The sequence below is a fragment of the Simochromis diagramma genome, unplaced genomic scaffold, assembly GCF_900408965.1.
Source record: "Simochromis diagramma unplaced genomic scaffold, fSimDia1.1 OVJJ01000385.1, whole genome shotgun sequence".
Lineage (NCBI taxonomy): Eukaryota > Metazoa > Chordata > Actinopteri > Cichliformes > Cichlidae > Simochromis > Simochromis diagramma.
Genome location: NW_024386751.1, coordinates 549891 through 807032, shown reverse-complemented (window position 1 = coordinate 807032; position 257142 = coordinate 549891). Strand labels below are relative to the sequence as shown.

The following is a 257142-nucleotide window of genomic DNA, read 5'->3' as shown; positions in this document are numbered from 1 at the left end:
AATTTTGAATGAGATGAAAAATACAGAAATTTTCACCTGAAAACCAAAGAGCTGAACTGCTAAAAGGTGAAGGTTACACAGAAGAAGAAGTTGGAAAAAAGCTGAAAATGTTTTAATTGTAAATTAGAAAAACCTAAAAAATGAGAAAAGAACATTTACAGTCAGAAAACATCTGAAAGAATATTAAAAGGTCATATTCTTTGAATCACTGAATGACTAAAATGTGATCCCTCCACTTGGACCCACACAGTTTAAAAGGTTTACATCTCTGAGCTTTGAAAGACAAGATGTTGGAAAGAGAACAACGATGGCGACGTTTTGAGGGTAAAATGATGGCTTTAACACTGTGGACACAGCAGCAGTTGAAAGAGAAGTGTTTAAGATGAATCTTGGCAGAGTGGCAGAGAGAGCTCGTTAAGCAGGCAGGTGTGAGCCTGGTTGCTATAGTGACCGCACCCCAATGGCTCCATACACACGACACAGACATGCACCTCACTTTTGCTGCTTAAAATGAACAGAAAAGTCAGGCCGAAACAAATCGTTCCCAAATGAAAAGTACATGTCGTATTGACGAAATTCTTTCACCGTGAGCGACAGCAATGTCTAGTCTACCAAATTCTCAGTTTTCATGCCTGTGGAGTTTATTATATGGACGTGGTGACAGTGGAAAGACACCATGCTCTTCTGATTTTCAAACGAACCTTCTGAGCCAATTTAACATTAGAGTCTATGGAAGAGTTGGAGGGAGGAGGCTGTGCATTGGTGACATTTATGAAAGAACCATAACACCTAGTACAATAGTAAACACATTGGATGAAAGAGGACAGCGATGGCTACGTTTTGAGGGTAAAACCATACCTGTAGAGCAAACGCTGCGGACACAGCAGCAGTTTTAAAAAAGATTTTAAGATTAATTTTTTTGCTCCTCTCACTCTAGCAGTTGAGCTGCCTCACTCTAGCCCCAACATTCCGTCCCATACACACCCATTATAAACTCTGAAACGGGTGAAAAAACATCATGAAACTTAAACTGGAACTGAAGAAAAAGTGTAATAGATATGGAAAAGATAAATACAAGTTGAATAGTTGAATGTCTTGTCTTCGTTTTAAAGTTTGAATGGTGGCTCTATGTCAACGTATGTGGAAGTAGTAGGAGTTTAAAAATGAGTAAGTTGAATGAGGATTTGAAGGGTCTCCCCATTGAAATACATTGGAAATTTTTGTTGAATAAAGTTGAATAAAATTAAAAATATAAATGTTAAAAATGAGAAAAGTAGAAGCAGTCATGTCTAAAAGAATAGGAATCTAACGGTGTTTGAATGGTTTTTCTAAGTTGAACGGTTTTGAAGGAGTAGGAGTACAAAGAACAGATCCACACAGTTTAAAAAGTTTAAATGTCTGAGCTTTGAAAGACACAGTGTTGGGAAGAGAACAATGATGGTGACGTTTTGAGGGCAAAATGATGGCTTTAACACTGTGGACACAGCAGCAGTTGAAAGAGAAGTGCTTAAGATGAATCTTGGTACAGTGGCAGAGAGAGCTCGTTAAGCAGGCAGGTGTGAGCCTGGTTGCTATAGTAACCGCACCCAATGGCTCCATACACACGTACACAGACATGCACCTCACTTTTGCTGCTTAAAATGAACAGAAAAGTCAGGCCGAAACAAATCGCTCCCAAATGAAAAGTATAGGTCGTATTGACAAAATTCTTTCACCGTGAGCGACAGCAATGTCTAGTCTACCTAATTCTCAGTTTTCATGCCTGTGGAGCTTATTATATGGACGTGGTGACAGTGTAAAAACACCATGCTCTTCTGATTTTCAAACGAACCTTCTGAGCCATTTTAACATTAGAGTCTATGGAAGAGTTGGAGGGAGGAGGCTGTGCATTGGTGACATTTATGAAAGAACCATAACACCTAGTACAATAGTAAACACATTGGATGAAAGAGGACAGCCATGGCTACGTTTTGAGGGTAAAATCAAACCTGTAGAGCAAACGCTGTGGACACAGCAGCAGTTTTAAAAAAGATTTTAAGATTAATTTTTTTGCTCCTCTCACTCTAGCAGTTGAGCTGCCTCACTCTAGCCCCAACATTCCGTCCCATACACACCCATTATAAACTCTGAAACGGGTGAAAAAACATCATGAAACTTAAACTGGAACTGAAGAAAAAGTATAATAGATATTGAAAAGATAAATACAAGTTGAATAGTTGAATGTCTTGTCTTCATTTTAAAGTTTGAATGGTGGCTCTATGTCAACGTATGTGGAAGTAGTAAGAGTTTAAAAATGAGTAAGTTGAATGAGGATTTGAAGGGTCTCCCCATTGAAATACATGGGAAATTTTTGTTGAATAAAGTTGAATAAAATTAAAAATATAAATGTTAAAAATGAGAAAAATAGAAGCAGTCATGTCCAAAAGAATAGGAATCTAATGGTGTTTGAATGGTTTTTCTAAGTTGAATGGTTTTGAAGGAGTAGGCTTTCAAAAAACGTACGGAATACAGAATAAAATATAATAACTAGAAAGTGCATTTTCTGAAGAAACTGCAGTGTGAATGCTTGAATCTGAATGTATGCACTGAAATGAATTAATTGCTGAATTTTGAGTTAAAAATATTGAATGAGATAAAAAAACAAACAAAAAAAAAAACGAATTTAACCTGAAAACAAAGGTGCTGAACTGCTAAAAGCTGAAGGTTACACAGAAGAAGAAGTTGGAAAAAAACTGAAAATGTTTTAAATGTAAATTAGAAAACCCTAAGAAATGAGAAAAGAACATTTAGAGTCAGAAAACATCTGAATGAATATTAAAAGGTCATATTCTTTGAATCACTGAATGACTAAAATGTGATCCCTCCACTTTGATCCACACAGTTTAAAAAGTTTAAATGCCTGAGCTTTGAAAGATACGGTGTTGGAAAGAGAACAATAATGGCGACATTTTGAGGGTAAAATGATGGCTGTAACACTGTGGACACAGCAGCAGTTGAAAGAGAAGTGTTTAAGATGAATCTTGGCACAGTGGCAGGCAGAGCTCGTTAAGCAGGCAGGTGTGAGCCTGGTTGCTATAGTGACTGCACCCAATGGCTCCATACACACGTACACAGACATGCGCCTCACTTTTGCTGCTTAAAATGAACAGAAAAGTCAGGCCGAAACAAATCGCTCCCAAATGAAAAGTATAGGTCGTATTGACGAAATTCTTTCACCGTGAGCGGCAGCAATGTCCAGTCTACCGAATTCTCAGTTTTCATGCCTGTGGAGTTTATTATATGGACGTGGTGACAGTGTAAAAACACCATGCTCTTCTGATTTTCAAACGAACCTTCTGAGCCATTTTAACATTAGAGTCTATGGAAGAGTTGGAGGGAGGAGGCTGTGCATTGGTGACATTTACGAAAGAACCATAACACCTAGTACAATAGTAAACACATTGGATGAAAGAGGACAGCGATGGCTACGTTTTGAGGGTAAAATCATACCTGTAGAGCAAACGCTGCGGACACAGCAGCAGTTTTAAAAAAGATTTTAAGATTAATTTTTTTGCTCCTCTCACTCTAGCAGTTGAGCTGCCTCACTCTAGCCCCAACATTCCGTCCCATACACACCCATTATAAACTCTGAAACGGGTGAAAAAACATCATGAAACTTAAACTGGAACTGAAGAAAAAGTATAATAGATATTGAAAAGATAAATACAAGTTGAATAGTTGAATGTCTTGTCTTCGTTTTAAAGTTTGAATGGTGGCTCTATGTCAATGTATGTGGAAGTAGATACAGTTTAAAGGAGAAGTTGAATGAAATTTGAAGGTCTCCCCATTGAAATACATGGGAAATTTTTGTTGAATAAAGTTGAATAAATTAAAAATATAAATGTTAAAAATGAGAAAAATAGAAGCAGTGCTTGTCCAAAAGAATAGGAATCTAACGGTGTTTGAATGGTTTTTCTAAGTTAACGGTTTTGAAGAGTAGGATTACAAAAACGTACGGAGTTTAAATTAAGTTCAACAACTACTGTGTGCTTTTAAGGATCACACTTAAAAAAGAGTAGAAGAAATAAATGCTTTCAAGCATACAACTAACTAGAAAGGATTGCATTTTCTGAAGAACTGCAGTGTGGATGCTTGAATCTGAATGTATGCACTGAAATGAATTAATTGCTGAATATTTGAGTTAAAAATATTGAATGAGATAAAAAAAATAAAAAAACGAATTTAACCTGAAAACAAAGGTGCTGAACTGCTAAAAGCTGAAGGTTACACAGAAGAAGAAGTTGGAAAAAAGCTGAAAATGTTTTAATTGTAAATTAGAAAAACCTAAGAAATGAGCAAAGAAAATTTAGAGTCAGAAAACATCTGAATGAATATTAAAAGTTCATATTCTTTGAATCACTGAATGACTAAAATGTGATCCCTCCACTTGGATCCACACAGTTTAAAAAGTTGACATCTCTGAGCTTTGAAAGACAAGATGTTGGAAAGAGAACAACGATGGCGACGTTTTGAGGGTAAAATGATGGCTGTAACACTGTGGACACAGCAGCAGTTGAAAGAGAAATGTTTAAGATGAACCTTGGCAGAGTGAGAGAGAGCTCGTTAAGCAGGCAGGTGTGAGCCTGGTTGCTATAGTGACCGCACCCAATGGCTCCATACACACGTACACAGACATGCACCTCACTTTTGCTGCTTAAAATGAACAGAAAAGTCAGCCCCAAACAAATCGCTCCCAAATGAAAAGTAAAAGTCGTATTGACAAAATTCTTTCACCGTGAGCGGCAGCAATGTCTAGTCTACCAAATTCTCAGTTTTCATGCCTGTGGAGTTTATTATATGGGCGTGGTGACAGTGGAAAGACACCATGCTCTTCTGATTTTCAAACGAACCTTCTGAGCCATTTTAACATTAGAGTCTATGGAAGAGTTGGAGGGAGGAGGCTGTGCATTGGTGACATTTATGAAAGAACCATAACACCTAGTACAATAGTAAACACATTGGATGAAAGAGGACAGCGATGGCTACGTTTTGAGGGTAAAATCATACCTGTAGAGCAAACGCTGTGGACACAGCAGCAGTTTTAAAAAAGATTTTAAGATTAATTTTTTTGCTCCTCTCACTCTAGCAGTTGAGCTGTCTCACTCTAGCCCCAACATTCCGTCCCATACACACCCATTATAAACTCTGAAACGGGTGAAAAAACATCATGAAACTTAAACTGGAACTGAAGAAAAAGTATAATAGATATTGAAAAGATAAATACAAGTTGAATAGTTGAATGTCTTGTCTTCGTTTTAAAGTTTGAATGGTGGCTCTATGTCAATGTATGTGGAAGTAGATACAGTTTAAAGAGGAGGAATTTGAATGAGAATTTGAAGGGTCTCTCCATTGAAATACATTATAAATTTTTGTTAAATAAAGTTGAATAAAATAAAAAATATAAATGTTAAAAATGAGAAAAATAGAAGCAGTGTTGTCCAAAAGAATAGGAATCTAACGGTGTTTGAATGGTTTTTCTAAGTTGAATGGTTTTGAAGTAGTGGGATTACAAAAAACGTACGGAATAGATAATAAAATATAATAATAATAAAGATTAGAAGAACAATACTGTGAATGCTTTTCAAGCATTCACACTAATAAAGATTAGAAGAACAATACTGTGAATGCTTTTCAAGCATTCACACTAATAATAAAGATTAGAAGAACAATACTGTGAATGCTTTTCAAGCATTCACACTAATAATAAAGATTAGAAGAACAATACTGTGAATGCTTTTCAAGCATTCACACTAATAATAAAGATTAGAAGAACAATACTGTGAATGCTTTTCAAGCATTCACACTAATAATAAAGATTAGAAGAACAATACTGTGAATGCTTTTCAAGCATTCACACTAATTACTGTTGGCCACATGTCTGCAAAGTTATGTGACATTAGTGATGTTTGTACTAACTTGGTTTTAAAGCCTTTACTTTAAAATATACGCCGTTCAATAGCTGAGCTTAATCTTACAGAGAATGATCAAAGCTCATGTAGAAACAAACAAACAAATGAACAAAAGATTTTCTCCTTCATTTCTGTCAAACAAAGCTGTATGAAACGTTTCCAGCTGTTAGTATCATGGTTGCTAGGCAACCTGGGCAGCGCGACGGAGGCTAGACCGTCCCATTTCACAAGCCTCGCACTTCCGGCCTTAGCGGTCTTTGAGTACACGACCCTTGAGGATCGTTGAGGCTGCGTACTTTAAGGCTGCAGACCCTGAATTGGGAAACAGCCATTGTGTCAGCTGTTTCCCCCATGTGTCCCCACTTCCCCTGATCACCTCCTGTGTATTTAAGTCCTCTGTTTTCTGTGTTTCATTGTCAGGTCATCTGTGATCCCCACCATAGTCTCTCATAGTTTTCATGTTTATCTCCTGCCACCAGCCAAATAAAGGCTCGTTTTTTGTTCACCTGACCTCTCCCTGCTTCTGGGTCCTGTTCACAACACAGACCCTGCTGTGACTGCGCTTGCTGCTGCACTAATTTCCCCAGAGACAATCCGGTTGTTCAGTCTGACGTCACTAGCCGTGTCTGGGTCTAAACTCCGCTGCAGGTCCATATATCAAACGATCACTATGGCATTACTGAGAGTTGAAAAACTGTCTAAAGTCTTTCATCTTTAATAAAATGATCAGCGTTCTGCTCTACCAGGTGTAACAATTGAGTTTAACATCCAGGCATCCATGAAAACGGAATTTATGACATTTAACGGAGTTAGAAGTTAGCAGGGAGTTAGCTCGCTAGCTTTTATCTAAATACAATATAGCATGTCCTGACTGCGGGGTTTTGGAAACAAATTAAAACGTACAGCTCTGTTATCACTTCCAGCATAAATGAAGACAGAAAACTAAAAAGCAGTGACATTTGTAGGGTTACTGAAGTTGGGCTAGCTGGTATATAATGATGTGCTACGTGACCGCTAGCGACACAGCTATGTTAGCATAATATAAACAAGCTAACTTTTTTTCCACTCGATAAAAGTTAACATGAGTGTTCTCGGTGGTCAGGAACAAATGTAATCGCATGGCAGGATGCTGTAAAAGGACCAAACTTCAGCCAGGAGAACAACTGAGATAATCCATCCACAATACGAGGTTAGTCATTCATATACTGCTGCATGGGCTGGGCTGTAGTTACATCCTAAGGTTTTAAAAACTGAGCTTAAATAAATGATTAGTGGTAATAAAAGCCGAGGGAGGTCAGCAGTGATCACTGACTGTTTTAGGAGTTTTTTGAGATCAAATAGAAGAAAATACATAACATTAAACATGTTAACAACACAAAAGCCATATTAAACGCAGACTACTTTAGGCCCGCAAGTAGGATTCGTCGCGTCATCACTGAACAACCGGATAAAGAGTTGAATTGAATTGAACTGAAGGGGGCGCTGCAGGCACTCATTCAGGCTTCATCCTCTGTGACCCACAGAGAGTTACCAGTTCAGCGTCCCAGAATCCACACTGGTGTCAGCGGTGGTCGCGAAGATCAAAGCTCTGGATGCGGACGCGGGTCCAAACGCTGAGATGGACTACAGGATCCTGGACGGGGATGGACTGGGAACCTTCAGGATGCTCACAGACCCCCACACACAGGAAGGACTGGTCATCCTGATCAAGGTTCTGGATTGTTTGTAGGTCACAGAAATCTCCAGTTTTTGGTTCTGATGTTTCTGTCCACTGTGAACTCTTCCGAGTCTTCTCGGGACGCGTCCCTGTGATCGTTGCATCATCGCGTTAGCACTGGCCTCGTGTGCGTCCCAGAGGACGTCCCTGCTGCTCGGCAGCTGCTCACAGCTGTTTAAATTTAGCTCGCTGTGTCTCTTGCAGATGACATTTTTTTTATTGTTCTGATTTTAGATTCATCGCTCAGATAAAGGTTTCCTTTCTGTTCTCTTCTGTCAGCAGTCGTGTCTGTGCCAGCACAATGAGAATAAATGTGGGTGTCACCTTCACATAATCGCATGACCACGTTTTACTGATGGCCACGCTAGTTTATTCAACCCAGTAACATGACTTACAAAGGAGAACAAAAGTAGATAGGTTTCCAGCTTCGGTCAGTCTGACCTCCATGTGTCGCTGGCTCCAGCGGTGGGCAGCAGATAAATCATCTCCCCGTGTGTAGTTTCAGATCTCGGCACCACTAACTGAAAGCCCTGCTGATATGAAGTCAGATACATCAGGGCCTGAGCCATCCTCCGACTTTTAAACCATTAGCAATACTTCTTGGAAGCCAAGACAGGGAGTTGGAGTGATGTGCTCTGTTTTCTAACTGCAGCCGTCTTTCCAGCCTTAGAGGAAGCCAGTAAGTAGAGCATCGTCATCCCTGTACACACGAATAAGCCTCTCAAGTCTTGCTGGACACATAAAACATCTCAGGCTTGTCTCTGTTAAAGTGCCAACTGTCCACAAAAAGGTCTTTTTGTGACAGAGCCAACTCGTCTGTGTAACCCACCCTGCATTCATGACATAATGGACTGGAGGACTGACCCTCGAGCCTCCATGAGGCATGGAGCTAATTCCTGCCTTCTACCTGTCTGAGAAGCACACCTGAGTTCTCACCTGTACTGAGGTGTAACAGTAACAGGGTCTGTTTTCAGGTGACCATCTTTTAACACATTTATGAGAGCAGCTTCTGTGCTGTGACTGAAACATTCAGCATCATAGTTTGATTAAAAGTCACTTTGTCTTACCGGTAAATTTCATGTTAATGAACACTAAATGCAGCAGGATATAATTTCTGTTCTTTAGCGATGCAGAGAAAACACCAGCAAAGAGAGGATGTGTAAGACGGCAGAAACACCCTGGTAGCTTCAGTTTTCTTTATACAGAAAATAACTGATTTGAGTTTGTAGGTGAAATAAGCTCCTGAGGTTTTTACCTTCTGATTACGTTGGAGAGCCATGTTCTCGTCTGACTCGCAGCTCTCTTAATAATTACGCTGTAGTTCTTTTCCTATTTGCTGCCAATGTGACGTTTCTAATGTTGTAAGCTGGACCGTGGTGCACAGACTCTGTCATAGCTCTGGCCTCCATTCCCATGAAGGCCCCTCTTCATGAGGTGCAGCTCAAACAGCTGTTGGTGTGCTGTCAGGCGGCTCAGCTCTGTAGGAGCATCCACAGCGCTTCAGAAACAGTTAATGCATCGTGGCGTTTTTGTTACGCTAAATATTCAGAAGTACTCGGATCTCCAGGGAGACCAGCCTGCACTCAGAGGCACCTATGATGTCATGTCCTCCCTCCTCCTCAGACTCTGGACTTTGAGACCAAGACCAGCTACGCTTTACGCGTCGAGGCATCCAATCGCTACATGGACACCCGCTTTCTGTCAGCTGGGCCGTTCAGCGACGTGGCGACAGTCCGGCTGCAGGTGGAGGACGTGAACGAACCTCCGTGTTTTTCCCCCCGCATCAGCCAGATGGCGGTTTCAGAGGCAGCGCCGGTGGGAACTGAGGTGGGATCGGTTTCAGCTCACGACCCCGACGCCTCAAATTGTCCCATCAGGTAAGACGCGAGGCGGTAAAATCACTGCAAACACATTTCCACCAAAACGCAAAGACAACACCTGTGCTGCTCTGCAGGTACGCCATCGACAGGAAGTCGGACGTGGAGAACTACTTTGACATTGACAGACAATCAGGCGTGATCCGGATGAGCAGACGTCTGGACAGAGAGCTGAGCGCTCTGCACAACATCACTGTGCTCGCCACAGAGAGCTGTAAGTCACATGACATGAGTTTGTCTTCCTGCGAGCAGCAGGTGTATCTGACAGGTGTGTCTGTCTCAGTGGATCACTCTCAGGTGGGCAAAGCCGTGGTTCTGGTCTCTGTGACAGACGTCAATGACAACGCTCCGAGCTTTCCCGTCGAGTACCAGACATCCGTCTGTGAGGACGCCCAGCCGGGACAGGTGAGGCTCACTTGTGGCTTACAGACAGGTGTTCACAGAAAGGTGAGCGAGTGAGCAGAAGGCGAGTGAGCAGGTGTGTAGACAGACAGGTAAATACAGCTGCTGTGGCTGTGATGTCACTGATATCCGTTATTTAATGAGCATCGTCTGTGAAATCTCTATAATCTGTTACTGAGATGGATCCAGAAGTCCCTTCTCAGGTCACATGAGCTTTGGTGACTGGATGTGCTTCTGATTTTCTGCCTCTGTTTGACCTTTGACCTTTAGATCATTGTGACGCTGAGCGCCGTGGATTTGGATGAAGCCAAGAATGGACATCACTTCCTGTTTTCTTTGGCTGCCAAGGCTGCCTGGAACCAAAGCTTCGTCCTGAGAGACAACAACGGTACAGTCCACCTTAATCAGTATACAGCAGAACTGTGCAGTCCACCTTAAAACCAAAAATAACTTCAATGAAACAGAGCAGCTCTGTGGTGTACATGGACCAGCCTGAATTTAAGGTTTAATGCCTCCTGTGTCAGTGGTGTTGTGGCTGGTAGTCACGAGTTTATTGGTTCATGAGGAAAATAAGGGCCCTTAAACTGGGTGTAAGGGGATCACTTTAGTGCTGCAACAGTGAATTTTATGTTAACAAGCTGACGTCATGCACCGTCTGTCCTTGTTGTTCACTGGTGGCTACCTGCACTGAAACAGGATCCGCCCGTTAGCCGTAATATTCCCTTTGGAGACACTTTGTGAGTGAGGACTGTGTGGAGGACGGCCCGTTTGAGCTGTGTGACCTGTCGGTTCAGCGGTGCCATCTCTTTCTAACCCATTACCACAAAGCAAAAACCTTCACAGGATCTCCAGCTGCCAATCATCCATGAGCTTCTCGCTGTAGCTCCTCCCACACGTTTTTAGTTCTTTGCTTGGCATGGCACCCCCTCAAATAGCACTCTGTGTTCCACCTTAAAAGCTGCTGGTGATGACGTCGATCTGTCTGTCTGTCCTCAGACAACACGGCGTCTGTCCTGACGTGGCGGGCCGGGTTCCTGCAGCGGGAGCGGCCGCTTTACTTCCTGCCGGTGGTGATTTCAGACTGCGGGACTCCGCCTCTCAGCAGCACCAACACGCTGACCGTCACCGTCTGCGAGTGCGATCTTCATGGAAATCGTCGCAGCTGCGTCCAGGAGATGTCAGCGCTGCTGCTGCCAGAAGGCCTCAGCCTCGCCGCTGTTGTCCTCCTCACCTGTCTCCTCACACTGCTGGGTATGACCTGAGACAACATCGCGCCTCTTCAAGTTAAATTCAGTAAAGTCAGAAACAAGAAGTAGAACCTGGTTGGCTTAGAGCTGATCCAGAACCTCTGTCCATGAGGTAGAATAAAAAAACTAGCTGAAGCTGGAGTAGATCATCAAACTGATGAAACTAGAACCAAATCTGAAGTCACCTGAAAGCAGCGAGCTTTTAGTTTTTCTCCTGTTTTTTATTTTATTGGGTATATTTTATGTTTTTTTATTATTTAGTTCCAGTGTACAGCATTTTGTGTCAGCTGTGGAGTGCTCTATAAATGATGATGACTTCATTGGGACACTGACGGGCTCAGCTTTCACGTGTCTGCCAGGAACATTACCCCGACCAGCTGTTCTCAGCGTCACCTGTACCATCTTGTCAGGGTTTGGTGGAAACGATCGAATCAGCTGCCAGTCAGACGCTGCATAAGAAAACCTGTAGTGGTCTTTGGAGAATTTCTGACATAGAAAGGGTTACAACAGACGACCTTTTAATGTAATAGTTTAATTGTGAATTTTGTCTGTTTGTCAGCCCATCTCCATAGAGACTGTGTCTCTATGGAGACACAGTCTCTATGGAGATGGGTTTGGGGGGTAGCAGGAGGAGAGAAGCTGCAGAGAGGCGTGTAAGACTACAACTTGGCTTCCTGGTCCCAACTCTGGATAGTCATATTTTGGGGGGTTTAATAAATTTGTCCATATTTCTAGAAATGAGAGCTGCTCCATCCAAAGTGGGATGGATGCCGTCTCTCCTAACAAGACCAGGTTTCCTCCAGAAGGTTTGCCAATTATCTATGAAGATAGCTGGAAGCTGTTCGTTGGTCTGTAGCAGGGAAGCAAACAACTCTACCAGTGCAGAGAACAACAACAAATATCACACAAAGAGTAAAGTAGGATTCTGATATTGTGTGTGTGGAATTCTGAACCCATGTCACTTTCAGGAAGATGAAAACTTCCACATCCAGGGTCGTGCTGCAGAACTTCATTTAAAATTACTTGACTTTGCCGCCATCACCTCTGCCTTGTTAACTTATTAAGATGACTCCACCCCTTCGTCTGCCCTCAGGTGTCGCTATGGTAACAGGGGCCATCAGACGCAGAAGGAAGGAGCCTCTGATTATTGACGATGAGCGAGATGTTCGTGAGAATATTGTTTGTTATGACGATGAGGGCGGTGGCGAGGAGGACACCGAGGCCTTCGACATGTTCACGCTGAGACACCTGAACGAGACCAAACGGAGCTACCATGCCACCGCCCCTGAGCCCCCGCCATCCAGGGAAGATAAACACCAACTGTTCCAGGAGTTCATCAAGGACCGGCTCCGGGAGGCCAACCTGGACATGACGGCACCACCCTTTGACTCTGTGCAGACGTACGCTTTGGAGGGCAGCGGGTCAGCTGCTGTGTCGCTGAGCTCGTTTAGCTCGTTAACCTCGCTGGAGTCGGAGCAGAGCTACCACTTCCTGAGTGAGTGGGGGCCAAAGTTTCGGAAGCTTGCAGAACTCTACAAAGACCGCGAGGGAGGTGGTGCCTCATAGAGTGCACACCTTGCGACAACAGGTGTGTGGTCTGTTTAGCCCATATGAACTGGATTAGTCCTCACACCAGGAGCTCTGAGCACCCTGAACCAGAGCAGAACCTGTAGAAGTACCGGCAGCTGGACCTGGAACCAGCCAGCTCGAGCTTGAGCTGCCTGACTGGACCTTTACGTAGTTACTGTGAAATATTTCCTGCTGTTGCTATTTCACAATAAAAGCTTGCCAGTGGTACTGCTTTTATTTTGTAAGCCTGAATGTGTAACAACAGAAATAAAACTGAATTTATGAAAACTGCAGCTGCTGTTTTTACTGCTGTAACACGTCCCAAACGCTCAGCCTCTCCATGCTGATGTCGTCCTGTGAAGTATGCACAACTCTGAATTTGGAGGAAAAACTTTTCAGCAAAAATGTTTTTAGTTTGTGACTCACTTTGATTTTTTTTTTAAGATTCTGATGAGTCCAGACTGAACCACTGATGGTTCTTCACGTGTGCTCACGTGTGACAGGGTTAGTGGGCGGGGCACAGAGATGCTTTCCACCATACAAAAAACATCTGGTATGTTAAGTGGAAATAGCGTGTGCTGTCCACTGAAACTGAAATGAGTGACTGTGAGTCGCTGCTGGAACAAACCAAGTATTACAGATATAATGCATCTTTTTTTACCTCCAACTTTATTTCAACAGAAACTTTTAACGACCACCAGCATCATACAACTGTAGTGTAAAATTATCATACAGACAAAGATGGGTGTGTATAATTAAACACATAGGAAGAAATACCGATTAAAGGGGAAAAACAGTGAGAGATACAGTGACGCCAAATAATTAAATAAAGACATTAAAAATACTACAAATATGAATGGTTTTCAAAGTTTTCTTGTTGTGAGGAACAAATTGTAGATTTCTGTTTCTGTGCTGAAAGTCTGAGAACTTCAGATGAGCGAGTCTCTCAGTCAGTCGTTTTGATCAAACGCCGTCAGAAACGTTGTTTCCATGAGACCTGAGTAAAGCTAAATGTTTCTATATCGCTCTCATGGGTTTAGAGAAAGCTCCAACAGGGTAAAATGAAATGACGTCAGTACTCCAACGGGCGGAGCATAATCACGTGATTGAAGAGGCGCGCGGAGCTGCAGCGGGCCCGCGCGGGGGCGCTGCTCCTCGCAGCCATGAACACCACAGACGAAGAAGAAGAGCCGGATGTTCCGGACCGTGTGAGGTGGCTGCCGAAGCGATCGGGTGCCCGGGTCTCTATGGTCTCTGTAGCCGGATCCAGGAGCGGGTCCTCGGGGATGGGGCTCCTGCTGGTCTGCTTGGCCCTGCTGGTCTCCGCGGTCCCCCCTCTTAGCGCATGGGACGAGGACCTGGAGCTGCTGGACCTGGTGGAGGAGATCCCGCAGACCTTCTACCAGTTCCTGAACGTGGAGCAGGTCCGTGCCGAGCCGGGTCTGGTTTACTGTTGTCATAATGAAAGATTATTGCGACGATCACAGCTGATAGATCCGTTAGAGAAGGTGATCGATAATCAGACCAGATGTTACCTGATCATGTGTTTTTTAACCTGATCAATAGAACCTGCAGCAGGTGGAGCCAGGTGGGTGGGGAGGCTGTTATTGGTCCGTTATTGGTTGCTTATTAATGTAATGCTGTGTTTCTGAGCATGTGCAGTTCGCACAGCAGCAGGTTGCTCTGTGATGCAGACGGCGGCGTTGAGCTGCTCAGGGGAAGTTGGTGTTTTTCAGGCCGATGAAAAAAACCCACAATGACTCTTCTTCTTCTTCTTTTAATAAACGGGCTGAAGAGGCCGTCTCTGATTGGTCAGCAGGTGCCTTTATCTAGCTTTGACTGATTCTAATGCAGGTGCTCAACGTGTTCCTGAGCACTTCCTCTACACCTGTGACATCACAGGAACCCTGGTGGGAATCAGCTGCGAGAAAGTAAATGTTCAAATAAAGACGAGTCACAGGAAGTTCATCATATCCAGGTTTTCTCTTAGTTATCTCAAACGCCATCAGAGATGATGTCTGTGGCCACGGTGGTTATCCGCCGTCTCCGTTAACCCGGGCTCTCTGCCGCAGGCTCCGAGTGCCGCCGCTGTGTTTCCTGAGCCGCGTGACAGAGACTCAGCAGCAGATCAGCGTCGTGTTCTACACCATCACACGGGCCTTCATTCACTGCTGTCAGAGCAAACATCACCTGGTCTCAGGTGTCCAACGCTGACCTCTGACCTCTGTCTCTCTTCAGGAGGCGTCGGGAGCAGAGATAAAGAAGGCGTACCGCCGTCTGTCCCTGATTCTGCACCCCGACAAGAACAAGGACGAAAACGCAGAGACACAGTTCAGACAGGTGGGAACAACGACAAACAACAACAACCTTAAACACAACAGCAGCACAAACGACACTCGTGAGACCTGATGACTGTTAGCGTGTGTGTCTTTGCAGCTGGTGGCCATCTATGAAGTCCTGAAGGATGAGGAGAGGCGCCGCAAGTGAGTGTTTACATCTGTTTACGTCAGTCAGTGAGAGCCAATCAGAGCTTGGCGTTCTGACAGGTGTGTGACTCCTCAGGTATGATGACATCCTGCTGAACGGGCTCCCTGATTGGAGGCAGCCGGTGTTTTACTACAGACGGGTGAGGAAGATGAGCAATGTCGAGCTGGGCTTCCTCCTTTTCGTCATCCTCACCGTGGGGCACTACGCCGTCATTTGGTCCATCTACCTGGAGAAACAGCTGGTGAGTTGGCCAATCAGAGCGAGGTCATGGTATATCTGCTGCAGCCAATCCGAAAGGAGCAGATAGAAATAGCCAATGAGGGCCGGTCTTCTGTCTGCAGGATGAGCTGCTAAGTAAGAAGAAGAAGGAGAAGAAGAAGAAGCTGAACTCCAAACCTGCAGAGGAGCTCAGGTGTGTCAGTCAGGAGCGGGCTGACAGGTACGGTGTGACATCATCACCTGTGGAGTTCCTTTGTGTGTGTGTGTCTGATGTGTGTGTGTGTGTTTCAGAGACCAGGAGCGACCTCATTGGCAGGACATCCTCCCTCTGAAGCTCAGCATCTGGATCTACCTGTCCATTAAGAACCTCCCCCAGGCCGTGCAGGTAAGAGTGGGCGGGTCTCCTCAGTAAGCCATAGCCACAATGCCTCTGCCTATCAGGACGTGAGGGGGCGCGGGTATGGCAGCAGTCTGGGCCAATCACAAAGCTAGATGTAATTAGAGCGACTGCAGACTGAGCAGCGCTGAGGAAGGAAAAGCTCCACTATAACAATAAAGTTTGGCCTGTTTGAATCCACAGCTGTGAGATGTGCCCACACTGATCAGGGTCACATTTGTGATCTGAGGGATTCTTTAAAGTTTAACGCTCTGGATTCAGAGCAGATCTGACCCCAGCTCAGCCGGTGTTTTAGGACCAGAACAATTAAACTGTAGCAGGATCGTGTCAGATGCTTCACACCCTAATGCTCTAACCACAGTGGGATCTTCCAGGAATGATGACACTATTTTCCAGTGATACGATTGGTCGATGAAACCCCGTCAGAGATGACGACCGTCAGCACAGAACCAGCTGAGCCCCGAGGGCCCTCCTGGGCTTCCTGCTGAAATCAATGGAGTGTTTCTCTGCAGTTACAAAGCTGTAAATATCACAGCAGATGTTACGGTGTCAAAGAGGCTGGGACACAGGAAAGTAGGTCGCCTCATTGATTTTTGCATTTTATTGCATAGAGCCTCTTTGAAAATATGCTTCAGTCGACAGTAAATATATTCATCATCTGTGCAAAGATTTGTGCTGTGAAACATGAGAGATCACTGTTGATGATAACCAGGCGTTTGGCACATCTGTCAGTTACATTTAGAGATGAAAGCAGAAATGATGGAAGTTTATTTACACGCCTAAAAATGTTTGGTTTGAGTATTTGTCAAGAGTCGCCTCCACTCTCAGCGGCTGTAACTCTGGCTTCTATTGGCCGATTTGCATGATTGACACCTCTTTTTAATCGTTGAGCCAATAGAATCACGGTAACGTTGTCGTGTTTACGTCAGTTCCATCAATCAGAAGTTGCAACACGAAAAGTACACGTGTTACTAAATTTAAGATCCTCGTCCAATCAAATGTCTGTAACTGGGCAGAAAACTGGATTTTTTTTTTAACAGGAAATGGCTCTGAGGCATTATGTGAGATTGAGTTATTAAGGAAACAAGCTGGATGTTTATTCTGTGAAAGCAACAGGAAAAGTCTGACTTCATGTTATTATCGAGCGGTCTGCTTCTGCGGCTGGTTCGGTAAATCTTCGCTGGAGCGTGACGAAACTCGCAGTTTAGGAATCTGAAATCTCTGCTTTCAGAGAATGTACTGTTCGCTCGGTTAGCTCGTGCTATCGAGGCTCTGTTCTGCTTGTTTATGGACATTTCATGAAATGATGTGACCGTTAACTGTTTGTTGTTTTCGCTCTTTGGTGTTCGTAGAAACAGTTTATACGAGCTTGTAGCTGAGATTCAGAGGTTCCTGTGGATGCCACACACGCCGGGACTTACACAGCCAACCTCCTGTTACAACCGATGTAACGGGAACACACCCTCGGTACCGGTACGCTTTGAGCTGGTTAATGTGGCGATCTTTGGCACAGAGCGGGAAAAGGTGACGGCTGCAAGATAGAGCTGTATCCATGGAAATATGAAAGCTTCCTGTCCCACAGCCTGATGACGTAGCAGTGGAAATCGCTTCTGGTCTCAGCTCTGGTGCTCCTGGTTCTGACCCAGTCTCTTTGTTGCAGGAGGTGAAGCAGTACTATGAGGACTATCAGCAGATGAAGCAGGAGCAGAGAGAGGCTGAAGCTGAGCAGGAAGTGGCTCCACGTACGAACAGCTGATCAATAATCAGTTTTCAAGCTGCCAGTTTGCCTTCAGAGTGATCAGTAATCAATCAGTAATCGCTAACCCGTCCTCCTAGGAGAGAAGCGGCCGAAGGTGAAGAAGCCGAAGGTGGAGTTTCCCGTTTACGAGCCATCGGCAGAGAACCAGAACCACACCCAGAGTTATGACCCGACCACATCTATCGAGGACATCGAGGAGCAGATGGACGACTGGCTGCAGGACCGCAGAGCCCCCAAGAAGAAGGTTATTGATCGCGTATTGATTGCTCACATCAGGTGTTAAAGAGGACCTGTTCTGGTTCTGTTAAACGCGATCCAGCCTCTGTGAACGCTCTTTGTCTGTCCTCAGGCTGCCGATTGGACTGAAGACGAGCTGAGTCTCCTTAGCAGGTTGATGGTAAAATTCCCAGGTGGAACTCCGGGCCGCTGGGAGAAGATTGCTCATGAGCTGGGTCGATCTGTCAGCGATGTAAGTGTGTTTGGTCTTCACTCTGCTGTAAAGGCTGTCCTGTCATCATCTTCTCCAATCAGTTCAGTTCAATTCAGTTTTATTTACACATAAATCACAACAGTCACCTCAAGGCGCTTTATATTGTAAGGTAGACCCTACAATAATACATACAGAGGAAAACCCAGCAATCATATGACCCCCATGAGCACCATGAGCAACAGTGGGAAGGAAAAACTCCCTTTTAACAGGAAGAAACCTCCAGCAGAACCAGGCTCAGGGAGGGGTGGCAGGAGGAAGACGTGCTGTGGAAGAGAGCCAGAGATGAATAATCACTAATAATTAAATACAGAGAGGCGTCATTTAACAGGGACATACTCTCCTGGACCTTCTCTGCTTCCTGTAACAGAGTCTGTTTCTTCTACAGGTGACGGCTAAAGTCAAACAGATGAAAGACAGCGTGAGCCACACCTCAGGTAACTCCGCCCACCTCCAGCTTGCCTTCTGGACAAAAATGTCGCCGCAGTTCAACGTCGATAAACTTTCCAGGTCGCGTTTCTGTGGCGTAGCTTTGATTACTGATTACCGTGAACAAAGTTTGTAGATGACCAAATAAGACGCTGTAAAAATATGTTGTTACATTTTTGACACCAGTAATAATGTCAGTCGTTTCCATATGTGTCCAAGTTCCTTATAGGACTGTCACGTTCTACTCTTTGGTTCTACTGTCGGTTCTGTCCGGTTACATCAGTCGTACTCCGATTCTCTCGTGTTTCAGGTCTGGTAAAGCTGTCGGAGCTAAAGGCGCCTCCTCTTCCTGTGAAGTCACATAATGTGGACGACAGCATGATGACTCAGAGGGAGGGCGAGGCTTGTGAGGAGGAACAAGAGGAGGAGGTGGAGGCACCGACGGTTCGCAGGAGGAACAGGAAGTGTTCGGATGGGGGGGAGGTGAAGGTCAGAGGTCGTCGGCAGAGAGATTTTGACCCGGCGACGGTGGATGAGGAGGAGGCGGAGCCTCAGGCGGAGCCCACCGTGTGGACTCAGAACCAGCAGAAACTGCTGGAACTCGCTCTGCAGCAGTTCCCTCGCGGGACGCCCGAGCGCTGGGACCGCATCGCTAAGGTGGTCCCGGGAAAGAGCAAGGTGAGGCAGGGGCGGGCGAACTTTCAACAAGCGATTGAGAAGCGATCAATAACTGACGGATTGTGTGTATCGATTACAGGAGGAGTGCATGATCCGGTATAAGATCCTCGCTGAGCTCATTCAGAAGAGGAAACAAGCCAAGAGCTGATGCAAGGTTCTGACTCCACCCCCCTCTGGTCAGGTGACCGGTCCGCTGCCTCCTGATTGGACAGAATCACAGCACTTAGAGGACTGGACAACGAGGCGACACACACACAGATAACTGATCAGAATATTGATTAGACTGAGCATGCTCACAGCATTGATCAGAAATTCTGTGTAATATCAATCGACTGATCGATATTCTGATTTGTGATCATCAGCCAGTCACGCCTTTGCTTTTGGGCCCCACCCTCTGCTGTGTGTGTGTGTGTGTGTGTGTGTGTGTGTGTGAGAAACAGGAAGTGACCTCACAGTCTGATGTGCCTTAAATCTCTCTTCAGCCAATCACGTGTTTACTCATCAATAAACAGTATTTATTAGCTGCCTATTTGTTTTTCTTTGACTGAAATATTTACAATAAAACCTTGTTTCGTATTGATTGATTGTCATCGGCACTGATCAGCTCATGAAATAAACGTCTGATTTCTTTTCCTCTTTACCTGTGGTCAATAGTTTGAGTTCTGCTCTTTAACACGTTTTTTAAATATTGATTAAACTCAGTTGATAACGTTGTATTACAATATTATTTTATTGATCATTTTCACAGATCAGTGCCCTGTAGATGCTGAAGTGATCAATAAGGTTATGCTTATTCAATTCCACCGTCAGGCCGCGGTCTGTCTGTGTGTGGTTAACATGTTCCCGTGTCTGAGTGGCTAACTGCCCACAGGTGTGAATGTTTGTCTTCCTCTCTGTGCTAGCAACACCTGACCAGGGTGTTTCTACCTAAGACAGCTGGGATAGGCTTCAGCCGCGAATCAGAATGGATGGATGCATGTTTCCATGGTAACCAGGTAACCAACTGACAAAGAAATGAAGCAGCAGGAAGCGCTGTGGAAAGCACAGCGTTTATAGAGATTGACAGACCACGTGACTTTCGCGCATTGCATTGAGGAGTACAGTGGCAACAAAATCAAAACACTGCATCAAGCGCTAGCACCGGTAATCACCTGGGATCACATCCATAACAGCAGCAGTGACCGGAACCTGGTCTATGCAAGCCTCTCTCATTACGAGCTCTTATTTTGTATTTAAGGTTTGAACTCCGCCTTTGTTCTGAAAATCCTGCCGGAAGCGGCCGGGTTCTTCCTGCCAGCTGAGCAGAGCCGCAGAGGAAGAAACTGCTGTCAGTTAGCGTTAGCATTAGCCTCGCAGGTAGCACATTTCTGCCGCGCACACGTCACTGCTGCCGTAAGTAACGTCAAAGTTTCCTTTTAGCTTCTGGACTTTTTTTTTTTTTAAATATATGAATTACGTCACAGATCAACGTTTAATACCGGGCTGACGTCATGTTAGCATCATAGCTAACGAGCTAACGTTCAAAGGTATGCGAGTTTGTACAGGTGAGTTCATACCTGTACAAACTTCAGCTTTAAGGGTCGAGTAAAGGAAAACCCAAACGTGGGTGAGCTTCAAGAAGAACAAGCCGCACGGTCCAGGTCAAAGGTCACGGGACAGCGATCAATTATCAGTAGTGAATAGACCGGATCAGCAGCGTGTGTGATATAAACACCTGTGTAAGCAGCATGCAGCAGCTCTACAACAGCTGACGTCATCAAACCTTCCTGACCTCTGATCTTTAGGAAGAGTTCTGTGAGTAACGCTTACAGTACAGTATAGATGGGTTAGTCACGAGGTGAGGGAGAATTTGGAGAACTGACCGACCTTTGATGGGGTGATGCTGAAGGCACGCCATGGCGACCCTGCAGAGGGTTCATGTTTGTTCAGGTTAGCTGAAGTCGACAGACGTGTCTCAACTGTGACGTGGTCGGAGAGCTGCTTCGTTCATTGTAGTGTTTGAATAAGAGGACAACGTCATCAGACTTCATGTGTAATCCACTCAAAGGGTAGAGTTGGGATGATGGCAGCAGTACAAGCTCTGTGCCCCAAAGCTAGGTCTGCGTATCGCTGGTTTCTACAATCTGCAGTTCTGATTCACAAGGTCCTCATTCAATTTAGCCTCAGACAGAAATATTATAATTCATTTATCAGTTATATCCATGTATACAAACAAAGCTGTGAGACTTCATCAGAGGTGTGAGCATCACAGCTTTGTGTCAAAGTAACTGAGGATAAAACATGAAGCAGATGTTCCTGGCCTGGCTTTTTATAGCAGATGACCTTAAAATATTCCGCAGTAGAACAAAAACTGAAGAAAACCATGAATCAACATGTGAACATGAACTGGTGCTGCTGAAGGGAAGCAAAGTTACAGAGGTTTGATTACAGACACAGCTGAGCAGTCATTGACGTTTACATGTGTTCAGTACTGTAGAGCAGAAATGGGGCTGTGACATCAGAGGCCGACACACTGAACACAGCAGCAGACTGGTTCATGACGATAGCAGAGCTTTGATGGTAAACTGGTGTGTGAGCACACTGAGAGAGAGAGAGAGAGAGAGAGCTGTAGGGCTGTGCGATATGACCAAAATCTCATATCCCGATATAAAACATCTGTCGTCCGATAACGATATAAATCACAAAAATGTAACATTTTCTGTAAATTCTGTGAATCTCGGGCAGCTCGACTTGCGTGAAGTGTTTCCAGCTGGGCTTCTAGAGTCGAGTGTTTTAACCGATGCATAAAACGATACATTTTTAGACATAAATTGTAACAGCTGCCGTTTTCTTTGTGAGTATTTATTACACGGCGTGCTGCGGGGAAAAGCCTGTTCTAACGTTTGAGTCTAAGGTTTATTTTTTTAGCACCTGACGGCTCTTTTTTTTACTTCTCATCCGTAAACACTCTGCATCTTTCACGTGATTCAGTTTATTTTGAAAAGTCTCAACGGAATCTTGAGCTTTATTGTGAAAGGTGTATGTGGAAAATAAACAAGCGGACACGCGGTGGTTTTACCTTTGTTGTTGCTAACGACAACGCGCATAAAAACAAGCGCTTGTCTGTCTGTAGTGTGGTTATATTAAATATAAGAGAAAGAGAGAACTTTAAGAAATTAATATAGCCACTACAGTGACATCAAAGCCATGAAAAAATATTGGCGTAAACAGTTTATTTTGCGACACCAGGAAACAAACGATAGCGTAAAATCAAACGAGAGATGTTTTTATATCATCATCCGATATATATCGTTATATCGAACAGCCCTAGAGAGCTGTGCAGGAAGTCAGAGCCAAAGTCAGAGGGGATGAATGAGGATGTTTGAAGCGTACTTTGGATCTTCTTTGGCTGCTGGTTCAGTCAGTTTAGCTCAGCGTGAGGAAACCTGCAGCCCGTCTGTGAACGATCCACGCTCTGTGTTTACGTCTTTGTGTGGAATGCGTGTACCTGCTGTTTGCTGTTGTTGAAGTAGTTTTGTGAGCTTTAAGCTGAGACCCAAAATACATTTAAAACTGATTCAATGAGTCGATGTCACAATAATCAAACTAAAAGATTTTACTTTTAAACCCACTGTCCCCAACCGTGACAGACGGTGAGCGTAGAAGGATGGCGATGTCAGTGCTAGGTGAAACGAGGCGGAGCAGGTGGTGTCTTGTCAGACGGGCGCCATATAAAGGTTTTGGGTGTAAACAGAGAGTGAAATAAACACTTACGATGACATCATAAAACAGGTTAGACTGGGTTTAGTCACTGGCTACCTGACTTCCTGTCTGAGTCACTGCAGGTGATCTTCCTGACCTGTGCAGGTGAATCGGGAAGATGCACTTTGAATGATTCGTTTGGAGTCGTTATCTCGGCTACAAACAGGAAGTGACCTCTCTGATACGCTCTTTGTCCTCAGGTGTGATGCAGATGCCATGTCCCTGCAGGCTGTGCTCCAACAGAGGATTAGCTCTGCCCAGCAGCTGCTGCAGCGGGCGGAGACGCTGTGTCTGGGTGTCGAGGGTCACCAGAAGCTGTGTGGGAAGCTGCGAGCTGAGCTGCGCTTCCTGCGGCGGGTGGAGGCAGGAGAGGTACACGTGAAGGAGTCTCACCTGCACAGCACCAACCTCACCCACCTGACGGCCATCGTGGACTCTGCACAGAGTCTGGATGACATCACAGCGCTGCTGCACGTCTTCACCTACCAGGACTCTGCCGGGCACCGCCGCACCCTGGTGGTTGACGTGGTCGCCAACGGGGGACACACTTGGGTGAAGGCAGTGGGCAGGAAGGCGGAGGCTCTTCACAACATCTGGCAGGGGCGGGGCCAGTATGGCGACAAGAGCATCATACGACAGGCCGAGGACTTCCTGCAGGCAAGCCGCCAGCAGCCTGTACACTACTGCCACCCACACGTCATCTTCGCCTTCTACAACGGCGTCTCCAGCCCCATGGCTGACCACCTGCGGGACATGGGCGTGTCCGTCCGCGGTGACATCGTGGCTGTGAATGCTGTGGCAACTGAGGAGGAGGAAGAGCACCACCAGGAGGAGGAGGAGGAACAAGCTGAGGAAGACGAGGACGGCGAGGTGGACGAGGAGGAGGAGGACACGTCAGAGCTCACGCGGGTTGACCGCGGCACAGTGGTGGCCAGCCTGGCGTTCCCAGCACAAGCGCATGTAGAAGAGTGCCGGCGGGTGAATCTGGATATCACGACACTCATCACGTACGTGTCATCGCTCAGCCACGGCCGGTGCCACTTCGCTTTCAGGGAGCATGTGCTGACAGAGCAGGCCACCCAGGAACGCCACCAGCAGGTGCTTCCGCAGCTTGACGCTTTTATGGAGGGCAAGGAATTGTTTGCCTGCCGTGCCGCCGTCCACGACTTCCAGGTCATTCTGAACACGCTTGGCGGGCCTGGTGAGAAGGAGCGCGCTCAGAAGCTGCTGGCCCGCCTCCACGTGGTGGATGACCAGCCGTCGGAGCGCACTCTGCACCTCACGCCCAGTGCCAAGATCAACCGCCGTTCACTCATGATCTTTGGCACCGGAGACTGGCTGAGGGCCGTTACCATGACAGCAAACAGCCGCTTTGTCCGGGCAGCAGCCAATCAGGGCGTCCGGTACAGCGTGTTCATCCACCAGCCAAGAGCGCTGACCGAGGGCAAAGAGTGGAGGGCCACACCCGTCTGAGGCCACGCCCACAGTTGACTCATCTGCGGCAGACGGTTTCAATCAATCAGGCTGATCAGACATCAGTGACAATAAAGCTTGGGTTTAAATTAAAGTTTACAGTGTGGAGAAAAAAGGTTTAGTTCAAAGAAAGGAGAGAAAAATGGAAAACTTTAGTTTGAGTCTTTGTGTGGTCACGTGCTGCTTAAACTTCCTGTATATGTATCTGCTCAATAAAGTATATGTACTGATCAATTCACTGAAACCACGAGCCTTTTTAAATAAAGTAACCCTCCAGCTGCGAGGCTATGCCTTTACTCTGAAACTCTGTGGGCGGAAGAGGGCGCGTCTGTTTTTCCAGTCGGGTCAGTTAGCTTGTTAGCATGTGACTGTGGGAGCGGCTGGATGTTCAAGCTCTTCCCCGCTTCTGAGAGCCATTTGTGGGGGAGATGCCGCAGGTCGAGCGGGAGGCGGAGCTCCGCACTCTGACGGAGGTGAGAACGAGACCGTGAAGCTGCCCCTGAGCTTCAAAATCAAACTTTACAAGTCCGATAACAACTTTCTGCTGCTGCTAGCCGGTCAACTGGGGTTAGCTCGGCAGCTAAATGCTAGAAGCAAGCTCCTCCTCTTCCTCACTCTGGCTCATCTTTCCTCCTCTTCCTCACTCTGGCTCATCTTTCCTCCTCTTCCTCACTCTGGCTGTTGTCTCTTCCTCACTCTGGCTCATCTTTCCTCCTCCTTCCTCACTCTGGCTGTTGTCTCTTTCCTCCTCTTCCTCACTCTGGCTGTTGTCTCTTCCTCACTCTGGCTCATCTTTCCTCCTCTTCCTCACTCTGGCTGTTGTCTCTTTCCTCCTCTTCCTCACTCTGGCTGTTGTCTCTTCCTCACTCTGGCTCATCTTTCCTCCTCTTCCTCACTCTGGCTGTTGTCTCTTTCCTCCTCTTCCTCACTCTGGCTCATCTTTCCTCCTCCTTCCTCACTCTGGCTCATCTTTCCTCCTCCTTCCTCACTCTGGCTCATCTTTCCTCCTCCTTCCTCACTCTGGCTCATCTTTCCTCCTCTTTCCTCACTCTGGCTCATCTTTCCTCCTCTTCCTCACTCTGGCTCATCTTCCTCCTCTTTCCTCACTCTGGCTCATCTTTCCTCCTCTTTCCTCACTCTGGCTCATCTTTCCTCCTCTTCCTCACTCTGGCTCATCTTTCCTCCTCTTCCTCACTCTGGCTGTTGTCTCTTCCTCACTCTGGCTCATCTTTCCTCCTCTTCCTCACTCTGGCTCATCTTTCCTCCTCTTCCTCACTCTGGCTGTTGTCTCTTCCTCACTCTGGCTCATCTTTCCTCCTCTTCCTCACTCTGGCTGTTGTCTCTTCCTCACTCTGGCTCATCTTTTCTCCTCTTCCTCACTCTGGCTCATCTTTTCTCCTCTTCCTCACCCTGGCTAATGTTTCTTCCTCCTCTTCCTCACCACGTTTAATCCTCCTCTTCCTCACTGTCTTCCTCAGTGTGGGTACCTGCATCCAGGTGAGACCCTGTGTGACCTTCACTCGGTTCAGTCTCTGTTCCCTGATCTTCGTCTCTACGTTGATTTTTACTGTGAGTACCTCAGAAATGACTTCCTGTTGTTTTATTTTGTCAGGCCCTTTCTCAACTCTGAAGCGTGCGAGTCCGTGATCGCGTTCTCTCGCGATTTGTACAATTAGAACGCCAGCGTACTTGATGATGTCACAGGTCTGGAGCCTCTTAATTTGACTGTGATTAATATGTTATGAAGCTTAACTTCAATCACAGCCAAACTGATTTGTTCAGGAACAAATAAAACACTGAAATAAACCAAACATCAATATTTAGAAGTGATCCAAGTGACTTATAGATCGTGTTTAACCTGAGTAGCGAAATCTCTATTAATAAAATCAGTGTACATGCATGCCTTGATAAAAAGCAGGTGAGCTGTTAGAACACTTTTATGTTTATTTTAGTGGACACTCAAACATTACAGACAGCTGCTGGGGTTTGGAAGAGAACTGAACAAATATTTAAATGATAATCTGATCATTTTGAAACAGCCTTCAGAATCTCCACATATTAACATGCTGGTGAAAAACTTTCCTCCTGAATTGAAACATATCTCATCCAAAACACAGGAGCAAATAAAACACTGAAATAAACCAAAAAATTGACATTTTGAAGTTACCTGAGAGACTTGTATATCATGTTTAACCTGAGTAGTGAAAGACCACGGGGGGGGAACGATGTGCCGGGAGTCCGCTGTTCTCGCCGGCTCTAGTGATCCTCGACCACGCTGTCTGCTATGGAGCTGGCGGGTCACAGACGTCTCCGAAACGTTGGCGCGCGTTCAGAAATATATGATGTGTTGATAAACAGAGCAGATATTTGAAGCTTACACAGCTACATTCTCGCCTGAAAATAACTTGAAAGTTTATTTTGTGACCCAGAAAGAGTAATATTTAAACTAGAGATGGCACGATACCACTTTTTTATGTCCGATACCGATATCATAAATTTGGATATCTGCCGATACCGATATGAATCCGATATAGTGTTTTTTAATCAACAAAACTGTTTTTTAAATATCTTGCTGCATTTTGTATAAGTTCATACTCAAGTTTAAAACAACAACTACACTAAAACTATTCTGTTATACCTGTATGCAAAAAAAAAAAATTTCATAGTTCAGCAATACTGATCAATCTAATAAACTTAAACCTACACCATCCTCCCTATTCTGGTATTTTAAAAAGTACTTAGCGTAAATATTAAGCAACCTAACTAATAGGGTTCCAACTCCCAGCAACAACAAAAATAAATAAATAAAAAATAGGGAACCACCCCTCACGCTCCACCTCATGATGCTTAATCGACGTAATCAACCTTAATTTGATGCAGTGTGAAAAAAAATGCACAGAAATCAATTATTTTTCAAGAAATATTAAATAGATTCAACATCTTTCTTCAACAAAATTGCAGACTGCACAGATGGTACCTTCCCAAAGGAAAAAGTACTACAGCTTACTAGGGTATATTAGACTTAACAGTTACTATATACAGTAATGGACTTCTATACATTTTACATCAGATTAAAACTTTGGGTGTCAGATAATTATTTATTAAAAGCTCGACATTTTAAATGAGAATAAGAAAGAAAAGTATGTCTTTGTGCCCCCTTTTCCCTGTTAATGCCCTATCGCCCCCCCTGGCTAAACTTTGCTAGATCCGCCCCTGCACAGTTACCAGCGTCAGATGTAGAAAAAGATCCTCGAGTAGAAAGTAATATTAAATAAATCCTAACAACAGCTGATCAAACTTAAACGTGCTGCTGTTGTTCAGCCGCTGGTTTCCTCTTTCTGGTGCAAAGTGGCCAAAAGCAAACAAGAGACAGACGGACTCACGACAGAAAAGCCGATCAGCTGATCGTTAAGCAGTTTCATGATTGAAGTAGCAGCAAGAAGAGGCAGTCACTCCATATATCGGTTGTTAAGCTTAACGCAGGAATGTTTTACAAACATTCAGAGATGGACTTACACACTTGCTTTACTTCTCTCGGGGATAACTTTGTCGGAGATGAAATGCCGGTTGCTAGCGAAGCTCCACATGCTATCCAGACCACCGACATGCCACAGCCGCTCTATCACGTGATGCATACTGCTCCGACGTGCTAACGTTCTGAGGTGAGTTACGGCGTGTTGCAAGTTTTGTGAGCTGCTTTCGTGATATTTAATGGATCGGATTACATTTTTTATTTTTCTCCGATATCCGATCCAGTAATTTAGGTCAGTATCGGACCGATACGTAATATCGGATCGGTCCATCTCTAATTTAAACGTTTTTAGCCGCGCTCGTCCGCCATTGCCGCGTTTCAGTTTTGGACGAAATGCATTCTGGGATATTTAGCTGTACCAAGTCCACACAAGTCACCACAGATGCATGCTCGATAAAACGGGCGGAGCGAGAACACATTCGGGACTTTTTCACGTTCTCGGCTTGATGCGTACTTTAAATAGGAACAGTACTTGGTCTCCGACTGATGACGTATCACAAGTACGCACAAGTACGCATATTGAGACTTGGCTTGGTAAATCAGGGCGATTTCCTGTTTCAGAATAAGAGTTTGTGTTTCAGGTTTCCCAAATAAACAAAAGAAGAAGTTGTTGTTTCTCGCCGGGACACTTCCTGTTCAGTACGAAGGTGAGCCTCCGAGCTGTCGGCCATGTTGTCTGTTTACTGTTTGTAGTGACATCATGAAGGTCAAGCTGGCGCTTTGGTTTTCATACAGGAAGTGAGTATAATATCCCAGTATGCATCTGGCTCCACGAGACGCACCCGTCATCGAGGCCTCGCTGTTATGTTTGCCCATCGGTCTCCATGGTGATAAACCCAACCTGTCCGTGCGTGGACGCTGCCGGGAACATCAGGCTGGACGCGCTCACAAACTGGGCTGAGGTAAGATGTACTGAGCATGCTCAGTGGGGCTGAGTCAGCTGGCTCAGTGGACAGTTCTGACCCAACAGAAAACTAACTATTAGTGAAAATATACCTGAAAACACATGTTTAAGAAGGTGGAGCCTCCACACAGGCAGAGGGCGGAGCTAAAACACACTCTAAACATTATGTTTATGCCACTTATTGCTAGGGCGTGTCCAACCTGTCACTACTCGTGTCAGAGATGAGGCGGGCCTTCCAGAAGGATACCCCCCTTTATAGCAGGTGCCCTGTGCAAACTCCGCCCCCTGCAGGTGAACAGGTATCAGCTGACAGGTCAGTTCCTCACTGTGTGTTCAGTCAGTGTTTCCGTTACGTAGATGGACTGACGAGAGTGGTTTCTCCTTCTGCAGCCTCCAAAGTCCCCTGCACAACTGCACCTCCTCCTCCCCGCAGGGTCGCCAACTTTCTGAAGTCACCTTCCAAAGTCCCGTCCACTCCAGCCAGCGTGAGCAGAGTGGGGAGGTGAGGGCAGCGAGGTCATACACCGATGAACTGCTGGGGATTGACTTCAGTGCTCTGCCTCCCACCTCCAACCACCACACCAACCCCTTCCTAAACTCCTCCTCAGGTGAGTCTCAGAAAACACGAACAAGCTCCAGGTGAACGTGAGAAAAGTTGAACCCACCTGGTTCTGGTTCCTGCAGGTACAGAACCCCTCAGCAGGATGATGGGTGAGCTGAGGCTAGATGGAGACTCGCCTGAACGATCTGTCCAATCAGAAGCAGAGCGACGCCGTCCAGTTACGGGACGGCCATCCGCCGCAGCACCTGAGCTACAGCGTCCTCAGAGATCTCAGTTACAAGCGGACCAGGTGAGCCAGACTCTGGCGTCTCGGCAGCTTCTCCAGTCTGTGTCCCGAACGGCGGCGCGGCTCCCTCCGGACCAGGCGGCAGTTTTTCTGTCTCTGATGGCGATGGAGGGGCGGAGCTTCAGTCTGGCCGATGTCTTGGAGGCGGTCCAGATAAACGGAGACTTCGCATCAGCTCTCAGGTTCCTGAGCCACAGCTGCCCCATCTGTCAAGAGCAGGTGTCTTTCAGCAAGGTGAGCCACAGGTTTGAACCGGCCAATCAGAGCGCGCGCAGCCGGCTGATGTTCTTCTTCTCTCTCTGTGTTTCCCCGCAGATCATCACAATGACGCACTGCTCCTGCTTCCTGTGTCAGACGTGCTTCAAGATGTTCTTCACAACGGCCATTAAGGAGCGCAATGTCGATCAGCTGGTCTGCCCCCAGTGTGGCCGACCGGAGGTCAGAGGTCAGGGCGGGCTGGAAGAGTCCATGGACTACTTCAACCTGCTGGATACACAGGTGAGGCGCGTTCCGGCCTAGTTTGTGTGGGATGACCAGTTCTGACACGTGTCTGTTTGTCGGTGTAGATCCGCCACTTTCTACCGGCTGACGTCCACGAGCTGTTCCAGAGGAAACTCAGAGACCGAGCTCTGCAGGAGATGCCCAACTTCTGCTGGTGTGCTCACGTAAGAACCCGAACGATCTGAGCCTCGCAGTCCAGACGCTCACAGAAGCAAGAAATGAATACCGCTGCTAGCATCGATACAAACTGTGATCATCTGCTGCGTGACGTTCGGTCCTCAGACCCGCTGTGGGATACTTTTTGTCTCTGCAGCGTGGCTGTCAGAGCCTGTCCTGAGTCATGACTTCATGACAAATAAAATCTTAACCATTAGAGCAGCGGTCTCCAACCTTTTTTGCGCCACGGACCGGTTTATGCCCGACAATATTTTCACGGACCGGCCTTTAAGGTGTCGCGGAAAAATACAACAAAATAAAACCAGTACCGGTACCGAAAAAAAGAAGATTTATTCATAACACACGTGAAAAGACCCAGGAAAACAGAGTTAACGATCAAAACGATAACAAAATAACGCTGAAAACCGATAAAAACCCTGAAAACTATACATTTCACACCTCAGCCTCAACTTTCGCGGCCCGGTACCAAACGACTCGACAGGCCTACTTGTTGTTCCTAGAGTATTTAAAAGTAGAATGGGAGGCAGAGCCTTCAGTTTTCAGGCCCCTCTTCTGTGGAACCAGCTTCCAGTTTGGATTCAGGAGACAGACACTATCTCTACTTTCAAGATTAGGCTTCAAACTTTCCTTTTTGCTAAAGCATACACCCAGTGCATCATGGGAAACCCCCAGCAGCCTAGACCTATAGCAGCATGAGTAAGGGAGGCTTCAGGGTCACCTGATCCAACCCTGGGTGTTTCTTCTTCACTCACATGTTTATACACCCTTCTGTATTTAATCATTAGTGATTATTCATCTCTGGCTCTTCCTCCCCCGACCCCCAACCAAGCCCCTGAGCTCTGCCGGAGGTTACTTCCTGTTATAAGGGAGTTTTTCCTTCCCGCTGTCGCTGAGTGCTTGTTCGTTCGTTGGGTTTCTTTGTATTACTGTGGGCCGTTGACCTTACAGAATAAACCTTGTTGAGACGACTGTTGTTTGGTGTTTCAGTGTTCATTCGGGATGCTGCACGAGGCCCAGCGCCTCAGGATGGACTGTCCAAGCTGTAAGAAGAGCACCTGTTCTCAGTGCAGATCACCTGTAAGACACGCTCTCACGCACACACACAGGTGAACCAGCCTCAGATCGGGTCCTGACCACAGTCCCTGTGTTCTGCAGTGGTCCCCCGAGCATCAGGGTCTGTCCTGTGAGCAGTTCCAAGTGTGGCAGCAGCAGAACCAGCCGGACCCTCACAGCACCTCCCAGCTGTACAGCAGCATCGGTACGAACCCAGAACCAGGTCCAGGAGACTCTGAGGGCCTCCTGCAGGACCTGAACCTAATGTTTCACCCCATCACTCAGGTGGTTATAAGCAAGCAGGTAGAAGTGGAAGCAGTCAGCATGTGACTGAAGGCTTTTTTACTCTTGCTGTTTACAAACTAACACACGAGGCCTTCAATCACCGAAAGCGTGACGCTCAGAGGACTTGACCCGGTCCAGTCAACGATCGGCGTGGGTGTTCTCGCCAAAAAACCCAGAAAGCAATGCCTGGGGGCTCTGAGCTGACACGCCGGGACCTGGTCTGTCCTGGTCTCCAGCTGTTCCATTAACGTTTAGCATCCATGAACAGAGGACATGGTGGCTGCTCAGGCGGTAGAGCAGGTCATCCACTGACTGAATGGTGGTGGTTTGATTCCTGGCTTTCCCGTAGTCTGCATGCCAAATATCCTTGGAAACCATGTTGCTCTGCGACGCATCCATCGGAGAGTGAATGTGATGCATGTTAGACGCTAACGCTAACAGCTCAGAAAAAGTGCTTGTGTGAATGAAGTATAAGAACATCCGTTTACAAACTGTCCAAATGTTGATTGTGTCCTTCTGGACGTTTCCACCATCAGGTGACTTCTTCAGTGTCAGCTGACTGCAGGTTTCAACCTTATATTAAATATATTATATTTACATAATGGCTGAAACCAGCCCACTGAATGACCAGTGGGCTGTGAGGTCAGTTTATGATCATTAATATGCAGATTGCCACGTCCACTGATCAAAGAGTCCCATTCAACGAGAGTTGGCTGCATTCACAGCATTGTAGGTAGGATGGTGGCCCCCTCCTCAACTCCGAGATGGCCTTACGTCTTTTCACTCGACTCCTCGCTCAAACCAGCGATTTCCCCACCTGGACGAATGAGGTTTAGTCGCACTAAGGCTCAGCCTGGTCCGTCCTGGTCTAACGTTTCCCTCTGTGTCCTCAGAGTGTCCAAACTGCCAGCTGGTCTTCAGCCTGTCCAAAGGGGGGTGTCTCCACTTCACCTGCAGTCAGTGCGGTCATCAGTTCTGCGGCGGCTGCAGTCAGCGCTTCGTTCTGGGCTCGGTGAGTTCCAGCTGTGCTGTGTGTAAGTGGAGCTCCAGGTGTTTGGTCAGAGAGTGATGGATTGTGGGTAACGAGTGTTAGACGACTGAAAGGTGTTCCTCGGTTCCATATTTACATCGTTATCAAACGAGCCAATCACAGCGTCTCACCTTATAAACGGTCTGATTATGAGTAAAGCCACCTGCTCTGATTATTCATCGTGCTGATAATTTGAGTTCTTTAATGTTTTTGAAGTTAACGAGAAAATGGTTCGGCTTCCAGCACCGAAGTGCCCGGGCCAGGTGCACGAGACAGGTGTGTTAGAGACTTGACACCTGTGTTGTTTAACCTCTGCAGGCCTGTGGCTTCTCTGCAGACTGTACGAGCAAAGGTCTTCATGCTCACCACCCCAGAGACTGCCTGTACTACCTGAGGGACTGGAGCCTGACCCGCCTCCACCTGCTGCTGCAGGTGAGAGCCAGCAGATCAACCTGAGGTGTTCCCAGCTGTTCTGTGATCAGTACTTTACAGTTGTGCTGTTTCCTGTCTCAGCATTACAGAGTGTCTCCCTCCTGGTTGGAACCGCCCAAGGTCAGCTCACCTGACACCGCTCTGCCAGGTGAGACTTCTACCTGTCTACCTGGCATCTCCTTTGTCCAAGAGTCACTGACAGGTGTGTTCCCGTTCCAGCGTCCTGTCCAGTGCTGGAGCTGAGAGACGATGGCAGCCAGAGGGAGGAGCCCTGTGGTCGACCTGCGTTACCTGAACACCGAGGATACTGCCAGTAAGACCACAGCTCCCAGTAAAGATGTTCTGCCAGATGTGCGTGGTCTTAGAGGCTCCGCCCCTTTCTCCTGACAGGTCACACTATAAGGAGCGTTTGGTGGAGCTGATTAACCGTTACCGTGCTGACCCAGCGGTCCTCTTCAGTCTGGCAGAAATAAAGGCGGAGCTTCAGCGTTGGCATGTTACCGTTCCGACCAGAAAACCAGAGGAGCCAGAGCCACTCTACACTCATCGCCTCCGCATGGTCAGTGACATCACCAGATGGTGTTATTCGTCATCAACAATGACGCCTGAGATTTATTTTGAAAGTCTGATGTGCTGTTTCAACCATGTTTCTTTTCAGCCAATCACAGTGCAGAATTCTGTCTCTCTGCAGACGCTGACCAATTGCACTCCTCTCAGGAAACAGCGCTGCTCTCCGGTTAAACGCATTAACAACCTCTGTCCTCTGCCCGTCACCGTGCCTGCTGGAGCCCCGCCCCCTCATGTGCTGCTAAGCGATTGACTCCACCCACTCCTAAAGTATGACCTCCCACTACACCCATCAGTTGCTATGACAGGGCGGCCCTGTGTTTTGATTGGCTCAGCACAAATATACTAATTAGGGACCAAATATGAGCAGCCAATCAGAGTTCAGCTAACAAGCTAACGATGGAAGCTGCCAGTTTTAGCATCTGTTAGCATGTCTTGAGCAGACTTCAGGAGGCGGAGTTTGAGCATCCTGTTTTTGTTCGCTGCACTTTACCTGTTTAACCAAGTTTAATGAATAAAAGCTGTCCTAACACACCTCGGCGTCCTGTCTTCCGTTTCCATGGTGACCTGCCGTCAGTCACACAAACACGCGGGTGCTTTCATAGAAAACTTTTATTTAAACTTTCCAAACAGGAAGGTGTGCTCCCTCTCACACCTGTCAGTGTGTGTTTAGCTCTTCTTCGGTGGTGTGGCGTCGTCTCTGGGCAGACTGAAGGGGACGATCGCTTTGACGAGTCGCTCTGTGATTGTTTTGCTGTTAGCGGCGATGATCCTCCTGGACATCAGGTCCACGTCGCCACCTGAACACGGAGACACCATTAGCTGGAAACACCTGAGCAGGGAAATGTGCTGTTGATGGGTTAGCTTACCTTCGACGTCCATCAGCACGCCGCCGGCCTCGGACACGATCAACGACGCGGCAGCCACGTCCCAAACGTGGATCCCGATCTCGTAGTACGCCTCCACACAGCCCGACGCCACCAGACACATGTTGATGGCGGCGGAACCCGCCCCGCGCACCCTGAGACGGATGGACACGTCAGCTATGGGAAAACAAGCGTGCAGCGATGTCAGCGTGGCGGCAGCCTTACCCGTGAACGGGGAGGCAGAGGATGTTTCGGAGGCTTTGGAAGATTTTATCAACAACGTCGGCGTCTCTGTCCGATCCAAACTCCGTGGCCACCATCGCCTGTTCCACGGCTGATGACATCACACACAGATAAACAAACAGGTGACCGACCGCCCGCATAAGTGATGTCACTGATTTATTGGTTATCGATTCACTGAGCGCTGACCTTCCTGCCGGGACACCTGCAGCGGCTCGCCGTTACAGAATGCTCCCTTTCCCCGCCTCGCCGTGAACATCTTGTCCTCCACACAGCTGAAGACAACGCCAAACTCCACCTGAGGGAGGGGAAAAAGAGTAGAGGCCGCTGTGAGGTCAACAGGTGAGGTCGTTCATGCTCATCCTCAGGTGGCCTGAACACCTGAAGCTAGTGTTTAGAGAGTGCTGACGTTTTGCCAGCAGGCTCAGTAAACTGATCGCAAGGCTAGTAATGTTGTGGGGATAATTGATGGATAATACCTCCCACCCACTCCATGACGTGCTACCTACAGGAGCACGCTCAGTGAGAAGCTGAGATTACCCATAATGCACCACACTCATCTGCCTGTACAACTCCATCTAACACACTGTAAACACTGCAGTAGTTACAGCCTTTTGCACACGCTCTTTCTACTCTGATGTTGCTGTTAATCCTTGATATTTATTATTGAGGGATTTCTATATATTAGGGCTATTTCTTAAATCTGTAACAGTTTCTGTACTGGAGCAGCTGTAACCCACATTACCTGAGGGATTAATAAAGTATGCTGATTCTGATTTTCTCTTTTTAGCTGCCAAATCGCCATGGTAACAGATGCTGAGCACCTCACCTAGTCAGGAGCAGGTGAGGTGCCGCGTTTACTCTTTTGGTCATTTTATATGCTGCAGCAGATGGAGCGCCATCGCTTGCTAACGCGTGTGTGGGAACAGCCACGCCACCTCTCCACCTAAGGAAACACTCCCAGGTGAAGCAGACAGTGGTGATGCTGCGCCTGTGAGCCAGGGCGAAGCTCAACTGAAGAAAGATGAAACCAGAAATGGCGCCACTCTGAAAAGTTTCCACCAGAGGGATGAGACCCAGGCTCAAGTAACCGAGGCTCACCTGAGGCTACGTCTGCACGTACATGGGGATTTTTGAAAACGGAGATTTTCTGTTTTCTTTTCTTTTTTTAAATCCCGTCCACAGACGCAAAAAATGAAGGAAAATGCTGCCAGGAACATGCCAAAGCAACAGGTGGCGATATATTCCAAACCGTGTAGGAATGTTGACCAATCAGAAGCCTAGAAGCCTGGGTGGGAAATAGTAAACACAGACGGGGCATAGAAGCAGAACTGAGTCCTATGTGTGGAGGGACAGTAACTGTGTGTATGTAAGCATGTAAACTCTGCAGAGAGTAAAATTAACAGCATTTTGTCCAAGTCCGCCATTGTAGAAATTCATTTCACAAAAACATGGCGCACAGTGTGATGTCAAAAGAGGCACACACCTTTGACGCTGCGTTTTCTCCGTGTTCCTCGTCCACATGTAAACGCAAAATCTGAGTTTTTGAAAATGTCCACCCTGGCAGGAGTTTTTAAAAATCTCCGTTTTCAGTGACCGAAAACGCCGTTTACGTGTGGACGAAAGGTGCAAACGCATAGAAAAATCTGCGTTTTCAAAAATACCCGCGTACGTGTGGACGTAGCCTGAGACTCACTGTGGCTCAGGTGAGAGCGTAAAGTGGATCAAAGACGAGGCAGGAGGTTCCCGTTGAAACCTTTACTGGGACAAAGTCCTTCATCAAAGCATCAACAAACTGCAGAAAAGCTGCTCCATCCACTGCCGTCTGATTTACAGAGAAACGCCTGATTCACCTTTAGAGGCTGGCGGCAGCGTCTGTGTTACATGGAAGCAGCACACAGGTGTGTCCGAGGCGGGGTTAGCGGCCCCATTTTCACTTTTCAGTATTTATTGCTGCTCATTAATAAGACAGAAGGATTTATCTGATTAATCGACTAGGGCTGCAGCCCTGTGATGTCGCTGCTGATGTCAAAGGTCAGGAGGTTTGTGCTGATGTGGACTCAGACCTGTTTGTTGATGGCGAATCCGATGGAAATGGCAACAAAAGGAAACCTGTGAAGGAGAAACAGACACAGGAAGTTAACGTGTTCGCACCGCCATATGTGTTCCTGCAGAGCAGGTCTGTTTACCTGTTAGGTCACCACGGTAACCAGTGCCCATCAGCGTTTTAAATGAGCTGATTCAGTGTGCTGAACACCAAGCCAAACAGGAAGTCATCTGCTTCAAAGTAAAGGTTCAATCTAACATTCACGCTGGTCACATCATCGATCTACCCGCTGAGGGACGGCTCGAGCTGAACATTGATCATCCTTCATCGATCTCTCAGCTGACTCTCTGATCGATTCCCTCTGAGTCAGTTGGACCAAATAAACCTCAGATCTGGAGGTAATCGATCAGAAGAGCCGTAGCCCCCGCCTCACTCTCTGAGTAGAGCAGGGCGATATGGCCAAAAATATTTATCACCATATACATTTGAAAATTTGTGATAACGATATAATTGACACCAGACAAATTACTTTACAACTCCACAACTTTATTAGTGCAAAAAAAAAAAAAAACCATCAATGTATTTTCACTTAAACAAGCAGCTGTTTTATCTGCATTAAAGTTATATAAACATGTAACAGTGCAAATGCAAACTCCTCGCTGACAGTTTAACCAAAAGGCATTTCCAGTGGAAACTGGCCGACACATCCTCAGCATAACCATGTATAACATCCACAAAACTTAAAAAGAGGTTATACACACACACAATACGATAATATTATGTTGAAGCACAGTACGTATCACTCCGCGAGGCTCCGCCTACGATAGCCGTAATGCTCCGACAATCCATCAAGCGGTGCGGCTTCGTAGCTCAGCAAAGTCGTACTGAAACATTTGACAGATTTTCGAGCGCCGTGCACATAAAATCGTTTCGAGGTCAGTAAACACAACCAGAGTTCATACATAAGGCACACGGGATTACAAGGGGCTCTGTCGACTTTCAGAAAAATCAAAGGATTGATTTTAAGTGCGCCGTATTTTCCAAACAACACGGTAATAACGACGGCCCGCTAGCATGCGCTACCAAAAATAGTGCTTTGTTGTGTATATGACGAACGAAAGCTAAACCAGTTCCACACCAGTGAAGCTGCAGCATTTTAACAAACCAGTTCTGGTTCATCGTTTCATTCAACGATCCGCTTAAGCTCTTCTCATTCTGCGTCGCCGGTGTTGTGCCAAAGTAGGTATCCCCGACAGAATTTGTTTCCCCTGTGCTGGGAGCAGGAAGTACTGATGTTTTCATTTTGTGAAAAAGTGAAAAATTAGTATCGTTACATTACCATTCAGTTTGAGGGTTACAACAGAAAATGATATATTTATTGCTCACGGGGTATCGGATGGGATTATTTTAATAAACCATTAACATTTTGGCAGATATCTATTTTTATTCTCCTGTAACTTTACTATATAAAGAGATAAATCCTCCAAAGTTTCAGGAGTAATGCGTCATAATAAGAAGTGTTTGTGAACGAAAAATCTACAATGTGGGATACTGTTAGTCCGTGAGTTACACAGGGGGAACAAATTGTGGCAGGATCAGCCTGATATTATTTGTATCCCACTATAACTTCGTTGTATAAAGAGCTAACATCTCAAAAATGTCAGGAGTATCAACAAAATCAACAATGTGGGATACCCCATATGGAAAAGATATATATAAATCTTATAAAGTTTTTATCTGTCTTGTATGAAACTTGTATGAAAAGCATACAACAGTGAAAACACATAAGATCCCTTGAAAAATTATATAATGAAACTTGTATGTTTTGTATACTTACTAAAAACATATATGATTTACTCATGAAAGTGGCCACTTTCATGAGTAAATCATATATGTTTTTACCATTTCTTTTCCATATGGGACTGTTTGTCCGTGATCACATGGACTCTTCACCCTCCTGCCCTCTGGGAGGCGCTACAGGAGCCTCCGGACTAAGACCACCAGGTACCGGAACAGCTTCTTCCCCACAGCTGTCAGACTCCTGAACTCTGCCTCCTGACATCTGACCCACGTTAAACTCATGGACTGAACATACACACACCCACAATGGACAACTGTACCCTCAAACACACAATAATAACATGGACTGAACCACCACTCACAACCACCAGCACTTTATATAGCCTCTGTAGGAATTATATCTCACTTATCTTAACTGCACTACTGTATAGCTCTGTGTAAATAATCATTCTGTACATTCGATAATTTTTAATCCTACAACTGTTTACAACTTGCACAGTTCCCATTTCTGTATAACTGTATATCTCAGATTCTGTAAAGTTATTTATTTCATATTCTGTATAGTTTTTCATATTTATATCCTGTTCATAGCCTGTACATAGCTTGTACTCACTACAGCCTGTACATACTTATAGTTATAGAATATTCACAACATACTTCATACCGTGTACATTATAACATTCCATAATAGACCCATTTCTGTAATATACTCACATATCTATATTATTGCTAATATATATTGTAATATATCTATATCACTAAAGCACTTCTGGATGGATGCAAACTGCATTTCGTTGCCCTGTACCTGTGCATGTGCAATGACAATAAAGTTGAATTCTATTCTATTCTATTCTATTTGGACAGTCCAGCGTGTGCTCCCGACGCAGGGGAAACAAATTCTGTCGGGGATACTGAGTTTGGCACGACACCGGCATGTGCGTATGAAAACAAAGGCACTGCGCATGTGCGTTTTACCCATATTCTATCGCCATATTTCATTTTCCTATCGTTGCCCGACATTACACCGGTGTTACTGTGAACAGTATGGCCCAGCACTATCTCTGAGCGCCCACAGGAAACAAAGAAGCTGCAATGATGATGTCAGAGAGTGCAAACTCACGCGTGAACGAAGTTGGTCGTGCCATCGATGGGGTCGATGATCCAGGTGGGCGAGTCAGAGAGGACGCAGGGCTCACCTGCAGCCACTGACTCCTCCCCTATGAACCTGAAACACACAGAACAGGTGAAGCCGTTACACGCTGAACGAGGAAGAGCCACAAGACGGCAGCCAGAGGTGTTCCAGCAGGTCATCTCTGCTACTCCTCAGCAGCACACAGCTGGATCCCTGAACGCTTATCTTTGTAAACTGATGATCAATAATCCGACTGGACATGCACAGAGGGGGTGGAGCTTCATACCTGTGGGTGGGGAACTTTTCCTTCACTGACTGGATGATGAGCTGCTCCACCTTCTGGTCGGTCTGCGTCACTAAATCCACCACTGAACTCTTCGTCATCACTGCCCTGTCGCCACGCAGAGCGTCACACACCACCTGATCAATGCACCAATAACTGATCAATATTTACTCCTGATCAATGCACTGATAGCTTATCAATCAGAAGCTGATCAGCCAATAGTTTCAGTTACTAAGTCTGTCATCTGGGGTTAACCTGAGATTTCAAGATAAAAGCCTTTGTTTCCTCTTTGCGCTCAGAACGTTTCAGAGAAGAAGAAAGTGACTCCACCCCCTCTGTTTTGGAGCGTGCTCAGTAAGTGAAGAAATGGCAGGAAGCGGATTCTGCAGTCGTGACGGCCGTGCGGCTCACTGTCAAGCAGTCGTCAGCTGACCCTGAAGGTCACATGGGCGAGTGACGTTCAGGTGAAAAGAATGAACTTCCTGAGACTCCTCTGTTTCATAATGAAATCACCTGTAGGCCCTGACAGGTGAGTCTCAGGTGGGAAAGAAAAAGGAAGATGACGACTGACCTCTCCAGCTTTTCGTGCCACGGCGACAGCGTGGTCCATGGCGTTCTGCCAGGGGTCAGCCATGTTGGAGGAGGAACTTCCTGTGGAAAGAGGAAAGACTGCGTGAGGTGTGTTCCAATATTCCACTTTGATCAGGAAGGTTCCTCACTGACATACACTTCAGTTGTCCATACACTAGGGGAAGAAGCTTCAATGCTTCCTTTATGACCTCCTTTAGCAGAGGAGACACTGGACCATCTTTATGAAAAGGGAGGAGAAAATGGCGTCCCATAATTCGTTGTCCATCCGACCATTCATGAAAACATAATCACAGTAACCAAAGCGGAGCAGATCATGTAAATGTCCATTCTAAGTGTTTTTTCTTTTCATTCAGAACCTGTATATATATTTATTTATAGCTTTTATCAGCAGCAGTGAAACTCACAGCTGAACCCTGAGCGTCACATGAAGAACACAGAACGCTGTATGAGCTCAACATTATGATCTATGTGAACTGATCAAAGTGTGCTCGTATGATCAGTGATCGTTAGTAATGGCATGTCATGTGCCTGCCTGCTTCAAGTCCTCTACCATAATCCCTGTCCCCAAGAAACCTAGGATCACTGGACTAAATGACTACAGACCCGTGGCTCTGACATCTGTGGTCATGAAGTCATTTGAGCGCCTGGTTCTCTCCCATCTCAAGACCCTCACGGCCCCCCTCCTGGACCCCCTGCAGTTTGCATACAGAGCCAACAGGTCTGTAGATGACGCCATCAACACGGCCCTACACTTCATCCTGCAGCATCTGGACTCCCCAGGAACCTACGCCAGGATCCTGTTTGTGGACTTCAGCTCTGCCTTCAACACCATCCTTCCAGACCATCTCCGAGGCAAGCTTTCCCAGATGAATGTGCCTGATCCCATCTGCCGGTGGATCACTGACTTCCTGACGGACAGGAAGCAGCATGTGAGGCTGGGAAAGAATGTCTCGGACTCCCGGACCATCAGCACCGGCTCCCCTCAGGGCTGTGTTCTTTCTCCTCTGCTCTTCTCCCTGTACACCAACTGCTGCACCTCCACCCACCAGTCTGTCAAGCTAATCAAGTTTGCAGATGACACCACCGTTATTGGGCTCATCTCGGACGGGGATGAGTCTGCCTACAGGAGGGAGGTTGAACGTCTGGTGTCCTGGTGCAGCCACAACAACCTGGTGCTGAATGCCCAGAAGACAGTGGAGATTATTGTGGACTTCAGGAAGCACACAGCCCCACTCCCCCCCATCATCCTGACTGACACCCCCATCACCTCTGTGGACTCATTCCGCTTCCTGGGTACCACCATCACTCAGGACCTGAAGTGGGAGCCCACCATCATCTCCGTCATCAAGAAAGCCCAGCAGAGGATGTACTTCCTGAGGCAGCTGAAGAAATTCAACCTGCCAACACGGATGATGATGCAATTCTACACCGCAATCATCGAGTCCATCCTCACCTCCTCCATCACCGTGTGGTACGCTGGAGCCACTATCAGGGACAAACAGAGACTGCAGCGTGTTGTGCGCTCTGCTGAGAAGGTGATTGGCTGTAGACTCCCATCTCTGCATGACCTGTACACCTCCAGGACATTGCGGCGTGCAGCTCGGATCTCAGCTGACCCTTCTCACCCTGGACACAGTCTGTTTGACCTGCTCCCCTCAGGCAGGAGGCTCCGGTCCATTCGCACCAGAACCTCTCGCCATAAGAACAGTTTCTTCCCCTCTGCTGTTGGACACATGAACAATAACCGTATGACTGTTCCCACCACTAACACATGACCCTACGCTGTGTCACTGCATCATTTCATGTTTGGCACTGATCACCACCTGCACTCATGTATATATCTTTCAACGTAGCACTTTTTAATTTAATTCTTATTCTCATGTATATATCTCATGCATATATCTTTCTACGTAGCACTTTTAATTCTTATTCTTACTTTTATTTTTTCATGTCTATTTAAGCGCAATTTATGACAGCATGTTTGCACTGAAGCACCGCAGCAATTTCCTAATGTTGTAAACCTGCTCAACATTTGGCAATAAAACCCTTTCTGATTTCTGATTTCTAATGTCCAGTGTTGGGAAGGTTACTTTTAAAATGTATTCCACTACAGATTACAGATTACCTTCTCAGCACTGCTGAGAAACAGAAGCTGAGTTCACTTCATTTCTGCTGTTTCATGGAAACAGTTACTGAGGACCAATAAGTGGGCTCGCCTCTGAACGCTCAGCGTGACACTGATGAAGAGTTTTAGGACACAGCCAAAGTTTTAGTAATATCATCATTTTAGTAGGATTGCAGTAAATGTTCCTCCTCCTTTAAAACACCAGAAAGATATGCTTTACAGACTGTTATCGTTTCTATGACCTCCATAAAACAAGAACACACACTGTGGTGAAGCTAGACCAGCCTTTTGTAGTTCGTCTTCTGCACATTGTAGTTTCAACACGCCAGACTTCCTGTTAAAGAGACACCAGTGTAAGGTTGTTCCGGTTCTAAGTGCACGCCTCTTCCCTTTTCCTGAGTCCTCAGCAGTTCTCCGTCTCACCTTTGACCTCAGTGACGTTTTCATCGAGGTCAAGGAAGAGCGTCAGGAATAGGAGACATGAGGGACTTCTGGAATGCACCAGGAATGCCCAGAGTCCTCATCATAAGAACCACATCAGTAATCAATAACATCAATCTGGGAGGTGATGGATCGATAATCCAGTAACACCAATCCTGACCTATCACAGCGGGTCCTGAATTGGCCACAGGTGACCGCTAAGTGGCTGTCTCAGCGCGTCCTCTCATCGAGTTTACGGTCACTAACCGAGTATATACTGATTATCAATGAGCGTTACCTGGTGGCACGTGACGAAGTGTCAAGAGTGCCGACACCTTTCCGTGCGCGTGCCCACCGGCACTGCCGCGCCGTATGAAATCAGCTGATTTCTGAACGAAAGTACTACGCCGCTGATTCCCGCCACAAATTCCAAAACCGGAAGTAAGGCGGCGGATCAACGAGACGTTTCGAAAACAAGTAAAGAGGAACAGCGCGAGCCCTGAAAACGCACCTGAGGCTCTCGAGGTCGGTCTGAAGGTAATCCGTAACGGGTTAGCAGCTCCACTTTCGGGTTTCTTCTTCTACGTTCTACGACTGAGCGCTGCCGCCTCCTACTGGACATTGACTGTCACAACAACAACACTAGAAAAGGTTGCATTTCCTGCGAAAATGCAGTGTGAACGCCGTGTAGTGGAATCTGAAAACAGCAGGACAGCTATCTGTTGAAAACAGGTGTAGAAGCTGAACTCTGCTTTATTTGAAAGACTACACTGAAGAGTGACAAGAAAGCAGATTACATGCAAGCAGGAGAGATGTGCAGCATCTGTCCCATGTAGTACTCAAACACTGGCCACCAGATCTCACAGCAGCTGCGCATCCCACTGCGCCAAACCAGTTCTGGTCCCAAACAAAGATATGATGAGAGGAAAAAAAACGTGCACTGTGCAGAAGAAGCTAAATTGTGCAGAAAAGAGGTGAAAATGCTGAATGTTCAGCAAAAAAGAGATAAGGAACCTGAAAATTGTGCTGAAAAGAGGTGAAAAAGCTGAAAATTGTGCTGAAAAGAGGTGAATCAGCAGACTTTCTGCTGAAAAGAGGAAAAGAAGCTGAAGTTTGTGCTAAAAACAGCTTAAGAAGCTGTAATTTGTGCTGAAAAGTAGTGAAAAACTGAAAATTTTGCTAAAAAGAGGTGAAAAAGCTGAAATTTGTGTGGAAAAGAGTTTAAACAGTTGAAGTGTTAACTGAAGAAAATGTTGCCATAAGGGGGATTCGAAAGTATAAAAGTTATCATCACCAAAAGATATAGCAGTGGAAAGCAGAAATAGCAGAAGAGTTTAAAGTTTGAATGGTGAAAATCGACTGAAAACTGAGGGAGTAGTTAAGCGGCAAAGAAACGGAGCAACTAGAATAATAAAGGATAAAGAATAAAGAGAAACAGGAACTCAACTGTGTGCCTTTGAGGCATCCACACAAATACATCACTAAAGCCTACTACTACCTACTGGCGTGGCACGGTTTTCAGGGTTTTGCATTAGGTCATAGTACCTGGTACTTTTACGGTACCTGCACAGCCGTAGCTCCATACTTTATTTCAAACACAGAACATTACAGATCAAAGATCTTGTACATATTCAGATAAGCAATGTTAGAATCAGAATCAGCATACTTTGTTAATCCCTCAGGAAATGATGTGGGTTACAGTTGCTCCAGTACAGTAACAGAAACAGACTATTTAACAATACAATATGTTACAGATTTAAGAAAAAGCACAATATATACAAATCACTCAATAATAAATAACAAATCAAATCACTTTTATTGTCACATCACATGTGCAGGTACACTGGTACAGTACATGCAAGTGAAATTCTTGTGTGCGAGCTTCACAAGCAACAGAGGTGTGCAAAGTACAATAACATAAAACAAGCAAATATAAGAATGGCTAAATCTGAGAGTAATAAATATATGTACAATATAAGAGTGTATGCATTACTGAATGTTAATATTAAATGTGTGTGTGTGTGTGTGTGCGCATATTTAAAAAATTAAATAGAATAAACAATAAAATAAAATATACAGAGGTTGGCAGTTGGACATGTGCAAAACAGTGGCATTACTGTACAGTATGGAGTGCATAATGTTGAAGTTCCAGTAGTGAAGCTGAGGTGTCTATGAAGTGTTCAGCAGTCTGATGGCCTGGTGGAAGAAGCTGTCTCTCAGTCTGCTGGTACGGGACCGGATGCTGCAGAACCTCCTTCCTGATGGAAGCAGTCTGAACAGTTTATGGCTGGGGTGACTGGAGTCCTTGATGATCCTCCCCGCTTTCCTCAGGCACCGCTTCCTGTAGATGTCTTGGAGGGAGGGAAGCTCACCTCCAATTATCCGTTCAGAGCACCGCACTACTCTCTGGAGAGCTTTGCTGTTGTAGGCGGTGCTGTTGTCGTACCAGGTGGTGATGCATCCAGTGAGGATGCTCTCAATGGCACAGCGATAGAAGGTCCTGAGGATGCGGGGGCTCATGCCGAATCTTTTCAGTCTCCTGAGGAAGAAGAGGCGCTGCTGCGCCTTCTTCACTGTTTTGTTTGTGTGTACTGACCACATAAGATCCTCAGCCAGATGTACCCCAAGGAACCGGAAGCTGCTCACTCTCTCCACAGCAGCGCCGTTGATGGTGATGGGGGTGTGTACTTCTCTGCACCTCCGGAAGTCCACTATCAACTCCTTTGTCTTTGCGACGTTGAGGGTGAGATGGTTGTCTTGACACCAGTGGGTCAGGGCGCTGACCTCCTCCCTGTAAGCCGTCTCATCACCATTGGTGATAAGACCCACCACTGTAGTGTCGTCCGCAAACTTCACAATGATGTTGGAGTTGCTAGTGGCCGTGCAGTCGTAGGTGTAGAGTGAGTACAGGAGAGGGCTCAGTACATCAAGGATTGACAGAGGTGATTATAAATAAGCATCAAGAACACTGACAGGAATATTACAGTAAAATAGAAAAGAGCGTGTGGAAAAGGCTGTAACTATTGCAGTGTTCACAGTGTGTTAGATGGAGGAGTTGCACAGGGAGATGGCCACGGGCAGGAATGACTTCCTGTGTCATTCCATGGTGCATTATGGGTATCTCAGTGAGCGTGCTCCTGTGGCTGACCAGCATGTCATGGAGTGTGTGGGAGGTATTCTCCAGCATCACCTTTATCTTGGACAGCATCCACCTCTCCGACACCACCCTGAGAGAGTCCAGCTCCAGGCAGGTGACATTAAAGATGATATTCAGAGAAATAAAGGTAAGGGAATGATGTAAAGTAACGCTCTTCGTGGTCACACTCATGAATGCTGTATTTGCTTAGTGGAGGAAAAAAGACAAACATAAACAAGTAAAATAAAATAATTCTATGCAAAGAGCAGTTTACAGCAGGGTTGTTTCGCACTAGAGGGCAATAACAGACTAGAGAAAGAGGCTTCTACAGCTTTAATTGCCTTCAGGTTTTGTGATGGTTGAACACACTGAATGTGCTGTTTGAATTCATCTTTAGAGAACATAATGCAGGGTTAGTGCCTCTGAATGTACACTTATGTATATAAAACTTGGCCATAATCAGGTCAGTTATATTTACTGTGTCAGGCTTCTTTTGTAGATCTGTAGTTTTCTGTAAGATGTCCTTCCAAAATAAAGACTTCAGCACTTTGTTCACACTTGTTAATATTCAGATCTAAGCCAGAAGCTCCAGAGAACGCTTTCACTGACTCCAGAGCTGCAACATTTGGTTTTTGTTCTTCAGAATAAGGGTTAGGGTAGTACCACCAGCCAGCTGAGTGATGATCAGACTTCTGTCCAGCAGAGAAATACCTTGAATTTTACTGGATCTAATATGGTCTGCTAAGAGTTGGGCGACTAGTAAAAAGAGGTACAGAGAAACAGGCCATCCTTGCCTGATGCCTGTCGACAGATCAGATCTAGGACAGGTTCCACCAGCTAGTGTCACTGAGCTGTTAGCGTTTCTGTAGAGTCTCTGCGGATGAAGTCACTCCCAAAGCCAAGTTTATGTCAGGACTGTGAACTGGTGTTCCACAAAAACCTAAAAATAACACGACTCCATTGTCATCAAAAAGTTGACAGTAGTCTAAAATGTCCAGCACTGATCTGATATTGTTGGTTATGTCTGTTAGCCACAAACCTGATTGTGTTTATCTATGAGGGAGCTCAGGACCATTTTGAGCCTCTTTGCTAAAATTAGAGCAAACGTCTTGTAATCATTACTAAGCAGACAAATAGGCGCCAATTATCTCGAAGTAAACGATCTTTATTGGGTTTGCGAATGAGAGAGGGCAGTCCCAACACGGGCCCAGCTCAGCAGCAAAAACCTGATAAAACTGCAGATAGACCGTCTGTTCCTGGTGATTTGTTATTTTTGAGAAGATTCATCTTCAAAGCTCCCATCGCTTTCTGACAGGTCGTCTAATTTAACTTGAAGATTTGCCAATTCCATTTCTTCTTCCTCTAATAAAGTTTCTGGTCTTTTATTGGAAATAGTGAAAATATTTGCTACAATATTAGCCTCTTAGGCTTTCCTTGAACTTTTTAACAACCATGTTTCAAATTTACAAAGTTACCAGTTCCTTCTAAAATCAGTATCCTTTGTCCAGAACGTGGAGATCAAGTCTTTTATTTCCGTCTGAAACTGATTATTGTTTAATAGTGAGCTATTGAGTTTCCAGTAACCAGAGTTAGTAGCAGGTTCAGAGATGGTGGATATGTTTATTTTAATTGATATAACTTTGTGATCAGTAAATGGTGCAGGGCAGTGATTCTTAACCATGGATGGGCCGCCAGCCACACCGTGAGTTTAGTTTTACACCTGTGGACCGCGTGATATCATAAGTTATTAATCAAAGACACCGGGGACTACTCTCACCCATGAAAATCTCAGTTACAATACAGCTCCCCACTGCTTGGTGAGAGGTGTTTAATCAGCTCAATAAGCAAGCAGAAGAAGACGCTGTCTGCCATTTACAGTTAGATATGGAGAAGTTCTTAAAACAAAAGATGAAGATGAAAGTGACAAACGACACTGAGCTGCCGTATCACAGACAGGGCCTGAGACATACAGCATCGGTTTCTGGGAAGAATAAAAAGAGTCCATTTGTCTCTTTGCAACTAGGCGAGTCCACTGATGTCACCATTGCTGCTGGTTTCTGTTCGTTATTGCTGGGACAGCAGTTTGCATGAAGACTGGCTGTTTTGTGGAGAGCTACCAACACTCAGGATGTTTCACTGAGAATGACCTGGACTGGCAGAACTGGGCAGTGATGCTGCAGCTTCAATGACTGGCAGCCGTCAGGGCGTCATTATGCTGATTCTTGATCGTGCACCAGAAGCTAGAAACGATGTGGCCAGAGTTCCACGAGATGATGGAAGTGAAAACAATCAACTTCATTAAAAACAATGCTGTGAACTCCAGATGTTTTGTGAGGACATGGAAGCAGATCATGTCCAGCTGTTCTACCACAGTGAGGTGAGATGGGACAGGACTGGTCCTCAAGCGTTTGTTTGAACTGAGGAACGAGGTCTTCTCTTATCACACGGAGAAAAGAAAAGAAAACAAAGAAGAAAGGAGTCTCCTCTTAGACATTATCATGCCAACTCAAAGGTCACAGCTGAGCTTGTCTACCTCTGTGACGTTTTCTCACTGCTGAACATCTCACTTCAAGAGAGAAACCTGCTTTGTGGACTAAGAGGGCCCAGGAGAAAACGATGGACATCTTTCCACTTTTGTCCCACACCTCAGAAAACTCCCCTCAGGTGAAGGTCAGTGACTCAGCCTGTCAGCACCTTTCACAACTGACAGAGTCATTTGATGATCCCTGAGAAGGGCATGTGTGGATTTATGGACCCATTTTCTGTGAATACCACGGAAAATGATGTTGCTTTGCCCTCACATCTGGAATCCCAGCTTCGGGAAGTTTCCACCGACGGCACTCTAAAGTTGCAGTGGGGCATACTGGTCCTGGGCTGGAGTCCTGTCTCAAAGGAGTACCCATGTCTGGCACTGAGAGCTGTGAAACGCCTTCTCCCATTCACAACTACACATCTGTGTGAATCAGGCTTTTCCATTTAATTCAGTTTTATTTACACAGCGCCAAATCACAACAGCAGTCACCTCAAGGTGCTTTATATTGTAAGGTAGACCCTAGAATAATACATACAGAGAAAAACCCAACAATCATATCACCCCCCATGAGCAAGCACTTTGGCGACAGTGGGAAGGAAAAACTCCCTTTAACAGGACGAAACCTCCAGTTCAGGGAGGGGCGGGGCCATCTGCTGTGATTGGTTGGGGTGAGAGAAGGAAGACAGGATAAAGACATGCTGTGGAAGAGAGACAGCTTCCATCATCGACCGTATCGCTCCACGTCAGACACGGTTCGCCACTTTAATGGCCGACTCTGAACCAGTATCAAGAAGGTTAACTCCCTAGCATCGCTCAGCATTTTCAAGCCTGATTGGTGGAGGTGATAACAATGATGCTGGTGGTGATGAAGGTGATTACAGGCATCCTGCTTAAACTGTGAAACAAACAGTGAATGAAGCGTATTTGTTTGTTACCCACAGCAACAGGTGATCAGGATAAGAGCCAGTTCAGAGCGCACAGGTGCATCTACAGTGGACAGACAGCGAGGCACAGGAGGAAGAGGAAGGGAATGAAGAAGACCAAGAACAATCATCACTGATGATATTTAGTCAGCTATTGTAATCCATGTCTGTCCTGTTACTGCAGCCTCTGCTGCTTTTACTGAACTGTAAACATTATTGTAATGTACATAAATCTGGAGTGCCTCTACTGTAAAGTCTCTGTGTCACCTATAGGAAACTACTGCGCGTCTGTTTTAGAGAGTTTGGACCTGGAAAGGCCCCATGAATACACAGTCACAGATGAAGCATAACAGTGTGGTTCTCCTCACGCTTCTGTGGCACACAGGATGTGAACAGCTGGATCACATTCCCAGGGAAGATGTTGCCTGATGTGGATGAGGTGTTCTGACATGACGCTGCAGAATTACCCTCAGCAACTCACAGCGATGTGCTTTCCACGGAGATTTCATTGTGCTGATTTTAGCACCGGCATATCATTTTGCTAAACACACTTTCAATAAAAACTTCCTGTTCGCCGCCCGTCTTAAGCTCCGCCTTCCGTCTGATGATCGGCCTGAGCAAGTCTGACATCACCACGGTCATCTGAGAGCTCACACTTGTTTAGTCTAAATCAGTCGTGTGTTCAGAAGGTTTAAGCTCACCAATCAGGAACAGGAACGTTTGCACACAGATTTTTATTGGTTCATTGATCACAGAAGTGTCACTAATCGCTTTCAATACGTTATCGTCTGCAGCAGCACACTTCCTGTCAGCTGACCTACAGTCTGTTCACACCGGTCGCCCCACACACACACACCTGTGTTGGTCATCATCGTCACGGCTACAGGGGAACGGCCGGATCACCTGAGCGATGCGACTGGCTACGGCGGCGGAACTGGCGGCGATGACTCTTCGGGACATCATATCAAACTCTGAGCCTGAGGACACACGGACCAATTAGACGACGCCTCGCAGCTAAAAAAGGTGACACGACATCATGCGGCAGATACAGACCGTCTGTATCTTTGACAACTCCTCCAGCTTCCCGGACAATGATGGCGGAGGCAGCGATGTCCCAGCAGTGCATCCCGATGTGATAGTAGGCGTCGGCACCGCCTGTCGCCACCTGACACATGTCAACCGCTGCTGTGCCCAGTGCACGCACTCTGAAACACGCAAGCAACAACATGTCAACACAAATGCGAAAAAACAAAAAAAGTTCAAAATGCAGAAAGAGCTGTGGTCTCTTCCAGGCTCGTTCAAAGAGGCAAGTAGGTCGGTACATGTGTGCCAACAGGTCAGAGAGCATGCAAAGGTCATGTGACCTTCACATCTTTTAGGAAAGCTTCGGGTGTGAAGCCCACAGGAAGGTCGGTCGGACCTGAACACCACACCAACCCTGAGACCGACCTCTGACCTCTCAGCTATTGCTGCACTTTGAGCTGCTCTGTGATGGATCCAATCAGTGATCAATGAAGCGCTCTGAATCCTGATTTTGTTTCTTCTTAATTTCATTGGTGTGCTGATTCAAACTTTATTTATACAGCACAGCAATGAAATTAAGAAGAAACAAAATCAGGATTCAAACCTCAGAGTCAATGCAGGTGCACTGAGCGTGCTCAAAAAGCAGGGCCAGGGGGGGCAGGGGGGCCCGGGGGCAGGGCCTTACCCGTGCACAGGAAGCTTCAGCAGTCTGAAGATGTTGGATGTCACGGTGGACAACGCAAGGTCATCACGCTCTGCCCCAATCTCTGTCACCACCACACACTGGCTGATATCTGATTGAGACAAAGGTCAGCGTGAAGCCGGATCCACCTTAAATGCACGCCACACAAGCATGATGTCCTGTGTGATGTCACCTTCCTGTCCAGAGACGTGCAGCGGCTCTCCGTTCAGGAATGCCCCTCTTCCTCTTTGAGCGTGGAACAGTTTGTCATCAACACAGCTGTACACGATCCCGAACTCTGTCTGAGAACAGCAGTACGAGTCAGTCGGACCACTCTGACCCCCGACCCCGGAGACCGATGGCTCAGCCTACCTGCTTGTTGACAGTGAAGGCTATGGAGATGGCAACAAACGGGAACCTGATGAAAGACAGCAAAGGATCTGTCAGCGCAGTGCTTCCCAAAGCGGGGGGGTGTAAGAATTTAAAATAAAGGGGGGCCTTGGGAAGCACTGCTCTAACCTCTGTTACCTCGCGTTCTCCGAGGGCAACGACGGTCCTAAGACTTCATGTTTTCAGGTTCTCAAACCTTTGTGGGGTTTTAAACTGGGGACACCGTATGTGTGCGAGTTCATAATGTGGGCGGAGCCACTCACCTGTGGACAAAGTTCACGGTCCCATCAATGGGGTCAATGATCCACGTGGGGCAATCGGTCAGCTCTACACGCTCACCTGCAGCCACAGACTCCTCCCCGATGAACCTGAGGTCACAGGTGTAATATCATCTACCTGCTAACTTCCTGCCCGCCGTCACTAGGCAGACTTTAAAACAGTTTACAACCTGGGCGTCCAATCTGAATCCAGTTTGTGTAACGGGTCCCTCCCCAGAGTTCATGCTGGATTCATTAGTCGACTGTGACACAATGAAGCAAAATAAAGACAGTGTGACAGTAGAACTCAATAGAACCTGTGCTGAGGATACTGGCTCCTGATGGCAGACAAGATGATCGTCTCAACTCGTTGGTCCGTTTCTGTCACCAGGTCAGCCGGAGAGCTTTTGAGCTTCACTTCCTTCTCCTGTTGGAACGCTGTCAGCACCACCTGGTGGCAAAGACGCAGGTAAAGGCACACAAACGTTTGTGTGCGCGCGTGTCCGTTCATGCACGTGTCTGTGTGCGCGCCTGTGTGTGTAAACTCTGCTCCGTGACATTCCTGAATGTTCCTAGGAAACCTGACCGCTTGCTGAACCTCAGTGTCATCATCACCTGTAGCTGATTGGACGGCTGCTCAATCAGGATTCACACCAGAAGCAGCTGTTACAATTAAAAACGCCACACCATGACCTGTGACCTCAGTGCTGTGTTGTGATTGGCTGCTGTGTCACTTACCTTACTGGCCTGTTTAGCAACGGAGATGCCGAAGTTCAGACAGTCGGTCCAGTCGGCCATTGTGAGCGAGCGGTGTTGGCGAGGAGGAGGAGCAACACTGAGGACACGAAGAGAAGGAGAGAAAGCAATGAAACCAGAGAGAAAAGAACAAATCAAAAGATGAAAGAAAGAAGAGACTGAAACACACAGCGAGCAGGAGGAGCAGGAGGAGCAGCAGGAGCAGCAGGAGCAGGAGGAGCAGCAGTTTTCACACCTGTGACATGAAGAAGAAAACTGTTGCAAACACCTCAGCTTTTTCCTGTTTTATGCTACAAACAGCCAATCAGAGCTCACCTCCCACCACCTGCAGTACAGCTGACCAATGCTAGCTCTGCTAGGAGCACCAGGCTCCTCCCTTCATATCAACCTCATGCACTAACACTCCATGTGAGCGTGCTCAGAATCAGCATCAGGAACAGAGTACAGCACACTGTGGCTGTGTCCCAATTCAGGGTCTGCACGCTTGAAGTACGCATTTTAAGTGCGGTTACGTCACCGCCACGTGACGACGGCTGTCCCAATTCGAAGTGTACTTCAAATGTGTTGTGATATTTTGATACCATGATAGCATTTACAGGATATTGTTTTATAGTGATATCATACATGAAACTGTTACTCAATAAGGCCCATTTACTAGTTGTTTTTCTCTTTCTCTCTGACCCAAGAATTAATGTGTAAGACTCACAGGCTGGTACCCCAAGGTCGAAAACACCACAGAGACGAGAACACTTCCTTACTCCCATCCTCTCTCTTTCTTTATCTCTTAGAAAAAGGCTCGTTAAAGGCCAGGTGGTTTGTTTCAGAATTCACTAATGAAAGAACTGTGTATTTTGCTGGGATGATCATAATTTGTAGCTGAACTGATAAACTACACAAAGGATACTTCTCTGCTCACAAGGCAGGAAGACGTTTCCTTATTTGGTCTGTACCGGTTTGAACTGGGAAAACTGACACACGAACCTTTTTCTCTCTATATAAACTGTTGTGTATCAAATAAACCTTTGAGTCGATTGGGAAGGCAACCTAAAGCAGTCTCTGTTTTCTTGTTCTCCCAAGCTGCTCCCGAGCTCGTACTAACATGCTGAATGGCATACCTGAGTGTTACTTTAAATAATTAGGAATCTTAGAAGGAAAGGACAGAACTCTGCTTATCGGTGCTCGTGCCTTGGAGGGAAAACCGGGATGGACATTTTTTCCTTCAATTTGGCGTCAGAAGTGGGATCCGCTGACGAAGGTAAATATGCGTCTTTCATATTTATATAAAGACCGTATTATACCTCTCTCAGTGATCGATCCATAAAAAAAACGGGATATGCTGACGAAGTTTCACTTAGTGATCCAGAGAGATACACTGACGACTTCCTCAGTCCCCGAATAAAGTAAATTAACCCTTGTGTGGTGTTGGTGGACCCGCTAGAGTTGTGGCTTTCCAAATTAACACTATCAAACAATTTTATGTTAAATTGCCATGAATTAATGTGCTTCTCGTTTTTCTTTTCTATAAAATGTTATAAATAAATCAGTTATAATCAAGTGGAAAGACACAACACATTTACACGTGAAAGAATAATTAATTGTTTAATTTTTCTTTAAAAAAATAAATAAATAAAATAAAATAAAATAAAATAAAAAACGAAAGAAAAGAAAACTGAACACGGGTCTCACAGACCCGATTACCATACAAGGGTTAAAAGCAGTAAATTAAAAGCAAAAAGTGACACAGGAAGTTGCCTGTTGTTTTGCGAGAAGTTGCTCGTTAAGTGAGAAGTTGCTCACTCAGAGAAAGCTAGCAAATAATTAAATTAACCTTAGATGTGCCATCTTTCAAGTGTGTAAACTCTTTTTTTTTTTTTTTTTTTTTTTTTTTAAATGACATCAGAAACAGCAGTATGCGACATTACGTGATGGCAGAGCTTCAGTTCATCCTTTGTCATTTTTTTTTTTTTTTTCCCTTTTTTTTTTTTTTTTTTTTAATAAATAGGACAGGGGGAATGAATGAGAGAAAGAGAGGGAGGGAAAGAGAGAAAACCAAAGGGGAGAAGAGACGGTGAGAAGGGGGGGGAAGAGAGAGAAAAAAAAAAAAACCAAAAAAAAAAAAAACCAAAAAAAAAAAAACAAACTCCTGGGTCACCTGTATGGAGAAAGAAAAAACAAACAAAAAACAAACAAACAGAGGAGACAGCAAACAACAAAGAGCAACATAATAATAAAGAAAACAAAGCACCATCACAATAAACTAGCTAGTCATAGATATCAATAGTTACTAAATAATAAACGATATTGTGCAGCACGCAAGATAGACAGCGCACAATGTGCTTTGAGGCAGCAGCCAAGAAAGCTGTAGTCCGCGTCTGTGAATACCCGTGTGTACACCTGTGTGCATACCTGTGTGGATCAGCATGCTTGCATTCCAAAGGTTTCTCCATGTAACGATCTGCTAGGGAGTGTGGGGAGCCACAGCCCCGTCCTCCAGGGCATGAAGCAGGTATGGAGGAGATCAAGACTCCAGACATCCAGAGGCCCCCAGAACACAAGAGACCAAGGAAGACCAACAGAGGGGCAGCCGCGCCCCTGTCCCAGTAAGAGCTGAGGAGAGTCCCAGATGAGGGCTCACTCAGCAGCCGCGGAGCAGAAGCCAGGGGGAGTTGCAGTGACGCGCCCGTGAGCTCCGCCGGCAGCCAGCTGTGCCTGAGTGACCGAGCCCCAGGCCGAGAGGCCGGGGCCACCCCACCTCCGGAGTGGCCCGAGCGAGCCCCAGGCTCCAGGCCCCGATAAGCGGCCGCCAAGGAGTGAGCCGGTGTGTACCCAGACGCCCACCCCCAGACACAAAGAACCACCAACGCACCGACACCTGAGGGAGTCCGCCACTGGCAGGGGAAGTGGTGGTGGGTGGAGATAGGCCTCCAAACCTTGGAGGGCCTGAGATGTCCCCAGAGAGGTGGCGTCTGATACCCAACCTGACATATAGACACAGACATACAGGCACACACAGACACAAACATCCATTCCCACCCTCATGCTCTCATAGGCACTTACTCCACACTCAACCAACATGGAGACAGACATAAAGAGACGCTGTACACACAATCACACTCCCCAAGCGTACTCTACAAACCGGGTAGTGTAAACTCTACGTAGAGGAAGGAGTGAGTGTGAGTGTGTCTGACGTCACGGTGTTTTTGTGCGCTGTGTAAAAAAATAATTGTTTTGATTGTGAGAGCTCTGATACTCCAGATCACCAGCTATTTAAAAAAAAAAAAAAAAATACAAACAGAGAGAGAGATGTGTGTTGATTAAGCAGTGATGATAATAATGAACATGTCTTTAGTTTGTCACTTTCAGGTGAAAAGCAGATCCGAATCAATTTTCCACATGCAGCAGTCGGAAGAAAGTTATAGTTTAACATCATTGGAAACATGCAGGCCAAGTTTCTGGCTGACTTATTTACAGCACCGTGTGTCTCTCAAACTCACAAGCAGCCCTCACTCCTCCCTGAAGACAAGGAATGCAGCTCCAAAGAGCAATAACATGGCAGATAAAGACAGCAGCAAAGTCCTAAGCAAAGAGTCCCAGCAAAGCAGCAGCAATGTGGACAAACAACATCAGAGAAGAAGAGCAAACCCATCATCCTGACTGATCGGATGAATGGCACTGTGTCTACAACAAGCTGAAACTTCACTGTGCATGTGAAGAAAACGTTTGAGGAGAACTGAACAGTTGGAGTTTGACATTTGCCACCTTTGGAGTAAAATGGCAAGAAGAGACAGTGGAACACAGGACAAAGCTGAAGGAGAACTGCCGGCTATTGGACTGTTGAAGTGGGAGAGGACAACAGAGTGAGAGGACAACAGAGTGAGAGGACAACAGACAACAGAGAGGAGTGGTGAGAACACAAATTTTGTTATTAAATGTGGGTAATCAAACTTTGGGTTAGCAAACCTGGGGAAAAGAAAACTGACTGCTTAAGTGGAAAATTGAGACGGAGTTTTAAACACTGCGAGAATAGGAACATATACAAAATCACACAAAAACAAAACATGCATTAACCATACTAACACTCCAAACACAAGAGAACTCATGAAGATTAGACAACATTTTAAGTGTGTGAGTCTGTTTATTATCTTGTCCAAGTCACCTCGTGTGATGTAAAGACCAGTGGAACTCATAGCACATTGCATGCTCTGCTGGATATGCAGCTCCACAGACATGCAATGAAAATTAGCTTGTTATCTTTCATCAGTGTTAAAATAGTGTCAATTTAGCAGACACTTGTTATCAAATACTGAATTTATACAATGCAAAAAATTGACTCTCTAGGTTGCAGGACAGCAATTTAACTTTTGAAAAAAAAAAAAAAAAAAAATCCTGGTTTGACCAACCAGTGATCAGACAATAAATTTAGTGTTAAAATGGTAAATTGGGAGAAGCTTCCTGCTTGATTGATGCAGCAAGTAATTTACTGTATGAGGGAAATTGTCTTTTGTGATACTATTTTGAACATGCTTTCCTGTTGTCCTGTCAACTTAGTGGGTTAATAGCTGATATGCAAATTAGTTGATCGTTTTTAGATTAATGAAAGGTGATTGAATTCTAGCACGAGTGAATGAGATGTGTTGGAGTGTGTTGAGTGGAGACTTTAAAACACTGAGTTTCCTGCTTTGATGTGCGAGTGAATTTTGTATTTAGCTACACAACTTTGAATACGTCAGAACAAACTTTTTTTGTGAAAATCGAATACAATAGATCTGTGATTTAGTGATGTTGATGAGGAGTTTGTGTCATGACTTAACAAGGCCTTTTTATTTTGATACTTTCACAGTGCACTGAGTTTTGTTTGATAATCTCTGTTATTTTCTATTTTTATCTTTTGAACAGGCACTGATTTTGTTTGTCTATTTCTTTTCTTTAAGCAGATCTGCACGTCGGGAATTAAAAGTGCTACACGTCGTCGAGAAAATTGTGTCAAGTGAGTTTTCTCCACATTAAAATGGGCTTTGGAGAAAGCTACTTATTTGGGACAATTATTAACTGAGTGTCCCAGCCTAAAAAGGGATTCAGCGATGTAATCCGACCTAAAGTACTTCTTTTTCTTTTTTGAAATGACGTCATTTTGCTGAAAGTGGAAACTAAATGCGACGACAGGTTCCACTATCAGCAAAGAAACAAACAAAGAAAGAAAGAATGAATGAATGTATGAATGGAAATAAAGAACAAACTGACTGACTGATAGAAGCTGACAAGACTTGACCACGACTCAAGGTTAACCTCCACCTAGACAGGACAAAGGGTGGATGAATCTATATGTGTTTTTTGTTACAGGAGCAGTAAGATGACAGCAACATTCGAGGGTGCATGATGATTTAACCTGTGAAATGCCACTTTCTCTGTCTGTGCATTTACTAAGGGTGCTATTCCCTATTTTGTGTTGCTCAGAGATCACTGTGAGAAATTGTATACATCTGCGCAAGCGCTAACATTGGTATTTTCTTTTCTACAGCATTACAGTTTTTATGTGTTTGATTATGTGGTTTATAAGAAGATTAGTTAATGTTTTTTTTTACTATAGGATTTTTGGGTTTACATGTGACTGACATTCTTTCCACAGCTAGGGTTGACTTTATGGTGTTTTTATGGCACCTCTGGAACCTGTTGACCCGTGTCTGACCTCAGTCTGACCACAGTCAACGTGTATTGCTTATATTTGTTTTTTCTGGGACTGCATATGGAAGATTCAGCTGAAACGGACAAGTGACATGAGTAAAACAAATAAGAGATTACGTGTTTATGGAACAGTTTATTGTGGGCTCTTTGCTGGCCACTTTGAGCCCATAATAATAATAATAATAATAATAATAATAATAATAATAATAATAATATGTAAGTGGAGTGACTTTGCTTAAGAGAAGTCACCGATTACATTAATGTTAACTGAGCACATGGGATGATCCATGTTTGAGGCAAATTATGGTAATGATAGTGATTTAATGATTTGAAAAAACCTGCACATGACACTTGTCTTGCCCGTGCTGAATGCTTATTACTTTTTTGAGATACTTGTTTATACGTGTGAAGTTTGATTTTATTTCCAGATCTTGTGTATGCAGGCTCCAGGTTTGGTGAGTTGACGCATGGTTGTCCATGCGTCAAGAGGTGGGGTCCAGAATTAATATTAAACAATGTTTACTATTATTGTTGCAGTGATTAGCTGTTTATTTACAGGTATTAAACCTATGCAAGTGGTGCATCCAGGTTCAGATGAGGCTTTGATGGCCTATAAGTGAGAGGAATGTTAGGTTTTGTACTGTTTATTGTCATTTATGCTTAGAAATATCTATATATGCTTAGGGTTTATAATTAGTTGTAGCTTGGTAAAGGTTTGATCACCCTTGATAGTCTGCAAACTTTGTGTGTATCAGAGAGCACTCTGGAGCATGAGGGAGTTCGTGCCTTGTTTTACTGTTTTATGGTAGGACGTAAGTGCCATTTGCTTAGGCGAACTCTTGGCAGGTTTAGGGAACAGCGTTACTGAAGGCGATTGTCCGACTATGTTCACAATCTGGTAGAAAAACTGAATAATAACTATCAGAAAGTTTGTCTCTCTCAGCCTTTCCCCTCCACAGTTCCACCAGTGGAGACAAGGAGATGCGGTGTTGGTGAAGTCCTAAAACCAAGGACACTCTGGGAGGCCGCGCGTGTTCCAGCCCCAGACTGTACTGGCAGTGACGAAGAACCAGCATCCTCACAGACGGACAACCTCAGTGGATTCATGCCAGCAGGGTTAAGACCAGCCCAATCGGACCATCTCAGGCGTCGGATCAAGCAGATGACATCTCCGGCGGGCCAGCGCCAGGATCCAATTCAATCCACATACACACACACAATCACTGATTAACACACAACGCCTGAAAGAGCCAAGACTCAGAGAGCTCTTTGATGCTTCTCCTGAACAACAACAAGGTCACGGTCAGTGGCTACATAAGTGGCTACAGGACACGTTTGGAAAATGGAAGGAACTAATTGTAGCCTTTGTCACCATTGCAGCATGTATTATTTGTTTTTGATAATTATTGTCTGTTGTGTGATACCATGTATACGCTCTCAGAATTTTTGATATTAACCTTACTCGAAGGACTAGTTACATTTATGATTTGTTTTAAGTTTATGATTTGTCTTTATATTATGTTATTACATTCTGTCTTTATACTATGTTATCATTTCATGATAAAAGGGGGGAACTGTTGTGATATTTTGATACCATGATAGCATTTACAGGATATTGTTTTATAGTGATATCATACATGAAACTGTTACTCAATAAGGCCCATTTACTAGTTGTTTTTCTCTTTCTCTCTGACCCAAGAATTAATGTGTAAGACTCACAGGCTGGTACCCCAAGGTCGAAAACACCACAGAGACGAGAACACTTCCTTACTCCCATCCTCTCTCTTTCTTTATCTCTTAGAAAAAGGCTCGTTAAAGGCCAGGTGGTTTGTTTCAGAATTCACTAATGAAAGAACTGTGTATTTTGCTGGGATGATCATAATTTGTAGCTGAACTGATAAACTACACAAAGGATACTTCTCTGCTCACAAGGCAGGAAGACGTTTCCTTATTTGGTCTGTACCGGTTTGAACTGGGAAAACTGACACACGAACCTTTTTCTCTCTATATAAACTGTTGTGTATCAAATAAACCTTTGAGTCGATTGGGAAGGCAACCTAAAGCAGTCTCTGTTTTCTTGTTCTCCCAAGCTGCTCCCGAGCTCGTACTAACACGCTGAATGGCATACCTGAGTGTTACTTTAAATAATTAGGAATCTTAGAAGGAAAGGACAGAACTCTGCTTATCGGTGCTCGTGCCTTGGAGGGAAAACCGGGATGGACATTTTTTCCTTCAAAATGCATACTCCAAATGCGCCGTCGATTTGCCCAAATATCAAGCGTGGTCCGGTGCACGCTTCGTGGTCCCATATATCCCACAATTCATAGCGCGGCGGTGGGTGTGGATAATTTTGCCGCAAAATACGGCAGAAGGGAGCGGCCAAAGAGGGGTTTTTTTTCCCCCCAAACTTTATTGAAATCATAAAGTGAACAGTCAGTCATTCCAGTTCAGTTTGTACAGTAGACATCAGAGATGGGCAGTAACGCGTTACAAGTAACGCGTTACTGTAATCTGATTACTTTTTTCGAGTAACGAGTAAAGTAAGGGATTACTATTGCAAAAACGGTAATTAGATTACCGTTACTTTCCCGTAGGAACACTGCGTTACTGCGTTACTAAAACCGTGATTTTTTTGCGAGAATAAGCGAGTGTGCCGTTAGTGACAACAGCTGTGTGTAGATCAACAATGGATCACATATCGATTGTGGGAGAGAGTATGAGCGTGCAGCGTTTAAAGCGTGGAAGTACTGACCTTACTTTGAGTTTGATTCCATAAAAAGTGACAAAAACATTAGTGTCCGCTGTGCGTGGGAAGAAAACTTCTTTTTACAGCGAAAAAAACCCCTAAACTTCCGAGCAAGCACAGAGTAGCTACGACGTAATGGGAAACTCACAGAGAAACTCGCGGATTCTTCAACTGACCGCAGCACACCTGCACCAGGGTAAACCTCCGCCTACCGCAGTGCTGCTTAATAGGTGAACATAGAGCAACAGGACCGCTGAGTCTTTGACTTTATTTATGTTCTGCTGTGTTTTACTTGCATCTATTTGAAAGACTGAGTGTAAACACAAAAAATATTTTATTTTATGTGCTGGAATGTGCAGAAAATAGGTTTAAATGTTAAACTAATTTATTCAACTCAGAGAATGTTGCATATAATTAAATTTTTGCTTGATGCATAAAGTTAAAAGATTAAAACTGATAAAACAAGTTAAAAAAAAGAGATTTTTCCATTTGATTACATTTTGTATGATGGATTATGTAGAAAAAGTAAAATTGGGCTGAAAGATCTATCGCTTTATCACCTCTTCAGGTTGTAAATCGTGTTTTTAAAAAGTAACTAAGTAACTAAGTAATTAATTACTTTTGAAAATAAGTAATCAGTAAAGTAACGGGATTACTTTTTTGGGGAAGTAATCAGTAATTAGTTACTGATTACTTTTTTCAAGTAACTTGACCAACACTGGTAGACATACAAGGCAAATAAGAGTAACAATATACAGCACAATGAAATAAGAAGGATAAATAAATACAGGATAAGAAAAGAAAACAAAGGGGGGAATGTGACAGACTTCATAACAACTTTGTACTTGAAAGTTGTGACAGCTCATTCGTTAAACATTTCTGAATGAATTTCAATCAATGATAAACCTTTTTTATTGAAAGTTAATTGAAGAGAGTTTAAGTAATATTCAATTTCAATCAAAAACAAATTAATTGATGGGGTTGAGTTTTGAAATTTACATTTATGTATGTGGAATTTCCCCAATAAGATGGAGCGGCCGAAGAGTGAAGTGTCAAACGTACTGAATATGACGTCACTTATTTATGTGCGAATGTTTAATAATTAAAGTCAGTAATATATATATATATATATATATATATATATATATATATATATATATATATATATATATATATAGATAGATAGATAGATAGATAGATAGATAGATAGATAGATATAGATATATATATAATAATCTGACAATACTATAATATTGGCCATATTATATTTACATTACCACAGGCTTTAGTCTCATGAGCAACATTAGCTAATTGTTATTTACTAGCTAATCTTAAATGACTGTTCAGCACAGAAATGAAGCCCAACAATCATGTTTTACAGTCCTGTGGTCTCAGCCTCAGATACTCAACTTATCAAAGTGATGTCATGACAAAAATGAATGACCAACAAAACATTTTTCTCCTTCATTTCTGTCAAACAAAGCTGTATGTAACGTGTCTCGCGGTTAGTATCATGGTTGCCAGGCAACCTGAACAGCGCGACGAATCGTATACCGTCCCATTTCACAAGCCTCTAACTTCCGCACTTCTCGTACTTATAGTACGCACCGTACGTAGTACGCGTAGTGCGCGTACTTGAGGCGTGCAGACCCTGAATTGGGACACAGCCTGTGACTGTATCCCAATTCAGGGTCTGCAGCCTTAAAGGCCGCATTTTAAGGCCGATTACGTCACAGCGACGCGACGAAGGCTGTCCCAATTCAAAGGCTGCTCGAAATGCGGCCCTCAAATACGTCCTTCATTTCCCTGAATTTTAAGGATGTGGCGGTGTAGACTTTGTGGCCCAACATCTGGACTTCCTGACCAACCGCCCCCAACATGTCCGGCTGGATAACTGCTGTTCATCTACAATCACGATGAACACCGGTGTACCACAAGGCTGTGTGATGAGCCCTTTCCTCTACTCCCTCTTCACCCACGACTGCAGACCTGCTGATGGTTCCAACACCATCATTAAGTTTGCAGATGACACCACGGTGATTGGCCTCATCAGTGACAACGATGAGGCCGCCTACAGGGAGGAGGTGGATCGTCTGGCTGAGTGGTGCGACACAAACAACCTGCTGCTTAACACCGAGAAGACCAAGGAGCTCATCGTGGACTACAGGAGGAATGCTGACCCACATCCACCCATCCACATTAAGGGGACGGCTGTGGAGCGTGTGAGCAGCTTCAAGTTCCTGGGAGTCCACATCTCCGAGGATCTCATCTGGACGACCAACTGCTCCAAGCTGGTCAAGAAGGCTCACCAGCGCCTCTTCTTCTTGAGGACTCTGAGGAAGAACCACCTGTCCTCAGACATCCTGGTGAACTTCTATCGTTGCACCATCGAGAGCATCCTGACCAACTGTATAACAGTCTGGTACGGGAACTGCTCTGCCTCGGACCGGAAGGCGTTGCAGAGGGTCGTGAAAACTGCCCAGCGCATCGCCGGAGCACCACTTCCTGCCATAAAGACATCTACAGGAAGCGGTGTCTGAAAAGGGCTGGGAAAATCATCAAAGACCCCAGTCACCCATCACATGGACTCTTCACCCTCCTGCCCTCTGGGAGGCGCCACAGGAGCCTCCGGACTAAGACCACCAGGTACCGGAACAGCTTCTTCCCCACAGCTGTCAGACTCCTGAACTCTGCCTCCTGACATCTGACCCACGTTAAACTCATGGACTGAACATACACACACCCACAATGGACAACTGTACCCTCAAACACACAATAATAACATGGACTGAACCACCACTCACAACCACTAGCACTTTATATAGCCTCTGTAGAAACTATCTACACCCTCACTTATCTTAACTGCACTACTGTATAGCTCTGTGTAAATAATCATTCTGTACATTCGATAATCTTTAATCCTACAACTGTTTACAACTTGCATAGTTCCCATTTCTGTATAACTGTATATCTCAGATTCTGCAAAGTTATTTATTTCATATTCTGTATAGTTTTTCATATTTATATCCTGTTCATAGCCTGTACATAGCTTGTACTCACTACAACCTGTACATACTTATAGTTATAGAATATTCACAACATACTTCATACCGTGTACATTATAACATACCATAATAGACCCATTTCTGTAATATACTCACATATCTATATTATTGCTAATATATATTGTAATATATCTATATCACTAAAGCACTTCTGGATGGATGCAAACTGCATTTCGTTGCCCTGTACCTGTGCATGTGCAATGACAATAAAGTTGAATTCTATTCTATTCTATTCTATTCATATCCCAGAATGCATAGCGCGGCGGTGGGTGTGGATAATTTTGCCGAAAAAAACGGCGGATGAGTTGCGGCCGAAGAGTAAACTTTAATTAAGTACTGAATATTATGTCACTTATTTATGTGCAAATGTTTAATAACGAAGGACATTAAACATTCCTGTTGGTGGCCAACAGGAATGTTTAATGTCGGCAAAGTTATGTGACATTAGTGACGTTTGTACTAACTTGGTTTTAAAGCCTTTACTTTAAAATATATGGCGTTCAATAGCTGAGCTTAATCCTACAGAGAATGATCAAAGCTCATGTAGAAACAAACAAATGAACAAAAGATTTTCTCCTTCATTTCTGTCAGACAAAGCTGTATGAAACGTTTCCAGCTGTTAGTATCATGGTTGCTAGGCAACCTGGGCAGCGCAACGGAGGCGAGGCCTCGAACTCGCGACGTTCACCTCTCGATGTACTACTTGCCAGCGTACTATCGCAGTGAGCTAAACTGGCAGAGCAACAGAGGCTAGACCGCCCATTTCACAAGCCTCGCACTTCCGGCCTTAGCGGTCTTTGAGTACGCGGCCCTTATAAAGGGCTTCCTCTGGGCCATTCAGACTGTTTAGGGAGAATTAGCTGAGTGTGAGGATTATGGGTAGTGTAGTGTTTATGACAGCTGGAGGACGGACTTCCTGTAGGACCTCCGAGTCCTATCTGAAAGGGTTTTTTTACCTTCAGGTGTAAAGAGGCGTCATTGAAGGGAGGGGCTAAACACTGACAGCCCTGTCACATGACTGAGTTTAAAGCACAGGCTCTGCTACAGCTGGCATAAATATAGTTTACGCTTTAAAAGCAGACAGGCTAATTGTAATCTGATTACATTTCATGCTCACATGTGATGGCAGACTGAGATCCAGTCATCAAATGATGTCAGACTGCATTTTAAAGCACCTGAGTATCACCTTAATCAGCCTCAGCAGGTCAACTTGGATCCACAAACCGGGTCCGAGTTCACCTGGACGGAGGGGCGGGTCCAAGGTGAATCCGTATCACAGATTCAGGCTGATCCAGCTCATCTCACAGCGGCTTAAGTTTTCCCAACACTGTTCCCGCACATGACTCATCTTCCTTCGCCATGGCGAATCCAGCTCTCACCACTTATGACTAATCGATGCAGAAGGGGAGGAGTCAGAGGGTAGGGAGGACTTTATTTATAGACCAAACCCAGCGAGGGGTGGGGCTTCAACCAATGAATAATCAGAGAGCAGTTTGGTCACATGACTCTTGCAAAGACAACACCATCATGGGAAAAAAAACTTTATTCTGTTAATTTGTACAAATAAAGTTTCTGTTGTTCATAAAGTTCACTAGCAGTGGCTCTCAGCTCTGCTCGCTGGTGATTGGCTGTTAGGTGGAGGTTGAGGCAGGAGGCACTCATCATCTGCCCTTCTTCGTCTTGGCCACCTTCTCCTTCCTCTTCTTCACGTGCTTGGGTACTTTGGTTCGACGTTTCTCTCGCTGAGCCTCCTTCACCATCTTCTTCCTCTCCTGAAAGGAAACATGGCGAGACGTGACGTCAGGAACGACGCGCACAACACTTTGACCTCTGACCTGCTGTAGCAGCCATCTTCTTATTAATAACATGACAGTTCCCAGTGCTCAGAAAGACTGTTTGAACCACGTTTTCTGAGGAGTAACCTGCTCCTGCTGCTTCCTGTATGTAGCTCTGTATGTGCGTTTGTTATTTACTCCTCCAGCTACGCCTGTAATCGGCCTTGTGTTTGTACATGTGCCACAAAGCTGTGGCTGCTCCACACGCAGGAGGCAAACACTGAAGAGGAGAAGAAGACTCACACTTCTCAGAAACACCCTTTGATTGTATTTACGTGCCATTTAAGCTCCGCCTCTTTGCTCTTCACCGTGTGTAGACAGACTCATTAAATGATGACATCACTGCTGCTGCCGTGTCATCAGTGTGTTTGTGGGCTTGTCACACGCCACTCATAGACACGCTTCTACTGCAGGTCTATTTTTAGTCATGTTTCCATGACGATCACAGAGCGCTACGAGTTCAAACGAAGCAAAAACTGATCATCATCTGCCATTGATCAGTGCTGGACCCGTAAACACGCTCAGCCTCTCTCTGACAAACGGAGGCGCTGCAGACCTTCAGGCTGTCAGCAGTTTAACCTTGCTGGCAGTGGTCGGAGCAACCCCTCCTAGCCTGCTGGTACGTTCAGCTCCGGTATCGTTTGTAAAATCCCAGGTGACATCAGAAAACTGGCCTCTGACCTTGAATTCACAGTCACTTCAAACTCGTTAGACATTTTTGGTGGACATCGTCTCAATCTCGAGTTGTCGCTTTCACAATCTTGGGTGTGCAAACCTCCGCCCACCCAGCAGGGTGTCGACACACCCCACAGTCAGCTGCACCTGACGGTGAAACACTCGCCCCAGCTGTCTTAGCTAATTCTAACCTTCCTTCTGTCGAACAGAAGAGCCAGCTGCACAAACAGATAAACCCCGAACACCGCTGCTGCTGCTTCACCTTTCTGTCCATCTGAGCATCCTCACTTTGCTGCTCCTCCTCCTCCTCCTCTTCTTCCTCCTCTTCTTCCTCCTCTTCCTGTGAGGAGGAGCAGTCGTCCTCCAGGAGAGCGGGAACCTGAGGAGACACCAGACAGGTGAGATCACCTGAGCTGTTGAGGCCCTTTCAGGATCTGATCAGCTCTCCTCTCTCTGGAGCTGTTTAACTGCCTAGAGGGGTTTTAAGATGGCAGCCACAGAGCAAGACCTTCCTCCTAAAATACTCCACGCCCACGCTACGCTAAGGGCCGCCTGCCTAGTGACGTACCGTCTGAACTCCAGAGAGGTCCTTCTTCAGCCCTGTCAGCGTCTGATACAGGATCTGAGAGACACAAAATACCTTCATCATCATCGGCATCATCATCACCATCATCAGCATCATCGAGTTGGTGGTCTTACATTGTCATTCTGTCCACTGATGGCAGACTCTTCCTCCTGCGTCCTCACCAGGTCGACGTCACGCTCGTAATGACTCACCTCAGTCAGAGTACGGGGGATGTAGGCCTTTTTAAACACCTGAGGGGTCAGAGGTCAGAAGTGAGACTGGCTCAGAAAGGGCAAACTCATCAGTGTAAGCAGCTGTGAGGCATCACCTCCTCGTCCACGCCATCCTGACTCGATCGCTCCTCCGACGTCCTCTCAGCTGCAATCACCATCGCCTGAACAATCAGAGAGAAGTGCGATAAGTGTCAATAAAACAAGTTCTGCACGTTCTTGCAAAAACATGACCCGTGCAGCTGTTAGCACCTTGTCCAGGTACTGGTCAATGTTCTGGCTGGTGATGGACGGGTCAGTGATGAAGTCAAAGAGCTCCCTGACTGTCATCACAGCCACGCCGTGCTTCACAAAGAACTCTGGGAAAGAAGACAGCGCAGTCAGAGGCCAGAGCACGACATCTTCAGAAGAACCTGCTCTTCACTTTCACCTGTTATTGTGAAAGAACCCCTCTCACCATTGATGTTGCTGCAGTCCTTCCGCAGGAACTCCAGGGCGTGAGGATGATCGTGCTCCACCGACTGCGACACATCGATGATGTAAGCGTCTCCGTTGTGATACCTGCAGACAGCCGAAATACATCAAACACACCGAAGGGTCCACAGGAAGTTTACTTTGAAAGAGTCAACTCACAGCATGTTGAACTCGCTGAGGTCGGCGTGGACGAGTCGAGCCTCCTGAAACATCTTCCTCATGTTCTGCATGACCTGCAGGTAGAGCTCCCGAGCCTTCGACTCCGAAAGTGAGGCGTTCTTCAGCAGAGGGGCTGGACTGTCCCATGAATGAAAGAGACAGCGATGAATAAAGGAGAACACAACTCCAGGAAGAGATAAAACTTCTGAGGTGGCCAGCGTATGACCCTGATTTTTTACCTGCTTCCCACGATAGTAGATTTGAACCATGGGTGTGGCATGGAATCACTGCTGGGTGTTCGGTTATTGTAGAATCTAAAATTATGGCTTTTGATACCCTATGCAAGACTTACGACCTCGAGAAACAAGACTTTTTTCGATACTTGCAACTCCGTGACTATATTGGCAAAAGACTAAAGAGCTGTGTCCGTGGAGACTTCTCGATTGTTAATATTTTCATTGATGCGTATGACTCTGGGAGTAACAGAGCCTTGATAAGTAAATTGTACAAATGTATGACTAAGCTCAAAGGGAACTCAACGATTTACATAAAGCAGAAATGGACATTGTGATTACAGAAGATGGGTGGGCACGGATCTGGGAGACACAGTTCACCACAACTAACTCCAACATGTGGCGGGACTTCTGCTGGAAGAACATTATACGCTATTTCATAACGCCTAAACAGAAGTCTAAATTCAGTGCTGCACCTGCGTTTTGCTGGAGGAGTTGTGGGGAAGACGTGGCTGATTACGGTCATGTATTCTGGTCCTGCCCACTCATACGACCCTTCTGGACAGAAGTTGTGAAGATAATTACAGAGGTGTTGGGATTCCACGTGTCTCGTACATTTACCTCATTGTATCTGGGATATTTTACAGACGATTTAGCTGCAGATGATGTTTATCTTCTGAAAGTTCTCTTGGCTTCTGCGAAGAAGGCCATAACAAAACGCTGGCTCTGTAGAGACACTCCCACTGTAACACTTTTTACCTCTATAGTGGAAGACGTCAAATTTATGGAGTGTATGACTTTCACTCTGCAACTGCAGGGAGATTTGGGAAGGAGACGATGGAGAAAATGGCTGGACTTTACAGCTCGTGGCAGCACCCTTTAATGCATAGAATTAGTAATGCAGACTTGCTGACGTATGAATGTGTGGATGTGCAGATGTATGTACGGGCGTATGTTATCTTCCCATGACCTCATACTCTTTCTGTTTTTTCTTTTTCTATTTTATCTTGTTGCATAAAAATGTTCCTAAATAAATAAAAAGTGTCAAAAAACCCTGTAAAATCACCTTAAAGTCAGCGTAAGACTCTGCTGATGTGATCGATTATTAATCGGACCGATACTTACACGTTGTCTTTTCCAATGAACCCCATCAGCAGAACGTGGCTTCTGAGGAGGAGAGGTTCTGGGCTCGGGATTCCCGCCGTCTGCAGCCTGAAACACACACACGAGTTCTACTGGGTTCTAGCAATCAGAACAAGTTCTGACAACGGGACAGGTTCCATGTTTTTAACAGGTTATGCAATCAGAGCGGGTCCATGTTATCAGTAAGAGCATCTCTAACGCTCGACACAGGCTTTACTGGGTTCTACCAGTCAGAACCAGTTCTGTTTGGTCCTGGGTGTGGTTACAAAGGTTCTGACCTGATGAGGTTCCTCATCTCCTTCTCTGCCCATGTTCTCACCATCTTCCGGGGGTTTCCTTTACAGTATCCATGACGGAACCTGCAGAACAACAGGACAAACTGTTCCTGAAGGAGTCTCCTGCTGTACCTGGAGGCAACAGGAAGTGCTCGCGGTGTACCTGAGCGCTCTTCTTCTGTGGTGCCGGACTCACCTGAACTCCCCGCTGACGTACTTATCGCGGTCTTTGAACAGCAGGATGGACGTCTTGTAGATCTTGATGGCTCTGCTGTCCCCGGCTGCTGTGCTGGCGTGATAAACGTTTGCCTGAGAGGGACGAGTATTGATCAGCGCACGTGTAACTGTTCAGCGCATTGATCGAGCGATTAGTGAATGGTCTGACCTCCTTCCCGGTGCTGATGCAGCCGTTGATCTCGGAGATAATTCCTCGACTCAGCATCTTAAAGAGAATCATTCGAGTTCGAGGGTCTAACACCTGAAGAAGAAGAAAGCATCAGCTGCTTATTGATCTTCACCTTATTGATTATCTTTCACCTCCTGGCAGTTCTTTCCTAAAGAACTCAGTAAAAGTGGTAGCATCGCATCACAACAACAGTCGCCTCGAGGTGCTCTAGATTGTAGGCCAGAGCCGCTACAGGAACTCACCTGTTCCACTGTGGCTCGATCTGATTTGTCCCTCACTCTGTACCTGTGGAGAGAAGCCAATCAGGATGTGAGTCACAGCAGGAACACCACGGCTGATGGCAGCATCATCGGCTGCTCTCACACTCACGTGTCGGCTTCTCTCTGTTTCTGCATCGTCGTCACTTTATTGATCACTGAGTCTGCGTAGTTCAGTTTGTCTGCCGGAAAACAAAGACGATCAATCGATTCCTGATCATAACTAAAAAGCCTACACCGACGTTGGACCAGAGACGCAGACTCGATGATGCTTCACTGGCTCCAGACCTCCACAGCGGCTTATAGCAGGCCGTTGGGTGCAGGTGATCAATCAATACTGACAATCAGCTGTGAGCAGACAGGTCGCTCTGAAAGGCGGATGAAATGCCACATCGATGTCGTTTAAGAGCTTCACGAAACTAAAAAGCTGTGTGTGAGTGTGTTCCTGTCTAGCTATCTTTGTGAGGACCAAAATCTGCATTCTGTGTGTGTGTTTCGTACCCAGGTTGATCTTGTGTTCATATTTCCTCAGAGCTTTGTCAGATGGTGTTGATGACGGCAGCTTCTTATTGGACGGATTCTGTCTGTTGGACTGCAGTCGGAGACTCTGTGCACAAAAATAACTCAGGTTATAACGTCTCACACACACACACACACACACACACACACACACACACACACACACACAGACACAGACACAGACACACACACACACACTCTTTGTCATCGGGCTAGCACTACAGAAGAGGAGCAACGCTGTCAGCTCATTTCTATTAGCTGACACTTATCAGCTCAACAAACAGCAAACACACAAACTGTGTGTTTGCTGTTTGTCTCACAGTGTGTTGCAGCTAAAGGTCCAGCTGCTGTATTTCACAGGGAGAGAAAAGACAGAAAGCTACGTTCACTCAGAGATGGAGACAGATTAGAAAGAAGGACAGGAGAGGAAGAAGGACGCTCATTTAAAGCTCACATGGAAGTCCTTGTGGTTTTAAATCTGTCACATTGTGTTTGTTCATAAACCTGCTGCTAATCAAACTGAGGCAGACTGTGTCATTTAAAGGCTGCATGAGAATCCTCTGCAGGATGAACAGGTGAGTTCGCTGCACTGATGGGTTTACAGTAGAGTGTGTGACTGCTGCACAGCGGCTGTGGGTTCATGCTCACAGTTAGCTTATACCAAGGTATGGAGGGCCAGGAGTACCAAAAATAATTAAATAGCCCATTAAATAATTAAATGTTTAAGTAATGAATTAAAATGGAAAGAACCCCGACTCAACAATATGAATTTTACATTTGCTCAAATCTGGATGAATCCAGGTGTGTACATCCACAGAGAGCAGCAGGTCAGCTGATCACAGCCTGCACACTAAGAAACTACTGGAGCTCTCAGTGGAAATGACTTTCAGTCTTTCCCCCACACTGAGACATGACAGCTGATTTAAAGGTTCCTCCACCTGCTGAATCCAAGTTAACCTCTGACTGTACACATATTCCTGTTTGGAGACAAAGTCCCCCTCTACAATGTAGGCAACAGGAAATAGAGACTTGTTTTTATTTCTATGCTTTTTATTCTGATTCAAGCTGTATAAACAAAGATAGACTAAAGTTTGTATTCCCATCTATCTATCATTTTATAATTATGTTAATATAGTGCAAGGTTCAGTTAGCTTGCACAGAAACAGTCCTCCAAGGAACTACTCATCTCCTCAGTTAGCTCCTCTGTTAGCCCCTCTGTTAGTCCTTCTATTAGTCCCTGTTAGCTCCTCTGTTAGCTCCTCTGTTAGTCCCTGTTAGTCCTTCTATTAGTCCCTGTTAGCTCCTCTGTTAGTCCCTCTGTTAGCCACTCTATTAGTCCCTCTGTTAGTCCTGCTATTAGTCCCTGTTAGCTCCTTTGTTAGTCCCTCTGTTAGTCCCTGTTAGCCCCTCTGTTAGTCCTTCTATTAGTCCCTGTTAGCTCCTCTGTTAGTCCCTGTTAGCTCCTCTGTTAGCTCCTCTGTTAGTCCTTCTATTAGTCCCTGTTAGCTCCTCTGTTAGTCCCTGTTAGCTCCTCTGTTAGTCCCTGTTAGCTCCTCTGTTAGTCCCTGTTAGCTCCTCTGTTAGCTCCTCTGTTAGTCCTTCTATTAGTCCCTGTTAGCTCCTCTGTTAGTCCTGCTATTAGTCCCTGTTAGCTCCTTTGTTAGTCCCTCTGTTAGTCCCTGTTAGCCCCTCTGTTAGCCCCTCTGTTAGTCCTTCTATTAGTCCCTGTTAGCTCCTCTGTTAGCTCCTCTGTTAGTCCTTCTATTAGTCCCTGTTAGCTCCTCTGTTAGCTCCTCTGTTAGTCCCTGTTAGCTCCTCTGTTAGTCCCTGTTAGCTCCTCTTAGTCCCTGTTAGCTCCTCTGTTAGCTCCTCTGTTAGTCCTTCTATTAGTCCCTCTGTTAGTCCTGCTATTAGTCCCTGTTAGCTCCTTTGTTAGTCCCTCTGTTAGTCCCTGTTAGCCCCTCTGTTAGCCCCTCTGTTAGTCCTTCTATTAGTCCCTGTTAGCTCCTCTGTTAGTCCCTGTTAGCTCCTCTGTTAGCTCCTCTGTTAGTCCCTGTTAGCTCCTCTGTTAGCTCCTCTGTTAGCTCTTCTGTTAGTCCCTGTTAGCTCCTCTGTTGCATAATCAGGCGTTCAACACATACATCATCAGCTGATCTACTTTTACACCTGGAAGGCTGTTGGTTCTTCCACCTCTACTCACTTCCTGTCTTACCTGCAAGCCACCCGCTGCCTGGTTGTACCTTTTGGCCAGATCTGCTGCTGAGCTCCAGGCCCACTCATCCTCATCATCATCCTCATCCTCCTCCTCCTCCTCCTCCTCCTCACTGAAATCCTGCTGCTCTGATGAAGGCAGTGCATCACTGGTGCGAGTCAGCTCCACTGATTTGACGCTGCAGAACAAAAACAAACAAACAACAAAAACACGGTCAGAGCTGCTGAAATCTCTGCGAAAGTTACTCATACAGCAAACAAGATGTAATGATGAAAGAGGAGGCAGCCCTGGTGCCCCGATGGTCAGGAAGGCAGAGGCCCGAGCTGTGAACTGGTCCCCTCTGTGAAGCTATCAGAGCTCCTCTGTGGGTTAAAGTTGTGGTTCTGTTCTTGTGCCCTGAAGCCTGTCGATTCTATTTATGTAGTAAATATTAATGAATTTTACCTGCCTGAAACAAGAAGCCCTGATGGTGAGAGGCAGGTTTCTGTATGGGACTGAAACACCAACAGTACGGCCATGGAGACTTACACTGAGTGTGTGTGTGTGTGTGTGTGTGTGTGTAAGGTGCGTCAGTAAACGCGACAGAAAAGCTCACACATGAAAGCATCAGAGCATCAGCTGCTGAAACCCAGGCTACACCTGAGCTTACCTGGATAAGACTGAATCCTGCTATGGAGTGCAGGCCTCAGGTGACGCGTTACCATGGTGATTTAGCCAGGTACAGCCTCACTGTTTACAGCGCATTATCAAAACAAACAAACGAACTCACCTGTCCTCCTCCGCGTCATCAAACTGCCCAGGTACACACGCCGGCTCCGCCATGACATCAAAGCCTCTTACACGTGCACAGGTGAGCGCTGAACCTTCTGGACCGACTGTGCTGCGCCGCTCCTCGTGTTTACGCCACTTCCGGGTTCGACCACGTGACTACGGAGAGCGGCGCGGCTCAGAGGATGACGTCACATCACATCTACCGATCCGACTCTCAAACACACACACACACACACACACACACACACACACACACACACACACACACACACACACACGCGGTAATCTAGCTTTCACCCAACAACAGGTGTTCTGGGAATCCTTTTTTTTTTTTTCAAATATTAAACTTTATTAAGAAACAGTATACAGAACATGTATACAACCAGAACAAAATTAACATATGCCAGGGGCCTAATACAAAGAATTACATACATTCAATAATTTGTAATTACTACAAACAGTAATAGTTTTCATAGCCTTTTTGTTAAGTGATCCACGAATCAATTTTATGTAACATAAAACATCATTATAGTAATGTTTAAAATTAGGTTTTTTGTTACTGTATTTGCATTTGTGAAAATAAAATTTAGCTAAGGTAACTAACAAGTTTATTATAAAGTAAACATCTTCTTTTTTTTGCCTTTGAAAGAAACAAAATACAACATTTTCCCGTTTCACAGTAAAGTCTTTGTAGAGATGTCCAGCAATTAATCTACTGAAGTCTTTCCAAAATGTTCTAGTGCATGAACAGATCCAGAAGAGGTGCTGCACAGTCTCAGGATGGCTTCCACAAAATCCACAGCTCACATTTATGTCCCTTTTGAACTTCGTCATATAATGATTAGCAGGATAAAATTTATGCAGTATTTTAAATGAGACTTCCTTCACTTTATTCGTTACCAGATACTTGTTAGGAATTGTCCATACTCTTTTCCAGTTAATGTCACTGACAAAGGAATTCCAATAAGAGACCACATGTGGGATAGTTAGAGATTCTGTCTGGAACAAAGCACGGATATTCTTATTACTTTTACTGTGGTTTGTTAGACAGATTCTTCCTATGTGTGAATCTAAAGGGTTGGGGAGAGAAACAGATGATATGCAAGGTTGAATACCTTTAAAAAGCATTATAATACCCGTAGGTATTGCATCTCTCTCCCATCTCAAGACCCTCACGGCCCCCCTCCTGGACCCCCTGCAGTTTGCATACAGAGCCAACAGGTCTGTAGATGACGCCATCAACACGGCCCTACACTTCATCCTGCAGCATCTGGACTCCCCAGGAACCTACGCCAGGATCCTGTTTGTGGACTTCAGCTCTGCCTTCAACACCATCCTTCCAGACCATCTCCGAGGCAAGCTTTCCCAGATGAATGTGCCTGATCCCATCTGCCGGTGGATCACTGACTTCCTGACGGACAGGAAGCAGCATGTGAGGCTGGGAAAGAATGTCTCGGACTCCCGGACCATCAGCACCGGCTCCCCTCAGGGCTGTGTTCTTTCTCCTCTGCTCTTCTCCCTGTACACCAACTGCTGCACCTCCACCCACCAGTCTGTCAAGCTAATCAAGTTTGCAGATGACACCACCGTTATTGGACTCATCTCGGACGGGGATGAGTCTGCCTACAGGAGGGAGGTTGAACGTCTGGTGTCCTGATGCAGCCACAACAACCTGGTGCTGAATGCCCAGAAGACAGTGGAGATTATTGTGGACTTCAGGAAGCACACAGCCCCACTCCCCCCCATCATCCTGACTGACACCCCCATCACCTCTGTGGACTCATTCCGCTTCCTGGGTACCACCATCACCCAGGACCTGAAGTGGGAGCCCACCATCACCTCCGTCATCAAGAAAGCCCAGCAGAGGATGTACTTCCTGAGGCAGCTGAAGAAATTCAACCTGCCAACACGGACGATGATGCAATTCTACACTGCAATCATCGAGTCCATCCTCACCTCCTCCATCACTGTGTGGTACGCTGGAGCCACTATCAGGGACAAACAGAGACTGCAGCGTGTTGTGCGCTCTGCTGAGAAGGTGATTGGCTGCAGACTCCCATCTTTGCATGACCTGTACACCTCCAGGACATTGCGGCGTGCAGCTCGGATCTCAGCTGACCCTTCTCACCCTGGACACAGTCTGTTTGACCTGCTCCCCTCAGGCAGGAGGCTCCGGTCCATTAGCACCAGAACCTCTCGCCATAAGAACAGTTTCTTCCCCTCTGCTGTTGAACACATGAACAATAACCATATGACTGTCCCCGCCACTAACACATGACCCTACGCTGTGTTCACTGCATCATTCCATGTTCGGCACTGATCACCACCTGCACTCATGTATATATCTTTCAACGTAGCACTTTTAATTCTTATTCTCATGTATATATCTCATGTATATCTCATGCATATATCTTTCTACGTAGCACTTTTAATTCTTATTCTTACTTTTATTTTTTCATGTCTATTTAAGCGCAATTTATGACAGCATGTTTGCACTGAAGCACCGCAGCAATTTCCTAATGTTGTAAACCTGCTCAACATTTGGCAATAAACCCCTTTCTGATTCTGATTCTGATCAAATAATATGACATATTCTTTGGGTGTGGCTGGAAATTTATAGGTGTTTAAGAATTCTGGATAAGACATAAGCTGCCCATTAGGATTAAACAGCTGTTTCACTAAAACAATCTGTTTCTCAACCCACCTAGAAAAAAATAATGATTTATTTTTATGCACTATGTTCCTATTATTCCAAATTGAATACGTATGGGGAGTAAAGTTGTGCTTATATAGAAGGGACCAAGCTAATAGAAGTTGTTAGTGAAACATCGACGGTTTTCTGGAAGCTTATCTATATTATAATCACAACCTAAGACAAAACTTAGACCCCCAAACTTAGAGAAAATGTAGTGAGGAATACAATTCCAAATGGATACCGGATTTTTAAGAAAATGTTTAGCCCAATTAATCTCAAATGTATTGTTTAGAGTAGTAAAATTTAAAACATTGAGACCACCGTGTTCATAGTCATTCATCAATACACTTTTTCTGATGTAATGTGTCCGGTTTTTCCAGATGAAGTGGTGTTCTGGGAATCCATCCTACCTGACAAACCATCCTACCCGTTGTTTCTGCGCATGTGTACAACACGAAATTGAGAGGCGAACCGTCCTACCTTTGTGAATAACAGCTAGAAAAATTCTCTGACGGGTAAAATTAAGTGCCAAACCATGCTACCTTTGTGAATGTTACCTACAAGCATACTTTATCGGGTAAAATGAACTGGCAAACCATCCTGGCTTCATGAATATGGGCTACAAGCATACTCTGAAGGGTAACATTGAGAGGCACTCCATCATACCTACTTAAATTCGTGCTGGAATTGCTCTGTGACAGTAGAAATGTGCATAAACTACTTACGGTAGGACGTTTTGCCAAAGTAGGATGGTTTGTCATCCTTGAGGCCACTGCTGTTGTGATTTGGCGCTATATAAATAAAATTGAATTGAAAATTGAATTGAATAGTGAGAACAGCCAGCGGGGAGAAAGATTGTTTTCAGTCATGGATCTCACAGATCTGGAGGTGTGGCGATTTGTTTTAATAAGTTCCCAGGCGAGATCATAACTTACAAAGCTGATAGAGAGAGCCATTGGTTGACTGTAGTTTTGAAGAGCGAAGGTATATTTCTAATTGTCATGAATCTTTATGGACATAATAACGAGGGTCAAAATAAAAGTCTATTGGAAAATCTAACAAAAGTTATTTCAGAGTTTAAAGTTATGTACCCCACAGATTACATCCTAGTAGGAGGAGACTGGAACATAGAATAGAATAGAATAGAATAGAATTCAACTTTATTGTCATTGCACATGCACAGGTACAGGGCAACGAAATGCAGTTTGCATCCATCCAGAAGTGCTTTAGTGATATAGATATATTACAATATATATTAGCAATAATATAGATATGTGAGTATATTACAGAAATGGGTCTATTATGGTATGTTATAATGTACACGGTATGAAGTATGTTGTGAATATTCTATAACTATAAGTATGTACAGGCTGTAGTGAGTACAAGCTATGAACAGGATATGAACAGGATATAAATATGAAAAACTATACAGAATATGAAATAAGTAACTTTACAGAATCTGAGATATACAGCTATACAGAAATGGGAACTATGCAAGTTGTAAACAGTTGTAGGATTAAAGATTATCGAATGTACAGAATGATTATTTACACAGAGCTATACAGTAGTGCAGTTAAGATAAGTGAGGGTGTAGACACCAGATGAGTGGATGGACAGATGGCCTCCTCGCTTAGGAAGGAGGCAACAGAATAACATTATTGAGAACTTTGCTAGTGATAATAATTTTACAGACATTTGGAGAAGTTTGAATCCTGGAGTTAAGAGTTATTCATGGTTTAAACCTAATGGAGGAAGCAGGTCAAGAATTGATTATTGGTTAGTGAGCGATGACATTTTGAGGTGTACTTCACAATCTAAAATCTCCAAAGCACCAACAAGGATGAGACGTAGTAGCAGGGGATATTGGGAATTTAATGCCAGCCTTTTAAATAAGGACGAGTATTGTGATAAAATTAGACATATAATTACAGATATAAAAAATGATGACTCAGTAGTGGGTAATATACAGAAATGGGAATTTGTTAAATTCAAAATCAGAGAATTCACTATAAAATTCTGCAAAGAACTGAACAGGAAAAACGGGAATATGAAAGTAATTTACTTCGTGAAATAACTCAGTGCTGTAGTAAAGAAAAACTAAACGTGCAAGAGAAGAATACATTGATGGAGTTACAAACTAAATTAGACGATCTTTACCTAGAGAAAGCCCAGGGTGCCTTTATAAGATCAGAGCCAAGTGGATTGAGGCAGGTGAAAAGAACTCATCATATTTTAGTGAGCTGGAAAAGTGTAGACAGCAGAGAAATCTAATCTCAAGCTTGTTGATAAATGGGACTGAATGTAAAGATTTCAGAGAGATTGAAAAGGAAGTCTTCACTTTTTATTCCAAATTGTACTCCTCAGAATATTCAGCAGCTGATTCTGATAGTTTCTTTAATAAGATTCATAATCTCATCCCATGTATTGACAAGCCTTTCAAAGATCTGTGTGATTCAGAGCTTAAAATTGAGGAACTGGATTTGGTGATCATGAAAATGGCATTAAACAAGTCCCCAGGGACAGATGGACTCACTACTAATTTTTATCAATTCTTCTGGAAGGACCTAAGAACTTTATTGTTTGATGCATTAAAGGAATCGATAGAGAAGAAAGAACTGATGCCGAGCATGAAACAAAGGTTGATAACCCTGGTCCCTAAATCGGGTAAGGATAAAAGAATTTTAGACAATTTAAGACCCATCACCTTACTAAACACTGACTATAAGATCCTGTCTGCAGCTGGAGCCGAGAGGCTAAAGAAAGGCATCTCAAACATTATCAGTGAAACACAATCAGGTTTTTTGAAAGGAAGACTCATTCATAACAACATTAGGCTGGTTTTGGACCTCCTTGAGTGCAGTGAAATAATCCAAGAGAGAGGATACATCCTGTTCTTGGATTTTTACAAAGCATTTGACTCAGAGGAAAACATACGTTCATATTAAAAACTCTGCAGTCTTTTGGTTTTGGAGAGGAATTTATAATGTTATAGAGATGCTATATAACGACATTAACAGCTCTGTTTTGCTAGAACATGGTACATGTTCAAGGTTTGAGGTTAATAGAGTAGCAGCTCACCACTTCTGTTCATCATGGTTGCTGAGCTGTTGTCTATTTTGATTAAAAACAGTCCCATTGAGGGGTTAACTGTGATGGGTGAACAGATAATAATCAGTCAGCTGGCAGATGATACCACCCTGTTTTTAAAAAATGAGGACCAGATTCCTTTAGCCTTACAGGTAATCAACCACTTCTCCAAAGCTTCTGGCCTACAGCTGAATAATAATAAATGCAAAATTCTAGCTCTGCATGAGTGTACCCTGCAAGCAATAAATAATATACAGGTAAAAAAAAGAGGTGAAGTATCTGGGCATTGTAATTTGCAAGGATAAGACATCAACAGAAAATAAGAATATCTGTACCAATACAGAAAAGTGTAAGTCGATTTTAAACAGGTGGCTGCAGAGGGACATAAGTCTGTTTGGGAGAATATGGCTAACCAACATGGACAGTCTGTCCAGACTCATCTATCCAGCCTTTTCTCTGCCCATATCTCCCAAACTAATTCAATCTATAAATAATCTTAATTTTAGGTTCATATGGAGGAACAAATGTCATTATATAAAGAAAAATGATATGATTAAGAATTATGAAGAGGGTGGGGCTAATGCCATTGACTTTGATATTATGAATGGTGTACTAAAATTGAAATGGTTAAGATCTTTCTTTAGGAACAAAAATTCCTTTTGGAACATTATTCCCAGTGTGATTTTTGGCAAAATGGGTGGAATAGACTTTTTGTTACGTTGTGACTTTGATTGCAGTTCGTTACCTGTTAAACTCTCAGCTTTCCATCAGCAGGTCCTTCTCGACTGGAAATTAATCTATAAACATAACTTTACTCCTCACAACACCCCTATATGGAACAACAGGTATATCCGTTTGTGTAGGAAATCTGTGTACGTGGATGAATTCCTTTAATTTTAAATATGTTTATATTGTCTATTCTGTAAAATAGTCAGATGTCTATTCTTCTTAATGTACAGAATTCACCTGCTTGCTGCTACTACTGCACATTCACCCAATGTATATACTATACCTTGAACCTTGAACCTTGAATGAAGATCTAAAGGGATTTGGGCTGTAGCTCATTTTATGGATGAGAATGGGGTCTTATTAAAACATGAGACGTTTTGTGACAAATTTGATGTAAGATGTACTGCTCAGAGATATAAATCCCTAGTGAAAGCCATGCCAGTCCCTTTGAGATCAAAGATAAAAGAAGATATTGTGCACTCTAAAATTTCTCCTTGACTGAGGCAGCTCTGCATAGCTGGAGTTGAATTTGGTGACAGCAGGTTTACAAACAAGGTGATCAGGAATATTTTGATAAATGAAATTTGCCCTAATCCAGTTAAAAGAAATTATATTCATAAAGAATTTGAGACCATGGAGGTTAAGGCGATAAGAAAAAAGTATATTTCACTTCCTCTTTCCCCTAAAGTAAAAGAGGTTCACTTTAAAATCATTAATGAGGTTTATCCAACCAATGAATTCTTAAGACGGAAATTTAACTTAGATGTGAACGCCTGCACATTTTGTGAAGATGATATTGAAGGTCTGGATCACTTGTTTTTCTACTGTGAATCAGTGCACTCCTGGACTGACATGTGGAGCTGGCTACAGTCCAGGAGAATTCGGTTACCACATTTGACGGTGACGGTAATAAAATCTGGAATACTTGCTGAGAATGCAGATTTTTGATGATTAGGACGGTTTTGTTACTGGGAAAAAAATTTATTCACAAATGCAGATACTTTGAAGCTAAACCATGTATAAACAGATGGCTGAATGACTTTAAACTCTGGGCTAAGTCGCTGAAACTCTGAATAACAACTACTTGTTGTATTATTTAATAAGTTTAATCCATGTTCAAAAGAAGCCTCCCTATTTAATGATCATGATTGCCCTTTTTTGTTCATATTATTTGTGCCTTTGGCTTCAAATCCTTCAATGATTGTTCTTTCGTTTTTTGTCAACTCTTTTTGGCTTTGTGTTTATTGTTTTCTTTTCTCGTTGTAACGCTCAGCCGAGGATATTTGAATTAATAATGGTGCCTTGTATGTTATACTGTTGTTTATAAATAAAGTTCATTTTAAAAAAAAGTCTGAACACCGGAATATCCTCCAAAATAAAAACAACGAACACTTCCGGTTCGCTACCGGAAACTTCTAAGCTGAAAAGCCGCGGCCGGAAACACGTGCAGTTAAATCGCAGCCGAAGAAAATGACGTCCTCGGAGCTGGACCGGACTCCGCGGACTCTGTTGGTCTCGGAGAGCTCCAGCTTCTTGGACCCGAAGAACCGGATCAGCGCACAGGTGCAGCAGTTGCACTTCAACCACCAGGTGACGCTCTCACCATTCACCTCTGACCTTTCACCTCCGAGCCGTTAGCTTCACAGCGGTGGGCTCGCGGACGGCTTCATGTTCATTTGATGGAGTGCAAGGAGAGCAGTCACGGGTAGAGCAGGGCTCAGTGTGTGTGTGTGTGTGTGTGTAGCAGGGCTCAGTGTGTGTGTGTGTGTGTGTGTAGCAGGGCTCAGTGTGTGTGTGTGTGTGTAGCAGGGCTCAGTGTGTGTGTGTGTGTGTAGCAGGGCTCAGTGTGTGTGTGTGTAGCAGGGCTCAGTGTGTGTGTGTGTGTGTGTGTGTGTATAGCAGGGCTCAGTGTGTGTGTGTGTGTGTATAGCAGGGCTCAGTGTGTGTGTGTGTGTGTGTGTGTGTGTGTGTGTGTGTATAGCAGGGCTCAGTGTGTGTGTGTGTAGCAGGGCTCAGTGTGTGTGTGTGTAGCAGGGCTTAGTGTGTGTGTGTAGCAGGGCTTAGTGTGTGTGTGTGTGTGTGTGTGTGTGTGTGTATAGCAGGGCTCAGTGTGTGTGTGTGTGTGTGTGTGTGTGTGTGTGTGTGTGTGTGTGTGTGTGTAGCAGGGCTCAGTGTGCGGGTGGAGTGGTCCTGTGTGTGTGTGTGTGTGTAGCAGGGCTCAGTGTGCGGGTGGAGCAGCAGTAGGGATGGTATCTTTTAGGTTTTATCAGATACCGGTGCCAAACCGGTACTTTTGAAACGGTGCCGGTGCTTAGACGGTGCTTAGAACGTCCTGGGAAAGGTCAAATGATTTGTAACCTTCACTAAAGCTGTTTCTGTGCTGTGAGGAGCTCTGAAACAGAAACTGATTTTTGAGTGGAGACTATGGATCTGCAGTCCTGACCTCAACCCCACCCAGCACCTGTGGGAGCAGCTCGGGTGGTCTGTGAGCACACTGAGAGGGAGAGAGCTGTGCAGGAAGTCAGAGCCAAAGTCAGAGGGGATGAATGAGGATGTTTGAAGCGTACTTTGGATCTTCTTTGGCTGCTGGTTCAGTCAGTTTAGCTCAGCGTGAGGAAACCTGCAGCCCGTCTGTGAACGATCCACGCTCTGTGTTTACGTCTTTGTGTGGAATGCGTGTACCTGCTGTTTGCTGGTGTTGAAGTAGTTTTGTGAGCTTTAAGCTGAGACCCAAAATACATTTAAAACTGATTCAATGAGTCGATGTCACAATAATCAAACTAAACCAATTAACTAGGGGTGCAACGATACACAAAATTCACGGTTCGGTTCGATACTTTGGTGTCACGGTTCGATATTTTTTCGATACAAAAAAAATGTTCATGCCTTTTTAATTTGTCATTTATTAAAATTATAAATATATATTTTAACTCAAAAGTACAGTTTTTAAATTTAACCCTAACCCTTGTGCGTGTTTTTTATTTTGACAGCGAATGCGCACCTGCGGACCACTTATGTGCAGCCCTGGTTATTTAGCTCGTCATATTGCAGCCACAGAAATTATTTTGTCCATGAAACCATAAAGCTGCACTTTCTTTTTGCCTTATAGTCTGATTTGTCATAACTTTTCCGTTTTGTGGTAAGCTTTTCTTTGGCTGTCACTTCTTCACCCTGACCTGTCTTATTTGGCTCAGCAGAACTAAAATATTGTGGCGAGCTCAGACAAGGAGGAGACTGAGGTGTCGTTTGGTCTTGCTTCCCGTGAGCTAGCCAGGGAGCACAGCCGTTTATTGACATCTGCAGAAGAACACTGCCGCTAGCTAACTGCTTAGCGCGGCAACAGCACAGCAACAGCACAGCAACAACAACAACAACACACAGGGCGCCCTCTGACCCCGGAAGGACACACCGTCACAGCAAGAGGGCGTCACCCGTCACTATGGCAACATAAACAAAACATAACTGTACAAACAGAACCCCGAACAGCCCTGACCCGGTACAATATATATCCTGCTGCTTTTACACACACACTCACATAACGCTCAGCGATTCTCTGCGCGATCAACCTCTCACATGTTTAAGCTGCGGGAGATTTCACTTGTCATGTTTGCATAGTAAGCTAACGATTGATAAGACGATGTCAGAGGAATTGGTGCGCAAATTATCATCACTCACCAATCAGTGCTGTCGCTCTCTATACACAGTTCGCGCGATTGCAAAGTGAAAGCGAAAAACAAGCGCAAATTCAAACGCGATTTCAATATGTCAGATATTGACAGTGGCTCACCGATGCCAATGACATAATTACCCAGCTACATTTCCGAAAGAATGCAAAAGCATTGACATATATTTTTCCTACAATAGCCCGACGGGCAGGGCAGAGATAGATTTTGGTAGCCCGACTGGAAAAATCGCTAGCCCCGGGACGTCGGGCTAGCGATTTTGCGAGCCCTGTATCTGATTGAGGAATCACTCATCTTTGAAAAAGAGAGTTTATTACAGAGAAATGGCTCTTTTCAAAATAAAAGCTATACTATACGCTTCTTCTGGGCTCTATTCTCAGCAGCATATTAAACATATCAGGTCCCCATAAGGAGAATCATGTGCTAACGGCTGTCTAAATGACTCGGGTAAAGTTTGTAGCATGCATGCTTGTTGTTTTTGTCTGCTTCCACTTGTCTTTGCACTAGGATGATGTCGGTGTAAATGTGCAGTCATATTCGTTGTGTTCCCACTAGTGCTGTCAGCGTAAATCTTGTTGAAATGACGTTAACGCCACAACACGGCAAATCTCCGTTAACGAGCTACCGCGGATCGCCCCGTGCGTGGGGCTGGACGGCCAACACGTTAACGAGCTAACTGTGCTAACACACTAGCTCCCACCCATGTAATTGAGCATTGCGTGGCACATCCAACATACTGTTTTACTTTAGTCCATGACGCGCTTACCTTCAGGGTCATACGTCACATGAAAACCAAAATAGTTCCAAATGCCAGATCTGAATGAGGGTGGGGGAGGTTCAATTTGCCATGTTGCAAGGAGAGCTTAACTTCTGTCTCGCTAGCTTGCCCTGCGCTCAGTGAATCTGCGTTGGACTACTCCGCCTAGGCTGCACTGTCGAGCGCAGATCCACTGAGCGCTCAACACAGACAGCATCATCAGAAGGAAAGTTGATAAAATAAATTAAAAATTTATTTTGTATTGTTCGATACATATGCGTACCGAACCCAAAGCACTGTATCGAACGGTTCAATATCGATACGAGTATCGTTGCACCCCTAGAATATACATAGGTGCATTAACATATGACGTCTTACATACAAACAAAGAGTACCGTGTGTGTGTGTCAGAGTGTGACCCCATAAACGACTTCCCTAAACCTGCTGTTCTGGAAGTCCAGCAGTTCATCTAAACAAAGGCACTTAGCCTAAAACAGACATAGATGTGTTTGCTACACCATATATCAACAAGAAAAGATACGACCTCTTCCCATGACCCTAGGATGTGAGTGTGAATGCCAGAACACGCACACAAAGTCTTTGCAGACTCCTGAGGATCAAACCTCTACCAACATGACGTTGATTACAAAACTAAGCATATATGATTAGATATTTCTAAGCATAATTGACAATCCAATAATATAAACCTGACAATGGTGATAAACCGCAGGTAGCAGTAAGTGAAGCATCTTCAGAGTACAGAAACCCGGCTGACTCTGAGGTCACCTGAGGTCACCTGAGGTCAGGGCTGGGTGAGGTGAGGAAACATGTTTCAATCCAACCGTGTGTGCCTGACACTGCGCTGCTACACTCATCGTTTCTTTGAACACAAAAAATCTGAATGAATTGAAATGTTTGATTTTAACCATCAGCTGTTTCAACTGTGCAGGTGTCTGTGCTGCTTCCTGAGTGTAGCTCCGCCCCCTCTCACCTGGACTCCGTGTTGAACAACTTCAGCAGCTTCTACCTGATCAGGAAGCTGCCGGTGTACGAGCTGTTGGACCGACACTTCCTGGAGACGGCCGTGTACCACGGTAACACACCTATGCGCACCTGAGCTCCATTCCAGGAAGAGAGTTTGAAAAGAAGCCTCTAAGGTTCCCAAACAGCTGATCAGAGTCAGTTCTGTAATTTCGCCATGGCAACGGGTGAATAAAGAGCACAGGCTCCATGTTAATCCAAAGGAGCAGAAATATGAATCACGTCATCGTCACCAAGTTATTGTGACGTCCGTCTCTGAGTTTCAGCTCTGAACTCTAATTTATATCTAATGACGTTAGTTACCCATAGCAACAGACTCGCATACACAGGCCCTCGCCTGTCCACGCCCTCACCTGTCCACGCCCTCACTGCGTGACTGTCTGTGTTTCAGGTGCCGTGTTCGGTCTGTCCTACAGAACTCGCATCGATGAAGATACCTGCGTCGCACTGATGCCAAACGGTAACGTTTCTTTTTTTGTAAACTAACCTTTATTTCCTTTCTTTTTTGTGTCCCGCTTGGATCTTTAGCCATCAGAATTGTTGTCTTAAGGCCAAGAAAGATGCCAAGCGGATTTATTTTACCAAGTGGATCATCATGGCCTTGCCATATTGGTCCATTTGATTGACCTTTATTATAATTATGAATTTATTTTATTTTCAGTTGCTACAAACGGGACAGACATGACTGGGGGATAGGACAGGGAGAAAGAATGAAAGAAAGAGAGGGAGAGAAAGAAAACCAAAGGGGAGAAGAGACGGTGAGAAGGGGGGGAAGAAAGAAAAAAAACAAACAAACAAAAAAAACAAAACACCTGGGTCACCTGTATGGAGAAAAAAAACAGAAGAGAAAGCAAACAACAAAGAGCAACATAATAAAAAAAACGGCACCATCACAATAAACTAGCTAGCAGTAGATATCAGTAGATATTAAATAATAAACAATATTGTGCAGCACGCAAGATAGACAGCGCACAATGTGCTTTGAGGCAGCAGCCAAGAAAGCTGTAGTCCGCGTCTGTGAATACCCGTGTGTACACCTGTGTGCATACCTGTGTGGATCAGCATGCTTGCATTCCAAAGGTTTCTCCATGTAACGATCTGCTAGGGAGTGTGGGGGGGCCACAGCCCCGTCCTCCAGGGTATGAAGCAGGTATGGAGGAGATCAAAACTCCAGACATCCAGAGGCCCCCAGAACACAAGAGACCAAGGAAGACCAACAGAGGGGCAGCCGCACCACTGTCCCAGTAAGAGCTGAGGAGAGTCCCAGATGAGGGGTCACTCAGCAGCCGCGGAGCAGAAGCCAGGGGGAGTTGCAGTGACGCGCCCGTGAGCTCCGCCGGCAGCCAGCTGTGCCTGAGTGACCGAGCCCTAGGCCGAGAGGCCGGGGGCACCCCACCTCCGAAGTGGCCCGAGCGAGCCCCAGGCTCCAGGCCCCGATAAGCGGCCGCCAAGGAGTGAGCCGGTGTGTACCCGGACGCCCATCCCCAGACACAAAGAACCACCAACGCACCGACACCTGAGGGAGTCCGCCACTGGCAGGGGAAGTGGTGGTGGGGGGAGATAGACCCCAAACCTTGGAGGGCCTGAGATGTCCCCAGAGAGGTGGCGTCTGATACCCAACCTGACATATAGACACAGACATACAGGCACACACAGACACAAACATCCATTCCCACCCTCATGCTCTCATATGCACTTACTCTACACTCAACCAACGTGGAGACAGACATAAAGAGACGCTGTACACACGATCACACTCCCCAAGCGTACTCTACGAACCGGGTCTAGGTACCCTTGCCCCTGGAGGGGGGAACTGCACCCAGACCCAGGTGGTGTTACCCTTTTCCCTGCGGTGGGGAGAGGCAGACCGCCCCGACTCCGCAGCAGCAGGGAGGCCCCACACTCCAGACCGCAGTCGGACGGCCAACTCCTCCTCCTAGCCCCCCCGCTCCAGCAGGTCGCAGAGAACGGGGGTGAGAAAAGACTCCAAACCTCCCTCCACCCACTCATTGTAGTGTTGATGCATGTGTGTTCTAAGGTGCAATTAAAACCCAGGAGGGCATGGAGCTACCTGCCAGAGAGCAGCAGGTAAGCGCATAGCCCCTCCTGCTAGCCCTCAATGTCTACGTGTATTCAAAATTGAGAGGTGGGCAACGACGCCAGGGGTGAGGTGTACACCCTGATGGTAATTTGGAGTCCGTGTATCGTGCCCACCCCCAAGATCCTATATGTATGTGTAATGAGAGTGTGAGTAATGTGAATGTCTAAGTTGTGGGATAAAATTGAGGCAGAGGCAGCCAGAAGGGGACAGAGGGGGGGGTAGCCTCCTCTGCACCCTGGTGACATACCCCTACTCCAAGGTCCTGCATGTGTGGGTGGTTGTGGTGGAGCGGGAAGAGGGAGGCAGCTGGAGATGGGGAGGGAAGGAAGGGAGGGGCAAGTGACCCCTCCCTGGGGCCAGCTCCCCCGCTGACCCCAGTAGGCACTCCCATACTCCGCGACCCGCCAGGGAAAGGGGGCCCAGGCCCATCCAGACCGGGGCCCAGCGCAGCAGCGCCCCCCGGCCCCACAGAGCCCGGGACAGTCCATCCAACCCCACCACAGAGAAAACTGCACCCACCCCACCATCCACTCATCTTCCAGACTACATGAGACAATAGACGCCCAGGCTGAGATCTTCCTCCACCTCTCCTGTATCTCCCCCTCCTGCAGAGAGTTCCTGAGGAGAGGAAAGCTCCTGCAAGGTGTGACAATCTCCCCCACCAGTTGAAGAGCCCCCCAGGTGGCTCGACGCACCGGCGGCACCCTGCGCCAGGGATGGGCCCCCATGCACCCACCCGCCCACAACCCCGGCAACACACAAACCAGGACCCAAGGCCCCGAGGCCCGGCCAGGGCCCCAGCCCAGAGACGGAGCGCCCCCAGAACCTCACGCCCATCCCGGACCCACCCAGGGGCAGCCAGGCTACCAGGTCAGTAACCCACGTCCGTCAGCACAGACCCTCCCCTAGCCCCGCTGCACGCAGCCACGAGGAAACAGTCACCCGAGAGCCAAAAGAGCCCCCAACTGGACATGACCGCTACCCCGGGTTGAGCCCCCCGACGCCCTAAGCCTGTCCCTACCCCTACACCAATCCCAAAAGTGAAGGCGGGACCAAACTATGACCCCCCACCCCCACTAGGTGATGGAGCTGATCAAAGGAGCTAAACTAACCTTTATTTCCAACACTCCCATTAACAGTGAACGTCATCGTCACGGGGCGAAACGGTAAACTGAGACAGTGGGCGCGCTCACGCGGACACATGCTCCTCGTTCAGAGGCGTCGCAGAAACGGTTCCTCCAGGAAAACGACAAACTTCGTCTTTACATTCGTAAATGTCTGTCTGCGAAGGCGGAGCGTTACAGGAAGTGACATCAGACCGAAGCGGCAGGTTTTTCACATCTTTGTTGCGACAGGAAGATCCAGAGGAGAACCTGAGCAGAGCTGGAACAAAGTGTTTTCGAGCGTGGAGGCGGGATGCTGTGGCGTTTTTAAATCACACGGTGTCTGTCAGCCATGTGATGTCATAACATAAAGATTTGAAATCACTGATTGGCTTGTTGGATCTGTGCGTATCGCTACGGTTACAACAGCTGTACTACAAGAAGCTGCTGAAGAAAGCTGCAGAGTCGTCAGGGAGCAGGATGAACTTCCAAACAGGATTGCTCCGCCCACCTCTGTAACGGTTCAGAAGAACAGATGTTTGATGAAAGACCCTCCTCCTCTCAGCCGCGGAGATCTGCAGGAGATTGTAGTTGATCCTGATTGGACGAGAACCTCTGACCTTCTGGACTCCATGATATGTGACAGAACTGCTCACAGGAATGCTGCGTGCTGATTGGCCAGTAAAAGATCTCGCTGGTGAGATGAAGATGGAGTCTCATCTGCCCGCTGACTGATGCAGGTTTCGGGTTTCCCTGATGGCGGCAGATTGGTCGCTTGGCAGGTGGTGCGGTTCGTGCTCGGGTTTGTGGAGGGCGGTGTGCAGGAGAGGCGGAGTGCGCCGCCGTCTTTGATGGGTTTGTTCCTCGTTGGGTGATAAAGCCCTCCCACACCGCCCTGTTAGCAGAGACGTAGCTGCACGCTGCGAGGCGGGCCGAGCACACCAATCATTCAGCACTGTACGATGGTTTAACGCTTTCTCACACACGTTACTCCATCATAAACAGTTTCTTACTGAAGCACAATCAGGAGTCCTGGCATCCATCAGCACAATCAGGAGTCCTGGCATCCATCAGCACCTCCACCTTCAGCCTCCGTCACCGTTTTCTGTACTTCCTCCTGTTGTGGAGGAGCCGCTCAGTGAGCCGACGATTGAACTGCAGCTCTCCAAAGTTCTGTCGTTCTCCTGGTCTTTGGTCATTTTCAGACAAAGACCAGATATAACAGTGTTCTGACTCCGCCTCCTCACTGGCTCGAGAGCTGTCATTGGTCACCTGTCGCCGTCACCTGCTGCCATTTTCCTGAGTAATTAGCGTGACTGCTGATTTAGAGCCAGGGCGCCGTCCTCTAACATCCTGGTGATGTAATCAGTGATGCAATGACAACATGGCAGCGAGCAAAACAAAAATGGATTACATTTTAATGAGCCGCCATCTTTAATCTGGCCTTTCCTCCAACTCAATGACAACACGTTGCTTTTTCTGTAACCTGTGACCTCAGCAGGTGCCTGACTCCGCCTTTTAAAGGAAGTTGCTGTATTGTTCTGTTAGTGTGTACCGCCATAAAGCCGTTGTTCTGGCAAAACGTCCTACTTTGGCAAAACGTCCTACCGTAAGTAGTTTATGCACATTTCTGCTGTCACACAGTAATTCCAGCACAAATGTAAGTAGGTATGACGGTTTGCCACGTAACTTTGCCCATCAGAGTATGCTTGTAGCTCACATTCATAAAGGTAGCATGGTTTTACACGTATTTATACCCGTCAGAGTATGTTTCTAGCTCTTATTAACAAACGTAAGATGGTTCGCCACTGAATTATAGCTGTTAAAGTATGCTTGTACATCACATTCACAAAGGTAGGACGGTTTGGCACATAATTTTACCCATCAGAGTATGTTTGTAGCTTGTATTCACAAAGGTAGGACGGTTCGCCACTGAATTTCATGTTGTGCGCATGCGTAGAAACAACAGGTAGGGTGGTTTGTCAGATAGGATGGATTCCCAGAACACCGTGACCACAGAATCGCAGTGTGGCGGTCTAAAGGAAGCGACGGGTGTGACTCGATCAGTAACCTGTAAATGGTAATCCAATTACTGACTGATGGTAATCTGATTACTAAGGTAATTTGCACACTCAGCATGTTTTAGTTGACACAGAAAACTGTCTGCTGCAGGGATGTGACATCACTTCCTGTTTCCTGCTTAAAGTATGCCGTGTGTCTGCAGGTCACCTGACCCTCTCTCTGGATAAAGACTCGTTTGAGATTTTGGGCTTCGAGGGGAAACCGTCCAGATTCAAGCACAGAACTGCCACCAGATTCGGTCTGTCCACTTCCCGTTTGTAGTCTCATTACTCTGAAACGATATTGTAATCCGATTACATTACATATTATTGATTAGCATATAATTTCATTACTGCTCACCTGTAATCTGATTACTCTGTCTGCTGTAGTGGTATCTGTGGATCTAACTGACAGCAGCATGGCTCCTGGTAGGCGGAGCTACCTGAGGCTCCTCACAGGTCTTAAGTCCCGTCTTCAGCTGCAGACCGACTTCCTGTTATCACATCATCCAGGTGAGTGACCTCATCACCAAGGTTTGCCTGTCGTGTGTTTCCCACAATACTCTGCTCACAGTTCTGTGTTCTTCAGGGGGTGGGGCCTCTCTTCAGCCCCTCCTGTCTCGATGTGATTGGTCGCAGCACAGACCAGAGGTCAACTGCAGCGTTTTGACGGACCTGTCCTGCCCCGCCCCCCGGTCATGTGACCCTCACAGTTTCCTGGAGTGGCTAGGAGCCGTTGACGCTGGCATCAGCTGGTGAGACCTCCTGATGGGCTATGACATCATCGCTGCTGTGTCACGTTTTCAATGTTGACAGTTCTTCTTCTGTGGTTTCAGCGAGAACTCGTCCAGCAGCTTCCTGTCGTCGTTTGTCTGTCCCGAACCGAACACGATACATCGCCACGCTCTGAGCGTGTCCGTGAGCGGGATGCTGCTGCCACACGACATCCACCGTCTGCTGCAGGAGCTTAGGTGATCACCTGTCAGACTCTGTGACCTCTGCCCTCTGTCGGACTGTTCTGACTCACCTGTGCTCACCTGTCCCACAGGCGTTACGTGGAGCAGCCTCGGCTGGCGTCCTGGGTGTCCATGACGGTTCGCGGGTTTGCTGACAGTCCGGTATCCTGGAGCAACCACGAGCACGGCTTCCTGAAGGGCGGAGAGAACTTCTACACGCTGATGATGTTCCACGACCACACCTACCAGCTCCACCTCGCCACGGGAGCACATGACGTCTGCCCGCCCTGACGCACCTGCGTACCTGTGCGCGGGCAGAATTTCCTCTATCTGATTGGTTTCGTTGTAGAAACGTTTTGATTAACAAAATTTGGTTAAATAAGCTGAGCTGAGGCCACGCCCACTCTGAGACCCTGAGAAACGTGTCGATAAAATATGCTTGAATAAAGTCAGTCTGATGTCATTGTGTCTGGGGGGTTTCTGATTAGTCTTTGGCGACAGGTTATTGATTATTGACGACTTCCTGTGTAGCTGACAACGCATCACAACTGAACAATGCACCACAAAAGTAAGAAAGAAGCTCGCCATGACAACAGCTGTGTAGCAAGGAACAGCGAGAGACTCGGACGATATTCGCAAAGGATGACGAGGGAATGGGAAACAGCTGGGAACGCCGCTTACCCTCACAGTAATGAGAGGAAAGCGCAACTGAACGTGAAACATACGAGACAGACTGAGAATAAAACGGGGACGTGGCCGAGGAAACAGGATAACAGAACACGGAGACAGATGGCGAGGACAGTAGGAGCTCCAAATAAGTCACAATACAAAACTACTAACGCAGAATCAGAACATGAGGATGTATTCAGGTCAAAAGAAGCAATCAGCCAAACTTGGGCGGAAGCACCGCCTGTGCTCACGAGCAGCGTCGTTCCTCCATTCTGCTCGTGGCAGAAAACAAAGTCACGTGATCATCAAACTCTTAAATGCGACCCTCGTTACACCGGCGCAGTGTCGACTGCGATGCCAGTGAGTCTCCATCCTGCTGTGTGCCTGATATTCAGACAGTACCTGAAGGAACTTTGATCCTTTCAGACCCCAGTCCTACGAATCGCACGTCCTACGTCTCGTTCATCCTTCAGGCAGCTGATCTTTAGTAATTAGCCATGCAGAGCTGGTAAAAGTACAGACATTGTGTACTTTAGTAGAAGTACAAATACTGCTGTTAAAAATTACTCCAATAAAAGTACAGATTCAACTTCTTTACTCAAAAGTATAAAAGTACTGGCTCTGAAATGTACTCAGAGTAACAAAGTAGTTCTTTGGAGGTTTCTGTGCAGCTAGCTGAACCCTGTGCTACATTAACACATTGGAGCTGATGGAGCGACCGACACCAACAGTGTTTGCAGTTGCACGTGTTTTTATTTGCACTGTTTCACTACTTGTAGCACACACACCGGCTAGCTCAGGTCCTAGCGCAGCTTTTATCAGGGAGCCATGACCAGGTGACAGAGCTCAGGTGTGTCAGCCTCCCCTGAACCGTGTGTATATGTACATATATGTATATTGTGTATATTGTGTTGCCTACGTTGTAGTTGTCCTGGCTGATTTCCATCCTCCACACTGATAGCACACTCTTTGTCTTCTTCCCAGACGGTATACATTTGGTGGTCAATGAATCGCTTCGTCAGTATTGAGGACCAGGAGTGCCAAAATAAATTAAATATTTCATTAAATACATATATTATGAATTAAATGCCAATTCATTTCATTTAAAATATTACATTATTTCTTTCCTTTTTAATTCATTACTTAAACATTTAATTATTTAATGGGCTATTTAATTGTTTTTGGTACTCCTGGCCCTCCATAACTGGGTATAAGCTAACTGTGAGCATGAACCCACAGCCACTGTGCAGCAGTCACACACTCTACTGTAAACCCATCACAGTGCAGCGAACTCACCTGTTCATCCTGCAGAGGATTCTCATGCAGCCTTTAAATGACACAGTCTGCCTCAGTTTGATTAGCAGCAGGTTTATGAACAAACGCTATGGCTGTATCCCAATTCAGGGTCTGCAGCCTTAAAGGCTGCATTTTAAGGCCGATTACGTCACAGCGGCGCGACGAAGGCTGTCCCAATTCAAAGGCTGCTCGAAATGCGGCCCTCAAATGCGTCCTTCCTTTCCCTGAATTTTAAGGCTGTGGCAGTGTAGACTTCGTGGCCCAACATATCCCAGAATGCATAGCGCGGCGGTGGGTGTGGATAATTTTGCCGAAAAAAACGGCGGATGAGGGGCGGCCGAAGAGTAAACTTTAATTAAGTACTGAATATTATGTCACTTATTTATGTGCAAATGTTTAATAATGAAGAACATTAAACATTCCTGTTGGCCACATGTCGGCAAAGTTATGTGACATTAGTGACGTTTGTACTAACTTGGTTTTAAAGCCTTTACTTTAAAATACACACCGTTCAATAGCTGAGCTTAATCTTACAGAGAATGTGATGATTTCATGGATATTTAAAGTCAGCACTGAGACAAATTTAGTAATGCCAACATATTAAAAGAACAATATTTGTCTGTTATATATATAATACATTTATATGTACAGTGTCTAAGAAACCTGTCTTTGAGTGACAAGTTAAGGTGACAGGAAATATAAATAAAATAAATGCAGCTTGAATCTTTACTGAAGCTCAGTGTTTGAAACAGAGTTCATTCACTGCTGTAATAACTAATGATTGAAATAATAACTTTAATATTGGCCATATTATATTTACATTACCACAGTGAGATGACTTTAGTCTCATGAACAACATAGCTAATTGTTATTTACTAGCTAATCGTAAATGACTGTTCAGCACAGAAGTGAAGCCCAACAATCATGTTTCACAGTCCTGTGGTCTCAGCCTCAGATACTCAACTAATCAAAGCTCATGTAGAAACAAACAAATGAACAAAAGATTTTCTCCTTCATTTCGGTCAAACAAAGCTGTATGACACGTTTCCAGCTGTTAGTATCATGGTTTGTAGGCAACCTGGGCAGCGACGGAGGCTAGACCGTCCCATTTCACAAGCCTCGCACTTCCGGCCTCAGTGGTCTTTGAGTACACGACCCTTGTGGACTGTTAAGGCTGCAGATCCTGAATTGGGATACAGCCAATGTGACAGATTTAAAACCACGAGGACTTCCATGTGAGGTTTAAATGAGCGTCCTTCTTCCTCTCCTGTCCTTCTTTCTAATCTGTCTCCATCTCTGAGTGAACGTAGCTTTCTGTCTTTTCTCTCCCTGTCAAATACAGCAGCTGGACCTTTAGCTGCAACACACTGTGAGACAAAATGCATGTTTGTTGAGCTGATAAGTGTCAGCTAATAGAAATGAGCTGACAGTGTTGCTCCTCTTCTGTAGTGCTAGCTCGATGCTAAAGAGTGTGTGTGTGTGTGTGTGTGTGTGTGTGTGTGTGTGTGTGTGTGTGTGTAAACCCATCACAGTGCAGCGAACTCACCTGTTCATCCTGCAGAGGATTCTCATGCAGCCTTTAAATGACACAGTCTGCCTCAGTTTGATTAGCAGCAGGTTTATGAACAAACACAATGTGACATAACTATTCTCCTGAAAGTCTCTGAGCTTTTTATCGTTAACGCTGTTTGTAACTGGTATTCCTCAGAGGCTGCTCTCTTTAAAGCGCCTTCAGGAAACAGACCAACACCACGCTGGGAGGTTGCTCAGATTCTTAGCAATCCTTTCCTAACTCCTTATCAACTCTCCTAGCCTTCTTTCCTTGACCTCAATGATATTTTTGCCTAGATCAAGGAAAGGAGGCTCAGACATGCCATAAGTACAGAAAAAAGGATGGACTTTTTGGACCACACCGTGAGTTGACTGAGGTCAAAAGTCCTTTTCTCATGGAAGAGGCACCCCTGCTGAGGGTCATGGCCCTCTTTGTTTACAGTCTGTGCTGATTTCAGGTAACAAACAGAGCCAGACAGCGTCATGTGACACATTCTGAGTTTATTCTGGCAAAGAAACACGGAGACCCTGAGACAGTCAGCCCACCGGCCAGAGGTCACCATTTACCCACAATTCATCGCTGTAGCACCTGTATGCGCCACCTGCAGGCTAAACAGTCTAGAAGAGCGCGCTGCAACACAACATCTTGACCCCAGGATCAAAGTCAGGGACAGAAACACTTTATTTAGGGTTAACCCTGACCCCGCATGACCCCAGGTAAACACAACCTCAGGTAAGGAGACAGTCCCACATATAGGTCCCATCAGTCTGTTAGCCTAGCTTAGCTTAGCATGAAAGCTGGCCGCAGGAAATCTGTTAGCTTAGCTTTAATTAGCATACAGGCTAGAAGCAGCGAACCTGTTAGCCAAGCTGAGCCCTGAGGAAGACAGTAAGGCTCCTGCGGGTGGAGAGCCCTCAGTTTGGTCTGTCAGGCTAAGTTTAAGTTTGAACTGAAACGTTTAAGATTTCCTAAAACGCCCAGTTTGTCTCCATGCTCTCCCCATCACTGGGTAACCCCACCCGTCACAGGCTGGCTTCCACAAGGAGCCAACTGAGGCCAAATACAAGCATCACTTTGTCCTTGCCAGATTCCTGCTAACTGGAAAATAAACTATGTCTGATCATTATCATGCTCTGTAGATGCTGCTAGCTTCTGTTAGCATCTATTAGCTTTTATTAGACTACGTTAGCTCCTGTTAGGCCTTTTTAGCATCCATGTGCTCCTGTTAGCTTCCATTTGCAACCTTTACCTTCTTTTAGTGCCTGCTAACATCTGTTAGCACCATAATAAACAAAACCAATCCTTCGTCATGAGCTGACAGCTGGCATGGGGGTAAGTTGGGGGTAATTATGCACAAACTATAGCCCTCACAGTCTGATTGCCATGTTTATTATCTTTCTGTCCAGTCAGATGGCAAGATGTCATGAGGAGGCGGAGCTTAGAAACAGGAGGTAAACAGAGCATTTAACACGCAGTACAGTGGGAGGAGCATAGAGATCCATGACAGGATGACCGTCAGCGGAGTTGGATCCAAGCCAGCTAACCTTCTGCGGCTAGTTTACAGAGAGCAGAAGAGGCACCGTCCTCAGTCGGACATGTTGGCGTCTTTCGCAGAATCCGCCACGCTTCAGTCAGCGCTCCGAGTCCTGGTCACAGTTCCAGTTGTGGTCCTAGCAGAGCTCGGTCCTCCTCTGCAGGTACTGCAAGATGGCGTCGGTTCCCTGTGAGGAGCCCCAGACCCTCTTCAGGGCTTCACACTCGCGCTCGTTAGCTTGCTCCAGAGCACTGCGACTCGTGTTCCTCATTAGTGCCTTGGACTCCCGCAGGACCTGCAGGACAGGAAGTGACACCACGAAGGACAGAGTCTGTGATAGGAGCAAGCAGATCAATGAGTTTGTGTACTGATCTCTGATCTGAGTCTGAAACCTGCGTGTAGGTGACATCAGTCACAGAGGACAGCACCTGTGGGTGGGTGTGCACCACCACACCAGCCTGGCCCCCTTTTTAAAAAGCCCACGGCTGACCCCGCCCACCTTGAGTTTTAGGCCACCTGATGAACTCACCTGATGAGGGTCAGCGTCTGACGTCGGGGTGAAACGCATCACTTTGACATTTCACCACAGACGCTTCAGTGCTGACCTTTGACCTTAGCCCCACCACATAACCTGTTTGGAGGCTTTAGATAATCAGGACCAGATCTGATCAGGAATCAATACAGTAACCTTGGAAACGTGTGTGTATGTGTGTGTGTGTGAGAAAGAGAGATAGGAACTGACCAGTGAGTCAACGGCGACCAGCTCTTTAATCCGCAGCATCACTTCCTGTGTGAAGGTCCCCGGCCACAGCACCTGAGATACCAGCCCTTTAAGACACGCCTCCTGAGCTGTCAGCTTCCTACCGCTGAGCAGCAGCTCGTTTGCCTGAAACACAGCACAGGAAGTGAGGCGGAGTTGCGAGGCAAACCATGCAGGACATTTAACAGTGCAGGAAGCAGCTGACTGACCGCAGCGAGCCCCATGATGCGAGGGAAGGAGAAGGAGGAGCAGGCGTCGGGCGTCTGGCCGTACGCTGTGTACGGTGTTTGGAACCACGCCTTCTCATTGGCCCACACCACATCACACAGTGGCAGAATGGCGGCGCCGAGGCCAACGGCCGGCCCATTCACTGCCGCCACGATGGGTTTCCTGAACTGGATGAAGGTGTTGATGAAGGTCCTGAGAAAGAGGGCACAAGGGTCAGAGGTCAAAGCGCCCAGCTCACCGATGCAGCGATTATTCCATCGAGGAATCAGAACAAACAAGCACAAAAACACGGGCTTTTCACAATAAAAGGTTCCAGTTTATCAATGACTCTCTTTGCTCTGACAGTGTAGATTTTAATTACTGTTAACAGCTGACGTCAGCGCTTTCGTGGGATGGCGGCACAGCAGAGCGCATTCCCGGCGTTCCAGTTAAAAGGGCTTCAAGAGGAACGAGCAGCAGGAAATACAGGGAGTGCAGAATTATTAGGCAAATGAGTATTTTGTCCACATCATCCTCTTCATGCATGTTGTCTTACTCCAAGCTGTATAGGCTCGAAAGCCTACTACCAATTAAGCATATTAGGTGATGTGCAACTCTGTAATGAGAAGGGGTGTGGTCTAATGACATCAACACCCTATATCAGGTGTGCATAATTATTAGGCAACGTCCTTTCCTTTGGCAAAATGGGTCAAAAGAAGGACTTGACAGGCTCAGAAAAGTCAAAAATAGTGAGATATCTTGCAGAGGGATGCAGCAGTCTCAAAATTGCAAAGCTTCTGAAGCGTGATCATCGAACAATCAAGCGTTTCATTCAAAATAGTCAACAGGGTCGCAAGAAGCATGTGGAAAAACCAAGGCGCAAAATAACTGCCCATGAACTGAGAAAAGTCAAGCGTGCAGCTGCCAAGATGCCACTTGCCACCAGTTTGGCCATATTTCAGAGCTGCAACATCACTGGAGTGCCCAAAAGCACAAGGTGTGCAATACTCAGAGACATGGCCAAGGTAAGAAAGGCTGAAAGACGACCACCACTGAACAAGACACACAAGCTGAAACGTCAAGACTGGGCCAAGAAATATCTCAAGACTGGTTTTTCTAAGGTTTTATGGACTGATGAAATGAGAGTGAGTCTTGATGGGCCAGATGGATGGGCCCGTGGCTGGATTGGTAAAGGGCAGAGAGCTCCAGTCCGACTCAGACGCCAGCAAGGTGGAGGTGGAGTACTGGTTTGGGCTGGTATCATCAAAGATGAGCTTGTGGGGCCTTTTCGGGTTGAGGATGGAGTCAAGCTCAACTCCCAGTACTGCCAGTTTCTGGAAGACACCTTCTTCAAGCAGTGGTACAGGAAGAAGTCTGCATCCTTCAAGAAAAACATGATTTTCATGCAGGACAATGCTCCATCACACGCGTCCAAGTACTCCACAGCGTGGCTGGCAAGAAAGGGTATAAAAGAAGAAAAACTAATGACATGGCCTCCTTGTTCACCTGATCTGAACCCCATTGAGAACCTGTGGTCCATCATCAAATGTGAGATTTACAAGGAGGGAAAACAGTACACCTCTCTGAACAGTGTCTGGGAGGCTGTGGTTGCTGCTGCACGCAATGTTGATGGTGAACAGATCAAAACACTGACAGAATCCATGGATGGCAGGCTTTTGAGTGTCCTTGCAAAGAAAGGTGGCTATATTGGTCGCTGATTTGTTTTTGTTTTTGAATGTCAGAAATGTATATTTGTGAATGTGGAGATGTTATATTGGTTTCACTGGTAAAAATAAATAATTGAAATGGGTATATATTTGTTTTTTGTTAAGTTGCCTAATAATTATGCACAGTAATAGTCACCTGCACACACAGATATCCCCCTAAAATAGCTAAAACTAAAAACAAACTAAAAACTACTTCCAAAAACATTCAGCTTTGATATTAATGAGTTTTTTGGGTTCATTGAGAACATGGTTGTTGTTCAATAATAACATTATTCCTCAAAAATACAACTTGCCTAATGATTCTGCACTCCCTGTACAGGTGCTGGTCATAACATTAGAATATCATCAAAAAGTTGATTTCACCAATTCCATTCAAAAAGTGAAAGATGTTTACGTCCAGTCCACACAGACTGACATATTTCAGGTGTTTCCTTCTCTCAGCCAATGAAAACCCCAGATTCAGCATCTTATCATGAATATTACTGAAGACCAATACAAACAAAGTGTTTTCAGGAATCGTGGCCAACTGAACAGTCTGAGCATGAGCAGCTCTCGATACATAGCTGGGCTCCTTTTGCCGGAATGACGTAGCAACGCGGCGTGAATCAGTCTGTGGCGCCGCTCAGGTGTGACGAGAGCCCAGCTTGTTATTATTATTGGTATTTATTTGTCGTGTTTATTATTCTTATCGTACCTTCCATATTCCTGTTGTTCAGTGTTTTGGTCAGCCATGTGTTGTTTTTAACGTGCTATAAATGAAAATTTGGATGGAACTGGTGAAATAAATCAACTTTTTGATGATATTCTAATGACCAGCACCTGTATATAGGACACGAGCTACGAGACCAGATCTCGGCCGCAGAGGATAACGACAAGCGTGCAGAAGTAGGGCGGTGCCACATGACCGAATGAAAACGTCTGTCATATTATACGCTACCGTTTGTTTCATGGTGTCATAAAATCTACCGTTTACAGCGAAATGTTTTCATGGGAGCAGAGAATCCAGCATGACCAGGGAAGACGAGGCAGAACCAGGCAGCTCCAAACAGAAGGACCAGTCCACACAAACCCAGGACCTCAGTCCTAAACGGGGGGCCGCCTCTGCAGCAGGGAAACCGTTTGGTTATGAAACGCCTGACACGGACCAGAAAATTGGACTATGCACATTATGGCACAAACCGGTGCCCACCTCAGACTCAAACACCACAAAGCTCTTCTCACATGACAGAGGATGCAGAGTTTACGGACGAGAAGCAAAAACGAGCCGTCAGGCGCTCCAAGTAAACCTCAGACTCAAACGTCAGAGCAGGCTCCTCCCCGCAGCACGCCGTGGAATAAAGACTCAAAAATGCATCGTTTCACGCAGTCAGAACACTCGACACCCAGCTGGAAACACCGCACAGGTCGAGCTGCCCGGGGTTCACAGGAAAAGCACATTTAGGGACAGGTGGTTATCGGGATGTCTTATGTCAGGAGACTGTGGTCATGTGGCACAGCCCGAGGCAGAGGCTTGCTGTGGTTAAAGAAGGACGAGAGGAGGAACCTCCGTCGACGCTGGAGTCAGTGGATCGCTTACTACCACAAAGACTGGAGCTGGACTCGACTGAGCTACAGGTAGGAAGAGCCCATCGCCACGACCACGGCAGCCTGGCAGGAACGTGGGCTTGAAACACCTGCACCGTGATTATGCACCCGAGGTTTCAAAGCGACAAAGGGAACATGTTGGAGCAAAGGCAGTGCGGAAAGAGAGGATTTCAAACCCTGGTTGCAAAGATGAGGGTTTGGTGAGGTTTGAGGGAATGGTGCTCCATGACTCAACCAGCGATGCTCAAACGCTCGGCGACTTGATTGGAGCGTAGCCGACGGTTGCCAAGGCGCACAGACAGAAAAACAAGCCTTTCGGGAAAGACTGAGTTTTTAAACGCTAACAGCAGGAATGTCGGCTGGACACAAACAGAGAGTTTAGCAGCTGACCGAGCAGTAAGGCAGTAAAACAGAGTCGAGCACCAACACTGCTAGAACAATGGCCACTGGCTGGACGCCATTAGAGGGCCCTTCCTATTGGAGGGTGAGAGAGCCCCTGAAGGCCCCACAGCTGGAGGTCAGCACATGTCTTTTTCTTGATCATTTAAAGAGTTCATGTTTTATACAGCTGTAATGTTTACATGTGTATACTGGGTCTACTACTGGCACGATACCAGTCCTTCCTTTTAATGTTAATGGTCTGTCAAACACGATGAAGTAAAATGAGGAAAGAAAAGCAGCTCAACTATAGGGAACATGACAAACGCATCTTCATCCTGTTATAACTCTGTTATAACAATCCTTCAATTAAGCAAACATCGATGGATGGATTACAGGCGTCCAACTCCTCGAGGGTTATGTATTATTGTAGGGTCTGCCTTACAATAGAAAGCACCTTGAGGCGACTGTTGTTGTGATTTGGTGCTGTGTAAATAAAGTTGAATTGAACTGAGGGCCGGTGTCCTGCAGGTTTTAGTCCTTGATCCAACACAGCTGATTTAAATGACCTCCTCAGCATGTCCTAAAGTTGTCCAGAGGCCTGGTAACGAACTCATCGTGTGGTTCAGGTGAGTTGGCCCAGGGTGAGATCTAAATGTGCAGCACAGCGGCCCTCGAGGCCTGGAGTTCCCCACCCCTGCTTTAGAAGATATAAATCTAAGTATTTACAAGTCTGAGGCAGAGCCTTCAGTTTACAGGCCCCTCTTCTGTGAAACCAGCTCCTAGTTTGCAAACAATTGGAGAAAAAACATAAAATGAAAACAACAGTTGAGGATATTAGTTTTAAAAAAAACCCTGAATAACAGGAAATACTGAAAAATCGATTGTTTGTGAAGCAAAGCGGTTATAAAGGAGGCTCTCAGTCAAACCATTGGCCCAACATTTAAGACAAAGTATTAATATTCAGGGGAATACTGATTAGCCTGCTATACTGATGGCATTCTGATTTATTTGGGACTACCAGCTAACTCAGTGCCTGTACTGATGCAGGCGTTTGGCTATTCTGGTCAATTACAAAATGAATATAAGACAGGTACTCGATTACACCAGGAGAGAAGATGAAATAGTTACAGAACTATTCGAGTGCCATTATTCACCAGTACAGAGGATACAGTAACACACAAACAATCCATCAGAATGAATCTACCACCCAAGTTATTATATTTATTCCAAACCCGGCGGCAGGAGTGAGTGGGAAACAATCCCACGACTAGGGATGGGTATCGTTTAGGTTTTATCCGATACCGGTGCCAAACCAGTACTTTTGAAACGGTGCCAGTGCTTAAAGAATGGAGAACACAAACTTTGTCCAAAAACCTCTCATGTTTAACTGTTTTCCACTTTTTCTTTGGTCATTTTAGCCTTTTTGGCCAGGGTGAAGGGAGCATCTGCCATCAAACAAGAAGACAGCTGCATGTAACTACGACGGTGTTTGCTAGTTCACTTTACATGCATTAATGTAATAACGTGGTTAGCCTACTCAACGTAAATTACACACGAACAACATTAAGCTACTCACGCAGAGAAGAACGGCTGCTGCTGCATCATCATCCTCATCATTTCTGCTACACTGGCAGGGCTAGGGGCCAGGACTCTCCTCTTCGGGTTCTTGGGGGATGTTGCTAACTCCGGTCCGATAACAGGCACCACACCCGCAGTAGATGTGCTCGGTGTGAGGTCTCGCAGCAAGCTATCAAATACGGCGCATTTCTCGGCTTTTAAAAAAACGCTATGCGTCGCCAGGTGTTTCATCGGATTTGAGGAGTTACCTCCTTTGACAGTATCACAGTATCAGCTTAAAGCACTTGTTGCAGGCTGCTGAGTTTGCATCTTTTGCTGTGAAGTACAGCCAGACTTTTGACCGCTTCGCCTTGGGCATTTTTAATCTGTAGCTCGGCTCTAAAAGAACCTACGTACCTGGACCCGCCTACTATCCTCGGAAACGTAAAATGATTGGCTGCAATCTAAAGTGTGTCACATCTCAGGAAAATAAAGCACCGAAATGTGCGCTGCTTTTCAGTCTGGTCACTACCATTTATGTCAGAACCAGTGCCATCATGGCACCGGATACCGGTACCCATCCCTACCCATGACTGGGACAGAGCATTGTCCAAATATATCCGGCAGGCTGAGGGAAGAGGAGGGTGGGGCCACAGTTAAGGCCTAAAGAGCTGCAGCTTTACGTGAGACCATGAAGGAAGGCAGCCTACTGCGTTTCTGTAAAAACATCTGTATTTACACACGAGGCTGTTGTCAGAGGAAACCTGCAGACGGATCATTTCTGCCTCGCACACAAACACTCAGCTCTGTAATCAATATAACCAGGAGGACTGGACAACAACACGGGCGCGAGCTATGACATCATTCAGCCCACTGAATGATGTCATAGCTTTTACCCTCAAGCTGCTCGCAGATACGTTTCTACTGCAGGTCTGGTTTTGGCCACGTTTTCATGCCGACGACAGAGCGCTACAGAGTTTAAACGAAGCAAACATTGGCGTACGTTTGAGTTACTGTATAACGGCTGCAGCCTTAGACGCCGCTCAGCGTTGCCACGTGTTACCTGATGGTTTCGGCCATTTTGATGCTCTCCTTCTTCCTGTCGTCCGTCAGGCGTCTGATGAAGTACAGGAAGTCCAGTCCGCAGCAAAAAACGCTGCCAACGGCGCCGAGCAGCACCAGCTTACTGTCGTCCGACGCCGCTGTTGCCATGGCGCTCTGGATCTCCTTCATAACCTGACAGGGACGAGACAGAGGTGAATTTCTGGACATGTTATTAATCCTTTATTTATCCAGGTAAAAATCTCATTGAGATTAAAAATCTCATTTCCAAGAGAGACCTGACATGTGGGGGCAGTCTGACCGCAGGGGCGGGGCCTCACCTCCGGGTTGAGCGTGTTGTTGTCAGAGCTTTTGGTGGACAGCAAGATGTGGGTGAAGCCATCTTGTTTCTTCACCACGATGTCACGGTAACGGTACGCACTCTCCGTCTGACGCACGCTGAAGCGAAGCCGTTTATCGAACGCTGAGCGCTCCTCCAGGCGCCGCTTCCCTGTCACCGTGGTCGCCCCGGCAACAGCACTCTGCAGACCCGACATCCCACCAACGGCGACGCCCTCAATCAGTGGCGAATTTCCTAGAGAGAATGCAGAACATCAGAACGCCCACTTCCTGTCCACAGACAAAACAGCAGGTCATGGGACAACGACCAATCACCAGGAAGGAGGCAGAGCTTACTGTAAAATGAATATGGTTCTCATATATCACTATCAGGCTGAGGCTGTAAGGAGCTCTCCTACTGGCTGTTAGAAACACAGCTGCTCTCACCTGAGCGTGACGCCGCCTCGTAACCGATCAATCAGTCTAAGGATCGATCTGGTGGTCCGGCTGACTGATTACACCATTTGGTAATGGCTGATTGATCGGTTATTGATCTTGGCGATGACAGTAGCATGCTTTTCCCCCCCCCCTGGGCGGGACTCACCTCTGCCACTGAGCGAGCGCATGGCAGCTGGCGTGATGGGGGCTCGTGGTGGCGGCGGTGGGTTCTGACTGCGGGGTCGGGTCCCCATGCGCGCTCGCTCCTCTCCAGGCCCCAGCTGGATCCCTGACGGCGGTTTCTCCAGCAGAGCGACCTCTGGTGGGACCAGCTGAGCCTCGCCTGCCTCCAGGCTGTGTGCCGCCTCGCTGGGCGACTCCTCGGCGTCTGGGCGGCCATTCATCGGGCTCTTTGGGACCAGGATCTTGATGCCTGTTTTTGACAAGTCCACGCTACGGCGGGCGGGGCCGGCCGGAGACGCCGACATCAGCCCAAAGCTGTCAGCCGGCAGCGGCTGCTGTAGGGGGCGGGGCGGGTTGGCAGGGAGTAACTGAGCTGGGCTCGGAGGAGACCTCGCCTGGTTACGGTCGCCCGAACCACTTCGGATGTCCGCATCGACGTCGCCGCGAGAGGCATGTGGCTTGCAGGGCGCTTTGTGGACAGGGGCCCCAGTGAAGGTTAGGCGTGCTGCGTGTGGAGCGCAGCAAGGCGCCGTCTCTGTGGCGCTCGGCGTGCTGGCGGTTGAACTGGTGGACATACGCCATGCAGGTGGACAGGTGACTCTCGGGCTCCCAGGTGTCGCCCTCAGCGCCGTACCCTCGCCACCTGACCAGGTACTCGACCCGACCTTTCCTGTTCCTGCGCCGGTCCACAATCCGCTCCACCTGGAGGACACAGAGGGCGGAGCCCACAATAAGCATCACGCCACTACTTTGGTGACGTCACATTGTGACGTATTTACAGGTATTGTTCACTAATCAGATCAAAACTTCCTCCGCCGGAGGGCACGGACCACCTCAAGTGTGAGCTCCCAGCAGGCTCGCGAGGACAGTTACAGGGAGAGACCGGAAGGCTAACAGACAGCTACCATTGCGCTAACTGTGCTCACGTGCGGCCCCTCTAGCGACTAGCTGTAGTTTTTCTCTGGACTTCTCTCCGACCGTCTGCCTCGGACTCGATCAGTCGATAACTGCCTACTTTGTTCGACTTTCCTAACTTCATAAACTCCGCCGCTTAGCATGTTAGCATTAGCTCACATTACCTCGTAGAGCTCCTCGGTCGCCATGGAGATGTCCGCGTGCACGGGCAGCTTCAAGAAGCTACTTCAGGGGCGCAGCAACATGAGGGACGGTGTGTGTGTATGTGTGAGTGTCGATCCGCGCGGAGCTGCAGGTGTGTGTGCTCCTGTTGGCTCAGGTAACTATACCCCGGTGTTAGCTGTTAGCACGGTGGCGTCTCACAAGCTTCCGCTCTGACTCTGACCATGACCTTCAAAATAAAAGCCCCACCACGACAGGAATTGACGTATTGCAGTTTTATGCACTGATGTGTAATTTTCTTTTTATTTGTTTCTAATTTAAATAATTAAAAATGGAAACATGTTTATTTCTGCTATAAAATTTAACCAGCTGGGGCCTCTGCTGACCCTAGAGGAAGTGCAGTGTTTGGTACTTCCTGTGTGTGTTTCACGTTTTTTTTTTCCACTCTGGGATTCCAAAGGTCAGTTTTCCTTAGTTTTGCAGCCATAGTCAGAGCTGTTTCAGTTGTCCATACACTAGGGGAAGAAGCTTCAATGCTTCCTTTATGACCTCCTTTAGCAGAGGAGACACTGGACCATCTTTATGAAAAGGGAGGAGAAAATGGCGTCCCATAATTCGTTGTCCATCCGACCATTCATGAAAACATAATCACAGTAACCAAAGCGGAGCAGATCATGTAAATGTCCATTCTCTGTGTTTTTTTCTTTTCATTCAGAACCTGTATATATATTTATTTATAGCTTTTATCAGCAGCAGTGAAACTCACAGCTGAACCCTGAGCGTCACATGAAGAACACAGAACGCTGTATGAGCTCAACATTATGATCTATACGAACTGATCAAAGTGTGCTCGTATGATCAGTGATCGTTAGTAATGTCCAGTGTTGGGAAGGTTACTTTTAAAATGTATTCCACTACAGATTACAGATTACATGCCCCAAAATGTATTTTGTAACGTATTCTGTTACGTTACTCGATGAGAGTAACTATTCTGAATACTTTGGATTACTTCATATATTATCAAGCTTTTTACAACTACATGAATGAACTATTGCTGTGTGATTTATTACTATTACTGAAGGTTACTCTCCATACCAACGCCAACTACATGTTTAAACCTTAATATAAATGAGTAACAGTAGGTGGACATTAGGTAAGGCTGCACTTTTTGCAGCGATCTCGTATAGAAAACTATTCCGCACGTATATAAATCAGGTCCGCAGCTCCGAACCGTAGTAAAGGGACCTCTGGCTAATACATCGGGTTCGTGTCGGGCTCGTAGCCAAACACTAGCTTTACTTTGTTGTCTGGGTCAACTTTGCTAGCGAGAGACAGAGAGAGGTGATGAAAGGCTGCTCCAACAGAGCTTATTGTTTCAGAGGAAACACGAACACAGTGTACAGTCGAGTCTTAACAGCTTACTTACAGCTGGGCTACACTGCCCACGAGGCTACATTCTTTTTATGTGTATTTTATGTGGAGTGAATAAATAAAAGTATATTTACAGTGGCCCCTAGAGACAAAGCACATACAAACTCTAAAACGCAACGGAAGTGCTCCAGGATGCTAGGGGCCGTGTTGAGCTTTTGTTACCTAGAGGCTACACAAGCCAGGAAGTACCAGCAATCGGATTGGGTGTGTGGTAGTAACAGGTAAATGAAGTTTTGTTTTTAATTATTTGAATATAAGATAAGATAAGATAACTCTTTATTGTCATTGCACAGTCATACATAGTACAGTAGTACAATGAAATTGGAAAAAACTGTCCTACGTCGGCACTACATATAACACAACACGACACGATATGACACATCACAACGCAACAAACAACACAACACAGTATATTAACTTAGTATAAAAAATAAGAATAAATGTATGTGTATTGCACACTGTTATTATTGCACATTAATTATTATTGCACCTTGTTATAAATATAAATATTATTGTTATTGTTTTAAACAATATATATATATATATATGAGTGTTTGTGTATTAATACAAAAAAAATAGACATATGAATTCGATTGTGTAATTTGAGTGATCTAGTAGCTCTGTTTTGGAAGTTAACACTAGAAATGTGTTTTGGAGTTTGTACGTGCTTCGTCTGTAGGGCCCCCCATAAATATTTATATATAAACATACATAAAGAAAACCATGTTTTTTTACATTACTATTTCCTTTTGTGCATAATTTTATATTGTTGCTGATAATTAATTAATTAATTAAAGCAACAAAACAACCTGAAGAGCCGGTTCTCTAAAAAGAGCCGGAAATCCCATCACTAGTGTCCGCTACGTTGAAACGCTCGGGCCGCTCTGCCCGCCACAGTTTCAAACTGGTCATGTGACTGCATGGCCACATCTGATTGGTAAAAAAGTTACCGGAAACGCCACTGGCCGCATGTTATCTAATGTGTTAAACTAATTATTTTTTTTAAAAAGTAATGAGTCGAATTTTGCAAATGTAGCGGAGTAAAAGTACCGTTTCTGCTTCACAAATGTACTCAAGTAAAAGTAAAAAGTATCGTGCAAAAAAGGTACTTTAAAAGTACATTTTTTTCAAAAACTTACTCAAGTAAATGTAACGGAGTAAATGTAACTCGTTACTACCCACCTCTGCATACAGGGGGCGTCCTGATATAACATGGCAGCCTCATGTTTCCTTCATGTTTTTACCTGCAGCACCGAGGATCTAACACCTGAGCTCAAGGTTTCCCAGCCCAGGGTGGAGTCTGTCTTAGATATGAAGCTAAATAAACACAAGTTATTACAGTTTACAGGAAGCGTAGTGACATGGAATAACTTTAACATCATGCAGTTATCTGTAGAGAAGCGTTTGGCTGATCAGAAGAGTATGAAATGTTTGTGTTAGATTTGTATTGTTGGATTGTCATTTATGCCTAGAAATATGTATTTGTATATGCTTAGAAGTATATAATCGTTTGTCTCATCCTAGGAGGTCTGTAACAACTGTGTAGCATGAAGAGGGGGGTGCGTTCACTCCTCTCCAGAGTGTTCTGGCATAGATCACGCACCTCTCTGGATCATGAGCAAGGTCGTATCTTCTCTTCTGATATATGGTATAGCAAACACACATATATCTGTTTAAGTATAAGTGCCTTTGTTTAGATGAACAGCAGGTTTAGGGAAGTCTTTATGGGGTCACACTCTGACCACACACACACACACACACACACACACTTGCACAACGCACAGACACGGTACTCTTTGTGTGTATGTAGACGTCATATGTTAATGAACCTATGCATATTCATGTAACCTCAATAAAGAGCAGTGTTACGAGGGAGCGGACGAGAGCGACTGGGGTCAAGCGAAGGAACGGCATTTGTCCGGTTCTCTCCCGTGCACGAGAAACACGAAACTTTGCCTGCTCGGTGTTTAATGCTTTTTGCTGTGTAGTTGAATAGTCTTGAACATTCCAGCGAATAGGTTTATGCTACAAACCTCAGTTTGGTGTTCTCGAGTTCTGCAGTCTGATAAAACCGACCTCAGCATCAAATCATTTTACTTGATAAGTCCGGATACTTCTTTCTCCTGTGCTTGAATTTTACTTTTGCAGCAGCATTCATTTCAAAAAGCTTAGCGATAACTGAGTTCCTCTCTTAGCTGTTCATCAAAACTGTCTACCTTAGTAGTTAACTTTTGTATAGCCTCAACAAGAGCAGAGTCGGATCTTTGTCATGGCTCTTAAGCTTCAAGGCAGGAGCTGTGGACTGGATGCTACCTCCGTGTAGTCGTGTTCACATGTGGAAGAGGCTATACCAGGTTTGTCTTCTTTTCTTGGTCGGCATTAGAGCAGGGCGATATGGCCAAAAATATTTATCACGATATATATTTGAAAATTTGCGATAACGATATAACTGACGATATAATTGATGCGAGACAAAATACAACTCCACAACATTACTAGCGCAAAAAGACAACCTTCCATTTATTTTCACTTAAACAAGAAGCTGGTTTTTATGTACATTAAAGCTTTATAAAAATGTAACAGTGCAAATGCAAATTCCTTGCTGAAAGTTTAACCAAAAGGCATTTCCAGTAGAAATGGGCTGACGTATCCTGAGCATAACCATGTATAATATCCACTGAAGTTAAAAAGAGGTGCTTTGCAACATTAAACTGCAGCGTGCAGTACGTATTTTTCGGACCATAAGGTGCACGGGATTATAAGGCACATTAAGCGAAACAAAGCAGTCAGATAAATCAAACTTTATTAAGCTCATTCTTCTTGCTTCCTCCACTTCTGTACCATTGATTCATTAATGTTGAATTCTCTGGCAGCTGCTCTATTTCCATGTTGTTGCAGTATATTAATGACTAACCTCGTATTGTGGATGGATTATCTCAGTTGTTCTCCTGACTGAAGTTTGGTCCGTTTACAGCATCCTGCCATGCAATTGCATTTGTCTCTAACTATCAGGAACTTTAACGTTAACTTTTATAAGTGGAAAAGTGTTAGTGTTCGTCCTCCAGCTTCACTGTTTATGTTATGCTAACATAGCTGTGTCGCTAGCGATCAGGTAGCACATCATTATATACCAGCTAGCCCAACTTCAGTAACCCTACAAACGTCACTGCTGTTTAGTTTCCTGTCTTCATTTATGTTGGACGTGATAGCAGGGCTGTACGTTTGAATTTTTCCAGAAATCTCTCAGTCAGAACATGCTATATCATGCTTAGGTAACTAGCGAAACTAGCGAGCTAACTTCCGCTAGCTTCCTGCTAACTTCTAACTCCGTTAAATGTAATAAATTTTGTTTTCATGGATGCCTGGAAGTTAAACTTCATAGTTACACCTGGTAAAGCAGCAATGCTGATCGTTTTATTAAAGATGAAAGAATTTAGACAGTTTTTAACTCTCAGTGATGCTGCAGTGTTCGTTTGACCTGAACCATACGGAGTTTAGGACCCAGATTACTCCCAGACGTAAGAGCATCTTAGTCCGACAAATACGACAATAACGACGGCCGCTTGCATGTTCTGCAAAAAAATGTGCTTTGTCGTGTATCTGAGGGACAAACACCAAACCAGTTCCACATCACTGAAGTTGCACCATTTTTACAAACCAATTCTGGTTCATCTGTTTCACTCAACAATCGGCCATGTGCGTATGAAAACAAAGGCACTGCGCATGCGCGTTTTACTCATTCTATCGCGATATTTCATTTTCCTATCGTTGCCTAACATTATACCGGTATTACCGTGAACGGTATAATATGGCCCAGCCCTAGTCGGCATGTCAGACTTCTGGTTCTGGGGATGTGTTCAACAAAGGAAAACAACATTCGGGGCGGGTAAAGGTGAGGCGACAAACACACACGTGCCCACCAGCTTACCGCCAACCTGTAACTGTAACACAGAGTATTTCCTGTGCGTACCTGTGTTGTAGTGTGGAGGGACACAGGCTGGTTTGTGTTTGCACTCTGAAGGAAACAAAGTTTCATAGAACACATTTTCTTTGCTTTTGTTTTATTGCAGCTGTTCTAACAGAACTTTTTTCATCGATGACTGTGGGATTCAGGCCGAGTTGTCACAGATCAGAGGAAAACGTCCTCGGCTAGGCCGTGATTCTGGATTGGTCTCAGGTCCTCTCAGTAGTCCTTGCCATCAGTCTGACTTCTTCTTGCTTTTTTTGTGGCCTCCCAGTGGAGGCGCCAACAGTGGCGTGCCATCTTCATCGACCACAGTGGGGCGGGCCTTAAAGCACAGGTAGCAGAAGCAGGCGCCGATGGTAAGTGGAAAGGCGACCAGAAAGCAGCCGAGCAGCGGCGCGTGGCTGAAGACGGGCTGTGTACGAGAAACATACAGTCAGACTGATTAAACAGGAAGCAGGATGATGATGATGATGTGACTTACTGCCAGCGTGACTCTGGTATCATAAACGAGGCGTCGGACTCGTTGAAGGGCGCCGTTTCCTCCGTGACCCTAAGGCAAAGAGCAGACAGATGTTCAGAATCTAGCAGCTGCTTCCTGTCTGGAGGTGAGCCTCACCTGACTCACCTGCACGCTGCCGTTCAGCACGCCGTCCAGGAAGTCCAGCAGGTTCTGCTCCGTTTGCACAGTGCCAGGGGGCAGGAAGTAGCCATCATTGGACAGATTCACCACGATGAATGTGGGCACAATGATCTCACTGTTGAAAACAATGACAAGTCAGAGGCGTCCAATCAGAGGAGTGAAGCTGATGTCAGAGGTGAAAACTCACCCCATCACCAGGCCGCTGATGTAATCAGAGCCGGCCATGAAGCCGAAGTACATCTCCCTGAAGGGGCGGGGTCAGACAAGAGTGGGCGGACAAAGGTAGAGAGGGAATGATATCGGAGTTCGCGCCCTGTTTCCTGTACTTTTCAGAATAAAAGTCTGACCTGCTGTAGATCTCTCTGTGCTCTGCAGCCACACTTTCCAACAGACTCTTGTACCTGAACAGGTGACAGGAGATGCTTCAGAGCACAGTCACAGGTAAATTTTACCCTGAAGATGAGTACTTAGATACTTGGAACTTTTTATTGTCATTGTGCAGTTGCTTGCACAGCACAATTCGAATGCAAGACCACAAAGATGCAAAAGTAAAGAAAACAACATACAAAGGAAAAAAACAATATAAGTAATATAAGTACACTATATTCATGGTGTATGAGTTACAGAAACATTGAGGGGGTGTGTACAAGGTCAATAACATAAAATCATAAATAAATAAGGGTGGAGGGGCTATGGTCACTAAGGATGGGGACAGTAACTGCACAACCGCCAGAATATTGCACAGAGGGAACAGAGAGAGAGCAGATGGGGTTACCTGAGACTTTCTTCACACAGGTGCTTCTCCTCCACCAACGCCAACAGCACCAGCTTACCTGCAGAACAGAGGCGGAGTCACTGCACCTGAGCCAATCAGCAACCAGTGAGTGAAATCCAGGCATTTCAGTGCTTTGTCCCAAACAGACCCGCCTGCTTCCAGTTTCATTATTGTTCAGGTGAACGTCTCCCTGACAGGAAACTCCATGAACAGATGGGTCTGTTTCCAAAGTCAAAGTTGTTCAGTGCTTTGGCTGAAGGTACCTGATGACATCACAGTGCACTCAGGTGTTCTGTGGTACCTGTCTCTCCCATGGCATAAAGAGTGTAGCTGTCGATCTGGGAGAAGTTTGGGAATCGTTCTCTGTTAATCCACAACTTCAGGTCCCCGTCACGTTCCTCTGAAAGACAGTAAGCAGCTTGTTTAAGTCAGGTGAAATGCACACAGCAAATGCATGAATTCCCCATGTCAGTCTGATTTGTAACAGAAGCGTTTTCTCAGAAGAGCTGACAGCAGATACAAACCACAAAGCTCCATGTGCACATGATGGAGTTACTAACCACATCAACCACACAAGATGTGAGACATCTTATTTCAAAGGATTCCTCGGTCTGCTTTTACTGCCACAACTTCCAATGACTGTGATCAGTTCAAAGTTCAAGCCTGGATCCTTTTAGCCTAGTTTAACCTGACTTCCATGATGGATCTCATTGTCACACACCTGCACTTCTTCCTGCTGACATTACTCCTCCTACAGATTCTCCCTATTATCAGTCAGTGTCCTTCAACTGGGTGCACAGTGAGATTCAGCACTGACACAGCTCTGCTACGCTGGTGATGCTCAGCTGTATTTCTGTTAAACCTGAGTGAACACTTTAATGGATCTTCAGACTTCTTCGTTCCCAGTCCTGGTAAACTGAGCTTCTTGTTTGTGGTCCTGATAGCTTCTCTAAGGAGGTTATATTGGTTCCCTCATCAACAATATTAAATATTGGTGTCATTTTATCTACCCCCCCCCCCAAAAAAAAAAAAAAAAAAAAACCCACTCCGCTGTCACCCAGTAACATAGAGCTATTAGTACAAACTAACGTGCATCTCTGCCCATATTCACCTGGTCCAGAACTCAGCAGGCAGGACTGACTAAACAATTCTTGTTTCCCTTTGCTGTCTTCATTTTAAAATTGCATTGTTTTTATAGTTAATATTTACAGTTCAGAGCTAAAGTGTGTGCAGGACCATGTATGTTTTATTGTGTGAAGTATGTCTGTGAAGGTTCTCAGTCATCCAGGTCATTGTAGTCTAAGGAGCTTGGAAAGAAAAGCATCTGGACTTCTTTGAGTTGCTTGAAGACGTTTCACCTCTCACCCTGGCTGATTGTGACCTACACCCGCTTTCACACCTCTGCTCATGTGATTAGGTAGAGGATCATCAGGGGGTCCTTTTGTCCCTCTTTGGGGGGAAACTCCCACTGGGTTTAAATCTGGGACTCTCCACCATTTGACCTTAGAACTGAAGAAGCTTCTTGGATGAGAGGTGAAACATCTTCAAGCAACTCAAAGAAGTCCAGACGCTTTTCTTTCCAAGCTCCTTAGACTTTATTGTGTGAAGTTACTGTGCGAAGCATTTTGTAGCTGTACATCACGATTTTCAATTTTTTTTTTGTACAAACAAGTTTTGGTGGCTGAAGACATTTGTGCAGAGCTGTAACTTTTTTGCTGTTATTTAATATTCCACGAGAAAGAGTTCTGTTGGCCCGTTCATCAAAATTAACTCACCGCTGTAGGTGAAGTAAGTCCCATCTTTAAATACCACCACAGCAGGCAGAGTGGACAGAGACACCGCCTGAAATAAAGACAGATTATCTACAGACTTGGACGCAGATTATCTACAGACAAAGACACAGATTATCTACAGACTCGGACGCAGATTATCTACAGACTCGGACGCAGATTATCTACAGACTCGGACGCAGATTATCTACAGACAAAGATTATCTACAGACAAAGATTATCTACAGACTCGGACGCAGATTATCTACAGATAAAGACACAGATTATTAGAGTTAGTTTTGAGAGATCTCGCAAAAGTTCATTGTAATTTTTTTTTCTCCCATGTCCCTTGCGGGGCTCCGTATTATCTACAGACTTGGACGCAGACATGTTCCTCCGGGGTGGGAATGATGAGTATAAACGTGTCTTTTTAAAGGAACACACTGACGTTCCAGGAAAATATTACACCTGCTGCTGGATGTCCACCACATTTTGAAACCTTGTGGACATCGGGGGGGATTTTTAAAGTGTTTTAAAAAGTTTTGTCTCAGCATGTGGATAAGGTCAGCTCTATCAGGTGATGGACACGTTTGACCAACAGACGACAGAGTTTTCTGACCTTCGGTAGGACGTCTCTGCTGGTTGAGAAGAAGTAAGTGTGGACAATCAGCTGCTCAGCGACTGACGTGTAGTTTCCCTGAAACACACCACAGGTCAGGTGTGTGTGTGTGTGTGTGTGTGTGTGTGTGTGTGTGTGTGTGTGTGTGTGTGTGTGTGTGTGTGTGTGTGTGTGTGTGTGTGTGTGTACCTTTAGCGGTGACGTGGCTCCTACATAAACAAACATGACATCATGGCGGCTCATGGCGTGCTGGAAGAGCTGCACACTACTAAGTGATCGAACCAGCGGCCTGAGCAATAAGACAGATTCCCAATGTGATATCATTGTGACATCACCGCCATGTTAAACATCATTTTCCCTTTTTTTGTGTTGGCTGTCTAAACTCACCCAGCAATCCGATTAGCAAAGTCCATTATTCCATCTTTGGTTCTCACGCCTGAATAATTATATTTTATATTCTTCTTTAACCTGGAAACAGGAAACAGCTGGTTAAAGATCTGCAGCATGCCTGCATCACTGTCACACCTGTCACACCTGACCATGGTGTATCTCTGCCTGTTATACCACCTGACTGAGGTGCATCTGATGGTGTAAAATGAAACACCTTGTGGTGTTTGGAGCTGCGGTTTCAGTCAGTGGATCTGATGTGTGTGTGACGTCACAGTGAGGACTTACATAAGGATGGCTGGATACGTTCTGACGCGAAACTCTTTGGCCAAACCTTCAGACAGAGAGAACACATCTGACCTGTGGGCTTTTATTTTGACAGTCACTGACAACAATTTGCTGGTAAATCAGTGCTTTAATTTTTACAGTGACTGACCGGTGTTGGCAGTTGCATCTGATTTGCCGACGTGGACCGGAGAGCCGAGACTCCTATATTCTGATCCAATCTGATGCCAAACCGGATCCAGTTGTTTACAGAACGTACACCAGGGGGCGTAAAACTGCAGCGAGACACGACAGGGGCAGACGACACTCAGAAACACTCAAGAAGTACTCAGAAGATACACAATTGCATGACAAGTACTCTGAAATGAACCGCAATACAGTCTCAGAGGATGTTACTAATGTCCAATATCAGATTTCTCTCTGCTTTCAAAGCAAAATCGCTCTGCTCTGATTGGACCCGACTGTGATGCAGGTGGAACGTCACCTGTGTTTTTCGTGCTTTTATCAAACAGGGTCAGTGCGGACGTGCTCTTTATCACGTGGAGTACCGCTCGGCTCCATCCTCAGACCTGTTCAGCTTGCATCTGTTTCCCCTCAGTTACTTAATCTGCAGGTATGCTCAGGTGGCCTCAGATTTCTACTTTCTTTGAACTGAACTTGGATTAAGTCTTTGTTCTTGATCCTAATCATATTTTTTTTACCCTGGGCAAACAATTACCAATCTGTACAACCTCTTAATCAGTGATCATTGATCACCCCCCCGAGACCATGCAGTGCTTTTCGTGTTCTTGGTTCTTCTTGTTCGGTTGCGTTTTAACACTGCTGCATTCTGTGAAGCACGACATTTAGAAAGCTGCTGCAGACACGTAGTGTTTAGTATTATTATTAATAAGTACAAAAAACATAAGTACACACAGTACACAGAGTAAACTCATCTGTACCTTGATGAGCCAGATTTCATCGTCTCCTTTTGTCTCCATGAAGCTGAAAAGACGATCAATCAGCCTGATTAGTGATTACTGATCATTGACCTAAAGTCAGTTAAATTCAACATTCAGTTTGAACTCACGAATCATCGAGCTCCTCCACGAACGCCGCCGCAGACGCAAACAGCAGCACTGACCATACACACACACACACACACACACACACACACACAAAGGTCCATTAACTTAGTCTCCAGGCCATTTGACCCCGATCCCACTGATCATGCTCTGATACTTCAGGCCTTCGTTCACCTGATACATTGAGTCACATGACTCCATCAGACGTGGAGTATGAATACCTCCAATTAAAACTTTCAGATTAAAAGTTTAATCTCACAAACATCAATCTGTGATCAGATGATTTGGGGCCAGCTCAGGGGGAAGCTGATTTTTAAAAATGGACTCTGTATGTGTTATTGTAGGGTCTACCTTACAATATAAAGCACCTTGAGGCGACTGCTGTTATGATTTGGAGCTATATAGATAAATAAAATTGAATTGATTTCAGCTGAAACCAGAAACAGATTCAGACTGTTTTCAGATTAACAGCTCAGTAATCTGACTGTAATCCATCTGTAGGTTCTCGAGTCTCGAGCTGCCCTTTCCTCACACTCTGAAGCTACGATAAAGAGGAAGAAAGTTTGGACGTACCTGAGAGCAGGACTGTGGTCCTCCTGTCCGGCATAATGGCTGAAACTGGATTAACAGCACAGAACTAATCTGCTATCTGCTAACACAGAACACACTGCTAATCTGTAAGATTAGCAGGCTGCATTCAATCCACTCAAACTTTATTCACAGCTGCTTCACATCAACAACAAATGCACAGCTGACATTAAAGCTGCGGGAGGCCAGGGGAGACCAGCAGGGGGCACCACTGCACCAGAGGGAGACAGGAAAGAAGGACAGAAGAGGAAAGAGATTTGGAGAAAAGGAAGTGATGAAGAAGAAAGGAGGGGAAAATGGACAAGCAGTTCAATGTTTTCTGCTCTACTGATCTATCTATCTATCTATCTATAGATACATAGATAGATCTAGGCTCAAACAGAGCTCTGAGGCGTCTGTGAGGTGGAGGTGGGGAGCAGGTGGGCTGCACTAATGACAGTCACACAGATTTAAACCACACAGAGTGGAGGCTAATTGGCTCAAAGAAGGTGGGCAAGAAGATGATTGGACTACAGTGATTTGAATGCAACTATCTGCTGATATTTTTGTTTTTGTGGTGCAGCATGAACGTCAAATGAAAATAACATGTTCTTAATGTTCTGACTCAAGATCCCATGTTAAAGAGTTTCTACATGCTTTACAGTACTGTGAAATTAATTTATATAGCATCCACAAATTGTCACTAGTTGATTCTTTACCAGTGTGTGCTTAATAATGAGACTTTACAGGGCGGCTTTCATTTTTTATTTTTGCATATAATTTGGAGCATTACACATCCTGGTTCATTTGAAGGTAAAAAAACCAACAATCCGGCTTTTTTAACATTTCAGGGTTTGATCTTTAGAAGCTTTGGAGATGTTGATGCTCAAACACTGCTGCAGATTTAAAATTTCAATCACGCCTCACACATCATCATGTTTCTGTGGTAAAAAAAAAAACAAAAAACCTGAAGAAATTTAGCTTGAACTGAACTTTACTGACAAATTAATCAGGAAACCGAATCGATCACATCACAGGAAAATCAATCAATATTCACATGAAGCTCAAGTTTCCAATCAGCTGCGTAACCGTGAGTAACACAGTGATGTCATCACCATCAAAGGCCTGCATCACTCCCTGATCTCATTTCGTCTCTCCATCTGATCAAAACCTTTGACCAGTAAGAGCAGAACCACGAGAGCAGCATCACAGAGGAAGTTTGGCCTCGAGCACGGCGCCGTCAGATGAACTGGCGTCTGTGTGGCCCACGTGCTGCCTCGGTGTGGCGGAGTCCAAGGGGTTAGCGGTGACCTCTGAGAACGCCTGCCTCTCTGATCTTCTGCTCGAGCCGTCGGCATCGCTCTCCATCCAGCACGACTTGCTGTCAGACACTGAGGATAGGCAGTTCTGAGCCTGGTGGCCATTGGTCCTGACGCCAGCATTAAGTCGACCTTTTGGCGAGCTGGTAAAAGTGGTACAGCGAGACGAAGTGGCGCTTGAGCTGAAAGAGGAGCGCAGGTCCTTCTCCTGCAGCCGTAGCACGCTGCGAAGAAAAGGGACATAGTGACCAATGGCAGCGCGGTACTTTGGGTGTGTGATGGCATAGATAATGGGGTTGTGGATGGCAGAGGCTTTGGCGATGACAGCTGGCACCGAGTTCATGTATGGAGTCAGCAGGTGTGCGTAGCCGGCGGTGGCGGTGAGAGCAACCACAGAGTATGGCGACCAGGAAACGATGAAAAGCAGGATTACTCCCAGAGCCACCTTAGCCATTCGCCACTCGCTGCGCAGACGCTCATATGCCTTGTTGACCTCGCCACAGTTCAGCTGCTCTATCTCCCGCCCCGCCTGCTGCACTGCCCGGAAAATGGCAAAGTAGCACGCAGCAATGACAGCGAGCGGGATGAAGAAGACGAAGGAGAACAGCAGGAGGGTGTAAGTGCGTACAGCAGCTGTAAAGCTCATGTAGTCCCAGCTGCAGGATGTCTGCAGGCCTTCAGGGACGTAGGCGCTCCACCCAAAGAACGGCGGCAGACTCCAGCCCAGAGAGTACAGCCACACAACTGCCACCACCACCAACACTCTCTGATGACTCACCCCACCCAGCATCGCCAGAGGACGCGTGATAGCCAGGCAACGGTCCACCGCAATTGCCGTCAGCGTTATCATGGAGGTGATGCCAAAGAGAGCACCGCAGAAGGCGTACAGCTCACATACCAGCTCCCCAAACACCCAGCGGCGATGCAGGCTGGCCACAAAGAAGACCGGAGACTGTGTCAAGGACATCAGGAAGTCGGCGGCCGCCAAGTTAACCACTAGCAGGTTGCTGGGCGACCTCAGCGTCCGACTGCGACAGAACACGTAGATGACCAGAGAGTTTCCCAGCATGCCTGTTACCCCTACCAACAGGATGACTGAGCCAATGATGTAGTGGGCGTGGTCAGGGACATCCACGGTAGGAAACAGGTGAGACTGGACGTGAGCACTCTGTGTAGGGGCGTGGTCAGGCAGGTGGAGCAGTTTAGACACCCTAACCTGGTGATGGTGCTCAGTGCAGTTTCCTCCCAGAGGGCACAGAGCTGACTTCCTGCTCGAGTGGATGTGACTCATTGCGATGGCAGCCGGATGCCGGCAGGACGTCCGTGTGGCGTTAACAGGATTTCCGTCGGATGATGCTGAACGCTAACCGGATCGGTTGGATGTGGGCTCGAGCTCTCTTAGTTGGCTCTGCGTGCCGGCTCGGTCAGGCTGCGGCTCTTTATGTTGGCCTGATCGATGGATGGCGGCGCATTATCGAGTTGACCGATCCATTAACTCTCTGACTCGGAGAAGAAGTAAACATCTGGATCAGATATGACCTGATTGCTGCAGGTTAATGTGGGCCGTTTCTGAGGTTAATGAGCTTTTAGTGAAAACACAGTCAGATGTTCGTTTATAGGTCACAGTGTTTCCTGTCCAAATCCTAGAAATGAGCCAAATCATTAAGTCATGCCATTAGTCAAGGACAGAGGGAAAACGAATGGTTTTGTTTTTCAGCGTTCAGAGCTCAGAGGTCAGTTTGTTCTTCCACTGAAATGGCTCAAAGACACAACCATGAAGAGGAGAGATCTGTGCAGTGTCACAGCGAGACGTCATAATCTCAGTATCTCAGTACATTTTATTTGTGGGCGCCCTACTAAACCCAACCGTACCAAGCATAAAACACAAGTAGTAAAAACCAGCATTGGACAACAATACTGGAGTCAATGTCAGAGAGGGTGAGCCAGTTTAAACAGATGGGACTCTTCCCCATAGTGGTGAGACGGGCAGAGGGAACAATCGGGTGAACGGCAGACGAAGACCCACGAGAACGAGAGGGAACGGCAACGTGGAGTGACTCACACAAGCAGGGATTGCCCAGGTTAGGGATACGTATAACAGCATTATTCTGAAGCAGAAAGTGGAACGACACCTGAGGAGAGGGCAGGTTGGAGGAGCTGTCACTATCAATGGAAAACCTGTGGGATTTGGTTAGAGTGGAAGCTGTGCTGACAAACTTTAGTTTTATTACTACAGAGTTTGAGAAAATAGGAGGAGAGCCATGATTTAACCTCCATGAGGCAGTCACAGAGGGGGATGGGTGGAAGGCTGAAACTGGGTTTGGAGGAAATATACAGCTGAGTGTCATCTGAGTAAAACCGGCAGACACAGGAAGTGAACTTTCAATAATGGAGGAGCAGTCCCAGTACCGAGGAAAGAGTCAATAATGGTGGTAATAAGAGGGACCAGTGAGGTAAGAATAGAAAAATCCTTTAATTGTCACACAAGCGGAAACGCTCCTTCGTGCATCGAGGATGCAGCAGTCTGTCACTGAAGCAGCTCTGCAGCAACATCTACATGCATGGGCTGGGAGACTCTGTCCATCAGAGATGTTATTTTGGCCAGAGTCCTTCTGTCTCCCACCACCCGCACTGGGTCCAGGGTGCATCCCAGAACAGAGCCGGCCTTCCTGATGAGTTATCCAACCTCTTCCTCTCAGCAGCCGATAAACCGCTGCTCCAACATACCACACTGTAAAAAATGACAGATGCCGCCACAGAGTCATAGAAGGTCTTTAAAAGCGCTCTCTGGACTCCAAATGACCTCAGCCGCCTCAGCAGGTGGAGCCTGCTCTGACCCTTCCTGTAAAGAGCATCAGTGTTGTGGCTCCAGTCCAGTTTATTATTCAGGTGAACACCCAGGTACATATAAGAGTCCACTATCTCAATGTCCACTCCCTGGATGTTCACCGCTGTCAGTGTGGTGGGTCTGCGTCTCCAGAAGTCCACCACCAAGAAAAGCTTAGACTAGGACAGTGGGAAGAGGGTCCCTGGGTAGATGATTTAGACTCTTGAATCATTACTGATACATCTGATACTGAGGGGAGAGTGAAACGTGAACATTAGTAAATGGTAAACAAAGACTACAGATCCTGCAGAGCTAAGCTGCAGGTGGATACAGAGCTACAAAGGATACAAGAGAGGGTTAGGTTAGAGAAGGAAAAGAGTGTGGAGATGCAGGAATATTGTTAAACAAAGGAACTTTGGGTTACATGCACAAGAATAGAATAAACCACAATAGTATTTAGATTTGGCCGAGGCAGTACAGTTCTTATGAAACAGAATGTGATTATTAAACATTTCTTTCTTAAAGAGGAATTTTGGTTGGCGCCCCTTAGATTTGAGAAACCCAACACGTTCTGTCAATGGAAAATTGTATTTAGTAGTCAGTATAATCTTTTAGTGATATAAGTTTGCATATGGTAGAGTACTGCATGTAGTTATTTGTATTAGGAAATGTTTAACCAATCAATTGTGTAGTGACAGGATGTGTGATTTTTAGCAGGCTTGGTTCACCCCCACATCCTGGGAGCATGAGAGGTCGTACCTTGTTTTATTGTTTTATGGTAGGATTAACGTAGCTACGTCTGTTCTAGTCTAAGTGCTTTAACTGCTGGACTTCCTCACCGTGCCATCTAGGGTGGGGGAGACTACCCTCTTTGTGACCAAGGATGTACCTTTTGTGCCTTCATGTTATATGACCCTTTGATCAGCAGAAAACACACACACACACACACACACACACACACACACACACACACACACACACACACACACACACACACACACCACTGAAGTATAAATAAAGACCAGGGCAAAGCCCAGAGCGAGTCTCTCAGTCTGGAGGCTGCCCTTGCTAGCAAGAAGTTCTGTGTGTTTCTCTTCTCTGAGTCTTTACTGAAGAAGTGTTTTAGAATATTTTCCCTAACACGTTCTCACTCCCTAAGCGTAATATTTTACACTCGGTGACAAATTGTCAACATTTTACGCTCTCAGTTACCCAACACGTTCCTAAATGACAACATCGGAAAAAGGAGAACACATGAGAACCCTTTGGACTCAATCTACACATGTTCGTTCATTTTCCTAAAATCGCTTTGGAAAACACTATTTTACGCAATTTATCTGCTGGTTAGGGTTATGGATAAGGTTAGGTTTAGGGCTGGAATACATGGCTGGAACATCTATTACCGTGGGACCAAAAATAATACAAAAAAATAAAAAAAATGATTACAAATTTTTTTAAAAACATTTTTTAATAAGAGAAGTCAGTGAAACAATTTGATTGAAAAACAAGAAGACACCATAGAAAGAAACACATTTGTGAAAAGCTCCTCATTTATGTCTCTAAAATATAGACTTAAGCCGGATGTTTAGAAAGCTTCTCTTTTTTCCTGACAAAATAAATAAATGAATAAATAAATATAACCCAGGTGAAAAAAAGCGACAGTGCAAATTCTCTGTAACCAATCACAGAGCCCCTTACATCTGACCACCTGGATACTTCGCAGTTTTTTTTAAGGACCAGAAGACTCACAGAAATGCTATATGTGTTAGCTAATCCGAGAGTTAGCTACAAGCTGCTGAAATATGGGACTGTTCATTTACAGTTACTGTACATGTATATACCATTACCTCTGCCACACAGCATTTTCAGTAATCTGTATTTATTTACTCTACTTTTTTAATAAAAATATATTTTCTTTATTCAATCTCTGTCTTCCTTCCCCCTCCCCAACCGGTCGCAGCAGATGGCCCCGCCCCTCCCTGAGCCTGGTTCTGCTGGAGGTTTCTTCCTGTTAAAAGGGAGTTTTTCCTTCCCACTGTCGCCAAAGTGCTCATGGGGGTCATATGATTGTTGGGTTTTTCTCTCTATGTATTATTGTAGGGTCTACCTTACGATATAAAGCGCCTTGAGGCGACTGTTGTTGTGATTTGGTGCTGTATAAATAAAACTGAATTGAATTGATTTCGTTTATCTTATGTGCAGTTTTGACCTGCAGAATTTCGCTGCTGGAAGTGAAACTTGAAACAAAGCTAATGTGTGAGCTAACAGGAAATGTAGATGAGGAGTGGAATCTGTTTTTAAATTGTATTTGAAAAAAGATTTTGCTAAAACATGTTTTATTGCACACATTACTGAAGCACAAAGTCTGATGCTCGTTGTCCGTCCCCCTGACGTGTGCTCAGAGTTACGTTTTTGGTTCCTGATTAATCAGAACCTGTTCAGTTCTGGCTAATTTTGAGCACTGAGTCCAGGTAAGCAGCAGGTGAGACGTCAGCTGCTTCACTCACGTTTGTCAATTATTTCCAATGAAAATAGTATTCTAGTATTCACTGATTAATAATCATCTGACTGTCACAGCCTTATGTGCTCACTGAGGCCTTTCCAAAGTTAAAAAGTGTTTAAGGCCTTCATATTTTCAAAGTAAAGGTCTGAGAGTGAATAAATAAGAACAGAAATTATTTTTTCTAAGCTTTTATTTTCATTAAAAAAGTCCACAAATAAAACTTTGTGCCGAGCCCCGTCACACCAGCTCATGTTCAGAACGCTGGGAGGGGGCGTGGTGTCTGCGGACATGTCTCAGCAGCAGCTGGCGGTCCGGGCTCGAGTAGTCGCACTGTTGACATGGGAACGCCTCACCAGTGTGATGGCGGCGAGCATGGAGATCCAAACTCTTCTTCTGGATGCTGTTGAGAAAAACAAAAACAACGCGGTCCAATTCTAGGGCTGCAGCTACCGACTGCTTTAGTAATCTATAAGTTTTTCCACAGATTAATCAGATCACACATCAATACTGATCAATAATAAATCCTGACACAGGTGTTTCAGGACGAACTGCTCATTGGTTTCCAAACTGCAAACAACATCCGTGAAAACACAGATAAACCCTTTGATTTATGAGTCACATTCAATTAAATTTTCTATTATTCGAAATACTCAAGCAGCAGAGTTTGTGGGAGCACAAGTGTGCGCCAGGTGTGCGCCAGGTGTGTTACCTGCTGTAGTCACAGTGCTGACACCTGTACGGTTTCTCCTGGCTGTGAGTCCTGTAGTGTCGGAGCAGAGAGCTGCGATCGATGGACGCATACGGACACTCTGCACACCTGTACGGCTTCTCACCTGAGATCACACACGGGACGCACAACGTCACCTGACAGTCACATGACAAGTGCTCTCAGCTTTCTGTGTGTTACCTGTGTGAGTCCTCAGGTGTGTGTGTGTGTGTGTTACCTGTGTGAGTCCTCAGGTGTGTGTGTGTGTGTTACCGGTGTGAGTCTTCAGGTGTGTGTGTGTGTGTGTGTTACCGGTGTGAGTCCTCAGGTGTGTGTGTGTGTTACCGGTGTGAGTCCTCAGGTGTGCATGTGTGTTACCGGTGTGAGTCTTCAGGTGTGTGTGTGTGTGTGTGCGTGTGTGTTACCTGTGTGAGTCCTCAGGTGTGTGTGTGTGTGTTACCGGTGTGAGTCCTCAGGTGTGTGAGTGTGTGTGTGTGTGTGTGCGTGTGTGTTACCTGTGTGAGTCCTCAGTGTGTGTGTGTTACCTGTGTGAGTCTTCAGTTGTGTGTGTGTGTTACCTGTGTGAGTCTTCAGGTGTGTGTGTGTGTGTGTGTGTTACCTGTGTGAGTCCTCAGGTGTTGCAGCAGTGAGGCCTTCAGCCGGCTGCTGTAGGAGCAGTGAGGACAGGTGAACGGTTTCTCTCCCCCATGAACGCCCAGGTGACGCCTCAGAGTCAGTTTAGAGGAGAACTTCCTGCTGAGAAGAAATGCCATGACATCACCAGGTCACGTGACTGTGCAGTGAGGGATTATGGGTAATGTGGTTACCTGTGGCACAGCGAGCAGCTGAAGCCCGTCTGCTTCCCGCTCTCTGCTGTCAGCTGCTCGCCGTCTCCGTTCGTCCTCCTTGTGGTTTTCCTCGTGGTCTCCATGGTGACCGGCCGTGATGCGGCCCGAGCTCTGCTGGCCTGCCTGAAAACAAACACGCACACAGGCTGTGTTCCGATTGGCTGACAGACATTCAAACTGGTTTTTAATCATTTCAGATTCTCTGTAAAAATCCATTCAGTGTTATGCTGACGACATCCAGCTTTACCTGTCCACCAACCCCAACTCTGCTCACCCTCCACCCTCCACCACCCTCTTAGCTGAACTTAGTTCATGGTTTTCCTCCCACTTTCTTAAAGTCAACAGCAACAACTCAGAGCTTCTCCCGGTCGGCTCCAAATTATGGCTATCCAGAGCTAACTGTTTTTCTGTTACTATCAAGAACTCATCAGTTTCTACCTCTCCCTCTGTGAAAAGTTTGGCTGTCATTCTTGACAGTGCACTATCCTTTAACTCTCACTCGCTCAGCATATTTCCAACTCCGCCCCTTCTTCACTCCACATGCGCCTGCTATCCTCGTCCACGGTCTCGTTACCTGTCGGATCGACTACTGTAACTCGCTCTTACACAAAAATCCATCAACAAGCTTGAGCGTGTCCAGAACGCTGCTGCCCGCATTATTACTAGGACTCACCACTCACCACTATCCTGAAGCAGCTTCACTGGCCGGCGGTTAAACTTCGCATTAATTTTAAAATACTCCTCTGTACATTTAAGGCAATTCATTCTCTCCGCCCACCATACCTCTCTGGTTCGGTACAGATCTCCATCCCATCCTGGTGCCTCAGATCCTCCTCTTCCTGTTCCTTCCTCTCGTCTTGTTTCTATGGGGGACTTTTAGTCGCTCTGCCCCTCCACTTTGGAATTCCCTCCCCCTCCGACCTCAGAAACATCACCTCATTTCCCTTTTTTTAAAGTCCACCTTCTAAACCCACCTGTCCAAGACAGCCTACTGTAGAGAACCTCTCCATGCTCTTAAACTTTCTTTTATTATCATGTTTATTTCCTGGTTTTATGCCTCTTTTATTTGCTGTACAGTGTCCCTTTTAAATAAAATGTATTATTATTATTATTATTACTATTGTTATTATTACCTGTCAAGAAGCTCCGCCTCCTTCCGCTTTGCACGTCCAATCAGCTGGCTCCTCCATCCATCTGCAGAAAACTGATCAGTGTTAGTGTTCTTATTGATTACTGATCGATGGTACAGAGCTGGGCACTCACTGTGTTTCCGTGGTTTTTCAGGAGCGCTTCTCAGCGTGCTGTTTTCGAACTTCCTGTGACAGACCGCCACCGCGGTTTTCTTCTTCTTCTCTTCCCGCTCCCTCCTCCTTTTCCTCCTCTGGCTACAGCGGCTCCTCCAGTGATGCTCCACCTCCTCCCAACTGTCGGCCATCCAGTTGCAGCGCACGCAGCCAAAACCGCCGCTGGCACGGTGTGACCTGACATGGACATCAAGCAGCCGCCGCGACGGCAGTTTTAATGGGCAGAGCAGACACAGCAGGCTGGGGGGCGGAGCCTTCGCTTTGTTGTTGGCACTGCTGTCATGTGGTTGCGTGAGATGTGTGGACGGTGAGGAAGAAGGAAGAGGAGGAGCTCTGACTGCAGAGATCCGACACAGCCCAAGGGTCATCAGGTGGGCGGACTGCGCCAACTCCTCCTGGGAGGCGGGGGTGTCGGCCAGAGAGGATAAAGTGCTCCCCTTCAGAGTGAAGATGGAGGAGTCCTCCTCCTGCTCCTCTTCCTCTTCCTCAAAGAGTGTGGTGACCTGCATACAAACCACAAGATTAAGGTGTGGCTACCAGGTGTAAGGACACCTTCAGAATAAAATAAGATAAATAAATCAAAAAATAAATACATTTCAACTTAATTTGAAAAGCTAAATCATAAATAACCGTCTGACTATGAACTTCATATTGTTTCACCTTTTAAAATAAAAGCTCAAAATCATTCTATTCTCTGTGTGTGTGTGTGTGTGTGTGAGGTTATCACCTCACAGGTGTGGGCCACCTGCAGCCCGCCCTCACTGCTGATGTCACAGGTAGCCGGGCTCAGGTTGTCCAGCATGTTGTAGAGCAGGAAGTCCTCATCTTCGTCACTCTGCTTTAGCTGATACGGTGACGCTCCCTGCTGGAGCCCCGCCTCTGCCCCGTCCAGATAGGCGTTGGGGCGGTGCGTGAGCAGCAGGTGGCTGTTAATGGAGGCTTTGATGCCACAGGTGAACTGACAGAGCTTACAGCGATAAAGCTCCACCAGGAAGGACTCCACTAGCCCCGCCCCCACGCCCTCCACCTCAGCACAGTACAGGCTGGAGCTCACATCTCCGCCCCCCAACTGCAGGGTCACAGGGCTGATGTCACGGTACCGCTGCTTCACCCACGACATCGCTATGACATCACCATGACATCACGGTGTGAGGTCCGTCCTTTGGCCCTGCTGGGACACAGTCAGTGTAAATAGGATTTATCTCAAAAAACCGCCTGAATTCAAACACTGACCAATCAGAGCGCAGCAGAACCGAACATCCGTCCAGATATCAGCAGCAGTCTTCGTTATTCTACTTTATAACACAGTCCCAGTACTCGGACTACTCTGAGTACTTAGAGTACCAACTCCTTTGCTTGATGACGAAACGTACGTTAAGCGGAATGATTGGCTGATCTAGGGCAGCGCGTTAGCCGTCCGCTTTAGCTAGGCTCGCGCGGGAAGTGCAAAGACGCGGAGAAGGCTAGCAGGCTAACGGCTAACAGTGTTTCAGAGCAGGAACGAATCGATACGTCACTAATAGATCAATAAATGAGCTCCCAGGTGAGACTGCGGAGCATCTCACTAAAACTCACCTGCTCCCTTTTTGTTTACATCCGCTACTATTTCTTCTTCTACGGCTTATTCGGCTCCTCGGAGCCCGCCGGCCGCTCTGCTGCCCCCAGAGGAGGCTTTAAAACCGACAGCACAGAGCTCAGGCGAGAGCACGAACCAAACCGGCTCCGTTTTCAGGATTACACAAAGTCTGTCGGACGTCACACTGTTCAGATTATCAGATTACATAAGATTAACTTCAATTCACTCTTTCACAATAAAAGCTCCAAATGTTTTGTTTGTTTTAGTTTAAATCTGGCTTTTAAGTCCAGCATGTATCTTTATAACATTTATTTGTTTTTATGTCAGATGATGCTGGGGGGGGGGTGTCACATGTCTCTATGGTAACCATATGCGTTAACAGCATAAGAGAAATGAGGAGAAAATCAGGTCACGTGACCTGGCTGTTTTTTCCTGTCTAACAGGAAGTGTTTGACAGACGTCAGTGAAACAGGAATCAGCCGCATAGCGTGACAGCAAGTTCACACTGTGCAGTGTTGCATGACAAGCTGTGACCGCACACTCACAGACACATACACACGTGTTTGCCCACGTTGGTGGTCCTCAGAGCGCTTCACTCTCTGTTACATAATCAAGAAGGTTTATCCATAAACAACAGGGATGTCTTAAAGACATAAAGACCTGGATGGCCGCTAACTTTCTGCTTCTTAATTCAGATCAAACTGAGGTTATTGTACTCGGCCCTGAAAAGCTTAGAAATATGGTCTCTAAGCAGATTCTTACTCTGGATGGCATTACCTTGGCCTCCAGTAACACTGTGAGGAACCTTGGAGTCATTTTTGACCAGGACATGTCCTTCAATGCACATATTAAACAAATATGTGCAACATTGCTAAAGTCAGAAATATCCTGTCTCAGAGTGATGCTGAAAAACTAGTTCATGCATTTATTACTTCCAGGCTGGACGACTGTGATTCATTATTATCAGGAAGTCCTAAAAACTCCCTGAAAAGCCTTCAGCTAATCCAAAATGCTGCAGCAAGAGTCCTGACAGGGACTAGAAAGAGAGAGCAGATTTCTCCTGTTTTGGCTTCCTGTTAAATCCAGAATTCAAAATCCTGCTCCTCACATACAAGGTCTTAAATAATCAGGCCCCATCTTATCTTATTGACCTTGTAGTACCATATCACCCTATTAGAGCACTTCACTCTCGCTCTGCAGGCCTACTTGTTGTTCCTAGAGTATTTAAAAGTAGAATGGGAGGCAGAGCCTTCAGTTTTCAGGCCCCTCTTCTGTGGAACCAGCTTCCAGTTTGGATTCAGGAGACAGACACTATCTCTACTTTTAAGATCAGGCTTCAAACTTTCCTTTTTGCTAAAGCATATAGTTAGGGCTGGACCAGGTGACCCTGAATCCTCCCTTAGTTGTGCTCCAATAGACGTAGGCTGCCAGGGGATTCCCAGTGAATCAGGCTCAGTCCCTCCCTAATCCTGGTTCTGTTTTGGAGGGAGTTCTTCTGCCTCACTGATTGCGGAGGGGGTGGTGTGGATGTTGGGGTCATCTCTCTGTACTGGGGGTTGTTACCTGTCAGTATGAAGCACGTGTTGTGCACAGGTGACATGACGTGAACTGTGTCCCGGTTTTGTGCTTTCACAGGCTGAAGGTGTGCAGGAGCCCTTTAAGGTAATGTGCTCACAAGTCACGGAAACTGCTGCCAGTCTGTGTTTGTCACCTTAAACAGGAAGTAGAGATAAGCAGAGAAGAACAACATGTTCAGTGTGTGTGACCACAGATACCTCAGTACTACTACCACTCCAGCTGGTACAACACTTCTCACTGCAGACGTGAGGCACCGTGTCGGCCCGGAGCGAGGGGGGGAGGGGGGCGTTTAGGTCAGAGCGAGACAGTCGTGGTTTGTCTCTGATATTAGGGAATGTTTGTTGTCATGGATACAGTGGTCGGCAGGCAGTGAGAGTGATGTTTGAAACAGGAAACGATTTGAATGTGTGTAGTTTTGGTTCAGCGTGGCAGGATGATTCATACAAAGCCCAACAAATCTGACCCCCCCCCCCAACACTTACACTCATTCTGGGAAGAAGTGTGCCCCCCTCCAGGTGCACAGACCCAGGGCCGAATGTCATCATTTCTTCAGTGTGTTTAGCTTTAGCTTTGTGAGTTTGTTGTTTTTAAATATTTGTTTGGGCGGCTTTATTTTGAAGGCTACAGTGAAGAGTGACAGGAAAGCAGAGGGACGAGATGCGGCAAAGGGCCGCGGGTTGGATTCAAACCCAGGCCGGCCGCTCTCAGCCATGCGGCCACCTGCGAATGTTGTCTTTGATTGCTCAGGTAGAAAGTTGTACAAGCCAAACTGCACCCAGATCAGTTTCACACCCTGGCGGATCTGTGAGTATAACCTGCAGCAGCTTCGTGTCTGTGACACAGAGCAGCAGAAACCTGAGGAAATGTCACCAACTGCATTCTGGGTAACCTCTCAGGCTTCACCATGTGAGCCCGGGCGAGTCCCGGTGTGTGACGCTGCTTCTGTTTTCAGTTCTTAGGAGCTCCCGGGTTCAGCCAGCTGATTTTCCCCGACTTCCTCTTTGTGGTGTCCGAGCTTCTCTCTTTTCATTTTCCTTTAAACTCTCCTCAAAACAGCTCAGCACCTACAAAAGGCCTCCTTTGTACCACAGTGCTGTGCAGAAGTCATCTCCTTACATGTTGCTGTGAGTTTATCGATTTATTCAAACATACATGGAAATATCAGCCAATAGCAGAGTTTGTACAACTCTAACCAGCTGTAAGTAAATATTTATTGTTATTCTCAAGGGTTCGGATTCAGGATCGTTGGATTCTGGGGGATTCAGGGGGTTTTGGTGATGTTCATGCGTTCGTGCTCACTGTCTACTCGTTATGAAATCGTAGCCACTCCTCTAGACAGCTGATGTAACTTCTGCTTTCATACGTCACTTTTGTGGTCTAACGGACTTAAAGTGCAAAAAGCGCCAAACAGCGAGACACACCAGAGACGACGAGACGCCTGACGGTGAGTCCACGCCTGTCTGTCTGTCTGTGTCTGGTCTTTGTTTCATGGGGAAAGCGGCGAGCTGCAGACTTTGATTTCCGAGCGCAGTGTAAAGATGTTTTTCACTTCATCATTAACCATCCCATAATAGTCTAGTTGTGAGCAGATCTCAGATCGCCTCACCACAGACTCTGAGATTTCAGATGATGTTTCTGGTTTTAGTGGTTCTAACAGGCACACGACGATGAATAACTGCTCGTACTGCAGCACTTTTAATTTCTCTTTGCTATTTGGGACCCGATGAATGTAAAACACAGAATTACCAGATTTGTGTTTCTGGGAAAAATGAGATCCACATATGAGGACTTTCATTTTACATTTCAATAGAACAGTAGCAGTATAAGGTCCTCGTAAGTGGATATCAGGCTCCTGTAGAGCAAAATTTAGTATTTTGGTCTACATAACCCAAAATGTGATGTCCACATATGTGGACGCAGGTCCTAGGAGGACCAGGAGATTTGTGACTCACAGACACGTCTGGAGAATTTAAAGTACTCTGGGATCAGTACAATTATTAATACTTCTTGTATTAAATGTAAATGACCCAAACACTCAAAGTTAGGTACTCTGTGTGCAGACCTGTGAGACGAAGAGCTTAAACTTGAAAGTGGTCAAACCGAGGACTCATTTTTATGCCTGAAACATTCAAACAGTCGAGTTTTCAGTGTTTGAGCACGTGATCCGCTTTAATCCTCAGGTTCATTTAAAGAAACGAGTTCTTTAATGTCTGTGAGTTTGACGGTTACACAACGTTTCACAGCACTTATATTCACCCCAAGGCTTACATTTTGGTAAAGCTATTGTACGGGGGTACTTTTATAGTGTAGGATCAGGGCTCAGTAGTACTATTTAAAAGTACAATACAGTTTATCACAGAGTAACAGAGTAAAAGTACTTCAAAGAGAGTAAAAATATGTCCTTTGTCCTACTCTGACTAAAAACAACGTGCAGAAAGTGAAGCAACACAGACATGAGTCAACAGCAACAACGCCACAAACTACAAAAAGCATGTGACCGGCGAGCGTAGGAGGAGCGGGACCAGGCGGCTTTAGCTTGTTCTTTTATTTTGTTTCCTCTTTTTGGAGGTTTTGTTTGTGTGAAACTCGCTGCACCTTTTCTAACCCGAACACCTGTGTTTGTAGATGGATGACCTTTTCACCATGAATGTGACCTCCATGGATGACATCATCACAACAATGATCGCAGAGGTAACGAACCCTGATTATTTATTGATTTATCCAAGTATGTATCAGCAGAGTGCTCAGGTGTGCTCAGGTGTGCTGTCTCTTTCCATCAGGAGCCGTCTGCTTTCAGTCCCTCGGCCACCTCTGACAACTATGACTACTCAGACGACTACGGAGACTTGCTGTGCGACCGGGAGTCGGTGCGGGTGTTCAGGAGTCACTATGAGCCACCGCTCTTCTGGATGATCGCCCTGGTGGGCGGAGCCGGGAACCTGGCCGTGGTGTGGATCTACCTGAACTTCCGGCGCCGGCTGAAGACGATGACCGACGTGTACCTGCTGAACCTGGCCGTGGCCGACCTGCTGTTCCTGGTCACGCTGCCGCTGTGGGCGGCCGAGGCGTCGCACAGCTGGATCTTCGGCACCTCCCTCTGCAAAATAAACTCCGCCCTCTACAAGGTGAACCTGTTTAGCAGCATGCTGCTGCTTACCTGCATTAGCGTGGACCGTTACATCGCCATCGTGCAGACCACAAAGGCGCACAACTCGCAGGTGGAGCGCCTGCGCTGCAGCCGTTTGGTGTGCGCGGGGGTGTGGCTGCTTGCACTGCTCCTTGCCACGCCCGAGCTGGTATTTGCTGTCCCCGCAAAGGTGGAATCGCAGGACTACTGCCGTATGGTGTTCCCGAACCACCTGGGGAACAACACCAAGATCCTGGTACTGTCCCTGCAGGTGAGCATGGGCTTCTGCCTGCCCTTCATCGTCATGGCCTTCTGTTACAGCGTCATCGTCGCCACGCTGCTCAAGACCCAGGGCTTCCAGAAGCACAAGGCCATGCGTGTCATCCTGGCGGTGGTGGTGGCGTTCGTTGTGTCACAGCTGCCTTACAACAGCGTGCTGGTGATGGAGGCGGTGCAGGCCTCCAACATCACCATCACGAACTGCGATCAGTTGAAGGCCTTTGATAAGGTGGGGCAGGTGCTGAAGAGTCTGGCCTACATGCACGCCTGCCTCAACCCCTTCCTCTACGTCTTCGTGGGCTCACGGTTCCGCCGTGACGTGGTGCACCTGCTGCGCTGCTGCCGCTGCGTGCCACCCGTCACCAAGATTCAGCTGTCCACCAAGTCCAGCAGGAGCCCGCTGAGCTCCACCCGAGCCTCGGTGATGTCTGACAGCGAAACCTCGCAGGCGCTGTCGCTGTAGAAACCGTCACTGCGCAACTTCCTGTTTGTGCCAGGGCAGCTGCAACAGCAGACCTTGCCAACGGAAGACGCCTCGATCGCAGGAAGAGTTTTTAAGAAGCTTTGATTCAACACGTGTGCTGCTTCACCCTAACATCCACCCACAGACAGTCACAGCCCGCTCACCTGAGAACACCTTCACCTCCGAGCACAGGACAGGTGGAGGCTGGGCGCGCCTGCTGGTTACAGCTTTTACAGTTTTGGGGAAAACAAAAAGAAACCTTTGTAATGAGAATGTAAAACCTCCACATCATTTTCTGAGCCAGGACTTTTCCAGGTGTTTCCAGGACTTTTCAGGGCTTGCTTGTACAGTAAACATGAAGCTGTTTTTAAATGTGACGTTTTAGCTGCTGTATCAGAGACGGGACCGGTCTCCTCGCTGCGTTTGAACAGAAACTGAGCCAAAGCTGAAATGTGACTAATGCTGTATATAACCCTGTTTGTGTGTGTGTGTGTGTGTGTGTGTGTGTGTGTGTGTGTGTGTGTGTGTGTGTGTGTGTGTGCGTCACACCAATGTAAATGTTTTGGTTTTCTGAGTTATGAAAATAAAGTGTGAGAGAAAAACGGGGAAGTTGATGAAACGCTGTCGCACTCTTTTCTTCACATCCTTCCTTCTCTCATCCTGTTTATGATCTTTGTTCTGCAAACACACCTCAGCAGCTTCACTGCACACACAGCAGTGAACAAGTACAACACACACAGCTACTCTTAGTACCATTGATGTTAAGTTACTCTTTTTCTCCAGTTGATCTTTCTGAGTTAACTTCAATAATTACTTCCTCCAAACCATCAACGTGTCTTTTAGACCCCATTCCTACAAAACTGCTCAAAGAAGTCCTGCCATTAATTAATGCTTCAATCTTAAATATGATCAACCTATCTCTAATAATCAGCTATGTACCACAGGCCTTCAAGCTGGCTGTAGTTAAACCTTTACTCAAAAAGCATCTCTAGACCCAACAGTCTTAGCTAATTATAGGCCAATCTCCAACCTTCCTTTCATATCAAAGATCCTTGAAAGAGTAGTTGTCAAACAGCTAACAGATCATCTGCAGAGGCTTATTTGAAGAGTTTCAGTCAGGTTTCAGAGCTCATCACAGCACAGAAACAGCTTTAGTGAAGGTTACAAATGATCTTCTTATGGCCTCTGACAGTGGACTCATCTCTGTGCTTGTCCTGCTAGACCTCAGTGCAGCGTTCGATACTGTCGACCATAATATCCTATTAGAGCGATTAGAACATGCTGTAGGTATTACAGGTACTGCGCTGCAGTGGTTTGTATCATATCTGTCTAATAGACTCCAGTTTGTGCATGTAAATGGAGAGTCCTCTTCACACACTGAGGTTAATTATGGAGTTCCACAGGGTTCGGTGCTAGGACCAATTCTGTTTCAGGGCTTTGCAGATGAATGAGTCTGAGAGAACAGACGAGACATCTGTGAGACGCCATCGTCTTATTTTACTCTTGTTTTTACAGCGGGGATTGCGACATGTCTCTTTCTCTAACCTCAAAATCATTACATCACATCCTCTCCGAGGCTCAGTGATGGGAGGCTGAGAAAAAGGAAGCTGACCTCAGGTCTGTGTGGTGTCATGTTCTCATGGGTCACTGGGACAAAAACAAAATGTGACAGACAGAGAAGTGAAAACCAGAAAAGCTCGCTGACTGGCACGCCACAGTGCTCAAACACAAAGGTCAGGCCTGTTCCAGGATCCTGCTGCGAGCTGAGGTGTTGATCCCAGAAGAAAAACAGCCAGCCGCCCTCACAGAGGAAGTGCTAAGCCCCGCCCATCACACCGGTCAGAGGGCTTTGAACCAAGAAACTGCCGCCTCATATCACTCATTAGTCACGTTGCCCACTCACGCAACACGTGCACGCTAACACAGTCAGTGTGTGTGTGTTCTCACTGTGACCACAGAGCACATACATCTGCACTGCCCCTGCTGAACATCTGGCCAACATGTGGCCCACATCTGCAGCTCTGGGCCACAGTTGGGTGTGCCTGACGTCTTGTGGTCGCAGCTGTGCCTCACGTGGGCCAGGAGTCAGGTGCTTTGTGACATCTGGGTCATGCAAACATGACCTCTGGGCCATGAGGGGCACAGTTACCTGAGCTCTGAGTGGCCAGGTGCTGTAAACAGCTGAGAGGACCAGTTCACCCGAGCGTCACTTACATGCGGTGCTTCCTTTAACCACTGACGACGCTCTGCTGTGCTTGGCTCAGTGGCGCCACAGCCAACTTTTTATCTTTGACGTTGTTTACAGATGCAGATCTGAGCGTGCTCAGAACCTGGACCAGAAAGAGTCCGACGCTGGAAACTACTGTCCTATGAACTGGATCTCTGATTGATGATGACTTACTGTGGTTTAAGGCGTGTCCCACCTGACCATTGCAGGTGTTCCTGCAGCTCCCTGCTGTCGTAATAAGTCAAGCACAGTTAGGAGGTCGAGGCTGAGTTTGATCTCCAAAAGCTTCCTCAAATCTATCCAGAGCAGCTGAATCTTCACTCACACTGCAAACACGTGTTCCTCCAGCTTCAGGTGATATTCCCAGGTACGACACCGTGATCCACAAACGCAGCTTTCTGTCCAAGGTGGATCTAAAGGATGGGAGCAGACATTTGTCCTGAAAGGTTTGGAGGACGGCGCTGCAGCAGGTTTCTAAAGGGATTCATGGTTGGAATCTGGACACCAGAAACCAGAGTTCAGATTAAAGGTGTTTGGAAGCTGAAAGTGATGACTGGGTCTGCTTTACAGGGTGAAGCTGGTGGATGAGACGGGCTTTTACCCTCAGAAGTCCAACGCATCTTTTAGCAGCTGGGAAACTTTCAACTGCTGCGTTGGCATTCACCACTTCCTGCCAACCGCAAAGCACTTCCTGCTGAGATTCAGCACAAACAATCTGACAAAACCTGAACAGACGGCCCAGGTGTTTCCACGCAGACAAACAGCTCTGTGTTTGCTGCCATGGTAACGGCCCGGCGACAAACACTCAAAGATTACACGAAGCTAAAAACGGCTGGGCCAACATCTGCCAGCTAGCGAGAAGATGCGAAGGGTTCAGGTCTCTGTGAGAGACTGTGAGGGTAAAACAGCGACGAAGAAGCAGTGACTGCGTCCTCTACAGGAGCACAGCAGAGAGGCCGAACCACTGCATGAACTCCTCCACCTTCTCTGAGCTTACGGTGGAATGAGGCTGGGAGGAAGCTGCAGTTTGACCAATCAGGAGCAGTGTGCGGGGCGTGGGGATTAGCACGCATGCAGGTGTAACTGGAACACCTGTGAAGGCCTTAATGCTGAAGCACACCTGCAGGTTCAGGAGCAGCCGCTGCCTTTCAGACCTGAATGCGTCTGCCTCAGTTCAGCCCGAGCTCCGCCCACTAAAACCCCTGGAGCTTTAGGAACCCAACGACACCACGACAACATCTGGCTTCAAACAAGAAACCATGCTGCTGAAACTTTATTTAAACATGTAGATTAAACTTTATTACCTTCATGAATAATGGCGTTGCCTTCATTTTTGTGCTCGTGTGTCATGTTTTGAGGGTTTTCCCAGGAAACATGAAGAACAAGTCTGTTTATCAAAACAGGAAGTTTATTCATCACAGCTGTTTCTACTAAACTTTATTTAAAGAGTTCTTTACCTGTTTAACAGCAGATATTCTTTATTGATCTGAAACAGCAGTGATGATCTAACCCTCATCTGCTCTGTTTATAAACAGTGTGTGTGTGTGTGTGTGTGTGTGTGTGTGTGTGTGTGTGTGTGTGTGTGTGTGTGTGTGTGTGTGTGTGTGTGTGGGTCATGTGACCCAGCCAGGCTTCAGGACCCTTCCTGGCTCCCCCCCCCGCGTGCTCGCTCTGCTGCCTCAGCTCTTTCAGACTCTTTGTTTCAACAAAAGCTCCAAACACAAACGCTGGCTGAACAAAAGCAGCCATGTTTCCAGAGCAGCCATCCTCACATAAATCCCGGTAGCGAGCGGGTCTGAGCGGTTTGACACTGGCAGGTGCTGATCGTCATGCCTCTGCCCCGACGCCGCTCATCCTTCCTCGGACAGACGGCCGCCGAGCGTCCACCCTCTGCCTCCTGCGGGAGAATGGGCTCGGCAGGCACCTCTGCCCCTCGCGGCGTCTTTGTAGGCTCCACCCCACCAGCGAGTGTTCCCTCTGGCCTGGGGACGCGGGTGTCACGGCGAGCTCTGGGCATCAGCAGCGTGTTCCTGCAGGGGATGAGGAGCAGCACAACACCAGTGCTGCCCCGAGGCAGCGAGCGAGCAGCGGGGAGCGGTGCGGCGGCAGCGGGACTGAACAGCTGTTTGATGGAATACCGCGACAAAGTGAGAGCGCTGGAACAGCTGAACCAACAGCTGGAGGAGCAGATCCGCCTCTGCCTGGACCGCAAGGCCTCGAGCGCCGGAGCCTGGGGACCCCTCAGGAGGGAGTGGGAGGAGGTTTACAGACAGGTGAGGGGGAGGGTCTAAACACCTGGCTCCATCTCCACACCATCCTTCATCCTATCGGCATGCTGCTCTCTGAGGTCAAAGGTCAACTCAGGCCTCTCCTTTCTTAGATCGTGGTGACAGTGACGCGTACGGTCAAACTCACCTCCACGTGCCTCGCCTAAAAAATCCTAAAATACAAAAGTCACCTGAGGCAAAAAAGTGAACCTAAAAAGTGTGCACGAGCAGCCGTGCACGAGCAGCCACGTTACATCAGCTGATTCCTCCACAGATAAACATGTTCTGAGGTGTGAGAACAGAAGCTAAGTATTCGGTGTTTGAGTCTTGCTGCTGTTTTTATTGGATCACCTGAGATCAGGTTAGGCTGCGAGGGCGTTACACTAAAGGTAACGCGTGGAGATAACGATGCCCCCCGCTGGCTGCAGCCACTCTCAGCTCTGTTTTCCCACACTCTGTGCAGGTCAGTGAAGCCATCCTGGACAACGCCCGGCTGATGCTGCAGACAGAGAACGTGCAGGCCAACGCTGAGGATTTCAAGGACAGGTCAGAGGTCAAACTCACACTGTGATCAGCAGTGAGCTGAAATGTGGCAGTGATCAGTGACGGACCTTCTGTCAGTAAACAGCAGCGTGAATGTGAAGTGATGGTTTCTTTTGGTCTCAGGTGATCACATGGTGCCCTTGTGTGGCTGCTGGAGGGTACAGCAGACACAATCATCAACCACATTATTCATTATTTTTAAGCACTGATCATAGACTTTATCTAAAAAACAACCCCAACATGGAGCATCTGGTGATCAATAACCAGCCTCCTGCCCTGTGAGTCTCTCCTCCATGTTGTCCTGCGGCTGGTGGTCCTAGTTCTGCTCAGGAACCAGGACCACCAGCTGCAGGCAGAGTGACTGTGGCTCCCCCTGCAGGTTCGAGAACGAGCAGCCGTTCCGTCGGGCAGTGGAGGAGGAGATTAGCTCGCTGTACAAAGTGATTGATGAGGCGAACCTGACGAAGGCGGAGCTTGAGGAGCAGATGGAGAACATGAGGGCGGAGCTACGCAGTCTGGAGCACAACCATGAGCAGGTCCCACCAAACTCTGTTCAAAAATCTCCCAATTTAAGCTGCGGCAGCAGATGATGTCACCATTTAGAGAAAGGCTGAAAAACTAAATCTTAGAATTTAAGCTTTTTTAAGTAAAAAAAGTAGAATAAGAAGAGTGACAGCAGCCACACAGTAGAGCTAGAGTCAGAACTGTGACAGCGGAGACACAGTAGAGTGAGAGTAGAGTCAGAAGAGTGACAGCAGCCACACAGTAGAGCTAGAGTCAGAACTGTGACAGCGGAGACACAGTAGAGTGAGAGTAGAGTCAGAAGAGTGACAGCAGCCACACAGTAGAGTCAGAAGTGTGACAGCGGAGACACAGTAGAGTCAGAGTAAAGCCAGAAGTGTAACAGCGGAGACACAGTAGAGTCAGAAGAGTGACAGCAGAGACACAGTAGAGTGAGAAGAGTGACAGAGGAGACAAAGTAGAGTGAGAGCAGAATCAGAAGACTGACAGCAGACACACAGTAGAGTCAGAAGTGTGACAGCGGAGACACAGTAGAGTCAGAGTAGAGCCAGAAGAGTGACAGCGGAGACACAGTAGAGTCAGAGTAGAGCCAGAAGTGTGACAGCGGAGACACAGTAGAGTCAGAGTAGAGCCAGAAGAGTGACAGCGGAGACACAGTAGAGTCAGAGTAGAGCCAGAAGAGTGACAGCAGCCACACAGTAGAGTCAGAAGTGTGACAGCGGAGACACAGTAGAGTCAGAGTAGAGCCAGAAGTGTGACAGCGGAGACACAGTAGAGTCAGAGTAGAGCCAGAAGAGTGACAGCGGAGACACAGTAGAGTCAGAGTAGAGTCAGAAGAGTGACAGCGGAGACACAGTAGAGTGAGAAGAGTGACAGAGGAGACAAAGTAGAGTGAGAGCAGAATCAGAAGACTGACAGCAGACACACAGTAGAGTCAGAAGTGTGACAGCGGAGACACAGTAGAGTCAGAGTAAAGTCAGAAGAGTGACAGCGGAAACACAGTAGAGTCAGAGTAAAGCCAGAAGAGTGACAGCGGAGACACAGTAGAGTCAGAGTAAAGCCAGAAGTGTGACAGCGGAGACACAGTAGAGTCAGAGTAAAGCCAGAAGTGTAACAGCGGAGACACAGTAGAGTCAGAAGAGTGACAGCGGAGACACAGTAGAGTCAGAGTAGAGCCAGAAGAGTGACAGCGGAGACACAGTAGAGTCAGAGTAGAGCCAGAAGAGTGACAGTGGAGACACAGTAGAGTCAGAGTAGAGTCAGAAGAGTGACAGCGGAGATACAGTAAAGTCAGAGTAGACTCAGAGCACGTGTGGCAGGTGTGATCTTCCTTTAGCTGGCTAAGGTCATGTGAGCTGACCACTTCTTCTCTGAGCAGGATGTGCGGATCCTGTACAGTCAGATGGCGGGACGTGATGTGGACGAGCCCGACGCGCCCATAGAAACCAGTCTGGACCAGATCTTGGCCTATATCAGGAGCCACTGGGAGAAAGTGATGGAGAAGAGCAGGGCTGAGACTGACACCTACCTGGACTGTAAAGTAAGGTCCTCTCACCTGCACAGGTGTGCCAAGATGTGTGTGTGTGTGTGGGCGTGTCTGACCTGTGGCGGTGTGTCCTGCAGGAGGCACAGTGCGTGAGCAGCAAGCTGAGTCCAGAGGAGGAACAGGTGGAGGCGCTGAAGGCTGAGTGCAGCGACACCGGCTGTAAGATCCAGAGTCTGCAGGCGGAGACTGAGTCTATCAGAGCCCTGGTGAGCCACATGGCAAGCAAGATCTGCACAGATCAATAAGCGATCAATAACCTGATCGAGTTCCCACTAACTGGTTAAATACACTCTCTGCAGAAACGCGGTCTGGAGAACTCGCTGAGCGACGCCCGTCACTGGCACGACATGGAGCTCCAGAATCTCGGCTCAGTGGTGGCCAAGCTGGAGGCGGAGCTAGCCGACATACGCAGTGAAATCGAACAGCAGCGTCGCGACTACGACACGTTGCTGAGCAACAAGCAACGGCTAGAGCAGGAGATCGACTTGTACCACGGCATCCTGGATGGCGAGGAGAACCGCTTCGAGACGCTGTGAGTCGTCGACACAGAACACAGACGTTACCAGAGCAAGCCTGGTCATTAGTCAGCGCACACACCTGCTAATCAGTAACATCCAATCAGAATCCTCTCAGCAGTCACATCTTTTTGTCTTCTTAGATACGAAGATGTTTTTATGTGTGTGTGTATAAGAGGTGTGCGCATGTGCACGTGTCTGCATGCATGCGTTTGTGTGTGCGGGGGGGGACTTACTCTAAAGGTCACAGAGTGCCTCGTACACTCGGTCATGTGACCAAGCATTCACGGGAGTGTGTGATGGATTTCCCTTAAATTTTATTAAAATGAGGGTTCATACCTCAACACAGAGCAGAGGTCAGAGGTCACAGCAATGGTGTCACAGTAATGTCACAGCATAACAGCCTCCTGCTACAGTTTCTAGAAAACACACATTTATATATTTGTGTCAGTGTTCATAAATTCTCACAGGAATTTCTGTTATTACTTCAGCCCACCTGCAGGGGGTGGGGCCGCACTTTGGGACTGATGTAGACGTTTCCAGAATCAGCTAATGAAGGATGTCGTCACTGCGAGCAACACGAAATATGAATTAGACTCAGTCTGACTGTTAAAGGAAATTCTGGGTAAAACTAACACAAACACTTACCTGTCCAGGTGTTCAGATCTCCACTCAGAGCCCGAGGGAGCTGCTGCTCCAGACTCCAGGAGCAACCCTCCAGGATCTCCAGGACCTGCAGCACAGTGACCCCAGAGGAAAGCCTGAGCAGGCTGACCCGGTCTACCTGTGCAGGTGTGGAGGATGCTGGAAGTGCAGTGTGCGTTTCAGCTGCTCGGTGTGGACGTGACGTGCTGTAACGGTCTTCAGGTGAACCTGCCGAGAACACCTGAGGACCCGCCTGAGCCCGACTGGACCTGAGACTCGTGTTGCTCTGTGTTAATAAAAGTGAATGTGACGGTGCATTCAGGAGCTCCTTGTTTCTTTCAAACTCAAATAAAGGTGTGAGAATGACGTCAGCGTGTCACAGAACGCCCTTGACTATATGCAGAGCTCCCGCCCTCCAGCCGGCGCTCACAGCTCCAAAGCATCAACACCAACTTTGCGCAGGAGTGAGCACATCTCAGCTCGTCCTGGTGGTGCCTGTCATTTTGTGTGAGGGTGGTGCCTCACAGGGGTGCAGTGATGGCTGACGGCCTCGCCGAATCTCCCGGTAAGAACAGAGAGGAAACAAAGTTTCTGTAGAAGGTTCCTGATAGCGAGGACATGACTCCGCCCATCCCCCGCCTGAGAATAAACCTTCGTTGAGGATCAATAACTGATTCAAAGAGAAAATAATAAACTATTTAAAACGCAACGCGTTCTGATAATGGCGCCGCCGCAGGTCACTGAGAGGGCAACAGGTCCGAGTCATTTCCTGGTCTCCGCCCCTTCCTGTCCAAAAGCAAACATGCCCAAAAACACAAAGTTGTGCTAATTTTTTGCTTAGATGTCATAATCAATAACGGATTATTGTCAGAAACAAAGAGACAGAAATAAACTTTATTAACCAAACTTCTCTTTATTGATCCACAACAAAACAAATCAATCATAAGTTAATCAATACAAATAAAACCCACTGATGATGAGGCTGAGCGTCCAATCAGAGATCAGCAGGAAGTAAACAGTGACTGACGGATTCTAAGCACGGAGATCAATGACACGATCGACTGGACCGCTCTCTGCAGGCTGCGACCAATCAGAGTGCGATGCCCCCAGAGTGCGCTAAACTCCGCCTCCAGCTGTTCAACATACATCTGTCTACTGAGCGTGCTCCATCGCTTATCCGCTGACGCAAATGCAGATGTCAATAAGTGAGGGGGCGTGTCCACCACGGCTGGCGCAAATGATGCCACACCCCATCCAGCCAATCGCCCTGGAGGGGCGGCGCAACCACCACACGGACCCTCATTGGTTACTGCAGTATGGGTGACACTTTGACGAGCGTTTCGGATGCATCAGCCGAGCAGCAGCAGGTATCTGCAGCCCACCTGTGCATCGCAGCGAAAGCAACGTTAAAGACTGCACGCTACATGACATCACTTCCTGTGGAAAGCTGGAGAACCATGTTTTGTCACGTGAGAATGAGTTTATTAATATCTCTGGGGGCGCAACACGTTCCTCAAACGAGCTTCCTGTGCAGCCTGCAGAGGGCGGGGTTCCTGTGTTGCTGGAGTTTTGTATTGATCGCTCCCATCGATTACAGCTGATCGACAAACAGTTCGAGAAACCGTTAAGGAAGGACTTCCTGTCCGAATCAGCAGCTTGGTTTGTTTGGGAGGAAGTCACTTCCTGTTGCTTGTGTCCATCCAGTAAGAAATCAGTAATCAATAATCAGTAATCAATCGTTCCACACACGCTAACAGAATAATGTTAGCAGCTAGCCTCTGCTGCTAGCTCTACAGTTTTTCCCATGATTCCGCAGGTGCGGCGTCATTTTGCAAGCCTGAGCACAGCCATCGTACCGATAAAGCTGCAGGGACGCCGCCGCGGGGTGTGCTCCCGCCTGCCGCCGTCAGTAAATCACGAGTCCTCGGGCTGTGATAGGTGGTTTAGGCGGGCTGCAAGGGGATGCAGCCCACCCCTACGCCCCCCTCGTGGCACACCATGGGTGCCATGAAGGACCAGCGGTTCGTGTCGGGGTTGTACATCTCCACGGAGCTGAGATTGGATTGTCCATCGTACCCGCCTACGGCGTACAGACGCCCCGACGTGGACACCAGGGACACCCTGCTGCGCCGCGTGTTCATGGCCACCAGGAGGCTCCACTGTCCAGATGCTGAGCTGAACACCTCGGCGCCGCTCAGGAAGCCTGAGCCATCATACCCCCCCGCCACGTACATGTGGCTGCCGAGCGCCGCCGCCCCATGACGGCATCGCTTATTCAGCATTGGTGCCGCCGGGTGCCAGCGGTTAGTGTGGTGGTTGTAGTACTCCACCTGCAGGGGCGGAGCAAAAACAGAGATAAACAGACATTGTGTAAAACTACAGGTAACGTTTCCACCCCTCAGTTTTAGGCTCCGCCCTAAAACTCACTGTGTTGAAGATCTGCAGACCGTCATGGCCGCCCGAGACAACGATCCGGCCATCAAAAACCGTCACGCCTGCGGCGCTGCGGCTCGCACTCATCTCTGTCACCACAGTCCACCTGGAGAGAACGGTAACATAAGCACCGCCATGTTAACGAGGACGCCGACCTGAGCTGAGATCTGAGCATGCTCAAGGTGAGCCAGGACGGCTTTCTTCTTTGAAGCGTACTTTGGATCGTCTTTGGCTGCTGGTTCAGCTCAGCGTGAGGAAACCTGCAGAATCTGTGAACGATCCACGCTCTGCGTTTACATCTTTGTGTGGAATTACTTTTAAACCCACTCCTACTGAGGAAGCAGCGGGTCACATGACCCACACAGCCCTCGCTGATCACGCGGCGCTGTTAGCCGTAATGCTCGGGTTACACAGAATCGAAGGATTTAAGGTGGAACGACTCCTCACCTGTCTGCTTCTGGGGAGTAGCACTCCACCGAGTTCAGAGACGACTTTCCATCGTAGCCACCGCACACAAAGATCCGCCCATCAATCACAACCGTTCCCATGGCGCTGAGGATGACAACACAGCTCGTTACATCAGCGGGGTTTATTGAACACAGTGTCTGTTGGAGTCAAACTGTTACATGTTGTCATTGTGTTACTTAAATTCGTAAAGTCTTAGTTCAAGCAGCCGGATCAAAGACACTCCTTTGTCTCTGAGCACGTCTCCAGCCACTATGTGCTGGGGGAGGTTTGATTAGGCCCACGCCATCGTGTTGTAAGCTTCCTGCTTTTATGATCCTTTTGGTGAGCAGATCACACACACACACACACACCATAGGGGGGTTTACGAGGGGAGGTGCTTGTGTTGTGTAAACTGTAACTGTCATGGGAATAAAAGGCTACGAGGAAGCTGCTCTTTGAAGGAGCTGGTTGGAGGCAGGTGAGGAGCATTGAGCTCCAACAGCTGCTTCTTCCCTCGCTAGCAAGTAAAAGACCGAAGATGTTCTCTTGTCTTCGTCCTTCACGAGAATAAGTTTCTAAAATAGCCTGAGTAAGCGCAGACTCAACAGTGTCGATCAGCGCATCGATCAGCGCATCGATCAGCGCATCGATCAGCGCGTCGATCAGCCTGTCGATCAGCGCGTCGATCAGCGAATCGATCAGCGCGTCGATCAGTCTGTCGATCAGCGCGTCGATCAGCGCGTCGATCAGCGCGTCGATCAGTCTGTCGATCAGTCTGTCGATCAGCGCGTCGATCAGCGTGTCGATCAGCGTGTCGATCAGCGCGTCGATCAGTCTGTCGATCAGCGCGTCGATCAGTCTGTCGATCAGTCTGTCGATCAGCGAGTCGATCAGCGCGTCGATCAGCGCGTCGATCAGTCTGTCGATCAGTCTGTCGATCAGCGAGTCGATCAGTCTGTCGATCAGCGTGTCGATCAGTCTGTCGATCAGCGAGTCGATCAGCGCGTCGATCAGTCTGTCGATCAGCGCGTCGATCAGTCTGTCGATCAGTCTGTCGATCAGCGCGTCGATCAGCGTGTCGATCAGCGCGTCGATCAGCGTGTCGATCAGTGTATCGATCAGCGAGTCGATCAGCGTATCGATCAGTGTATCGATCAGTGTATTGATCAGCGAGTCGATCAGCCTGTCGATCAGCGTGTCGATCAGCCTGTCGATCAGCGTATCGATCAGCCTGTCGATCAGCGAGTCGATCAGCGAGTCGATCAGCGAGTCGATCAGTGTATCAATCAGCGAGTCGATCAGCGAGTCGATCAGTGTATTGATCAGCGAGTCGATCAGTGTATCGATCAGTGTATTGATCAGCGTGTCGATCAGCGAGTCGATCAGTCTGTCGATCAGCGAGTCGATCAGCGAGTCGATCAGTGTATCAATCAGCGAGTCGATCAGTGTATCAATCAGCGAGTCGATCAGTGTATCGATCAGTGTATTGATCAGCGAGTCGATCAGTGTATCGATCAGTGTATTGATCAGCGTGTCGATCAGCGAGTCGATCAGTCTGTCGATCAGCGAGTCGATCAGTGTGTCGATCAGTGTATTGATCAGCGAGTCGATCAGCGTATCGATCAGTGTGTCGATCAGTGTATCAATCAGCGAGTCGATCAGCGAGTCGATCAGCGTGTCGATCAGTGTATCGATCAGCGAGTCGATCAGTGTGTCGATCAGTGTGTCGATCAGCGTGTCGATCAGCGTATTGATCAGCGAGTCGATCAGCGTATCGATCAGTGTATTGATCAGTGTGTCGATCAGTGTGTCGATCAGTGTGTCGATCAGCGTATCGATCAGCGAGTCGATCAGCGTATCGATCAGTGTATTGATCAGTGTGTCGATCAGCGAGTCGATCAGTGTATCGATCAGCGAGTCGATCAGCGAGTCGATCAGCGTATCGATCAGCGAGTCGATCAGCGAGTCGATCAGCGTGTCGATCAGTGTATCGATCAGCGAGTCGATCAGTGTATCGATCAGTGTACTGACCTGCGCTGGCTGTTCATGCTCGACACGCGCGTCCAGCTGTCCGTCTCGGGGTTGTAAACTTCCACCGTGCTGAGCCGCGATTGGCCGTCGTATCCCCCAATGGCATACAGCAGCCCATTAACAACGGCCACACCCACCCTGCTGCGAGCTGTCCTCATTGGCTGGCAGCGCTCCCAGAAGTTTCCAATTGGATCGAACACCTCGACGACATTTAAGGAGTCGCCTGCGGGAGAAGAAGAGTCTGTCAGCTGCACGGAGCGTGCAGACACGCTGCCTCAGGTGAGCGGCGTACCTGAGCTGTTGAGGCCTCCCACCGCATAGATGAGCCCTGTGATGGACGTGCAGCACCTCTGCCTGGTTTTAAAGGTGGGCAGGTGAGGGCGGCGCTCCGGCATCAGGTGGAAATCCTTGGCTTCATCCACCAAATCCCTGACAAGAAACACAGCTGGACATTAACCCCGCCCAGAAACGATCACACAGGTAAGACGTGAAGCTGAGGCCTCGCTGCGTCTCACCTGCACTTGTGGCAGCAGCGTATGAGCTCATCCTGCTGGACGCGGTCTGACAGGAACTCGGGTCGACACAGAGGAAGTCGCACCTTTGACAGCAGCTCGGGCAGCAGCGTCTCCCTGCGGTCCTGGTCGTGATGGACCCACGCCAGCACCGCCTCAAACACCTGCACAGGTACCACACGAAGAGCACAGTGGGAGCATGAAGACAACGTGTTTAATACAAGAGCTCATTTTTCACGCCGTGACTCAAGAGGTGAGCCTTGGTATGTGGCACACCTGTGACAGGTAACCCGCTAAAGCTCGCCAACGGCTCGGTCGAGTCCATCACACTCGAGTTGCTGGAACATGGCCGAGGTTTACCTTTCCGAAGGACACCTGACAGCCATGACCCAATCACCTGCTCACCCCTACAGTTTCACTCTGTGAGGGCGGGGCTTAGCAGCCTGCTTTTATTTTTGGTTTCTGTTCTTTAATTTGGTTTCCTCTCTCCTGACTGCTCTCTTCCTGTCACTCGGGTCAAAGGTCACCGTCTCCCCCGATGTGCTCTACCTGCACAGCTGTGCTGTGACCTTGTGTGAGTGACTATGATGAAGTCACAGCTGTTCTCTGATGCTTCACGCCACCGCCCTCAGGTGAGGCGACTCACCTGCTCTTCGGCCTTCACGTTGAGTTCGTCGCAGCCGACGAGCTCCAGCAACTCCTCCGTCCTGAGGCCCAGGAACTCCTCGGACAGTGACACCTCCACAAAGTGCTGGTGCAGGAAGCTGTTCGCCGAGTCGTACAGCGTCGTGCACATCATCGTCTCGGCGAACTGACGCACGCCGAGGCAGTTCTTCGGGTGTAACCTGCAAGCAAACATGCCATTAGCTCGCCTAAACGTAAGCTCTAGGGAGCGTGCGATCTGAGCGTGTGCGGCAGGGTGGGACTGACCTCTCCTGCAGGAAAGAGCAGCAGGCGTCTTTGACATTCTGAAGCTGCAGGAAGCTCGAGCCAATCAGGAGAGACTGCACGTTCTGCTGGTCGATGGCGACATGCCCGCTGTACGCGAAGTTTATCAGAGCCTCCAGAGCGCTGCAACACACCCGCAGTGGTTACTATAGTTACTATGGTCACACAGTTACTGACATTTTGTTAAATCAATTAAAATATTGCAGGAATGCAGCGAACACGACGGACCACCATCCTGAGACGCTGACAGAACAAACGTACGTTACATCAGCTCAGCGGAAAAAACACGCAGCACAGCGTTGAGCCTGCATCACACACTGACCTCAGATCAGTGTGTGATGCCTGTGCTTCATGTTCTGTTTTTATTTATGCAGTCGCCTCCAGGCGCTTTATATTGTAAGGTCGACCCTACAATAACACATACAGAGAAAAACCCAACAATCACATGACCCCCCGTGAGCAAGCAGGAACCAGGCTCAGGGAGGGGCGGGGCCATCTGCTGTGATTGGTTGGGGTGAGAGAAGGAAGACAGGATAAAAGACATGCTGTGGAAGAGAGACAGAGATTAATAACAGATATGATTCAATGCAGAGAGGTCTGTTAACACATAGTGAGTGAGAAAGGTGACTGGAAAGGAAAAACTCAATGCATCATGGGAATCCCCGGCAGCCTACGTCTATTGCAGCATAACTAAGGGAGGATTCAGGGTCACCTGGTCCAGCCCTAACTATATGCTTTAGCAAAAAGGAAAGTTTGAAGCCTAATCTTGAAAGTAGAGATAGTGTCTGTCTCCTGAATCCAAACTGGAAGCTGGTTCCACAGAAGAGGGGCCTGAAAACTGAAGGCTCTGCCTCCCATTCTACTTTTAAATACTCTAGGAACAACAAGTAGGCCTGCAGAGCGAGAGCGAAGTGCTCTAATAGGGTGATATGGTACTACAAGGTCATTAAGATAAGATGGGGCCTGATTATTTAAGACCTTGTATGTGAGGAGCAGGATTTTGAATTCTGGATTCAACAGGAAGCCAAAACAGGAGAAATCTGCTCTCTCTTTCTAGTCCCTGTCAGGACTCTTGCTGCAGCATTTTGGATTAACTGAAGACTTTTCAGGGAGTTTTTTGGACTTCCTGATAATAATGAATTACAGTCGTCCAGCCTGGAAGTAATAAATGCATGAACTAGTTTTTCAGCGTCACTCTGAGACAGGATATTTCTAATTTTAGAGATGTTGCACAAATGGAAGAAAGCAGTCTTACATATTTGTTTAATATGTGCGTTGAAGGACATGTCCTGGTCAAAAATGACTCCAAGGTTCCTCACAGCGTTACTGGAGGCCAAGGTAATGCCATCCAGAGTAAGAATCTGCTTAGATACCATATTTCTAAGATTTTCAGGGCCAAGTACAATAACCTCAGTTTTATCTGAATTAAGAAGCAGAAAGTTAGCGGCCATCCAGGTCTTTATGTCGTTAAGACATTCCTGCAGTTTAACTCATTGGTGTGTGTTATCTGGCTTCATGGACAGACAGAGCTGGGTGTCATCTGCATAGCAGTGTAAATGTATGCTATGTCAGGGCTCCAGAGTGCGACTTAATTTCTCAATGGTGCGACTAAAAAAATGCCGTTCAGTACAAAAAAAAAAAAGTCTCTGCAACTCTAAAAGTCACCGTGTGGTCAACAACAGACACACATTACGCCCATATCGTGGTCTAAACCAATCAGAGATAGTCAGGGGCGGGACCTCTCTGATTGGCTGTGGTCCAGATCTTCCTGTAGTCCTTCGTGTGTACGTTTGAAAGTGCAGGCGGATTGAAAGAGGTGAGTAGCTTGAACGAAGCGATATCGATTCATTAAATCCTGAATCGACTTTCGTATTTAAACACCAGAATCAAAGCCGTTCCTTCCTTTAAAAGATCTTGAAAAGCTTATCCACGCATTTATTACATCCAGACTGGACTACTGTAACTCCCTGTACTCGGGCCTCCAACACTCCTCTCTTTGCCGGCTCCAGTTAATTCAAAATGCAGCTGCGCGTCTTTTAACAGGTACGAGAATTCATGAACACATAACTCCAATTTTAGCCAAATTACATTGGCTCCCTGTTAAATATCGTATAGATTTTAAAATTCTTTTGTTCACTTTTAATATTTTGAATAATTTAGCGCCCAGTTATCTTTCTGATTTACTCCATTCATACAATCCCAACAGGGCACTTAGATCATCCAACCATAGGCTCCTAGCACAACCTAGGTCTCGAATGAAGTCGAGAGGCAACCGGGCCTTTGCATCCGTGGCACCCAGACTCTGGAATAACCTCCCCGTTCATATTCGCACTGCCGAGTCTATCCAGTCTTTTAAATTACGTCTTAAAACTTATTTTTTTACTTTGGCTTTTGATTCTGTCTAGTTGGCTGTTTTAGCTTGTTGCGTTGTTACCTATTGTTTGTTGTCCTCTTTTATTGTTTGTTTTAACTGTCTCATGTTTTTATTGACTGTGAAGCACTATGGTCAACACTGTTGTTTTAATATGTGCTATATAAATAAATTTTGATTTGATTTGATTTTGATTTGAGAATCTGAAGTCAGAGCTCACAAAACTATTTCAAGCAAACAGCTTGTAAATGAGAGCCGGCGCTGTGCCAGAAACTGATTTCCAGTGTTTCCATGTGTTTTATGTGTAACATCTCCATGTATGTTGCTAAATAGACTTCGGTGAGCAGGTATCACAAAGGGGTTATATATAAAATTTACAAATTACCTGCTTCTAAAGTATCTTTATAACGGTGTTCTTGTAATTACATTATAGTCAACCGGGTCCCTTTTGTCCACTTAAAAGATTTTTACAGAACTATTGTTGCATTTGTTGCAGTTTCTGTCGTCCTCTTGACCAGATCACTCTTAAAAAACAAGTTTTTAAAGTCAACCATTTTTTTAAACTGCATAAATAAACTGTTTGTTTTTTTAATTTAACTGCCTTCCAACAAGAAAGTCTCGTTTCTGCTCTTTAACAACGAAGATATGTAACATTTTTAAATCCCAAATTACAAGCTCTCAGCTGAGTCTGTAATCAAACCTCTGTAACTTTGCTTCCCTTCAGCAGCACCAGTTCATGTTCACATGTTGATTCATGGTTTTCTTCAGTTTTTGTTCTACTGCAGAATATTTTAAGGTCATCTGCTATAAAAAGCCAGGCCAGGAACATCTGCTTCATGTTTTATCCACAGTTACTTTGACACAAAGCTGTGATGCTCACACCTCTGATGAAGTCTCACAGCTTTGTTTGTATACATGGATATAACTGATAAATGATCAGAATGATAATATTTGTCTGAGGCTAAATTGAATCAAATCGAATGGATTATAGGAATCAGTGATGATGCCCAGGGCAGCCTAGGCCCGACAGAAGTGGATGTAGCTGTGGGTAATGAGAAAAGATGAAAAGAACAACTGGTAACTTTTTCATGAAAGCCTGATCCGTCTGAAATTCATAGCCAGCTCTGACACGGAGCCATCAATCTCTGAATGCTGAAAAAGCAGCAGTGTGTCCAGAAAACAAGTGTCCTCTCTGCCCACGGCCCACCAAACAGGTCGTCAGAGGAGCCGATGTGATGATTACGTTTAACATTGTCTACAATATTATCAAAGAGTGCCAACGCACTTTAAGCATAAGCACAAGATTGTTAGTTAATCATTTACAAATCAATATTGTCTGTATGGACAGCAACTTTTAAAAAAAGTGCAAAACTGCGGTGTTCATCGATTTGGGTGAAAAATTTGGGTGCACCAGTGCAACCCTGACAAAAAGTTAGTCTAGAGCCCTGGATGTCTTCTGATGATACTGCCTAAGGGAAGCATGTATAATGTAAACAGAATTGGTCCTAGCACTGAACCCTGTGGAACTCCATAATTAACCTCAGTGTGTGAAGAGGACTCTCCATTTACATGCACAAACTGGAGTCTATTAGATAGATATGATACAAACCACTGCAGTGCAGTACCTGTAATACCTACAGCATGTTCTAATCGCTCTAATAGGATATTATGGTCGACAGTATCGAACGCTGCACTGAGGTCTAGCAGGACAAGCACAGAGATGAGTCCACTGTCAGAGGCCATAAGAAGATCATTTGTAACCTTCACTAAAGCTGTTTCTGTGCTGTGATGAGCTCTGAAACCTGACTGAAACTCTTCAAATAAGCCATTCCTCTGCAGATGATCTGTTAGCTGTTTGACAACTACTCTTTCAAGGATGTTTGATATAAAGGAAGGTTGGAGATTGGCCTGTAATTAGCTAAGACTGCTGGGTCTAGAGATGCTTTTTGAGTAAAGGTTTAACTACAGCCAGCTTGAAGGCCTGTGGTACATAGCCGATTATTAGAGATAGGTTGATCATATTTAAGATCGAAGCATTAATTAATGGCAGGACTTCTTTGAGCAGTTTTGTAGGAATGGGGTCTAAAAGACACGTTGATGGTTTGGAGGAAGTAATTATTGAAGTTAACTCAGAAAGATCAATTAGAGAAAAAGAGTCTAACTTAACATCAATGGTACTAAGAGTAGCTGTAGATAATATTACATCTGTGGGATGATTGTTGGTAATTTTTTCTCTAATGATAAAAATTTTATTTGTGAAGAAGTTCATGAAGTCATTACTAGTTAACGTTAAAGGGATGGTTGGCTCAACAGAGCTCTGACTGTTTGTCAGCCTGGCTACAGAGCTGAAGAGAAACCTGGGGTTGTTCTTATTGTCTTCAATCAGTGATGAATAGTAAGATGTTCTGGCTTTGTGGAGGGCTTTCTTATAAAGCAGCAAACTATTTCTCCAGGCTAAATGATGATCCTCTAAATGTGTGACACGCCATTTCCTCTCCAGCTTACGAGTCATCTGCTTTAGGCTACGTGTAGGGCTGGGCGATATGGCCTAAAATCCATATCACGGTATAATTTGAAGCATGTGCGGTAACGATATATATATCGCGATATATTCTTTTCTTCTGTATAACATATTTTACACACTATAAAGGCACACTTAAAATAATTAAATTTTCTTAAAAATCGAGGGTGCGCCTTATGTATGAATTCTGGTTGTGTTTACTGATCTTGAACCGATTTTATATGATACATGGAGCTCAAAGATCTGTCAAAAATGTTTTAGTACGACTTTGGTTGCTGCGGCGCCGCTTGATGAATTGTCGGAGCATTACGGCTGCTGTAGTCAGGAGCCTTGCGGAGTAATCTGGGTCCTAAACTCCGTCCGTTTCAGGTCCCAAAGTCACATGATCACTGTGGCATTACTGAGAGTTAAAAACTGTCTACAGTCTTTCATCTTTAATAAGATGATCTGCGTTGCTGCTTTACCAGGTGTAACAATTAAGTTTAACATCCAGGCATCCATGAAAACAGAATTTATTATATTTAATAGAGTTAGAAGTTAGCTCGCTAGCTTCCATCTAAACATGATAGGATTAACGGAGATGTTCGCACGGCACTGGCGGCACGAAGCACCGCTTTTGCCTCCGCGAACACATCGGACTACAAACACGCACATTACCAACTCCGGAAGACGATCAAAGCAGCCAAGCGTGAGTACAGGGACAGGGTGGAGCAACAGTTTGACAACCCTCGGAGTATGTGGCAGGGACTAAACACGATCGCAGACTTCAGAGGGAAAACCAGCACACCGCAGACCACGGCCTCTCTGTGTGAGGATCTAAACGTATTCTACGCTAGATTCGACGCAGCGAACACCATGAGACCGGACAGTGTGCGCACCGCGGATGACGTCAGTGCGCACACTGTGTCTGAGGAGGATGTGCGGAAGTGCTTCAGGAAGGTGAACGCACGCAAAGCTACTGGTCCGGACGGGATTCCCGGCCGCGTCCTCAAGTCATGCGCGGCTCAGCTGGCTGGAGTGTTCACGCACATCTTCAACCTTTCCCTCTCTCTGTCTGTAGTCCCAGCCTGCTTCAAAATGGCCACCGTCGTCCCTGTACCCATATCCTCCACCATCTCCTCATTGAACGACTGGCGACCTGTAGCCCTGACCCCCATCATAAGCAAATGCTTCGAGAAGCTGGTCAGGGACTTCATCTGCTCTGCACTACCCGACTCACTGGACCCTCTACAGTTCGCATACCGCCACAACAGGTCCACTGATGATGCCATAGCCCTGACACTACACACTGCCCTGTCACACCTGGAGAAGAGAGACACGTATGTGAGGATGCTGTTTGTAGATTACAGCTCAGCATTCAATACCATCGTTCCCTCGAAGCTGGACAGGAAACTGCAGGATCTAGGACTGAGCAGCTCCCTCTGCAGCTGGATCCTTAGCTTCCTGTCTGACAGACGCCAGGTGGTCAGACTGGGCAGCATCACCTCATCCCCCGTCACACTGAACACTGGTGCTCCACAGGGGTGTGTACTGAGCCCTCTCCTGTACTCACTCTACACCTACGACTGCACGGCCACTAACAGCTCCAACATCATTGTGAAGTTTGCGGACGACACTACAGTGGTGGGTCTTATCACCAACGGTGATGAGACGGCTTACAGGGAGGAGGTCAGCGCCCTGACCCACTGGTGTCAAGACAACCATCTCACCCTCAACGTCGCAAAGACAAAGGAGTTGATAGTGGACTTCCGGAGGTGCAGAGAAGTACACACCCCCATCACCATCAACGGCGCTGCTGTGGAGAGAGTGAGCAGCTTCCGGTTCCTTGGAGTACATCTGGCTGAGGATCTTACGTGGTCAGTACACACAAACAAAACAGTGAAGAAGGCGCAGCAGCGCCTCTTCTTCCTCAGGAGACTGAAAAGATTCGGCATGAGCCCCCGCATCCTCAGGACCTTCTATCACTGTGCCATTGAGAGCATCCTCACTGGATGCATCACCACCTGGTACGGCAACAGCACCGCCTACAACTGCAAAGCTCTCCAGCGAGTAGTGCGGTGCTCTGAACGGATAATTGGAGGTGAGCTTCCCTCCCTCCAAGACATCTACAGGAAGCAGTGCCTGAGGAAAGCAGGGAGGATCATCAAGGACTCCAGTCACCCCAGCCATAAACTGTTCAGACTACTTCCATCAGGAAGGAGGTTCTGCAGCATCCGGTCCCGTACCAGCAGACTGAGAGACAGCTTCTTCCATCAGGCCATCAGACTGCTGAACACTTCATAGACACCTCAGCTTCACTACTGGAACTTTAACATTATGCACTCCATACTGTACAGTAATGCCACTGTTTTGCACATGTCTCACTCTGTATATTTTTATATATTTTATTTTATTGTCTACTCTATTTAATTTGTAAAATATGTGTATACACACACACACACACACACACACACACACACACAGACACAGAAAAACATATTTAGTATACACATCCAGAAATGCATATACTGTATGCATATATATATATTGTACATATATTTATTAGTTTCAGATGTAGCCATTCTTGTATTTTGCTTGTTTACGTTATTATTTTGCACAGCTCTGTTGCTTGTGAAGCTCGCACACAACAATGTCACTCACATGCGCTGTACCAATGTACCTGCACATGTGATGTGACAATAGAAGTGATTTGATTTGATATAGCATGTTCTGACTGAAAGATTTCTTAAGTATTCAAACGTACAGCTCTGTTATCACTTCCAACATAAATGAAGACGGAAAACTAAACAGCAGTGACGTTTGTAGGGTTACTGAAGTTGGGCTAGCTGGTATATAATGATGTGCTACGTGATCGCTAGCGACACAGCTATGTTAGCATAACATTAGCACAGTGAAGCTGGAGGATGAACGCTAACTTTTTTCCACTCGATAAAAGTTAACGTGAGGGTTCCCGATGGTTAGAGACAAATACAGTCGCATGGCAGGATGCTGTAAACGGACCAAACTTCAGTCAGGAGAACAACTGAGATAATCCATCCACAATACGAGGTTAGTTATTCATATACTGCTGCATGGGAATAAAGCAGTTGGAATTCAGCATTAATGAATCAATGGTAGGGGAGTGGAGGAAGCGCAGTTTTTGGCTTTCCCCATATTCCAAAAGTGCTTAGTCTCTTTGCCATTACTGTTGCCAGGCATAATTTGTAGATGATGTTGTTTGCAGCCGCTGCAATGCTTTCGACCAAAACAGGCGCAGCTCGATGACACCATCAGCATGCACTATCATGGTAGTGCGGTATAGTAAAAATCTCTACCATTGGCCAAATTTATATCGTTTCCACCGTATACCATTTATACCGCCCACCCCTCTACGTGTTTGAGAATTATACCACGGAGTAGAGCAGGGCGACATGACCAAAAATATTAATCACGATATACATTTGAAAATTTGCGATAACAATATAACTGACGATATAATTGACACGAGACAAAATACTTTACAACTCCACAAGTTTATTAGTGCAAAAACCCATCAATGTATTTTCACTTAAACAAGCAGCTGTTTTTTATCTGCATTAAAGTTATATAAAAACGTAACAGTACAAACTCCTCGCTGACAGTTTAACCAAAAGGCATTTCCAGTGGAAACTGGCCGACACATCCTCAGCATAACCATGTATAACATCCACAAAACTTAAGAAGAGGTTATACACACACAATACGGTAACAGTATGTTGAAGCACAGTACGTATCACTCCGCGAGGCTCCACCTACGATAGCCATAACGCTCCGACAATCCATCAAGCGGTGCGGCTTCGTAGCTCAGCAAAGTCGTACTGAAACATTTGACAGATTTTCGAGCGCCGTGCACATAAAATCGTTTCCAGGTCAGTAAACACAACCAGAGTTCATACATAAGGCACACGGGATTATAAGAGGCTCTGTTGACTTTCAGAAAAATCAAAGGATTGATTTTAAGTGCGCCGTATTTTCCAAACAACACGGTAATAACGACGGCCCGCTAGCATGCGCTACCAAAAATAGTGCTTTGTTGTGTATCTGACGGACGAAAGCCAAACCAGTTCCACACCACTGAAGCTGCAGCATTTTTACAAACCAGTTCTGGTTCATCGTTTCATTCAATGATCGGCTTTCGCTCTTCTCGTTCTGCGTCGCCGCCGTGTGCGTATGAAAACAAAGGCACTACGCATGCGCATTTTACCCATATTCTATCGCCATATTTCATTTTCCTATCGTTGCCCAACATTACACCGGTGTTACTGTGAACGGTATGATATAGCCCAGCCCTACCACGGAGGCAGGTACTTCTGATTAGAGGCCTTAGTTTTCACAGGAGCTACAGTATCCAGAGTCGTACGTAGTGAGGAGGTGAAATTATTAACAAGATGATCGACCTCTGTTGGAGCAGCGTTCAGGTAGCTGCTCTGCTCTGTGTTGGTACAGGGCACTGAAGATGATAACAGTGGGTGGATTATATTCTTAAACTGAGTTACAGTCTGACAGTTATAATTCTGCTCTCAGACATCTGTACAGGTGTGAGCGTACCTGGGGTCCATGCCCTGCATCAGGATCTCATCCTGTTTACACTCCACCATGTCGTTGGTGAACATGGCGTGGAAGTACGGGATGGAGGCCGCCAACACGATCCGGTGAGCGCTGAACTTGTGATCCCCGACCTGAGGACAGACACACTGATTAACACACTCACCTGTTACTCACCTGTTGCTATGACGATAATAGAAAACTGAAAACAGCGACATCTGAGGGATGTGCCCTTAAACACTCACAGAACCACTCCTCGCTAGTCAGCCAATAAGACTTTGGCTTCACAGCAAGCCCCACCCCCCACTTATCAGGTAAAACAACAAGGTGATCGCGTTCCTTCACCCTCTGAAACACACGCGTTTCAACAGGAAGTAGATTTCAGGGTTCAGCATAACTCTGTCAGCTGACGCCATCGATGAGGTTTCAGCGCAGCCAATCAGATTCCTTCATCCAACCAGCCAAGTCTGCCTGCATCATTGAATCAGTCTGACTTCCTTTTAAACTTCTGCAGGTCACCTGAGAGTGGACAGGTGAGAACGTGCTGCTTTACTTGCAGGACACCATTTGTCCTGGGAGACTCAGCACCTTGCCTACTGAGCCGTTAAGAGGATCAATGCTGAGCTGCAGGCACAGGACGCAGCACAGGTGAAAACGTTTCTCGGTTGCACCTGAACACCTCAGAAGCACACCTGGATCATGTGATGCTGACAATGAGCACCACGCTCCATTACCTGCTACCATAGAGCCAGGCCCTGATGGGGAGGGGTGGAGCCACTGAGAGCTTCTTCCTGCTGTAGGGGTTAGGGTTAAGGTCCCGCCCCTCCCTCACCTGGCGGACATGTTTGGAACAAAGAGAAATCACGTGTCTGCTCACCTGCTTACGCCACAACGCTGCTAAAAGGCTCCGCCCCTTCTGTGCTGCCTGAGCTCAACTGCGTACGTCACACAACTTCTACCTTCCTCCAGGTGGATTACACACCTGACCTCCAGCCCTGGTGTTAAGAACTGACCGCTCTGACCGGAAGCCGCTTCGCCGCCTTGCCCCTGGGGCTCCCAGGCAGTTCATAGCTCAGCCCATGACGTCACTATCTGATAATCCGCGTTAGCTTGTTAGCATGCCTTAGCTCACTCTGTTAGCTTGGAGGCTAATGTCAGCCTCGCACGCCGCCTCGCTCACCTTGAGCGTGACGTCACAGAGTTTCCCCTGACGTCGGATCTCCTCCATGACGACATAACCTCGTGCCGGCAGGTCGTGCACTGAGAAGTGGACCAAATCCTCGAGCTCTTCGCACAGGACGTCGCCCATCGTCAGCGGGAGCGCGCGGACTGGACCCTGCGAGCCGCCGTACCCAGCGTCAAAGCTGCTTTCACAATAAGAGGGATCACTTCCGCTGAGATTAGACTTCAAAATAAAAGCTTCTAAAGCCTTTCATTTGTGGTTATTGATGAGTGATTACTCATTTATTTGGCCTTAATGTTTGTTTTTGTCAGGATTTAATGAATGTATCAGGTGTTGGCCCTGAGGAGCCTCAGCTCACGTGACTACAGTGACATCAGAGATGATGTCATGAATGACTTTATGATTGGTGACATGCAGCTGTGAATGGGAGCACAACATCGTAATTATTTAGTGAAAGCTGATTGGCTGAGAGATAAACAGCCTGAACACATCAGAGAGTAAACTAACAAACCGATCTTGAGCCTGCAGTTCCTCCAGCATTCAGCACAGGGAGCACTGAGTCAGTCCTCATAGACTCCTGTGTTAAAATTCAAATGTTTTGGCCTTTGTAGATAATTTCCCCTTCATAACAACTGCACAATGACTGGATTCAGCAGAAGGGAGGACACATTTTTAACTCACCTCTTTGCATTGATAGGTGCATGGCCTCTTTGACTGACAGGTGGATGGTGACAAAACTCACTGTAGCTGCTACATGACTTCACCTCAGCTAACTGGAAACTCTGAGCTAGACCTCTGAACTGTGTTTAATGAGATTATCTGACCAATAAGATTGCTGCTGTGACCATCTAAGGATTCTGATTGGATGTTACTGATAAGGTGTATGTGTATGCTAAGCTAGCTAGCAGACAACTGGCTGACAACTCCACCCAGTCCTCCAAATATGGTCACCACAGGAAACAAACATGGCAGCAGGTAATGTTACAGTCTTTTATACAGTCTGGCCTCAGTGATGTCACCCGATTATGGGTGCTTCCAAGGTCGCCAATTTGGCTGAAAAAACTTGAAGGTGGCGAGGAGGGGCGGGCCTGATTGTGAACCCACATGCTCACTGGCTAACGCCCTGTGACTGCCACCTGTCGAGGGTTTGGAGTGAGTGGGTTCCTGGCCATTACCCAATGAGTATGCAGCTTCACCACTTTGAAATACAGGCTGTATCCCAATTCAGGGTCTGCAGCCTTAAAGTACGCAGCCTCAACGATCCTCAAGGGCCGCGTACTCAAAGACCGGAAGTGCGAGGCTTGTGAAATGGGACGGTCTAGCCTCCGTTGTGCTGCCCAGGTTGCCTAGCAACCATGATACTAACAGCTGGAAACGTGTCATACAGCTGTGTTTGACAGAAATGAAGGAGAAAATCTTTTGTTCATTTGTTTGTTTCTACATGAGCTTTGATCATTCTCTGTAGGATTAAGCTCAGCTATTGAACGGCGTATATTTTAAAGTAAAGGCTTTAAAACCAAGTTAGTACAAACGTCACTAATGTCACATAACTTTGCCGACATGTGGCCAACAGGAATGTTTTAATGTTCTTCGTTATTAAACATTTGCACATAAATAAGTGACATAATATTCAGTACTTAAAGTTTACTCTTCGGCCGCCCCTCATCCGCCGTTTTTTTCGGCAAAATTATCCACACCCACCGCCGCGCTATGCATTCTGGGATATGTTGGGCCACGAAGTCTACACCGCCACGTTCTTAAAATTCAGGGAACTTAAGGACGCATTTGAGGGCCGCATTTCGAGCAGCCTTTGAATTGGGACAGCCTTCGTCGCGTCGCTGTGACGTAATCGGCCTTAAAATGCGGCCTTTAAGGCTGCAGATCCTGAGTTGGGATACAGTCACAGTGTAACGTAAAACTGAGCCCACAACCTCAGCAGGATGTTTTTACACAGGTCAAAGGTCAGAAAGCTGCCTTACCAAAGCTACTGCCCCCTGGTGGCCTTCAGACAGAATGCAGGCTTTGTCCGTGCCCATGCTTCTTCCTCCAGAGTGATGAAGGTGAGCTCACTCTTTCCTGAACGTTCAGCAGACAGCTGATTACTTCCTGTACTCAAACACCTCGTCTGCTTTCTATTATCTTTTATTATCAAACAGATTTTTGCACTCAACTGCCGACCGATCAGAGAGCAGCTTCACACAAACAAAACAGCAGAAAAAAAAAAAAAGAAAAAAAGAAGAGTTTTATTCACAAGTTTCGGTGTTTGACCTTCAAACCCTGAAGAGCACCTGAACGCAGCACCGCCTCTGAGGCTCAAAGTTGCTCAGAGACCGGGATCATGTGACTCCTCGGGACAAGCGGGAGACGGCCTGAGAGTGGATGATGCTGTGGTGCGTTCAGGTTTAGTCAGTTTGTTAGACTCCAGGTGTTTCTCTTGTGAGGCTGTGAACAAAAGGCTGAACATCTGGGAGAACACAGGTGACGTCACATCTGGTCCACAGTTGCTTCATGTTTCAGCTCCGGCCGGCTCACCATTGTACAGAAGGTCCCTGAAGGCACCGCGGCCGTGTAACTGGGTCAGAACCCAGACAGGAAGTTACTGTTCAACTTACTGATCTGTGGGTCCTGGTTCCTGGATGTCAGGTCCAGTTTTTCCTTCCTGCTGGTGATTGTTTTTGTGTGTTTCAAACCAAATCTTTACGCCTCACTCTCAGGGTGCCGGTGCCGCGGCCCTGCCCAGTGTTCTAAGGAGAAGGGGCGTGGCAGTTAGTAGAACGCGATCGACAACGTTTCTAATCGCGCCAATCCAAAATCCGTTTTTTAAAAAAAAAATTCAGTAAATGAAACTCGTCAATACACAGTTTGTCCAGCAGGGCGGCTCCACTGGCACCATCTACAGTGGGTGGAGTCGAGCGTGACATCACTCAATGAAACTGCTGACAAACTGATATCAGACCATGTAAATCAGTTGAGCTCTTAACGTTAGCACGGAGCTCATGGTACATTTTTAACTGACGCCCTCTGTGTCCCGTTTCTGTTACCATGGAAACGAAGGACATCATGTTAGGAAAGCAGTGGCTGTAAGAAACGGCGAGGCGGCGAGCAGCTGAAACATGAGAAGCAGCTGCTTCGTCCTTTGACCCTGCACAGAAACACTGGAGCAGAGGACGCGGAGACGTTTCCCTGGAGACAAACACCGATGAAAAACAGACAAGTTAGAAAGAGCCCGCTATGCTACGCTCCCCGACGAGCGTGCTCTACGCCGACAGGTCCCCGTTGTCGAAGCGTTCCTGGTCGTAAACCTCAGCGACCACCTTCCTGCCGCCGAACCAGCGGTGGTTCAGCGCCTGGATGGCTCGGTTCATCTCGGCAGCTTCCGAGAACTCCACAAAGATCTTGACGATGACTTCGGCGTCGTCCTCCTCTCCCTGACGCTCCTGATAGATAATGACTCGCTTCACCTGGCCGAACTTCCCGCACTCCTCGGTGACCTCGCCCTCCAGGTCGTCGTCGATGTCGTCGGGCCCGACCATGTTCCTCAAAACCATGACGGTGGACTGAAAGGAGATACGACAGGTCACGACCACTAGAACCAACGATTCGCCATTAGGGGTGGGCGGGACTGAAGCGTACCTCCTGCTTGCGCAGCAGCTTCCTCATCACCATGTGTCGGGCGCTGCTGCCGCTGATGCTCATGTGCTCCTGGTCGCTCAGCGGCTCCATGGCGCCGTCCTGCTGCACCTCCTGCTGACGCTCCTCCTCCTCTTTCTTCTTTGGATCAGCACCAAAGGAAACCGTCTGTGTTGGGGGCGTGGCCAGCACAGGGTTCACCAAGCCCACCTGAGGCACACCAGGTCTCACTGGGGTCACACCTGAAACAGGAAGCAGGAAGTGTTACCTGTTGGAGCACCTTTTATTGGTTAGCATCTTTGGATGAGCCTGGCTTCAAAATAAAGAGAGGTGAGACGTGTGGGCGGAGAAGACTGCCCCAAACTCAAGATGCGATGTCATGTGGGTGGAGCCTGTGTGTGTGTGTTGACAGGGCTCAGGTGTTCCTACCTGTGATGACACCTGGAGCCTGGTGGGCCATGACAGCCTGAGGGAGGCCTCCGAGCTGCTGGGACAGGAGCGCCGGTCCGGCCAGCGCTCCGAGCACCGATGCTCCCACCGCCTCCTGAACGCACCACAGAACATAATCAGTACAGCTGTCTCAAACACTACAATCCTGTACTACAGGAAACACTACATACCACTGCTTCTGTGCACATACAGGCAGAAAAACTACCGCACTGCATGTACTACACTTCTTAGAGCATGTTCCTGTGCCTTGTCTCTGGGGGGGGCGGAGCTCCCTGAGTTACCTGAGCTGTGATCTTTGCGGTGGCGACGGCAGCAGCCATGGCGGCGGCAGTGGGCAGTCCACCAGACGTCGTTGGTGTGAGAAGGGGCATGGGTGGCGTCACGGCTTTGCCCACGCGCAGGTACTGACCACCCAGGTCGAACAGGTTCATGGAGGCGACGGCGTCCTGGGCCGACTGAGCCTTCTCATACTCTGCACGCAGGAAATGAGCAGACCGCCATCAGAAGTCCCGCCTACATCACACAGAGCCCCACCCTGAACAGAGCTGTCTGTCAGCTGACGGGGAGCCCAGGTGTGACACCTGAACACCTGGGCTCCCCGTCAGCTGACAGGGCTAACGGAGCCTAACAAACCCTTAAAATGAAGTCGACCCGTCAGGCTGAGTTGCTATGGAAACAGATTGGTGAATCCAAACATGAGAACCGCAGGGGGTGGGTCACTGACCCTGGGTGCACCTGAGAGGGTCCACACCCCTCTGCGTCTTCCCTGTTAAAGCTTTCACGCCGCGGCGGAGCCGATCGGCCGCTCACCGATGAAGCCGTAGCCTTTGTGCCGGCCCGTGGTCGGCTCGCGGGCCAGCATGCACGACTTGATCTTTCCAAAGGCCTCGAACACACTCTTGATGTCATCGTCGGAGAGGTCGGGGTGCACTGACGCCACGTAGATCCTGTTGAAGGCACGCGCTTCCTCCGCCAGCTGGTCGATGATTGGCTGAGCCTGGCCGATGTTGCTGGGCCTCCCGACCTGCGAGACAGCGAGAAGGGAAACTCAAAACCCGGCTCAGAGTCAGAGGAGGCGGGGCTTCATCGTCAGCTGGACTCACCTTGATGTTCCGTCCTCCGAGGACAACTGAGTTCATCTGCTCCAGTGCAAGCTGCGCCGCTTCAGGCATCTCGTATTCCACGAAGGCGAAGCCCTGCAGGTGCCATGGCAACGGTTAGACCCGCCCACCTCAGAGTGTGGTGTGTGTGTTTTATGTGAGTGTGTGTGTGACCTTGTGCTTCATGGTCACAGAGTCCCAGGACATGTCGATGCTTTTGATTGGTCCAAAGGGGGCGAAGGCCTGCCTGATGGTGTCCTCTCCGAGTTCGTAGTAAATGGATCCAACGTACACGCGACACATGATGGCGAGCGCTCTCTGCCGCTGAGCCGCCACCTGAACAGACACACAGAAAGCAGAGAAGAAGAATGAGCCAGCAGCTCACCGCTCAGCAAGGAGGGGCTACACGCTGTTACTCACCGATTGCAGAGGAGACAGAGCGTCGCCCAAACCCATCGTCAGAGACGCCATCTGAGACACACATGAGAGAAAAGGTTCAGTGTGACGAAGCACAGGGGCGGAGCCAAGTCTGCACCCACTGCAGATGAAAAACACGAGTCAGCAGAAGTGTTCGTCAGAGCGGTGAGGCCAAGGGAGGTGAGAGCCGGGGGCGGCCGTGGGTGGGGCTCAGTTTTGACCCATCGCAGCAGCCCATCGTTCTGTAACCACGTCACCAGACTTGTCGCGCTGACTTAAACGTCACAGACGCGCTGATGACGTGACGTTTGAGCGACGCGTGAAACCAATGCAGAGAAAGCGCGTGTTTGCTGACTCAGTGCAACACAACTGTCAGATTACACGTTTAACCTCCTGGGACCTGCGTCCACATGTGACGTCACATTTTGGGTTATTTAGACCAAAATACTAAATTTTGCTCTACATGGGCCTGATTTCCACCTACGAGGACATTATGCTGCTACTGTTCTATCGACATTTTAAATGAAGATCCTCATATGTGGCTCTGATTTTTCTTAAAAACAAAAATAAGGTTAAAAAAAAAAAAATCTGGTAATTTGGGCCTCAATCAGCCCGAATATCAAAGAGAAATTAAAAATGCTGCCGTGGAAGAGTTCGGGTCTCAGGAGGTTAAATAAAGTTTAAATCAAGGTTTCATTCGCATCACGTTCCTCGTGTGTGTTTGATCTTTGTGAGTCTTTTTTTGCCTTTCTGTGAAAGTTTTGTATCAATAAAATATTTTCTGACACCATGACGGCTCCATGATGTGATGAATCCAAAACTAATAATCAATATCAGACTCCCCTCAGTGGCTGCCCGATTAATGCTTCAGCTCACCTGGGTGAGCGGGTCTGACTCCCACCGTGTGACTGCTGTTACCTATACTGTTCCCTCTGACGCCCCGCCCCCTGAGCACACCTGTGAGGATACCTGCAGGTTGGTGATCTGCTGCTGCTGAGCCAGAGTCTGCTTGACGAGGACGCTCTTGATGCTCTGCTCCATTGCGTACTTCTTCGCCTGCACACAAACAGCCAATCACAGCTCGCCAGTCACAACAGCACGTGTATACACTGTGTGTGTGTGTGTGTGTGTGTGTGTGTGTGTGTGTGTGTGTGTGTTTATAGACCTTCTGCAGCGCCTCCGCCTGGTTGGGGGTGAGCGGTGGCAGCCCCAGCTTGGTGGTGGTGCTCTGTCCATTCTCCATGATGAGAGCCGGCCCTCCCTGTCAGAGATCAATACTGACTGATTAGCGATCAATCGCACAGACGATCAATCACAGCTGTTCTCTTCACGCTGTCAGAGGCTGCACCCATCCTAAACTTCACCCATACCCATCAGTCTGTGACATCACCTCAGACACAGCTGATGCCCCGCCCCCACTCACAGAGCTAAACAAACCTCCACTTAACGACTCTTCTTCTGCGTGGGTTTTTATTGTTTCCTTCATGCTGAACACAAACTTTATCATCATCGGTACGAGTGCAGCCACACAGGTGAGACCTTCACCTGCGCAGGTGAGGTCAGGCTGAACAGCCACAGAGACTCACACTCAGCTCCAACCACACCAGCAACCTGATTGACTGATGATCATGTTCTATTCAGAGTGCTGTAACAGGTGACCTGGATCAGCGTAGTGTACATCAAACAGTAGCAGTGGAAACAGAGGAGGAGGTCGTCGAGGCAACGGTGTACCTGCTGCTCGGTCTGTGGCGTTCTGTCAAATTCGGGGACCGCGGTGTTGGTTCGTGTGCCGCATTTTCCTCGTTTGTGGTTTTGATTTTTTTAGGACACTCAGTTCACCTGATCTCAGGTGAGCAGGTACGAACAGGTCTGCTACTCCAGGATCATCAGCATCTTTAGAATAACACACCTGTATCTTCATGTGTTCATCTCTAATGTGGAACTTCAACTGCGTACAGGTGATGATCAGTTCCCACAGTGATACACTCAGGTGAGAAGTGAACCACCTTCTCAGTACAGGTGAGCGAAACTACCACCGTGGACGGTAAGTTGACACCTTAATACTCCTAGGTTGTTAGCTTAGCATCAGCAGCTAGCAGAACCGTCCAGAACTTCCGTGCTAACAGTTAGCCTAGCTGAGCCGCGCGCACACCGTTGATCACAGAGAACCGATCAGCGGCTGATCGATTAATCGACCTCTGCGGTCGGTTCCGGTCAGTCTGTGGTGTCGAACCGATTGTGTTACGGAGCACGCGCCGAGGGTCCCTGCTGTTAGCATTAGCTTAGCTTCGTGTTTCCATCCAGGCACATTTCGGATCGTACCGCAGAAACGGCCGCCGCCATACAGCTGCTCCCGCGCTGCGCTCCGCCGCTCCCGCGCTGCTCTCCCCGCTCTCCGCTCGCTTCGGTTCGGATGGTTCTGCGCTCGGAGTCCCCGCAGTCCGCACCGCGGCTCCGCCTGACGTCACTTCCTCTGACAGAAGAGTGTTTGAACAAACGACAACTTCAGGAGCTGAAGCCGGAAGCAGGACCAGTTTTTTTCAGAACTTTATTTTGCAAAAGTATATTACAATGGAACGGCGTGTCAAATTAAACAACTAAGATACATATCAACATTAAAAGGAGAGAGAAGAAAAGGAAATAAAAAATAAATTAAAGAAAAAAAGAAAAGGAAAAAAGCGAGAGATACAGTGACATTGAATAATTAAACAAGGACATTAAATATAGTACAAACATTTACAGTTTTTAAAGCTTTTTTTGTTGTGAGAGGAGCAAATTGTGTTCACATAGAGTTCAATTTCTTTCCTAAAAGTGAGAAAGTGAGGTTCCTTGCTTGAAAACTTACATTTATGGATATGGCATTTGGCGAGGAGTAAAATCAGATTAATAAGGTAAAAAGCATTCGAGTCTTTCCTGCTAAAGTCAGTGTTACCAAATAACACATTTTGGTAAAAAAGCACAAAATTTGATAAGATGTTCTTAGAGATGAAAACAGCGATATCTTTCCACAAAATCTGCGTAGAGGTACGAGACCAGAGTAGATGTGAGCAGGTCTCTGGGGCGATCTTACAGAAGGAGCAAAGAGTATCTATATCCCTCTTATATTTTGAAGGAAGCATTTAACAGGGTAGAATCTATGAATTAGCTTAAATAAAATTTCCTTCCCTTTGTTAGTAAGGAGGAATTTTTGTGGCAAACACCAAACTTTTTTTTTTCCAGTCAATGTCCTTGACAAAATTAGACCAGAAAGAAATGGAAGGAGGAATGGAGACAAGTGACTCTTGAAAAAGAGACCTAATCTTGGCATTCACACCTTTACAAGAGGAGAAACAAATCTGACCTAAAGGAGTCTCTCAGGACAGAGCGGGACAAGAACAGGAGAGGGGAGGCAGTGGTATTTCTAAACAACATGGACAGAGCAGATGGTATGGCATCAAAAACAATACAAAACTCCCTTGGGGATACTGGGATGTTATATCTGGATAGGAACTCTGAGTAATTGTATAATAAGCCCGCGTTATTGAATAGTTGACTTAGCAGAAGAATACCATTATTAAACCAGTTTTCAAAGAACAGCGACTTGTAAAGAGTGTTACAGTTGTTCCAAATATAAAACCTTTGTGGAGAAAAGTTGTGTTTATAGATTAAGGACTATGCCAAATGAGCTTGTTGATGAAAGTTTGAGAGTTTCATTGGGATTTTCTGAATATTGTAGTTGCAGAGAAGAATAAAGTCCAAGCTACCCAAATGTGAAAAGATATGATGAGAAATGAAGTTCCAGATGGAGTTTGGGTTTTTCAGATGTTTTTTTAATCCAATTTACTTTGAAAGTGTAATTTAGGGAGCTGAAAGACCAACATCTAACTACAGAAGAGTGCCAGAGATGGGTGACGGGTGATGATGATGGCGGAATACAAGAACAAAATAACAATAACAATAAAAATAATAAAATTAAAATATTAGAAGTCCAAAATGTAATGTATTTTAATTTCCTTTGTGTTTTCAAGGTCTTTAACTGTGGCGCTGTGTTGCAGAAGTGTTTAATATAGGCTTTGCAGTCTCTCCATCATTTTGTATGAATAGGAATTTTTCCCAAGAGCAGCAGAGGTCGGAGGAAGTAGGTAGTGAATTAAATCTTTCCCTTCAAAACACACTTCAAGTTCGATTTTTTGGTCTGTCTGTAATAATAAACATCATTCTGAAAGAGTCTGGCATTTATACACATGGATACAACAGGTGACAAACAGCTTCAGTGTGGAAGTGACACAAACAACAAGAATAGTTCTCAAGCTTAAACCTCTCCAGTGTCCGTATGATGAAGTACCTTAAATGAAGCTCCACTAACTTTGTTGCTTAAGCAGAATTTCCCTCCATGAAGCCAAATTTGGCTCCATTTAAATTCTCCACATAAAGAAGTCCAACAGGATTGTGTAGGTTTGTTTATCTCTACACCACTCTCTCAAAGGTTTGTACGTGTGAGTTGGTGCACTAAGTGTAATTCCCACATTGCCACATGGATAGACGGATCTAAAAATAGCCAGCTGGAATGTTAATGGACTGAATGATGTAATTAAGAAAAAGACTGTTTTAACATCACCCTAACCCTGGAACGGGCAAAAGTGCAGGGCTGTCGGTTCTGATTCATAAAACTTTGTCTTAACTTCACTGAGGCAAAAGTAGATAAGGAGGGTAGATATAAACTAGTACGTGGACAATTATTAGATACACCAGTAATTTTATGTAATATTTATGCTCCCAATTCAGACACGCCTACGTTTTTCATCATTTATCACAGCTTCTTTTGGAATCGCACAGTGCACAAACAATAGTAGGCGCAGACTTCAACCAAATACTAGACCGAGACCAGGATTTCTCAAAAGTGGTAGGTGGCGTTTGAATGTGTCCTTACTGTTATTTACTAAAATGATCAGGGATGACATCTAATTTTTAAGGAGACAAGAGGTTGAGAGGACACTACATTGGCTATGAAAGCGTATTTGAGAGGGAGGATCAGTTCCTTTGCTTCCTTTAAGAAGAAGACAGGCAATGAAAATATCACCACACTGGAGTCTGAGCCAAAAACCCTCGGGCACAAGGATAGGGCTATGCTAAATAAAACCAGTACTGTTAAACAGAAGTTGAACACACTGTGTAATAAAAAGGCAGGATGCGCTCTGCTTCGTACAAACCAGACTGTGGGTGAAAAACCAGGCTGGCTCTGAACACATCGTGTCAACAGCTGTGAAACAGCTCGGAGCTTGGTTACCTACCACCACACACATTTGGTCCAGAGACAGAAGCGATGTGGGCATCTCTCTGAAGTTGTTTGGTACGAGTCACAAACCTCACCAAAGGCACCACGATGTAAAGGACACAGGGCAGGTGGGACTTTAATACCTTTATAAATCAAAGAGTTTTGATTAGTGGGACACCAGTCGACTGGCCACAGTGGCATAAGGCAGCCATCCTTTAAATGTCGCGTTTCTTTGGAAACATTTGGTTCTACCATCAAAGCTTTGATCACATTGTTACTTTGTTAAAGACGTCCTGTCCGCACCACCTCATACTCAGCATCACCAACTCGCCGTTTGACCATGAAGGCTCTTTTCCACTCGGCGAGTAACTTTGAGCCTGAAGTGTGTAGCTTTGCTGTCAGGTCCAGGACATACCAAACCTCACGTTTAGAGGGGCTTGGACCCTCCTCTCAGTTAGTGAAACGGTGCGCAGCAGCACTGCTTCCAGATATCGCGCTGCATAATCCACCAGATTACCACCCAGGCCTACATGAAGACTGTACTCTCATATTCTTTCAGCACGTCCCACCAGGGGGAGAACACTGCTCCCAACTTCTGCTACAACTCTGAATTATGCCACATTCAGAAGTTTGCAGACGACACGGCCATCATGGGGTGTATCTGGGATGATCAGGAAGAGGAGTACAGAAGTCTGGTGAGGAACTTTGTCGCATGGAGTCACACAAACCACCTGCAACTCAACACCTCAAAGACTAAGGAACTGGTTGTGGACTTCAGGAGGTCCAGACCAGGTCCACTGCCAGTTCAGATAGAGGGGGAGGAGGTGGAGGTGGTCAACAAGTACAAGTACCTCGGGCTGTGGGTGGACAACAAACTGGACTGGTCATGCAACATAGAGCACCTGTATAAAAAAGCCCAAAGCCGACTGTACTTCCTCAGGAGGCTGAGGTCTTTCAACATCTGCAGGAAGCTCCTGAGGATGTTTTACCAGTCAGTGGTTGCTGGAGTACTTTTCTATGCTGTGGTGTGCTGGTGGAGCAGCACAGCAAAGAAGGACTCATCCAGGCTGGAGACACTGATCAGGAAGGCTGGCTCTGTGGTCGGCATGAAGCTGGACACTCTGGTGACAGTGGCAGAGAAAAGGACACTAAAGAAACTGCTGGACATTATGAACAATGCTGGGCATCCTCTGCACACGGCCATTAACAACCAGAGGAGTCTGTTCAGTGACAGGTTGCTTCTCCCCAAGACAAGAACTAACAGACTTAAAAACTCCTTTGTCCCACACGCCATCAAACTGTTTAACTCCTCTCTGGAGGGGAGAGGGAGGGGAGACAGGAGGACAAAGGAGGGGGGAACAAGAAAGCTGTAGTGCCTCTTCACCTCACTGTGCAATACTTTTGTTAATATTCAACGGTGCAATAGACTCCATACTCGAAATGTGCAATTCACTTGTATTTTTATTTTTTATTTTTATTCCTATTTATTCTATTTATCCCCTTTGTATATTTTATTTATATATGTCTCTGTATTTATATATGTGTGTGTGTGTATATATATAATATTCTGTAACTCTGTAACTTCTGTCGGTGCTGTGCTTTTGGAAACCGAATTTCCCAGAGGAACCCACCCGAGGGATTAATAAAGTTTTATCTTATCTTATCTCTGTCATCCTCACCTGGTTCCTCTGTGCACACACACAGTTCAGTCTCGTTTACCTCCTCTGTGTGTGTTTACAGGAAGTGTGTGTGTTATTGATCACACGGAGCGGTGATTGGTGATCGATCAGTTTCTCTGACTTTATTTAAACATGTCAAACACATTTACACATTTATTCCATTATGAAACAGCATGCTAGCAACAACTAATCAATATCTGAACTCTGAGCAGCCTCCAGCAGCACGTTACCATGGTGATGATGAGTGATTTCATGGATGGAGCAGAACGCCGTCGATAGTCTCGGATCAATAAATACGCGATGTTCTACACAGGAAACGTTCTTTAGGTCTTCAGGTTCCACCCTGGCCCTGCTGAAGTTCATCAGGAGGCCTCAGAAGGCTCTCCGGCAGGAGGACAGAACCCGGAGGAACTTCTAGAAGGGCATTCCTCCGGAGATCTGCCGGGCCACCTGCTCGTCCGGGGTCTCCTCCCGCTCCGGCCTCCTCTCCTGGTTCCAGTCCTTCAGACCCTCGGGCAGCGTCGTGTCTTCGTCCTCGCCGCCGGTTCCTTCCACGAACTCCTCGTAAGTCGACTTCTCAGCGAAGGGCCGTTTGCCGAGCAGCTCCACCATGTCGTTCTTATCCAGAACCTCCTTCTCCAGTAGCCGCTGCGCCACCTGCCAACGCCACAGAGGACAGGTGAGCACAGAATGATCACGGGCAGAAGCACGCAGGACCCTGCTCCGCAGAGCTGAACCAGAACCGCCCAGAGCCTCGTGACTCAGTGGCTTTCTGAGGCACGTAGAACACAGCTGAGCCTACCTTCTCCACCTCGGCCTTCTTGTCGTTGAGGAGTTGCTGTGTTCTCTGGTACGCTTCGCTGATCAGGGTTCTGACCTCGGTATCGATGAGGCGGGCCGTGGCCTCGCTGTACGGCTTCTCCAGAACCATCTCGCCCTGGCGCGGCAGGTCGAAGGACACCTGGCCCACCTTCGGGTTCATCCCAAACTGAACGATCTGCAGGAGAACACAAGGAGGAGGTCAGACCGAGCAGAACCCCCACAGGAACAACTTCATTTCCAAAACCTGCACTAACAAAAACACGACTGGAGCTCATCAAAGAGCCAAAGCTTCGAGGTTCACGTCTCCCCCCGAACTCGGCTTTAAAGGTTCTCGTTCTAACGTCATCCTGAGACTTACAGTGAAGGCTAACACCTGCAACACCTCTCAGGTATCACACCTGCCTCACACCGCCTGAGGCTGTTAAGCCTCTGGAAATTGGTTGATTCTGTTCATTTGAAGGTATCGTCTTCATCGGGTGACTCCTTCAGTCTCAGCTGACTGCAGGTTTCAGTCTTATTGGACATCTGCACAAAGACCGACACCTGACGACCAATGGGCTGTCAGGTCAGTTTATGATCATTAATATGCAAACTGTCACGACCACTCATCAACAGCCACTGATCAATGTCCATGAGTGGCGTTCACAGAGCCGGGGAATGGCTGCAATCACAGCATTGTAGCATGGTGACAGGTTAGGCCCCCTCACACTTCATGTAAATGCCCATTGTTCCATCAGTGGTGCTGCAGTCAGGCGTTGTGCAGATGTCCTGTTTATAAGGTTGAAACCTGCATTCAGCTGAGACTGACGGAGTCACCTGATGATGATGAAACGTCCAGATGATTGAGCTTCAAGACTCTGGCTTATGGCTAAACTGTGGATCCAAATGCTGGCGACTCTTTTTCAGGTGTTTCTAAAGTTAAACCTGAGAGGCTCATTCTGATTCATGCACTCGGCCCAAACTACACAGAGCCTTAAGACTTCTGGAGGCGCCGTGGACCAGAGGTGCCGTGGATCAGAGCTGCCGTGGACCAGAGGTGCCGTGGATCAGAACTGCCGTGGATCAGAGCTCTCTGCTGCTGTGCTTTTAACATGAAAGCCCCAAACAGAGAAGCCCCTCAAAATAAACAGCTGATGAAGAAGAACGGTACTAATCACTCCGATGACGGCGTCGGGCAAAGAGAAAACACCGTATTGACGGCTCACCTGGGCGTAGGCGCTTTGCGTCACCTTTCGCAGGTCGTCCTGAGCGCCCGTGGTGATGCGGCCGAAGAAGATCTCCTCCGAGACTCGGCCCCCCAGAGTCATGCACATGCGGTCCAGCAGCTGCTCCTTCGTGTACAGGTACTGCTCTTTGGGCAGGTACTGCGCGTAGCCCAGACCCTTCCCTCTGGGGATGATGGACACCTGTGCAGGTCACAACACAAACTGATGAGTCTGCACCAGCCCCCATTCAAATTTCACTCAATTGTGCAGCTACAGCACCGCGGCGATCGAGTCACCTTCAGCAGCGGATCGGCATGCTCCAGGAACCATCCGGCTACGGCGTGCCCGGCCTCATGATACGCCACCGTCTTCTTCTCCTCGGGCTGCAGGACCTGAGTCTTTTTCTCCAGGCCTTCAGACAGGAAGAGACGCTGTATGAAATCATCCTGCAGCCAACGCCACGCTCCAACATTCGAACTCTCGCACTCACCTCCGATGACCCTCTCGATGGCCTGCTCGAAGTGCTTCTGGCTGATAGCGTCTGAAAGGTGGCGAGCGGCAATCAGAGCCGCCTCGTTACAAACGTTGGCGATGTCGGCACCTGATTGGAAGAGAGCAGGGAGGACAAAGTTGTGTCTCGGACCAAGCAGGTGCACAAAGTCTGAAACGACATTCAGCAGCGCTTACCTGAAAATCCAGGTGTGAGGGCGGCCATCTTCCTGGCCAGAGAGTCTTTGTCCATGTCAGGCTCGAGCTTCAGGGGCCGCAGGTGGACTTTAAAGATGGACGCCCGACCTTTGATGTCAGGAGGGCCTTAGAGGAGAAGGATATCACCTGATTGTGACCTCACACGAGCTCATACAGAAGATGTACACGGCTCGCCTGGCGCTCTGACTCACCGATGTAGATCTGCCTGTCGAAGCGGCCGGGTCTCATCAGCGCCGGGTCCAGGATGTCGGGTCTGTTGGTTCCCGCCAGGACCACCACGTTGGTGGCGGTGTTGAAGCCTGCGGCGCAGAAAGCAGTGAGCAATCGCCATGTCTTCATCATTACAAAGCTGAGTTTAGCTCCACCCACCGTCCATCTCTACCAGCAGCTGGTTCAGCGTGTTCTCCTGCTCACTCTGACCGCCAAAGTTGCCCCGCCCCCTTTTGCGCCCCACAGCGTCGATCTCGTCAATGAAGAGGATGCAGGGGGCGTTCTTCCTCGCCATGACGAAGAGATCTCTCACCTGGGAAGGAAATGACATCAGCTCCAATGCCAGACTCCTCCCCCAACAGAGCCACGTGATTTTGAACACGTTGGCAAACAGGAAGTGAGGTAACCACAGTTAGTAAAACACACTCACCCTGGCGGGGCCGACGCCCACGAACATCTCCAGGAACTCGGAGCCGTTGACGGTGATGAAGGGCACGTTTGCCTCGCCCGCCGTTGCTTTGGCGAGAAGCGTTTTTCCGGTGCCGGGAGGACCGGTCAAGATGGCGCCCTGCTCACAGACATCAACATAAACGCCATCAGTGGCGACCCTACAGGCCCCGCCCACACCTCACAGTTTTATCTTTGGCTGAATGGTGGCACTGACTGTCTGACCTGTGTCATAACCCCGCCCCCTTCGACTCTCACCTTGGGGATCTTGGCGCCGAGGTCCTGGTACTGTTTGGGGTTCTTCAGGAAGTTCACGAACTCCATGATCTCCAGCTTGGCCTCCTCGCAGCCCGCCACGTCTTTGAACTTCACGTCGATTTCGTCTTTCAGAATCTTCGCCGTTGTCTCGCTGACGCTGAACAGCCCGCCCATCCCCCGGCCAGGACGTCCCGCCCCTGCCGGTCCTCGCCGCAGCATGAAGAGTAGGAAGCCAATGATGAGCACGGTGGGGAGCATGCTCAGTAGGAACGTGCTGGAAGAGGGAGACAGGCGTGGTTAGAGGTGTAGGCCTGAGGTGGAGCTGAGGCCGGAGGTCGTGCTCGTACCCGTCGCTCTCGGTGGAATAGACCACGGGCAGCCTGTTCTCGCCCTCGATGCCGAGCTCGTACTGCGCCGTCTCCAGGTTCCTCTCAAACGTGTCCACGCTGCCGATGTTGAACCAGACGTACTGCTGCGAGACACACACGAGAACCCGCTCAGAACCGAGTGCGGCGCCTAGAACGCTGCTCTGCAGACAGAAACACACTCACCCCGTCCGCCGGCGTCTTCCCCGCAGAGAAAACCACCTTCACGTAGCGCTTGTTCACCACCTCCAACCGATCCACCTGCCGAAGACGCACAGCAGCGGTCAGCTTCCTGTTTGTACATCATCAGGTCCAAACGTTTTAAACTTGGTTTGAGGAACCACTGTAACCAGCTTTAACCTGATTGGTTTTTCATGTCTGCGTGACAGAGTTCATTCAGGAAGTGGAGTTACGGGTCAGTTACACCAGCGCCCCCTGGTGTTCCTGCCCCGTAACTCCACGGGAAAGTGCAACTATTCAAAAAATGGCTGCATTTCACCTGCCGCAGCGACACGACCACTTTACTTTCAGAGCGTCTGACGACATCATCGTGAACTAAGAGGCCCAGCGGGCGTCCTCACCACGCCTTTGGACAGGTAGTTGTTGACAAAGTCTTTCCAGGTGACCTCGCGTCCTCCGTCCCTCAGGAAGAAGTAGTAAGTGACGGTGGTCCAGAACGCCACCCCGCTCAGGAAGTACATCCGGAATTCCCTATCGTCCCAGGGCACCTCCCCCTGAAACAGACAACAGCTGAGACCAGAGCTCACTTACACCTGGACAGGTAAGAGGTCACAGGAGGAGAGAATGACCTTCTGCAGACGGCTGTACCAGTGTGACTCATCCTTACGACCTCCTCGCTTTCCCCCGCCGCCGCTGCCACCTGCTCCCCCCCCTCCTCCCGTTGACCTCCCTGATGCTCTCTGTGAGTTAGCGGGTTTGGATTCTGAGAAATAAATAAATAAATCTGGGACTCAAACAGCAACAAACATCAACACATCCACCTGATGGAGCGTCGGGTGAACAAGAACAGAGAGACATTCAGCAGGCAGACACCATCTCTACTTTTAAGATTCAAACTTTCCTTTTTGCTAAAGCATATAGTTAGGGTTACAGTAAAGGGCAGTAGAGGTCAGTAGAGAGCAGGAGAGGTCAGCAGATTTCAGTAGAGGTCAGTAGAGAGCAGTAGAGGTCAGTAAAGAGCAGTAGAGGTCAGAGGTCAGTAGAGAGCATTAAAGGTCAGTAGATTTCAGGTTTCTACCTTTGGCTGCAGCTTCAGCTTCGGAGTGTTTCTGCGTTTTCTGACTGTCTGGAAAATATTTCTCGAAACCTGAAGAAAGAAAGCAGATTGTACAGGAAGTGACATCACACACAGATGAGGGCATCACAGCTGATCTACCAGAGCCATTCCACTTCCTGTTAAACTCAGCAGGGGGCGCTATAGAAACAGCTCAGTGATCACAACACCCCCATAGAACAGGAAGGCCACACGAGGGCGGGTCTAAATTTGATTAGCCGGTACCTTTTGGAGGTTTAGAGCTCAGCCTCCTGTAGGCTCCCAGCAGGTCACTCAACAGGCTCCGCCCACTCTGCACCTGTGCTGTGGTTGAAGATGTTACCTGAGTGAACAGACAGGTCAGCAGATCAGAGTACATAGTGCTGAAGGCGCTGACATCATGGTTCGATCAGTCTGCCTGAAGTTTAACAAGAAGTTTGCAACCCCTTCTCTTCTGTATGTGGCGGCGTGGCGGTCTAACCTGCGTCACGTTTCACCAGCTTCAGGTAAAACAGCCTCAAACTAACACACCTGAGTTCACCTTTGTTTCTTTGGTGGACTCCAGGATGTTAATACATTCTGTTGGCTAACCTGACAAACATTTCCCGCTGCTTGTTTGCTGTGTGATGACCTCACAGCGAGCAGCATCTTTGACTACGCAGAGCTTTGCATGGAGGAAGAGAAGACTTCCTGTCAGCTGATTTTAATGACTGTTCAGAGAACATTACTTTGAAACACATTAAAAACACTCATCCTGCTTCAGGCTGCTGTTCCCAGGTATGACTCCATAAACAGCAGCTTCTGTAGCGACGAATCGGAGTGCCAAGCAGCTCCATTGGCTGCCTCTACACAACACAGGAAGTTAAAGCCAACACCTAATGAACGCCATCGTAATCAGGTCTCCTGAGACACTACAGGTGTAGTAACCAGCCCAAAGCTCTTTGGAGGCAGCTGATACTCCTCAGCTCAGAGTGTTCGTAGTCACCGCTTACATTGTTATGCGAATATTCACACAGTCACCTGATTGGTTAGTTGTGTGAGTCTGAGTTGCTGTAGGCGTTTTCTCAGTCTAAGTCTCAGGCGGTTGTACCTATGCAGGTGTTCTGCCTCGACTACTGTCCGCTTACAAAGATCCGAGGGATCCAGGACTATTCCCCATTGGTCAGGGGGTACTGATGTCATATCCTCTAACTTCCCCAGCATCAGTTACCATGGAGATGAAGAGATAAGAAGTGAACCGCCACTTTAACGCAGGTGTACTTTGTACACCTGTCTGTAGCTGGTATCAGTGCACTTCCTGTTTGTTTATCGTAAGTTTGCAGCCAGCTGCTCCTACGGGTCCCGCGGCCTTCGCGCAGCCTCAGCCCAGAGTTCGGCCTCCCGCTGGCTCTGGGCTCCGGACTGCGGGATTAGCCTCTTAGCATGTTAGCCCCGTCGTGCACCTACCAGCCTGGCCGGAGCTCCGGAGGGCGGCAGCAGGCGGAACAGGCCGCGGCAGCCCGCCGACAGCCGCAGGTAGCGGTGAGCCATCCTCCGGCTCTCTCACGCTGATGCGAGCCGAGCTAAACGCGTTTCAAGTTCACCCGAGTTGCTCCGTGACAGCAGCGCGCCGACATGTTTACCTGCAGCTCTTCTTCGTCTACTACCTTGTTGCTGACTCCGCCCTCTGGCGCCCCCTGCCGGCCGCTAAGGAGCCGCAAACAACCTTTTAGAAGAAGCATAGAGAAGGATCTCCACAACAACTATGCAGGGTTCAATATTTTCTGAATTTTTCTGTGCGCAAATATTTTTATGGCTTAAAAACAAACAAAAAGATCATGAAACAGCTCCCAGTTAAACAAACTGTAACACAACATTTTTTTTCCAGCTATTTATTAATACGTGACTTTTATGTATATATATGCCTTTATATATTGTGCTATTCTTAGTTAGTGTATTGTCTGTCTCTGTTAATGTTTGTTTATAATTGTAAACATTGTAACATAATTGTGCATTGTAACGAAAAATAATTTCCCCTAGGGATCAATAAAGTATTCTGATTCTGAACACACCCAGACACTCACACACGGGTCAAACCCTGTTAAACATGCTGGTGAGTTAGTGTCAGATTCCTAATCAGAAACTCTTTTATTTCAAACTTTCCAGTGTGACTGAACATTAATCATAAACTGCTGCTCCCTTCATGCTCACATTTCTGCTCAGGGCTGCAGATCACAAGACACCGAACTGAAACTCAAACACATGAATCCAGGCCAGCAGGAGCGCTGACCTCTGACCTCTAAGTGATCCGGCTACACAAGGGGGATCACTTTTAAAGGTCGCTTATTACTGGGCACACGGACTACGCCCTACAGAAATAGATTATTAACATGCAATAAACGTCTTCAGCTGATGCGGTTACAACATGAATATATTTAAAAACAATAAAATCACACAGAGCCGCTCCCGGCTACAGCCGCCTGGGGGCGCTGTCGGTCTCTCCTCCAGGTGCATGCCGGGTAGAGCAGGATGGCGTCCCCGTCTGTGAGGAGGATCGGAGCGGCTGACCGCGGACTGTCTCCCCGCTGATCCCGCACTCTCTGTGGCCTCAGGACCTTCAGGAGCGTAGCTGCGGCCTTTCTGAGCCATGAGGTAAACTCTCCCGCTCTGTCACGCGCTCATCGGTTGGGGAGCGCGCGCCGTGACCTGCGTACAACCCGGCGAGTCCCCCGCTTCCCGGCGGGCTAACAGCGGCTAGTAGAAGGTAGCATGCTAACAGCCCTGCAGACGGAAGCCACAGTATCTAAGCTTAGCTTAGCTTAACTTAATTTATACCTAGCCTGCTCTCCCCGGATTAGTAAGCAGCAGCTGCAGGTTTGATGAACTGATGCTATCCGCCGCTAGCTCCGGCTTTCAGCGGGGTCAGCCGGCTAGCTTTGCCAGCTGTCCGGCAGCCTGCTGGCGCACAGCCCGAGGAGCCTACTTTCCATCCCTGAGGGCTATTTAAAGCATGACATCATATTTTTATGACGCAGCGAGTGACGTTGTTGTGACCCCACGGGCACTTTAGCAGATTTGGGGTTAAAGGACAATGCTGGATGTTAAATGCTAATGTTAGCAAGTGGGCCTGACTTCAGGTGACAGGAGGACAGCTAGGGGGCGTGGTCTGCGAGCAGCTCATTGACTGTCAGGTGATCGGGGGAGGGTTCACTAGGTGCCCCTGCTGGGCAGGTTCAGGGTCTCTCATGCTCAGTTCATTTTTGGTGTCTGTTCTGCAGGTGTGGGTGTGATGAGAGCACCTAGTGGTAATCAGTTAGCGTGTTCACTCAGACGTTACCTGGACAGGTGAGTGCTACTGTAGGACAGTAACACGATTTTCACATCAGGTCTGCATGCCAACAAATACACAATATACTAAATGGTTCTGTGTTCCTGTGTGTGTGTGTGTGTGTGTGAGAGAGAGAGGGAGTGAAAAGATGCCACCTGGTGGTGACAGTCAGCAACTACAAGCTCACCATTTCCTCAGCTTAGATCTGAAAGACGCCAAATGTGGTTTCAAACCGGCGGTTTGTGCACGTTCACACACACGTGACAGGTGTGCCGCCTCATGCTCACACACACACCCGTAACCCTGGGTCTCCTGACAAGAGCTGGGTGGTTTATTGGCTTTAACACACTGGAAATAGATAGCATGTACGACTGCCGAATGTTCGGGTGACAAGTGAGCTGGAAGAGAGCAGGGAACGATGGCGTGGAGCGGGAGATCAAAAATAAAAGTTATTGTTTTTAACACTCGGGTTCACTTCAGTTCTTTGGGTGTTAGAACTCACGGACTAACAACAGCACGAGCAGAGCGGCTGTAGCTGAGACTTCGAACACTGCCCCCATCTGACTGCAGAACTCTCTGCAGGCAGGCAGTGAATGCCTCGCTTTGCTCAGCCTGAAATCCTGCTTCTCGCATCTGATGAGATGTGCTTGTCAGATGTTGATGTAACCAGGATTAGGGGTATACATGGTGCAGTGGGGCGGGGCATAGATCAGTTGTCAGACAGGAAGAGACTCTCTTTGTTCATGCAGCCTCACCTATGATGCAACTTTAGGGTTGGACCTGCCTGATGCGGGGAGGGGCCTTGTTAGGACAGAATGTGCATTTTTAGGATCTGTCAGAATTTGCTCCGCCCATCAGGCGCGACCTGCTGCTTATTTGTACCTGTGTGTCTCTGCAGGTGCGCTGCGCCGATGTCTGCAGGCGGTCTGGCTGTTGGACTATGCTGCGTTCGTCCACTGGGTGGCGCCTCCTGAGCCGAGCTCGCCACCTCCCTCCCTGCCTCCCCCGCCCTGCTGCTCAGTCTGTCGCCATGTATGCCGCCCGCCTGTACGGCACCGCGGGGGGAGGAGGAGGGGGTGGTGGAGGGGGCGGGGTAAAACAGGGGCGGAGGCCAGGACTATCTGTGCTCGAGGTGCCTCACCCCCATGCAGCCCCACCTCCCCCCGCCTTCCCACTGTACCAGGGTCGCCCCGACGCCCACCGAGGAGCACAATTCCACTACCACCCGCAGCCCCATCACCTGGCTCTGCCCCCCCATTTCCAGCACCACGGCGCCTTCCACGCATACGGGGGTGGTGGGCCCGCAGGAGGCGCTGCCACTAGCAAGAAGAAGACGTGGAACTTCATCCACGAGAAGATGAGCTACGACACGTTCTTCACCATGAAGCGGCTGATCGAGCGCTCGCGGCGGCCCGACGAGGTGCTGCGCTGGGTCACCCAGAACCCCGCCAAGATCTCCCACAACCACTACCCCGTTGCCCTGCAGAAGATCGGACAGCTGCTGCAGGCCACGCCCCCCGCCCGCGCCAGCAGCAGTGAGACCGACGGCGAGGCCTCCGGAGTGGAGGGCGATGCCCGACAGATCCTGGAGCATCAGGACTTCCGGACGCTCTGCAACGCCATCGTCAGCGACTGCGCCAAGTTCGACAACTTCAGCATCGTGAACTGCTTGTACGCCGTCGCCGCGCTCGGTGAGTCGCTGCGTGACGCTCAGACGCACGCCCGCTATCACCCGCAGCGACGCCACTTACCTTTATCTGACCCCTCACAGGTCTGCCCAGCGACTCTGAGGTGGTGCAGGTTCTGGAGACGGAGTCTCAGGCCCGGCTGAACCAGTTCAACCAGAAGGACGTGTCGATGGTGTTCAGCTCCAGCATGAAGCTCCACCCGGGCAGCCAGCACCCGCTCACGGAGGCCTGCCTGGCCGGCCTAGAGAAAAACCTGGAGCGAGAGCGCCACCCGCAGACGCTCTTCCTGCTGCTCTCCTACTACAGGCTCAAATGGCGGTCAATGCAACCGCAGGAAGCCGCCGGCGCTAACAACGGCACGCCTAACCCTGAACAGCTGGTCGCCAACAGGTGAGAACGCGCGTTACCTGGGTTGTTGTTTCTGGTACCCGTGCTGAGGTTTGCGATGTTGGCGCCGTGGCAGCGGTTAACTGCACGTGTGCGTCTGTCCTCAGGAAGATCCTGCGTCTGGTCAAACACACGCTGGCGAGTGTGAGCGGCGTTCGAGACCAGGAGATGGCGCTGCTGGACGAGATGCTGGCAGCGTGCGCCCGTGAGGCGAGTAACAAGAGTCTGGAGCTGATCTTCAGCTCTCACCTGTTCTACCAGAACAGACAGGAGAGGTTCATCAGCAGCCTGGCAGGTGGGTCGCTTCACCCTCATCCCTCTCCATCGAACACGTGGCCATTGCTGTCTCAGCTGTTCAGGTGACTTCGTCTCTGCTGACTCACCTTAACCAGTAACATGTTTCTCTCCAACAGAGGAGTTACCAAAGAAGGTGGACAGCATCACGCCCTACACGATGGCGCTGATCGCCAAATACATCGCCCGCCATCGGCTGAGAGAAACCCGCCTGCTCGACACCATCGCCGACTTTCTGGTGAAGAAGGCGGAATATCTGGACAGTAAGGTGAGGCCGGTCTGGCGGTCACGTGACCTTGACAGCTGCGCACAGGACTGCAGGTGTGTTTGTGTGTGTCCTCAGGTGATCCAGAAGCTCGTGTTCCCGTTCAGCCGGATGAGCTACAGTCCTTCCAATGAGCAGCAGTTCTTCTCCCGGCTGGAAGAGGTGGTGGAGCTGAAGGCGCTCAGCTCGCCGCTCGCCACGGTCAACATCCTCATGTCTCTGTTCCAGCTCGGACATTTCCCCGGCCTGGTCCTCCACCGGGTCTTCTCCTCCGCCTTTATCAGCAACGTCACCAGTGAGTACGGCCAACATGAACCCAACTGACCGGTCGGGATGGGAATATTTAAAAAGTTATTACTCAGATTACACTTTTCCTAAAAGTAATGCAGCATGTTACTTAGTTAGTTCCAGGATAAAGGCGGTCGTTATCCTACTCGTTACGTTACTTTGATGTTTCTCTGTAAAATGATCTGAAACACACCATCATCATCCTTATTTAACAACGTAAACCTGAGGCTACACAAACAACACAAACTCTATCCTGCTGAGGACACCCGCACAAAAAGAGGCTTTAAAACGGTCGTCATGGTGATTGTACTGTAGAAACATGAACAGGTAAAGGCTGCAGCCTGACTGCTGAAGTACAGGCTCTGGCTGCTGGGATGGAGTCTGCATACACTCAGCTTTAACGTCACTCTGAGTTAGCATGCTGTCTGACTAGCTTAGCGTTAGCATGCTGTCTGACTAGTTTAGCGTTAGCATGCTGTCCGACTAGCTTAGCGTTAGCATGCTGTCTGACTAGCTTAGCGTTAGCATGCTGTCTGACTAGCTTAGCGTTAGCATGCTGTCGACATGAAAACTTGATGATTTTTAAGTTTTGTTTTTTCTGTTGTTATTTCAATTATATTTGCATGTTTGAAATAAAAAATTCTATCTATCTAAAATCAGCTGATTGTAGTGAGAGTGCAAGAACCAATAGGCAGGCGGACTAATGAGTCCAAAGACCTGGACTACTGGTCGATTCCCTATCGACTGGTCACACCGTCCACTGTGACTGGTTTGCGACTCATAATATTGATCCTGTTCTAGCCATTGACTGATTACCAGTACCAGGTTAGCCAGTGTAACCAGTGTGACCAGTGTGCTGCTTTCCCCGCAGACAGCCCCTATGCTCTCATCGTCAGGCGGTACTTGTCTCTGTTGGATGCCGCTGTCGAGCTGGAGTACCGCGACTACACAGGGCCGCGACTGCAGGACGCACACAAGGTTCTGATGTTTGACCACGCCCTCACGGCTGATGAGGTCAACCGCAAGTACAGGTAACACTGCACACCTGCACACTGACCCTCTTGGTTGGTGTAAACAGTCTGTTAGCGTCCACCTCACCAGGCCGAGGTCAGTTCAGCTCAAACTCATCAGGATTTGAAAGCACCGACAGGTGTGCTCAACACCAAAGCGACCAGAATACCAGACAGCAGCTGAGCTCTGATTGGTCTGTTCTCTGTCAGTTATAAAGGTCTGGTGGCTGAGGCTCTGCGGCAGCTGGTTGGAGAACATAACTACAAACAGGATGAGGTCCTCCCCCCGGGATACTACACAGGTGGGACACACCTGCGCACACAACCTCTCACCTGGATATTTGGAGCTCCAACGATTTTAAAACATATGGGGGGGGGCTGGCTCAGCTGAAAAACATGGCGATCATCGTGCAGCGTTTGGCTGGTTGGTTTGGTTCGGCATGGCTTCACTCATGCTCCACCCACATGTGTTCTGCTTGAACAGCCAATTACAGAGCTACTTCCTTTCAAAGTAACTGAGAAGCTCCTCCCGTATTTCTGATGCTGTTGGCAAAAGTTAAAATGTTTCGTTAGACGCCGCTGACCTTCAGCTGTGGTCTACTTCCTGTTGCTTAAACAGAAAGTTACATTTTGGACAAGCAGCCTTCACATGCGTACGTAGTTCAAAGGTCAAACGCGTGTGTGTGTGTGTGTTAGGAGCTGGGTCACAGAGGGGCGGAGCCGTCAGCTGCCCCTGCATGTTACTGTTGTGTTGCTACCTGTAATGTGATTACTCTTCTCTCCAGACTTCCTGTTGTGGATGGACACTTCCGGGCGGGTTCTTCCCATCCGCACTGGAGCCGGCCTCTCTCTGACTGTCGTTCCTCCGTCCTGTGTTGTTGTGGCGTCTAAGCCTGCTGATGCAGCGGTTGCCGCAGTTACCTCTGACTTCCAGAAGTTCTCTCCGTTCGTGGCGATGGAGGAGGGCGCCGAGCACTCGTGTCAGGTTGGTGAGGGGATGGGCGGGGCAATGGAGCCGCGGGCCTTCCTGCCCCATCACATCCGCGGCACGCCGGGCACCGCGCCCCACCCGGGCCACCCACAGGCGGGGACCAATGGCAGCACGGTGAACTACGGGCCGTACTACGTCCCGGCGGGGGAGTACTACTCAAGCCTGGCCAAAGAGCACTCGCTGGAGAGTCAGGATAGCTCCACCCTCAGCAGCCCGCCTTCGGACGGCCTGGCTCCGCCCACCACCCAGCCGCCCGCGGGGGCCGGTGCCCCGGACTCTCTGTTCCAGTTTTCCATTGGGAAGATCCTGGAAGACGAGGGTGGCACGGGGGCCCCGAGGCCGGACCACGAGCTTGGGGGATTCTACAAAGGAGTGACGTACGCCGAGGGGGCTGACAGACCGCCCCTGTCGCCACCGCCGCTCCACCCCCCTGAGCAGCCAGACCCCGACGGCCTCCCCGCAGACCAGAGGCAGATCCGGAGGTAAGTCAAACTCCGAGCCTGTGCGGAATTAGTAGCGCCTGCCGCCACTAACGCCGCCCTGCTGTGCTCCCTGCAGGGTCATCATGTCCGTCAATGATAAGTGGCACTACTGCCACAACTCTGACGTCCTGGTGGGCTCCCGTGCCATGAGAGACCGCCACCTGAGGTTGCTGGGATATGTCATCCTGCAGGTGAGTCGGTTTTGCCATCAAACAGTGATGTTAAAGAAACAATTATAGAGAGAAAAAAGATATAGGCTCCAACACCTGACGACGTTAATGCTATTGTCCGCTGACTGTTGCAGTGATGTCAATTAGCCACATTTAGCACCTTTCAACTGCTGACTGAAGGAGATCAGAGCTGAAGTTTCAGTGCCTGTTTTATCCGGACACACGAAGTTCTGTCACAGCAGTGTTTGGCTCCAGAATGATCGATCAAACATACCAACGCCGTCACTGAAGCCCGCCGCCGGTCTGCTGTCAGTCTGTCTGACATTAGTCTGTCAGTCTGATATCGGTCTGCCGTGGGTCTAATTATATGGAGTCCAGTTTTTGCTGCTCTTGACTTCCATTTTCTGCTGTGACCAAAAAGTTTCTCACGTGTGGGACTAATGAAGCTGTGTCTTGTCTTAGTTGGCTTCCTGCTCTGTGGGAAATAACGCGGACAAGTTTGTGCTGTGATGGTTTATAATCAGAAATGATCTGCAAACGCTCGATAAGTCTCTGAGACTGTGCACAGAGCGGCTGCCTGCCATCAGGCTGTTTGCCCGTGACTCAGTGTGGATACGTCACCACACACAGTATCACGGTGCGCTGTGATTCTGTCCACTTTTCCTGATGACAGTCCCCCATGGCTTCCCCGAACCGAAGTCCTGATAAAGAACCTGCTCACACTGAAACAACCGCGTGTGAGTCAACTGCTGCAATAAAGAAGAAAACATGTGGGCGGGTCTGTTGTGCCCCAGTCGTGCATTTGGGCACCACTGTAAACGACGCACGACAGACCTGCCACGTCTTCAGTACGCTTCTTTATTGCAGCTGTCGATTTGCGCGCGGCTGCAGCGTTTCAGCTACAGCCTAAACTCATCAACCACAGGACCCAGTTTATTCTGTTTTAAGCCGGCGAAGCGTGAGTGGGGATGCTGCTCAGGTGTGTCCGCCTCAGCCGCGCCGCAGCCAATAAGACTGAACAGTATTAAACTAAATGATATATTTTACATCTCTGTTCACAAGTTTCTGGATTTCAAATTCACGTTTGTTTAACTTGTTGCTCGTTTGAAGACGTGCTGCAGATGAGTGAAGCAGCGCGGTGACAAACGTTACAAACAGCTGTTTAAAACAAAAATGACTGAAGGATTCATTGTGAACGACTTTATGTAAATAAAGCTGCAGCTCGGCCTTTGTGTCGTCATTTTGTTTAGATGGGGGCGTTACCTATAGCTCTGCAGCTAACCAGCACGTAGCAGCTGGTCCAGCTTCAGTAACCAGGCAAACCTCACGGCTCACTCGTGTCCAAACAGACAGACCAGCTGACCGTTTGGACGCCATCAATCCCTCAGTCAGAGCGGGCTCATCTAGCTGGCTAACGCCATTAAACTTCAGAAATCCTGAATTTCATTTGGCCCTGCCCACTGCCGCCAAATAACATCAGGTTCGGGTCAGGGAACTGGAACCCGTATGTGTGCGGCCGCCTTGATTGGCCAGATAGTTTGAGCTGCTGTGATTGGTTGGTTTAAACTTCTGGTTTCCTCTGAGATAAAACGTCTGTTTTTGTAAATGTGATAGGGTTTAACGCTTGTTCCGTAAGCTCCTCCCATCACGGTCATGTGACGTGCTGTTTCCTGTCTCTTCAGCTGCCGTACCACGAGCTGGAGAAGCTGAATGGCATCGAGGAGGTGAAGCAGTACCTGCACAAGAAGCTGCTGGACGTCACGCTATGACGCCCTGACAGAGCGTGCGAGCGTGTGTCCTGTCTGATGTCAGAGGTCGTGGTTACCTGGTGACGTCCCGTTGGAGCTGCACAAGAAGGAGTTCCAACCAAACTGTTCATTTTTCATAGCGTTTAAGAACTGATTCCTTATCAATAAACAGGTCAGTTAATCAATACAAACACCATCAGATCGATTATTGATCAGCTGACAGGATGCTGCTGTTTTCTGGGCAGTCTCTAACACAGGCGCGTCTCACCTGGGGGCATCTGTGTGATCATGTGACTATCAGCACTGAGGACAATGGGACTGTTGTTCTGAGACCTCATTGGTCGCCCTGCGGATGATCTCACTCGTTTTTTTCCAGGATGGGGAGGGCAGTCCCTTTTATAAGGTGTGGCAACTATGGTAACAGCGATGCATGTGTGGGACTGTTTTATAAATGGGGGGTGGGGGTCACAGAGCAGGGGATGATGGGAACTGTAGTGTGCCAAAGGTCTGAAGGACAGTGCTTAGTGTTTGGGTCAAAGGTCAGATTATTTATTTGTGTGTGAGGTGATGGACAGATGTTTGTTTATATTCTATAAATCTATTAAAGCTGAGATGAACGCAAACTGTGTCCTCACTGACTGACGGGGTCAAAGGTCATCATGTGGTCACATAACAAAACGACGCCAGAAATGAGAAAAAAGTGCATTTATTAATAATTTGAGGTGGGCGGCTGAACCCTGAACTGCTGCTCATTGCGCCCCCACCTGCCAAACTGTACAAACCCCGCCCCCTGCCCTGCCTTCACCATTTTGTGAAAAGGACACTTGAGAGCCCACCTGAGCTTTGCTCCGCCCATCTGCTAAAAACCAACACACACTCGATAAAAAACAAACACGAGTAACAAAAGGCTCCGCCCTCTTCAGAGGAAGGCGGGCGGGGCCGGTGCCGCATAACATCCTCTCATTGGTCTGCCAGGATGATTGGTCTGTGAGGAGGTGTGGCCTGCACAGCCTATCCTCTCCAATGAGGAGGAAAGGGTGGAGCTAGTCTGTGTCTGAGTCACTGGATTCCTCAGAGGAGCTCTGGTCTTCATCGTCCTCGTCTTCCTCATCGTCGTTCTGAGAAAGAACAGGAAGTGGTCACAAAACAGGAAGTTCTATATCCTGCAACACATGAAGGGACGGACGGATGAAAAGGGCCCCGCCCACAAGGTCATTTATCAATATTTATATAAAAATGTACTTTCAAAATAAAACAGGATATTGTCTCTGCTGGACTGGTGATGAATGCCGTGGTCAGTCGGCCTTCACTCGTGTCTCCATGAACACGTGACTGACCTCATCGTCATCGCTGTCTGTGCTTCCTGACGTCTCGTCGTCTTCGTCAGAGTCCGATGACTCGCTCTTCTCCTCCTCCTCATCCGAGTCAGACATGTCCTGCTGGGATATGGACAGACCCTGTTCACCACCACAAACGCCACATGAAACTTAGCCCGGCCCCCAGCCTTTCTGACTAAGTAGCTGTCGTTACCTTGGCTCGGTACGCCATCGCCCTCTTGCTCACCGCCACTCCGGGTGTCGCAGCTCTTGAGCTTCCCGCCTTCCCCTTCGCAGTCACGCGGACTTTAGCTACGGGGCTGCTGCGAACTTTGGCGGTGCTGCGACGTTTCTAAACAAACAAACAAAGGTTAGCGCTGTGACGCACGGACAGGTGAGGCGGCGTGAGAGACTCACCGAAGACGAGATCTCCTTGTAGACGGCGCGGTCCTGAGGAGACAGAGACTGAGAAGGGAAACGGGCATGTTAACGACCAGCAGGGGGCGACAAACCTTCTAATGTTTCATTCATTTGTCAGCGGAGGCGGAGTCATCGTGCCTCACCTTGACCCAGGCCTCCAGCTCTGCCTTGTACTCCACCTGCTGCTCCTCTACCAGCTTCTTGTACTTGTCCTTCTGGCTCTGGCTCAGCTTCTGCCAGCGTTTCCCGATCTCCACCATCCGCTCCTTCAGGCTGAAGTGGTTCAGCTCGCCATTGGTCAGCAGCTCCTGGGAGAACATCTGGTAGCCGCTCCTATTGGACAGAGACAGCAGTGCACAGAGCGAGGCGACCGTGACAACACGGCTGACCGCCAACGTTTCAATAAAGGTTTTTGAATCGGGGGCACAGACTCACACTGGAGGCTTCTTCGGCTCGCCGTCAAACTTGGGCTTCCGCTGACCCCCCGCTGGAGTCCTCATCTCCAACAGCTCCCTCTGCAGGACACCCACAGTCAGTACTAGAGATGGACCGATCCGATATTACGTATCGGTGTCGGTCAGATACTGACGTAAATTACTGGATCGGATATCGGAGAGAAATAATAAATGTAATCGATCCATTAAATATCACAAAAGCACCTCACAAAACTTGCGACACGGCGTAACTCGGCTCATAACCGTAGCACGTGGGAGCAGTGTGCATCACGTGATAGAGCGGCTGTGTGTATTTGTAGCTTCGCTACCAAACCGGCATTTCATCTCCGAGGAAGTTATCCCAGAGAGAAGTAAAGCAAGTGTGGAAGTTCATCTCTGAATGTTTGTAAAGCATTCCAGCCTTAAGCTTAACAACCGATATATCGAGCGACTGCCTCTCTCTCTCTCTCTCTCTCCTGCTGCTACTTCAATCATTAAACTGATCAATGATCAGCTGATCGTCTCTCTAGTTTGCTTTTGGCCCACTTTGCACCAGAAAGAGGAAACCAGCGGCTGAACAACAGCAGCACGTTTAAGCTTGATAAGCTGTTGTTAGAATTTATTTAATATTACTTTCTACACCAGGATCTTTTTCTACAGCTGACGGCTGGTAACTGTGCAGGGGCGGATCTAGCAAAGTTTAGCCAGGGGGGCCGATAGGGCATGAACAGGGAAAAGGGGGCACAAAGACATACTTTTCTTTCTTATTCTCATTTAAAATGTTTAGCTTTTATTAAATAATTACCTGAATCTTACACCCAAAGTTTTAATCTGATGTAAAATGTATAGAAGTCCATTACTGTATATAGTAACTGTTAAGTCTAATATACCCTAGTAAGCTGTAGTACTTTTTCCTTTGGGAACCATCTGTGCAGTCTGCAGTTCTGTAGAAGAAAGATGTTGAATCTATTTAATTATTCTTGAAAAATAATTTAATTCTGTGCATTTTTTTTTTTCACACTGCATCAAATTAAAGTTGATTACGTCGATTAAGCATCATGAGGTGGGGGTCAGTTGCACTGACTGCAACTGGAAACCAGTGACAGGGAGCTGGAAGGTACAGGAGGAGGAACAGTAGTCCCAGTGGCAACGAGAGGAGGAGAGTGTAATTACCGTGGCGAGGAACCCACGGTAATTACACCAAACATCTGATTGTTGGGTTTTTCTGTGTGATTGTAGGGTCAACCTTACAATCTGAAGCGCCCTGAGGGGACTGTTGTTGTCATTTGGTGCTGTATAAATAAAACTGAATTGAATTGAAGACACCGTGAGCTAACAGCTAAAGTAGCATGAACCCCCCCCACGACGCTGGGGAACGCGCTCCCACCCAAAACGACCCCCCTCCCTAACGCGGTACGTTAGCAGTGCGTTACTTTGTTTCTTCTTCGGATACATTTTTCTCTAAAGAAAGGGGGAGAAAAAACTTCCCGTTTGGCGGCGGATATCAGCGCCGAACCTCGTAACGTTTCTGGTCTTCTGCCGCCTTCTTGATCCACAGAATCTTCTCCTTCTTCTCCATCGAGTTCCATGCCATGTCCATCGCTGCCTGGGCCTTCCTGCGGTCACTCTGTGGGTTGTGTCACATAACACTCAGTGACGGTACGGAGAGTTTTTACCTGCCATTTACTGCACGCGCTCCTTACTCTGTATTTAGCCAGGTAGTCACCAATCACGCTATGCTGCCACATCTCCGCCGCCGTCTTTGGCGTCTCTGGAAGCTTTGCTGCTGCCGTCTTTTTCCCGTCCCGTCTTTCTTTTGGCTGTCCAGCAGGGACCCACGGCTCAGACTCCGCCTCCCGACACCGCTCCTATTTAAAGAACACAAAAATGTGTTCAGACAGTTTCTGGTGATGTTGCAGATGGCGCCGGCTCGGCAGGTTGGTTACATCACCGTTCAGACTGAGCGCCCAATAAACAGGCAGTAAAAGAAGAGCCAGGCGCACCTTGACTGATGGAGACTTGGCTCTGTGGGGGCTCGAGGCCACGCCTGCACCCAATTTGGCCCCACCCATTTTCTCCTCAGTCATGACTCTGTCACGTTCCTCCTCTGGAAGACTCTGAGAAAGAAGCAGAGGTTACTTCCTGTTTCCTGTAGTTTAAGCAGCAGCTCTGGAGCCTCAGTGGACAGGATCAAACATGACAGCCAATCACAACGTGCCTTATCTATTATTGTACGATCTACTGTACAAATTAAAGCGCCTCGCGGCGACTGCTGTATAAATAAAAGTGAATTGAATTGAGGATCATCTGTTGTATGAAACAAGTAGTTTTAAAAGCTAGCTAGTTAGCCAATCAGCCTGCACTGTCACAGTTAGACCCCGCCCCATCCCGTTAATTCCAACCATGAAGGTGAAAGTGTAAATACAGCCCCGCCCATCGCTGTCCTGTCTGTGGGCGTTTCCTCTCGCTCTTCAAGGCGCTCTGAGGTCTTACCTCCAGGAAGCGCTGCAGGTCGATGTCATACTGCTTCTTTTTCTGTGGAGACAAAGTTGAGGTTAGAGAGAGGTCAGAGGTCGGAGGTCAGAGCGGTGCCGTCGCTCACCTGCTCGCAGCGTTTCTGGAACATGTCCTTCTCCTTCTGCGTCATCATCTTCCACTGTTTGCTGCACAGCACCATGCGCTCCGTGCTCGGCACGTCCTTCATGTTCACCATCAGCTCCGCGCAGTACAGAGAGTACCCGTTACTGCGAAACACAGGTACAACACGCAGTACAGCGAGTACCCGTTACTGCGAAACACAGGTACAACACGCAGTACAGCGAGTACCCGTTACTGCGAAACAGGCAAAACGCAGACGGAGTCAGGCTCCACCCCTTAGGTCCAGTCAAAGGGACTGTTCACGCTTCAGCACACGGACACACTTTCATGTTTCATGCACGGAGTCCTGACCTCCAGCACAGGACATCTGACCTCACGATGCTCTTCTGGAAGAACGGTCACAAATTTCCACAAACACTCCTAAACCTGTGGAAATCCTTCCAGAGGAGCCGGGCCGACATCATGTTACACTCACGCTCTGCCGTCAGGAGGTCAGGTGACGTTACCTGATGTCACCTGACCTCCTGACTTCTAAAACCGGTTATACTGTAAATTGTGCTGAGTGAGATAATAAGACACAGAAGGCGTCACTCTGACCAACCATGTAGCGTTTACACAGCTTTTGATGCGAGCCACAGAAAGTGAGCTGAGACTGATGCGCACTGTGACTAGATAACAGCTGAACCAATCAGAGAAGAGAGCGGACAGGACGCACCTGTGAGGACGCTGTGATGAACATTTCACTTATTCAAACAAACGCTCTTCCTTTGCTGCAGCTGTTCACTGTAACGGCAAACAGGAGCTTTCTTCTTCTACTTCTTTCTTCTTCTACTACTGAGAGGGAAGCTGGAGGGAGCCGGAGTAGGCAAACAGCTGACTGCATGGACCATCGACTACCTTACCAACAGACCACAGTATGTGAGGCTCCATGACTGTGTGTCCGAGGTGGTAATCTGCAGCACGGGGGCGCCACAGGGCACGGTGCTCTCACCTTTCCTGTTCAGCCTTCACACTTCAGACTTCTGTTATAATTCGGACGATTGCCATCTACAGAAGTTCTCAGATGATACAGCCATCATTGGATGCGTATCAGACGGGAATGATCAGGAATACAGGGGGGTCATCAGTGACTTTGTTGGCTGGTGTGAGACCAACGTACTCCAAATCAACGCCGGCAAGACAAAGGAGATGATCATAGACTTCAGGAGGAAGTCACCCCCTACAACACCGGTGAACATCCAAGGGAAAGACATTGAGATAGTGGACTCTTATAAGTACCTGGGTGTTCACCTCAACAAGAAACTGGACTGGACTAGAGGGGAGGATGTTAGTAAAGCTGACATCCATCATGAACAACCCACATCACCCACTGCATGAGTCTGTGAGTGGGCTGAGCAGCTCCTTTAGTCAGAGACTGAAACACCCTCGCTGCAGGAAGGAGCGCTTTGGCAGATCATTCATCCCAACAGCAGTTAGACTCTATAACTCCTCAATCACGATGTCATGAGTCACTGGACACTGTGAACGGTCACCACTTCGTGCATAATGGACCCTCCATGTGTACGGACATGTGCAGGTATATATGTATATGTGTGTGTGTGTACATGTCTATAAACAGGAATAGTAGTGGTACAATAGCTATGTCAAGCTATATAGTTTATGTCTTCCATATTTCCAACCATATCCATAATCACATACTGTGTATGCTACCATTGTATATAGTGTATTATCTTACTTTTTTTCATGGATTGTACTTATTTGTATTTTTGTATTTCCTTCTGATATCTGTACCTGAGCTGAGGTGACGCAAAAATTTCCCCGTCGTGGGATCAATAAAGTCTTATCTTATCTTACAGTAATGAAAGCTTTAATCTCAGCCTGAATCATCTGAATAAAATAATAAATGTCGTCTTATTTTGTCAAAGCTTTAAAAATGAGAAAGTTGGACATGTGAACTTCTGAGGAACGCGACCTCTCGGCCGTAGCTGCGACAGGGTTAGCGTGAACATGTCAGCACAGACTCACGGGGGAGGTTTGGTCGGCCGCCCGTCGAACTTGTCTTTCAGCTGTCTCTCGGCTTTGGTGAGGACGGAGCGCACGTGATCGTCCGAGTTCACGTCTGGATGAGCTTCCAGGTACACCCTCATGCTGTCCTGAAACAGGAAGTGCAGTCGTGAGACCCGGCGGTGAGACTTTCGGTTTCAGCCCAGATCATCATCACATTGCCCACACGTCCCAGAAGCTGTTACAAACACCGGAGCTGGTGTTGGCTCGCTTCCAGGACTCGTGTCGTGATGATGGTTCAGGTGAAACGCTGAGGCCGAAGCGCCTGCTTCCCGTCTCTCTGGTACCTCGTAATCTTTCTGGAGCTCCAGCGCCTTGCTGATCCACTTCAGTCTCCTCTTGTCGGACAGCTGGGACCACTGTCTCCTCAGAGCCTCCTTCAGCTCCTTTTGACTCACCTGAAACAGAAACGCAGTCGTGAGGATGCCGAGATGGGTCCTGACAACGCTCCGGGCCTGGAACCGGCAGCAGGTCTACGAGCTACCGCCGTGAAACTCTCCGCAGACGCCCGTGACAACACGTGCAGAGAAATCAGAGCACCGAGGAGCCGAATTGAAGTTTTGTATGATCACGAGCAGGACGCTGCCTACACGGCAGGCGTGATTCTGGCCCGTCTATGAACTCTGACCTTTTCTTCTTTCCGTAGAGTTTCAGGTGGATTCGGCTCAGCTGATTGGCTGGGCCACCTCTGGAAAACTCTCGGAGAACTCGTCTGTCTGAACCCTTGAGAGGAGCACGTGATGGTTTCAGCCGTCATGAGACGTTTCCATGGTGATGACTCACCTTCCTGTTGGGACCGAACCAGCCGATGCGCGCGGAGCGGCAGGACGGCGCACGTCTCTGCACCTGCCTGGCTTCATGCGCCCTTTTCTCATCATCACACAAAACTTCATTCATGGACGTGCGGGTTGGACGTGTTACCTAAGGTTGACTATATCGACCATCGCCGATGGGCCGAGCCTTTCGCCGGTCGTTTTTACAACAGCGATGTGTTTATGTGCACCAGTCTGTGAAGCTAAGAGAAGCAGTCAACGCAAACAATCATAGCGCCGTTTGAACGGCGGCGACTCGTTTACTCCGAGCTCAGAAAAGACTAACATGTGATTTCAAACCGCCACGCTGGTCTCAGTGGCTGCTTTGTCCACTCGGTGTTTATCTTTGCACACTCGACCCAAGGATGATCAAACAGTATCTGTATTCACACTGGAACTAAAGGAGGCCAAACATAACGCGTGAATGCTAAACGCGCGCACAATTCTGTCGCTCCGCCCATCTAAAAGTCTGTGCGTTTGGTCTGTTTCACATATGGCCCAACGACATCTCCTTTAGGAACACGTTTGCTTGTTTTACCTGCTGCACGGTGGTTTGCGCGGAGCGGTCGAGCCCTCCAATTGGACCGGTGCAGAGCTGCTGCGGCTGCACCGGCGGCACAAAGACATGCATGTGTGTGCTGAGCGCGTACCTCAGGGTGCAGCTTCATGTAGGTCTTCTTCTCGTGGTTGTACCACAGCTGTTGGGGGGTTTTGGGTTTCTCCGGCAGGTCCGACTTCTTCCTCTCCTCGATCAGCTCGGGGTGCTCCTCCCTGCGATCAGCTGACATTAGCCATGTGTGCGCCAACACCGTGACCAACACTGCTACATGTGACAGGAAGTAGAACTCACTTGAATCGAGCCATGTTCTTCTCGAAGTCTTCTTTCTCACGCTGGAACTCTGTGATGTACTTTTGCTGCGGGAGGACAAACAAACATGTGTTTGGTTTTTCGGGACTCGAACACGGACACAACTGCGACCTCGGGTTGTGCTGCTGAGCGCACCTTCTTCTTGTCGGGCAGCTCCTTGTACTTCTTGGACAGGATCTTGGTGAGGTCCAGGTTGCTCATCTCTGGATGGATTTTGGCGTATTTGGCTCGTTTCTCCATGAAGAAGCGAAAGTATGGCGTCAGAGGCTTCTTCGGGAAATCTGGGTGAGTCTGCACACGAGAGAGGTCAAAGGTCACAGGTGAACCAACACATGTCCCAGCAGGTTCTGGCTCCAGAAGGCCTCACCTTCAGTTTCTTGCCTTTATACGGGTTCTTCACGAACTCGATGGCGTCCACGATGAGCTCCGTCATTGTTCGGTACTTCCTGACCTGAAACACAGACTCAGGTCAGTTGAACCGTCAAAACCGAAAAGCTTTAAATCAACACGGCGATGGCTCAGAGGCGTGGTCTTTGGCCAGCGTACCTCAGACGAGACTTTCTGCCACTTCTGGCGACACATCTCGCCGGTGAAGCCGCCAAAACAAACTTTCTCCCAATCAAAGTGCGACTCGGTGGTTTTGTACTTCATGGCGTCTCCGTCAGGCAACAGGGTGCGAATCCTCTCCAGCAGAGTCAGACAGTCCTCCTTACTCCAGTCATCTGAGCAGGGAGACAGCGGTCAGGGCGGGGCCGGCGAGGGCGCGTGCCCCGCGGCCGAACGTCACAGAAAAACACGTTCGTGCGTTTTCACAAAAATCGCCAAAATGGTCGTCTGTGAGGACGAAGGTGCACACGGGTGTAACGCTGCAAACACGCAGCTTCAGGCAAACCCACAGTGTGCCCCCCCGTCACATCTGAACGCTCACTGGAAGCACTTACACGCTCATTCCAAGTGTCATCAACTTCCTGTGTGGACGCTGCTTTAGCAGAGTTCCCGCGGGCCTACATGAACTGACAGGCGAGTACCTGAACACCTGACAGCGCTAACAGCAGGTCGGCTTACCTGGTTCAGTCTTGACCCTGGCGCTCTGAGCCGTGGAGACGCTGCTGCTGCCGTTCATCCTGCAGTGACCGACGGAGGAGGCTCCGCCCCTCCCTCTGAAACACAAAATCAAACAGGTTTACTGCGGCAGGAAGTGCTCATGTGACCATCAGTACGGCTCAGCTCGTGTACTTCCTGTTTCTGCCTGTGTGGGGCAGCGCCGAGGCCAACAACACCTGATCCAATGCCCTGTTCTGGCTCCACAGGGGGCGCTCTCGAGCTCATCCTTTAGCCGAGCGAAACCAGCCCGACTGCAAGAGGCGTTGTCTGAAACGGGCGCCGTGACAGAGGACGCCCTGTCCTAAATCCTAAATCACTAAAGGACCAATGCCGGTGTTTTAAATCAGTGTCAGGTGAGAAAGGCTGCAGGACCAAAGGGGGCTGGATTTAATGTGACCGTGTTTTTACGGCGCCCCCTGCTGACCTGCGCAGCGTTTTGACACGTTTGGCTCTCTGTAGCTCAGAGGAGGCGGGCTTTTGGGGGGAGAGTCACTCGCCTGTGACACGGCTAGAAGTAAGTGGAGCGTGAGTCACTGAGCAGAATATGTCGCCTGATCACCTGACACGTCACCTGATCCCTGCTGCCCCGCTGTAGGCTAACACGTTGAAGGTCAGTGACATCACCTGTTACTGTATAGAATGTACCAGGTGTATTTATAGAGGATGACAGCTGGCCGCCACCACACTTTCACACCTTCATCTTCTCACTGCCCAATCAGCTTGCAGCTCACACCATGGCGGCCCAACAGTATGCGAACTTCCTGAAGGCTTCTTTTCATTTACAGAAATCAATCTGAGCGTGCTCAGAAACGAGATTCTGCACACGCAGTGAGGACACTGTGTTTAGGAGTCCTCCAGGTGTGGCATGCAGAAAGGCTCCAGAGCGCCACCCTCAGTGATAAAAACGTCAATGCACACTTTAAGCTCTGTGTATGAAGCCACGCCCCCACACCTGGGGACCATCACCTGTAGTCAGATTCTTCCAAAGATGCAGCTGCTCTTCGGATTTCACACATCTGTGGCGCCATGGCGGATTCTGATCCTTCGCCACTGGACAAAAAATGATGACTGAGGGGTCTGCAGCTGCCTGCACAGGTGTGATCAGAGTGCACACCCACTCACAGCGCCAGCTACAGGGCACAGAATAGCCAATCAGAATGTTTCACCTGCAGCAGCTTCACTGTGAGGGTGCCCACCTGTGTGCACCACAGCCATCGTTTGAATGACCTCAGACTGACATGCACCTCAACTGTCCTCACCTGGCTGAGCATTAAACTCACGTGACATCACCACACCAGTGTAACCACAGAGGTAACCGGAAACAGTGTGTGTTTGGTGACATTGCTGATGATCGATTCTCAGACAGGAGCGGATCTCTCACACACACCGGTGCCATTCTGCAGACGGTCCCCGGGTTCTGGGTCCGGACGGCCGGGGAGCTGGGCTCGGCCCGGTAAGCTCTCCGGACCGCCAGCGTCTAGCTGCCCGGTAATGGCGTCCATCCTCCGGCAGGAGTCAGCACGTAGCTTCCGCTGGCACGAACCGCCGAACCGAGCGCGAAGGTTTCCCAGTGAAACCTGTCTGAGCGACGCGGAGACCAAACCGGAACAAACCGGATGAAACCGGATAAAAGACCCGAGCTAAAGTCTCCGGACGGCACACGTGGAGCGTTTAACAGCTTTAATCCGACAAAATGATGACACGTAAAAAGGTCGAGCTCGAGTCTACCCGCGGTGCAGGAGCACCAGAACCCCCGAACCGCCGAACCCTTTACCCGCAGAACCGGAGCTTTGTGCGGGCGGGACGGGCTGCAGCTGCCCCACAAGCCTCCGCTGCAAAGCCGCCATGAATGTTGTGGCGACTCGGGGACGAGCGAGCAGAAAAACCCAGAAATGCGTTTAAAATCTGAACCTGGCGCTTACCTGCTGGTTCGGACAGAAAGCCGGGGTGATTCTGCACGGCACCGTGCCGGTTCGGCTGCTTTCGGGACCGTGGAAGTGTGTTTTTTTCAGCCGTAAACCCCGGGGAGTCAGGTCGAAACGAATCCGACAAAAGGAGCGTCTAGTCCGGTATGAAACTCCGCCCAGCGCCGCAGGGGGAGGAACTCCGGGGGAAAACATGAGGACAAAGGCGGAGGATGAAACCAGAGACAGCGGCCACAGCGGCAGCCAGCCCCGCGGAGCCGCAGCACACGCACTCTTTAACGGACGCTATTTTACATTTACGCCGTTTTCACTCAAACCCAACTGCGACTGCGTGGTCCGAGCCCTCCCCGCCACCCGCCACTCTCTCCGGGTCCAGATGCTGAACCGGTGGGAGGCCCGGGGACCGCCGGCTGGCCCCGGCAGAGATGCGGCCGGGGGCCCGCGGAGCACAGCGGATGCTCCGGGAGGAAACAGTCGGTGCTGCCGGCAGCTCGGGGCTCCCTCCACGGCCCGGCGCGGTGCTGATCGCGGTTTGAGAGGCGGCAGAGGAGCCCGCTAAGAGCAGCCGAGTCCCCGTGATCAGTGAGGTCATCATCTGAATCCGCACCTGCCGCAGGTGGGGTGAGGCGGTTCTGCTGTTTGTCCTAATAAACTTTTTTTATTTAGAATAAAAACAGCCTTTATTTTGAGTTCTTGTGACTTTAATTCTGGAGTAAACTCGGAGGACCCTGCCACCTGAGGTGAGGACAGGTGCACTGGGCCTCACCTGTGGGACTCTCAGAGGTCTGAGCTGGGGTCCGGGTTCTGGTGGACTGTGGAGCCCTCACAAACACAGCCAGTGGCCCCTGAGCGCCACTGCTGGCCCGGATGTTCAGCACGTTAAAGCGACAGTGTTGGGGTAATGACGTCATCCTGACTAACAGCGCGTGCAGCAGCCTCTCTAACTTTGAAGGGTCAGGCTGTGCACGTGGACACCCCAGGATGAGCCACCAATCAGCTGATCAGGTGTCTGCAGCTGTCAGAGCCTCAACATCCTCAAGAGGAAACACTGCAGACTGATCGATCGGCTCACTGACCGATCAACTGATTGATTGAGCGGACCCACAAAGTTGAAACTCACATATTTCACAGGACTTCTGCAGAATTTACACTCACAGCCACTTTATTAGGTACACCTCCTCCTCACAGCTGCTTCGTCTGCTCCCTGGGGTCCGGACACACCGGTCTCCTAAATCATCATTCTGATGCTTCATTTGAACCTCAGCGGCTCCTCTTCATCACCCTTCATCATCCTGCTACCCTGTGATTGGCTGGTGAGATATCTGAGTTGAACAGATGCACCTAATAAAGTGACTGTAAATAAAATTAGTGTATTGTATTCATGCATCTTAATATATGTTTGTATTTAGTGTGTTTGAACATGTTTCTGTGGGTGAAGTGAACCTCATGCTGTAAAATCTGCTGGTCTTCTCTCTCACACACACACGCACAGGCACTCCTAAAGCTTAATCACCAACAGCTTCATGCTCTTATTTTGAAATGTCGCAGTAAGTCATGGTTCCTTCTTAGTACTTGAGCCTGTCACACAGCAGCGTCACACAGGTGATGCTGATTGGATAATCTGGCTGCGAGCTCGGTTGAGCACCAGTCAGACTTCCCGTGTGTCAGCTGTCGTTCGGAAGCTGTAAACCTGCAGTAATGATTTATTTCGGTCCCTTTTTTTCTTCTGTCTGATCTGCTGTTTTCAGAGGAGGCGGAACTTTAGTGTGATATGTCACTTTTTGTTTTGTTTCATTTATTAAAAACTTTATTTGGATCTGATCTCGAACATGTTTCTTCTTCTTTGCTTTTTGTTCTGTACCGTTTGAAACTGTTACACTCTGCTTGTTTCTTCTGGTTACGTCATAAGGAGACGCTACGCTAATCGCGACCAACAGAAATATGCATGCGCAGCCTCCACTGGAGGGTGATGGTTTTACAAAACCAAAGGAAAACCGGAGAGAGGAGACGGTTATATCCTGACTCAGATTTGGGCATGCTGGTTTGAATAGCACGTTGTTTTTAATGAGAAAACACTGCACAGGGGAGCGTGACTGCGCCAGAGAAGAAACAACAATAGAACATGTTTTAGTGCATTGTCAGAAATATGCTTGGTGAGATGAAATTGAAACTGGACTTGGTTGATATAAGAACTGGAGAAGTTATCAGGTCATATTTTGTTTTTTAAGGCAGACTCGTTTGTTTGGGAGGATTTGATTCATTTTTGACATTCAGTTCACACTCCACACCAGTTGGTGGCGGTAATGCACCATTTTGCTGTTTGCCAACTGCCAATAAACAATATAAAGAAGAAGAAGCATCCGCTGGGTCCGCCACGGAGCACAGCAGTAGAAGAAGAAGCGGCAGCAGGAAGTGATGCGGCTGTTAGCCTGCAGGCTAACGGGGAGGACATGAAGCTCCTGGACTGAACGTGAGTGACCGTCGACTCCTCGCGTCTCTGCGGAGACTCAGACTATGGGTCAGTGGCTCCCTGGGAGCGCGAGCTGTTTGCGCGTATCTTAGCGTAGCGGTTAGCTGTTAGCTCGGACTTTAGCGGAGCTAATTCGGGTGAGCCCGGGTGGCTCAAATGCCCGGATCTTCCGGTGAAACGCAACCAACAACTGGTGCCGTGACAAGGCCGCGGAGACAGGTGAGCAAATACCTGAGCAGAGCGTCAAAAATACACTTGATTAACAACCGGATCAATCATGGATCGATACCTGCTGACGGCACACAGGAAACCGGAAGTTAGCGTTGTGTAATGGCTTTTCATCCCACTGGTTGGACAGCCATGCAGGAAGTGACGTGCGAACCGTCAGGGGAGCTTTTCCTCTGAGTGTGTTTCCCCAAGATAAAGTCCCAGAGGTCACCCTGTGGTGTGTGTAGTGGGGGGACAGGATACTTGCTCTGATTGGACTAAACTGGGCGCAGGTGTAATGTAGAGGTGGAACTTTGACGTTTACTGGGATTTTATCACGTTACCATGTTCTGATAAACATACGGATGTTTATCAGAACATGGCGACATTGTGAGGTTCGGCCTTCAGCAGCTACAGGTGTCCTGCAGATGTTCGGATGTCGGTTTCGCTCGTGTGTCTGAGCCATCAGCTCGCTTTGAGTTAGGAAGTAACTCTGTCGACATGAGAGAGGAGCTCACCTGCTCGTAGTACTCTCACAGTATTGTATGTATCACCACACAGTACTGCGATACTGTCGTGTGACATTGGAGCTGTGGGACACCTGCCCCTAAAGGTGTGTTTTCTTTCTTTCCCTAGTTCATAAAAAGCTTCAGTCATGCTGGAGTGAAAGGACAAGTGAGGGGTTCTCAGGTAAACAAGAAGTGTGTGTGTATATACCTGAAGCTAAGCTCTGCCCTCTCCCTACAGGTGTGTGAGCTGTGTGACCTTGGCGGCGATGGCGCTGATCGAAGGTGTCGGTGATGAGGTGACGCTGCTGTTCGCCACTCTGCTGCTGCTAACGGTGCTGCTGCTCGCCTGGATCTCCACCCGCACATCTGAGCCCCCTGAACACCTGTTCACAGGCTCCTCCCCTTTACAGAGGCCTGGGCAAACCCAGCAGGACACACCCTTTTCATCCACCGCCGCCTCCTCATCCTCGTCCCCCTACTCACCATCCTCAACCTCCACGTTCTCCATGTCCTCGTCCTCACCTTCCTCCTCTGTGAACGACAGCTTCCTGACAGAGGCTCCCCCCACACTAGAGGATGGACAGGTGGGAGGGGACGGGGTGAGGCGCAGAGGAGGAGACGGGGAGGGCGCAGCGTCTCAGCGGAATATGGTGGTCAGACTCAAGTTCCTCAACGACACGGAGAGGATGGCGCAGGTCCAACCGCAGGACACCGTCGGATACATCAAGAGGTACGAGTACTGCATGTAATACTGCATACACTACTGCATAGTAGAGGAGGAGTTTCGGTAAACCTGAAGCTCCTCCTCCTGGCTGTGCTTTTGGACCCGTTTGCTGACCTCTGACCTCTGACCCTGCAGGACCTACTTTGCGGGGCAGGAGCATCAGGTGCGTCTCATCTATCAGGGCCAGCTGCTGCAAGACGACGCGCAGACGCTCGCCTCGCTGAACCTCGCTCATAACTGCGTGCTGCACTGCCACATCTCGCAGCACGCGGCGCGGGGGGCGGCGGGGGGCCAGCGGGCGGGAGACCAGGTGCGTGTGGCGCTGAACGTGGGCAGCCTGATGGTCCCACTGCTCGTGCTCATGCTGTCCGTGCTGTGGTACTGTCAGATCCAGTACCGCCAGTTCTTCACCGCCCCCGCCACCGCCTCGCTGGTCGGGGTCACCATCCTCCTCAGCCTGGTGGCCTTTGGCGTCTACCGCCGCTAGCCTCCCATGGGCCGGCGGCGGGTATGAGACGCTACCTGCAATTAGTGTTTGTTTCTGTTGCCATGGAGACGTCGTGAGGACAGAGACTCTTATCATTAGATCACACGTTTATCTTCATCATCAGCGTGCCTCTTTGATTTCTGTGGGAGGCACAGACACACCTGTCTGCCTCACGTGTGTACGTGTGTGTGTGTGTGTGTGTGTGTGTGTGTGAGAGAGAAAGAGAGAAAGTTTCAGCTTCTGGAGAAAATCTATTAAACCTTTAATTTATCCCGTGGTGTCTGAGTGTGTGTGTCACACCTATACAGGTGATTCTGAGGGTGGAGCTGCTGCAGTCACATGGCTGGTTGGCATCACCTGATTGGCTGGGCGGTCAGCGTTGGAGAATACAGATTTTTCCCTAGCGACAGGTGGTTGCTAAGCAGTCTCTAACCATCCAGGATCAGCTGATAATGGAGTCCATTTCCAGGGTGAAGATTCTTATATGGGCTCTTATGTTTGACCTTTGACCCTCTGTGTAGCAGGAAGTGTGTAATGTTACAAAATAAAGTTGGATACAAAATGCTCAGAATGGAAGTCATGTGACGACCTCAGACCTTTTCTATAATGTGATTGGTCGGAGCTGCTGCTTTGACATGTTCACAGGTCACAGCTCTGTAAATCCAGATCCTGACGACTTGAACCAAAGTCACGCGGAGACGACGGCGAAACCTCAAACCTGTCAAAGTTGCCGACGTCACGTCAGCAGCACGAACTCCTCAAATACAATATGTCGAAGAAGACGGAGAGGTGCGCAGTGTGGCCCAAAGTTAGGAGCAGGAAGACTGACCATCAGGTTATCAGGTCATTCTCAAACCTACAAGCAAATATTAGAAATTCAGCTCCAGTTTGAATTTACTGTCAAAAACTTCAACCAGAGATCAGTAAGTGAAGAAATAACAGAAGTGAAGACGCACGTTTCTAAAATATAAACGATTGTTGTAATAAACCTGAGCCCACTCACAATGACAGACAGTATGAAACTAGATGAGTTACAGATCTCGGGTCTGGAGTTAAGAGGAGGAGAACAATGTTCCTGTGCACAGGTTCAAACAGCTGATGGTTGGTGGTGTAGCAACGCCACCTGCGCAGCTCGAGATTCTCGACTGATTCCTTCGTGTTACTACAGTAGACTTCGGAGACACGTGCGAAGATCAAATAACCACCACAGAAGCCGATGCAGCGATTGGACGTCCTTCTAACAGAGCCCAGGCTGGACGGCCTCACAGGAGATTTCTACAAACGTTTCTGGGAACACATCAACGGCCTTTTACATCGAGTATTGGTAGGAATGTTTCAGACTTCCACTCTGCTGCCCACAATGAGACCCGGACTTATCGCCTCAATTCCAAAGCCCAACGAGGAGACTAAGAAACTCCGGATGTCTTCACTGCTCGTCTTTAGATAGCTCTGTCATGTCTCGTTTCAGAAACACAGTCAGGTCTCTTCACAGGAGGATCGGTTCACAGTGGCAGAGCAGTGCTGGATACAGGAAGCTGATAAAGACGATGGATTGTTACAAAGCCTTCGACTCAGCCTTGATAAAGTCCTTGAACACTTTTGGAGTTAAATTCAGAAACGTGATTTGTGTTTGTATCACATTATTAGCAGTTGTGTCGTTGTACCCGATGGTACCAACCCTAGCTTTAAAGCTAATGTTGGAATCTCTCCATATGGATTCATATTGGTCACCAAGATGTTGGCGATTCATCTTCAAAAGTTCAATAACATAAAAACATTTAATGTTTTAGCCACAGATATTATGATAAGTCAACAGACGACACAGCAATATTTTACAAGATAAACTCCAAGATCCACTAACTATTGAAAAATTGCTGTCCCAGGCATCTGCACTACTACTATTGTCATTACTATTATTAACATTACTATTATCATCATCTGGTTTAACATTAAACATTAGAAAATGTGAAGTCCTTGCTGTACCTGATGCGCCAGAAAAAGATGTTTGTAACATTCCTGTTAACTCCAAAATGAGATATTTGGGAATCTCACAAAGGACCAAAAACGAAATCAGTCGTTGACGTGGAGAACAAACTGAACTCATGGCTTCAAAGAGATCGATCCATGGTGGGCAGAATTTATCCAACAAATATGGAAAGTTTATCCAGATGTATCTTCCTGACATGCTGCCATTCCAGACAAACGCTTCAGCCTCATTGCATGAAAAACGCCTGCTTGATCAAAGATGGTAAAGATGGAGGTTTGAAAGCCACAGACGTCCACAGCCTGAACGGGACCTCAAAAATAAACATCAAAGATGATGATCTGGTCCAAACGAGTTATTCAGTGGCCTGAACTTTCTCCTTATCACACTCTCCTATCTGTGAAACAGCTGCGGCTGTGACCCCGACACTGATGCCACAGCTTCAGAGGTCAGAGTTCAAATCTATGCTTGCGCTCGCTCACCTGTGCACTGCACGCACAGGTGAGATCGTACCTGACCAGCGCCTGTTCAGCCCGAGCTTCAACATTTACCTTCGTCACCGAGCCGCACACACAGATGATCACGGGGCTTTTATTTTGATAATTTGTTTGATATTTTGACATCAAACACCTGCACAGGTAAGCAGGCAGGAGGTCTGCAGGTGGAGTTCTGGAAGGCCAAGTGTGGGCATCAACACTGAAACACACAAACGCCATGGATACAGCTGATCACATGACCTCTACAGTTTACAGGATAACTAATCAGATATCAATAACAGTGATGTCACCCGATCAATACGAGCTGATGGAGGCTCTTTCTTCTTTTCCTGAATGACTTTCTGTAGATTGTTTACGTGATGGACGCAAACAAGCTCACCTCCAGCTGTGCAGCCAGATGTTGGGCTGCAGCGTCCAGCAGCAGGACAGTCTCTGTGTGGGGGAGGGGCGAGGAAGACGAGGAACCTTCGCTCAGCTGCCTGCTGCAGACTGTCACCAAACACACAGACCAGGCTTTTACTTTGAAAGGTTTGGCAGGCTGACTAGTCTGTTAGTGGGCGTGTTCTGCTTCAGTCACACCTGCCACAGGTGTTTGTCAGTGACATCACTGGACGCCGAGTGTGACGTGGCGCTTCATAATGAATCAGGTTCACTTCCTGTGAGCGGATGAAGGACAGCAGAGAGTCTCCAGGTGACTCACCTGTATGCTGAGTCTGTCCAGTGCCTCGACCTGAAACAGACACGCACGGCTGTACAGCTGGCCAATGAACAGGTCTGGACAGGTGAGCCTTTGCCTCTCTCTGGAAGTCCTTCAGGGTGGGCGGAGTCACAGCTGTCAGCCGTATGTAAGGAACTCCTGAAACACCAACCTTCTGTTGCTCCACCATAGCTGAGAATATATGTTGAGCCCCACCCTCAGAAGCTCCGCCTCTTCTTTCACCTGTGTCACACGATCAACTCCTGTTCCAGCACAGAGACACACTCTGGATTTTGCCGCAGAGACACCTGCAGAGGCACGTACAGGTGAGCCGGACAGAAAGGGAGAGATGAGTGAGAGAACAGGTGTGCATGCAAGAGCAATATCAGGTCACCTGGTAGTTGCCATTGCAACTCACAGAGATCCTGAGCGGCAGACTTGCTGCGGCATAAACATCGCTGATGATGGTGCTCATGAGGTGTGACAGGCCGCCGCCCCCTGACCCTTCAAATACACTTCCTGTTTCCTGTAGCTGCAGACTGACTTCAAACAATGTAGCCCCAGTGCCACCAGGTGAGTCTACCTGTGGGTTTGTGCCATCAGACAGGAAGCGCAGCGCTCAGTGCAGCAGCTGGAACAGCCCGTCCTGCACGCAGCCGTTGACATAGTCCAAGCACTTGGTCTGCTCTGTACAGACTCCTGTTCACCTGGGGACAGGTAACAAAGGTGCTTCAGAAGCTGGACCTAAAGCACCTCCTACAGGTGCTGTGTCACCTGAGTTAACCTGAGCAGCTCTTGTCCCTCCTCTTCGATGCGTCTGCAGGTCTCCTTTGAAGCTCTGCCCTCCAACAGTGAGTCACGTGAGCGCTACAGCAAGTGAAGCTCCGCCCACCCCTGTAAAGACACACACACCTGAGTACAGGTGAAATGATGGCAGAGTCTAGGCTGAAGGTTGAAACTTACCTGTGTGAGGTGTGCGATGGCTTCCATATTGTCTCTGGCCTCCATCACACTAGAGTGGAGGTCCAACACCAGCTCTACCTGCAGCTGCACACCTGGACACACACAGGTGTAATAATGGACCCGCTCCACCATGTTTTTGTGCCTATGATATCATGTGATATATGTCACCTGTGATGCTCCAGGTGTTCCTCTGCAGCTCTGACAGGGTCGGGTTCAGGCGGTTCAGCTGGTCCTGGATCAGAGGAAGCTCCGCCTGCAGGATGCCAAGCACCACCTGAAATTGGACCAAGTCACATGTCACTTGAACTTCCCCCCTACACCTGCAGCTTCAGAGCTTTGGAGCTCTGTGTGCACACCTGGTAGTAGCAGGACACCATGTGACTGAGGCTCAGGTAATACTCTATGATGTCATCTCTGTGGGCCTAGAGTTGAGCGGGCGGAGCTTCATGTCTCTGTCTCTGCTCTTTTATCTCAGCTCCCTCAGCACCGCCTGCACATGTACACACAGGTGAGGTGAGAGGTCCCCCCGGTACACCTGACCTCAGACCCCAGCTTCAGTACCAGCCAGTCAGAGGCCAGCAGACAGGTGTGCGTGCTCTGTGTCTGACTCACCTTGAGGCTGCAGCCGAGCTCGAGCTCAGCGAGGATGAATTTGGCGCCTGAATCCAGCTCACAGCTCCACTCTGACCTCACGGTGTCTCTGAAGTCCTACAGAAGGTCCATGAGCTTCTCAGACCTCTGCTGGACCAGCCGGGACTCACCTGAGTCAGCACACCTGAACAGGACACAGCTGTTACCTGCCGAGTCCAGCGGCCAGGACAAATGCAGAGTTCATCCAAAGGTCACCAGCAGTCAGCATCTCAGTCACAAACTCTACTATCCTGGAGAGCCCAACCTTTCCATCTTTTATTCACAGCTGTAAGGTTTACACCAAACACAGGAAGGAAGAGGAGGAGCCTGAGTGTGCTGTGTGCGTGTGAGTCTGTGTGTCAGCCTTACAGGCGCAGTAGCCCTCCGTGGCACCCTGGGCTCGGAGGCGGAGCTGCTGAATCCAGCTGAGTTGGGCAGCGGCGGTCAGGCTGACTCTGCTGAACGTCTCCGCCTCCTTCCTCTGACGGTAGAACAGCAGCTTGGTCTGATCCAGATCTATTAGAACCAGCTTCAGGTGGTGCTGGATCAGGGGGCGGTCCAGGACAAAACCAAACATGTTCACCAGCTGCAACACAGAACCAGATCAGACTGGACTGAACTGGATCAGACTGGAGCAGTCCTTTACCGCGGACATCGGCTCCCCGCAGTCCTCTGGGGCCTGGCTGAGCACAGACACCAGCCGCCAGTCCAGGTCAGACACCTGCAGCTGGAACTGATCCAGGTGGAGCTGAAAGCTCTGAAGGGGAGGAGTCACAGCGATGCAGGAAGCACCTCACGATAGCAGGCCGAACCCAGCTGGTCCTCGGGGTCGGCGGGGTTGCACCTGAGGTTGGACAGGTGCGTCATGTGACCCAGAAAGTCCTGGTAAGCCTCCTGAACCACATCGGTCCACTTCCTGCCTCTGACCACGCCCAGGACTGTCTCATTCAGCGCGTACAGCTGCAGACTGGAGCAGAACACTTCCTGTTAGAAAGGGCAGGCATTAATCAGCAGGAAGTGATGTCACATGTCACAAGTGTTTAGTCTGAATGTCTCTCTGCATCCCAGCATGCACTGCTCTGAAGGACACAGGGCATTGGTATGAGCAGGTGTGATGATGAGTTCAGGTGATTACGGCAGCGCTAACATTATGACTTGCAGGTTTTGGACTCATCTCATTGGCTGTTTGTTGTAGGCGGATGTCAGTGCCACGACCTTCTCTGTGCTGGACCCAACGACCAGAGCTGATGTGAGGAGGTCTGGGACATGACCAATAGGGGGCGCACTCGCACAGCGCAATCTTGGAGGAGATCGCGTCAAACCAAATCGTGCGACACGTAACACGAGCACCGGTGTGAACCTTTGACATGCTTTACTTTTGTCTGATTAGCCACATGAAAATCCAAGATGGTGGCCATTTTTCAGGACTGCTGCTGGATGACGTGAAGGTTCCTTAGTTGGTGCTTCCAAAGAGACCAATCCTGATGCAGGAATCCAGACACTAGCTCCGCCCACTCCACCACCGTGCTGTCACAGTCATGGAGATTATAGTCTGACAGCTTCCTGATGGAGCAGCCATGACTTCCTGTCAGCAGAGGTTCGTCTGTGCACACACACACCTGTGTGTGACTAGTACTGTGAAGTAAGTAAAGCGCTATACAAATACAGGCCATTTACCATTTTACTGGTCACACATCGCTGTCGGGCCGTCACCTGCGTCGAGGTCCAGGCTGATGCTGATGAGCGTGAAGCTCCTGATTGGCTCCAGCTGCCCGTCTACTTTGACCTCCATGTGTGCATCTGTCTGTTTTGCAACCGGGTGATGATGATGATGGTGGAAGTTCTGACACCTGCCACCATGTGTCCAAGGACCGCTCCATACATCGTAAAGCATAAATTCATTAACAGAGTTTGATCCCATGTGTCCGAGTAAACAAACATGAACGATTACCAATCAAATCAGCCAGGACGAACATCCACGAGGGAAAATACGACCTCGTTAACATACCACTCCAGCCTTTCAACATCATGAAAAAACATTTGACATCATTTTTCAGAAACATCGGAGCTTAAAAAGATTTTTATCAGACTTACACATTTCATATTTTCACGCATTTTCAAAAGCAAGTGGTTCATGAACGCTGAATGACACGGCCGCTAATGAGCTGGCGTGAGGCTGTCCACCCTCCGGCACATAAACAGTCATGTTACCAAATCACAACAGTAAAGGTAATGCATTATAATCTGATTGAAATGATCTGTGACAAACAGAGGGCTTCACTGTTTCAGTAACAGCATGCACCTCCATCAGACAGCTGAGCTGTTTAAGAGAAACACAGACAGAGGCAGTAATCATGGCAGCTCTGAGCTCAAGATCCACGAAGCTGGGGTCTGTCAGACCGGGCAAGACCACAGGTGCAGGGATGGAGACGCCCCCCGGGTGGTAGTTAGCTAAGATCCTGTGGGACTTCCAGATACAGACAGACAAGCTGGTGATGGCTAACCAACCGGACGTAGTGGTGGTGGAGAAGCAGAGGAAGACGGCTGTAGTGATACCAACATCAGGAAGAAGGAATATGAGAAGCTGCAGAAGAACCAAGTGCTCAGAGAAGAGCTGGAGGGTGAAGGTAGCAATGGTCCCAGTGTGGTGACTCCTGAGCCAGGTGAGTGGCTCCAGCAGATCGCAGGAACAACATCAGAGATCTCTGTCCAGAGGAGCGCAGTCCTAGGAACAGCTGAGATAGTGCAGGACCCTCAGGCTCCCTGGCCTCTGGTAGAGGACACGAGCTTGAAGCCTGCTGGGCGAGAGCGGATCAATACTTTGTTTATACTTTATTATTACTTCAGTCTTTATGTTAATCAATTAATTAATGTTCTTTTTTTATCCTATACCCAAATTATATTCTTGTTTTTTACTTATTCCTTCTGTTATCTATTATAATTATGAGTACCTGCGTCTCCCGGGGTGCAGTATCACTTTCTTCCACCAGATGGAGGCAGATCGTCCTTTAGCTCAGTCCTACCACGAGCTGGCGGTAGTTCACTGAAGTGCGACGAGCCGAATGTGTTCAAACAGAAGTCACATTTACAGCCCTGTGTGCTCGCCGTCGCTCCACGGCAGCAATAACAGCCACACTGAACGACATGAACCGAAATAACACAACATGTTACAAAGATAGTGCGAATATATACCAACAGCTCAACTATGAATATGCAGAATATCACAGAGGTGCATTGTGGGTAATCCCAGTCTGTCTGAATGGGAAAATCAATTCCTTGATTGGACTTTCACACCAACACAAAGGTGAAGTCACAAAACAACTATTTCCTTTTTTAATTACTCCGACTGTTAAGGATTCTGTGACGGCCGCCGATCGGTCGCTCGTGACGGGATTTTTAACCAAACTGAAGCGTTAACAACACCAAATGGTTCCTGCCTTTCCATTTGGGCCGCCTCGGTTCTCTTTATCCAGTCGATGGTCTTTGTCGGCACCAGTTTGTTGGTTCTTTCATGAGAGAAGACACGATCTTCTGTTAAACCTATTAAGCTGTTAAAGGTTGGAGTGTCTGTTCCTCAGCTCAGCAGGGAGCGCCACCCCCAGGCTGTAAGCAACGATTGGTTAAAAGGGTTCAAACTGGGTCAAACTGGGTCTCGGCTCATCCCCGCCCCCTGTGGCCATATGAAGACCACTCTTCCCACTTCACCATGGCAACCGTCTCTTGTCCTCCAGTCAGCCCTGGAGAGAGGGAGAGAGAGCACCTACACCTGCAGGTGCAGCTTTATTTTGGTGGACCCAGTGTGCTCCACCTCCGCGGTGTGCGGTAGGGCTCCGTCAGCACTGGTGTAAGAACAAGATAGAAATGTGTGATTTCAATTGTGAGGGAGAAATTAAAAATACTGAGGTGAAAGAGCAAAAACAGGTTGCAACATGAGCTCCTGCATCTCCGTCCAGTCTGTTCTTTGGTGTGTGAACTCAAGCTTCAATAATCAGTCTTTGCTGCAGCTCGTCTGATAAAATGACCGAGGTGGAGGAAACAGTGGTGCTGCGATGCTTGCTGCATGGACCAGAGACACTGAGAGTCCAGGTGAGACGTGCCAGTACCCACGGCACAGTCCCTTTCAACAGCAGGCTGCATGTTTGCTCATTCAGACTTGGGACAGACTGCAAAGGGTCTGCAAATACAGTCCCCATCAGAAGTTCACGACCACCTGAAAAATCACCAAAAGCCATATTTGCATGGTTGGATCTTTGCGAGGTTCCAAAAACAAGGTTCAAAGGTGTTTTGTCTCACTCCCATTTCTTCTTGTTGCAGGTTGAAGCTCGACTTGGAACTTCGTTAAGATCCAAACATGCAAAATATGATTTTTGGTGGTCTTAAACTTTTGATCATACATTCTGGGTGAAGGCGACAGTAAGAAGACCTCCATGCTGGATCGACCAGTGGCCCATGCTGTCTCACCTGAGAAGGGTTAATGAGGCCTTGCTGTGGAGCCGGTCGTGCTTCTGTGGACATTCAGTTTGGGGAAAGTGTCCACACTGTTGTCTTGTGGATGTGGACGGCGTCTTTGTGGATTTTAACGACAGAGGAACGTTAGTTTGGAGAAATACTGAAATCATCCTCAGGCTGTCTGTGAAGGTTCGCAGTCCTCCAGCGCGTCGTAGTCTAAGGAGCTCAGAAAGAAAAGCGTCTGGACTTCTTTAAGTTTCTTAAAGACGTTTCATCCGAGAAACTTCTTCAGTTCTAAGAGCGACTGGTAGAGAGTCCCAGATTTAACCCTGTGGGAGGGTCCCCAAGAGAGTCGTGGACCCCCTGTTGATCCTCTACCTAATCACGCGAGCTGATCGCTAACATCGTACACTCGTCTCTTATCTCTGGTTCTGTTCCATCTTCTCTTAAAACTCAACAATAACTCCCGTACAGGTAAAGAATGGTTCAGACCCTCCAATCTAAATCATTTCAGGCCAGTTTCAAATCTGCCTTCATGGCCAAAATTCTTGAAAAGATGGTGACTGCACAGGTTCATGGACACCTCACTGGAAATAACTAACGAACAGTTTCACTCTGGCTCCCGTTCTTCTCACAGGAACAGCTCAGGTAAAAGTCCCCAATGATCTTCTGCTTGCAGCTGACTCTGGACTCATCTCCATGCTCATCCTTGACCTTGCAGCAGCATCTATTGGCATCAATGTCACAGCACTCGCCTGGTTTACCTCTTATCTGAATTGTTATTATTATAAGAGAGAGACCACATCAGAGAGCGCTATGGTTTCATCTGGATCCAGGGTGAGTTTCTGGATCTTGTCAGTGAGGTTGGTGGAGTTGATGCAGTGTTTTCCCCACGGTGGGTGCTGGGATGGTGGGAAGGTGTTTGGAAATGTTGTAAGTGGCTGAGTTTATGCTGCTAACAGAGGCTGTGTCCCGATTCAGGGTCTGCAGCCTTAAAGGCCGCATTTTAAGGCCGATTACGTCACAGCGACGCGACGAAGGCTGTCCCAATTCAAAGCTCGAAATGCGGCCCTCAAACGCGTCCTTCATCTCCCTGCATTTTAAGGACGTGGCGGTGTAGACTTCGTTAATATGTGTGCACGCCCTATAAACACTGGAAGGTGTGATGGAAAAACAACTTTAATAAAGAAACAATACTGAACAATAAGTATAATAAAGTAGTGACTGCAAAGTAAAGTGAATCACCTGGTGGTGAGGTGTGGAGCTTGCCATGCGTGGCAAACCTCAGAAACAAAACTACACAGCAGAAAAACAAAGTTGTTTTACTTTGTCGATGTGCAGGGACGAAGCAGCGACAGGCTTTAAAAGGTTTCCGGTGTGGGTTACAGGATTTCCAGTGACTGAATATTTTCACATTTTTGTCATTCATCAATTTTATCACCTATGTGCAAGTTGTCATGGAAACTGATGAGCAGCCACTGATCAATGATCTCTGATCAACGATGTTGCTTCAGTGCTGCTGCCCCAACGACAGCTCCAGGCGGCTTCGCGGCGTTCTCTCTGATTAAGTTTCAGCGTCATCGTGACGATCTCACGCTGTCATCGATCGCAGAGCCTCGGTGAACTCATCGGTCCTTCCAGCTGATGCAGCATTTACCTGCAGGACGGGTCTGACACGGCGAGCAGTGAACAGTCATCCATCAGTGCTGACGGTCTCCACTGAACACGAGCACAGTGATGCTTTTCTTCAGTGGCTCCGCCCACACACCGAAGGATGAGTTTAGAGCAGCTTTTGTGGCGATTGGCCGTGAGAGAGGCAGCGCTCCCTCCTCGGGTCCCTCACACTCTGAAACCTCAGCTGCATTTCAGCACTTTCACCTGTGCAGCCAGTCACCGCCCACTTTCAGACAGGCACCGATACAGGTGTGGTGCTCGGACACCTCGGCTGTGGTTTGGCTTTTGGAGTCTAGTAGAGACGCTTTATTAGAGACCAGTGAAAACCAGCACTCATCCTTTTAATGATGGCAGCTCTGAGTCACACAGGTAATGTGTCACATGATCTTCTGCCATTTTTAGTAAAGGAATATGATTCAGTCAGCTACGAGGGCCTGGCTGAAACATGTAATGTGACCGGACTGTGGTGGTGTTTAACGTCAGAGACAAAACTGTGGATTTATCTCAGTGGGTGAGGTGCTGTGACGTGGATGAGAGCTTATCTGCGAGTGTGTTTGTGGGTTTCAGATGAAGAGCATCATCAGTGCGTGCCTTTGTCTTCTGGTCTGTGTTCGATGTCTACAGCAGGCGGCCGGCTCGTCTGCAGAGCATCCAAAACTCTGCAGTCACACCGCTGACTCGCTCAAACAGAGGAGCTCAGTAACTCCTGTCATCAGCCGCTACGCTGGCTGCCGACCGTCTGTGTGGGTGTGAAGTAGTCAGACTCAACGTCCAGGAGGGCGGTAGGGAAGCAGACATTTCAGGTTTACAGTGGACCCTATCATACGTGAAACTCAACAAAACTTCCACCCAAAGTAACAAAACTCAAAAGGATTTGGTGACACAGCTCACCTCTGCTCTCTCACCTGACTCTGGCAGAGACTGACTGTATACAGGGCCAATTAATCTCCCTTCAATTAGTCCGGTGAGCCGAGGGACCTAAACCTCTACACAGACGACTAAAAATGACAAAAACCTCCTCACACATTTACACATTCGGCTCTATTTATGAAAAAAAGAGACCTTGAAACAAACAAAAGGAAGGATGTCTGTGGTAGAAGAAACCCCTCCTCTTGATGTCACGTCTGACATCAGCAGCACTTTGAAATGAGGCCTCTCCTCACACCTGACCCTCATGAAGACTGAAAGAAAGAACAAAGTATAAACAAATCTGTAACAAAGAAACAGCAGCGACAGACTGCTCACACAAACAAACCCGGGACAGTTACTGTGACGAATCACAGCAACCACAGAGACAGAGGGGTGTGCAAAAGCAAGTGGGCACACCTGGGACGAGTGGAGAGCATCCACAGGGTTTGAACACTTCTGTTTGGACTGCTTCATACCTGAATGAAGGCTGGGACCACTCGCTCACAGGAACGTTTCATTCATGCAATTCATTCTTTTTCATTTTAAGTTTCTAACTTGATGTTAGAGTAATGATCTATCATACGTATCAGCTACAGTAAAGGTTGTACTGCACGTGCAGTCAGCAATGCATTTCACATCGTTCCATAATCGTACATACGTAACCGTTTCTGCTAAGCAAGAAGAGACTTCCAGCTCTACATGCATCATGTCTGCCTGCTGCTTGTGTCTGTTCCACCCTGCTGTGATCCTGGGCTGTATTATGGGATGTTGTCTGCAGCTGATAAAACCTGTTTGATGTGTTATAAATCAAGTGTTTTATGATCTTGTGGGACAGACTGTGAAGTGATTTAAGGCCTGTGTGTGATTGTTGATGTTCATGCACAGGCTGCTGCACCCGAGGCCTCGCTGTTTCACGCGCTGCTCGGTGTGAGCGTTTCTGTGGTCGATGCCAGCGTGGGCATGCTCCTGCACAGCGCCCTGCTCACAGTTTCTCTTTTTCACAAAGCGCCGTCGTGCTGACAGTTAAAGACGAGGCTTGTTCACATGGGCAGAGGTGGGGCTGTACGTGGCCTCTCACCGACAACACGACGGCAAAGACAGGACAGAAATAGGTTGTCGGTGCGAGTCCGCAGCCTCGGGCTGTTGCTGTGAAACGTTCACTTTCTGTCCCACCTGGAGCCTCAGGCTGCTTGTTGTGGCACACCTGGAATACAGGTAAACTGTTTCTATCACACAAAGGGCCTCAGGGAGCAGCACTGCGTGATGCATGATCAAGTGTAGATTGCAGCTGCAACAGTGTACCTGTGTTCCAGGTGAGCCAGCACTGAGCAGCCTCAGCTGTGATTGGACACCACACAGAGAAAAGTGACCTGCACTGAAAAACAGGGAAATATCAGATATTCAGATATGAAACTGGCTCTTGGACCGCTTTCTTGAGAATTTGGAAATGTCCCAAACAATCTTTCAAAAGCTCTTCCAGAGAACTGCATAACAAGTTTCCAAGGAAGTCATCTGGAACAAAACCTGGCACGGAGAATCTGCGGGGATATAAAAGCCGACGGCGCCACGCAGCAGCTGTTTGCAGCTCTCGGCAGACTGAAGCGTTCATCGGAGGAGGACGGGACTCCCTGCTGTAAGTCTCCCTTCTGCTTCGTGTTGCTTTGTGTCGTCGACAGCTTCCAGCCGTGTCCGAGGTTTCTGAGTGATCCTCAGCTCGGACTCTGACTGCTGAGCGACGCTTCAGGAGCGTCCTATCAAATGTTAATCCTGGAAAGTTTCCTTGAAGACTCGAGGCGACGTGATTTGATAGATTTGGTATTTTCTCAGCTTTAAACCGCAGTCGTTTCTTTCCTAACATTTACCTTCATTTCTGGAAACTTTCATCTTCTTCCACTATTTCTGTGACCCAACAAAACTCCAACCAGCAAAAAACTTCCAGCGTCAGAGTCACAAAGCTTCCAGCCGCTGTTAGCAGCCGTCAACACCTGATGGGGTACCGCTGTGCCCCGCGGGCGGACAGGCCGGGCGCAGTCGAGAACGACAGCTTCGAGAACGACAGCTTCGAGAACGGCACGGGTGTGTCAGCTAAAAGGAACCTGTGAATGCAATAGCTCGATAACATGTAGAGTTTTGAACTCATACCACTGGCGTGTCTGCTGGGAGGCGGCGGGCAGCGGTGCCCACCCCCGGCGTGTTTTCTCCCACCTTGGCCTCTCCAGTAAAGATCATATATCAAGGTGAGAAGCAGATGTCAGGTCACATGTGTGTGCTGCTGGCTTCAAACACGTCGGCAGCTGAAACGAAAGCGAGTCGTCTCCTGGTGCCATCTTGCTGTACCGCGACGGCGGCGTGGAGCTGGTTATGGTAGGGTGACCATTGATTTCCAATAAAGAGGACACTTGGCCCAGTCCTGAAGAACTTTAATAATACTGCTCGCTTAAAGAAAACTTTAACATATTGAAACCATTCCTTCTCTGTGCGGTTAATGAATGGCGAAATAAAAAGTGTCATATAGTCAGCAAGTGCAAAAAAGAGGACGGTTGGTCACCCTAGTTCATGGGGACATCGCTCAGGTAACATGTGGAAATGCCTCTGAAGGATGCAGCGCCATGATCACGTGATCACATGTGTGCGTTTGACCCTGCGATGAAACAGAGCGCAGGTGTGTGCGTGTGAGTGTGCAGCACTGCACTGTTAGACTTTTCATCGCCACTTCACGGTAACATACTGGCGTCGCTGTTGCCAGCGTCACACCGTGACGCCATGTTACGGTAGCTCACCGTTCTGCAGGATGGCACCGTGTTTGCTGGTGTGGTAGCACTATGGTAACGCACCGTAGCCTTTTTTACGGTATCTCACTGGCGACAGTGACGTTATGTCGTAAATTACGTCAACAAAGTAACATCATACTGTGATTAAGAAATTGGTATACTACCGTTTATTCACGGCATGTCACTGTAAGCCCGCTGCAAGGCAATAAACTGCAATATATTAACCAGTAACTCACCGTGTTTTATGCAGCATACCCACATCCACGAACTTGACAGCCGAGGTCACCAGTGAACTTATAAAACTCCTCCTCAGTGGTCTCCCTTCTTGTTCCTAGGCATATGTGAATGAAGGCAGAGAATGTTCTGAAAGTGGCAGGGCAGTTCTCAGTTCCACAGGAAAGCCTGATTAGCTGGTTCCGATCCAACTTTAATGTGTCCCATGTCAGTCCGTTTTAGGGAAAAAGTGTTAAGTGGTTTCATTTAATTTTGAGATACTCCCGCATGGACGAGCAATTTGGAGTCTAGCAGAGTTACCACGAATAGCATATGATCTTCAGATATAATCCGATCAACCTTGCATTTAACCCGATTGAACATCCAGTTACCTCTGACTACTTTTGCACATGTTAACGGTCTCATCATCACTCTGTGCTGCAGCGAACTGGATCTGTGGCACAGAATAGTTGATGGCCATGTTGTTCTCCTGCTTTGCAGCTTTGTTTGAGTCTGAATCGCGGCTTAAACGTGCAAAACTAAGAGAAGCAGATCAATATTTTCTTCTTGCTGTTATTTAATGGTGGTTGGCAACCGAAAGGAGCATTAACCACCTCGAGCAATATTTTCTATTTTCTATCCCCATTGTTGTTTAGAAAGTGAATACCCGACGTGTGCGTCATACGTCTCGTTGTACGTCAGGTGAAGGTGTGGTGTCGGCTATCGCACCTGTCGCATTACAAAGCTTTAAAAACACAACCCGACGCGCTAAACATGAACAAACATAAACACCCGTGTTACATTATCACGTATATCAGGACATCTCTTCTGAACCAAGACGCAGTGGTGCTACAAAGGAATTATTTCTTTAGGAGAGCATTTAATAGCAGTCTACCTGCCACAAAATGCACCGCCAAAAACACAGTGTCTGCTTGTCCCAGGATTTATTAATTCTGAGAGTGAAGTTGTAGGACTGATGCTGGTTAGTGGTGCAGGTTTCATGGATGTGACACCTTAACTTGTGTAAAATGACGACCAGAGATTATGATTAGGTCAGTTCACTGTAGTTAGGCAGAGGTGTCTTAAAAAGTACCACCTTATACAAAACAAATGAAGGTCCAGTATAAGAAAGAATAAGAAGAGAAAAAAGCATCAGCCTGCTAAATGAAGTCATGTTTAAACATTACTTTAAATGTAGCCATTAGTTTTTGTTGCTGGCCATACAAAAAACAAGCATACTTCAATGATATTTCCCAACCTAGTACGTATACTAATAATGCTTCTTGGGACTTTACTGGCCCCCGTTTCAGTACACAACAGTATTCTTGAAATTAACTTTGAGATGTACTTTTTGTTCACCATAAATGTACTAGCATAATGTCATAATGTCTGCAAGAGTATATTTAAAATATACTCGACTCTATCACAATACTAACGTTACAAGTGTACTATTAATTTACTTTTTAGTTTATATTTGAGTTACTTCTGATTGAAAAACAGTAATTAAAATGCAGTTGAAACTTATTTTTCACATGTAACAAATCTCTTCATTCCCCAGATATCAGATATCAGTTCTAACTATCAAAGGCTTCATTTATAAAGAACTGCTCCCATAGTTCAAGCACCAGAATTATATAGTGAACAGGTGAGAAAGTGTTTTGGGAGTTGAGGTTTATTAACTATTGACCCTTTTCACTCACGGTTTGAACAATTTCATTTTTTAAACTTACTCTGTTCAAAAGGTAAAAAATGCTGATGCTTAAATGTAATTTGGTCTAAAAAAGGAAGAAAATACATACAAAGTAAACTAAAGGTATACTTGCTTGTTTTCTAGTTTTTAAAGTATACTTAAATGTTCTTTTTGGTAAGAGTGAGACTGGCTGTTTGATACAGAGTGAGCTGTAATAATGTTTCACATTGTTTGAATAAACAAATACATTTATTAATATATATTATTAAAACTCTACAGTAGAAAACAACAGAAATCTGGATGGTGTAATCGCACACGTGCAGGCTGAAAGCGCATCAGGCTGAATGAACCTGCCGTTCAGACCTGGGAGGCGGAGCTACTTTCACCTGAGATCATCTCTGTGGCAGAACTTTCATTTACAGACAGGACTAACAAGGCTGAACGTTTGAATAACCACAGCAACACTACAGCTGTCATTACACTAACATGTTTATTTAAAAAATATCCAAAGTTTGATGCAAGCAAAGAAAGCGAGCAGTGAACAAAGCCTGTAGCTCGGTGCTGATCGTGTGTACATGTGGACGTTTTTACTTCTGCCTCCTTTACACAGTAACAATAATATTATTTTTAATGTGGTAATGTTGTGCACTGCATCACTGTGGCGTCTGTGATGGATGACAGCGTTGAGCAGCGTGTTGAGCAGCGTGTTGAGCAGCGTGTTGAGCAGCGCTGATCATTCAGCAGCAGCAGCTGTTCATGACGGATCCACTGAGCCCGATTCTGTCCTCTGATCTTCTCACAGGGCAGCGATGGCGATGAGCACCGACAACATGACCAGAAACATCCAGGCTACAAATGTGCCCCGACGGACAAAGCGTGTCGCCCTGCTGATCAACAACATGCATTTTTACAATCCGGCATTAACCAGACACGGGGCTGACAAAGATGAGCAGGCCGTGGTCAACCTGCTCCACACTCTGGGATACGAGGTGGATAGACATCGGAACCTACCTGCACAGGTAACTTTGCTTCACTGAGGCTTGCACTGCTTTTCCACAGCGACCCAACGACTGACGTCTGACTTTTTGCTCTTACAGAAAATGGACGAAGCTCTGAAAAGGTTTAGCAGACGTCCGACACTGCCCCTCACAGACAGCGTGTTTGTTGTTGTCATGTCCCACGGAGGCATGGGAACTATCTGTGGAACGGGCAATCACAGGATTGAAATTGACCGAATTTATGAGCGCTTAAACTCTAGAAACTGTCCCGCCCTGAAGGACAAACCGAAGATCGTCATCATTCAGGCGTCCAGAGGAGGTGAGTCTCTGCTCGCGCGCTGCTGGCGGCTGCTGTGAACATGGCGTTTCACTAAGCGTTGTCTGTTTCAGTGCTCGTACCTGGAAGACCGCCTGTGACCACAGATAACATGAGAGCTCGATCAGTAAATGAAGCTGCTCGGCTGCACACAGAAAAGGATTTCATCACTCTTCATTGCAGCGCGCCTCGTGAGTCCTGCAGCATCCAGTACTGATCACTGTCACACACAGCTGTTCACACCTGTTTGTGTTTGCAGACATAGCTGCATACAAACACCCAGCGTACGGCTCCTTCTTCATCCAAAGTATCGCTGAGGTGTTCAGCAGTCGGTGCGTCCAGGATCCCATCGATGAACTCTTCAAAAAAGTACGTTTAAGAATATTCTGAACTCTTTGAAAACACGACGAAGGTCTGAGAACCAGACAGGTGACCACAGGTGGTGCTCAAAGCCCCGCCCATTTGGCCTTTTACTCCATAAATGGAGGAAACGTGTCGGGGAAAAAGAGCCAAAGAGCTCGTCCTGTTACAGAACCTGGAGCATTGAAGCTTCTACAAATACTCGTTTTCAAACTGAAGAGTGACGCCTCCCTCCCTCAGTCTCCCTCCCTGGTCTTCCCTCGTCCTCCCTCCCTGGGCCTCCCTGGTCCTCCCTCCCTGGGTCTCCCTCCCTGAGCCTCCCTCGTCCTCCCTGGGCCTCCTTGGGTCTTCCTCAGTCTCCCTCCTCTTGTCCTCCCTCCCTGGGCCTTCCTGGTCCTCCCGCCCTTGTTCTCCCTTCCTGGGCCTCCCTGGGTCTCCCTCCCTGGGCCTCCCTGGGTCTCCCTCCCTGAGCCTCCCTGGGTCTCCCTCCCTGGGCCTCCTTGGGTCTCCCTTGTTCTCCCTCCCTCGTCCTCCCTCGTTCTCCCTCCCTCGTTCTCCCTCCCTAGTCCTCCCTGGGCCTCCTTGGGTCTCCTTGGGTCTCCCTCGTCCTCTCTTGGCCTCCTTGGGTCTCCTTGGGTCTCCCTCGTCCTCCCTTGTCCTCCCTCATCCTCCCTCGTCCTCCCTGGGTCTCCTTGGGTCTCCCTTGTCTCCCTCTCCTCCCGGGTCCTCCTCGTTCTCCGCGACTCATGGGTCCTTGGGTCTCCCTCGTCCTCCCTTGTCCTCCTCATCCCTCCCTCGTCCCCCTGGTCTCCTGCGCGTCTCCTCGTTCTCCCTCCATCGCCTCCCCTCGTTCTCCCTCCGCGTCCTCCCCGTTTTCTCCCCTCCTCATCTCCCTCGTCCTCCTGAGGCCTTCCTTGGGTCTCCCTCGTCTCCCTCTTCCTCCCTCCTCTCCCTGTGGTTCTCCTTGGTCTCCCTCAGTCTCCCTCCTCTTGTCCTCCCTCCCTGGGCCTTCCTGGTCCCTCCCGCCTCGTCTCCCTTTCCGGGCCTCCCTGGGGTCTCCCTCCCGATGCTCCTGTCTCCCTCCTCGGGCTCCTTGGGTCTCCTCTCGTTTCTCCCTCCCTCGTCCTCCCTCGTTCTCCCCCCTCGTCCTCCCTAGTCTCCCTGGGCCTCCTTGGGTCTCCTTGGGTCTCCCTCGTCCTCCCTCGTTCTCCCTCATCCTCCCTCGTTCTCCCTCCATCATCCTCCCTCGTCCTCCCTGGGACTCCTGGATCTCCCTCCCTCGTCCTCCCTCGTCCTCCCTTGTCTCCCTCGTCTCCTTGTCTCCCTGGGTCCCCTGGGTCTCCCTCCCTGGGCCTCCTTGGGTCTCCCTCGTTCTCCCTCCCTCGTCCTCCCTCGTTCTCCCTCCCTCGTCCTCCCTCGTCCTCCCTGGGCCTCCTTGGGTCTCCTTGGGTCTCCCTCGTCCTCTCTGGGCCTCCTTGGGTCTCCTTGGGTCTCCCTCGTCCTCCCTTGTCCTCCCTCATCCTCCCTCGTCCTCCCTGGGTCTCCTTGGGTCTCCTTGGGTCTCCCTCGTCCTCCCTCATTCTCCCTGGGTCTCCTTGGGTCTCCCTCGTCCTCCCTCGTCCTCCCTCATTCTCCCTGGGTCTCCTTGGGTCTCCCTCAGTCTCCCTCCTCTCGTCCTCCCTCCCTGGGCCTTCCTGGTCCTCCCGCCCTTGTTCTCCCTTCCTGGGCCTCCCTGGGTCTCCCTCCCTGAGCCTCCCTGGGTCTCCCTCCCTGGGCCTCCTTGGGTCTCCCTCGTCCTCCCTCGTCCTCCCTCATTCTCCCTGGGTCTCCTTGGGTCTCCCTCAGTCTCCCTCCTCTCGTCCTCCCTCCCTGGGCCTTCCTGGTCCTCCCGCCCTTGTTCTCCCTTCCTGGGCCTCCCTGGGTCTCCCTCCCTGGGCCTCCCTGGGTCTCCCTCCCTGGGCCTCCTTGGGTCTCCCTCGTTCTCCCTCCCTCGTCCTCCCTCGTTCTCCCTCCCTCGTCCTCCCTAGTCCTCCCTGGGCCTCCTTGGGTCTCCTTGGGTCTCCCTCGTCCTCCCTGGGTCCTCCCTCGTTCTCCCTGGGCCTCCTTGGGTCTCCTTGGGTCTCCCTCGTCCTCCCTTGTCCTCCCTCATCCTCCCTCGTCCTCCCTGGGCCTCCTTGGGTCTCCCTCGTCCTCCCTCGTCCTCCCTCATTCTCCCTGGGTCTCCTTGGGTCTCCCTCAGTCTCCCTCCTCTCGTCCTCCCTCCCTGGGCCTTCCTGGTCCTCCCGCCCTTGTTCTCCCTTCCTGGGCCTCCCTGGGTCTCCCTCCCTGAGCCTCCCTGGGTCTCCCTCCCTGGGCCTCCTTGGGTCTCCCTCGTTCTCCCTCCCTCGTCCTCCCTCGTTCTCCCTCCCTCGTCCTCCCTCGTTCTCCCTCCCTCGTCCTCCCTAGTCCTCCCTGGGCCTCCTTGGGTCTCCTTGGGTCTCCTTGGGTCTCCCTCGTCCTCCCTGGGTCCTCCCTCGTTCTCCCTGGGCCTCCTTGGGTCTCCTTGGGTCTCCCTCGTCCTCTCTTGGCCTCCTTGGGTCTCCTTGGGTCTCCCTCGTCCTCCCTTGTCCTCCCTCATCCTCCCTCGTCCTCCCTGGGCCTCCTTGGGTCTCCTTGGGTCTCCCTCGTCCTCCCTGGGTCCTCCCTCGTTCTCCCTGGGCCTCCTTGGGTCTCCCTCGTCCTCCCTCGTTCTCCCTCGTCCTCCCTCGTTCTCCCTCCCTCGTCCTCCCTCGTCCTCCCTCGTCCTCCCTGGGCCTGTGATGTCATGGTGCTGGCTCAGAGACACGTTCTGGTCCTCCTGTTCGTGGAGCTGATGCGTGGTCACAGTGTGATATTTCTGACCCACAGGTCATGCAGTGCTTCCGTGTGTCAGGCATGCAGCAGCTGATGCCGAGCGTGCAATTACACACCCTGACGAAGCCCTTCTACCTGCTTCCAGGTGAGTGCAGAAACACGAGGTTGTGTGTGAGACTGTGACACCTGGATTATAAACCTGTGTTCATATAAATGCAGCTTCAGCGCTCGGACTGATTTCAGTCTGTGATGTGCTGCATGAGGACAGACACAGAGTTCCTTCTCGTGTTTGTTTCTTCTCTCACCCCAACCAATCACAGCAGATGGCCCCGCCCCTCCCTGAGCCTGGTTCTGCTGGAGGTTTCTTCCTGTTAAAAGGGAGTTTTTCCTTCCCTCTGTCGCTAAAGTGCTTGCTCATAGGGGGTCATATGATTGTTGGGTTTTTCTCTGTATCTATGAAGCGCCTTGAGGCGACTTTTGTTGCGATTTGGCGCTATATAAATAAAATTGAATTGAATTGAATTTGTTTCTGAGGTGCTGTGAAAAGTGTAAACCTATCATTTTGACCCCGGATGTACTTACAGGAAACGTGCAGGTGCCTACACGACCTGAGGATCCACGCGGGAGACCGGACGCTCTCAGGTAGGAGGAGGAGGACTGAAAGAGGAGAGCGGGAAGCCTCTCCTCTCTGCTTCTTTATTTTAAGCCTCACATTCCCCTCCATGGCTGTAGATCTCTGCATGTTGAAGGAACAGCCTGTCACCGTAGGAAACCTAAGAATCAGTCTAGCTAGCACAGAGAGCCCCGCTCCATCACGCCTGTCTATAACAGTATGACAGCCATGTGATGTCCAAGTGTGCATGCTGACCCCCTCCTGCTTTCAGGGCGGAGCCTGCTGGAGTCCGATGGGTGAGGTCAGAGCTGAAGAAGTGTAAGTGTGTTTTTAATGTGATTCAAACAGCGCACGGTCCCATCACTCATTCTGCCGAGCTTGGACAGACGGGACTTCTTTAAGTTTCTTGAAGACGCCTCATCTGAGGAGCTGCTTCAGTTCTTGGACCAAACAGTATTTAAACGCCGGTGGGAGTGTCCCTCAATGGTGACTCATCTCATGAGCTAAGGCGAAGCAATGTGACCCTGCCATACTGAGATCACCTGACCTCAGGCTGGACTGTAGGTCGTGCACAGTCTGTGTCGTAAGCCACGCCCTCTGTCCAAAGTGGACACAGATGTGATGAAATGTGAACACTGGCATCCTCAGGGAGTGGCCTTTGACCTTTTGGAGCAGTGGTCCAGGTCAGTGTAGTCCACCTTCTGGCTTTAGAACTGAAGCAGCCTCTCAGATGAAACGTCTGGACAAACTCGGAGAAGTCCGGTGGTCTTGGTTCGGCTCCTGAGACCGCCGAGGCCTGGATGACTGACTGTAGCTGGATTGTGTTTGTTCTCTCATCAGATTGCTGTCAGCTCACCATCGACATGAACACGGTGAACAGGAAACTCAAACTGTCCCACCATACCAGGAAAGTGGAATATCTGTCGGAGCCTCAGCGGTTATCCCGATCATCCCGACAGATTCGACCGGGCTCAGCTGCTGTGCAGAGATGGGCTGGTGGGGTCGCGGGTACTGGGAGGTGGAGTGGACCGGCGAGGTTTACATAGCGGTGAGTTACAGAGGGATCAGAAGGAAAGGAGACAGCAACGAGACCCTGTTCGGGTGGAACAACCAGTCGTGGAGTCTGTACTGCTCCGATACATATGCCGTCTGGCACGACGGCAAAGAAACGGCGATCTCCTCGCGCTCCTACTCCTCATCCTCCCTGTCCAACTCTAGTAGGGCAGCAGTGTACGTGGACTGTCACGCTGGCACTCTGTCCTTCCTCAAGGTCTCCTCTGACACTCTGACCCACCTCCACACCTTCAAGACCAAATTCACTGAGCCCGTGTATGCTGGGTTCAGAGTCTTCACTGAGTCCTCATTGCGTCTGTGCTGAGTGGCACGGAGAGCGTCCACTCGTGGGGTGGGCTAGGGTGGATGTGTTTTCAGAGTAATGGTAGAGGGAGCTTTCTCTCGCTTCTCTTCCAGGTGACATTTCTTTCCTTTATCCTGCATGTGCTGGACTCGGGGTCAAAGGTTTGGCTGTAGTTCTGACCCAGGCATCAGTGATGTTCCCGCTGTGCTCCTCCCTGCCTGAGGGTGGTGCTATTCACTGGTTAAAGACTTTAACTGGAACCTGACCGGGCTGGTTTGGCTCCGCCTTCTTCCAACAGTCACATGCCTGCAGCGTGAACGTGTTTTTAAACTTTGTGCATGTTGTAAATATTATAAACACGAATGTCTGACTGTGTGTGCGACACACTTCCTGTTGTGTGTGTAATTGTGGAGGCGGGTCGTTGCTCTGGCTGTGGCGCTCTGATGACCGTGGTTGCACGCTCTGACAGATGCTTTTATGATGACTGTGATGTTTTTGTGTAATTGTGTATAAAGTTTGATTTGAATGTGCAGCTGTAGTTCCTCAGTGTGGCCACCTGATGGCAGCAAACCCTCCGACTCTTTCAGCGTGATTCACTGCTTCCTGTTTCCAGACAGTGTCTGATTGGAGGACACAGAAAGTCACGTGACCAAACAAATGTGTACTTATGTGATGTTTCAAAGATCAATAAACAGAAAAGTGAACGGCTCGTTTCTGTCAGTCTTCTCTGAAGTCTGTAGATGCTGAGGAGCGTTGCAGGAAACCACGTCCATCTTTAAAGTGGGCCGACGTTCCCACGTTAGCCGACGTTCCCTCTGTTCCCTCTCTGTTCCCTCAGAATCGGGACAAGCTGATGTGTCCTGTTGTGACTGTGGCTGTCAAGCTTTCCTTTTCTGCCCCACCCCATGTCTCAGGCTGTTGTTGTGCCACACCTGGAATACAGACAAACTGTTTTGTTTACACGAGACGTCTACATTTAGACGTCCCACAGTAAGACGTGTTACATAAACAGACAAATATCTCATGTTCAGTTATGAAACTGGTTCTTTGACGTCTTCTTTGGAATTTGGAAACGATCCCAAACAGTCTCATGAAATCTGTTCCAGAGAACTCCACAACCAGATTCTCAGGAAGTCGTCTGAACAAACACGAGTGATCAGGCTGCATTAGTCCACTCGCACAGGAGGACACACACAGGGTTACGTGATCAGCTTGGGTAACCAGTGCAGGTTTTTCACCCCGATCAAAGAAGAGGATTCGGGTTTCCCTGATTCCAGCGCACAGCTCAGACATGATCGCAGAGGATCTCCCAAATGGATGCCACCTGAGCACTGCCTCGCTTACACAAGCACGTTCTACTGTGCTGAAGTGGCGACACCTGGGAGGTGGGAGTTGCCACCATGCGCTGTCTGGGCAGCGATGTTTGGAAACAGTCTGAACCCCAGCGTGATACCTGCTTGCGACGCTGACGCACACAAACCTGCACAGGTCCGAACAAAGCTGCTCATTACGCATGTCAGGAGCTGTGATCAGACATCAAACAAGGAAGCAGAGTGCGTTGAAGATGGCGAGCTGATCCTGCTGCTCCAGCACAAACCTCCCTCTGTGAACCTCCGTGTTGCTCACAGTGATCAGTAAAGTCAGACTGCTGTTTGTTTCCAGCAGGTTTGTTCTACACAGCAAAGGTTGGCATAGTTAGGTTGGATTTTTGAAACTGCTCCTGCAGGTTATTCTTTTTGATGTTTGGAGTAGAATAATCCTCCAACCCATATTTAATCCGTATTTTAATCTTCCATTCACCGGCAAACACCACAAAAAACTACAGTGAAATAACAACTGGAAACACAAATATTCTGTCAGCAAAATAAAATTACAACCCAAATAAAACGTAACACAAAGTAAAACACACAAACGTGCCGCGTGCACCTTTCTGCCAAACGTTCATAAGCAGTTGCAGTCCATATCGTCCAAGCCTGTTTTCCTGGCACGAGTCCTCAGACTGGCAGCACAAGCACAACTCTGAAGTCCACCACTAGGTGGCAGCAACACGACATGGAACCAGATTAAACAGACAACTTTAACTTTGTAATCACAGAATAATTACATTTTAATTCATTTAAAAATATGTATTAACATGGAAAAAGATTAAATGTGTTTTCCTTCTTTATTCAAAGGTCATATTTGTCACACTGATCACACGGGTTTCAGACACCTTATACGTCATCCTGCTGAGCGACCTCTGAACTTTAGCGTGGATGCTGCAGACTTCTTCTCCTGTGTGTGTTTTAATAAACTCATTGTTTGATTGCACTCTTCTGAGCCTCTGTTGGTTTGTTTCATTGCTCCACATTTATTGAATTCTGGACAGCGACCTCTGAACTTTAGCGTGGATGCTGTGCCCTGTCACAGGATGTTTCCCTCAGTCTGCAGGCTGGGTTACAGAGACCCGCCTGCTGTTTATCAGGAGGATTATCAGTAGAAGCTGTAATTACTGTTCTTTGACACTATAAATATATATGGTAGCAGGCTGAGGGGCGGAGCCTGTTCGTCTGACTGACACTCTGTCGCGGTTAATGTTCACATTATTGCAGCTGTTTGTTCTGTACTGAGTGTTTCCAGCAACGGCCGCCATGACAGAGACTGCAGTACCTGTTGGTGACCTCTGACCCTCTGTTGTGTTTGGGGCTGGTGCTAATAAAGCTGCGTTCCTGTAGTCGAGCAGCGTATGGAGGCCGGGAACCGCAGGCCTATATGAAGACGTCTGTCCCCTCCTGTGCTTAAACTCGCCAGTGTTCTTTGAGGCGGCGCCGTGTGCGAGGAACCGGCGAGGATGAGGCCGGAGGCCAGAGTCCGAGCTCAAGGCAGAGAGGAGCTTTGTACTGAGACAGAGCTCGCTCTGCCTCTCAGCTACATCACAGTAATCATTCAACACGCGTATATTACTTTTATATATCTATACAATGTTTGATCGATGACTTGATTGCACTTTGGATTTTCAGCTGACCGCCCCAAACCTCTGCAGCAGTGCTGGCAGCACTCACAGGTGAGGCCCTCAGCTCGGCCTGTGCTGGATGCAGCCTGTCCTACGGAGCTGCAGGTAACCTCAGGGTGCGCTCAGTTCAGACATGGCTGTGTGGACAGCACGTTGTTACTGTTATGCCAGCTGTACTCTCACTACTTTACAGTATTTGTATCACATATGTTCAGTGTTGTCCTATGAACAGATATAAGAAAAACTGTGGAGGGTGTACTCGCGGATACCTGACACGTCACACTTTGTTCTCCTTTGTTTGTTTCCCAAACAGCAGAACATTTAGCTGTAATAGCATCACGGCTGGTATTTACAGAAATATGAACAGCACGATGAACAAGCAGCAGCTTCCTGAGCAGCAAACTCACAGAGGGAATAAACTAGATCAGCTGAGTGTGTGTATGAGTGTGTGCTGTTCGTATATTATGTGTGTATTCATACCTCGTGCACTCACTGATAGATATTGAGGCAGTGAAATGATTGCTGCTGTGCAATCTCTGACCAGAAAACTACAGTAAAAATGTACCGAAGAACTGAACAAAGTAACTTAACAGATAAAACATGAACATCAAAGTAAAGTAATTATTACTTAAATTAAGAATTTAACCTAAGAAGTCTGAACTAAGAGTTAGAGTTACATTTGAAATAAACAGCTTGCAGTGGAAGGTATAGTAATGAGGTGCATTATTATGGTTCGAGTCCATGTGCAGTGATGCGATATATGAGCGAGTCCAGTCCTCCAGTCCTACACCTGGTTCAGGGCCCGGATAGCCTGAGGGAAGAAGCTCCTCCTCATTTTCTCTATTTTGGCCCTAAGGGAGCAGAAGCGCTTCCAGACCTCAGGAAGTGAAGAAGTGATGTGGTGAGGCTGAAGATCTCCGTGAACACCGGTGCTAGCTGGTCAGCGCAGGCTCTCAGGACCTGACCTGGGATTGCATGTGGTCCTGCTGCCTTCCTGGTGTTCACGCTCCTGAAAGCTTTGCTGCTGATGAAACAGCAGCTCGCAGTGACAGCAGCGCTCACTTCACCTGGATCCTTCAGTCTGTCGTCCTAAAGGTGACCCTGCTGCAGCCTGCTGGAACCGTGAGGCCCGGTTACTGATAAATGCATTTAAGTGTGTGTGTGTTCATCTGAGTGTGTGTGTCTGTGTGTGCATGTGTGTGTTTGTCTGTGTGTGTCTGTGCGTGTCTGTGCGTGTGTGTGTCTGTGTGTGTGTGTCTGTGTGTGTGTCTGTGTCTGTGTGTGTGTGTCTGTGTGTGTGTGTCTGTGTGTGTGTCTGTGTCTGTGTGTGTGTGTTTGTCTGTGTGTGTCTGTGCGTGTCTGTGCGTGTGTGTGTGTGTGTCTGTGTGTGTGTGTCTGTGTGTGTGTGTGTGTCTGTGTGTGTGTGTCTGTGTGTGTTGGTATCTGTGTCCTTGTATCTTGGTGGGGACCTGGGATTGCAACCCCACGGGGCTGCGGGCGTTTCCACGCTCAGCACGTGGTGTCAGGGCTACAGCTGGGCTCATTTTTCATGGTTCGGGAAAGCATTATGTCAATGGGAGGTCCCCACGAGGATATAAATACACACACGTGTGTGCGTGTGTGTGTGTGTGAGTGTGGTGGGGGTGGGGTCACTCGCTGTTTCCTCTTTGTTTTTTTCTTTGACCTTTCCCCCGGAAGTGGAGCAGCTGCTCTGCTGTTAGCCGCTCCGGACTCTCGCTCGTCTTTACCGTCAGAACCGGAACCTGCGACCGAACCGGAGGGACCATGGAGCCCGTCCCCGCTGCACCGGTAAGCACACCTGCCGAGCCGAGCAGGGCTGAGCCGGGCCGATCCCCCGGACACGGTCATGTGAGCGGCTAAGCTAACCGGGCTAGCCCCGGTGATCTGGACTCCGGTCAGGAATCCCTCAAACCGAGCCGAACCCGAGCCTCCCACTGCGGCTGCTGTCAGCACCGTCCCAGCTGGAGCCAGGCCCGCTGTGAGGGGCTCCGGGTCCGAGCAGCGGACACTGAACGGAGTCCAGACTCGGTTACTGATCCACGGATTCGTTCGACTGATTATTGATGAGCGATCGATGTTACAGGGCCGTAGCCAGGGGGCTTACGGGGCGAGGGGCTCATAGATTAACCTCCTTAAATCAGAGTCGTGAATCTTTCACTATAGAGAACAACACAAAACTTTATTGATCCTGGAAACAGACAAACATCACAGCGTGAAACAACCTGAACACGTGTAAAAGATAACACGCATGATCAGGCACGGCTGACGTCCGAGTCCCAACTGGAACTGGAAAGTCCTTTTCTCCTTATGCCGCCATCTTCCACAGGTCGACAGACCACGTGACTTTCACGCATTGCATTGTAGGTATGAGTGGCAGCAAAATCAATACACTGCATCAAGCGCTAGCATTTCCAGCACCGGTAATCATTAATTCTGCGGTTTTAATCCCTACTTGCATTTTATTTGCCCCAAAACAGTTCTGTACAAAACGAAGGAGAACTCGGCAGCATACAGAGTGGAGTAAGGACGTTAGCGTGTTGCCCATGGACATATTTATTATTATATCAGAATCAGAATCAGAAAGGGGTTTATTGCCAAATGTTGAGCAGGTTTACAACATTAGGAAATTGCTGCGGTGCTTCAGTGCAAACATAGTGTCATAAAGATATAAAAATAAGAATAAGAATTAAAAGTGCTACGTAGAAAGATATGTGCATGAGATATACATGAGATATATACATGAGAATAAGAATTAAGAGTGCTACGTAGAAAGATATATACATTAGTGCAGGTGGTGATCAGTGCCAAACATGGAATGATGCAGTGACACAGCGTAGGGTCATGTGATAGTGGCGGGGACAGTCATATGGTTATTGTTCATGTGTCCAACAGCAGAGGGGAAGAAACTGTTCTTATGGCGAGAGGTTCTGGTGCGAATGGACCGGAGCCTCCTGCCTGAGGGGAGCAGGTCAAACAGACTGTGTCCAGGGTGAGAAGGGTCAGCTGAGATCCCAGCTGCACGCCGCAATGTCCTGGAGGTGTACAGGTCCTGCAGGGATGGAAGTCTGCAGCCAATCACCTTCTGTCCTCCACCTCCAATCACTGATATGGTCCTAAGCGTGAGTGCATGCACTTCACGTTTATTAACGTCAGATCCCTGCAACAAGCCCAGCTCCAGTTTACTTTGGTGATTTGGACGATTCCATCTCACAGCTGCTGTTACAGGCAAACGCATCTATTTGTCGTTTCAGGTTGTAGTGTTACACAACATTTTCAGATGCAATAGAAATAAAATGAGTGTTTCGTAATTCATTCAATTTATTGTCTTTATTCATTACTGGCATTATTGTTTCGTTCTATTATAGAGTCTTACAGGAAAGAGGCAACATTGTATTCAATTGTGCTTTATTAGCTGCTTCAGTGAAAAACAAATCAACAATGCAAAAAACAAAAAAAACATATCAAAACAACATACTGGAAAACAGTTATTCATCACTTGCTTGCTTGGCACATATATGCAGACTTTTCGTGGCTGTTTTGATCTCGCTCTCTCTCTTAACCGATCAGATCTGGCTGTGGTAGCAGCTTTAAACTCGGTCTGACCCAGGCTGACAGAGGGGCCCAGTCTGGATCGCATTCCAGCATTTTGTAGGCTGGTTTTCCTACAAAACACAACAAACATGAGCCCGCAAAGCCACAGTGAACAAAGCAGCAACGAATTCAATTCAAATCAATATAAGACTTATTTGTAACCTACATCAACAATTATGATAAAATACGTATTAACTACAACAGCAGACTGACCTTTGTGGGAATGCTTGGAGCAGACTAACCTGTGAGCTGGAGTGTTCTGGGACGTTATATTTGGTCTTTGAATTGCTGCAATCCAGTCGCCTCTTTGTTACTTCGGAAACATGACTTGAACAATTTCTCTTCCACGACGGAATCAGATTAAAAACGATGTCTTTACCCGTCGGCTTCCCGTGGCTGTCATGCGACCGGCTATTGCAGTTAATAATACAACAGCTTCTTGCCATTTTTTGTGTTTCTTTTTATCGCTGTGTGACTGATTTCAATTGAAAGCCTGTGTGCGCTAGTACCTCTTGCCACTCGTACCTACAATCCTTTGCGGTTTTACCCCAGAAATGACGTCACATTTTTATTCAAGTCGCGGTGGTGTGCACGTCAGGTTCTGTAAAGGTCATGGTGTCAGGTTACAATCCGGTCAGTGTAAGTTACCACGCAGAGTTCCTGCAGGAACACAAACACCCGTGTCCGCTCAGTGCCATTTTTCAGTCCTGCAAGAGAAACTCAGGAACGCTGTGAGTTGATCTTTGATGGACTGGAAGAAAAACGTGCACCATGAGGACGCTGAGCTCAGGAGTGCATGCTGACTGCAGGTTAGTTAGGCTGACAGTCGCACACGCCACCTGATCGATACCGCCCCCGGTGTTCCTCATTTCGATAATGCAGTAATCTGATTACTGGCTTTGTCTGATTGCGTCTTGCCCGGCTGCATTCAGTTCAATTTTATGTTCATAGCAGTTAATCACAACGACAGTCACTTCAAGGCGCTTCATATTGTAAGGTAGACCCTACAATAACACCCCGACGATCAGATGGGACAGTGGGAATGAAATCCTCCCGTATTACCAGGAAGAAACCTGCAGCAGAGCCAGGCCCAGGGAGGGGCGGCAGGATAAAAAGGTTTGGATCTTCAGAGTCTGTCTCCTGACTCCAGACTGAAGGGGCCTGAAAACTGAGGAACTAACCTCAGCCTATCCGACATGTCAGCGCTAACTAAACTAGCTTCTACGTTAGCTTTCAGTAACGCATTACCTCCCTGTTGCTGTGTGTGGAGCTCCATGAAGCCCCACCCACAGTAACAGTCCAGCACAGACACAGAAATGAGCCCTGCTCCTCCGCCCTTACAGCCCCTCTGCACATTACTCAGCATGTTGTGCAGCACAGTTATTGCATACATGCGTGTTAGTGTGTCACAGGTGATTGTGCACCGTCACAGGTGATTGTGCACCGTCACAGGTGGACAGACGCAGCTTGTTTGCTAATGTGAGCTGACCTGTGAGGACCCCTGGTGGCCAGTAACAGAACAGCTGTGCTCAAATTTAAAGCTACAGATGTCTGTTTGTGTTTGAAAGGTTCAAATCCTTCATGAAGTCACACCCGTCACTGCAGCTGCTGCAGAGTCATGTGACCCTGAATAAGAATGAAGTGTGTTTGTGCGGTCACGTGTGTTTTCACCCGTGCCATGCTGTCTGAAATCTTTCCTTTCAGGTTGAGGAGTTCGCCGGCATTCAGGTGAAAACGGAGCCGGAGGGCGACGTGGAGATCCGCTCGTACCCGATCCTCAGGAAGTTGTCGGTCAAGCTGAGTGACTGCAGGGTGTGGCTGGAGGGGCGGGACTTCCTGTCTTTGGGTAATTCATGATTAAAATATCAGATATTTGTGGCTGCTTTGTCTGAGCAGAAGTCCAAATTGCGTTTATTCCGGTCAGGTCAGACATTCAGATGTCTAAGATGGAAACTTCCCCTTTAATTCAGGTGAATGAAGCAAAAAAGAAAGTGACAGGAAGGGAAACAAGCTGCTGAAACTAGAGACGTCACAGTGATGATCTCCACCACATCACTCAGCCATGCCTCAGATTTCTGCATTACTGCTTCAGCTGCAGATTATTTAGACTCTGCGCAGCAGCAGGAGGGATCGTAGGAAGGAAGAACTCCCTTAGAAAGGAGGAAAGCAGAACCGCTAACTTGGGTTTCAGTGATCGAGTTTCTGATTCAAATCGGTTTTTAGTTTGAAAAAGTGACATCGATTCATTAAATCCTGAATCTGTTTTTAAACATAAACATATTTTATCAGAAACAGCAGAATCTGAGGTTAAAGGTCAAATAACTCTCAGCTGTGTCTGTAATTTGCAGCATCAGGTAATGTTGAGTCATGGTTTTATTTTGAAAGTTATCTGCTATAAAAAGCCAGGCCAGGAAAATCTGCTTCATGTTTATCCTCAGTTACTTTGACACAAAGACATCTGCTGTGATGAAGTCTCACACTGTCAGCTTTGTTTGTATACATGGATATAAAATATGGAATGTGCTGATAAGTGATCAGAATTACAACATTTCTGAGTCAAAATCAAATCGATTCTAGAAGTGATGATACCCGGCTCTGCTGTCTTGTCCATAACCTCAAACACTGTGTCTTTGAGACAGAGCAGTGTGTTTGTGGCTGTTTCCTAACAAAGGAGACGTGATGTCCTCGGGCTTCCGTGTGTTGGGAACAGAATCGGAGGAAAACCTCTTCCTGCTGGTTAACCCGGCAGCTGGACGGCAGGATCAATGAACTGCCTGCTGGCTGTGGCTGTGTGGATGTCGCCGTTCCTCTTCGTCTCTAACCTTTGAACTCCGCTTCCCCGCAGGTGATCACCCCGAGCTCAGCGAACGGAGGCAGCGGCAGCAGCAGGCCACCAACACGGGCAGGAAGATGGTGTATTGCCACGAGTGTAACAAGGGCTTCTACAAGAAGTCCCACCTGGAGGCTCACCTGCGGGTCCACCGGGCCAGAAGCCCAACGAGTGCTGGCAGTGCGGCAAGACCTACCCGACCCTGATGAGCCTGGTTGTCCATCAGCAGGTCCACGACCGCACGGCGCCCTACCAGTGCTCCTACTGCGACAAGACCTTTGCTCTGAAGAGGGACTGGAAGACCCACCACCGGACGCACTCGGGCACCAAACCCTTTAAGTGCTGGTTCTGCGGGGACGGCTTCGGAGAGCAGGACGAGCTCAGCGAGCACCTGGAGCTTCACAGCGGCGAGAAGTGCTACCACTGCACCGTCTGTGATAAGATGTTCATATCCTACCAGGGCTTCAACTTCCACCGCAAGTCCCACAAGAGCCGGAAGCTGCTGCCATGCCCCAAGTGCAACAAGACCTTCAGCAACCCTCAGAGCCTGAAGCTGCACCAGGTGACCCACTCCAACAGGAAACCGCACAAGTGCCCCACCTGCGGCAAAGCCTTCAAGCTGCTGAGCGGCATGCGATGCCACCAGCGCACCCACGAGGATCTGAAGGCCTACCACTGCACTGAGTGCGGCAAGTGCTTCTCCAGCCTGCAGGGCTTGAAGCTGCACGACCGCACGCACACCGGACTCAAGCCCTACAAGTGCTCCGAGTGCGGCAAGCGGTTCACGCAGTCGCCCCATCTCAAGGCGCACATGGTGACCCACACCGGTGAGCGGCCCTTCCTCTGCACCACCTGTGGGAAACGGTTCACGCAGTCATCCCACCTGAGGTCCCACATCACGCTGTTCCACGTGGGCGAGAAGCCGTTCACCTGCAATGACTGCGGGAAGAGCTTCACCATCGCTCACTACCTGAAGGTGCACCGGCGCACGCACACCAAGGAGAAGCTGTACCAGTGCTCGTACTGCCAGAAGTCCTTCTCTTACCACAACTCGTGGAGGGCGCACGAGAGGATTCACACCGGCGAGCGGCCCTTCACCTGCCAGGACTGCGGCCAGAGCTTCATCACGTCTGGCTCGCTGGTCAGCCACCAGCGCTCCAAGCACACTGGCGAGAAGAGCCACTACTGCATCACCTGTGGCGAGTTCTTTTTCACAAGCTCCATGCTGCGTGTCCATCAGCTCGACCACACCGGCGAGCGGCCGCACGTCTGCAGCTGCGGCAAGACCTTCAAGACCCGAGGTGTTCTGCGCTACCACCTAAAGAGGTTCACCGACCACCGGCCCGCTGAGTGAGGGGAGGGGCCTTTCAACACTACCCTGACATGTTTTATATGTTAATCACCGCCTGAGCTTCAGCAGGAGCTTCTCCAACCGCAACATGTCTTCTTCATGGTGGTCCTCAACCAACCAATGATCTCACAGAGCAGCAGCGCTACCATACTGTGTTGTTCTGACGTGAACTTTGACTCTATGGACATGAATGCTGCTGAGAACCCACTCTAGTCTCCTGACTGTTAGCACGCAGTGTTGGGAAGGTTACTTTTAAAATGTGTCCCACTACAGATTACAGATTACATGCCCTAAAAATGTATTTTGTAACATTTTCCTTTACGTTACTCAATGAGAGTAACTATTCTGAATACTTTGGATTACTTCACATATTATCATGCTTTTTCTAACTACATGAATGTCCTATTGCTGTGTGATTTATTACTGAAGGTTACTCGCCATATCAACTAGATGTTTTAAATCTTAGTATAAATGAGTAACAGTAGGTGGACTTTAGGTAAGGCTGCACTTTTTGCAACATATGACTGTATCAGTCATGTTTTGTTTCTGTCTGCTAACCTCAGCTAACGCCAGCTAACAGTGTTAGCTTGGTGGTGAGTAGCCTTCAGTAATAGCAACAGTACATCACAGATACTGAAGTGGCACGTGACCCAGGTAGCTACCACAGCTAAAACAAGCTAGCTGCAGTCGGCTAATGTTAGTTTTTAAACAGAACGTACTTGCAGATGTTTCTTAGGTTGGAGTCTTTGACGCTGAGAGCAGCTCGGTTGCTGACAAACAGAGTTTGCATTGCACGCTCAGATTTCATCCCTCTCTCATTTAAATGTGGTTTCGGACTTTCCTAGTAAGAAATGCATTCCTGCCCGTGCACTGCTGGCTCTGCTGTGCTGGCTCCGGGTCCCACCAACATTAACAGGACGCTGACATTAGAGAGGGCATAGCCTAACATATGAAACTAGAAAAGACCAGATACACGTTTGTATTTTAAATACATAACACAGGTACATATATTCTGTTTCAGCCCAACACTGTTGGCGCTGACCGTTGGCGTTGCTGAGACCGTGGCGCTCCAAACCCAGCAGGCTTCCAAAGAATCAGCCATGATGTTTGTGCATTGCGCTCTTGGTGACACCGTGTTTTTAGCGGTGTGCATCATGTCATTACCAATAAAGTTTGACCTGCAGCTTCACCTGTGACTTCTCTTGTTGTTCCCCCTGACAGCTAGTGACAGAGTCACCTGTCACAGGTCTTTTGGAGTAATTTTTTCATAGTTAGATGCCTGGCTGACAACTGTATAAAATAAAAGCTACACAAAATATTCGAAGCACATAGTGCACACTGTGGGAATTTACGACTGTGCGTGAATCCCCCTGATATTGGTATGATCCGAGCTCAGGCACTAAGCGGGGCGGGGCAGCTGCTGCCTGTGAGTGCGCTGTTGGAGAAACGCAGCCAGGCAGACAGAGGAGAGCTGAAGTCCGACCAGGTACCAAAGCTGTACAAATAATGTAAATATGACGGTGCATCACGAAAGATATCAAACTGATCACTTGACCAATATTACGTTACTTGCTCTTCAAGTGAATCAACAAATGGTGAAATGAAAAGCCGAACAACAACAATGCTGTTTCTTTAGAGAGTCTCAGCTTACATGTGTGTTTATTTCATATTTTCAGTTGTTTCCCTCCACGGCTAAATAAATAAATATATATATTATTATTATTATATTATAATTTATTAAGTTTTGCAGGCTTGTTTGCACAACAAGGCTAAATAATTATATAAACGTTTCTCAATCTAAATATTGTACTTTGGTAGAATTAAAAAATAAGTGTAGTGCAGGTCTATGATGATTTTTAGTGCTGCTATCATCTAGTTCTGATTCTGGTTCTGTCTTGGTTAAGTCCTCAGTAGTCCTGATTTTGAACTGTTTTAATTCCGGATCAGTTCTGGGTCTGGCTGAATTGGGGTTTAGTCCTCGTGTCTGGATGCAGCCCCGACTTTGTTCTGCCTTGCTGCTTAATTAAAAAAACTAGTTTAAGGTTTCCTGCACATGTGATATATATTTTTCCCTATATGAAGTCATTATTTTTTTGAACAAACTCAAAGCAGAGCCCACACTACCCTTTAGGGCTAAGCCCCGGGTGTATCAAATGTCTGCCTCCGCCTCTGGTGTTCAGAGTCACTAAGGTTCACGGCTTTGTGTGACCTCTGACCTTGGTTTTGAGCATGAACCACACTGACATCAGCATACAGAAACCGTCTTACATCATCAGTTTATTCCAGTGTGTCAGTGTAAACGAGAACCCCTCTGACTGCTGCTGACCCTAAACACACTTTGATTGGCTTACGCCACAGTCACATCAGGCCTGCAGACTGGTTTGCAAACTGTTCAGTGACCCCCAGTAACCACCATTTGCTAGGGACATCTGTTCCCTGATTGGTTGATGAGGTTACATCTGACACATGCTGAGTGACCACAGAGTGGCGGTAAAACTGGAAAATAAAAGGTGAGACCAACAGTTTTACCTCAGCTTTAAGGTGACTTCCAGTTTGAGTTCAGACACACTGATTTCAGCCACCCAATCACAGGCAGCGAGCTCATCGCCGCAGACACACAGCTGTTGAATGCTCCTCCTGACTCTGGGCGGAGCCTCACAATCAGAAACCTGGTCAGGTGGTCTGAGTGTGGGTTGCAGTGCTGACCTTTCAGCACTGCATAACTCATAACTTGCCTGTTAGAGGCTTAGAAATTATCCTTTCAAAATAAATGAGAATTAATGACGAATGGACTAAAAATCTCGTCATTTTATTTTATTTTCACTGTATCTGTTTAATAACATCTCAATAAGAAATTGAGATATTTGTGGAGATATTTGTTGATCGATTTTTTCAATTATTCGACACTGGAGAGATTCTTTGCATTTATTTTGAAGGCGCAGGGTCTGGAGTCGTGTCTTCCGCTCGTTATGTAAACAGTAAAGATGGCGGCCCTCCGGTGTTCTCCGTGCTGTCCTCAGGCAGACTCTGAGCAGGTTCGGTAGTTTCAGGTGGAGCCTGCGTCACCCGCGAGCTGCACACAGGTGAGCGACCGGAAACTGCGCACCAGGGTCAGGTCACATTTCACACGATTTGAGCCTCCCGCGTCCTCACACCAGAGTCCATTCAAAAATCTGCAGCTTTTACAGCTTCTCTGGTCCGCATCACTGCAGCCAGGGTGCAGTGCTGATGGGCAGAGGAAGGTTGCTGGTTTGAATCTCTGACAACAACAAACATCAGCAGCAGAACAGCTGGAGTAACATCTGCACCTGTGCTCTGTTCCACACACACACACACGACCAGAACTTGTCAACCAGGTGTAACGACGTGGTAATGTGACAGTAACCGTGGCAACCATATCATATCGTGCATGTGAACTAAAAGTTTTTACTCGCTTTTGCTTCTGCAGTCTGAGCATTAACACTGTCAGAAGTCAGAGCAACGCTGTGACATCACAGCCTGTGGAGGGCTCGCGCTGCTCGGCATGCTGGGTAACTGTGAGCGGAGGAGGAGGAGGGGTGCTGTGGGCAGCGCTCGGTATGGTTGGTCACAAACATTGTTCTTCATCAGCTTTCATAACCTGTTCCTACTTCCTGTCACCTCTGTGACCTCACACCTGTGTGCGTGTGTGTGTGTGTGTGTGTGTGTGTGTGTGTGTGTGTGTGAAGCCTTCTCCCTGTTTGGCAGCAGTGAAGAAGACAAACGCGATGAAGCTCAGAGGAAGGAGGACGAGATGATTCTGCTGCTAAAGAAAGCCAAGGTACCACACACACACCTACACACACACACACACACACACACACACACACACACACACACACACACACACACACACACACAGTAGCACTGCTGTGTGTGTGTGTGTGAGATGCTGTATACTAAAGAATAGTGTGTCCTGACCAGTGCTGCTTAAAGAGGACATGAAACTCTGTCTGTGACGCTGGGTTTAAGTAACAAAGTTTAAAAACATGTTCAGCAACATCTGCCGTCAGCGCGGAGTCATGTGATTGGTTGGTTGTGGTCATCAGACTGTAGTGCTGCAGCGATGAGTTCCTGTTATAAACCAGGAGAAAGTGTCCACTTCACTGTCTGCTGCAGGAAGTGGCTGTTTGGCTAAAAACCAGCTGTTAGCCGTGATGTTGGGCTTTGTAAAGCACTTTATGAACGAGGGCTGAGTCTGTGTGAGCCAGGGGACAGGTGTGAGCCAGGGGACAGGTGTGTGACAGGGGACAGGTGTGAGCCAGGGGACAGGTGTGAGCCAGGGGACAGGAGTGTGACAGGGGACAGGAGTGAGCCAGGGGACAGGTGTGAGCCAGGGGACAGGTGTGAGCCAGGGGACAGGAGTGTGACAGAGGACAGGTGTGAGCCAGGGAACAGGTGTGAGCCAGGGGACAGGAGTGTGACAGGGGACAGGTGTGAGCCAGGGGACAGGAGTGTGACAGGGGACAGGAGTGTGACAGGGGACAGGTGTGAGCCAGGGGACAGGAGTGTGACAGGGGACAGGAGTGTGACAGGGGACAGGTGTGAGCCAGGGGACAGGTGTGAGCCAGGGGACAGGTCTTTGACAGGTGGTTACTGGACCCCGGAACTGATTGTTCGTCCTCTGGCCGAGTGGACCATAGCTTCCTAATTCAACACAGACGCTCTCACAACCCAAATCCCGACGTTGGTTTTGAATAAATGTATTTTCTTTTAATTGAATGTATGTTTGCACTTTGTTCGTTCCTCAGCTGCGAGTCTGCACCAACCAAAACACTGTCTTTGGTTATCAACATGTGAACTGATGCAGGTACTTGAAAGGAACATAAAGTTATCTGTCACTAGAAGAACATGAACTTTCAGACGTACTTAAAGTTCTGTGAGGTCACAAAACCCTGCTTACTCTTTCCCTCCCAGGCTTCCAGACTTCTGATTGGCCAACATTTTGTTCTTAGCGTTTACATGTGGACGGGATTTAAAAAAAAACGAAAATGGAAAATCTCCGTGTTCAAAAATACTCTTAAACCCACCGTCACAGAGTTACACCTATGTGAGAGCAGTGGGGTCAGTGGGTCTTCTTCTGTAACAGCAGCAGTACTGACAACTCTGTGTGTGTCTCAGCTCAGCGTGCATCGGGGTCAGCTGCAGGCCGCCTCGGGGTTCCTCCATCAGGCCGTTGTTCTCGCTCATCAGACGCACAACAACCAGGCCATCATCTACACCTACAGCCTGGTAACATCTGACCTCTGACCTCTGTGAACTTCTCACACACACACTAAGCTGTTTACCTGTTTATCGCTCACCTGTGTCCTCAGATGGCGAACCTGGCCTACGTGCAGGGTCAGCTGGACAGCGTGAGTATCTGCTCCATCACAGAGAGGAAACGGTGACACCTGCTGGTGGAGGCTGGGACTGATCACAGAGCACACAAACACTAATCGACTGTCACAGCAATGTTTGTTATGATCAAAAACAATCTGAAGAAACGTTCAGTTTGTAAACGGGCATGAGCGTTTGTTTTTGTGTCACATGTTGGAGGTGGGGCCTCTAACGTGAGCATGTGCTTTAGAGGATATGCTGGGCTTCTGTCAGGTGGACTCAGGCCGGTCCGTGTCACAGCGCATGCTTAGAATAGGATGGTTGTCGTCGGGCAGTTGCGTGGAGATGATCAGGGCAGCGTTTAGCACCGATGGCTCAGTGATGGTGCCGGAGACGCCATCTGGGTCAGACGCTGGACCTGCAGATCAGGTCAGGTGATACTGATGTACGACACGTCTGCAGCAGACCTGTCCTCCATCTTTGTTTGTGCTGTTTGAACAGTACGAGGGGTCCACAGTGACCTTCAGCAGGTAGGCCACGCCCCCAAATGCTCCAGTGGACCTGCCATCAAACAGGAAGTGAAGTTGTTGCCCTCCATTTACAGAAACAGGAAGTATACCTGGAGAAAGCGTCCCCCTGTGTGAGCGTTATCCTGACGTCATTAGAAGTTTCCACCTAAACATGATGCAGCATGTTCTGAAACGTCCTGCTCTGCTGTCACTTCCAACATGAATGAAGACAGAAATCTAAACAGCAGTGACGTTTGCAGGGTTGCTGAAGTTGGGCTAGCTGCTATATAATGATGTGCTGCGTGACCGCTAGCGACACAGCTATGTTAGCATAAACACAGTGAAGCTGGAGGATGAGCGCTAACACTTTTCCACTCGGTGGTTAGAGACAAATGCAATCGCATGGCAGGATGCTGTAAACGGACCAAACTTCAGTCAGGAGAACAACTGAGATCATCCATCCACAATACGAGGTTAGTCATTCATATACTGCTGCTGGGCTGCAGCTACATCGGAAGGTTTGAAACAACTTTAAAACGAACAGTGGTGATAAAACCCGAGAGGCCGACAGTGATCACTGACTGTTTTTAGGGGCTTGTTCAGATTAAATAGAACATTTAAAACGTGAAACACAGCAGCCTTAATAAACACAGTCGTTTGTTCATACGTCGTCATTAAAGCCAGATAGCTCTGACGAGCTCAGCGTTCACACACAGCTGACCGGTTTCTCCTCCGCTCGCTCTCGACGTTCGTTCTCAGCGACCTGGTTAATCTGAAACATTTTTTCGCAGCCAAGGGTCTGTCTGCTATTGGCGGGTCCTCTGTGATGTCATCCTTTGTGCTCCTGTTTCTCGCAGGCTGAGAAACTCTTCAAAGCGGCGATGAGCTTCATGCTGGCGGGAGGAACTCCGCAGGTCAGTGCTCGTTCGTTTCACCTGAAATTCAGCGGGTGAACCCACCTGATTTCCTGTCTGTTTCCAGGACGACAATGCCGTCATCGAGATGTCGCTGAAGCTGGCCACCATCTACGCCGAGCAGAACAAGTGAGGGCAAATTCAGCCGGTCAGCTGACAGGAAGCTGAGGTCACAGCTCCCTGACTCTCTGTGTGCTTTCTTGTTTGAGGGCGGAGCTTGCAGAGCACGGTTTCAGGTTCTGTATGGAGTCTCTGGAGGTGAAACTGGAGAAGCACAAAGAGCTCCTGGGAGAGGAGCCCACAGGTGAGTGGCACAGGGGGGCGGAGTTAGAGCGGGTCGCCTCCGTCTCTTTGAGACGTGTCACATGAACCCCTTTGCCTTTGAATAAAATCAAAATAAGGAGGGAGGAGCTTAACAGCTGGTTACAGATGAGCTGAAGGAGGACGGCAGATCCTGCAGAGTTTGGTGGGCTCGTTAGTCCCTCTGCTGGGACTCGAAGGCAGACGCTTGCTGCTGAGTTCAAACGTGATCATGAAGTCACGTGACTAACCTGCGTGTCGCCCTCAGAGGAGCAGGAGGCTCTTAGGAAGGAGACCCGCCTCCTGCTCGGGCTGTGTTTGGACTCACGGGCTCGGTACCGAGCGTCCACGCTGCACCTGAAACAGGCTGGACAGGATTACCAGGACGCCCTGAACATCTGCTGCCAGGAGCAGGGAGAGACACACCCACAGGTAATCACGCCTACAGGTAATCACGCCTACAGGTAGACTCGTCTGTCGGTATCTAAACTCTTCTTCGTGTCTCTGTCAGACCCTTGTGCTGATGAGCGACCTGGCCACCATCATGGATCTGCAGGGTCACCATGACGATGCCCTGGCACTGGTCCGGCGGGCGGTGGAACTGAGCCGCTCAGCCGGACACCCGGACCTCCACGTGCTGCTGGGAAACATGGCGGGCATCCTGCTGCACACAGGTGAGCAAGGAACAGAGATCGGGGGGCGGGTCTTACTCCGTCCATCTCACGCCGTCTGGTTCTGTCCCTCAGGCCGGCTGGATGACTCACTGCGGTTCTACCAGGAGGCTCTGGGTCTGGCCCGGCAGGCCGCAGACCAGGAGGCTGTGGACAGGATCCGGGAGGGACTGAAGGAGGTAAAGGAGAGGAGGAGGCAGGAGACGCAGGAGGAGGAAGAGGCAGCTGCAACCGCTCAGTGACCCAGGCTCATCAGAACCGCGCCTCCTCCTTCGACTCCACGTCTTCTTCTGTGGTGTTTGCCCTCTCATTGGTAGCTCCGAGGACCCGCTCTGTGTTCTGCTGCCCCGCTGAGAAACACCCAAAACCAGCCGGGACTGAAATCTGCTCCAGAACCAATCAGAACCAGGACGAAGGTCCAGACCCTGAACACGCCCACCCCTCCCCCATCAGTGCTGAAGCTGCAGCTGCACCTGTGAGCTCACCTGTCAGCAGGAGACATAAATATTTATGAAGCTGTAAAGGTCGTCACGTGTTTTTCTTTGAACTTTACTGGTCCTCGCGGGGCTGAAGGCCTTTTGCACACTCAGAATGTGGCTTTAGTGTCAGCGCCACAGGTGGGTCATGGTTAGGGTTATGTCAACTGTCCCCACAAGGTTATGAATACACACACGTGTGTGTGAGTGCGCATGTGTGTGTGTCTGACTGATTAGCACAGAAACATGAATGTCACCTGTGACCTTTGACCTTTGACAGTGTGAACATTATTCATAAGGCTGTTCCACAATCACGTCCTCGGTCAGCGCTCAGGGGACCAACAGCCCGTCTCCACGAGTCTGAAGACATGTTTGAGTCTCCAAATGTGGTTTTAGTGTCAGGGTGACAGCAGCACATTATGTCAATGAGATGTCCTCACTAAGACAGAAAAACAAGTATGTGTGTGTGTGCGTGCACAGGTTCCCACAGAGTGTGACGCAGGTGAACTTCCTGTTTCTGTTTACAGAACATGTCAGAATAAAAGCTCACTGATTACGGTAAACAAGAATCAGCTGCTGCTGCAAAAACAACAGATTAGCACACACACACACACACACACACACACACACACACACACACACACACACACACACACACATTAGAATCTTAATGGCCTGTGTGTGTGTGTGTGTGTGTGTGTGTGTGTCTGACTGAGTAGCACAGAAGCATGAATGTCACCTGTGACCTTTGACCTCCCACAGTGTGAGCTGTGTCTGAATTCAGGGGGCGGATGCTTCAAAGGCCGCGTTTGTATGCAATGATGTCATAGCAGCGCGACAAAGGCTGCCCGGTTTCAAAGAGTCCTTTAAATGTGGCGACAAATGCGTCCTTCTTTGCCCCGAATTCTAAGGATGGGTCCGATGTGTCCTTCGTGTCCTACTATATCCCAGGATTCATTGCGGGTCACAGAGGAGATTTGTTTCTGATAACGATGGTGGTCGAAGAGGAAAACACTTTCAAATGTAAGTATATAAAATCTGGTTGTACAAAAGTTTAATTGTTGTAGCGGTCGTGTTGTTAAGCTTTGGGCATCTGCAGAGACATGTTCCTTTTATTTAAATAACCGTAAACCAGCTTGTATCGCGGGTCCCGCGGTTTTTCATGTAATGCCGCTTACATACAGCTAATTTAGAGTTTTTGAATTGGTGACATGTTGTGGGGAACAAAGACCAAACGGCTTAATTTATTAAAACGAGGAGAAAACGATCACCTCGTCACTGCGGTGAAGAATTGGGCCGCTACGGCGTGAAGGTACAAGAATAAATCACTTTACACATCATATTCATATGAGTGCGGTCCTATTAACCCTCATGCTGCACAGCAGCGGTCCCCAACCTTTGTTGCGCCACAGGCCGGTTTATGTCAGACACGGAGCCTTTAAGGTATCGTGGATGAATACAACCACATAAAATGACCAAGACAAAAACTGGTATTTTGTAAATATAATAATAAACGTGAATGTACTGTGTAATTGTGTAACTTTATTAGCAGCGTCCTCCTGTAACATCCTCCTCTCTGCCGCTTAATGCTCTCTGGTCGCTATGGTAACGTGTAAATATTTCTTTCAAAATAAGACACACAGCTACAACAAGGGAAAGATCCGGGGAAACCGCGTTAATGATAAAACCCTGAAAACCATAAATTTCAACTCTCGTACCACACGACTCACGGACCGCTGCTGTACAGAACCTGTGATGTCCAGACGGCGTTCCTCTGGTGTTCTGCTGTGAAAACGTTTGGGTTTAGGGATTAACATGGTTGCCATGGTTTCCTCTCTTCTCTTCTGTGTTGTGTGTGATCAGGACAATTCTGGAGAAGATGGGCCTGCAGGGGAAAGTCACCCCCTTGCAGGCCAGAAGACACGAGATAACTTTAAAGAATACAAAGTACGTCTGTGTGTTATCAAGAAGATAATTCTTAAGAACACAAGTTAATAAATGTGCAACTACTAAGAGTTGCTGTGTTTTTATTTGCCTGCTGTCATTTTTGATTTCCTCTGCCTTTAGGATTGCAAGTATCCAGGCTCGGACGCAGCATATGTTTGACTTCCTGGCTGAAGGAACATTATGTATAAAGATGTTTCACATACACGTCCTCGGTGGATCCACCAGGCATCACATCTGCTTCCATGTTAGAAGGAGCTCCTCAGATGGAGCTGCTGGAGGTCTGCGTTCTCTGATGTTCTCCTTAGAACCGAACAGAAAACAGGTCTAATAAAAGCTCCTCACGTCACCAAACCGCTGGACAGGAGGTCAGAAAGCACCACAGGAAGTGGAGCATGACGTCATGTGATTGGTTGGTTGAGGCTAACAGACTCACATTAGTTTATGTTAGCTAACTAGTGACAGCAACGACACCTCAGGAAAATAAGGACAGTGAAACTAAACATGAACGTGAGGGGATCGCTGTAGTGCTGCAGCGATGAGTTCCTGTTATAAACCAGGAGAAAGTGTCCACTTCACTGTCTGCTGCAGGAAGTGGCTGTTTGGCTAAAAACCAGCTGTTAGCCGTGATGTTGGGCTTTGTAAAGCACTTTATGAACGAGGGCTGAGTCTGTGTGAGCCAGGGGACAGGTGTGAGCCAGGGGACAGGTGTGAGCGACAGGTGTGAGCCAGGGAACAGGTGTGAGTCAGGGGACAGGTGTGAGTCAGGGGACAGGTGTGTGACAGGGGACAGGTGTGAGCCAGGGGACAGGTGTGTGACAGGGGACAGGTGTGTGACAGGGGACAGGTGTGAGCCAGGGGACAGGTGTGTGACAGGGGACAGGTGTGTGACAGGGGACAGGTGTGAGCCAGGGGACAGGTGTGAGCCAGGGGACAGGTGTGTGACAGGGGACAGGAGTGAACCAGGGGACAGGTGTGAACCAGGGGACAGGTGTGAGTCAGGGGACAGGTGTGTGACAGGGGACAGGTGTGAACCAGGGGACAGGTGTGAGTCAGGGGACAGGTGTGTGACAGGGGACAGGTGTGAGCGACAGGTGTGAGCCAGGGGACAGGTGTGAACCAGGGGACAGGTGTGAGTCAGGGGACAGGTGTGAACCAGGGGACAGGTGTGAGTCAGGGGACAGGTGTGTGACAGGGGACAGGTGTGAGCGACAGGTGTGAGCCAGGGGACAGGTGTGAGCCAGGGGACAGGTGTGTGACAGGGGACGCTAGGTCACAGCTTAGAACACGCCCATCACACCAAAGACAGGACTGTGTGTTACTGAAGCACAAGCATCAGCACTGAGACCTGATCCTGGAACAGAACACAGGACTACAAAGTGTATATAAGGAGACAGGGAAGGACATAAGGAGACAGGAAAAGTTTTTCATGCGGCTGATGTCGTGAGAATGTGAAGGTCATTATATGAACACACACACACACACCTATACGTTCCCATAGGCACCGTCACACCTGAACAAGTTAGGTACAGTCATCATTTACCTGTAAACACACACACACACGCAGTGGGGTGAAACTGTGGGAATGAACATAATTGCTGTTGTCCTAACAGGTTAATTACACACACACACACACACACACACACACACACACACACACACACACACACACACACACACACACACACACACACACACACACACACAGCTGTGGTTATAAAAGCAGCTGCAGACGGCGTGTTTCTGTTTCTGCTGGACGACGGTAACTCAACACCTGAACAGGTACGAGCACAAACACACACAGAGGTCAGAGGTCAGACACATTATCATAATAACTTAATTTAAAACCACATTTTCAAATTCATGTTTCAAACAGCTTTAGCTTCACCTGTGGTTCTCCTGTGGTTCACGTTAACTTGGCTCACAGTAAGTGGTGCGTTTGGGTGGGATGTTTCATTTTTTAAGTACAGATCCTCTACGTTGGAGCTGGGCATCGTCACTGATTTCTAGAATAGATTTGATTCAGATTCACAAGGTCGATTTAATTAAATTCAATTTGAATCAGGAAAAATTGGCCTCAGCCAGTCAGAAATATTAACATATGACTGAATGTGTAAAATGACTGAATGTGTAAAGTGCTTTGGGGTCCTTAGGGACTAGTAAAGCGCTATACAAATACAGGCCATTTACCATATTATAAACAAAGCTGTGAGACTTCATCAGAGGTGTGAGCATCACAGCTTTGTGTCAAAGTAACTGAGGATAAAACATGAAGCAGATGTTCCTGGCCTGGCTTTTTATAGCAGATGACCTTAAAATATTCTGCAGTAGAACAAAAACTGAAGAAAACCATGAATCAACATGTGAACATGAACTGGTGCTGCTGAAGGGAAGCAAAGTTACAGAGGTTTGATTAAAGACACAGCTGAGAGCTTGTAATTTGGGATCATTTTAAAAATGTTACATATCTTCGTTGTTAAACAGCAGAAATGAGACTTTCTTGTTGGAAGGCAGTTAAATTAAAAAAACAAAAACAAACAGTGGCTGAACTGGTGCGTAATGATCAAGCGAATAATGCAGAAAACAGAGATTTTTAGATGCTCCTGAAGTACACTGAGAGAGAGAGCTGTGCAGGAAGTGGGATTTCATCGTGCTGGAAGCGAAACAGCAAAAGTCAGAATGAATTCGTGACGATGGTTATGTGAAGTGAAATGTGAAGCGTAGTTTGGATCTTGTTTTGCTGTTGGTTCAGTCAGATTTGGTTGGAGAGAGGTGAAACCTGCAGCTTCAGAATAACCCCCCCCCCCCCCCCCCAAAAAAAAAAAAGAAAGAAAAAAGACGTAAACACATAGGGCGGACCCGCCGACGCATCAGCATCAGTGAGCCGTCGGCTTTCAGCCCCGACAGCGTGTCCGCGTCTGTGCCGCGTCTGTGCCGTCGGTTGGGAACGCCGACATCTGACGCATCGGCATATTAAGGATTGTACATTAACATAAAGCTGTTGTACACACACACACATATGAAGAGAGAGAGTATGCATTTTATGCAAACAGCTACCAAACAGCCATCATAATTCGTCACACAATGAGAACAGGACAAATCAACAACTAACAATGACTAATTAATATTAAAATCTGTAACATAATGTTTGGAGTTTAGTCTGTTACTGTTAATATTTTTACCATTTCTTCTTGGAGCAACTGTAACCCACATAATTTCCTTAGGGATTAATAAAGTATTCTGATTGTTTCAGGATGAGCTGCCATTATCCAATCACACATCTGCTTACCTGCATCTTTGCTCGTTTCTCCTCCTCTTCTTTTCTCTTTTTTCTAAACTGAGCACCTGATGGCTTTGAACTTTTCTTGTCCATCTTCCACTGGTTTTAATTTTGCACTCCAGTATGAACACAAATCCCTCAACTCGAGGATCACCACAACATAACCTAACACACCTACACCTTAGTTCACAGATTCACTTTGTCACAACCCAGGATTCAAATCATGAATCCATGATGGGCTTGGATTTACATCATTATGAATGAAATGTGCTCTATTTGGAAGCAGCAGGCCCCTCCCCTTTCGACGGGTTGTGTGTGAGACTTTAAATCATAACACTGTAAATTTTAAATTATAAATTGTTATTGATCCTTTACCCCAAGTCCTAAAGTGTATATTTATTTTCTTACTCCTCTTATATATATTGTTTGTTTACTTGCACTGCTGTAACTGGAGCCTCTCGTCTCGTCTCTATATACTGGACTGTATGTAGCGGAGATGACAATAAAGTTTACTTTGACTTCAGCAGCGCGCAGGCGCACCGAGGGCTCTCGCGCTCACTTTTCCCTATAGAAAAAAACATCGGTGCAAATTATAAGTCTGTATCATGATGTCTGGTGTTTTCGTGTTTGTTGCTTTGTTTCTATTTTGTTTTATTTTGCGAGTTGGTTATTAGACGCTGCTCCAGTCAGAGACTCCCCCGCCGCCCCGCCCTCTCCTCCCTGTGCCGCCAGCAGTGGGCGCACCTCGCAAACGGGGGGCGCCCTTACTCCCAGCAAACGGGCGATAGAAAACCGATCGGTGCCTGTGACATTCCCACTATGCGCTGGCTGATGTCGGGCAGCATGAGCACCAGCAATTTTTTTTTTTTTTTTTTTTGCGGATGCCCGTGATGCCGCCCCGGGCAACCGCCCGTGTCGCCCGTCTAAAACCGCTACTGCATGTGGACCATGTGATCCGTGTGATCCGTGTAGACCGCGTGGACCGTGTTACCGAGCCAGATCTGCGGCCCCGAATCGTAGTAAGGAAACCTCTGGCAGTTACTTGAAGGTTCCGTAACTGACTCGCAGCCGGCAACAGCTTACTATACGGGTCAACTCTGCTAGCAAGAAGATCGAGGGAGACGTAGGAAACTGCTTTACCGAACCTTTATTTCTCCTCCACGGTACGAACACCGCATACAGTGGGCTGAAACAGTTTACTCACAGCGGGCATCGCCGATACAACTCTGGCTGTCGAGGGAGTTATTATATTCCTTTTATTTACTTTCTCTTCGTCTCTTCTGTAGTTAACCGTTACTCTTCCTTTTTCCTTCTTTCTTTTCTCTCCGCCCCGCACACATTTCCCATCAGGCTCATCCTTAAAGGGCCACGCCTGTAACACTACCCCCACTCTGGATGATAATTAAACCCTTAACATCATTCCAGCACATGAACCCCCCCCATTAACAAGGAAACATACAGCATTCTATGCGGGACAGCAGTCATGCCCCCAGTCCATAAATGCCGATCCTTAGAATGGAACAATCTTGAAGTAGACAACAGTCCATATCTTGTGCACCAAAAAAAAACCATAGGATGTACAGAGTTCACTTTGGGGAGGGTGCAAGTCAATGTCCATATCCCGTCCTTCACAAATACAGTATTCATAAACAAAGACAAAAACAAAAAACAAACACAACAGCATTTACATCGATCCATGAGCGTTCAGAGGGATGCCCATATTATCCAAGATGCGGCACGACATTAAGGCACTACAGCTGAACGTTTGCCCCTATATCCAGCTTTACTTCATTAGTATAAACAGTTCAAACAATAACTTGCAGCCCGTCGACAGCCATGTTACCAGGAAACAGCAAGACAAACAAGCCCAACAGTACACGTAAGAATAGCCCCCGTAACAACTCAATTTACAACAGTCATATCACTTAACATATGTAACATAAACAATTTTTTTTTTTTTTTTTTTAAACTACTGAGCAGGGCAGCGATCCGCCTACACCCCGACTCAGTTAGGACATACTAGCCTAGTGACTGACCCAGTCACCAAACATGTCCGGCGCCCGCCGCACACGCCTTGGTCTGGAACGGGGTGTGGACCTGAAGGAAGGGTGCTGTTCTGGTCCTTCAGCCCCATCCACGTAAGGCTGAACAGGGCTGGCTGGCAACCCGCTACCATCTCCTAGAGCGGGTGGCGGAGAGCCAGCTCTCAGGGAAGCACCAGTATCTGGTTGATCTGCCCCGGCTGGGGCCTCCCACAAGTCGAAGGGACCGAAATCAATGTCAGAATCGCTTTCGTCGAGCGCTGGAGGAGGCACCTCGATGGGTGCTGCCTGGTCGGAGTCTTGGAAGACCCAGCTGTTGTCCAGCGGCGTTCTTGAGTGATAAGGCTTGAGTCTGTTGTGATGAACCACTTTAGCCTTTGCTCGGGGCCCCTTTTTAATGCAGTAGACTAAATCATCCAACAGGCCCACTACGAAGTAGGGGCCCTCATAGGAAGGCAGAAACTTGCGAACCTTGTGCCGCACTCTCTTGGTCCCTTTGATCAGATGCCACACTGCAGCGCCGACTGGATACTGAACTTGGCAGATATTCTTATCGTACTGTTTCTTAGCGCACTCAACAGATTTCCCGAGAGCCTCCCGTGCCAGTTGGTGGGAAAGCTCCAGCCTTTCCCTGAGTTGCACCACATACTGTGGTGCAGTGCAGTTGGGGGTGTCGTCGGCCGGCAGACCCGCGACCAGGTCAATAGGCTCGGTTATCTCTCGGCCCAGAAGCATCATGTTTGGGGTCAATCCTGTGGAACTGTGCTTAGTTGCCCGATAAGCCATGACAGCATAGGGGATCATTATATCCCAGTCCCAGTGGCAGCGCTCCGCGGTGGTGGCTAAGGCCTTCTGCAGGGTAGCATTAAAACGCTCTACCTGGCCATCGGACTGTGGATGAAAGGGCGTGGTGCGTGTCTTTTTGATTCCGAACAGTTCACACATTCCCTGGAACACAGCCGACTCAAAGTTGGTGCCCTGGTCGCTATGCAGAGACTGTGGGGCTCCATATCTACATACCCACTCCGCAACAACCTTTCCTGCCACTGTGGGCGCTTGTCCATCGGGGACTGGATAAGCCTCCACCCACTTGCTGAAGTAGTCTTGTACCACCAATATGAACCGGTTATGCCTTTCTGTTTCGTTCAACGGTCCCATCAGATCGACTGCAATCCTCTCCATGGGGGCGCCAACACGCACCGTGCCCATTGCTGCCTGGGGTTTTTTTAGGGGCCGCGCCCTTTCAGCACAACTGGTGCAAGTGCGGCACCACAGGGTCACATCATCTTTCATGTTGTACCAGTAGTACCTATTCTTCAAGCGTGCCAGGGTCCTTTCTGCCCCAAAGTGGCCGCCCACTGGGCCATCGTGCATCTGCTGCATTACGGAGTAACGATAGGCGTGAGGCAGAAGGATTTGGGGGAAAAACACATTACTTTCTGTACAGTGGAATTTCCTCACCAGTACTCCATCTTTTAGGTACAGTCTTTTCCAATGCGCCCAGTAGGCTTTGGTTGCGGGGCTGCATGCCGCTACATCGGCCCAGACTGGCTGACCTCCCCCTTTTTCCTTCCATTCCCAAACTGGGCCTATATCCACGTCGTTCTTCTGGCTAGCCAAGAGCTGTTCTGGGGTCCAGCCACTGAACAAGCTAGTGTGATGTGACTCATCCACCCGGTGGATATTTGGGCGGGTGTCGTGGCTACTACCGGAACAACAGTCCACTGCTGCTACGGGTGCACACTCTGGTCCTGCTACCCAGCTTTTCCCATTGGTACCATCAGGCCCCACTACCCCCACTGGGGGCTGCCCTGGGGGGGTTATGCTGGTACAACAGTCCTCTAAGTTACACTGCACACCTTTATGCTCGAACCGGCCGCTGTTGATGGTGGGCTCTGGAAGTGTGCACGGGCATGAAGCGCGGCAGGGTCTCCTGGAAAGTGCATCCGCATTCTGGTGGTTTTTCCCAGGTCGGTGCAGCACCTGGAAGTCATACTCTGCCAGCTTCTCCAACCAGCGGGCCAGCTGGCCCTCGGGCTCCCTCAGCCTGGTCAGCCAGCGGAGGCTGCTATGGTCAGTCCGGACAGTGAACGGCCTACCCAGCAGGTACTGTCTGAAGTGGGAAGTGAACGCCACAACCACCAGAAGCTCTCGCCTGGTCGTACAATAGTTTTGTTCGGTAGCTGACAGCCGCCTGCTCCCATAGGCCAAGACCCGCTCTTCGCCCCCTTGCACTTGGGAGAGAATCGCTCCAATCCCGGACGAGCCCCCAGTGTTACCGAGCCAGATCCGCGGCCCCGAATCGTAGTAAGGAAACCTCTGGCAGTTACTTGAAGGTTCCGTAACTGACTCGCAGCCGGCAACAGCTTACTATACGGGTCAACTCTGCTAGCAAGAAGATCGAGGGAGACGTAGGAAACTGCTTTACCGAACCTTTATTTCTCCTCCACGGTACGAACACCGCATACAGTGGGCTGAAACAGTTTACTCACAGCGGGCATCGCCGATACAACTCTGGCTGTCGAGGGAGTTATTATATTCCTTTTATTTACTTTCTCTTCGTCTCTTCTGTAGTTAACCGTTACTCTTCCTTTTTCCTTCTTTCTTTTCTCTCTGCCCCGCACACATTTCCCATCAGGCTCATCCTTAAAGGGCCACGCCTGTAACAACCGTGTGGACCGCGTGATCCGTGTGGACCGCGTGATCCGTGTGGACTGCGTGATCCATGCGGACCGTGTGATCCGCGTGATCCGTGTGATCCGTGTGGACCGCGTGATCCGTGTGCTATATTCATGTATTGGAGATTACATATCGGAATTTCAGGAGCAGGGCCACGCCTCCAAACACGCTCCTTCCAGTTGTCATCTATAGAGGTTCCCCCAGTTCTGCAAGCTGTTCATTCTCGTTTACGTGCCCCTCCCTCCTTGTTCTCAATTCTTTAACTTCTTCACTCCTATTTAGCACACGGGGATCTGCCAGGCCCGGGAGCCGTCGCCAGTCCCCATCGAGGTCTTCCCCAAACCACAGCTCAGTTCATGTCCAAACATTCACCTTTACCTACTAAAACGCTGTTAAACCTAAAATGAGGCCCAGCTAGTGAAATAATAACATTTTAGTTTGATTGTTTTTACTTGTGCAGTCAGAGTGACATGTAGTTTAACGTGATGTAGGAGACGTCAGACTGTCAGCCTAAAGCTCATCAAACCATTTTAATGAGCAGCAAACAGCTAAAACAGCAACGATCACAGAGCAGGTGATTCTCCACGTGCAGGACAGGACCATCAGGGACAACTCGCAGTCTAGGTTTCATCACTCTGAGCTAAACTGACTGAACCAGCAGCCAAAGAAGATCCAAAGTACGCTTCAAACATCCTCATTCATCCCCTCTGACTTCCTGCACAGCTCTCTCAGTGTGCTCACACACCAGTTTACCATCAAAGCTCTGCTATCATCATGAACCAGTGGGCTGC

General features: G+C 47.8%; 24 protein-coding genes and 3 long non-coding RNA genes across 64 annotated transcripts in view; 14 read left to right on the top strand and 13 right to left on the bottom strand.

The window, feature by feature from the left end:
• LOC120727690 (cadherin-7-like) overlaps window positions 1–13048 on the top strand; it is a 60511-nt gene extending 47463 nt beyond the window's left edge. For 2 of the 3 annotated variants that reach the window (XM_040022132.1, XM_040022123.1), the window contains exons 6-12: window positions 7472–7659; window positions 9289–9542; window positions 9620–9756; window positions 9826–9947; window positions 10215–10332; window positions 10941–11195; window positions 12285–13048. In XM_040022132.1, coding sequence (XP_039878066.1) covers window positions 7472–7659; window positions 9289–9542; window positions 9620–9756; window positions 9826–9947; window positions 10215–10332; window positions 10941–11195; window positions 12285–12757 — 1547 coding nt within the window. In that variant the 3' untranslated portion in view covers window positions 12758–13048. Of the gene's footprint in view, window positions 1–7471; window positions 7674–9288; window positions 9543–9619; window positions 9757–9825; window positions 9948–10214; window positions 10333–10940; window positions 11196–12284 lie in introns of those variants that run through there. The other variant, XM_040022143.1, reaches the window with a different exon arrangement.
• LOC120728483 lies at window positions 2053–5683 on the bottom strand. The gene is made up of 2 exons (XR_005694727.1): window positions 5635–5683; window positions 2053–2526 (listed from the first exon to the last, which is right to left on the bottom strand). It is a non-coding gene; the product is annotated as an uncharacterized LOC120728483 (long non-coding RNA).
• Window positions 13049–13908: 860 nt separating the features above from the next.
• dnajc1 (DnaJ (Hsp40) homolog, subfamily C, member 1) lies at window positions 13909–19856 on the top strand. Of its 2 annotated transcripts, none has more exons than XM_040022508.1 (12): window positions 13909–14184; window positions 14999–15100; window positions 15197–15243; window positions 15323–15488; window positions 15589–15659; window positions 15758–15851; window positions 17524–17605; window positions 17700–17866; window positions 17972–18091; window positions 18498–18546; window positions 18849–19216; window positions 19296–19856. In XM_040022508.1, the coding sequence occupies exons 1-12, from the start codon at window positions 13924–13926 to the stop codon at window positions 19362–19364; spliced, it is 1596 nt and encodes a 531-aa protein (XP_039878442.1). In that variant the 5' UTR covers window positions 13909–13923; the 3' UTR covers window positions 19365–19856. The 2 variants fall into 2 exon arrangements, with proteins under 2 accessions (XP_039878442.1, XP_039878435.1); XM_040022501.1 differs by having other exon boundaries at window positions 15589–15686.
• A 620-nt stretch (window positions 19857–20476) lies between these two features.
• On the top strand, window positions 20477–24664 carry cunh7orf25 (chromosome unknown C7orf25 homolog). Of its 2 annotated transcripts, none has more exons than XM_040022838.1 (2): window positions 20477–20608; window positions 23158–24664. In XM_040022838.1, the coding sequence occupies exon 2, from the start codon at window positions 23174–23176 to the stop codon at window positions 24428–24430; it is 1257 nt and encodes a 418-aa protein (XP_039878772.1). In that variant the 5' UTR covers window positions 20477–20608; window positions 23158–23173; the 3' UTR covers window positions 24431–24664. The 2 variants fall into 2 exon arrangements, with proteins under 2 accessions (XP_039878772.1, XP_039878779.1); XM_040022845.1 differs by lacking the exon at window positions 20477–20608 and adding an exon at window positions 20658–21010.
• A 73-nt stretch (window positions 24665–24737) lies between these two features.
• On the top strand, window positions 24738–34293 carry si:dkey-181m9.8 (E3 ubiquitin-protein ligase RNF31). Of its 4 annotated transcripts, none has more exons than XM_040022204.1 (17): window positions 24738–24903; window positions 25909–25999; window positions 28544–28609; window positions 28698–28864; window positions 29055–29179; window positions 29257–29474; window positions 29551–29948; window positions 30030–30212; window positions 30281–30379; window positions 31380–31469; window positions 31548–31650; window positions 32624–32742; window positions 33079–33192; window positions 33274–33340; window positions 33412–33505; window positions 33583–33751; window positions 33884–34293. In XM_040022204.1, the coding sequence occupies exons 1-17, from the start codon at window positions 24859–24861 to the stop codon at window positions 34010–34012; spliced, it is 2277 nt and encodes a 758-aa protein (XP_039878138.1). In that variant the 5' UTR covers window positions 24738–24858; the 3' UTR covers window positions 34013–34293. The 4 variants fall into 4 exon arrangements, 3 of the variants coding, with proteins under 3 accessions (XP_039878138.1, XP_039878129.1, XP_039878145.1); XM_040022195.1 differs by having other exon boundaries at window positions 33851–34293; XR_005694584.1 differs by lacking the exons at window positions 33583–33751; window positions 33884–34293 and having other exon boundaries at window positions 31548–31730; window positions 33412–33462.
• A 60-nt stretch (window positions 34294–34353) lies between these two features.
• Window positions 34354–43900, bottom strand: LOC120728256 (inositol monophosphatase 1-like). 4 transcript variants are annotated; one of them, XM_040023064.1, is made up of 9 exons: window positions 43775–43887; window positions 40699–40778; window positions 40131–40264; window positions 39833–39937; window positions 36932–36977; window positions 35055–35163; window positions 34851–34959; window positions 34629–34780; window positions 34354–34559 (listed from the first exon to the last, which is right to left on the bottom strand). In XM_040023064.1, exons 2-9 carry the CDS (start codon window positions 40759–40761, stop codon window positions 34429–34431), a joined length of 849 nt encoding a protein of 282 aa, XP_039878998.1. In that variant the 5' UTR covers window positions 40762–40778; window positions 43775–43887; the 3' UTR covers window positions 34354–34428. The 4 variants fall into 4 exon arrangements, with proteins under 4 accessions (XP_039878998.1, XP_039879004.1, XP_039879008.1 ...); XM_040023070.1 differs by lacking the exon at window positions 43775–43887 and adding an exon at window positions 43562–43676; XM_040023074.1 differs by lacking the exon at window positions 43775–43887 and adding an exon at window positions 40383–40561 and having other exon boundaries at window positions 40699–40784.
• A 1652-nt stretch (window positions 43901–45552) lies between these two features.
• On the top strand, window positions 45553–54356 carry LOC120728489. Its single transcript, XR_005694730.1, has 3 exons — window positions 45553–45564; window positions 47999–48009; window positions 53513–54356. It is a non-coding gene; the product is annotated as an uncharacterized LOC120728489 (long non-coding RNA).
• Window positions 50575–67542, bottom strand: LOC120728283 (inositol monophosphatase 1-like). 3 transcript variants are annotated; one of them, XM_040023085.1, is made up of 9 exons: window positions 67535–67542; window positions 52946–53042; window positions 52525–52658; window positions 52214–52318; window positions 51933–51978; window positions 51754–51862; window positions 51564–51672; window positions 50909–51060; window positions 50575–50832 (listed from the first exon to the last, which is right to left on the bottom strand). In XM_040023085.1, exons 2-9 carry the CDS (start codon window positions 53003–53005, stop codon window positions 50684–50686), a joined length of 864 nt encoding a protein of 287 aa, XP_039879019.1. In that variant the 5' UTR covers window positions 53006–53042; window positions 67535–67542; the 3' UTR covers window positions 50575–50683. The 3 variants fall into 3 exon arrangements, with proteins under 3 accessions (XP_039879019.1, XP_039879027.1, XP_039879011.1); XM_040023093.1 differs by lacking the exon at window positions 67535–67542 and adding an exon at window positions 53199–53217; XM_040023077.1 differs by lacking the exon at window positions 67535–67542 and adding an exon at window positions 53133–53197.
• riok1 (RIO kinase 1 (yeast)) lies at window positions 65982–74380 on the bottom strand. Its single transcript, XM_040022365.1, has 17 exons — window positions 74209–74380; window positions 73428–73617; window positions 71210–71315; window positions 70821–70890; window positions 70694–70736; window positions 70431–70523; window positions 70242–70354; window positions 70049–70129; window positions 69753–69839; window positions 68395–68532; window positions 68219–68322; window positions 68014–68120; window positions 67860–67925; window positions 67666–67782; window positions 67535–67588; window positions 67229–67345; window positions 65982–66228 (listed from the first exon to the last, which is right to left on the bottom strand). Exons 1-17 carry the CDS (start codon window positions 74259–74261, stop codon window positions 66118–66120), a joined length of 1650 nt encoding a protein of 549 aa, XP_039878299.1. The 5' UTR covers window positions 74262–74380; the 3' UTR covers window positions 65982–66117.
• Window positions 74381–82144: 7764 nt separating this feature from the next.
• rpp40 (ribonuclease P/MRP 40 subunit) lies at window positions 82145–92885 on the top strand. The gene is made up of 8 exons (XM_040022996.1): window positions 82145–82311; window positions 86111–86255; window positions 86594–86662; window positions 91631–91726; window positions 91857–91979; window positions 92056–92221; window positions 92303–92437; window positions 92515–92885. Exons 1-8 carry the CDS (start codon window positions 82192–82194, stop codon window positions 92711–92713), a joined length of 1053 nt encoding a protein of 350 aa, XP_039878930.1. The 5' UTR covers window positions 82145–82191; the 3' UTR covers window positions 92714–92885.
• Window positions 92886–96419: 3534 nt separating this feature from the next.
• Window positions 96420–106378, bottom strand: cdyl (chromodomain protein, Y-like). The gene is made up of 6 exons (XM_040022604.1): window positions 105674–106378; window positions 105072–105325; window positions 104753–104925; window positions 98443–98653; window positions 98216–98359; window positions 96420–97768 (listed from the first exon to the last, which is right to left on the bottom strand). Exons 1-6 carry the CDS (start codon window positions 106263–106265, stop codon window positions 97610–97612), a joined length of 1533 nt encoding a protein of 510 aa, XP_039878538.1. The 5' UTR covers window positions 106266–106378; the 3' UTR covers window positions 96420–97609.
• Window positions 106379–112242: 5864 nt separating this feature from the next.
• LOC120728074 (protein disulfide-isomerase TMX3-like) lies at window positions 112243–118432 on the bottom strand. Of its 2 annotated transcripts, XM_040022770.1 has the most exons (16): window positions 118278–118429; window positions 117710–117758; window positions 117582–117624; window positions 116792–116915; window positions 116644–116689; window positions 116356–116436; window positions 116158–116257; window positions 115969–116046; window positions 115356–115422; window positions 113882–113980; window positions 113581–113638; window positions 113153–113206; window positions 112993–113049; window positions 112791–112920; window positions 112647–112715; window positions 112243–112577 (listed from the first exon to the last, which is right to left on the bottom strand). In XM_040022770.1, exons 1-16 carry the CDS (start codon window positions 118309–118311, stop codon window positions 112398–112400), a joined length of 1269 nt encoding a protein of 422 aa, XP_039878704.1. In that variant the 5' UTR covers window positions 118312–118429; the 3' UTR covers window positions 112243–112397. The 2 variants fall into 2 exon arrangements, with proteins under 2 accessions (XP_039878704.1, XP_039878713.1); XM_040022779.1 differs by lacking the exon at window positions 115969–116046 and having other exon boundaries at window positions 118278–118432.
• Window positions 118433–119027: 595 nt separating this feature from the next.
• On the bottom strand, window positions 119028–121400 carry opn4.1 (opsin 4.1). The gene has a single exon (XM_040022628.1). It carries the CDS (start codon window positions 120879–120881, stop codon window positions 119478–119480), a length of 1404 nt encoding a protein of 467 aa, XP_039878562.1. The 5' UTR covers window positions 120882–121400; the 3' UTR covers window positions 119028–119477.
• Window positions 121401–125092: 3692 nt separating this feature from the next.
• Window positions 125093–131938, bottom strand: si:dkey-154p10.3 (zinc finger protein Xfin). 6 transcript variants are annotated; one of them, XM_040022572.1, is made up of 8 exons: window positions 131927–131938; window positions 128506–128949; window positions 127738–128281; window positions 127608–127668; window positions 126454–126597; window positions 126246–126382; window positions 125630–125753; window positions 125093–125320 (listed from the first exon to the last, which is right to left on the bottom strand). In XM_040022572.1, exons 2-8 carry the CDS (start codon window positions 128896–128898, stop codon window positions 125158–125160), a joined length of 1566 nt encoding a protein of 521 aa, XP_039878506.1. In that variant the 5' UTR covers window positions 128899–128949; window positions 131927–131938; the 3' UTR covers window positions 125093–125157. The 6 variants fall into 6 exon arrangements, with proteins under 6 accessions (XP_039878506.1, XP_039878498.1, XP_039878513.1 ...); XM_040022564.1 differs by lacking the exon at window positions 131927–131938 and adding an exon at window positions 129354–129654; XM_040022579.1 differs by lacking the exon at window positions 131927–131938 and adding an exon at window positions 129354–129654 and having other exon boundaries at window positions 128506–128946.
• A 95-nt stretch (window positions 131939–132033) lies between these two features.
• Window positions 132034–135420, top strand: ccr9a (chemokine (C-C motif) receptor 9a). The gene is made up of 4 exons (XM_040022856.1): window positions 132034–132056; window positions 132325–132376; window positions 133558–133623; window positions 133713–135420. Exons 1-4 carry the CDS (start codon window positions 132049–132051, stop codon window positions 134799–134801), a joined length of 1215 nt encoding a protein of 404 aa, XP_039878790.1. The 5' UTR covers window positions 132034–132048; the 3' UTR covers window positions 134802–135420.
• A 717-nt stretch (window positions 135421–136137) lies between these two features.
• On the top strand, window positions 136138–143823 carry bfsp2 (beaded filament structural protein 2, phakinin). The gene is made up of 7 exons (XM_040022695.1): window positions 136138–139301; window positions 139759–139841; window positions 140218–140374; window positions 141739–141900; window positions 141984–142112; window positions 142206–142438; window positions 143078–143823. Exons 1-7 carry the CDS (start codon window positions 138858–138860, stop codon window positions 143166–143168), a joined length of 1299 nt encoding a protein of 432 aa, XP_039878629.1. The 5' UTR covers window positions 136138–138857; the 3' UTR covers window positions 143169–143823.
• Window positions 143824–143959: 136 nt separating this feature from the next.
• On the bottom strand, window positions 143960–161375 carry klhl18 (kelch-like family member 18). Of its 2 annotated transcripts, none has more exons than XM_040022333.1 (10): window positions 160757–161375; window positions 158896–159026; window positions 149420–149560; window positions 149136–149334; window positions 148493–148653; window positions 148270–148406; window positions 147978–148200; window positions 145947–146051; window positions 145494–145605; window positions 143960–145396 (listed from the first exon to the last, which is right to left on the bottom strand). In XM_040022333.1, exons 2-10 carry the CDS (start codon window positions 158958–158960, stop codon window positions 145010–145012), a joined length of 1530 nt encoding a protein of 509 aa, XP_039878267.1. In that variant the 5' UTR covers window positions 158961–159026; window positions 160757–161375; the 3' UTR covers window positions 143960–145009. The 2 variants fall into 2 exon arrangements, with proteins under 2 accessions (XP_039878267.1, XP_039878257.1); XM_040022323.1 differs by lacking the exon at window positions 160757–161375 and adding an exon at window positions 160073–160740.
• A 1524-nt stretch (window positions 161376–162899) lies between these two features.
• Window positions 162900–168157, bottom strand: puf60a (poly-U binding splicing factor a). 3 transcript variants are annotated; one of them, XM_040022555.1, is made up of 11 exons: window positions 167995–168157; window positions 166838–166933; window positions 166630–166728; window positions 165676–165726; window positions 165430–165591; window positions 165259–165351; window positions 164966–165179; window positions 164437–164627; window positions 164135–164249; window positions 163709–163947; window positions 162900–163632 (listed from the first exon to the last, which is right to left on the bottom strand). In XM_040022555.1, exons 1-11 carry the CDS (start codon window positions 168013–168015, stop codon window positions 163333–163335), a joined length of 1581 nt encoding a protein of 526 aa, XP_039878489.1. In that variant the 5' UTR covers window positions 168016–168157; the 3' UTR covers window positions 162900–163332. The 3 variants fall into 3 exon arrangements, with proteins under 3 accessions (XP_039878489.1, XP_039878490.1, XP_039878492.1); XM_040022556.1 differs by having other exon boundaries at window positions 166642–166728; window positions 167995–168156; XM_040022558.1 differs by lacking the exon at window positions 167995–168157 and adding an exon at window positions 167404–167978.
• Window positions 168158–172701: 4544 nt separating this feature from the next.
• afg3l2 (AFG3-like AAA ATPase 2) lies at window positions 172702–179661 on the bottom strand. Of its 2 annotated transcripts, none has more exons than XM_040022162.1 (17): window positions 179340–179661; window positions 178140–178236; window positions 177879–177947; window positions 177430–177563; window positions 177202–177354; window positions 176807–176881; window positions 176603–176724; window positions 176256–176529; window positions 175981–176118; window positions 175710–175863; window positions 175532–175639; window positions 175320–175445; window positions 175123–175233; window positions 174929–175044; window positions 174633–174833; window positions 173408–173602; window positions 172702–173262 (listed from the first exon to the last, which is right to left on the bottom strand). In XM_040022162.1, exons 1-17 carry the CDS (start codon window positions 179421–179423, stop codon window positions 173020–173022), a joined length of 2400 nt encoding a protein of 799 aa, XP_039878096.1. In that variant the 5' UTR covers window positions 179424–179661; the 3' UTR covers window positions 172702–173019. The 2 variants fall into 2 exon arrangements, with proteins under 2 accessions (XP_039878096.1, XP_039878087.1); XM_040022153.1 differs by having other exon boundaries at window positions 176603–176727; window positions 179340–179657.
• Window positions 179662–180354: 693 nt separating this feature from the next.
• Window positions 180355–189146, top strand: fastk (Fas-activated serine/threonine kinase). 2 transcript variants are annotated; one of them, XM_040022102.1, is made up of 11 exons: window positions 180355–180524; window positions 182099–182891; window positions 182972–183278; window positions 183383–183570; window positions 183689–183837; window positions 183913–184129; window positions 184994–185153; window positions 185343–185434; window positions 185918–186605; window positions 186682–186796; window positions 188458–189146. In XM_040022102.1, the coding sequence occupies exons 2-11, from the start codon at window positions 182141–182143 to the stop codon at window positions 188542–188544; spliced, it is 2754 nt and encodes a 917-aa protein (XP_039878036.1). In that variant the 5' UTR covers window positions 180355–180524; window positions 182099–182140; the 3' UTR covers window positions 188545–189146. The 2 variants fall into 2 exon arrangements, with proteins under 2 accessions (XP_039878036.1, XP_039878044.1); XM_040022110.1 differs by lacking the exon at window positions 180355–180524 and adding an exon at window positions 180711–181217.
• A 67-nt stretch (window positions 189147–189213) lies between these two features.
• On the bottom strand, window positions 189214–201443 carry ubtfl (upstream binding transcription factor, like). 5 transcript variants are annotated; one of them, XM_040022226.1, is made up of 20 exons: window positions 201220–201443; window positions 198101–198195; window positions 197582–197757; window positions 197403–197486; window positions 197171–197326; window positions 197018–197082; window positions 196818–196938; window positions 195643–195753; window positions 195317–195444; window positions 193296–193437; window positions 193187–193228; window positions 192697–192810; window positions 192397–192561; window positions 192210–192320; window positions 190695–190774; window positions 190403–190592; window positions 190257–190304; window positions 190054–190191; window positions 189861–189962; window positions 189214–189641 (listed from the first exon to the last, which is right to left on the bottom strand). In XM_040022226.1, the coding sequence occupies exons 1-20, from the start codon at window positions 201315–201317 to the stop codon at window positions 189567–189569; spliced, it is 2241 nt and encodes a 746-aa protein (XP_039878160.1). In that variant the 5' UTR covers window positions 201318–201443; the 3' UTR covers window positions 189214–189566. The 5 variants fall into 5 exon arrangements, with proteins under 5 accessions (XP_039878160.1, XP_039878169.1, XP_039878195.1 ...); XM_040022235.1 differs by having other exon boundaries at window positions 189861–189959; XM_040022261.1 differs by lacking the exon at window positions 201220–201443 and adding an exon at window positions 200062–200225.
• Window positions 201444–201971: 528 nt separating this feature from the next.
• Window positions 201972–205025, top strand: tmub1 (transmembrane and ubiquitin-like domain containing 1). Of its 4 annotated transcripts, none has more exons than XM_040023121.1 (3): window positions 201972–202534; window positions 203489–203980; window positions 204110–205025. In XM_040023121.1, exons 2-3 carry the CDS (start codon window positions 203517–203519, stop codon window positions 204459–204461), a joined length of 816 nt encoding a protein of 271 aa, XP_039879055.1. In that variant the 5' UTR covers window positions 201972–202534; window positions 203489–203516; the 3' UTR covers window positions 204462–205025. The 4 variants fall into 4 exon arrangements, with proteins under 4 accessions (XP_039879055.1, XP_039879070.1, XP_039879064.1 ...); XM_040023136.1 differs by having other exon boundaries at window positions 201972–202582; XM_040023130.1 differs by lacking the exon at window positions 201972–202534 and adding an exon at window positions 202589–202753.
• On the bottom strand, window positions 204578–219367 carry LOC120728473. Of its 4 annotated transcripts, none has more exons than XR_005694724.1 (6): window positions 219272–219367; window positions 212184–212367; window positions 208771–212027; window positions 208603–208694; window positions 208034–208533; window positions 204578–207947 (listed from the first exon to the last, which is right to left on the bottom strand). It is a non-coding gene; the product is annotated as an uncharacterized LOC120728473 (long non-coding RNA). The 4 variants fall into 4 exon arrangements; XR_005694725.1 differs by having other exon boundaries at window positions 204578–208346; window positions 208424–208533; XR_005694726.1 differs by having other exon boundaries at window positions 204578–208533; window positions 208771–208876; window positions 209215–212027.
• On the top strand, window positions 217185–228123 carry LOC120728173 (caspase a-like). 4 transcript variants are annotated; one of them, XM_040022965.1, is made up of 10 exons: window positions 217185–217479; window positions 217578–217897; window positions 221741–221957; window positions 222036–222255; window positions 222327–222443; window positions 222512–222621; window positions 225499–225589; window positions 226029–226086; window positions 226329–226375; window positions 226898–228123. In XM_040022965.1, exons 3-10 carry the CDS (start codon window positions 221748–221750, stop codon window positions 227101–227103), a joined length of 1059 nt encoding a protein of 352 aa, XP_039878899.1. In that variant the 5' UTR covers window positions 217185–217479; window positions 217578–217897; window positions 221741–221747; the 3' UTR covers window positions 227104–228123. The 4 variants fall into 4 exon arrangements, with proteins under 4 accessions (XP_039878899.1, XP_039878891.1, XP_039878918.1 ...); XM_040022957.1 differs by having other exon boundaries at window positions 217185–217897; XM_040022984.1 differs by lacking the exons at window positions 217185–217479; window positions 217578–217897 and adding an exon at window positions 217904–218501.
• Window positions 228124–232054: 3931 nt separating this feature from the next.
• On the top strand, window positions 232055–238510 carry LOC120728133 (zinc finger protein 239-like). Its single transcript, XM_040022901.1, has 3 exons — window positions 232055–232215; window positions 235723–235864; window positions 236864–238510. Exon 3 carries the CDS (start codon window positions 237054–237056, stop codon window positions 238200–238202), a length of 1149 nt encoding a protein of 382 aa, XP_039878835.1. The 5' UTR covers window positions 232055–232215; window positions 235723–235864; window positions 236864–237053; the 3' UTR covers window positions 238203–238510.
• Window positions 238511–241151: 2641 nt separating this feature from the next.
• Window positions 241152–247061, top strand: ttc19 (tetratricopeptide repeat domain 19). 2 transcript variants are annotated; one of them, XM_040022924.1, is made up of 11 exons: window positions 241152–241282; window positions 241648–241780; window positions 241907–241998; window positions 243339–243449; window positions 243533–243571; window positions 244903–244959; window positions 245027–245088; window positions 245169–245263; window positions 245528–245691; window positions 245771–245933; window positions 246006–247061. In XM_040022924.1, exons 2-11 carry the CDS (start codon window positions 241723–241725, stop codon window positions 246170–246172), a joined length of 1008 nt encoding a protein of 335 aa, XP_039878858.1. In that variant the 5' UTR covers window positions 241152–241282; window positions 241648–241722; the 3' UTR covers window positions 246173–247061. The 2 variants fall into 2 exon arrangements, with proteins under 2 accessions (XP_039878858.1, XP_039878848.1); XM_040022914.1 differs by lacking the exons at window positions 241152–241282; window positions 241648–241780; window positions 241907–241998 and having other exon boundaries at window positions 242742–243449.
• Window positions 247062–250156: 3095 nt separating this feature from the next.
• slc4a2a (solute carrier family 4 member 2a) overlaps window positions 250157–257142 on the top strand; it is a 35912-nt gene continuing 28926 nt past the window's right edge. The window contains 1 exon segment of the mRNA XM_040022076.1: window positions 250157–250276. The gene's annotated coding sequence lies outside the window, so the exon portion shown is untranslated.

Excerpts from the sequence above, each read along its gene's own strand:
- dnajc1 (XM_040022501.1), top strand. The coding sequence starts at position 13,924 with ATGAACACCACAGACGAAGAAGAAGAGCCGGATGTTCCGGACCGTGTG. Across the intron at positions 15,244-15,322 it reads GATGAGGAGAGGCGCCGCAA|GTATGATGACATCCTGCTGA; the intron begins GTGAGTGTTTAC and ends GTGACTCCTCAG. Across the intron at positions 18,092-18,497 it reads TGGGTCGATCTGTCAGCGAT|GTGACGGCTAAAGTCAAACA; the intron begins GTAAGTGTGTTT and ends TTTCTTCTACAG.
- cunh7orf25 (XM_040022838.1), top strand. The coding sequence starts at position 23,174 with ATGTCCCTGCAGGCTGTGCTCCAACAGAGGATTAGCTCTGCCCAGCAG.
- si:dkey-181m9.8 (XM_040022195.1), top strand. The coding sequence starts at position 24,859 with ATGCCGCAGGTCGAGCGGGAGGCGGAGCTCCGCACTCTGACGGAG. Across the intron at positions 29,180-29,256 it reads GAACAGGTATCAGCTGACAG|CCTCCAAAGTCCCCTGCACA; the intron begins GTCAGTTCCTCA and ends CTCCTTCTGCAG. Across the intron at positions 29,949-30,029 it reads AGCAGGTGTCTTTCAGCAAG|ATCATCACAATGACGCACTG; the intron begins GTGAGCCACAGG and ends GTTTCCCCGCAG.
- LOC120728256 (XM_040023059.1), bottom strand. The coding sequence starts at position 43,885 with ATGTCCAGTAGGAGGCGGCAGCGCTCAGTCGTAGAACGTAGAAGAAGA. Across the intron at positions 34,960-35,054 it reads GCAGGTGTCCCGGCAGGAAG|CCGTGGAACAGGCGATGGTG; the intron begins GTCAGCGCTCAG and ends TGATGTCATCAG. Across the intron at positions 34,781-34,850 it reads CTCTGCCTCCCCGTTCACGG|GGTGCGCGGGGCGGGTTCCG; the intron begins GTAAGGCTGCCG and ends CATCCGTCTCAG.
- LOC120728283 (XM_040023085.1), bottom strand. The coding sequence starts at position 53,005 with ATGGCCGACTGGACCGACTGTCTGAACTTCGGCATCTCCGTTGCTAAA. Across the intron at positions 51,863-51,932 it reads CCTTCACTGTCAACAAGCAG|ACAGAGTTCGGGATCGTGTA; the intron begins GTAGGCTGAGCC and ends TGCTGTTCTCAG. Across the intron at positions 51,673-51,753 it reads GCACGTCTCTGGACAGGAAG|ATATCAGCCAGTGTGTGGTG; the intron begins GTGACATCACAC and ends TGTCTCAATCAG.
- riok1 (XM_040022365.1), bottom strand. The coding sequence starts at position 74,261 with ATGGCGGAGCCGGCGTGTGTACCTGGGCAGTTTGATGACGCGGAGGAG. Across the intron at positions 71,316-73,427 it reads GCTTGCAGGTAAGACAGGAA|AGTCTCCGACTGCAGTCCAA; the intron begins GTGAGTAGAGGT and ends TTTTGTGCACAG. Across the intron at positions 67,783-67,859 it reads AGGATGGCGTGGACGAGGAG|GTGTTTAAAAAGGCCTACAT; the intron begins GTGATGCCTCAC and ends CTGACCCCTCAG.
- rpp40 (XM_040022996.1), top strand. The coding sequence starts at position 82,192 with ATGACGTCCTCGGAGCTGGACCGGACTCCGCGGACTCTGTTGGTCTCG. Across the intron at positions 82,312-86,110 it reads AGTTGCACTTCAACCACCAG|GTGTCTGTGCTGCTTCCTGA; the intron begins GTGACGCTCTCA and ends TCAACTGTGCAG. Across the intron at positions 86,663-91,630 it reads CGTCGCACTGATGCCAAACG|GTCACCTGACCCTCTCTCTG; the intron begins GTAACGTTTCTT and ends GTGTGTCTGCAG.
- cdyl (XM_040022604.1), bottom strand. The coding sequence starts at position 106,265 with ATGTCCACCAGTTCAACCGCCAGCACGCCGAGCGCCACAGAGACGGCG. Across the intron at positions 105,326-105,673 it reads GCGCTCGCTCAGTGGCAGAG|GAAATTCGCCACTGATTGAG; the intron begins GTGAGTCCCGCC and ends CATTCTCTCTAG. Across the intron at positions 98,360-98,442 it reads GCATCATGGGGCTCGCTGCG|GCAAACGAGCTGCTGCTCAG; the intron begins GTCAGTCAGCTG and ends GCTGTGTTTCAG.
- LOC120728074 (XM_040022770.1), bottom strand. The coding sequence starts at position 118,311 with ATGCCGGACAGGAGGACCACAGTCCTGCTCTCAG. Across the intron at positions 117,759-118,277 it reads GACCACAGTCCTGCTCTCAG|TGCTGCTGTTTGCGTCTGCG; the intron begins GTACGTCCAAAC and ends GTGTATGGTCAG. Across the intron at positions 113,050-113,152 it reads CACAGAGAGATCTACAGCAG|GGAGATGTACTTCGGCTTCA; the intron begins GTCAGACTTTTA and ends CCGCCCCTTCAG.
- opn4.1 (XM_040022628.1), bottom strand. The coding sequence starts at position 120,881 with ATGAGTCACATCCACTCGAGCAGGAAGTCAGCTCTGTGCCCTCTGGGA.
- si:dkey-154p10.3 (XM_040022572.1), bottom strand. The coding sequence starts at position 128,898 with ATGTCGTGGGTGAAGCAGCGGTACCGTGACATCAGCCCTGTGACCCTG. Across the intron at positions 128,282-128,505 it reads AGGTGGCCCACACCTGTGAG|GTCACCACACTCTTTGAGGA; the intron begins GTGATAACCTCA and ends GTTTGTATGCAG. Across the intron at positions 126,383-126,453 it reads AGCTGCTCGCTGTGCCACAG|CAGGAAGTTCTCCTCTAAAC; the intron begins GTAACCACATTA and ends ATTTCTTCTCAG.
- ccr9a (XM_040022856.1), top strand. Across the intron at positions 132,377-133,557 it reads AGACGACGAGACGCCTGACG|ATGGATGACCTTTTCACCAT; the intron begins GTGAGTCCACGC and ends CTGTGTTTGTAG. Across the intron at positions 133,624-133,712 it reads TCACAACAATGATCGCAGAG|GAGCCGTCTGCTTTCAGTCC; the intron begins GTAACGAACCCT and ends TCTTTCCATCAG.
- bfsp2 (XM_040022695.1), top strand. The coding sequence starts at position 138,858 with ATGCCTCTGCCCCGACGCCGCTCATCCTTCCTCGGACAGACGGCCGCC. Across the intron at positions 141,901-141,983 it reads ACACCTACCTGGACTGTAAA|GAGGCACAGTGCGTGAGCAG; the intron begins GTAAGGTCCTCT and ends TGTGTCCTGCAG. Across the intron at positions 142,113-142,205 it reads CTGAGTCTATCAGAGCCCTG|AAACGCGGTCTGGAGAACTC; the intron begins GTGAGCCACATG and ends CACTCTCTGCAG.
- klhl18 (XM_040022323.1), bottom strand. The coding sequence starts at position 160,201 with ATGGGCGACGTCCTGTGCGAAGAGCTCGAGGATTTGGTCCACTTCTCA. Across the intron at positions 148,654-149,135 it reads ACGTGAAGGCCGAAGAGCAG|GTGTTTGAGGCGGTGCTGGC; the intron begins GTGAGTCGCCTC and ends GTACCTGTGCAG. Across the intron at positions 146,052-147,977 it reads AGCATGAACAGCCAGCGCAG|CGCCATGGGAACGGTTGTGA; the intron begins GTCAGTACACTG and ends TGTCATCCTCAG.
- puf60a (XM_040022555.1), bottom strand. The coding sequence starts at position 168,015 with ATGGCGGCGGCCGTTTCTGCG. Across the intron at positions 165,180-165,258 it reads TCGGAGGACGGAACATCAAG|GTCGGGAGGCCCAGCAACAT; the intron begins GTGAGTCCAGCT and ends GCTGTCTCGCAG. Across the intron at positions 163,633-163,708 it reads AGCTGCTGCGCAAGCAGGAG|TCCACCGTCATGGTTTTGAG; the intron begins GTACGCTTCAGT and ends ATCTCCTTTCAG.
- afg3l2 (XM_040022153.1), bottom strand. The coding sequence starts at position 179,423 with ATGGCTCACCGCTACCTGCGGCTGTCGGCGGGCTGCCGCGGCCTGTTC. Across the intron at positions 175,446-175,531 it reads CGACAGGCAGATCTACATCG|GCCCTCCTGACATCAAAGGT; the intron begins GTGAGTCAGAGC and ends TTCTCCTCTAAG. Across the intron at positions 173,603-174,632 it reads CGCAAAGCGCCTACGCCCAG|ATCGTTCAGTTTGGGATGAA; the intron begins GTGAGCCGTCAA and ends GTTCTCCTGCAG.
- fastk (XM_040022102.1), top strand. The coding sequence starts at position 182,141 with ATGCTGCGTTCGTCCACTGGGTGGCGCCTCCTGAGCCGAGCTCGCCAC. Across the intron at positions 185,435-185,917 it reads CCCCCCGGGATACTACACAG|ACTTCCTGTTGTGGATGGAC; the intron begins GTGGGACACACC and ends TCTTCTCTCCAG. Across the intron at positions 186,797-188,457 it reads TGGGATATGTCATCCTGCAG|CTGCCGTACCACGAGCTGGA; the intron begins GTGAGTCGGTTT and ends CTGTCTCTTCAG.
- ubtfl (XM_040022226.1), bottom strand. The coding sequence starts at position 201,317 with ATGAAGCATCAGAATGATGATTTAGGAGACCGGTGTGTCCGGACCCCA. Across the intron at positions 197,758-198,100 it reads CAGGGTCAAGACTGAACCAG|ATGACTGGAGTAAGGAGGAC; the intron begins GTAAGCCGACCT and ends CTCCCTGCTCAG. Across the intron at positions 197,487-197,581 it reads GGCAGAAAGTCTCGTCTGAG|GTCAGGAAGTACCGAACAAT; the intron begins GTACGCTGGCCA and ends TCTGTGTTTCAG.
- tmub1 (XM_040023121.1), top strand. The coding sequence starts at position 203,517 with ATGGCGCTGATCGAAGGTGTCGGTGATGAGGTGACGCTGCTGTTCGCC. Across the intron at positions 203,981-204,109 it reads ACCGTCGGATACATCAAGAG|GACCTACTTTGCGGGGCAGG; the intron begins GTACGAGTACTG and ends CTGACCCTGCAG.
- LOC120728173 (XM_040022965.1), top strand. The coding sequence starts at position 221,748 with ATGGCGATGAGCACCGACAACATGACCAGAAACATCCAGGCTACAAAT. Across the intron at positions 225,590-226,028 it reads GCCCTTCTACCTGCTTCCAG|GAAACGTGCAGGTGCCTACA; the intron begins GTGAGTGCAGAA and ends ATGTACTTACAG. Across the intron at positions 226,376-226,897 it reads GAGGTCAGAGCTGAAGAAGT|ATTGCTGTCAGCTCACCATC; the intron begins GTAAGTGTGTTT and ends TTCTCTCATCAG.
- LOC120728133 (XM_040022901.1), top strand. The coding sequence starts at position 237,054 with ATGAGCCTGGTTGTCCATCAGCAGGTCCACGACCGCACGGCGCCCTAC.
- ttc19 (XM_040022914.1), top strand. The coding sequence starts at position 243,069 with ATGAACTTTCAGACGTACTTAAAGTTCTGTGAGGTCACAAAACCCTGC. Across the intron at positions 245,264-245,527 it reads CCTGGGAGAGGAGCCCACAG|AGGAGCAGGAGGCTCTTAGG; the intron begins GTGAGTGGCACA and ends TGTCGCCCTCAG. Across the intron at positions 245,934-246,005 it reads GGGCATCCTGCTGCACACAG|GCCGGCTGGATGACTCACTG; the intron begins GTGAGCAAGGAA and ends TCTGTCCCTCAG.